The 225,172-nt window shown below is 42.9% G+C and overlaps 2 protein-coding genes across 7 annotated transcripts; both read left to right on the top strand.

The window, feature by feature from the left end:
• The first annotated feature begins 15,898 nt into the window (after positions 1–15,898).
• dtd2 (D-aminoacyl-tRNA deacylase 2) lies at positions 15,899–22,612 on the top strand. The gene is made up of 3 exons (XM_041213874.1): positions 15,899–16,030; positions 16,323–16,392; positions 20,963–22,612. The coding sequence occupies exons 1-3, from the start codon at positions 15,953–15,955 to the stop codon at positions 21,286–21,288; spliced, it is 474 nt and encodes a 157-aa protein (XP_041069808.1). The 5' UTR covers positions 15,899–15,952; the 3' UTR covers positions 21,289–22,612.
• A 20,534-nt stretch (positions 22,613–43,146) lies between these two features.
• heatr5a (HEAT repeat containing 5a) lies at positions 43,147–224,246 on the top strand. Of its 6 annotated transcripts, none has more exons than XM_041214493.1 (37): positions 43,147–43,254; positions 55,946–56,159; positions 80,163–80,374; positions 81,939–82,047; positions 82,334–82,483; positions 85,839–86,010; positions 96,614–96,771; positions 99,489–99,738; positions 100,904–101,059; positions 102,618–102,868; positions 103,153–103,264; positions 106,522–106,674; positions 107,723–107,822; positions 108,382–108,491; positions 116,734–116,897; positions 120,619–120,794; positions 121,461–121,566; positions 124,983–125,173; positions 137,893–138,052; positions 146,668–146,857; positions 150,662–150,831; positions 151,440–151,466; positions 161,562–161,691; positions 162,552–162,731; positions 163,235–163,474; positions 163,690–163,871; positions 165,991–166,059; positions 167,743–167,922; positions 169,105–169,339; positions 173,439–173,687; positions 177,062–177,189; positions 179,701–179,848; positions 185,935–186,204; positions 210,941–211,165; positions 218,867–219,018; positions 220,360–220,573; positions 222,905–224,246. In XM_041214493.1, the coding sequence occupies exons 2-37, from the start codon at positions 56,034–56,036 to the stop codon at positions 223,216–223,218; spliced, it is 6,159 nt and encodes a 2,052-aa protein (XP_041070427.1). In that variant the 5' UTR covers positions 43,147–43,254; positions 55,946–56,033; the 3' UTR covers positions 223,219–224,246. The 6 variants fall into 6 exon arrangements, with proteins under 6 accessions (XP_041070427.1, XP_041070430.1, XP_041070426.1 ...); XM_041214496.1 differs by having other exon boundaries at positions 43,227–43,706; positions 210,983–211,165; XM_041214492.1 differs by having other exon boundaries at positions 43,227–43,706.
• Positions 224,247–225,172: the final 926 nt, after the last annotated feature.

Genomic DNA, 225,172 nt, shown 5'->3' with positions numbered 1-225,172 from the left:
CACCAGCCTTTACATTCAAAGGACCATCCTCCACCATTTCTGCCAATTCCAGCATAATGCCACTACCAAACACATATTCCCCTCACCCCCTCACCCCGTCAGCATTCCATAGGGACCATTCCCTCCATAACATCCTGGTCCACTCATCCATCACCTCCAATACCTCATCCCCCTTCCCACGGCACCTTCCCATGCAATCACAGAAGGTGCAACACCTGCCTTTTTACTTCTACCCACCTCACCATCCGACAGCCCAAACACTCCTTTCAAGTGAAGCGGTGTTTTACTTGCACTTCCTTCAATTTGGTTGACTGCATTCACTGCTCCCAATACAGTCTCCTCTACATTGGGGAGACCAAACACAGACTGGGTGACCACTTTGCAGAACACCGCAAGCATGACCCAGACCTTCCTGTTGCTTGCCTTTTCAACACACCATCCTGCTCTCATGCCCACATGTCCATCCTTGGCCTGCTGCAATGTTCCAGTGAAGACCAACGCATACTGGAGGAACAGCACCTCGTCTTCTGATTAGGCACTTTACAGCCTTCTGGACTTAACATTGAGTTCATGAACTTTCTCCTCCATCTTCACCCCTTTATTAGAATTTATTTTTTATTTTTTAAATTCTTATTAATTTATTCATTGTTTTATCCCCTTTTTTTAAATCCTTTTCTCAATCCTTTTTCCACAGCCACTGCTCTGTCCCCCTACCCCACCCCACCCCCAAAAGGGCCATCTGTCACTTGTTCTATGTTGTTCTTTCACAGTATGCTGACCCTTGTTCTGTTATTCACACATTCTACTTTCTTACCTTTATGCTGCCATCAGCACTTTCGTCAGCCTTTACCACTAACATTAACACTCCCTTTGTATAATGTCCATGACATCTTTGTCAATCTCTCCTTAGCCCCCACCTATCGCTGACCTTTTATCCTGCTTTACCTGCTCCACCAAACTCTCACAGTATAAATTCCATCACTTTCTACTTATCTTTACTTATCATATGGACTCAAAACTTTAACTCTGTTTCTCTCTCCACAATGCTGTCAGACCTGCTGAGCTTTTCCAGCATTTTCCATTTTATCTGCACTTATGCTTGGTCCTGTTTCATAGACTTTTTTTAACCAGAAAAAAGTCAGTGTTTGAAAAAAAAGGATTGTTAAAAAATGTTTGTAAGCACTAAGAGTTCCAGACAAAATAATAAAAGAAAAATACTGCGGAGGTTGGAGATCTGAAATAAAAACAAAAATGCTGGATAAACTCAGCAGGTCTGGCAGCATCTGGGGACAGAGAAACTGAGTTCTGGTCGAATCATTAAGAGTTAATTGTTAGTAATGTTTCTGTCCCCGGATGCTCAGGTTCCAATAATTAGGCTGTTTCTTTCTGTAGTCCATGTAGAATGCCCTTCCTTTACGCGGTTTTCTTTCAGTGCTACCATAGATTAAAATTGTGAGCACTTGAGACATTGGATGTGTATGAGACTCAAAAATAGTTATTTAAGTTCTTCAGCCAGCACATGCACTTTCCTCATATGGACGATGGAATTTCTTGGTTTCAATGAGATTTATTGTTTGTTCAGTGTGCATAAAAAAATACTTGATCAAAACAAGATTGTGTTTTGAAAAATGTGTTTAGTATGTTCAAATGAAATTTTCAGAACTTTGAGAAACTATTGATTTTTTTTTTGTTCAGTCTACACTACTGAGACTGAAATGATTAAATCACCTCCCTCACAATAGCTCAATGGATAAATGTGCTTTGTTGAGCTGCACTGAGTCATGAAATATTACAACACGGGACCTTTCAGCCCATTGAGTCTGTACCAGTCCTCTGAAAGACCTAACTTGAGTTCCATTTCCCTGTCTTATAACCATTTCATTTTCAAGTTTATTTCAAATATTTATCTCCTTCCCTTTTAAAAATTCTCTCAAGGATTATGCTTCTACCACTGTTTCTGATTGGGCATTCCATGTCCTAACTAGCTTCTGCATGAAACAAATTCTGTTAATCTTTCCCTTTGTTCTTTTGATTAACTTAAATGCACATCTTCTATTTATGAGTTCAACAACTACCATGAATAGTTTCCACCAACCCCCTCCCCACACACCCCCCACCACCACCACCACCCACCCCCCACCCCCCACCCCACCTCCCCACCAAAAAAGTGCCTTTATCAACCACCGCCAGCACCTTTTAAACCTTCCTTCTTTTAACAGAACAGCTGTTTTTCCATTCTCTTCATAACGAAAGACTCTCAAACCTGGTATTGTAGTAAATCTCTTGTGCATTCATCCCCTTCCTAAAGCAAGGCATCCAAAACTGGATGCAATATTCTAACTGCAGCCGAACCTATGGTCCTGAGCTACACAGATTTAAAAATTCCTTGTCTTGGTCCTTAGTCCATTTGGAATGGTATTAAAGGCACTATTATTGGCTTCAGAGATGCTAAGACTTTCAGGAAATTATGTCTTTGAACCGATAGGTCTAAGACATGCTTCAATATCTTTCCATTAGGTATGTCCTGACTCTTTCTCCCAAAATATATTGCCTCAGACTTAACCATATTAAATGTCATCTACCATCTATTTGTCCACTCAGCTAACCTGTCTGTCTTCTCGAAGTTATCATAACCCTCTGCCTTACAAAAGATTTCCTAAGTACCATTGTTCTTTCAGTGGTTTTTAAAATTCTTTCATGGGATGTGGCCGTTGCTGGCTAGGCCAACAGTTATTGTGTATCCCTAATTCCCCTTGAGAAGGTGGTGGTGAGCTGCCACCTTGAACCACTGCAGGCCATGTGGTGTAGGTACACCCACAGTGCTGTTAGGAAGGGAATTCAAGGGTTATGACCCAGCAATAATGAAGGAATAGTGATATAGTTCCAAGTCAGGATGGTGTGTAACATGCAGGTGGTGGTGTTCTCATGCATCTGCTGCCCTTGTTATTCGAGGTGGTAGCGGTCGCAGGTTTGGAAGGTGCTGTAGAAGGAGCCTTGGTGAGTTGCTGCAATGTATTTTGTAGGTGGTAGACACTGCTACCACTGTGCATCGATGGTGGAGGAATAAATGTTTAAGGTGGATGGGGTGCCAATCAAGCGGGCTGCTTTGTCCTGGATGGTGTCAAGCTTCTTGAGTGTTATTGGAGCTGCACTCATCCAGGCAAGTGAAAAGTATTCCATCACACTCCTGACTTGTGTCTTGTAGATAGTGGACAGACTTTGGGGAGTCAGGAGCTGAGTTACTCACCACAGAATTCCCGACCTGCTTTTGTCACCACAGTATTTATATGGCTGGTCCAGTTCAGTTTCTGGTCAATGGAAACCCCCAGAATTTTGATTGAGGAGGATTCAGCAGTGGTAATGCAGTGAATGTCAAGGGGAGATGTTTGGATTCTCTCTTGTTGGAGATGGTCAATGCCTGACACTTGTGTGGCACGAATGTTGCTTGATCATAAGTTTATACAAATTATCAACTCAATCAATCTGTGGGAACATTTGTTCCCAATTTCTCTCATTGTTAAGATCTCCTCAACCTTATTCTCATGAGCTCCTGTTTCTCTCTTCTCTCCTCATAACTAAAACCTTTCATCCCTGACACAATCATAGTGTAGCTCTGCTGAACCCTACCCATGTACTTAATGTCTTGCTTTTTTAGTCTATGCCTCTATGTATAAAGCACAGAATAACACTTTTTTATCTTTGTACATTTATCTACTTCAACTTTCACATAACATGAAAGTGGGAAATGGATGAACACAAAATCCATCATAGTCCCTTCATCAGTGCACCATGTTCTATCATATTTATGTTATATACCTTTAATTAACCTACGTCTTTCCAGGTGAGTACTTGTGTTATCTTGTATTTTGGTCTTGAAAAGTTAACCACTACTGCTGTTAGGCTGACCAATCTGGAGTTACACCTAAGGTATTACATTAACAACCCTCAAGGCCTTTGCCACAAATTCTATATCTAAGGATGTTTGGCAAATTCTGGTCAGAGTCACTGCTATGTCATCTCTGAACAACAAGCCTGACACATTTTCAATCACAATCATTTTGAGTTCCATCATTTTTTGAGCACAACTATGTTGTAAATACCATCTTATCCAATGACTCTGCCTTCTCTTTATGTCCCTTTCCTATTGTCACAGGTTTCTGTGAAAATCAAGACTAGGCAGTGGTATATGGTAGCCATTCCTTTATTCTTTTCTCTTTGATCAGCCCTCCTTTTCATGAACTGGTAATTTGCTTTTTTGGTACTTTTAAATGCTTTGTTATGTCTCTTTTTGTTCCCCTGACAGTTATTTTTCATAGTCTCGCTTGTCACTTCTATATTCAATATGGATTAACATCAGATTTGTCATATGCCGGCTACGGAAGTAAAATAATTTTCATAATATTATTCTGGTATATTGTAAAGTAGGTTATGGGGATGAGTGTAGGTGGTTCTGTATATGTGATTTAATTACATTTGGAGTCAGATAGACTACAAGCTTGAAATTATCAAAAGAAGCCACGTGTAGAAATGTACTTGAAATGTTAATGAGTAAACATGGATGCTGTCTTAGGATGTAAGGTGTGAAGGAAATTTGCATTTTTAGATAATTGAAGGGATTGTTTGGATTTCAAAGGGATAGTTACAACTAGCCAGGTAAGCAAGGCTAAGGAGTGTGTTTATTTTTCCCAAAGGTTACTGACAATATTGGCAACATGAAACTTGGGAAAGGTATAGTTGCAAAGATATATGGAACAATAGAATTTACATATTAAAGAGAGAGAAATATATATAAAGGAGAATGAAAGGCTATGTTGGGGGCCATGTTAGATCTAACAGGAGTGTGTGAAACAGCCTTCAGGAAGCCTCCAGCCATTTGTGTACAAGTATGTTGTATCTAGTAACTAAAGTTGGAGAGAGCCATTTGGAATTCTACTGTCAAGTGGGTATTGTTAACTTGCTGAGTTTTTTTTAATCCAAAATTTATTTTGGACTGTTGCCTTAAAGGGGGTGTACAACTGGGAATCAGGTTAATTAGGAATTTTAGGATTTTTTATAGTATTAAGTAATTGTAGTCTTATGTTTGTTCTTGAGATCTTTTATATTTGTTAATAATTATTTTAATTTAATTTTTAAAATCTCTAAAGGTCTTAGTGGACTCATTACTTCTGAATTCAGTGCACACGTCTTCCCATAATAAGTACAAATTGCAAAACTGTTGTGATAGTGTGACCAAGTTTCCCTTGTGAATTTGGACCAACTGGCATACATCATCTGCCACATCATAGCATTGCCATATAGAATTTTTGACAGCGTCCATCTCTACGTTGTCTCACAATTTTACTATGGGCATACTGCAGTCTATTGTTGATGTACTTTATATGGTAATTATCTGCTTTAATTATGTTTACTTAGAATTTTGCCATGCATGTAACATTTTCCTGTATTGGGGGATATGTTCCTGTGGCTGCTGGGTATGGGGAATGCTGGGTTTGAAAACAGGGTTACCACTGTTAATGTCTTGTCAAATAAATTGTTAAGGTTAAGAGAAACAGGTGATGAGTATTAATTGTATAAGCACGTATAAATAGGGAATGCAGGAGATAATGGCATAGTGGTAATATTACTGGATTGGGCTAATGATCTGCAGACATGAATTCAAATCCCATTATGGCAGCTGGTGAAATTTATAAATAGAGAATGGGAGAAAGAGACAGAGAGCGAGAGACCTTCCTGCTACCCTTGAAGCCTGACACCTAGCGCCTGGAACCAGCAAGAGGAGGAGAAAGAGAGAAAAAGAGAGACAACAGACTACCATCAAGGGTAAGACTGCTACACAATATGTCTCTCCATACCTACAGATAGTAGCTACAGGACTAATTACCTTCCACCTCCAGAGAGGGAGTAGAACATATAAAAACAGCACAAAGAACTTACTTACATCCAGAGGTGAGTGCTGTGATTGTGCCTGTGGACTGTTGCAATTGGCAGGGGGAGGAAGAGAGAGACTACTTCAATGAGCTGATGGCTTGTACGCATTGCAGACGAACTTATTCAAAGCTCATTAAGAGCCCTGCACGTTGCCTTAGTTGTTGTTATTGGCAAAGGGAGGAAGACAGAGCTGAGGATGTGTGGGTGCCCTGCAAAGAGACCTGATTAAAGCTCATTAAAACCCCGGCACATTCCCCCTCATTGCCTGGCATAGGTCAGCTGGAGCTGCCTAGATGAAGATTTGATCCAACTTAACTCTTTCATACCATCACTGGAGGACTGTGCCTGGGTGGCTTTTATACCCAGTTGAAGGTACTCTCCCTCCCCTTGCTGCTGGAAAAGAACATGGTGCAACTGAGTGTAAAGCACCCATCAAGCTTGTGTGATTGTCTTTTACCCTGTCTCCCTCCTCCGCTTATGGTGGCAGGCCTCATTAACCTATCTTTAGTCTCCCCATCTAAACCATTTCAACTGAAATCTAGGGGGTGGGTGTAGCTCTTGGTACTATGGCGACACAATCTTTGCCAGTGGTGGGGCCCTCCTGGTCCTATGCAGCCCCTGCTGCTCCTGGGGCCCTGTCGCCTTTCAAACATCTGATAAAGAACCTCGGGTGAAAAGTTACACCCACCCTAATACGACTATTGAAGAGTGCGTAAAAGCCATGGCTGGGGCCCCTTAGCCATCGTTGCTGTCTCCCGGATGTATGGCAAGGTGGTCTTTTATCTACGGACCGAGCAGGCAGTGCACCTGACCTTGGCCAAGGGTGCCCATCGTAGGTAGGACATTCCTGCCAGTAGACCCCTTGAGGTGACTGCACAGAGGGTGGTTCTTTCTAAAGTCCCGCCCTTCATGCCCGGTGAGCTCCTCCTCTCCCACTTACATCACCTTGGGATGTCAGGTCTGGGTTCGTACTAATCTTGCTGGCCCAGGAAGAGGTACTAGAGGGCGGTTTCCTCGTAGAGTACAAGGCGACTGGGTATAAGGTTTTCTGGTCGGTGGATGGTATGCGTTGCTAAGGCTGTAAGGAGGTAGGGCACCTGTAAAATCATTGCTCCGCCTCCAAGGCTGCCAAAACATGGAGGCAGCCACGCTGGAGGTCGACCCCAGGGCCCGATTGGAGGGTCTGTTCCAGTGGTCATATCCACCAAGACCACGGAGAATGTCTGCCCAAGGAAGAAATCTAAAAACCAAACCAAAATAGCTGAGGTAAGCCCTCAGCTCCCAGAGGACGCCACGACTAGCCCTGAGCTTGGGCCCGAAAGGACTGCGCCCACTTCCAAGCCCAGTCCTGGGCCCGACATGCCAGCATTTGGCCCAGGGTTTGTCGTGTCAGCACTGAAGCACTGTCGCACCCTTGAGCCTTTTGTGCTTCTGAAAAAAGTAGTAACCCCAAAGCCCCAGAGTGTGAAATGACAGGGAGGCCCCTGAAAACATGGAGGTTTCCTCAGCCCCTAACCTGCCCAGGAAGAGATGCCACCCCTTGGAGGGGGTGGATTTTATGTTCGGTGGCGTGGAATACATTTCTTACGCTGGTAGCACTTCTTCTGACAATGAAGATAACCATAGCCACCCTTAAAATCAATGGTAGCAGAGAAGCACAGCGCAAGTTTCAGAACTTCTTGGGGATGGGAAATATTCAATGTGCTTCCTGCAGGAAACCTACACTGTTCCAGAAGACAAAGCCATGTGGCTCCTGTTGTGACAAAGTGGGTCTACATGATTTCTGAAGAAGAGTCATCTGGACTCAAAACGATAACCCTGTCTTTCTCTCCACAGATGCTGTCAGACCTGCTGAGTTTTTTCAGCAATTTTTGTTTCTGTTTCAGATTTCCAGCATCCGCAGTCTTGTTGCTTTTGTCTACATGAGTTACCTGACCTTGAATTCTGGCGAGGTGGCTATCTTGTTGGCCCCACATTTTCAGCTAGAGATCTTCAGGGTCAAGGAGCCTGTGCCAGGCTGATTATTGCACTTCACTTCACTTTGTAAATCTGTACACTCACCAGGCTGGGCTGCAGAAAACGAGCTTATCTGATGAAGTGTTCGCTCTGCTTAGCTCCATCGATGAGGGCGAGTGCATTTTCCTTGGGGGGAATTTCAACTGCACCCCTGAGGAGCAGGACCATGCTGGTGTCCCATGCCACTCAACATCGACAGGAGAGTTGAGGGACCTGATCAGGTCCTTCAACTTGATGGATGCCTGGTGGAATCCCCATCCTGACTACAACATCTTCACTTTCGTGAGGCCTGGAGTTTGAGCAGCCAGAATCAACCGCCTTTATATTTCTAAGGCATTCGTGTCCTGTGTTCCAGCGGGCTTTGTGCTGCAGGTGCAATGAGCAGACCACCACCGTCGTTCCGTTCTACGCCTGGCTGTGGTCTGCGTACTGGCACTTTAACAATCTGCTGCTGGAAGTTGCGTGGTTCCTGGACTCGTTCCATCACTTCTGGACCGGCTGGAGAATGAAGCAGGGAGGCTTCCCCTTCTTGAGGCTAGGGTGGGACATGGGCAAGACTCATGTCCGTGTCTTCTGTCAGGTGTACGCAAAGGTGTCGACAAAGAGGTGGAAATCCAGAATCCAGGAGTTGGAGAAGGAGGTGCTCCACCTGGAGGTACATCTCGGTCAGCCTGATGAGTACATGTCCCTGCAGACGGTATATGAAGAGAAGAAGGATGCGCTGTGAGATCTGCAAGTCGTCAGGTTTTGCAGCACATACATGAGGTCACGTATCCGGTTCCTTAAGGACCTGAAATGCGGCTCCCCCTTCTTCTCACTGGAAAAAAGGCAGGGGGTCCATAAGCAGCTCCTTACACTGCTGGCCGATGACAAATTCCTTGGCCAGAATCTTTCCGTCAGCGAATTGGGGGCGGGGCCTGCTCTCCGACAAGAAAATGACATGGGATGACATCAGGGGGAACCCCCGACATCACTCGGTCCATTTGAATTTTTAGGAAGGCGGGCGACAGTGAAATCAACTGTCCGCCCGCTGACCTATCAATAGCCAATTGAGGCCACTGACAGGATAATTAAGCTCATTAAATGCCCTGCCCGTCCGTTGGCAGGCAGGCCAGGAGCCCCAGCGAGGAATAGAAAAAACATGAAACATCATCCACTGACAGGATGAGGTTTCATGTCCGTTTTTAAAATGTTTAATAAATTTTATGTACTTTTTATTAACGTGTTCCATCTTGTGTGACATCGTCACATGAGGGGGACATGTTAATAAATTTTTTATTTGTCTATTCTTGATGTTTAAAAAACTTTCAGTGATCTCCCTGAGACAGCACTTAGAGTCAGGGAAATGTGCGCTCTTTTGTGCACATGCGTGAAAGAGCGCACTTTGACAGTTGGGGAATCCCTCCCCACCACCGCACCACCCCACCCCCCCACCTCCTCACAGGAAGCGCATAGCGCTTCCCATCAGGTGGCCCACTCAGCACTTAAAAAGGTGGCAGGGGCCCGCCCGCCCACCAGGAGCAATATTCTGCCCCTTGTCTTGGATCTGGAGGGAGTGAGAGCTCAAATCAGAGCATAATATACCAGCGAGGATGCTTGCAGAGTTGTGTGGGAGGACCTGCCACAGGTTGGCCTGGGGGTTGCCGGGAAGCTTGTTTTTCTGCTAACACTGGAGGAGTTGACCAGCCCTCAGCAGCCTCTCCAGAGGCAAGTCCCAGGGGCTGGACAGGCTGATTGTGGAGCTCTTCAGGGCATTCTGGGACGTATTGGGGAAGAGTATCATGACCGGCGAGATGCCCGTCGCGTGGCGCAGGGACATTATTGCCCTGCTGCCAAAGAGGGTGGATCTCTGCCTGCTTAAGAACTGGCACCCGGTCTCCCCCTTCAGCATGGGCTATAAAATCTTCGCCAGGGGCGATGGCTTCACACTTTGGCCCCGTGCTGATCCACCCTGACAAGTCCTACATGATCCTGAGCCAGACCATTTATGAGAACATTAATCTGATCCGGGATCTGAATGGGCATGAGGGTAGTCCTTTCCGCCTATGTGCTCCTCATGTTCACAGACCCAGATGACCTGCAGAGGATGCGAGAGTACCAGAAAGTCTACTCTGAAGTCAACTGGGAAAACTGTTCTGGACTCTCAGATGGTCAACCCAGGCCTTTTGCCTGGAGTACCACCAATCTCCTCCACCTGGAAGTCCATCTTAATCCTGGCTGGAGAACTGGCAAGAGCTGGAAGCCAAAGTCACCATTGGCCTAGGGCACTGGACAGGACTGCTCAGAGTGCTGTCCTACAGGGGTTGAGTGTTGGTCATAAACCAGCTGATCGTCAGAATGCTGTGTGACCAGCTGGTCACTTTGACCCCTCCCCCCTGACTTTGCCATAAAAATACAAAAGAGGCTCAATGACTTCTTCTGGGACAAAAGGATGCACTGGATTGCTGCTGAGGTTCTGCACCTCCCACTTAGGGAGGGCAGTCAGTTGTTGGTGTGCCTTCGCACATAAGTGGCAACATTCTGTCTCCAGACCCTGCAATGATACCTTTATGTTGAGCCCCTCCCCGATAGTGTGCCCTAGCGATATATTTGCAAAAGTTCCCTCTGTGCATTTCCAACCGGTGCAGAGGGATTTCCTGTATAGCCTGCTGTTGCATACCCTCCACTCCTTGCCTTCCTCTAGCGGCAGGACATGCCATGGCACTCTATCCTGCTGCCTGATGGTGGGGGAGGTCCCCAGTGTGGGGCTTTCTAAGTGGGAGTCCTCCCTTTTTCCATCGGGGATATGGCGTGGAGGGTGTTATATATAGCAGTGCCACGGTTAAGTTCGTGGCCGGGTGGCCCTGGAGAGGGAGCTTTCAGTGTCCACCAGTACTCTTGAGGCCTTGCGCAATTGGTGGGCATGATGGGGGCTGGGAAATGATATTTTGATTTGATTTTTTAAATTTCCTTTGATTTTTTTGTTTCAGTTACAGTGCCCCACCAGGGGCTGTCACCCCTCTGATTTATCAATTTATTTTTGTTTAATTTATTGAAGTTTTGTTTTCTCAAAAGAGTCTATACATAGGGATGGCTGGGACACTGGGTTGAGTGGGAGGAGAGCTGTGATACTGAACAAGTCAATAAACTCTCTCAATAAAGAAAAGCTCTGGGTTTGGTTTTGGTTTCACCAACCGGCTTGGATCCTGTTAACGACCACCTCTGGTTGTGCATATATTTGGCTGCACATCAAAGTAACTTGATAGAATACAAGTTGACAAGTGTACTCATACTACTTATTAACTGAAGTTAGCAACCAGCTCTGATATCTTTGAGCTTCCCACTGATGGGCATGCCTTAGTTGACAATTATTCCTCCTGTGCAGTTGAAATGATCTGATTTTCTTATTCACATACCAGCAGTGACAACTTTTAAAGGGAAGCAAAATCTATAAGTATTTTTTTTCAGGTTTTAACTTTACAGGAAAAATATTTACCTCAGTCAACCCTTGATTCACAATACATTGCAATCTTTCCAGTCTGGAATGCTTGGGACCAAGTCATTTCTGGATTGCGGAATTTTCTGAATTATAGAATGACATTAGAATGCTTAACCACAAATGTGTGAACCGGAAAACACCATAGATACAAATATTTACCTGAAATATAAAACAGTGATAAAACAATGTAACACAGTAATAAAAGTTGTTTTTCTGATTCAATTACTATATTATCCATGTTTCTGTTCCCAAAGTACTGTATTAAAATGATGTTGATGATGGCAAGGGAATGCTTGGTTCTGTTCAAAAGATATGCAGTTTCTGAACAATAGATTTCCAGACCGAAGCAGTTACCATGTATTAAAGAAGTTTTGTTATCAATGGTGAAAATCCTCCAATTATGCCTTCTTCAATCCTGCATTGCCATAATTACTTCATTTATGGGGATCACCTCCAGAGTGGATTGAAATTGTAGTTCCTGTTTTCTTTTAAAAGTGGAAGACATCAAATTCCTGAAACCACACTACTAGCTGGAATGGAGATTTCCTTCCACAACCCATTTCTGTTCAAGTCATTCCAGGTCACAACCATCAGTGGTATCACCAAGAGTGCCCTAGTTGTGAGCAAGAAGGAATGAGAAATAAATTTAGATTTTTTTAAAAATGCTAATCTTAAGTTAAACCATTTTGTCCTATATAATCATACTTTAAGGAAAATATACACTGCTACATTTTAAAGGAAATTTAACCAAACGAAATATGGAGTAAACTACCCAATCTAGCAGAAAGTAAAATCTCTATCAAATTGACTTAATTTATTGGAGAAAAAAAAACACTTTGAAATTATTCAGGGTCCAAACAAAAGTAGATACAGTGGATAAATCCCCAGCCCCAGGTGGAATGTATCCCAGGCAGCTAAGAGAGACAAGGGAGGAAATAAGGCTCTGATCATCATTTTCCCTCTTCACTGGCTACAGGTGTGATACTGGAAGACAGTTAATGTTGTACCAGTGTTTAAAAAGGAAGAGAAAGACAATGACGGGTCAGCCTACCTAATCTCTGGTGGGAAAATTATTGGAAAAACTTTGAGGAACAGTGTAAATTACTATTTAGAAAGGCATGGATTTGTTGGGGGAAGGTCATATTTGACTAACCTGATTGAATTTTTTGAGGAGGTAGTAAGAAAGGTCAATATAGGTTGTGTATTTGATATAGTTGCCATGGATTTTACCAAGGCTTTTGACAAGATGCTACATGGCAGACTGAACAGAAAAAGTAAAAGGCCATGGGATCCAAGCAAAAGTGGTAAGTTATCCAAAATGAGCTCTTGTGCTGTTAAGGTGTTTCTAGTGATGTTCCATAGAGCTCAGTACTATGGTCCTTGCTACATGTACCATATATCAATGATTTAGACTTAAATGTAGGGGGCATGATGAAGAAGTTTGTGAAAAATTAATCATCCATGTGGTTGATAGGAAAAAGTTGCAGACTGCATGAAGGTCATAAGAAATAGGAGCAGAAGGAGGCCATTTGGCCAATGGAGAGCCTACTTCACCATTGAGAATCTATCCTGTCAAGCCCCCTCAGAATCTTCTATGTTTCAACAAGATCACCTCCCATTCTTCTAAACTCCAACGAGTATAGGCCCAACCTTTCATGTTCAACCTTTCCTCATAAGACAGCCCCTTCATCCCAGAAATCAGTTGAGTGAACCTTCTCTGAGCTACTTCCAATGCAAGTATATCCCTCCTTAAGTAAGGAGACTAGTATTGTACGCTACACTGCAGTTGTGGTCTCACTCATATCCTGTACAACTGTAGCAAGACTACCTACTTTTATACTCCATCTCCCCTCGCAATAAAGGCCAACATTCCATTTGGCATCCTAATTACCTGCTGTATCTTTTTGTGATTCATGTACACCCAGATTCCTCTGTATCGAAGAGGTGGGGGAGACAGTGGCATAATGGAAATGTCATGAGAGGCCCAGGCTAATGTCTCCCTCAACACCCCCAAACATTGGTTCAAATTCCACTATGGCAGCTGGCAAAATTTAAATTAAATTAATAAAACCTGGAATTAAAAGCTAGTCTTAGTAATAGTAACCATGAAACTATCATTGATTATCATAGTTTACTAATGTCCTTTAGGGAAGGAAATCTGCCATCCTTGTATTGTCTGGCATGTGGCTACACATGGCTCTGGATCCATGGTAATGAGGTTGACTCTTAACTGGTCTCTCAAATAACCGAGCCAGCCATCCAATTCAAGTGCAATTAGGGATGGACAATAAGTGCTGGCTTTGCCTGTGATGTGCACATCCCATGAAAGAATAATTTAAAAAATGCATTCTGCAGTCTCTCTATTTAAATTATATTCTGCTATTCTATCCATCCTGCCTAAGTGGCCAGGCTCACATTTTCCACATTATACCCCAGCCGCCAAATTTTTGCCCACTTGCTTAACATAGCTATATCCTTTTGCAAACTTTTTGGGTGGTATTTAATGGAGGCGATGGAGGTCTTGTCCACCAGCTGGAGAGCTGGTAAAAGCCCTGCATCACAAGTTTTAGGGAAGACCTGCGATATCAAGTGCCACTCAGACACTTAACCAGACAGTGATGAGATCAAGGATCCCAGGGCAAAAGGTAACACCAGCCAGGACTACTGTCCAATCAGAGGCTGGCAGTTCTATTGAATGGCATTGCCACCAGGTCTCAATTGACAATGGGATGGGAAGGTGGCGGGTTCCACCAGCCGCCCTCCCACCTGATTAAATGCCCTCCCCCTGGTGAGTTTGGTGGTGGGGGCATTAAATTCTCCCCTTTGTATTCTCTTCATAACTTGCTTTCCTACCGATGTTTGCGTCACCAGAAAATGTGGCTATAGTAGAGTCTGTTGCTTCATCTAAATTATAAATATGGATTGGAAACAGTTGAGGCCGCAGCACTGAACCCTGTGGCACTCCACCCGTCTACAGGAAGAGATCAATGGACAGGTCATGTGGGCAGTAAAATGGCAATTGGAATTCAATATAAAGTATGAGCTAATGCTTTTGGGGGATGCAAACAAGGCAAGGGAGTGTAAAAGAAATGCTAGAGTTCTGAGAAGTATGGAAATAACAGAAAAAGGAGGTAAGGTGATTAAGAAGGCATTCGGAATGCTCTCCTTTACTAGTCAAGACTTACAAAATAAGTGCAGAGAGGTTATGCTAGAACTGTATAAAACACTAGCTATGCCACAGTTGGAGCAATGCATACAGTTTTGTCACTGCATTATGGGAAGGATGCGATTAAGCTGAAAAGCATAGAGCAGATTTGTGACGATCTAGCCAGGAATGGAGAACTTTAGTTATGACGAAAGATTGGACAAGCTGGGGTTGTTTTCTTTGGAACAGAGGTCACTGAGAGGAGAATTAATTGAAGTGTAGAAAATTATGAGGGCCTAGACGGAGTGGATAGATAGGACCTATTTTCTTTACCAGGAAGGCCAATAACCTGTGGGCAGGGCGGTGGGGGCATAGATTTATTATAATTGTCATAAGGATTTGAGTGGAGTTGAGGAGAATTTCTTTTTGCCCATAAGGTGGCGGTGGTCTCGCATTCACTCCCTAAAGTAGTGGTAGAGGCAGAAAACCTCATCACATTTAACAGATACTTGAATAGACACTTGACTTGCCAAGCCTCTATTTGAAGCTAAACAGGAATGTTAGCAGGCTTTCAGTTGGTGTGGGCTATCATAGCCAAGATTAATCCCATTTTCATACAATCTTCATATGTGCATTTTCCAATGTAGATCACTAAAAAGTGATCAGGAGTGGTTACCTTAGCTGATGGTCACCTTACTAACTCAAGGGTCTGAGGCCAATATTAGCACCTCTGTTGCCAACCTGCAGAAATGAGCTAACTTAGCACAGACTTTGAATCAAATCTGGAATCTTGAAGTTCAAGTTCGTCTAGAAATGGAGCTTTTCAATTTTTAAGGGGCTCATACTAAATGGGAACTCTGAGACCAAGTGAAATGAACAGTAAACATTTTGGCGTTTTGTGCTCCTTCGTTCCTAAATTCCTGCTGCCACGTTCAAATGAGATAGTCGAGATATATGGAATGCGATTCAACAAATCCTGGATGGGAACCAAAGACAAAGAGGGATAGCAAAATAAAAACCAATGCAAACAATCAGCCAGGACCAACAAGCAATACAAGTATAAAGAACTTGCATTTAAATGACATCTTTGACAACCTCAGCATTGGCTGGATAGCTGGGCACTCCTAATGCAGGTAATATCGCATTTTTAAAAATGTAAAGCAACTTTCCAAACAAGAAGTTGCATTTATATATAATATAAATATTAGAAAGCGTCCCACACGACTTCAGAGCAAAGTTATAAGGCAAAAGGAACTCGCAACCAGGAACAAGGCGAAACACTAAGTCACACGTACTGAGAGCGCTGCCAACTCAAGAGCAGAGAGCCTGTGCCTCACTACCCGGACCGAGTTTCCGGCGGAAGTAGCAGTGCCGAATTGCTGTTAATGGCTCGTGTGTTATTGCAGCAATGCCTCTCTGCCCGGTTGCAAGTGGAGGACGATGCGGCTGCTGAATGTGTTCAGGTATTCGACAACGACACCGGAGACTCCTCTTACATTCAATTAAGTCACTGTGGACGGATCAGCCCGATGCCCTCTTAGTCTTTGGACCCAGCTCGGAGTTTGGACTGGGATCTCAGGACGAGCAGGGTCACTGAGGATGTGAAATGGGAGAAAAGTTTAAATTCCTTCTCATCCCATCTCGTCTCCGTTCCGACCCTTTTACTTCCAGAGGTTGTGCGCTGCATTTCACTCATCAAAGTTCATATGGTGGAAGAAGTCTTGTATAATTTACACTGATTTCCCTGTTTTATAGATTCAAAGAGGGACATTGATCTATGTCTGCTTTTGTAAAGGTGCTACCCTCGACATTGTTCCCAAAATGGGTAAGTACGGTATATTAATGGTACATATTCATGGTTGCTATCACATCATGCAGTTTCTGTAACTTCCAATCGGTCACGTTTTTAAAAAATCTGTGTAAAACAACTTTACAAACATCACCAACTTGCATTTATAGACTTCAAGTTCCAAGGCACTTTACAGGAACATGTGACAAAAGTTGACAACTATAGGGGATATTAGGACAAGTGATTTTAAAAACTGGTCAAAGAAGCAAACTTTCTTGAAAAGGACGAAGAGGTGGAGAGATGTTGAGATTTAGGAATGGAATTACAGGTCACAGGTGGCTGAAGGCATGTCTGTCAGTGGGCGAAGGATGTGATTGCACTGGAGGGGGTGCAGGGGAGATTCACCAGGATGTTGCCGGGGGTGAAACATTTAAGTTATGAAGAGAGGTTGGATAGACTTGGGTTGTTTCGTTGGAGCAGAGAAGACTGAGGGGTGACCTGATTGAGGTGTACAAGATTATGAGAGGCACGGACAGAGTGGATAGGGAGCAGCTGTTCCTCTTATCTGGAGGATCAGTCACAAGGGGGCATAAGTTCAAGGTGAGGGGCAGGAGGTTTAGGGGGGATGTGAGGAAAAACTTTTTTACCCAGAGAGTGATGACGGTCTGGAATGCATTGCCTGGGAGGGTGGTGGAGGTGGGTTGCCTCACATCCTTTAATAAGTACCTAGATGAGCACTTGGCATGTCATAACATTCAAGGCTATGGGCCAAGGTGTTGGTAAATGGGATTAGGTAGGTAGGTCAGGTGTTTCTCACGTGTCAGTGCAGACTCAATGGGCCGAAGGGCCTCTTCTGCACTGTGATTCTGTGAAGGGAGTTGGAGGAACACAGAGTTCTTGAAGGGTTGTAGAGCTTGAGTTGTGCATATTCTCAACTTGGTGGAGGGTAGAAAATGGGCGACTGACCAAGAGGTCATTGGATTAGTTAACTCTGAAAGGGAACAAAATGTGGGTGACAGTTTTGGCAGCAGGTAAGCTGAGGCAAGGGTGGAGATTGGTGATGTTACAGAGGTGGAAAAAGCAACCATTATGATGGAGAGAATATAGGGTTAGAAGCTCAGTTCAGGGTCAAATCAGTTGAGGCAGACTGAGATATTGGCTAGGGAATGGGAGGAAATAAGAGTTTGTGGTGTGTGCTGAAGACAATTGTTTCACTTCATCCAGAACTGGGTGTCAGACAAGCAGGTTGGTAACAAGAAGTAGCATCTGACCATGTCTTCAGATGATTTCTCTGAGGTAGCACATAGATGAAGTAGGGGTATAGATGAATAGTGGGGGTGGGTGGGCCAAGGTTACATCCTTGGAAGACTCCAGAGGTAATGGTGCAGGGGGAAGACAAGATATCATTGTAGGTGATTTTCTACCTATGCTAGGAGAAGCAAGAGTGGAACCAGGTCTGGACAGTCCAATGAAGGAGGCAGAAGATGTGTTCTATGTTGTCTAAGGCTGCAGAGAAGTCAAGATGAATGTGTAGGAAGTGTGTTTCACTGTTGCGGTCACATTGATTAGAATTGTTCCAATGCTGAGTTGGGGGGAAACCTGATTGATGAAATTAAAACCTGGAGTTGTGGGAAAAATTGTCAATGGTTTGAAAGTCAGCAACATGTTCGAGGACTTTGGAAAGGGAGGTTGGAGATGAGGTGAGAATTTGCAAGGACAAAAGGAGTTGAGGTGATTTTCTTAAGGAGAGGAGTGATTATGATTTGAAGGGCAGTGGTAGGGTCAGGGGGCACAGTTATAGTACTGTCAGTTAGTATGGGGCCAGCAGGAGAAATTTGGTGGTCATCAGTTTAGTGGAAATTGGGCTTAGAGAACAGAAGATTGGTTTCATGGGCATGATGAACTCAATGGGTATGAGGGAGATAGAGGGAAAAACTAGAGAAAGACAGAAGGAACAATTGGAAGATTTCCTGTTTCTTTAAGAAATTCCTTTGGATTTCAGTTTCACTTTTTTTGTATATTCCTGACAGACCTCTTCTAGAAGAAAATTATCTTTTTTATTTTTAAAACATCTCCAATTTATTGCTGGTATTATCTAGCTGTCCATTTGTTATACTTGAATTGTTTCCTCAAACATTGGAAATTTCTACTTTTTTGACACAAGATCGCAATATAGTTATGGATGAAGATAGCAATTCACTCAATTGTAATTTGCTTATCCAGGACAATCCTACCGCCTTTAATTACTGCATTTAATGGTTTCTTAGATAAATCCAACATTTGCGCCTCTTATCGCCTCCTCTATTTCGAAGTTAATTAAAAGTGCTGATCATACTTTATTTGAAGAAGTAATTGCTATTAGTCTTAAATTAACCCCTTACTAGTTTGGGCTTGTATCCCATTGACCTACTTGTCATTTTTTAAATTGAAGTGCTATTCCGGATTTACTCTCTCTAATCCCTTTATGTCAAACCACCACTCTTGCTTCTCTTTCAAAGTTAAATAGCCAAGATTTCTCTGGCCTTCTTAATAACTGACCCTGAACAGCAGAAATCAGTCATGAGCCTCCCCTGATCCTTCCTAACCAGAATTGGACATGGTATTTGAGGTGTAGTTTGACCAGAGCACTGTACGATTTGATCATGACCTCTCAATTGTATCAAAGTGTTTTGGTTATATAATTCAACTCTGCAATGATTTGACATATGTGTCAAGTCAATTTAGACTCTCAGATCTCTTTCAACATAAATCTTAGCTATTTAAACACATTGCCTGCATTAAATTGCATTTGATTGTTGTTTTGTTCACACATATTTTGTCCAATTTGTGCTAAAGTTTCTGATATACCTCCTTCAGTGTCAGTCCCCTTTTCCCATCATTTTCCCACTACGTTTGATATTGCCTGAAAAGCTATCAATTTGCATTGATTTTTGAATCCAGATTATTGATATAAATTAGAAACAACAACTTAGTTTAACATAAAGTGTCCCAAGGCATTTAGAAGAGCATTATAAAACAAAATATGATACCAGCCGTATATTAAGTCAGATGACTAAAAGCTTGGAAATGAGGTAGGTTGTAAGAAGCATCTTAAAGGAGGAAACACAAGAAAGCAAGGCTGGAGAGTGTCAGGAAAGTATTGCAGAGATTAGACCCATAGCAACAGAATGCACAGCCACCGATGGTGGAGCGATTAAAGTGCAGTCTGCTCAAGAGGCCAGAGTTAGAGGAACACCGATATCTTGAAGCGTTGTGGGGTTGGAGGAGATTACAGAGATAGGGAGGGACAAAGCCCTGGAGAAATTTGAAAACAAGGATGAAAATTTAAAATCAAGAAATTGCTTGACTGGGAGCCACTGTAGGTCAGTGAGCACAGGATAATAGGAAAGGGTCTTGGTGCAGTTATGATATGGACAGCAGAGTTTTGGATGCATAGAAACAGTAGTCGTCTTCATTTTGGTCACCTTTTTTTAATATAAGTGCCACATTTGTCAGTTTCCAATCAACTGGTACCACATTGGCACCTGAAGTCAAGAGACAATGTCTCTCAAATCTTCTGGCTTCCCTTATATCCTGTAAAGTAGTTATTTCACCAATCATCTTCAGTTCTTTGTCCTTAAAAAAAAATTAAATACTACTAACAATCTATGAAAGAGCAGTTTTGTTTTTATTCCCATTCAGTTCGAAGTACAACAAGCTTTGAGATTTTTAAAAGTTTGGGAACAAGTCATCTGAATTCCCTTTTGGTTCTGAAAGGATAGATGAAACTTGAGGGGAAGGGAAAGAAGATAAATAAATGAAGTTTTTTTGCCACTAATGATTAACTTCTTGCAATGATATTAGTTAGCATTAATTAGTAATGTCACTAAGAGGCTCTAGGGATGAGAGGAAAGTCAGCAAATTCTGCCCTGATGGAGTAGGGCTGCTCAGAAAGGGTTACGGCTGAGGCAGATTCATGAAGCATAGTGGAGGGAAATTAATTCTGCATTTGACCAATATCTACAATTTTTTATTTTTGGGTGTCTGAAATGGAAATGTTTTGTTCTCCAGCCCTAATATACCTCATCTTGATGGGCAGAAGATTAGGCATATTGAAAGGAATGGGACAGGAATAGCCTTTGGAAAATATACCCAAAACAAAAGTTAAAAAATTTAAATTGTGAAAATTTTAAAGTTTCAGGTTTGCTAAGAAATTGCAACTTGGACACAATATAATATTTAATAGAGTTTGAATAGGTTACTTATCCAGTTCCATTCCATGAGTGCTCTGCTGCAGGTCCTTGGCTCATTGTCTGCTGATGCCTAACCCTGAGCCTTTTCTCTTTGCAGTTTTTTGTCAATGATGTCTTGCCATTGTCTTCCACTCTGGACCAGGGTGAGGAGGTATGACCTAAGCCTACCTCACCCAGAATGGGAATCAAACCCGCGCTGTTCGAATGATTTTGATCCACACTTTAGCCACCTAGCCAAGTGAGCTAACTGGCCCCCATTCAAATTTGTTCTTGTAGATTTGACTAAATGTATTGCAGTTGAGCAGTTATTTAGGGTTATGAATGTAACTGCATGAATGTTAAGCTTTTATTATGTATTTTTTTCCCTACTGCAGTTAACACGTTGTTGAATGTGAAGCTCTGTGAGACCAATGAAGACAACTATGTGTCAGTGTTGGATCTACCTGCTAATGTTCTCATTATACCTCAGGCCACATTGGGTGGTAAAGCCAAGGGGCGTAACATGCAGTACCATTATAACATTGCAAAAGAGGAAGGAAAAGAGCTTTATGCACATTTTGTTGCTCTATGTGAAAAGGCGTTTGCCTCAAATGGTAAATGTGCTGAAGCTGGTGTTGTGGTCAGGCATGGGACCTATGGGAACAGACAAGTGTTGCAAATGGACACCAATGGACCATACACACACATGATTGAATTTTAAATCATGATTTCATAATATAGAAATGTGTACTAGCTTACCTTTCTGCTGCTTTTAATTGGATAGGTCATTTTTTTTAGACCAGACCCGCAGTGAGTCAGTCCCCTTGTATTACTAGAGTATATTCAAAGTGTTTGGGTCTAAATGAAAGCCTCAACTGATATTTGAATTCTGCTTTATCTTGAATGAAATTTTATTGGGTAGTTTTGGCTAGAACGTTGGAGCAATTACCTCAAAATAAGATAACTCTAACCCAGGTTAGAAGAAAGGTAACTGATTAGAACCATCACACTTCAACATGGGTGGAATGATCTGGATTTAATCCCTGCCAAAATGTCAGGTCCATTGGCAGGTCAGGAATCCTTTTGACTAATGAGCGGGTTTTGACGAAGCTCTTCCACTGAGCCAAGATATTAGCATTCCACCTCTTGAGTTGCCAAACCGATCAGATGATGCGCAGGATGCCATGTCCAATCTATTCAAGGAGGGATTTCTAATTAAATGCTCATTCAGCGAGCTGGTACAGAGAGCTGAATGGCTTCCTGCACCATAACAACTCTGTGATTCTTTAAAGGGGTTATAGTGACACTCAGAAATTGGATTTTTAAGGTTGCAGCAGCCACAGGAATGGTGAGGAGAGCATGGAGGACCGCTCCTCAAGTCTCTCACTCTTACCTAGAGGTCCTGCTGTGGGATCAGAGGGGCTGCAGTGAGGTGAGCTCTCCCAAGGACAGGTGGGAGAGAACAGTCTCTCCAACCAAGCAAACTTGGATTAAAGTGGCCAAGAATGTTAGCAGCATATATGTGGTCCCTCCAACCTGGAAACCGGATCTCACTCAGGAAGGCATGACGTTGAATGGCATCACATTTTCACTTTGCCATGCTTAGAGCTTTCAGTGTGACTGATCAAAGCCTTTGCAGGTTGTCAGTTTCACTGAGGAAGCCCTCCCCACTGTGTACTGACCTTGGTGACCCTGGCGAGTTGTTGACAGATTAGGAAGCAAATGCCCTGGCTGTTAAAACTAGAATTGATGGTTAACACAATACTTAATTGGCTTTTATTAGTATCTTAATTGGTTTCCTGTGCCACTGAAAACTGGAAGAGGGTAGGATGATGTCAGGATTTTGACTTGACGTTACTTTTGTGGAATTTCACTCTCCTTCTGTACCCAAACGTGCCTTTCCTTGCCTGGGAAAATTTCATCCAATGTGTTTCTTTCAGCTGATAATGAATGATGATGACAGCAGATGTGAAGAGTTTATGACATGTTATATTCTGGTGCAATTTCAAATACAAAATAAAAGTAAGTTATTCTCTGCACAATCATTTCTGGAAGCAGACTTTGATTCTTGTTATCTGGAAGCTGTACCTTATCTGATTATCAGATTGACAGTTGTTTTATTTATAATTATCTTACTGGATTAAACTAAATCCTACTCATTGGTGGATACATTCTGTTAATAAGTCAGTGTTATGCAATACCAGATATCTTACAAACTCAATAAACTTATATACTTACCTACAATTAAATGGAAATATGAAGCAGAAAATAATTGTCGTAGATGTTGGTATATGAGTCAACCATTGAAGCCTCACAAAATCCCTTCAAAATAATGAGGGTCAACATATATGCTGAGTATAAAAGTGAACTGCCAAGTGTGGGTGGTCACCATTTTTGTCATTTGTCATGCTCTGAATATGCATAGCGTTCAAAGCTGAAAACAGGGAGGTCGACTTATACACAGAATATATGCAGAAAAATGGGCGCAGAACTTCCGCATTTCTGGATGGTCATACCCCTGAGGCACACTCCCATGGTGTGCTACAGGACCCCTTGTCTCCAAGTCCCAACACACTGACTATGCAGGAATTGCTGGGAAGTTTGGACTAATGATGGGCAATTCTCCTGCACCTGGAACCAGGGAAAAGGTCTGCAAATTTGAGTTGGAGTCGGAGACTTCAGATGGTTCTGATTTACTTACCTGAATAGTTACCCAGGAAAGATTAGAACAATTAAAACCAGTTTTAACTCCTGGGTAACTATACTATTGCCTGGACATTCCCCCACCACTCCATTTCCCCGCCCCCCTCCCCCCCCCCACCCCACCTCTGGACTCCCTGATTTATGACCCCACACTGCCCAGCTAGACCCCCTAACCTGACTAATCCCCCAACATCCCTCAGCTACCGCACCCCCCTGACACACCCACCCACCCCTCACCCAACTTACCTCCTCATGCTCTCATCTGCCACCCTACCCATTCGCCCACTTATGCACTTACTTTCTCTTCATAGCTTCTCAAAGTGGCTTTACGACAACTTAAACTTTGTTTATCGAAATTTGGCAGCTAGTGCTGTAAAAAGGGGGAATGCCTTCTGTAATGATTCTCTCCATTGCTCCCTGCGAGGACTGCTACATTGTGTGAATTTGTAAGGATGGAACATGGGTGCAAAAATTGTAGGAAGGTAAACTTTTTGTCTTGGTTGGAAATAGGGATCTGACCCAGATCAGAACTTCTGGGCCATGATTTTTGGGGCTGAAAATGGGGTTGTCATATATGCTGGGTTGACTTATATGCAGCAATGTAATGTTTGGGGCCATTCCGTTCTTTGACAGTGGGTCCTCCTCGATTCCCTCCTGAGTCGCGGTGGCTGCGATGACTTCTCCCAGAATGCTTCAGTCACTTCTCACCAGCGCCCTCTGTTGGAATATAATTGAGGTCATGCACTTTTCCATGAGAGTGTCAGATTTAAGTTCAATTTCTGGAAATTGAATTGTGCTGTTCCTGTTTTCCTTTCATAAAATGGGTGCCTGAGGTTCCAATGTGGTGTGCTTGTTCTCATTCAGTGCCAGAACTTGTCTACCATACTGGTAAAGGCTTATCCATAGGTGCCCAAAGCATCTGCCTGAAACAAATGTTGGGCTATTTGAATGTGTAAATAGGAGGCCTGCTGCTTGCTTGAGGTTCCCTTTGCAAAATTCAATTGTGCACCATGTTGTTCTTCAAGTCTTTGGCAGCCAAACCAGTATTCCTGAAAGAAACTGCAAGAGATTGCTGTATAGAGTTAAGTTTTACGTTTTTTAACTTGCTTTTTGTGGAGCTGAGAGGAACATTAAATCTAAGGTCACTGCTGACTTGCTTCCCCCCTCCTGATTGCTATTGTCCCCTTCCAAACTCTTTACGACCTTAGTCAGCATTCAAGCTGGACTATTTTATTGCTTTCCTGGGACTGTTGGAGTTGCTTCTGGAACTATATTTGGCAGCTGCAGTTGATGGTTAAAAATAATAGATGAGGCTGGTAGACTAATTTTCCATGGGCCTGCCTTTGTCCGCTTTAGGTTCATGCATTGTGCCCTGCATCTGGATTGCACTTAATTTTGTACATGATCCAATTTTTAAGGCCCATATCTCGGAAAGCTATTGAACTAGTAATTTGGGGCGTTGGAGCCATCTATTCTGAAAAATCTGAAGTCCGTTTGCCAGCAAAAGCAAATAATGTTTCACGCTCTTATTTGAAATGCTCTATTGATGATTTTTCTGAACAAAGATGATAATTGATAATGCAGGTCAAATTCATAAGATGTAAACGACAACTGGAATATTTACATTGGTAATTGTCACTTGCTGGCGTTCTTGATATTCCCAATGACTGAACCATAAGCTTGTGAAGAGTGCAGGAAAGTCTGCTGTCTGAAACTACACAGCAATTAGTAATTCAAAACAGTAGTGACTGTCCAGGATTTATTTTAAATTAAATGTTAATGATGTATGGACCATCCCAGGTAAAACCCTTGGCTATGTTAATAGGGGAAAAATGAATTGATGTGCACAGTATAAAGTCACTACTTAAATTTTGATAGTATGATGTATGACCAATAATATCTACATGTAGCATAATTTCATCAGATGCTTATCCCTATAAATTTTTGTGCTTTAATTCAGAACTGAGCGGTGCTTTGAATTCCAAATATCTCATTGGTTGTAAAGTGCTTTGATATATGCAGTTGTCATGAAGAGTGCTTTATAAATGCAAGCCTTTTTTTGTTTTAATCCATACAGACCTGATGTGTGTCAATTCCTGATGTGTGCTGAATTAGATCCTTACACCCTGGGAATAAGCTTGGGTGCTTCAATTGGTCTTGGGACTCTGGGAGGGGACATTCAGTGTTCTACTTTCTAATTGCTATATGGTAACTTGATGGAAAGTATACATGTGTGGACATCCAAGAGAAAACAAAAATCAGTTCAGGTGTGATGCTGTACTTTTGCTGAATATTGCTAAGATGCATTGAGTTCATGAGAAATGCTGACATGGGTGAGGTACTGGAGGACCTTGCTGCTTGAAGAAAAAGACCTGACCAGCAGTTAGACGACAGGGAAGAAAGTAGGCAAAAGTGAAAAAAAAATCCTAAACTGAATTAATGTGTTTAAGGGATTTCTTACCAAATTGCAACATGAAATATTTCTAGACCTTCGACTGTATAGCCCATCATGGACATCACTGTAATGTAATTCTGTCCTTAAAATATGACTGGTAACTTTAAGCGAAAGTGCATTGAGAATATTGCTCTTCATAATTAAAAAGCAGCTATTCCAATATGCTCCTGTGGGATTGATATGTGCCTATCACCTGAATACTTGGGTTTAAATTTGGATTAGTGAAATTTAAATTGGTCTCATGACTGTAAGGAACCAGTGCGTTTTGAAATCTTAGTCCAGTAGGCAAGCTGCCACTACACGTACCATAAATTGATAATATTAGAAATGTATAATAAATAACAGCAAAATACTGCGGAGGCTGGAAATCTGAAATAAAAGCAGAAAATGTTGGAAAAGCTCTGCCGGCCTGGTAGCATCTGTGGAGAGAGAAACAGAGTTAAAGTTTTGAGTCTGTATGACTTCTTCAATGCTAAGGAGAAGTAGAAATATGATGGATTTTATATTGTTTAAGAGGGGGTGGAGCAGCTGCAACAAAATAGAAGGTCAGGAATAGGTGGGAGCTAAGGCGAAATTTGACAAAGATGTCATGGACATAGGTCAAAGGGAGTATTAAAGACGAAAGGTGCATAAAGGTAAGGTAGCAGAATGTGTTAGTAGCAGAGCAAGGGTCAGTGCTCTGTGAAAGCAAAACATAAAAACAAGTGACAGCTGGCCCTGTGGTGGGAAGGGTAGTGGTTGGGGAAAAAGATTTTTAAAATGAATAAATTTAAAAAAAAATTTGGATTCCAAAAGGGGTAAAGATGGAGGAGAGAGCTCATAGTCTTTAGTTGTTGAACTCAATGTTAAGCCCAGAAGGCTGTAAAGTGTCTAATTGGAAGCTGAGGTGCTGTTCCTCCAGTTTGTGTTGGGCTTTGCTGGAACATTGCAGCAGACCAAGGATGGACAAGCGAGCATGAAAGCAAAATAGTGTGTTGAAATGGCAAGCAACAGGAAGGTCTGGGTCATGCTTGCCGACTGAGTGAAGGTGTTTCACAAAACAGTCACCCAGCCTGTGGTTAGTCTCCCAAGTGTAGAGGAGACTGCATTGGGAGCAACATAAACAGTATACCAAATTGAAGAAGGTGCAAGTGAAGGGCTGCTTCACCTGAAAGCAGTGTTTTTGTTGCACATTTCCAGCATCTGCAGTGTTTTGCTTTTGTATTAGAATGCAGTTTGATTCGTGTGGGAAATGGAGAAATGCCACTTTAGTGTAAATGTAAGGAGATCACGTGCATTCCCTGTACTGGATTGTGAATTGTCAAAATATTAGCAATTTACATTTTTTAAAGTAAGATTAACAATATTTCTTTATTGATTTGTGAGTCAATCTTACAAGATGTGCAAGTTTGAAATTAGATTGCTCCCTGATAGCTCCATGAATCCTACAGAGCACAGTGGTCCTGATCTCGCACCTGTGCTAAGTTGACTGATATAAAAACAGAAAACCTTGGAATTCAGTGGCACCAATACATTGGAAAATTTCCTACTCGTTCCCCTATAGCCCTTGACAGTTTGCCAACCTGAAAATGATCCATTTATCTTGACAGTCTTGTTTCCTGTTAGATAACCAATCATCTATCCATACCAATATATCAAACCAAATAACATGAACTTATCTTGTGTGGTAACCTTTTATGCGGCACCTTATCAAATGCCTTTTGGAAAACAAATACACTACATCTACTGGTTCTCCTTTATCCATTCTGCTTGTTATGTCCTCGTAGAACTGAAATTAACTTGTTAAACACAATTTCCCTTTCTCAGAACCAGTTGATTCTGCCTGATTGTATTAGGATTTTCTGAATGTTCTGCTACCACGTCTTTAATAGTGGATTCCAGCATTTTCTCAATGACAGACTAGGCTAACTGTCTCCCTCCTTTCTTGAATAGTGGTGTTACATTTGTGATTTTCCAACCCACTGTAGTCTTTCCAAAATCTATTAAATTTTGGAAGATTATAATCCATCCCCTATCTTTGCAACCACTTTTTATTAGAGCATCGGATGCATTCCATCAGGTCCAGGAGACTTGTCCACCTTTAGTCCTATAAGTTTTACTTGTACTTTTTTCTCTTCTGATTGTCATTGTTTTAAATTCCATCGTCCCTTTTGCCCCCGGCATTCCTACTACAGTTGAGGTGCCGTTTGAGTCTTCTACTGTGAGGACAGATACAAAATACCTGTTCAAATTCTCTGCATTTCATTGTCTCCCATTATCGATTGCTGAATCTCAACCTCTCGGTGACCGATGCTCAATTTGACTACTCTTTTCCTTTTTATATACTTGTGCAAGCTTTTATTTTATTTTATATTTCTTGCTAGTTCTGAGATTCTGAGGATTGTGCGTGAAATTCCAAAGGGGGGACATTTAGGAATTAGGAAAACAGGAAAAGATACACAGGTTTTTTTTTGGCCAGGATTGCATAACAATGTACCCAAATTCTGTAGATCATGTCATACGTGTCAAGTAACAGGAAAACCACAAGCAGTGATTAAGCCGGCACCTATAACCCCAATGCCAGCATTTAAAGAACCTTTTTACTAGGGTCATGATTGATTGTGTAGGACCCCTCCCTAAGATTAAAAGTGGAAAACAGTACTTACTAATAATGATATGTTTACCATGTTTCCTGAAGCGATACCTCTAAGAAATATCACAACCAAGAAGATTATAAAGGAGTTAATTAGATTTTTTCACTAGATATGGTTTACCTAAAGAAAATAAAATCAGGTCAGGGGTCAAATTTCATGTCACAGCTGTTCAAGGAAGTAATGAACAGTTTAGGAATAAAACAGCTTAAGTCAACAGCTTATCATCCGGAGTTGCAAGGCGCTTTGGAAAGATGGCAAAAATCTTTAGAATAGAGGAATTCCATTCTTGCTATTTGCTATTAGGGATGCTCCCAGTGCATCAACTGGTTTTAGCCCTTTTGGACTAGTTTATGGTATGAGGTAAGGGGACTACTGAAATTAATTCATGATAAATTAGTGGGTCAAAATTCAGAAACTATTCTCTTGGATTACGTATTAGATTTCAGGGAAAGATTAAACAGAGCATGTGAATTGGCTAGGGAACATTTAAAGATATCACAGAAAATTATGAAAGTGAAGGCAGATAAGAAAGCTAAAGCTCACAGTTTTGTTTCTGGAGAGAAAGTATTAGTTTTGTTACCAGTACTAGATGATTCATTAAATGCAAGGTTTTGTGGGCATTGAAAAAAAATGAGTGAAGTAAATTAGTTAATAACTCCAGATAGAAGAAATAAACAGAGGGTGTGTCATATAAATTTGCTTAAAAGGTACTTTGAAAGGGAAGAGGAACAAAAAGAGGTATTAGTGATAGTTGCTCCACTGACTGAACTATTAAAAAAGAACACGAAGTTTCAATGGACACAGGAGTATCAGAAGTCATTCGGTAGTTTGAAATCTGCCTTAACCACGACACCAGTTTTGGCAGTACCCAATTATGGCAAGCAATTCAAGTTGGCCGTTGATGTAAGTGATTTAGGCATTGGGACTGTACTTTTACAAGAAGATGACACTAGAGGATGAGAAAGAGGTAGAAGTGCAGGACTCAAACTGATTTTCCTCTAATCAAATTGGATAATGAGAGGGCGCTTGAAAATTTAAATGAAATATTGAGTTACCTTCCAAGCAAGTGTCAAAGTGATTTGGAAAAGCTATTGCAGTCACACAAACCTATTTGTGGGAATAAATTGGGAAAGACAGATTTAGCTATACATGATGTCTCTGTACAGGTTTCGTCTTCAATAAGGCAACATCCTTATAGATTAAATCCGGCAAAGTTATCACAAGTCCAAAAAGAAATTGATTTCATGCTTCAAAATGATATAATTGAGTCTAGTTGCAGTTACTGGAGTTTGCCTATTATGAATTGCGATATCTTTAAATGTTCCCTAGCCAATTCACATGCTCTAATCAATCTTTCCCTGATACATAATCCAAAAGAATAGTTTCTGTATTTTGACCCACCAATTTCTCATGAATTAATTTCAGTAGTCCCCATACCTCATGACCATAAACTAGTTCAAAGGGGCTAAAACCAGTTGATGCATTAGGAGCGTCCCTAATAGCAAGGAAATAGGATGGAACACAAAGACTGTGGGTGTGGGGTGTGTGTGTGTACACTATCGAAAGGTGAATGCCGTGACAAAAGTGGATTCATATCCTATACCACAGTTAGAAGATTGCATTGAGAAAGTGGGACAATCGAAATTTATCTCACAGATTGATTTGCTAAAAAGATATTGACAGGTATTGTTGTCAGAGAGAGCAAAGGAGATATCAGCTTTTATAACATCAAGTGGACTATATCAGTTTAAAGTCATGCCATTTGATATGAAGAATGCATCTGTGACAGTTCAAATATTGACAAAGTAATTACAGGTCTAAGCAATTGTGCTGTTTATATTGATGATCTAGTTTTCAGTCCTATGTGGAAGGAGCATTTACAGCATCTGGAAGGATTATTTTCTCGATTACAAGAAGCTAATTTGGTGATGAACTTGGCTAAAAGTGAATTTACAAAAGCACAAGTTACATATCTAGGCCACACCAATGGACATGATAAGGTGGCTCCGAGAGATGCAGAAGTCAAAGATATTGTGGATTTCCCAGTACCTATGACAAAACGAGAAGTTCTGAGATTTCTGGGCATGAATGGGTTTTACTGGAAATTTGTACCAAATTTTAGCCGTGTGGTTGCTCCACTGACTGAACTATTAAAAAAGAACAATAAGTTTCAATGGATTTGGAAGTATCAGAAGTCATTCGATAGTTTGAAATCTATATTAACTACGACACCAGTTTTGGCAGTACCCAATTATGCCAAGAAATTCAAGTTGGTTGTTGATGTAAGCGATATAGGCATTGGGACTGTACTGTTACAAGAAGATGACACTGGAATTGAAAAACCAAAAGGGTTTTTTTCACGGAAACTGAATGTACAACAGAGAAGATATTCAATGGTCAAAAAAGAGACCTTGGGTTTGGTGTTAGCATTGCAGCACTTTGAAATTTATGTTACAAACAATTCATCAGAAACAATTGTTTATACAGACTGCAATCCTGTGAAGTTTTTGGACAAATTTCGAGACAAAAGTGCAAGACTTTTCAAGTGGAGTCTATTATTACAACCATTTAATCTACGGATTATACATGTTGCTGATAGAGAGAATCTGTTCTGGTAATGTAATAATGTGAGATGGGTTATTAAAAAATGAAGCCATCTTTTAGAATTATGACTGTTCATTTCTCAATAGGAAGGAGGATGTCATGAGATATTAATGTATATAATGTAATTGGAAATTATTTTAAATTGGACCATAGTAGGGTCTGTGTCTGTGGGTGGGAGTATTTAATTGGATTAAAGCCAGTTAGTCTGGGTGCTTTGATATATAGTAGATTTGAGATGTTAAACAGTAAGGAAGTTAAGATAAAGAGGATATTTGCATTTTGTTGAATAAACCATTCAAAGACTGGGGGTGAATTCTTGCACCTAGCTAGGAGGCACCAAGCAATATGTTTATATTACTAAAAAAATTGGTACTATGAAAGGGGTTTTATTGTTAGAAGAGGTGGAGTTCAAAGGGCCTGTTGATGCAATGAGAATTTACATTCAAAGGGAAGGCTAGGTATCAACATAAGAGTTTTGTGTGTGGAAGTTGGAGGCTTGTGAGATCTAAGCTACCTGTAAGCATACAGCTGTCTGCAAAGGAAACAAATTGAAAGGAACCTCATTTTGAAATTGTAAGATAAAATGTGCTTTGCTTGGTGTCTGTTTCAGTCTATGGGTTATTGTTGCCTTGGGGAAGATTATCTGGGAGTGATTAATTTGGGGATTTGTTTAAAAGTTATTATGCTAGTAATTTATAGACAGGTATGTGATTAATTTCTTATTAAAATTAATAAATGTTTAATTTATATAAAAAAACTCTGGAGGCTTGGTGGTTTCATTTCTGAATTCGGAGTTGCATCTCAAACATACCAATTGAAAATATAGGCTATGACAGTTGTTTAAAGTTTCCCTCTGGTATTTTGACCAACTGCTGTGTCATAACACTTTTTCATTTTTCTTGCCAAAGTGGATCAGGTCACATTATCCTCCATCTGCCAAATTTTTGCCCACTCACTTAACCTGTCTATATACCTTTGCAGACCCTCTACCTCTTCTTGACAAATTACTTTCTTTTCTATCTTGGTGTCATCGGCAGATTTAACTACCATACATTTGGACCCTTCATCCATATCATTGATGCAGATTGTAAATAGTTGAGGCCCCACTACTGATCCCTGTGACACTGCACTATTTACAGCTTATCTTTACCTCTCTGCTTCTTGACAGCTAACCAATCCTTTAACCATGCTAACATGTTACCCCCTATTACACCATGTGCTCTTATCTTGTGTAGTAACCTTTGCTGTGGTACCTTGTCAAATGCCTTTTGGAAATCCAAATATACCGCACCTCTAGATTTCCCTTTTATTCTTTATTTTACCCATGTGACTATTCCACCTACTTATCAATTTTAAACACTTATATTGTTTGAATTAACTCCCCTTTCACCATGGCCTGGATAGTATCTTCTCTCTTGGTAAAGACAGATGCAAAATATTCATTTAATACCTCAGCAATACAGTCTGCCTCCATATGCAAGCCCCCCTTTTGGTCCCTAAACGGGCCTACTCCTCATTTATTACCCTTTATATACCAATGGAAGACTTTGGGATTCTCTTTTACAATAGCTAGCAGGGTCTTTTCGTTTTTCCTCTTTGCTTTCTTATTTGCTTTGTAACCTCCCCTCTGAACTTTCTATATTCATCCTGGTGGTTAATTGTATTTTCTAGCTGACATCTGTCATAAGCACATTTTTTCTTCGTTATCTTTATTTCTAGCTTTTTTGTCACTTATGGAGCTCTGGATTTGTTTGCCCTAATTTTCCCTTTCAAGGGAATATACCTTAACTGTGCCTGAACTATCTCTTCCTTGAAGGTAGCCCTGTGTTCAGCTTTCATTTTACCTGTCAGCCTTTGACTCCGATACAATGATCGCTGTCCCCTGAATGTTCACACGCTGACACTTAATCCACTTGGCCCACCTCATTCCCAAGAACCAAGTCTAGCAGTGTCTCCTTTCTTGTTGGATTAGAAACATATTGCTGTAGAAAAATTTCCTTAACATACTCCAGGAACCCTTGTCCCTCTCTGCCCTTTACACTACGACTATCCCAGTCTGTATTTGGGTAATTAAAATCCCCCATTATAACTACTCTCTAATTTTTGCATCTCTGTAATTTCTTGGCAAAGTTGTTCCTCTACATCCTTTCTACTAGTTGGTGGCCGATGGATTACATTGAGAAATGTAATTGTGCCTTTTTGGTTCCTTAGCTCTAACTCTGAGACATTCTCTATCTCCAGCACTGCAAGGCTCTCCTTGAACAATACTGCCATCCCTCCCTATTTCCTTCCTTTCCTATCTTTCTGGAACACCTTGTAGCCAGGAATATTTAACACTGAGTCCTGCCCGTCTTTGAGCCAGGTCGCTGTTATAGCCACAATATCATATTTCCACATGACAATATGTGCCTGTAACTCACCAATCTTACTTACCACACTGTACATTCACATACATGCACTGTGATCCTCTTTGAGGCATCATTACTTTGCTCCTTTTTTCTGACTCCACCCATTAACTTACTATTCCTATTCTAGTGCTATCTCCCAGCATAATGTGCACCTCGGTGCCCTTTCTGTTATTATGATTCCCACACCCCTGCAAAGTTAATTTAAACCTTCCCCAATAGCACGAGGTGCAACCCATCCAGCATGTACAAGTCCCATTTTCCCAAGAGCCAATGTCCCAAGAATCTAAAGCTCTCCCTCCTGCACCATCTTTCCAGCCATGCATTCATCTGCGTCTCTTGCCTGTGGCACTGGGAATAATTTGGAGATTACTACTTTCGAGCTCCTGCTTGCTAATTCCCTACCAGCTCCCTAAATTCTGACTGCAGGACCACATCTCTACTTCTGCTTATGTCATTGGTCTGGATGTGAACTACGACTGCTGGCTTTTCACCCTCCCCCCGTCTGGGTGCTCTGCAGCCACTCAGTGACATCCTTGATCCTGGCACCAGGGAGGCAACTTACCATCCTGATTTCAGGTTTGTAGCCACAGAAACGTCTGTCTATTCCCCTAACTATTGAATCATCTATTACTATTGTTCTTCCCGTCTTCCTTTACCTCACTGCACAGCTGGGCCACCTGTGGTGCCATGGACTTGGTTCTGGCTGCACTCCCCAGATGAACCATAACTCTCATCAGTATTCAGAGCTGAAGAGTTGGAAAGTGTGATGCACTTGGGGGACTTCTGCATTGCCTGCCTGTTCCTTTTTGGCTGTCTGGTGGTCACCCATTTCCTCTCTTTCCCTTCATACTCTTAAGCTGTGGGGTGACCACATCTATAAATGTTCTATCCACAAAGCTCTCAACCTCAAAGATGCACGATAGTGATGCCGCTGCTGCTCAAGTTTTGAAACCCAGAGCTCAAGCTACTGCGACTGATGACACTCACTGCACAAATGGTTATCCAGGGCATAGGAAGCAACTGAAGGTTCCCACATAGCACAGGACGTACACGCTCGAGGATGGAGTACCCTTCCCATTTCTGTATTTATTAACTGATAAACTTGTTACTGCTAATAAACCTTACTACTGGTAATAAACCTTAGCAATACTAATAAGGCTTTACCAATACTAATAAAACTTACTACTATTAATAAACCTGACTAATATTGATTAAACCCTACTAATGCTTAATACACCTTACTATTGGTAATAAACCTTACTTCATAATAAAAGATAAGACTCACCAGCTACTCACGTTACTTATAATTAATAGTTAACATTTTTAACTTTTTAAGCTCCCTGTTGTTTAGATTCAGTTTCTAAATCAGAAATACTCACCAGACCTTATGACTTTCCTGCAATGTCATTGCTCATTTTTTCAAACCAGGAACGCTTTCTGCCTCTATCCACATAGCTAAGCGCTGTAGGCCTCACTCCTCTTGCTTTATTTATCCACTCCCACCTGTATATCTCCTGCCTCGCTTTGCCTCTGTAATGGCTATCCTGTCATACTCATTTATTTCCATTTGTGCTATCAATTAATTTATCTTGTCACCAATGCTGTGCGCTCAGATAAATAATGTTTAATTCTGTCTTTTTACCACTTTTTTTCTTCCTCTGACCCGATTTGCTGAGCCATGTTTATATAGTTTGTCCCTTCAGTTGCAGGAAACAATATCTATCCCCCCCAACTATAATGTCCCTACTGCTACAGGGCAAACTTGAGAACAGTGATGGAGTTGTCTGGGGCATTGGCTGAAAGGAATGATTCTGTATGACTTTGTCAGGTTGTTGCTTGACCAGTCTGTGGGACAGGTTGTGTGGGTTGGGTATGCCTTTTTTTTGTGTCCAGCGCTTGGATGGCAGCCACCTTCATAAGTTCCCTGCCCGAAGGTGCAACCCACAGTCCGAAAACCTCTGGCGTGGTTAGGGCAAGGAGACAGTTCCTGAATCCACTCCAGCTGGAACGGGTTCGATCCCCATGCCGTTGGCACCACTCTGGTCCATACTGGCTATTAAGCTAACCACCCCAAGGAGACCAGGTTTCTGTGGCAAGATGCACTTTTACACGCATGTTGTAGCTTGGAACTATGGATATAGTGATGGTAGAGGCTCCAATTTCTTTCTATCACATGACTGACCAGGAATCTCCCCCACTCTTACCACCTCCCATTCGCATATGTTGGTAGGATTTACAAGTTTATACTTGACCTCTTTGGACACGTTATGAATGCACCTTCCTTGGTCATCAAGTCCTGGAGTGATTCTTGAACTCAGAGCTCCTGGCTCAGAGGCAGGAATGCTATCCACTGCATCAGAAGACTTTTCCCTTAGGTGGTCTTTCCAGATTTATTCTTGATACAGGCCCAGCTTGATATAGAGCCAACATAGGCGCGACACACATGGGTTACCCAAGAAATTCAAACTTCAGTCGGGCAATTACCCTGCATTGAGAACCATCTGATACTCTTAGTTAAATCACAGACTTTGGATGATTCTGACTGTCTTACAGTAATAGTTACCCATAAAAAGTTAGAAGAATTAAAACCACTTCTAACTCCTGATAACTATAGTACTGAAGACAACTATAGTACTGAAGACATCCAGCGTCTCCAACCCCGAATCTCCTGACTACTCTCCCAACCCGACCCTGACCACCACCCACCCTCCCCTGACCACTGCAAACCTCCAATCCCCCAACTAGCCTCATGGCAGCTAGTGCCATAAAATGGGGGGCATAGCTTCCTTTCCTCTGACTTTACTGCGATCTACTGAGAGGATTCCTGAACAGTGCACTGCACTATTCTCACCTGGCCTGAGTCAGAAAGTCAGGTAAGGAAGGTGCAGCTCCCAATGAAGGTAAATAAAAAGGAGTGGAGTGGCAATCCGACTGTGATTGCCACTTCGCGGAAGTTCTGGCCCTATGTTTTCATATAACTGAGTGAATTGCTAGCCTGTTTTAGAGGACAGTTCAGATTTACATTGCTGTGGATCTGGACTTGTGTCAGCCAGAGTGGGAAAGGAGAGCAGATTTCCTTCTCCAAAGGGCGCTTGTTCGTATTTTTCTTTTTTGCTTCTAAATTTGATGCTTGGATTTAACTAGAACTCTGTTCTTAAGTTCTATATCCAGCATTTATCTTTCATTTCATCTTAGATCCAGACTTTAAAAAAAAATAAATTACCTTGCTTTTTAAAAATTTTCCGGTCTATCAGTTTTTCTTTTAGTTATGCTTTTGGTTTTCTGATTTTTATAAATTGACAGACTAGAAAGCTTTACAAAACTCCCCTCTCAATGCTTATTAATACATTTTTAGTTTTGTTTCCAACTTTTTCTGCTCCCCATTCTCCTCTTCATATCTGGCCTTGTCCTTATCAAACTCCAAATTCTCCAATCTCAGAGGAGCAGTATAATAAGTGAAACAATGGATTCTAAAATTAATCTTGGAACTAAAATTCAGGTGTGTTTATTTTTCAGGGGATAATGTCTTATTTCCAACACAATGCATCTTCAGCAGCAAGCTTAGGCAATGAGAAATAATACTGTGTTGTTCGGGTTGCAGTTTGTATCACCACTGTCTTTGTTGCTGGTGCCTATGGTTGCACAGATCACTGCTGTCCCAAATGATTGTCATCAGCAGCATGACATATCACAGGTTGACATTTTATTCTGGTTACCAGTACTGGCTAGCAGAGTAGTCTTTTGCATTTTTCTTTACGCTTCTAACTTGCTTCAGTTCCTGACTTGAAACGTTAACTCTGTTTCTCTCTCCTATCTGGATATGCTACTGGACCTGCTGAGCACTTCCAGCATTTTCTGTTTCTATTTCAGATTTTTGCATTGCTAGGCTTTATGGACATTGGGAAAAATCATATCAGTTTACAAGTGGGGCATGCATATGCCTATATCTAGTAAACAGTCTGGTAATTAACAGCTCAGTTCATAATTTTGCAACAAGATGTAGCCAACACCTTCCAGTCAGTCTCAGGGGATGCCTGAGAAGAATTCAAGGCCTTAATGAGTTAAAGAAAAACTTAGAGATATGGAAATTAGTTTTTCACCACTCAAGCACTTAAATTAGTACTGGAATGTTGTGACTGCTGTGTAGGCAAATGCAATGGACAGATGCTTAAATAGCTCTCATTCTGCCAGCCTTGGGTCAGTTTGGATCTAAGGGCTGGAAGTTCCAAATCCACTTAGTCAATATTAATTTGTCCTTCTGAGACTTTAACCATTCAGGTTACCGGAGACAATCTAGTGATGTAACTCGGGAACATTTATTAAGCAATAAAAGTAATATTTAACAAATTAGACAGCGACTTTACTGTCTTAACATAGTTCTTGCTTCCTGATTAAGCCTCAGGTGAGAGGCGACATGTAGTCTTCTCTCTTTCTCTGTCTCTCATTCTGTGCTCTTCTGCTCCCAACTGGAAAGCAGTCTTAGTTCAGTCTTTGAATTCAGTGTGCCTGATAGCTCAGAGCTGGTGCTTTATAACTCTTTCCAAACTACAACCCTTGTGCACAATTCGTCCTGTTTTTGAATTCAGATTGGCTCAGTGGTGCATGATCAGTTTCTGGTTGGTTGTATTAATTACTCATAGGATCATCTCTCTCATTATAGCCTTTCTTGTTGTCTTATTAAATTTTGACTTCTCACTGATGATGGATCTTCAGGTAGTTTTGGTGCCTGCTTTTTCAAGATAAGAGAGCGTGTTGTCTAGCACTACTGATCAACATTTAGTTTCAGTAGTGTTTAATGTTTTAATTGATGTCTAGGTGTCCTGTAGAATTCCTATGTGCCTGCGTTTGGTACAAGTTAATAAAAAAAAGTAAAAGCCTTATAGAAATTACAACATAAAGTCTACATAAATACATACAAAAATCAATACATAAAGATGACTGGTGTGTTAAACTTAAGGTAACAAAATGCAGTCTAATACATTACAGGCTCATAAAGAATAAAAGTCACAAGAACTATATAGCTAAGGTACAAAGTTGGTTACATATTTACAATACTACAAGTTAAAAAGACTAACTAGTTCTGACTAATTATTTAGAACCTTGCAGTTGTTTTACTTCACCCAATAGCTTTTTGAATCTGAGAATACAAACGGATAAGTTTCAATTGCTAGGAAGTACAATGGTTCTATATTTTAATCTAATCAACCTTGACTGACTTCACAGCACTAGTTTAGGGCCATATGGTGTCTCACTTGTCAAGTGTGGATTTAACTTTTAACAAGGGAGATGTGATGTACCTCCTGTAATGACAATTCAGCAAAATATCATGTTGGGTGAATTGATTTATTATACTTCGATTGGTTGATCATTACACATAACTGAACTACAAGCTAATTATTAAACCTAAACTTTTCTACAGGGCCCTCTGAAAAATTCTAAAATGTTAAGTGCGACCAGAAGAGCAGAAAATCATTTTTTTAAACTTCTGTGCCTAATAAGTGGAAACATTAACGGGAGTGACGATATACTGAAGGAGTGCAGTTTAGACCATGATATCAACAGCCAAGGGACTGTACGGGTTGGAACAGCAAAGTATAGGAATGCAGTTGTTATAAGAGATTATAGGACAACAGGTAATTCCATAACTGTCAGCGTGAGTTTCACATGGTGTGTTGCCTCACTGGTGCCAAGGTAAAGGACATCACAAGAGTGCAGAATATTTTGCAGGGGGAAGGGAGTGAGCCAGAAATTGTGGTACATCATGTGGCAGTGACAAAGAGAGGGCAGACATGGAGGTTTTACCATCAGTTTTTCAGGAGCTAGGGAGGAAGTTTAAAAAGTAGGATTTCAAAGTTAGTAATCTTTGAGTTACTGCCAATGCCACATGCTATCGAGAGTAGAAATAGGAACATAGTGAGGGTCAATGCATGGTTTAAAGCATGGTCCAGGAGGGAGGGCTTTAGGTTCTTGGGGCATTGGGACTAGTTCTGGGGCAAAAGGTACCTATTCAAAAGGGACGGGTTACACCTCAACAGGACTGGGACCAATGTCCTCGTGGAGAGGTTTACTAGTGTGGTTGGGGAGGGTTTAAACTAAATAGGAATAGACTAAGAGGAAATAGTAAGCTATTATGTGGGTTCAGAGTACAGGAGAAAGTAATAAAGTCTAAATCAGGGTTATGCATGTATGTAAATGCACAAGGCATGGTAAATAAGATTGGTGAGTTACAGACATATGATGATGTGATATAACAGAGACCGAGCTCAGAGAAGGACTAGATTGGGTATTAAATATTCCTGGATACAAGGTGTTCAGGAAAGATAGGAAAGGAAGGAAAAGGGGAGAGGTGGCAGTATTGATCGAGGATAACATTGCAGTGGTGGGGAGAGAGGATGTCCCAGAGGAATCGAAGACAGAATCTATTTGGATAGAGCTAAGGAACAAAATGAAATATATTTCAACTCTTTCTTGGACTCGAACTCAAGTTCTGTCGAAGGGTCATGAGGACTCGAAACGTCAACTCTTTTCTTCTCCGCCGATGCTGCCAGACCTGCTGAGTTTTTCCAGGTAATTTTGTTTTTGTTTTGGATTTCCAGCATCTGCAGTTTTTTTGTTTTTATCTAAGGAACAAAATGTTGCAGTTACATTGTTTGGGGTAGCCAACGGGCCACCAACTAATGGAAAGAATGGGAAAGGAACAAATTTGCAAGGAAATTACAGAGAATTATAGAGTAGTTATAATGGGGGACTTTTATTTTCCAAATATAGATTGAGATAGTAGTAAAGAGAAGAGAGGGGCAAAGGTTCCTCGAGTGTATCCTGGAAAATTTTCTACAGCAGTATGTTTCCATTCCAATGAGGAAGGAGAGACTATTAGTCCTGATTCTTGGGAATGAAGTGGGCCAAGTGGATCAAGTATCAGTTTGGGAACATTTAGGGGACCGTGATCATTGTATCAAAAGGTTTTAACTTCAATGGGGTGAGAATGAATTTGGCCCAGATCAATTGGAATTGAAGGTTGGCAGACAAAACAGTACCTGAACAAAGGGAAGAGCTTGTTCAGGCACAGAGTGGCAAGGCAGGGCAAAGACATTGAGCTCCCTGGGTGACAAGAGGGATGGATATTAAGATGAATAAGAAAAGGTGTACGTATGACAGATGTCAAGTGGAAAATACAAGAAAGAACCAAGCTTAGGATAGAAGATTCAGAGGGTAAGTAACAAAGCAAATATGAGAAGCAAAGAGAGAGTATGAAAGGAGACTAACAGCTAATATAAAAAGGAATCCAAAAATCTTGCATAGGTATATAAATAGTAAAAGGGTGTTCAAAGGAGTGGGGCCAATTAGGGATTGAAAAGGGGACTTGCACATGGAGGCAGGGGGCATAGCTGAGATACGAAATGAATACTTTGCATCTGTCTTTACCAAGAAACAAAATGCTGTGCAGGTCATGGTGAAAGAGGAGGTAATTCAGACACTTGATGGTTTTAAAATTGATAAGGAGGCATTGGGTAGGCTTAGAGTTGATAAGGTACCAGGACTAGATGGGATGCATCCAAGAATACAGAGGAAAGTGAGAGTGAACATTGCAGAGCACTGGCCATATATTAGACTCAGAGGACTGGAGAATTGCAAATGGTACACCCTTGTTCAAAAAAGGGTGTAAAGGTAAGTCCAGCAGCTACAGGCCAGTTAGTTTGACCTCTGTTTTGGGGAAACATCAAGAAATGATAATTTAGGACAAAATTAATAGTTACTTTTGCAAATAAGGGTTAATTGAGAAAAGCCAGCATGGATTTGTTAAGTGGAAATTGTGTTTAATTAACTTGGAGTTTTGATGGGGCAACAGGGTGTTGATGAAGATATTGATGTTGACATGGTGTACATGGACAGCAGCAACATGGATACAAAATTGGCTGAGTGACAGGAAACAGAGTAGTGGATGATTTTTTTTGACTGAAGGAAGGTTTGTAGTGGAATTCCCCAGGAGTCGGTCCTGAGACCTTTGCTGTTCTTGATGTATGTACTCATGACCTAGACCTTGGTGTACAGGGCACAATTTTAAAATTTGCTGATGATAGAAAACTTAGAAGCATTGTGAACTTTGAGGAGGATAGTGTAGAACTTCAAAAGGACATGCACAGGTTGGGAGAATTGGCGGACTGGTGGCAGACGAAATTTAATGCATAAAGTGTGAAGTGATTCATTTTGGTAGGACAAGGAGAGACAATATAAAATAAAGATTGCAGGAGCAGAGGGACCTGGCGGTATACTCTTGAGTAAACAAAAACAAATGAACAAATTAATCAATTAACCACCCTTAAAGGAACACTGTAATAGAAAACAAAAACTACAAAGAAAACTACAAAGAAAAATAAAATAACGTTCCCAGGGCTGATGATGCACTCCAGTCCCTGTAGTACTCACCAGTTGCGAAAGGTCTCAAGCATATAAATGGATACTGCATGCTACCTTTCCAAGGACACCCAGGCATGGTCGTAACCATGGAAGAGGGGCAGGCAGTCGGAATGACTCCCTCAGCTGCCCGCTGCCTGAACCACTTTGACCAGGCAGACCTTTACGTTTGTACATAAATCCTTGGTGGTAGGATAAGTTGAGAGGCATCCACCCAATAAAGCATATAGCATCCTCAGCTTTTTTAGTAGGGGCATAGAGTTTAAAAGCAAGTGATGCTAAATAAAAACAAAAAAATGTTGTGGGGTGATGGGAAAAAAGGATTTTAAAAAAATGAATAAATAAATAAAAATTTTAAGAAACAATTGGATTAAAAAAGGGGTAAAGATAGAGGAGAGAGTTCATGGTATGAAGTTGTTAAGCTCAGTGTTAAGTCCAGAAGGCTGTGAAGTGCTAAATTGGAAGATAAGGTGCTGCTCTTCCAGTTTTCTTTGGGCTTCACTGGAACATTGCAACAGGCCAAGGACAGACATGTGGGCATAAGAGCAAGATGTGTATTGAAATGGCAAGCAACAGGAAGGTGTGGGTTAATTTTAATTAATTTTTTTTATCTGCCCCCACACCATCCAAGCCCCAGTCATCTGCCACTGGTTTCTATGTAGTGCTTATACAGAGCACTGACTCTTGTTCTGCTATTAACACATTCTGCTCTTACCTTTATGCCACTATCGGCAAATTCTTCAGTACTGTTCACACTCCCTTTGTCTTGTGTCCAGCTTCGTCGATCTCTCCTTAGCTCCCACCTATCCCTGACCTATCTTACTCCACCTCTTAAACAGTATAAAATCAATCACATTTCTACTTCTCTTTAGCTCTGAAGAGTAATACGGACTTGAAACATTAATACTGTTTCCCTCTCCACAGAGGTTGCCACATCTGCTGAGTTTCTCTAGCACTTTTGTTTTTATTTCAGATTTCCAGCCTGCGCAGTATTTTAGTTTCATCTAAATGATGTTGAACTTGTTCATTGCAGTTTCTGCCTGGACTGATATATTGCAACCAGTTTTGGGTGCCACACTTTAGGAAAGATGTGAAGGCAGACCAGAATGCAGAAAAGTATCACTAGAATTATCTCAGGGATGAGGGGTCTAGGTTGCCTAGATAGATTGGAAAACTTGGGACTGTTCTCTTTGGAGAAGGTTGAGAGGACGTTTGGTAGGGGGCATTCAAAATCATGAGGGGCTATGATATTTTTCAGTTAATTTTCAAGAAAAATCTTTGAAAAAAGAAAATTCAGATATTATATGATAGGCCCAGCGCTTTGCTCATGTTCTGATCTATTACAGGATTGTTCGCTTGTTCGGAGTTCGGTTCGCTGCCCTGGTCATTCGGCTCTCCCGCTCGTATTGTTCGCTTGCTCGGAGTTTGCTCGCGCGGCCCTTAGTTACGGCACCTGTAGCGGGGAGGAGGTGAGTGCTGGGCCTCTGAGGACGGCTCCATCTGGCGCTGTCTGAACTCCACAGATACTGGCTGCAGTTCAGTCAGGAACCTGGGGAGTAAGTTACCCGGGAGGGAGCGGTCACTTTCTGTGCAGGCGAGCGACAGCTGTTGGAGGCGGAGCCGGTGTGTGGCTGGTCACAGCGGGATGGAGATGTAGGAAAGCAGGAAACGGGGCCTCACTTTCTGACCATTGGGATATGGTCGGAGGAGAGGAGCTGTCCGTCCATCCTTCTTTCCTATCGCCAAACTATGTCTGGAATTTGTATTAAAAAATAACCTGGTTTGCCCCGGGAAGGTGGAATGGACGGAGGAGCCCGTGAATAGTCGGAGCGAATGCTTTCCCTCCCCCAGTGGAACCTCTAGAAGCGAGGCCGCTGCTGCTGCTGGCAGCACTGATGTGCCAACAATCTGCAAATTTCAGGTGGAAATGTCAGCAAACCGCGGGGTATTTGTTTATGTCTCGATTAAACGTTGTTTTAATCATTACATATTGTTGCTGTTGTACATTAAGAATTAATGCTAGTGACGAAAGGTCGGTTTGAGAAATAAAACGTCGGTATTTTATGACATTGATTTATAAAATTAAATCAAGGTAAAGGCGCAGATCAAGTGTTGCACGTAATAGTTGCATTCGCTTCTGTTTATGGATCAAGTGATGATGATAAAGAAACCTCTGAGTTTTCACCTGAAGTAGGTGACATTTTGCCGAAGTTGCCAACACTGAAGCTGAGACGTGTATGTTTTGGGTACGGATATGAAGATAGTTCAATTGCTGGCGGTTCTGTGGAAATACAGTTAGAGAAGAAGGCACCCAATAATTGGTGAGGGGAGGAAAATATTTGGAGTTTATTGTGTTTGGCCCTTCGTTGTTTCGGAATGTTTCACACAAGTGGATAAGTATTTTTCTCCAGTTTAAAATAGCTTAAGGAAAGGTAAGGGTTCTAGTTTTTAAAGTACATAAATAATGTAACTTTTTTTTACTGTATTTAACTTAAAGTAAGGGTTTTCTTTCAACTAGAAGCAGAGCAGTCCCGTGTTAGCCTGTAACATGTGGGAATCCTAGACACTCCTTGCGCTCTGACCGACCACGTGTGAGGGAAGTGCCACCAGCTGCAGCTACTTGAGCTCCAAATTTTGGAGCTTGAGCTGCAGCTGGAGGCACTGAGGTGCATCCGTGAGGCTGAGTTTCGTGGATAGCACGCTTTTAGACGTCACCCCACAGCTTATGGAAGTGCAGACACAGAGGAGATGGGTGACCATCAGTCAGAAGAAAGGTGTCAGGCAGGTAGTCAGGAAATCCCCAGGGTGCATCTTGCTTGAGAATTGTTTTTCTGTGTTTGAAAACGGTGAGAGTGCTGGTTCCTCTGGGGAGTGAAGTCATGCTCATGGCGCTGTGAGTCACTCAGCTGCATGGGGTGGGGGGAGGAAAAAGAGGGGACGAGCAACAGTGGTAGGAGACTCGAGAGTAAGGGGAACAGACAGGTGTTTCTGCAGCCGTAGACGTGACTCCAGGATGGTATGTTAACTCCCTGGTACCAGAGTCAAGGATGTCACTGAATGGCTGCAGGGCATTCTAAAGGGGTAGGGCAAACAGAGATTGTGATATATATTGGTACCAATGACCTAGGTAGAAAGAGGGATGCGGTACTGCAAACAGAACTTAGGGAGCTAGGAAACATATTAAAAAAAAACAGGACCTCAAAGGTAGTAATCTCTGGATTACATCCGGTGCCATGCGCTAGTGAGTATAGAAATAGGCTAGTCCAACTGAATGTGTGGCTGGAGAGATGGTGCAGGAGGGAGGACTTTAGATTTCTGGGATGGTGGGACCTGTACAAGGTGGACGGGTTGTACCTGAACCGGAATGGGACCAACATCCTTCTGGGGAGTTTTGCTAGTGCTGTTGGGGAGTGTTTTAACTAACTTGGCAGGGGGGTGGGATCCTGAGAGGAGGTTTAGCAGGGGGAGATGCACCGCCAAAATTAGAAGAGAGAGCAAGTGAGTCTGGAAGGCATAGAAATTATCAGCCAGTTAAGGCACAAGGGTGTTTGGCAAGGTTGGATGGTATTTTAATGCAAGGAGTCTGACGAATAAGGCAGATGAATTGAGGGCACAAATTAACACATGGAAGTATGATGTCATTGCTGTCACAAAGACATGGTTGAGAGAGGGACAGGATTGGCAGCTCAATATTCCAGGATATAGGGTCTTCAGGCAAGACAGGGAAGGAGGTAAAAGAGGAGTGGGTATCACAATATTGATCAAGGAATCAATTACAGCAGTGAGAAGGGATGGCATCTTAGAAGGCTCCTCAAATGAAGCCATATGGGTAGAACTGAAAAACAAAAAAAGAGCAATCACGTTGCTAGGAGTGTACAATAGGCCCCCAAACAGTCAGAGAGAAATAGAAGAGCAGATATGTAGGCAAATTTCAGAAAAGTGGAAAAATAATAGGGTAGTAAGAGTGGAAGATTTCAACTTCCCCAACATTAACTGGGTTAGTCATAGTATGATAGGTTTAGAGGGAGTTGAATTCTTAAAATGCATCCAGGAGAGCTTTTTAAGCAGTACGTAGAAGGTCCGACAAGAGGGGCGGTCCTGGACTTAATTTTAGGGAATGGAGCTGGGCAAGTGGTAGAAGTATCAGTGGGGGAGCATTTTGCAGACAGTGATCATAACTCTGTTAGATTCAAGGTTGTTATGGAAAAGGACAAGCTTGGGCCAGAAATCAGAGTTCTAAATTGGGGGAAGGCCAATTTTAATAAGATCAGATATGATTTGGCCAGAGTGGAGTGGGAGCAGCTACTTTTAGGTAAATCTGTATCAGAGCAGTGAGACTCATTCAAGAAGGAAATAGGGAGAGTACAAGGCCAATATATTCCAGTAAAGACAAAGGGTGGGACAAACAAATCCAGGGAACTCTGGATGTCGAGGGATATACAGGATTGGATAAAGAGAGAAGGAGAGGCTTATGACAGATACCAAGGGCTCAAAACAGCGGAAGCCCAAGAGGAGTATGGAATATGTAGGGGGGAACTTAAAAAGGAAATTAGGAGAACAAAGAGGGAGCATGAGAAAACCCCATTGGCAGGTAAAACAAAGGAAAATCCAAAATTATTTTACATGTACATGAAGGGTAAGGGGATAACTAGGGAAAGAGTAGGGCCCATTAAGGACCAGAGTGGTCATTTGTGTGTGGAGTCGGACGACATAGGTAGTGTTCTAAATGAATACTTTGTGTCAGTGTTCACAAGTGAGAAGGACGCATTGGTATGGAAATCAGGCAGAAGGACTGTGATATAATTAAAGGAATTAGCATAGAAAGGGAGGAGGTTCTAAGTGGTCTGGCAGGCTTAAAAGTAGATAAGTCTCCAGGCCCGGATGGAATGTATGCCAGGCTGTTGAGTGAGGCAAGGGAGGAGATAGCAGGGACGCTGGCAATAATTTTCCATACCTCTCTGGCCACAGGACAGGTGCCAGAGGACTGGAGGACAGCCAATGTGGTACCATTATTCAGGAAGGGAGGAAGGGATAAACCAGGCAACTGCAGGCTGGTTAGTCTAACCTCAGTGGTGGGGAAACTATTGGCAGCAATTCTGAGGGACTGAATTAATCTACATTTGGAGAGGCAGGGATTGATCAAGGACAGTCAGCATGGTTTTGTTAAGGGGAGGTCATGTCTGACCAATCTGATTGAATTTTTCGAAGAGGTGACCAGGTTTGTCGATGAGGGCAATGCATTTGACGTAGTCTACTTGAACTTGAGCAAGGCTTTTGATAAGGTCCCGCATGGGAGACTGATAATGAAGGAAAGAGCCCATGTGATCCAAGGCACTTTGGCAAATTGGATCCAGAATTGGCCGAGTGGCAGGAAGCAAGCAGAGGGTGATGGTCGAGGGGTGTTTTTGGTGACTGGATGCCTATATCCATTGGGGTTCCACAGGGATCAATGTTGGGTCCCTTGCTGTTTATGGTATATATAAACGATTTAGACTTGAATTTAGGAGGGTTGATCAGTAGATGACACGAAAATTGGTGGGCTGGTAAATAGTGAGGAGGATAGCCTTAGATTACAGGAGGATATAGTGGCAAATGGAAATTAATCCAGATCAGTGTGAGATGATGCACTGGAGCAGGACAGACAAGGCACAGGAATACATAATGAATGGTAGGACTCTGGGAAGTATCGAGGCTCAGAGGGACCATGGTGTGCATGTCCATCGGTCCCTTTAGGTAAGAAGGCAAATGGGATACTTGCCTTTACTAGTCTAGGCATAGCATATAAGAGCAGGGAGATTATGTTGGAACTGTATAAAACGCTGGTTAGGCCACAGCTAGAGTATTGTGTACAGTTCTGGAATCCGCATTATAGGAAGGATGTGATTGCACTATAGAGAGAGTGCAGAGGAGATTTACCAGGATGTTGCCTGAGCTGGAGAGTTTTAGTTATGAGGAGAGATTGGATAGACTGGGGTTATTTTCCATTGCGCAGAAGAGATTGAGGGGAAACATGATTGAGGTGCATAATATTATGAGGGGCATCGATAAGGTATACAGGAAGGAACTTTTCCCCTTGATGGAGGGATCAATAACCGGGGGCATAGATTTAAGGTAAGGGGCAGGAGGTTTAGAGGGGATGTGAGGAAGAATATTTTCACCCAGAGGGTGGTGGGAATCTGGAACTCATTCCCTGAAAGGGTGGTAGAGGCAGAGACCCTCATAACATTTAAGAAGTATTTGGATGTGCATTTGCGATGCCGTAGCATACAAAGCTATGGGCCTAGTGCTGGAAAATGGGATTAGAATAGTAAGGTACTTGTTTGAATGGCGCAGATTCAGTGGGCTGAAGGGCTTTTTTCTGTGCTGTAGACCTTTATGATTATGACAAGTGATTGAGATGTAATGATCAGGTTGGTTTCAAGAAATAATTTAAAGCAGTTATTGAGGTCAAGCTTGTGTCTATCATGTTGGAAAATACTGCCAACAATAAGCTCTTTATGGAAATATTGAATCCCAATGACATTTGCTTTCGGACTTTTCTTGCTGCAGTCAGACGTTCTGAGTGGATAAGTGGTTTTATTTTACTTGAGGAAATGGGAGGTCCCTTTCTAGCAACTGGTGTTAGGTGTCCTTGTGATCAAGGACTGATCACCATTTAGTAAAAAAAGAATGTCATGGGATTGAATGAATTGTCCATATTCTGGTCAAATTAGATGAGAAATGTCAGAGAAGCTACTTTAGGCTTATTATTTTTAAATATTCCATTATGTTTCATACTTTTAACAGTTTTACCTTGATAATTCAATTTTGTGCATTCAGGATTTTCGCTCCGGTGACTAAAACACTGAAGCCTGCTTTTCCTCTTCAATCTCATTCACAATGAAAAACTGTTCCATTTGCTCAACATAAACCATAAAGTCTGTCATAGCTGGATCTAAAGCCTCTAATAATGATGATCCCATTGGCACTTCTTAACAATTAAGAATACACACATACAGCTATCTGCTTCTGAACCCCAGCCTCCTGTGTAAAAAACAGAAGGTTCCTTTATTCCTTATTCTACACCAGAGGGCAATACATCTGGGACTTAGCACACCCTACTGACAGGATTTTTATATTACATGTTTTAACTGAAATGCCCTTACAAAAAGCATAAACGTTAAACACTTAGCAACCCCAAAGGTGTCCCAGGACCATTTTCAAAGGGATACCTTACCTCTCCAAAAAGTACCCTGGCTTTCCAAATGAATCCAAGATTAGACCAGCTCTTACCTGGTCTAATCTGCACACTTCAGTTTCACATTTCTGGGCTACCAAAATCTCACTTCAGTGGAGGCAGCTGATGATTTAAATGGCCAGTTACCTCCGTAAAACTCACATGCTGATGATTGCACAATGTTCAGTACCATTCATGACTCCTCGGATACTGAAGCAGTCCATATCCAAATGTAGCAAGACCTGGACAATATCCAGGCTTGGGCTGACAAGTGGCAAGCAACATTTGTGCCACACAAGTGTCAGGCAATGACCATCTCCAACAAGAGAGAATCTAACCATCGCCCCTTGACGTTCAATGGCATTACCATCACTGAATCCTCCACTATCAGCATACCAGAAACTGAACTGGATGAGCCATATAGCTGCAAAAGCATGTCAGAGGCTTGGAATCCTGAGACCAGTAACCCACCTGATTCCCCAAAGCCTGTCCACCATTTACAAGGCACAAGTCAAGAGTGTGATGGAATACTCCCCACTTGCCTGGATGTGTGCAGCTCCAACAACACTCAAGAAGCTTGACGCTGTCCAGAACAAAGCAGCCTGCTTGATTGGCACCACGTCCACAAACATTCACTCCCTCCACCACCAATACACAGTCGCAGCAGTTTGTACCATCTAGAAGATGCACTGCAGGAATTCACCGAGGCTCCTTCGTCAGCACCTTCCAAACCCACAACCACTACCATCTAGACAGTCAAGGACAGCAGACAGATGGGGACACCAGCACTTGGAAGTTCCCCTCCAAGCCACTCAACATCCTGACTTGGAAATATATCACCGTTCTTTCACTGTCACTGGGTCAAAATCCTGGAACTCCCTTCCTAACAGCACCGTTGGTGTACCGATACCAGCTGGATTGCAGCAGTTCAAGAAGGCAGCTCACCACCACCACCTCAAGGGCAACAAGGGATGGGCAATAAATGCTGGCCCAGCCAGCAAAGCCCACATCCCGTGAATGAATAAAAATATGCTTTGCACCCATAAAAGAAGGTTGTGCAGTTCATTAAACCCAGTGATACATCTGTTTTGAGTTTGTCTTTATTTAAAATTGGCATTTTCCCTATCATTTCAGGTTTTTCTACATGCTGCAGGAATTTTAATAAATCCTTGCCTCTGGTATACATGATTTTTATTTATTAATAATTATTGACAGTTTGTATTGAAGGTTTCAGTGGAACATGATATATGCTCTTGATGCCAATGGAACATGTTGTACTCTCTTGATGCACAAGGACATAATTTTCAAAACCATTCTAACTGCATCAAGGGAATTTAACCTTCTGGCATTGGCATTCAAATGGCATTACCATCACTGAATTCCCCACTTTCAACGTCCTGTGGGTTACCATTCACTAGAAATTGAACTGGACAAGGCATATAAATACTGTGGCCATAAAAGTAGGTGAGAGACTGGGAATTCTGCAGCAGCAATTCACTTCCTGACTCCCCACAGAACCTGACCACCATCTACATGACACAAGTTAGGAGTGTAGTGGAATACTGTGCTTGCCTGGATAAGTGCAGCTCCAATAACATGCAAGGAGCTCATCATCATTCAAGACAAAGCTGGCCATTTGATCAGTATCCTATCCACCAACTTAAACACTCATTCCTTCCACAGTGGCAGCAGTATGTCCTATATACAAGATGCATTGCAGCAACTCAACAAGGCTTCTTTGACAGGACCTTCCAATCCCGTGAACTCTTATCATCTGGAAGAACAAGGACACATGGGAATGCCACTACCTGCAAGTTCCCCTCCAAATCTCTCACCGTCCTGACTTGGAACTATATCGCCATTCCTTCACTGTCGCTAGATCAAAATCCTGGAGCTCCCTTCCTAACAGCACTGTGGGAACACATGCACCAGATGGACTGTAGCAGTTCAAGAAGGCAGCTCACCACCAAACTTCCCAAGGGCTATTAGGGGTGGACAATAAATGCTAGCCTAGCCAGCGAAGCTCACGTCCCGTAAAGGAACAAAAAAAAGAGAGTTCTGGTCAGTTCGACCAAAACATCTTGTTCAAGGTTCATGATTATAACTGATTGAATTAACCAGCAAAAAAGTTCTATAACTGGCAACTTCACTGTCACTGGGTCAAATTCTGGAACTCTCTTCCAAACAGCACTGTGGGAGTTCTTACAGCACAGACTGCAATGGTTCAAGAAGATAGCACCCCACCACCTTCTCGAGGGCAATTTAGGGGTGGGGAAATAATGTTGGCTTAGCTAGCGAAGCCCACACCCCATGAATGAATTTAAAAAAAACTCCTTGCTGTATTGTTTTGTGTGCTTAGTATGTAGATAAATTCTGCACAAGCCTTTTCCAAACCACATTCTTCAAATAATTTTCATAGTAGTTATAAAGGTGCAGGAACATTGTGGATTGTGCTGTTTTGTTAGTGAGCTATTTATTTTTCCCCTTAATTGTAAGGCAACTGCTTCTGTAATCTATGCTTTGGGTATTGCCTGTATACCTACTATTGAAGGAGGTCAACAGTTGTTCTGAGGTCTGAACTGTGAACGTTCCTTTGAAATCTACTGAATCCATCTTAAAGACTGGTACATTCGTTGCCACTAGATATCATTGGTGCACCTACGTAAGCTGTTTGTGGCAGAAATTGCATTTTGAAGAGATCCGTTTATTTTTATGCATTGCCAGGGCTTTTGGCAGATTCTGGGTACATATATATGCTGAGACACCATACAGTGCACTTTGGCTCATGGTAAGTAATTGATGATTCCTGTTGCACACTGCTGCAGCTTCCATTTCTATGCTAAGAATTCAAATCAGTAAATCAACCAGGTGTTTTTTATGTGAGAGCTGCAATTCAAAGGACATGGGATGCAAATAAGAAAACCTGATGGGGCATTCATTGTTCAATGAAATTCAATTACTAGCCAAGTCACATTATTGTCTGTAATTCATAGCTTATTGTGTATCCATCATTTAAACAATTTCTGTCCTTTTGGGAATTTGCATTATATTATCAAAATAGGATTGTCATGAATAGTTTCCATATTTTTCTGGTTTATTGTCAAGTAGGTTTATGGGGGGCAAATATTTGGGTCTGTGATTTAATTACATTTTATAGTCAAGCAGACTAGGCTTTAAATCATCAAAAGAAGCTAGGTGCTAATGAGTAAACGTGGATGGTGGCTTAGCTTGTAAGGTGTGAAGGGAATTTGTATTTTTAAATAAATGAAGGGATATTTGGATTTCAAAGGGATCTTAGTCTGTTTACAACTAGCCAGAAAAGCAAGGCTAAGGAGTGTGTTTATTTTTCCCAAAGGTTACTGTCAATATTGGCACCATGAAAGTTTTTAAGTTATGACGAAGAGACAGTTTCAAAGACATATAGAACAATAGAAATTATATGTTAAAAAGAGAGAAACTTATGAAAAGTTTTGTCAGAAGGCCATGTAAGATTTAACAGGAGTGTGCGAAATAGATTTAATAAAGCCTTCAGCATTTGTGCATAAGCCTGCTGTCTTACAAAATTGAAGCTGGGGAAAAGTCATTTGGAATTTCCCTGTCCAGGGTATTGTGTTAACTTGCTGAGTTTGTTTTTAATCTAAAACCTATTTTTGGACTGTTGCCTTAAAGGAAGTGTAACTGCGGTTCAGGTTAATTAGGACTTTTAGGAGTTATGGCCTTAGTTGTGTGCTTGACATCTTTTAATTTGTTAATAAATATTTTAATTTAATTTTTTAAAATCTCTAAAGGTCTTGGTGGACTTATTACTTCTGAATTCAGTGCACACATCTTGTAATAAATACAAATTGCAAAACCTTTGTGATCGTGGATTTGCTCTGCCTAGCACGCATCATCTGCCACACCATAACAGGATGCATTCGAACTTGAACATTTCTTTACATCTCTGCACCCCTCTGTTCCATGTAGTAATTTGATCTTTCACTGGACCTGTGAAGTCATTTTTCTGATGACTGATACCTCCCTTAAGAATTTCATTAGATTGCCATGAGGCTCAATTTACTGAGTACTGTGCAGATAAAGGAATGCTCTTGATTACCTAATTAGGAAGACTGAGTTTGGAAAGAGTTATCGCTATCTTAAGACAGATTAGTGGCAAATAATTGCTTGTTTTGCCAAAATTCTACCTTCCCAAATCCATTTGAAATGAACACCTAACAAGTTGACACCTCAGCTTCAAAGCCAGCTGAATTATTGCCTCTTTTCAGTTAGTTAAACCAACACTCTTTTAATTCTTGATTATATTACTTGTGTATTATAATATAGGCCCTACATACTTCAAGGAATGCATCTTATGTGACTAAGTTGTAGGTATGCTAAGAAGCATGTATATAGCAATTAATCCATGTATGTTTCAGCAGACTTCTATTACTGATATTATGAAAAGTATTTTAATCTTCTACAAAAAAAAGATACATTGTCTCTTCAAACCCTATACCCAATACCAGAACAAATCCTTAGATTTATTAAAACAATTTGGGGTTTCATTGTTGAATCTAAAGAACAGTTTAATCAGCCAGACCATATTGTGCCCAATTCAAAGATGATCCAGGGCAGGAAAGTTGAATCATCTGGAAATTGTCGTGCTGGAACAAATGATCTAATGAAATGGAGGGTAAGTATTCATAGAAGTAGTCGGCACACCTCTAGGCCTTGCTTCTGCAAATCAAATGCCTCTGTGTTGTCATCTCTATCAGTGCAACCGTCTTGTGAAATAAGTAACACTTGGAAGTGTAGATGTTGGAGATTAGAACTGCACAGCAACCTGAGGAGTAACAGTCTACCAAAATCCTATCTTTGTATCCTAATTTTAGAGTTTAGGAAACTTCGATTTCAGATGTTACTAATTATGTAAAAAGTACCTTCAGAATTTCTTTGACTTTGTTTTTGGAATTATGTAATTATCAGATTCCTGATACATTGAAGGGAAAAGTACTGTCCAGGAATAAATGATTATTTGTGGTGCAATGGACTTGAAGTCTGTATTTATAATCTGCATTTGAATTATGTGGATGGAATGAATACTCCTTGGTAATCTTTTTTAATGAATGGACTGTTCATAAAGTGATCTTGCAACTTCTAACTTTAAAAAGGATTCAACTTGGTTTGAAAATGTTTTATATATTTTATTTTCCAAATTTATAATTTATATTAATATTGCGCTTCTCAAAACATCATTGTATGGTAAATATTACATGTCTGAGTATACCACCACTGCCCTCAGCTCTGTCTTAAGACCTGGATGTAATTTTGGTTGTAGTAATGGGAGGGTTGGATTTACATTTTCTATAAAGATGCCTGGTTATCAATTGTGCCTTTAAGCATTCAAATGACATGAGACTGGCTGAATTTGTAAATTATGAGTTAAGTGTTTGTCAAGTTGATAGAAACTTTATCTAGTCATAATAAGAATGATTAATTGTAATTAATTTTAAGTATTCATATAAATAGTAATGAACCTACAGGGCCATGAGGACTAGGGGGCGGGGTGGAGTGGGACTTGCTGGATTGCTCTACGGAGAGCTGGCACAGACTTTATGGACTGAATGGCCGTCTTCTGTGACGTAAATGACTCTGACTCTATAATGTAAAACCCTGAATCACAACTGATGGTTGTGCAAAATCTAAATAGCATTAAATAAGAGTTGGTGTTAATTAAATTACCAAGCAATCTTTGGGGCACAGTCCTTGGTTTAAAAAAATTATATTTCAGCTGCTGCAACAGATTTCAGATACATATGATTTTTTTCGTCATCGTGTGTGACTGAATTATTTAATTGCTGGGTCAAAGTTTTAGGTTTATGCAAGAAACAATTTAAATTTGTCCCTCTTGGGAAATGAACCTTTGTTTTAGTTTTGGCAATAATTGCACTGGAAACATTGAAAATTGGTTGTTCTTGAATCGTTCTTGAAATAAATAAAGTTGACCTAGCAATTTCTGAATAAGCTGGAGGACCATGGACTTGTCGACGAACTCTTCAATCCTCCCCCATCGAGATATTTTGGCACCCTTCATTTAGTGTTAAGAGTTGCTTTGAGGAGTGCAGAAGAACCCATGTACCATACCATACTGCAAAGTCAATAAAAACTCCATGTACTAAATTTTAAAGCCAACATTTAAAATTACCAGGATTATTATCTAATGAAAACTATTCATGTGTGATTTGTGAATCAAAGCTGATTGGTTCATATGCAAGTTTTTTTATTCCATCAATCTTTAAAAAGGTGTCAGTCATTTGAATGTACACAAAGATCCCTGCTAAAACAAAATAGAATTAAAAGCTTCATCAGAATTTCTTTAACCAGTGGCATAACAGCCTTGGCAATCTCATTTTGAAAGGGAAGTGGAAAAGAGAAACCGATAATTTCACCCTGGATCCTGACTTCCAATCTAAAAGTGAATTGAACTATGGCCTCAACCTGCAAAGTTCCCTCAACAAATAATTAAACTGAGTGGAAGTTGTGTTTACTTAACAACAATTAGACTTTGTGGCTTTAAAGAGACATGATTTCCTCTTAACCATATAACACATGATGCATTATATTGATTAACGTTTCTCTTCATAAAGCAACATATTATTCAATATACTAGTGTATGAGAGACATGAATTAGCACAAAAAAGTGTTCCAGTTATAACTGGGAGAAAAGACTTTGGAATTTGGTTCCACTATTGTAGATGAAACAAAAAAAAGAATTCCCGCTGAGGGCCCTTGGAAGTGCATTCTTTATATAATAAATGCAAACTCTTGGCCTTTTTTTAAACATTGTTTAACCTTGAAATAGAAAATAATTTCATTTGTGGCAAAACTATTTTGCCATTTTTGTTAAGCCAGTCCAAATGATGGGTCCAGACTATGAATAAATACTTTTCTTGTTTGTGTTGCAGCAACTGAAAGGATGCCAGGACTTTCAATTCCTTTTCACTGTCACTTGTGAAGTTTCAGTGACTGTTAGAAGATAAGTCTGGCAGAGGCATGGAGCAAGCACATGGCCCACTGTTAAATGAGGAGCTTTATAGTCAACTGAGTGAATCAAAGAAACCAGAGTTTGTTTTCGAATGGCTTCGATTCTTACAGAAACTTTTGGTGGCTGCCAATAAGGTAAAATATTAAGCAAGCTTTAAAAGCTGTGAAAATGTCTTTTTATTCAAATGTTCTGTCAGAAATATGTAAATTTGCTGTTGTAGATGAAAGAAAAAACTTGCATTTATATAGCTGTTTGGATGTCAGGATATCTGAAAATGTATAATAACAAATTTGGATATAGCCACTATCATGTAGGCAATACCACAGCCTGTTGTACGCAGCACAATTCCACAAACAACCATTGGGTAAATAACCAAATTATCTGGTTTTAGAGGTGTTGGTTGAGGGAGGAGAGCTCCCTGCTCTTCAAATATTGCCACTGGATTTCTTTTCTCCAACTGAACAGACAGGCAGGGCCACAGTTTAATGTCTCATTGAAAAGATGGTGATGATAACTTGCACTTCAATGAACCCTTTTAAGACACAATACACCAAGCGACAGGCGATAGTTTAGAATGGGTTATTGATTGTAAAGATAGCTTTTGAAAACATTTTGGAGAAGAGAGAAGTAAAACATTTTCCGGGAGTGTTCCATAGAGCAGGGTTTGGGTGACGGAAGACTGTCTCCCCGGTGGGGTGAATGATAGGGGTGATGCACACCCTGTCCTAAGGAAGGAAATCTGGAGGGCTGCAGTGGTAAACTTGAGCAAGGCATTGGAGAGATTTTGTGTTTGGAAACAAAGAGCCAGTAGGTCACTGAGGACTGAATGAACACGTCTGTGTGATACAAGATGTGGGAACTGCACTTCAGAGAAATTTCGAGTTTAAGTGTGATTAGAGGAAAGTCAGTAAGGAGAGCATTGGAGTAACTAACTCTGAAGATGACATAAACCTGTTTTGATAGTGGAGGGACTGAGGAAGGACAATGGCAGGCAACTTTACTGAGGTTGAGGAAAGCGATCTTGGTGGTGGTGAAGTTGTAGTTTTTCAAGCTTAACTTGTGGCCAGAAATTATGTCTAAGCCCTTAGAACGCAGCACTTCTTGTAGTGTGCTCTGGGTAATGTGCACAAGTCCATACTGAAAACTGAACCCACAACTTTCACATTCTATCAATTAAACCAAAATAACGATTCAGAAGTATGATGAGCATTTATGTAATAGGTCACCTTGTACTGAAAGGTGAGCAGATAATCTACTTTGTTGCTGTTATAGTTTATGGGAAGTACAAGTACCATTTTGACTGGTACAAGTGAGATCATGAATAAATTATATGGCAGACTTCTAGCAAATGCAACCCTTTGTCAATACAAAGAGTATAGAATGTTTCTGCTAACATAGGACAACTATTATCACCTGCATATCTAGGATATGAATCCTTCAGTTACTACATAATGCTTCCCACTGTGCCTTTGGTATGGGGATATCATGAAGTTGCTTAACTGTTGGTGATTATCACTTAATCTCAATGGGCAGTATAAACCTTTAAATGTAGACAAGTAAAAGACCTGGGAAATATTAAACCTACAGATGCAGAGGTAAGTACTAAGTTATTTATATATACTTAAATATCTGAAAATATTCATTTCCATTTCAATGCATAGTGTATTTGTAATTGTAGTAGAAAGAATAGTGCTCAGATTAGTGATATAAAGAATAGAATTACAGAATTTTACATGAAGTTTGAAAGTTCAATTTGAAACTAGGGCCTTTCATCTAAACAAAGGAAACAATGAAGATATGAAGGTAGATGGGGAAACTACATTAAAAGGCATGAGAGTTGATAGGCAATGGCTTAGCATTTAAAGAATTAATATGTGGTTTGCAACAAATTAACGTTTCTTTAAGGTACAAAAAGCGAGCATGAAAAGTGATCCAGCCATTGCTAACAGAAGTTAAAGATTCTATTAGATCAAAGGAAGAGGCTTATAAAGTTGCCAATAAAGTACTAAGCCTGAGAATTGGGAGCATTTTCAAATTCAGCAAAGGAGATTGCTGAAGCGAGAAATTGATAAAGAAAAAGAAAATATAATGTGAAAATAAACTAGCGAAGAACATAAAATCAGACTGTAAAAGCTTTTATAGGTATGTGAAAAGGAAGAGGTTAGTAAAGACAAATGTGGGCCTATTACAGGCAGAGGATGGAGAATTTATAATGGATAGTAAGGAAATAGCAGAGAAAATGAACCAATACTTTGTGTCTGTCTTCATGGAGGAAGATACAAAAAACCTCCCTGAAATATTGGGGAGCCAATGGGCTAGTGAGATTGAGGACCTGAAAGAAATTGTATTAGTCAAAAAGTACTGCTGGAGAAATTAATGGGTCTGAAAGTTGATAAATCCTATGGATCTGATGACTTACACCCCAGAGTGCTGAAAGAGGTGGCTGTGGAGATAGTGGATTGGTGATCATCTTCTGAAGTTTTACAGATTTTGAAACAGCTCCTGCAGATTGGAAGGTAGCAAATGTAACCCCACTATTTAAGAAGGGAGGGAGAGAAAAAGTAGGAAACTTAGACTTGTTAGCCTGACATTAGTTGGAGGGAAAATGCTAGAATCTATTATAAAAGGATGTGATAACTGGACACATAAAAATAATGGTAGGATTAAGCAGAGTCAACATGGATTTGTGAAAGGGAAATCCAGTTTGACAAAACTTTTGGAGTTTTTTGAGGATGTTACCAGCAGGATGGATAAGGGAGAACCAGTGGATGTGGTGTATTTGGATTTTCAGAGGCTTTTGATAAGGTCCCACACAAAACAAAAACAGAATTACCTGGAAAAACTCAGCAGGTCTGGCAGCATCGGCGGAGAAGAAAAGAGTTGACGTTTCGAGTCCTCATGACCCTTCGACAGAACTTGAGTTCGAGTCCAAGAAAGAGTTGAAATATAAGCTGGTTTAAGGTGTGTGTGTGGGGGGTGGAGAGATAGAGAGACAGAGAGGTGGAGGGGGGGTGGTGTGGTTGTAGGGACAAACAAGCAGTGATAGCAGCAGATCATCAAAAGATGTCAACGACAATAGTACAATGGAACACATAGGTGTTAAAGTTGGTGATATTATCTAAACGAATGTGCTAATTAAGAATGGATGGTAGGGCACTCAAGGTATAGCTCTAGTGGGGGGTTTTTTAAAATTTTTTTTTATAATGGAAATAGGTGGGAAAAGGAAAATCTTTACAATTTATTGGAAAAAAAAAAGGAAGGGGGAAACAGAAAGGGGGTGGGGATGGGGGAGGGAGCTCACGACCTAAAGTTGTTGAATTCAATATTCAGTCCGGAAGGCTGTAAAGTCCCTAGTTGGAAGATGAGGTGTTGTTAGTAAACAGGATTAGAGCACATAGGATTGGGGCATGGATTCAGAATTGGATTCTGTCTACAGTGGCATGGATTGGGAATTGATTAATGGACAGAAAACCTCTATTTAAGAAATACTCTGCCTTCTTGTTTTTTCTACCAAAGTGAATAACTTCACACATTCACATTATATTCCATTTGCCATGTTGTAGCTCGTTCACTTAGCTTATCCAAGTCCTCTTGAAACCTCCTTGCATCCTCCGCACAGCTTACATTCTCACCCAGTTTGGTGTCATCCTCAAGTTTGGAATTGGTCCCCACATCCAAATCGCTGATATAGTTTGTGAGCAGTTGTGGACCTAGCACAGATCCTTGCCGTACCCCACTAGTCACAGCCTGCCATCCTACAAATGATCTGTTTATTCCTACTCCCTGCTTTCTGTCTATTAACCAATTCTCAATCAATACTAGTATGTTTTCTCCAATCCCATGTGCTCTAATTTTATTTACTAACCTGTGTGGGACCTTATCAAAAGTCTTCTGAAAATCCAAATACACCACTGGTTCTCCTTTATCTCGACTATAAGTAACATGCTCAAAAATAACTCCCAACAGGTTTGTCAAACATGATTTCCCTTTCATAAATCCATGTTGACTCTGCCCAATTTTACCATTCCTTTCTAAATGTCCAGTTGTCATATCCTTAATAATAGATTCTAACATTTTCCCTACTACCTTTGTCAAACTAACAGTTCTGTAGTTCTCCATTCTCCCTCTCCCTCCCTTCTTAAATAGTGGGGTTAAATTTGCTACTTTCCAGTTGCAGGAACTTTGCCAGAGTCTAAGGAATTTTGAAAGATAACCACCATTGCGTTCATTATCTCTTCAGCCGCCACCTTCAACACTCCAGAATGAAGCACATCTGGTCCAGGGGATTTATCAGTCTTCAATCCAGTTAACTTTTCAAGTACTACCTCTTTACTGATACTAATTTCTTTTAGTTCTCCAGTTTCACAAGTCTCTTGATCGCCTAGCATTTCTGGGAGATTTTCTGTATCACCTTCCATGAAGACAGACACAAGGTAACTGTTTAGTGTCTGTCATTTCCCTCTTCTCCACTGTAAGTTCTCCTGTGCCCACCTGTAATGGCTCCACGTTTGTCCTAGCTAATCTTTTCCTTTTTATATACCTAAAGAAGCTTTTATAATCTGCCTTTATGTTCTTCGCTAGTTTAGATTCATTTTTTCTCAATCAGTTTCTTGGTCCTTCTTTGCTGGGTTATAACTTGCTCCTAATCCTCAGGCTTACCACTTTTTCTGGCATCCTTATAAGCCATTTCTTTTAATGTAATGCAATCTCTAACTTGTTTCATTAACCACACACCTTTGGATGTTTCTGCCTTAGAGGGATGTATACCTGTTGTAGACTTTGTAGCATTTCTTTAAGAAAATCATTAAAATATTCATCAAAATTAATCATTGCCTGTCTGCTGTCAATCTTTTAGTGTGTTTTCCCAATCCACCATCACCATCTTTCCCCTCATACCTTCATAATTTCCTTTCTTCAGATTTAAGACCTTAGTTTCAGAATGAACTATATTGCATTCAAACTTAATGCAAAATTCTATCATATTTTGATCACTATTTCCCAAAGGCTCTTATATAGCAAGGTTATTAATTAGCCCTTTCTCATTACACAACTTTAAATCCAAAATAGCCTGATTCCTAGTTGGTTCCTCAACACCCTGTTCCAGAAACCCATCTTGTATATACTCCAGGAATTCCCCCTCTAGAGCATCAATGCTAATTTGATTACCCCAGTCTTTGTGTAAATTTAAGTCCCCCATTATTTCTGTATTACCCCATGTTACATGCACCTCCAATTTCTTGATTTATACCATGCCAAGTATTACCACTACAGTTTGGTGGCCTATTCACAATTCCCACCAATGTTTGCTTGCCCCTTGTTGTTTCTTAGCTCCACCCAAGCTGTTTCTGATCCTATCTTACCAATGTACTGATCTCATGCCTTATCAAGAGTGCTACCCCACCTCCTTTTCCTTTTTGCTCATCCCTCCTAAAAGCTGAATACCCTTGGACATTTAGTTCCCAATCTTGGTCGCCCTGAAGCCTCTTCTCCGTAATGGCAACTAAATCAAAGACATTTACTTCAATTTGTGCATTCAAATCATCAACATTTTTGTGACTGCTCCGTGCATTCAGATAGTGCCTTTAATTTTGCTTTTTAACTTTATTCTCTATTCTGATCTTATTTGATGCTTGCCTATAATTTATTTGTCTAACAGTTTTGCTTTCTACTTTTCTACTTCCTTTTACTAGTTTTGCTTCCCTTGATTCTGAGCTCCCTTTCAAGTTCCCACCTCCCCCTGTCAATCTAGTTTAAACCCTCCATAACAGCACCAGCAAATTTTCCTGCGAGGATGTTTGTCCTGGTCCTGCTAAGATGCAGCCCAGCTGTCTTATACAGGTCCCATCTGCCCAGAACTGGTTCCTGTGCCTCAGAAATCTGATGCCCTCCCCCCTACATCAGTGATCTCATTGAAGCATACAAAATTCTTACAGGGCTGAACGGGGTAGATTCAGGTAGGATGTTTCCCCTGGTTGGAGTGTCTAGAACAAAGGAACATAGTTTTAGAATAAGAAGCAGTCCATTTAGGACTGAGATGAGGAATTTCTTCAGTCAGAGGGTGGTGAATCTTTGCAATTCTCAGCCCCAGTGGGCTATGGAGGTCTGTCATCGAGTATGTTCAAAGCAGAGATTGATAGATTTCTAGATACCGATGACATTACAGGATATGGGGTTAGTGCAGGAAGATGGTGTTGAGGTAGAAGATCAGCCATGATTTAGTTGAATGGCGGAGCAGGTTCGAGGGGCCAAATGGTCTTATCCGGCTCCTATGTTCCTTGAATTCCCCTAAAACTCATTGTATCTGCAGAACCCATTTGAATGCCTGAAATATGAGGTTTTTTGAAAACCCTGGTTGAAGACACTTTTTAAAATAGTGGACAAACGTCAAGATTCAGATTTGCAGCCTGAGCGGCAGGATGTCAGATTATGGCATTTTTTAAACTAAAATATTTTTCACATGTACATAATCTATCCCATGAAAAGGCAGGCATAGCTAGGAACCACAGTAAGTATTATTGTTTGGAGGAAATGAGTCAAGTCAAAGGATAAATTCAAAGGATAAACTTAAAGTGAAGAATGCTGGTAATGGATGGGGACTGGTTAGAGCTTGAAGCAATTGAGCGAAGGGCTCTCAAGTCAAATTGGTGGGTGTTGGAGATGTAGAGGGACTGGGCATTCATGGTGTAAAGCAGATGGTTAAGATAAGAAAACCATAAACTGTTTAATTGGCAGAGAGTGTCGCCAGCATTGCGGCTGTAGGTGGGATGAGACTGGTTAAAAAGTGGGAAAATAAAGTCAGTAGGAAGAAGGAAGTGATATACTTTCAATTTAATACACTGTATACACTGCTCACAATTCATTCTTTGCACTGGGGAGACCAGATGAAAGATCGGGTGATCATTTTGCTGAAAACCTCCATTAAGTCCTCAAGCATGACCCTGATCTTCCGGTGACCATTTTGATTTCCCATCCCACCCCTACACTAACCTCGTCCTCCTACACTGCTCTAATGAAACTTGATGTACACACCTCACCTGAACAGATCTGGGACCAATGTCTAGCGAAAAGGGTAAATAGGGTGGTCAACAGGACTTTAAAATAGAAAGTGGGGGGGGTGCGGGGGGAAGGTTAAAACTCCAAGAAGTATGACCAATGGGAAACAAAGCAGCAGGTTAGCATGTGGGGGGGTGGATTCAACTTCATGGAAAATTATGAAAAAACTGAAAAGAAGGGAGAGCCCAGGAGAGGCTATCAAAGTCTCCAGAACACAAAATAGGACAGAGTGTTTGGAAAGGGCTAGGAATCTAACTTCAAGCACATCAGATAAAGGGACGACAATGAGAAAGGGGAAGGAAAATACAGGACTGAAGGTGTTGTATCTGAATGCACGCAGTATACGAAATAAGGTAAATGAGCTTGTGGCGCAGATTGAAATTGGCAGGTATGATCTGGTGGGCATTACGGAGACATGGCTGCAAGGGGATCAGGACTGGGAGCTAAATATCCAAGGATATACATCCTATCAAAAAGATAGGCAAGTTGGCAGAGGGGGTAGGGTTGCTTTGTTAGTAAGAAATTAAATTAAATCGATAGCAAGAAATGATGTAGGGTCAGATGATGTAGAATCTGTGTGGGTAGAGTTGAGGAACCCCAAAGGTAAAAAAACCATAACGGGAGTTATGTACAGGCCTCCAAACAGTAGTCAGGATGTGGGGCACAAGATACACCAGGAGATAGAAAAGGTGTGTAAGAAAGGCAAGGTTACAATGATCATGGGGGATTTCAATATGCAGGTAGACTGGGAAAATCAGGTTGGTAGTGAATCCCAAGAAAAGGAATTTGTCTACAAGATGGCTTTTTGGAGCAGCTTGTAGTGGAGCCCACTAGGGAATAGGCAATTCTAGATTTAGTGATGTGTAATGAGGCAGATTTGATAAGGGAGCTTAAGATGAAGGAACCCTTAGGAGGAAGTGACCATAATATGATAGAATTTACCCTGCAATTTGAGAGGAAAAAGCTGGAATCAGATGTAACAGTATTACAGTTGAATAAAGGCAACTACAGAGGCATGAGGGAGGAGCTGGCCAGAATTGACTGGGAGATGAGCCTAGCAGGAAAGACAGTGGAACAGCAATGGCAGGAATTTCTGGGAGTAATTTGGGAGACACAGCAAAAATTCATCCCTAGGAAGAAGAAGCATACTAAAGGGAGGATGAGGCAACCATGGCTGCCAAGGGAAGTCAGGGACAGCATAAAAGCTCAAGAGAAAGCATACAATGTGCGAAGATCAGTGGGAAACCAGGGGATTGGGAAGCCTACAAAGACCAACAGAGGACAACTAAAAAAGAAATAAGGAGGGAGAAGATTAAATATGAGGGTAAACTAGCCAGTAATATAAAAGAAGATTGCAAGAGTGTTTTTAGATATATAAAGGGTAAGGGAGAGGCAAAAGTGGACTTTGGGCCGCTGGAAAATGACGCTGGAGAAGTAGTAGTGGGGAACAAAGAAATGGTGGAGGAACTGAATAGGTACTTTGCATCAGTCTTCACAGTGGAAGAGATGAGTGACATCCACAAAGTTCAAGAGAGTCGGGGGGCAGAGGTGAGTATGGTGGCCATTACCAAGGAGAAGGTGCTAGGAAAACTGAAAGGTCTGAAGGTGGATAAATCACCTGGACCAGATGGATTACACCCCAGAGTTCTGAAGGAGATAGCTGAAGAGATAGTGGTGATCTTTCAGGAATCACTGGAGTCAGGGAGGGTCCCAGAGGCCTGGAAAATTGCTAATGTAACCCCCCTGTTTAAGAAGGGAGTTAGGCAAAAGACGGGAAATTACAGGCCGATTAGCCTGACCTCGGTTGTTGGTAAGATTTTAGAGTCCATTATTAAGGATGAGATTTCAGAATACTTGGAAGAGCATGGTAAAATAGGGCAAAGTCAGCATGGTTTCATCAAGGGGAGGTCGTGCCTGACAAATCTGTTAGAATTCTTTGAGGAGGTAACGAGTAGGTTAGACAAAGGAGAGCCAATGGATGTTATCTACTTGGACCTCCAGAAGGCCTTTGACAAGGTGCCGCACAGGAGGCTGCTCAGTAAGATAAGAGCCCATGGTGTTAGAGGCAAGGTACTAGCATGGACAGAAGATTGGGTGTCTGGCAGGAGGCAGAGAGTGGGGATAAGGGGGTCCTTCTCAGGATGGCGGCCGATGACTAGTGGAGTTCCGCAGGGGTCGGTGTTGGGACCACAACTTTTCACTTTATACATTAATGATCTAGATGAAGGAACTGAGGGCATCCTTGCTAAGTTTGCAGATGATACAAAGATAGGTGGAGGGACAGGTAGTATTGAGGAGGCGGTGAGGCTGCAGAAGGATTTGGACAGGTTAGGAGAATGGGCAAAGAAGTGGCAGATGGAATACAACGTGGGCAAGTGTGAGGTCATGCACTTTGGTAGGAAGAATAGAGGCATAGACTATTTTCTAAATGGGGAGAGAATTCAGAAATCTGGAGTGCAAAGGGACATGGGAGTTCTAGTCCAGGATTCTCAAGATTAACTTGCAGGTTGAGTCGGTAGTTAGGAAGGCAAATGCAATGTTGGCGTTTATTTCGAGAGGACTAGAATATAAAAGCAGGGATGTGCTGCTGAGGCTTTGTAAGGCTCTGGTCAGACCACATTTAGAATATTGTGAGCAATTTTGGGCCCCGTATCTCAGGAAGGATGTGCTGGCCATGGAGAGGGTCCAGAGGAGGTTCACGAGAATGATCCCAGGAATGAAAGGCTTAACAGATGAGGAACATTTGAGGACTCGATGGAGTTTAGAAGGATAAGGGGAGGATCTCATTGAAACTTGCAGAATACTGAAAAGGCCTGGATAGAGTGGACTTGGGGAAGATGTTTCCATTAGTAGGAGAGACTGGGACCCGAGGGCACAGCCTCAGAGTAAAGGTTTTAGAACAGAGATGAGGAGAAACTTCTTTAGCCAGAGAGTGGTGCATCTATGGAATTCATTGCCACAGAAGGCTGTGGAGGCCAGGTCATTGAGTGTATTTAAAACTGAGATAGATAGGTTCTTGATTGGTAAGGGGATCAAAGGTTACAGGGAGAAGGTGGGAGAATGGGGTTGAGAAACTTATCAGCCATGATTGAATGGCGAAGCAGACTTGATGGGCCGAGTGGCCTAATTTATCCTCCTATGTCTTATGGTCTTATGGTCTTATTAGGCACTAAACAGCCTTCAGGAGCTGAGTTCAACAAATGGAGATTCTGACCACTCCCCTCATTTTTTTCAGAAAGTAGTTGCTGGTAATTTTGGTGTTGCCATTTACCGCTCCTCCAGCCCCATCTTTTTGTTACTTCACTTGTCCCATTACCATCCCTTTTTAACTCATAGATGTTTGCAGCACAGAAGGAGGCCATATTTGGCCCATTGTGTCTGCGCTGGTCAACGAAGATCTGACTACACTAATCCCATTTTCCAGTGCTTGGCCCATAGCCCTGGAGGCTATGGCAACACAAGTCACTATCTAAATTCTTCTTAAATGTTACGAGAGTTTCTGACTTAACCACCCTTTCAAGCAGTGAGCTCCAAACTCCCACCACCCGATGGTGAAAAAAATTCTCCTCCCCTCCACACACACACACACACACACACACCCCAACCCCCCCCCCCCCCCCACCACCACCACCACCAAGCCTTTTACTCTTACCTTAAATTTATGCCCCCTTGTTATTGACCCCTCTACTAATGGAAAAAGTGCTGTCCAATCCACCCTATCTATGCCCCTCATTATCTTATACACCTCTATCAGGTCCCCCCTCAACCTTTGTTGCTCCAAGGAAAACAACCCCAGCCTATCCAATCTTTCTTCGTAGCTCAGACCCTCCTGCCCCGGCAGCATTCTGGTCAATCTCCTCTAAACCCTCTCGAGTGCAATCACATCCTTCCTATAATGTGGTGACCAGAATTGCATGCAGTACTCCAGTTGTGGCCTAACCAGCGTTTTATACTGTTCCAGCATAAACTCCCTGCTCTTCTAAACTATGCCTCAGCTAATAAAAGGCAAGTATCCCATATGCCTTCTTAAGCACCTTATCTACCTGCCCTGCTACCTTCAGGGATTTGTGGATATGCACACCAAGGTCCCCCTGACTTTCAGTCGTTTCCAGGGTCCTCCCATTCATGGTGTAATCCCTTGCCTTGTTAGCCCTCCCCAAGTGTACTACCTCACACTTTTCCAGGTTGAATTCCATTTGCCACTGCTGTGCCCACTTGACCAGTCCATTGATATCCCCCTGCAGTTTACAGCTCTCCTCCTCACTATTTACCACCCTACCAATTTTCGTGTCATCTGTGAACTTCGTGATCAGACCACCTAATTTAAGTCCAATTCATTTAAGTACACCACAGACAGCAAGGGCTCCAGGACCGAGCCCTGCGGAACCCCACTGGAAACAGACTTCCAATCACAGAAACATCCTTCTACCATCACCACTCTGCTTCCTGCCTCTCAGCCAATTTTGGATCCAACGTGCCACTTTGCCTTGGATCCAGTGGGCTCTTACTTTCTTGACCAGTCTTTCATGAGGGACCTGATCAAAAGCCTTGCTAAAGTCCATGTAGACTGCATCAAATGCATTACCCTCATCAATGCTCCTGCTTACCCCCTCAAAAAATTCAATCAAATTTGTCAAACACATTTGCCCTTAACAAACCCATGCTGACTATCCCTAATTAGGATAGTGTGAGGGATGTGTGTCTCCAAGTGCAAATATATTCTGTCCCTTAGAACTCTTTCTAGTAACTTCCCCACCACCGAGGTTAGACTGACAGGCCTGTAATTTTCTGGCCTATCCCTTCCACCCTTTTTTAATAATGGGACAACATTAGCAGCCCTCCAGTTCTCTGGCAGCTCACCTATGGCCAGAGAGGATTTGAAAATTACTGCCCAGGCCTGATATCACTTCCCTTGTCTCCCTCAACAGCCTGGGATACATCTCATCCGGGCCTGCAGATTTATCCACTTTTAAGATCGCTAAACCTTCTGGTACCTCCTCTGTCTGTCGCTCTCTCATGCTCTCACTCTCTCTCTTAATTTCCTCTAGTATTTCACCCTGTCCTCCGCCCTGATGTCTATACCTGCGTCGTCCTTTTCCACTGTGAAGACCAAAGCAAAGTGTTCATCGAGGACTGTACCCACGCCTTCCAGGTCCCTAATTGGCCCTACTCTTTCCCTAGTTATGCTTTTGCTCTTTATATATTTAAAAAACCCCTTTGAGTTTTACTTTATTCTACCCATCAGTGCTTTCTCACACACTCACTTAGCTTAAAATAAAAACAAAAAAACTGCGGATGCTGGAAATCCAAAACAAAAACAAAAACAGAATTACCTGGAAAAACTCAGCAGGTCTGGCAGCATCGGCGGAGAAGAAAAGAGTTGACGTTTCGAGTCCTCATGACCCTTCGACAGAACTTGAATTCAAGTCCAAGAAAGAGTTGAAATATAAGCTGGTTTAAGGTGTGTGTGTGGGGGGCGGAGAGAGAGAGAGAGAGAGAGAGGTGGAGGCGGGGTGGGGGGTTGTGGTTGTAGGGACAAACAAGCAGTGATAGAAGCAGATCATCAAAAGATGTCAAGAACAATAGTACAAAAGAACACATAGGTGTTAAAGTTGGTGATATTATCTAAACGAATGTGCTAATTAAGAATGGATGGTAGGGCACTCAAGGTATAGCTCTAGTGGGGGTGTTTTTTTTTAAAAAATAATGGAAATAGGTGGGAAAAGGAAAATCTTTATAACTTATTGGGGAAAAAAGGAAGGAGGAAACAGAAAGGGGGTGGGGATGGGGGAGGGAGCTCACGACCTAAAGTTGTTGAATTCAATATTCAGTCCGGAAGGCTGTAAAGTGCCTAGTCGGAAGATGAGGTGTTGTTCCTCCAGTTTGCGTTGGGCTTCACTGGAACAATGCAGCAAGCCAAGGACAGACATGTGGGCAAGAGAGCAGGGTGGAGTGTTGAAATGGCAAGCGACAGGGAGGTTTGGGTCATTCTTGCAGACAGACCGCAGGTGTTCTGCAAAGCGGTCGCCCAGTTTATGTTTAGTCTCTCCAATGTAGAGGAGACCACATCTCCTCCACATTGGAGAGACTAAACGTAAACTGGGCGACCGCTTTGCAGAACACCTGCGGTCTGTCCGCAAGAATGACCCAAACCTCCCTGTCGCTTGCCATTTTAACACTCCACCCTGCTCTCTTGCCCACATGTCTGTCCTTGGCTTGCTGCATTGTACCAGTGAAGCCCAACGCAAACTGGAGGAACAACACCTCATCTTCCGACTAGGCACTTTACAGCCTTCCGGACTGAATATTGAATTCAACAACTTTAGGTCGTGAGCTCCCTCCCCCATCCCCACCCCCTTTCTGTTTCCTCCTTCCTTTTTTTCCCAATAAATTATAAAGATTTTCCTTTTCCCACCTATTTCCATTATTTTTTAAAAAAAAACACCCCCACTAGAGCTATACCTTGAGTGCCCTACCATCCATTCTTAATTAGCACATTCGTTTAGATAATATCACCAACTTTAACACCTATGTGTTCTTTTGTACTATTGTTGTTGACATCTTTTGATAATCTGCTTCTATCACTGCTTGTTTGTCCCTACAAGCACAACCGCCCCCCCCCCACCTCTCTCTCTCTCTCTGCCCCCCACACACACACCTTAAACCAGCTTATATTTCAACTCTTTCTTGGACTCGAACTCAAGTTCTGTCGAAGGGTCATGAGGACTCGAAACGTCAACTCTTTTCTTCTCCACCGATGCTGCCAGACCTGCTGAGTTTTTCCACTCACTTAGCTTTCCTAATTTTCTTTTCAAGTTCCTTTTGTCTTGCATCATCAATCTTTTGTCATTTCAACACTCCTACCTTGCACACTATCACAGATCTTTCACCTGTTGTTTCTTCCCACCAGCATCACCCCTCACCTACTTCTGTATTTGCTAAGTCTGTTGTATCTCTAACTTTGGCCAATCCTGAAGGGAGGTCATGATCCAAAAACTATTTTGCTCTCCACACTTGCTGCCTGCTCTGCTGTGTTTCCAGCATTTTCCGTTTTTTTTTAAAGATTTCCAGTATCCACAGTGTTTTGCCTTTGCCTGAGTTAACTGATGTTGGCCAGAGCTCTTCAGTTAGTTGTGCACTCTCAGTTTGGGAGAAGAAAGTCAACTTATGTCACTCTTGATGGCTACCCAATGACCCTTGTTGGACAGGATCAGACTTGGCTCTTTTGTGCCTCATGATTGAATAGCATTCCAATTTTGTATGACTTCCTAAGATTCATTTATGATTTGCTATCTGGTAATGTAATGGGAAAGCTTTTGGAGTGTTTGCAACAAGCAGTCAATGAGGGCAGTGAAAGAATTGGCAATGCCATATATATTTAAATATTGAACAAATGAGGCACAAATGTTCCATTTAAAAACTACCAACCCCAACTCCTAAAATAGGAAATCCCAGTGCAAAGGTGTTCATGTTTCTTTGCAAATCTCATGTTATGCATCCAAATGGTGCTATGACAGGACTTTTAATGTTAAAAGCATGATAGCTTGCTCATCACATAAAGTCTGCATCTCTTGTACAACAACAGGTGTTGTGTAGCACTAAGTGAGAGTGTGGTTTGAAAAGATGCTGTTTTGAATCTGTGTGCACGGGTTTCACCGTGGAGCCACTATTTTAGTTTCTCAGCCTCCAGTGTGTAGGCCCTTGGTAAAGACCAGTAATTAGAAGATAAGAATTACATTTTTGTGTTAATCTACTTTTAAAATATTACTTTTCAGTCATTCATATGATTTGGACATCGTTAGCAAGGCCAGCATTTATTGCCCATACCAAATTGCCTTTGAGAAGGTGGTGATGAGCCACTTTATTGAATTGCTGAAGTCCATTTGGTGTAGGTATACCTACAGTGCTGTTAGGGAGGATGTTCCAGGGTTTTGACCCAGTGTCAATGAATGAGTGGTGATATAGTTCCAAGATGGTGTGTGTCCTAGGCCCAAACATTTTCAGCTGCTTCATCAGTGACCTTCCTTCCATTATAAGGTCAAAAGTGATGATTGCACAATGTTCACCATTTGTGACTCTTCAGATATTGAAGCAGTCCATGTCCAAATGCAGCAAGACCTGAACAATATTCAGTTTTGGGCTGACAAGTGGCAATTAACATTCACGCCATGCAAGTGCCAGGCAATGACCATCTCCAACAAGAGAGAATCTAACCATCACCCCTTGATATTCATCACTGAATCCCCCACTATCAACATCCTAGGGGTTACCATTGACCAAGGGCACTTGGGGATGGACAATAAATGCTGGCCTAGCCAGTGATGCCAACATCCCATGAATGAATGAATTTTAAAAAAAACTTGGACTGGAACTAGCAGGTGATGGTATTCCCATGTGCTGCTGCCATTATTCTTGTAGGTGGCAGAGGCTTGGGAACTACTGTCAAAGAAATCTTGGCGAGTTGCTGCTGTGCATCTTGTATATGGTACACACTGGTGCTGCTGTGTGTTGGTGGTGGAGCAAGTGAATGTTTAAGGTGGTGGATGGGTTGTCGAATAGGAGGGCTGTTTTCTCTGGTAATAGACTACTTGAGTGTGTTTGGAGCCATGTCCTGGCAAATGGGACGCATCACACTCCTAACTTTTGCCTCGCTGATGGTGGAAAGGCAAGAGGTGAGCCACTCACCACACAATATCTAGCCTCTGACCTCTCTACAAGGACTGTGTGATGGCCAGGTAATAGATGCCAATACTGCCATGGAACGATGCATCTGTGACAGGCTGTTTGGTGCTGATGAGTTTAGGTAGGCTTTTTCCCTTGTTGTGGTTCTGTGATCACCTGCTGCAGGCCCAATCTGTTAATGATGTCCTTCAGGACTCAGACAGCTTGGTCAGTGTTAAAATCCACGATTAGCAAGTTCAAGCATACTGAAACTGAAGATGAAACCAGCTCCCAAGAAGGGAGCCAAGAAAGCCTTGAAGAAATAGTCAGCAAAGGCCGGGAAGAAGCGGCAAAAGTTGAGGAAGGAGAGTTACTCCATCTATATCTACCGAGTGATGACGCAGGTTGATCCCGACACCAGCATCGCTTTCAAGGCCATGAGCATCATGAACTCGTTCGTGAACAATCTTTTTGAGTGCATCGCCGGTGAAGCTTCCCACCTGGCCCATTATAACAAGCACAGCACCATCAGCTCCCAGGAGATCCAGACTGCCGTGCGCCTGCTGCTGCCCAGGGAACTGGCCAAGCATTCTATGTCAGGAGGGACAAAGATGGTGACCAAGTACACCAGCTCCAAGTAAAACTCCAGAACAGACTGAAAAACGTACAAATTGGGAATAGGAGTAGGCCATTTGGCCTCTTGAGCCTGCGCTGCCATTTGATAAGATCATGCCTGATCAAATTGTGGTCTCTGCTTTCCTGTCTGTTCCCTCTTCCGTTTGACTCCCTTGTCAGTCGGGAAGCAATCTAACTCAACCTTAAAAATATTCAAAGACTCTGCCTCCACTGCTCTTTGGTGAAGATAATTCCTAAGACTCTCAACTCTTGAGAAAAAAATTCTTCTCATCTCCATCTTAAATGGAAGACCCCTTATTTTTAATCTGTGTCCTTCAGTTCTAGTTTCTCCCACAAGGGGAAATTTGGTGCCCTTGCTACTCTCAATGCTTCTTCCAAGTTCTGCTCAACAGATGAATGGCTGTAGGCCATTTAGCTCCTTGAGCCTCTTCTGCCATGTAATGAGATCATGGCAGGTCTATTATCTTACTCCATGTACCTGCTTTTGCCCCATTTCCCTTCATATCTTTGGTTAACAAAAATCTATCAGTCTCAGATTTAAAATTAACAATTGATTTTTCATTTATTTCCTTTTCAGAAGAGAATTCCAAACTTCTACCATCCTTTTTATGTAGAAGTGTTAATTAATTTCCCTCTTAAGTCTAAGCCCCTGGCCCTAGACTCTCCAACCATTGGCGATAGGGTAGAAAGACAAAAATTATCTGTTACCCTTAATATCTTGAAAATTTTGATCAAACCATCTCTTAACCATCTAAATTATAGGGAACACAACTCTAGTTTGCTTAATCTCTCCTCGTAATATAACCCTTATAGGTATCATTCTGATATACCTATGATGCATCCCCTCCAAGGCCAATATATCCTTTTTGGTGTGATGCCCAGAACTGCTTGCAGAACTCCAGATGAGATCTAATCAGGGCATTGATTGGCTTAGATGTGGCATGTATTGTAGTCCTCTAGATTTATAGGCTAGCACCCCATTAGTCTTTTTGATTATTTTTTTTACCTTCATGACTTTTAATGATCTTTGTATCTGGGCCTCCAGGTTTGACTCCACAATTGTGATATTTCAAAACTTGAAAATCTAATTAGTTAAATAAAATAGCAGAAGGCAGGGCAGATAATGTGGCGCAGCTGTAGCATGTGGTAGCTTTTTTTTTCAGAGTTATATTTGTTTTATTGGACTGGATACACTATTACAATAGTTTGCACTGCTTGAGCTGTTTTCAAAGTTTGCGAGGTCCTGCTAAGCGCTAATCTTCCAGCTTCATGAGAGCTGCAAATACGTCAAGGCCAACGAAGGCTGAGATATCAGTCCATGTAGCTGTGAGCTTTCACTTTGAGAAAGACTCCTGAAGCACTACCTCCAATGAAATAATTCAATGGATCATTCTCTGTTTCTCGGATTTGCGCAGTTAGGCAAGTGGTCACTCCAAAAATTGCACCAAGAGCAGCCATAGTTAAGGTGCAATTGGTTGCTCTCTGCACTGGTGGATACCAGTGTGATCCACAAAAATCACATCTACATTAAGTATCTGCAGCTTGACGAACTTCAAAACTCAGAGTTGATGAGCTGGAGTCTGAGCTTGGGCACGTGCATAAGGGAGGGAGAAAGGTACCTAGACACTTCGTCCCACTAGGCAGTCATAGCCGTTGGGTTAAGTACTTTTAAGTATGAAGATTTGGCCCATAGTCAGGGACAAGAAGGTGTGAATGCAAATGAGGCAGATATGGGGATCTTGAAGGTAGCATTGGAGGAGTCTCAGCCTTGTGCTTGTGAAATGGATATGAGGTTCTTGCTCTTGTATACACAGGCTATAAGGACTGCAAGGAGGATGAGCAAACTAACCATAGCACCATGTTCCAGGGGACCATTCAAGTTGGAGGAGTGAAATGGAGTGTAGTATCAATAGAGGACAGTATAGTTAGGGAGATAGATACTGTTCTTTACAGCCAAGAACATGAATACCGAAGGCTGTAATGCCAGAATTAAGGACATCTCCAAGGGGTTGGAAAGGGGTTGGTGTGGGAGTGGAAAGATTCAGTTGCCATTGTCCATGTAGGTACCAATGACGTAGATAGGACCATAAAACATAGGAGCAGAAGTAGGCCATTCAGCCCATTGAGTCTGCTTCGCCATTCAGTGAGATCATGGCTGATCTGATCATCCTCAACTCCACTTTCCTGCCTTTTCCCCATAGGAGTACTGTGTGCAGTTCTGGTCGCCACATTATAGGAAGGATGTGATTGCACTGGAGGGAGTGCAGAGGAGACTCACCAGGATGTTGTCTGGGATGAAACATTTAAGTTATGAAGAGAGGTTGGATAGACTTGGGTTATTTTCGTTGGAGCAGTGAAGACTATGAGGAACCTTATCAAGTGTACAAGATTATGAGGGGCATGGACAAGGTGGATAGGGAGCAGCTGTTCCCCTTAGTTGAAGGTTCAGTCACGAGGGGACATAAGTTCAAGGTGAGGGCAGGAGGTTTAGGAGGGAATGTGAGGAAAAGCTTTTTTACCCAGAGGGTGATGACGGTCTGGAATGCGCTGCCTGGGAGGGTGGTGGAGCGGGTTGCCACATCCTTTAAAAAGTACCTGGATAAGCACTTGGCACATCATAACATTCAAGGCTATGGGCCAAGTGCTGGTAAATGGAATTAGGTCGTCAGGTCAGGTGTTTCTCGTGTTGGTGCAGACTCGATGGGCGGAAGGGCCTCTTCTGCACTGTGTGATTCTGTGATTTCAGTTCATAGGGTATTGGCACCAGTACTGGGAAAAGAGAGAGTTGTTTCTTTGAGACAGTCTTGAATCATGCTGGGACCTGTGTCCTGGCAAATCAAATAACTTGCGCTGTTGATAATGCTCGAAACAAAATAGTGGAGCAGGGGAGGTTCAAGTGAGGGGAAATTTAGAAAATACGAGAAAGGACAAGGTAATAGTGCAGGGTAGTGATTATGGGTAATGATAACCAGATCATGACAGGATGGGACAGAGCATACAAACATGAGTCAGCATATAGGGTCAGAGTAGGAAACAAACAATAGAAAGACACAATTAAAAGCTCTTTATCTGAATGCATGCAGCATAACAAGACTGATGAATTGATAGCACAATTAGAAATAAATGAATATGACATGACATTTCGGAAGGGTTGGCAGATAGGAAAAGGAGGTCGGGAACTCTGTGATAAAGGATGAGCTTAGTGCCGTTGTGAGAAATGATCTTAGCTTGGAAGACCGATTTGGTTGGAAAAAATAACTAAGGAAAGAAATCAATAGGACCCTGTGTGGCAGGGTCAGAGATGAGAAATTTCTGCCATTGGGCTGAATTCCGTCTTTTGGATAATGGAATTCCACCCTTTTAATTTTTTTCCTGACTTCTGCCTCCCCTCAGCCACCACTGCCTCCAAAGCTGGAAGGAGAGAGTCTCAGCCTGGAAAATCTCTGACAGTAACAGGGCTGGGAGCAGGACCTGGGGAGCCATCACTCGACCTTGTGCTAGCCCATTATCCATCCCACCAGAAGGATGTGCCCTGCTGCTGCGTGCTTGTTGGAGCTGCAGAGCTTAGCAGGCCTGGGTGGGGGTGGGGGTGGTGGAGGGAGCAGTGGAACCTGAGGGTTTGGCTTGGTGAGATGGTGACTCCACTGAGTTCGGCAGGAGGGGAATATAGTCTGCTGAGTGACTGGAGGGAGGGTTGGGGAGAGGGTTGGCTGAGTGAGGAGAGGTGACAAGGGGCTTTGAGGAGAGGGGCTGCTGACTGAGAGGGGTCATAGGGAAGAGGAGTTGTATGTGGGGGGTGAGGGGCTGGGGAGTGGTGAGGGGCTGGGGAGTGGTGAGGGACAGGGCCTTCACTGAGTCTTCAGTCACCATGGAATATAGAGAGCTTAGCTAAAACTTACGTGAGTATGTAAAGTAACATTTTTACAAGTGCTTTAAAAACAGATTTGCATATTTGTATGATATATGTGATACGTGAACTTTGATAATTATATACTGAATGTTATTATGTTCCTTTATTGCTATTTTGTTATCGCTGGTGTCTGGGATCACAATTTTTAAGAATACTCATTTATGTGAAGTAGATATCGCTGACAAGGCCTGCCTTTGTTGCCTATCCCTAAGGTTTTCTCTGAAGCATGCAACTTGGTGTAATCAAGGAAGTTCATAGTTGTGACGAACTAGCCTTCTCCCCACCCTTTACTTCAGTTTTTGACTGGGGAGGATGGGCTGAGAAAATGTATTTTTGAAGAGAAGTAAACTTCCCACTGAGATGAGCAGTGGTAAGGACTTGAGCAGATTGGAGCTGCTGTGTATTGGATGAAGCATTCAACTGAGTTCCCCACAGAACTCATTTCTTGCTATCTTGACTCCATTCTCTCTCCCCTTGTCTTCCCACCTACATCCGTGATTCCTCTGACACCCTACATCATATCAACAATTTCCAGTTCCCTGGCCCCAACCGCCGCCTCTTCACCATGGGTGTACAATCCCTCTACACCTCCATCCCCCACCAAAATGGTCTCATGGCTCTCCGCTTCTTCCTTGAACAGAGGCCCGAACAATCCCCATCCACCACTGCTCTCCTCCGTCTGGCTGAACTTGTTCTCACACTGGACAATTTCTCCTTCAACTCCTCTCACTTCCTCCAAATAAAAGGTGTGGCTATGGGTACCCGCATGGGCCGCAGCTATGCCTGTCTCTTTATGGGGTATGTGGAACATTCCTTGTTCCAGTCCTACTCCGGCTCCCTCCCACAACTCTTTCTCCGGTACATCAATGATTACTTCAGTGCTGCTTCATGCTCTCGTCTGGACCTGGAAAAATTTATTAATTTTGCTTCCAATTTCCATCCCTCCATCATTTTCACATGGTCCATCTCTGACACTTCCCTTCCCTTCCTTGACCTCTGTCTCAATTTCTGTTGTTAGACTGTCCACCAATATTCATTACAAGCCTACCGGCTCCCACAGCTACCTCAACTACAGCTCCTCACACCCCGCTTCCTGTGAGGACTCCATCCCATTCTCTCAGTTCCTTTGCCTCTGTCGCATCTGTTCTGATGATGCCACTTTCAAAAACAGTCCCTCTGACATGTCCTGCTTCTTCCTTAACTGAGGTTTTCCACCCACTGTGGTTGACAGGGCCCTCAACCGTGTCCGGTCCATCTCCCGCGCATCTGCCCTCACACCTTCTCCTCCCTCCCAGAAACATGATCGGGTCCCCCTTGTCCTCACTTATCACCCCACCAGCCTCCGCATTCAAAGGATCATCCTCTGCCATTTCCGCCAACTCCAGCATGATGCCATCACCAAACACATTTTTCCTTCACCACCTCTGGCGGCATTCCACAGGGCTCATTCCCTCCATGATATCCTGGTCCACTCCTCCATCACCCCCTACACCTCAACCCCCTCTCACGGCACATTCCCATGCAACCGCAGAAGGTGCAGCACCTGCCCCTTTACTTCCCCTCTCCTCACCATCCAAGGACCCAAACACTCCTTTCAAGTGAAGCAGCATTCCACTTGCACTTCCCTCAACTTAGTCTACTGCATTGTTGCTCCCAGTGCGATTTCCTCTACATTGGAGAGACCAAATGACGACTGGGTGACCACTTTGCAGAACATTCTGTCCGCAAGCATTACCCAGACCTCCCTGTTGCTTGCCATTTCAACACTTCACCCTGCTCTCATGCCCACATGTCCATCCTTGGCTTGCTGCATTGTTCTAGTGAAGCTCAACGCAAACTAGAGGAACAGCACCTCATCTTCCGACTAGGCACTTTACAGCCTTCTGGACTGAATATTGAGTTCAACAGTTTTAGATCATGAACTATCTCCTCCATCCCCACCCCCTTTCCGATTTTTTTGTTTTTTTTGTTTTTTCCAATAATTTATATAGATTTTTCTTTTCCCACCTACTTCCATTATTTTTAAGTGTATTTCCATCCATTGTTTTATCTCTACCTTTTAGCCTATTTCGATCCCTTCCCCCACCCCATCCCCACTAGGGCTATCTGTACCTTGCTTGTCCTGCTTTCTACCCTTAATTAGCACATTCCTTAGATAATATCACCACCTTCAACACCTCTTTGTCCTTTTGTCTGTGATATCTTTTGGTTATCTCCACCTATCACTGGCCCTGTATCCAGCTTTTCTTGACCCCCCCCCCCCCACAAACCAGCTTATATTTCACCTCTCTTCTATTTTTACTTAGTTCTGTTGAAGGTCATTCGGACTCGAAACATTAACTGTGCTCCTCTCTGCAGATGCTGCCAGACCTGCTGAGTTTTTCCAGGTTTTTTTTGTTTTGGATTTCCAGCATCCGCAGTTTTTTGCTTTTAACTAACCTTAGGAAGTCTGGTTCAGTCTCAGGCAGTTGTGAGGAAGGGGAATGGCGTCACTATCTAAGGAACGATGTTTGTATCATTGACTGAATACTAAATTGGAAGAAATTTCTGCTCATCCACGACTGGATGTAAGACAAGCAGTCTGAAAATTTAGAGTCAGTAGAGGGGCCTAGAGAGGTGGTGGTGAAGTAGAACTGGGTGATATCAGTGTTTAAGTGGAAACTGATGTTGTGTTGTTCGGTGATGTTCTTAAGGGTATGTAGATGAGAAAGAGGATTGTTCCTTGGGGGTCACCAGAGGTAACGGTGCATGAGCAGGAAAATAAGCCATTGTAGGTGATTCTTTGGCTATGGCTCGATAGATAAGAATGGAACTGGGCAGTGCACTTACACCCAGCTGGATGACAATGAAGGGGTATTAGAGGAGGATGGTGTCGTCACAGTATTTTGTAAACTTTGACAAGAAATGTGGTGTCACTGTGACAGGGTTAGAAACTGAAGAGAGGTATTTAAACATGGAGTTTCAGGAAAGATGGGCATGGATTTGGGAGGCAACAGCATGTTCAAGGACTGCGGAGAGGAACCAGAGGTAGAAAAGAGGTAATAGTTTGCAAGGACGAAGGAGTTGAGAGATACTTTCTAAGGCAAGAGTTGATAATGGCTGATTTGAAGGAGGAGGGACAGTACCTGAGGAAAGGAAACCATCAACTGTGATACCTAACAAAGGAATCAAAAAGGGAAGTTGGGTAGTTAGCAGTTTAGTGGAAATAGGGATGAATAAGCAGGAGCTGGATCTAATGGACAAGGTAAACTTGAGAGGGCATGAGAGCAGAAACTAGAAAGATGTAAGCTCAGGACTTGGACAGGAGGGAACCATGGAGAAGTTTGGCTGGGGAAAAGAGTGGTTGCAGCAGGGACGATTGAATGGATGGTCTCAATCTTAGTCACATAGATCCATCCTTACACTTTTTATTGGAGGTGAGGGTACATGTGATGGATAGAGGGTTTTTAAAAAAAAAACAGCTTGCAGTCATGAAACGTGGGGTGATGTTTACGTTCCATAGTGATTCTGGAATATTGAGCAATTTTGGTAGATGAGAACAGGACACAATGGATTTTTATTGGCAATGAATAGATAGACCAAATGTCACCATTATCTGTTCATGTCTGCATCCCATGGATTGAAAGAAATGGAGATGAGGGCCATACCAAGGGAATAGCCATGGTGAGAGAGAGCATCAAAGGTAGAGGTGAGGATGTGAATGAGCAAATTTATGGCTCTTTAGAATCTTTGTTGGTTCAGAATAGCTGTCTGATCTACAAAGTCATTTGTTTTGAGTGAAAGTCAGAGGTGTGCTAAAGTGCTATATGAATAAAAGTTTGTCTTTCTGCCAGACTTGTAATGGAGCGCTTTGTTACTGAGAACCTTTGTTTGGCAGGATGATATTAAAGAGAAGCAGAAGAAAATTGTGGAACAGCTGACAGCCTTATTAGAGAGCTCACCAGGCCCGCCTGTCCGCAAGCTAATTGCTGAGAATCTGGCCTTACTATATAAAGTTGGTGACACTTTCTCCGTGTATCAAACTATCGACAAGTGCAATGAAATCATCAGAAGTAAGGATGACTCACCAAGTTATCTACCTACCAAACTGTAAGTGATTTTTTTTCCCCCAGAAAAATCATGATTATGACAGCCCCACAAATTTGAGTACTGCTGTTGAATTACATAGCAGAGCTAATGCGGGAGCATTAATGAAAGCTAGAGTGGACAAACACTCATTCCATATTTATATGATCCAAAAATGAAACTTTGTTGCTTTATGTAAAGGGTAAATGTACTGTATTGTATAGTCGCATAATTCTGATTCTGAGAAAGAGTGGTCTCTGTATATTTCTCCCCTACTTCAGCTACCCTTTGTTTCTACAGAAGTTTTAAAGCATAGTACAAATCTGTCTGGGAGCAGATACTCTGCTCTAGAAGTTTCCTTTTAATATGACTAAAAGTTGTACTTTAAAGTAACTCTGGATGTTGTCAGTTGTGAGCAAGCTCTCCTTTGTGATAGTGGAGCAGAAAGATGCATCTTCACCTTGGTAGATTTCTACACAAGTTTGCATTCCCAGTCTACCTAAAATATGCTTCACTGGCTCTCCCCGTCCCCCAAATCCCCAATTTCAATTCCAAATTCAAGGGCACACTTAGCCAGTGAATTATCCAACCCAAGTGAATAGAAACTTGGAATGGTTGGAAATTGATAATGTGGTTTATCATTGTTTTTATTTAGAAGATCTATAGTCTGAGGTTATTTTTTTTTCACTATTCTTTCATCCTGTTTATAATAGTTTCCCCATTTTTTAACTCTCCTTTCATTTTTGAGAGTGTAGATGTTTCCCACGCCACTGCTAATACCGCTGACTGCTAGAAGGTACACAAGAGCGGCCATATGGGCACTCATTATCTCTTGTTTTCTTGCTTCTGTTGTGAGATACTGAGTGCCCACTTGGCACTTTATGCAGCATCACAACTGCATACAAAAATCTGGGAGAAACAGGAAATCTAGTCCATGATATTGTATACTGGTATTCTCATGTACGTTTCGTTTTTAACATCTTACTTTAAACAATTCAGTAGAATACCATTCCCAGGTAAAAATTTGCTTTGCTTTTTGCCACCCTATGGCTTCTGTGTGATAAGTATTAAAACAATCTCAATAATCAACTGTTATATGGTTCTTGCTACAAAAATTTACACATTGACCTTTCCTCCTCTGAAGGTATTTCACTAACTCCGATTGTCCAGGTAATTTAGCTTGCATCTTATTTGTAGTTCTCTTGTGGAACCAGGTTAATTTCTAGGGCAATCTAATATGTTTCATCAGATGCAATAAAAATGATCTGTTATGTCTTCAAGCTTAAAAGCAGCAAATGCTGGAAATACTTCGCAGGTCAGATGGCATCTGTGGAGTGAGAAGCAGTTTGTTTCAGGCTGATGACCTTTCAAAAGAACCCTTCTGTTTCTGTTTCCACAGATGTTGCCTGATGTGCTGAGTATTCCTAGCATTTTCTGTTTTTATTTCAGATTTCCAGCATCTGCAGTTTTTTCCTTTTGTATGTCTTCAACTTGTGTTTTTCAGAACAGGACAAACAATTTTCTTTTAAATGGAATATTTATATTTAAATCAATGCAGCTTATTCAGTTTGTTGGCCTTGTTTTACAGCGCTGCAGTTTCTTGTTTGGGGTCTTTGTATGAGAAGCTGGGAAGAATGCTGGGGAATACATACCTGGATACTGTAGGGAACTTATTGAAAGCTATGAAAAGTGCTGAGGTAAGAAGAGGCTTCCCATCAGGAACTGGGAACAGTTTAGAGAATCTATTTTGAAGTAAATATGGTTGGATTAATAGAAATAATTTCACTTGCTTTGATATTCGGCCAGTCTAGCAGATAATTACAAGTTTCAAATATTGATTATTGTGCTAAATGTTCAGGGGAATGTTAAATCTCAATACAAGTTGGCAAGCTTACTGATTTGTAGCGATTGAAACTGTATAATTGTATCATATTGACACGAATGAACCTTGAACATCAACCTCTGGAATAATTTGTCATCTAGTCCCAAGGCCGATATGAGATTATGCTGAGTTTGCAGAAGGTTCTTTCTGGGCAAGGAGTTACTGCTGCATCATGCCACAGAGATATCTACAAAGCTGCTCGCTCGTGTTTAACTGATCGATCAATGGCTGTTCGCTGTGCTGCAGCAAAGGTATATATTTCTCAATTTTATAAAGTCATACCATGATTTGTCCAAACAGTTAGCAATAGTTTGTTAATCTTATTTAATTTCCATTTTTTATTTGCTTTATTCTGGCCTATGCAATATGTAACACAGAAACACTTCTGTAGCACCTTGACACACAGCATTTTTTAAATAGAAAAATTGAATTAATGGAATTCTAGGTTTAATCATAAGAGGTAATGAGGCACCTGTACAAAACATCAGCAAGACCTTAGAGTACTGAGTGGTTCCACACTATATGAAGCATGCCTAACATCATTAGGATTCCACCCAGCATGAGGAAATCTGATGAAATGTTCAAACTGCATCTTTTTTGTTAGAATAACATAGATAATGGGATAATATATGGTTTGGAATAATGAAAGGATCAGAGATGGTTAAGATGCTCCCAAAGGTTGAGGGGGTCAAGACCAAATGATGGCAGGAACAAGACTAAATCTATGAGATTCTTAACAGAAAATAGAAGAAACTTCTTCAAGCAAGAGGCTGTGGATTAGTGGTTGAGTGAGAAACTGTCAACATTCATGATTACGATGAATAAGTGGATGAAATAGTAGGTGTTGCGTGGATATGAGAAGAAGAATCAGAGCTATTTGCTCTTGTGGAGGGGTGGTCATTGATGAAGGTTGATTTGGCTGAGTAGCTCTTTCTGTGTCAGAACCTCTAAATATTTTTTCTCATTACCTAATTTCACATTAACTTCACTTGGCTAGGCAAGTCAATGACTTGCTTCTGAGCCCCTTTGCATGTTTTTGTAACCTTTCATGAGGAGGAGTACAAGATCATTCTTTGTTTCTTGCTTAATGGAAATTTAAAATCTTAAAACATGGAATTGAATGGTGGCTGAAATCGATACTGATAAATGTGATCACAATTTTTTCATGATATGTACCCTCCTGTAAAGCCCTGCTTCCTCTATGCCTTTCACCACCGTTTCCTTGTTTCACCCTCCACCCCCAAGCCCTAGCTGTGTTTAATTGTGCCGCAACACAAGAGGGAGCATTTCCTGCATGTGCATAGATGCAGTGTCAGTTTGTGTGTCAAGAGATTGTGAATGTTTAAAGTGAGGGATGTTTTAAAGTGCATCTTTGCTTTCTGTCACTGAATTATGCAATTTTTGCAAGCTGGTATCTAACAACTGTCTCCTTTGCTGCAAAATCAGTTAATTGAAAAAAAATTGCTTCTACTCAGAGGTAAACTATTTTAAAAATCAGGTTCTTGTAGTGACAAAAACAATTGTAATTTTTAATGTTTTGCTTCAACATTGTTTTACCTTGAATTTTAGTCTATAGCAGATATTTAGACAATTGTGTATTCCCATGCCTAGCCAAAATTGAGGAAATCTCAGTGAGTTTCTGGAAACAGAAGGTTAGCTTTAGTGGAAGAACTTGAATGTGCGTTTTCTTATTAACTGTGCATTCTATTAATATATCTTTGTTCAGTATTTTGAATAAAAAAAAGACAAAGATAAGATCACATGGAGTTAGGGGTAATATATTAGCTTGGATAGAGGATTGGCTAACCAATGGAAAGCAGAGAGTCGTGATAAATGGGTCTTTTTCTGGATGGCAAGCTGTAACTAGTGGGGTGCCACAAGGTTTGGTCCTTTGGTCCCAACTATTTACAATCTATATTAATGACTTGGATTCAGGGATAGAAGGTACAATAGCTAAATTTGCACATGACACCAAAATAGGTGGGAAAGTAAGTTGCAATGAAGAAATAAGAAATTTACAAATGGATATGGACAGGTTAGGTGAATGGGCCAAAATTTGGCAGATGGAGTTTAACGTGGATAAGTATGAGGTTATCCATTTTGGTTGGAAGAATAAAAAGGCGACTTATTAGTTAAATGGAGAGAAACTTCAGAATGCTTCAGTGCAGAGGTATCTGGGTGTCCTTGTGCATGAATCGCTGAAAGCTAGTATGCAGGTTCAGCAGGTAATAAGGAAGGCAAATAGAATTTTGGCATTTATTGCTAAAGGAATAGAGTATAAAAATAGGGAAATTTTGTTGCAACTGTACAAGGCATTGGTGAGACCGCACCTGGAGTACTGTGCACAGCTTTGGTCCCCTTACTTGAGGAAGGATGTAGTTGCACTGGAGGCAGTTCAGAGGAGGTTCACTAGATTGATTCCAGAGATGTGGGGCTTGTCTTATGAGGAGAGATTGAGCAGTTTAAGCCTATACTCGCTAGAGTTTAGAAGGATGAGAGGAGATCTAGTTGAGGTATATAAGATGCTAAAGGGGATAGACAAAGTAGACGTGGAGCGGATGTTTCCCCTTGCTACAATGAGAGGCCATAGTTTTAGGCTAAGGCATAGTAGATTTAAATCAGAGATGAGGAGGAATTACTTTGCTCAAAGGGTCGTGAATCTGTGGAATTCACTACCTCAGAGTGCAGTGGATGCCGGGACACTGAATAAATTTAAGGAGATAGACAGATTTTTAATTAATAATGGATTGAAAGGTTATGGGGAGAGGGTGGGATATTGGAGTTGAGGCCGAAATGAGATCAGCCGTGATCGTAATGAATGGCGGGGCAGGCTTGAGGGGCTGAATTGCCTACTCCTGCTCCTAGTTCTTATGATTGTCACCAGTGTCAGACCCGAGACCATCACTCTGGGATTAAAAATTCCATTAATTGCTAACTGTGCTGTGTAAGAACTCCCTCCACAAAGCCTTTCCAACTTGGGTTACAGCTCCACAGTGAACCCTCTTCAGGAGGCAGCATTCATTTCATTTAGATGCACTATGAATATTTTATATTTCTAATATTGGACTCGGCACAGATTAGCTTTTATCCTAAACTGAATAAAACTCACTGCTCCACCCCCGGTTAACACGGCACAAAACTTTTGGCAGTCATTTTCTCCTTGCCACATAGCCCCCTGGCCCTTTTAATTATAATTCTCCTTGGGCATTAACATTGACACTTAGGAGACTGAATGCTCAAGTGCAACCATTGCTTATGCTTTTCTGCTTGGCAACAGGAGTTAATGTTTACCCCAGTCCCACCTTTCTTTCCCATTCAGACATGTATTTTCATAACTGAGAATATGAGTTCTTGAGCTACATGTCATATCTTACCTGATCTTGTGCAATTGTTACTTCATTGTCCCTTTTAACAAGGCTGGTTGTTTCACAATGTTTTGAGATATGGTGAAGTTAAGTATTGACATTGAATGGTTTACCAGAATATTTGATCAGTAGAATTAGGGCATAATGTTTCAGTGATGCTCTCTGGCTCCTGATAGACTTAGTAGTACCATGATTACTACAGTGTGAATTCTGAAAAATTGTAATGTTTTTACTTTTTAAGTGTCTTTTGGAACTTCAAAATGAAGCTGTGTTCATGTGGACCACAGAATTAGAGAATGTTACTACACTTTGCTTTAAAGCCTTCGAAGGTTCTAATTATGATGTACGTGTGTCCGTTTCAAAATTGCTGGGCGCTATCCTGGCTACAGCTGTGGTGACTAAGCAAGGTTCAGGTAGGTGCTATACTTGAACTGTTAGAATTTTTTGTTGTAATTTTATTTGAACCAATTTGGATTCGGAAATATTATTTCAATATCAAAGTAACAATAAGAATATAACAGATTTAGTGTTTATTTCTGGATGTCTGGATCTGATTAAGTTGATAATTATTGCAGTTATGCCAACAGTGATTTTTGTGCAAGTGGGGAACATGCATCCTTGAGCTTGAGGTAATCCAGTAAAATGCTTTTTAAAAATTGGTTAATCTAACTGTCCAAATTGAGTCACCCATTGTGCATGTGTGGCCCTTTTTTAACCAGCTATGTCTAACTTTAAACTGGATGTTTAACTCTGAAAAGTTTCTGAGTTAAAAATCCAGTTCAAAGTTAGACAAATAAGGTTTAAATTGTACAAAATTTTGAATACTAACTCAAAAGTTTGAGTTAGTATTAAAAATTTCATACAATTTAAACCTTATTTGTTCCAACCAGGTCTGCTTGATAGTGCAAGCTACACTATGTTGTTCTGGGCCTCCTTGGAGCTTCTCTCAGTACTGTTCTGTATTTGGAATTATCATCTTCCACTTAAGTAACATTGTTTTCCTCTGCCACAAACTTAGCCATTTATGCCTTTCCCACTGTTAAACTTGACTATTATAGTGCTATCCTAGCTAATAACATTCTGCTGATGCCATGTTCCCATGCCAAGTTCCATTCACCATCACTCTTGGCCTCACTGACCAATGTTGTTTCCCAGTCCCCCAATGCCTCAATTTTTAAAATTTATCATTCTTGCATTTAAAATTACTTCAAGACCACGCTGTACTCTAGCTCAGCAAACTTCATCTGCCCGACAACCTCTCTAGAATTCTTCATTCCTCCAACGTAAACCTCTTTTGTGACATCTGTTTCACCAAGCCATTGGCAGCGATGCCTTCAGCTGTCGAGGCCCCTTGCTCTGGCATCAGATCAAACATGGGCAAGTAAATCTCCTGCTAATTACCACGCACAGGCCTCCTCAGATAATGAATCCGTACTCCTCCATGTTGAACACCACTTGAGGAAGCACTGAGGGTGGCAAGGGCACAGAATGTACTCTGGATGGGGGACTTCAAAATCCATCACGAAGAGCGGCTCAGTAGTACCACTACTGAAAGAGCTGGCTGAGTCCTAAAGGACATAGCTACTAGACTGGGTCTGCAGCAGGTGCCGAGGGAACCAACAAGAGGGCAAAAACATACGACTTCATCCTCACTGTGCCTGCCACAGATACATCTATGACAGTGTTGGTAGGAGTGACCACCTTGTGGAGATAAAGTCCCATCTTCACATTGAGGATACCCTTCATTGTGTTAAATGAGATAGATTTCAAACAGATCTAGCAACTCAAGAATCGGCAACCATGGAAACATAGAAGCCGGAGTAGGTCATGCGGCCCTTCGAGCCTCCTCCGCCGTTCATGAGTATCTGTGAGCCATCAGCAACAGCAGAATTGTACTCAATCACAATCTGTAAACTCATGGCTTGGCATAACCCCTACTTACCATTACCACCACAACAGGGAATCAACCCTGGCTAAATGAAGACTGCAGGAGGCCATGCCAGAAGCAGTACCAGGCATACCTAAAAATGAGGTGTGAACCTGGTGAAGTTACAACATAAGACAACCTGCACACCAAACAGGCATATGTGGCATGCGAGAGACAGAGCTAAGCGATCCCACAACCAACAGATCAGACCGAAGCTCAGCAGTCCTGCCACATCCAGTCATGAACGTGGTGGACTACTAAACAACTCACTGGAGGAGAAGGCTTCATAAATGTCTCCATCCTCAGTGAAGGGGGAGCCCAGCACATTAGTGCAAAAGATAAGGCTGATGCATTTGCAGCAATCTTCAGCCAGAAGTGCCAAGTGAATGATCCATCTCGGCCTCTTCCGGAGGTCCCCAGCATCAGATGCCAGTTTTTAGCCAATTCAACTCACTCCACGTGATATCATGAAACAGCTGAAGGCACTGGATACTGCAAAGGCTATGGGCCCTGACAATATACCGACAGTCGTGCTCCAGAACTTGCTGCACCCCCTAGCTAAGCTGTTCCAGTACAGCTACAACACTGGCATCTACCTGGCTATGTGGAAAATTGCCCAGGTACTTCCTGTCCAGAAAAGGCGGGACAAATCCAATCCAGTTAATTGCCGCCCCATCAGTCTACTCTCGGTCATAAGTAAAATGATGGAAGGTGTCGTCAACAATGCTATCAAGTGGCACTTGCTTCGCAATAACTTGCTCACTGATGCTCGGTTTAGGTTCTACCAAGGTCACTCAGCTCCTGACCTCATTGCAGCCTTGGTTGAAACATGGACTAAAGAGCTGAACTCCAGAGGTGAGGTGACAGTGACTGCCCTTGACATCAAGGCAGCATTTGACTTGAATATGGCATCAAGGAGCCTGAGCAAAGCTGGAGTAATGGGAATCAGGAGGAAAAGCTCTCTGCTGATTGGCGTCATACCTAGCACAAAGGAACATGGTTGTGGTTGTTGGAGGTCAGTCACCTCAGTTCCAGGACATAACTGCAGGAGTTCCTTAGAGCAGTGTCCTCAGCCCAACCATCTTCAGCAGCTTCATCAATGCCCTTCCTTCCATCATAAGATCAGAAATGGAGAAGTTTGCTGATGATTGCACAATGTTCAGCAGCATTCGCGACAACTCTCATACTGAAGCAGTCCATGGCCAAATGCAGCAAAACCTGGACAATATCCAGGCTTGGGCTGAGAAGTGGTAAGTAAGATTTGCACCACACAAGTGCCAGGCAATGACCATCTCCAATGAGAGAGAAGCTAACCATCGCCCATTGACATTCAATGGCATTGCCATCATTGAATCTCCCACTATCAACATCCTGGGGGTTACCGTTGACCAGAAAGTGAACTGGACTAGCCACATAAATACTGTGGATACAAGAGCAGGTCAGAGGCTAGGAATCCTGCGGCGAGCAACTCGCCTCCTGACTCTCCAAAGTCTCCACCATCTACAAGGCTCAAGTCATGGGTGGAGAACAAGTTTCTGGAGTGTGTTAGGGATGGTTTTCTAGAACAGAATGTTGAGGAACCAACTAGAAAACAGGCTGTTTTAGATCTAGTATTATGTAACAAGAAAGGGCTAATTAAGAATCTTGTTGTAAAAGAACTTTTAAGGGTAAGTGATCATAATGTGAAGAATTTTACTTTTTTTTAATTAATTCATGGAATGTGGACATTGCTGGCTAGGCCAGCATTTATTGCCCTTGAGAAGGTGGTGGTGAGCTGCGATCTTGAACCGCTGCAGTCCACGTGGTGCAGGTTCACCCACAGTGCTGTTACGGAGTGAGTTCCAGATTTTGACCAGCGATAGTGAAGTAACGGAAATACTTTTCCAAGTCAAGATGGTGAGTGGCATGGAGGGGAACTTACAGGTGATAGTGCTCCCATGCATTTGCTGCCCTTGTGCTTTTAGATGGTAGCAATCGTGAGCTTGGAAGCTGCTGCCTAAGGATTTGGTGAGTTCTTGCACTGCATTTTGTAGATGGTACATGGCCTGTTTTCTAGTTGGTTCCTCAACATTCTGTTCTAGAAAACCATCCCTAACACACTCCAGAAACTTGTTCTCCACCCATTAGTGTTCATTAGGTTTACCCAGTCTATATGCTAATTGAAGTCATCCATGATTACTATATTACCCATGCTACATGCTTCTCTAATTTCCAGATTAATACCATGCCGCACACTATCACTATTGTTTGGTGGCCTATAAACAGCTGACACCAGGCTTTTCTGCCCTTTGCTGTTTCTTAGCTCCACCCAAATAGATTCTACATTTTGTTCTTCCGATCTGAGATTTTCCCTTTCTAATGTACTGATCCCATCCCTTATTATCAACACAACACTACCTCCTTTTCCCTTTTGTCTGTCCTTCCTAAATGTCAAATATCCTTGAATATTCAGTTCCTGGTCTTGGTCACCCTGTAGCCACGTTTCTGTGATGGCAATTAGATCACACCCACTTACCTCTATATGTGCTATTCAGTCATCTCCCTTCTTGCAAATACTGGGTGCATTCAGGTAGAGTGCACTTAACTTTGTCTTTTTGACATTATTCCACATTCTAAGCTTAGTTGATGCTTGCTTTTGTTTCGCCTGCATTCTAATTTCACTGCTACTTTTCTATTTCCTGTTACCAGCTTTACTTCCTTCTAATTTGGGCTATCCTTCAGGTTCCCATTCCCCTCCTTTAAACCCTCCCCAACAGCATTGGAAAATTCCCCTGTGAGGATATTAAGTCCCAGTCTTGTTAAGGTGTAACCCATACATCTTATACAGGCCTCACCTGCCCCAGAACTGGTCCACTGCCTTAGAAACCTGATGCCCTCCCTCCTACACCAATTCTCCAGCCACGTGTTCAATTGATCAATCCTCCTGTGCTAACTGGAACGTGACACTGGGAGTAATCCTGAGATTACTGCTTGAGGTCCTGCTTTTTAATTTCCTTCCTAACTCCCTAAAATCTGCTTTCTGGACCTCACCCCTCTCCTTACCTATGTTGTTGGACCACAGCCTCTGACTGTTCACTTTCCCCAGAAAGATGCCCTGCAGCTGCTCCGTGACATCCTCGACCTGGCACCAGGGAGGCAACACACCATCCTGGAGTCACGTTTACTGTTTTAGAAATGCCTGTCTGATCCCCTGACTCTCAAATTTCCTATCACTGTTGCTGTTCCACTCTTTTTCCTCTGCTCCTGTGCAGCTGAGCCACTTGTGGTGCCATGGATTTGGCTCTTGCTGCACTCCCCGATGAACCATTGCCCTCACCAGTATTTAAAATGGAAAACCGATTAGTAAGCAAAATTAACTCAGGGGTCTCCTGCATTAATAAAAACAAAAAACTGCGGATGCTGGAAATCCAAAACAAAAACAGAATTACCTGGAAAAACTCTGTTGAAGGGTCATGAGGACTCAAAACGTCAACTCTTTTCTTCTCCGCCGATGCTGCCAGACCTGCTGAGTTTTTCCAGGTAATTCGGTCTCCTGCATTACCTGCCTGGTTGTCTTAGACTGCCTGGCGGTCACCCATTCCCTCTCTTTATGTACGCTGCTAACCTGCAGTGTGAGCACCTCCCTAACTGTGTTAATGTATGTACCACAGTGACTCCAGCTGCCGCACAAGTTCCAAAACCCGGAGCTCAAGCTTCTGCAGCCAGTGACACTTGCTGCAGAAGTATTTACTTAACGCACATGGTGCATCCATGACTTCCCACTTACCACAGGATGTACATTCCACTGGGCCGAGCTGACCTGCCATACCATAACTTTGAAAACTGTTTTTTACAATTAGAATAAGTAGAATAACTTACCAGTTACTCGCCAATCAGCTTCTTTCCCTGTACCAAAGTGGCAACCAATTACTAGATGTTGAAAAAAAATAGAAAAAGAAGGTAACACCTCCTTCGCCTCTTCACTGAATTCCCTCACTCGCCAAGCCCCACTTTGCACTCTGTGCACCCAAAGCAGTACTTGGGGCAGACGAAGCAGCACTAAGGAAGACCTGTTTCTATGCTCCCTGAAAAACAACTGATTCAAGCTTCTGAAAACCAAGTTAAGCTAGCTAGCTACCTAATTAATTAGCAGCAACTGGAATAAAACTTAATTTTTCTTAACTTAAGGACTAATTTTTCTTTAGTTGCTAAATTAAAGAAAAGACTAGACTGTAGATAGAAATTAACCCTTAAAACCTCCTCATTCACCACACTCACTTTGCACTTTATGCACCCAAAGCAGCAGTCTAGTGCAGACCATTTAAAGTGAAATTTACCTTTTTGCTTGAAATATCCTTCCTTTGTTAATGTTCGAGTTATGTTGATTGAGTGAGTAACTGGGAATTTGGATCAAGTGGGAGTTCAGTGCAGAGGGGCAAAGATGTGCTCCTTTTTCTAATTTTTGTTCATGAGTTTCGGGAAGTTTCCTTCTTGTCTTCGAGCTGGGTGAGTGCAACTTTCTATTACTTTAGCTTTGTAAATTATTAACTATTTGATGAATTAAATAAATTAGGGTGGATAGAAATGGCAGGATACTGGCATCCATACTCAGGGAAGAGTGAGCTATTCCATTGGGATGGGCTCCGCACCTGAACTGGGTTGGGACCGGTGGTCTGGTCAGTTATATAACTGGGGCTGTGGACAGGGCTTTAAACTGAGATGGGGGCCTGGGGGGGCAGATGCTCGGATGAAGGAAGAGTTATGAATCCAAAGAGAAAGGTTGAGGCATCAGAATAGCAATATGGGTAAAGACAAGCAGAATGGGTCAGGAAGGGACAGAGAGCTTCACAAAATCTGTACATGGGCGAATAAGGACATTGCAGGGAATACAAGTCAAAAACTGAAATTAAAGATTATTTATTTGAATGCACCAAGCATCCACAAAAAAATAGTTGAACTCATGGCACAAATAGAGACATCATTTAGATTTAATCACCATGCCAGAGACATGTTTACAAGGTGATCAAGGGTGAGAAATAAATATTCCAGGATATATAACGTTGAGGAAAGACAGAATGGCAAAGGAGGAAGAGTAACCCTGATAATAAAAGATGACATAAAGACATGAGTGAGAAATAATCTGGCCTCAGAAGATCCATGAAGTGGAATCAGTCTGGGTGGAACTTAGGAATAGCAAGAGTCAGAAAACAAGTGGATGTAGTATACAGGCCCCCAGCAGTCGTTATACTGTTGGGCAGAGCATTGAACAAGAAATTATTGTAGCTTCTAACAAAGGCAATGTAGTAATTGTGGGGGACATTAATCTTCATTTAGACTGGGACAATCAAATTGGTAAGAGTGGTCTAGAAGATGAGTTTGTTGAATATCTTTCTGCTAGTTTCTTGTAACAATACATTGTGGAACTGACTAGGGATAAAACTATCTTAGATCTAGCACTGTGTAATGAAGCAGAGTTAACTAGTATTGTCGTGGGAAAAGATCCTCTGGGAGACAGTGATCATAATACCATTGAATTCCATGTTAAGTTTGAAAGTGCCATACTCCAATCACAAACAAGAGTCTTAAAGCCAATTATGTAAGTATGAGGGGAGAACTGGTTACAGTTAATTTGGTAAATAGACTAAAAGGTATGGAGGTAAATGAGCAGTGGTAAACATTTAAAGAAACAATTCAAAATCTTCAACAAAGATACATTCCATTGAAAAACAAAAACTCAGTGCGAAAGACCAATCCGTGGCTCACTCAGGAATTAAGGATAGTATTAGATTAAAAGAACAGCCATAGAGTGTTGCAGAAAGCAGTAGCAATCTGATGATATGGGGTGTTTTAGAAACCAGCAGAGTGCCACCAAAAATTTGATGAAAAGGGAAAAAATACAACATGAGAGTAAACCAGCCAGAAATATCAAAACACATTGTAGGAGCTTTTATAAGTTTATAAAGAGGAAGAGAGTAGCTAAGATAAACATTGGCCCCTTAGAGAAGCAGAGACAGGAGAAATTATCATGGGAAATGAGGAAATAGCAGAGGCATTGAACAAATATTTTTTTTGAGTCTGCCTTCACTGTAGAAGACACAAGTTTCATTTCAGAAATAGATGGTAACCTAGGGGCTAAAAATTGCAGAAAGTCAGGAAATTAATATCAGCAGACAATACATATTGCTGAAAGTTGAGGGATGAAGATCTGACAAATCCTTGAGAGCTGATGGCCTACACCCTAGGGTTCTAAAAGAGATAGCTGCAGAGATATTGGATACACTGGCTATGATTTTCCAGAATTCCTTAAATTTGGGAACGGCCCCATTAGATTGGAAGTTAGCAAATGTTACATCACTTTTCAAGAAAGGAGGAGAGAGCGAAAACTGAACTCGGCTAGTGAGCCTAACATCAGTTGTTAGGAAAATGCTGGAATTTATTACGAAGGAAGAGTTAACAATACACTTAGAAAAGCATAGTATGATTAGAACAAGTCAACATGGTTTTGCTAAAAGGAAAAAAGCAAAAAACTGCGGATGCTGGAAATCCAACACAAAAACAAAAATACCTGGAAAAACTCAGCAGGTCTGGCAGCACCTGCGGAGAGGAGCGCAGTTAACGTTTCGAGTCCGAATGACTCTTCAACAGAACTAAGTAAAAATAGAAGAGAGGTGAAATATAAGCTAGTTTAAGGGGGGTGAGACAAGTAGAGCTGGATAGAGGGCCAGTGATAGGTGGAGATAACCAAAAGATGTCACAGACAAAAGGACAAAGAGGTGTTGAAGGTGGTGATATTATATAAGGAATGTACTAATTAAGGGTAGAAAGCAGGACAAGCAAGGTACAGATAGCCCTAGTGGGGGTGGGGTGAAGGAATCAAAAGAGGCTAAAAGGTAGAGATAAAACAATGGCTGGAAATACATTTAAGAATCATGGAAATAGGTGGGAAAAGAAAAATCTATGTAAATTATTGGGAAGAAAAAGGGGGGAGAATCAGAAAGTGGGTGGGGATGGAGTTAGAGAGTTCATGGTCTAAAATTGTTGAACTAAATATTCAGTCCGGAAGGCTGTAAAGTGCCCAGTCGGAAGATGAGGTGCTGTTCCTCCAGTTTGTATTGAGCTTCACTGGAACAATGCAGCAAGCCAAGGAAGGACATGTGGGCATGTGAGCAGGGTGGAGTGTTGAAATGGCAAGCAACAGTGAGGTCTGGGTAATGCTTGCGGACAGACCGAAGGTGTTCTGCAAAGCAGTCACCCAGTCTGCGTTTGGTCTCTCCAAAGTAGAGGAAACCACTTTGGGAGCAACAAATGCAGTAGACTAAATTGAGGGAAGTGCAAGTGAAATGCTGCTTCACTTGAAAGGAGTGTTTGGGCCCTTGGATGGTGAGGAGAGGGGAAGTAAAGGGGCAGGTGTTGCACCTTCTGCAGTTGCATGGGAAGGTGCCATGGCAGAACACCTTCGGTCTGTCAGCAAGCATTACCCAGACCTCTCTGTCGCTTGCCATTTCAACACTCCACCCTGCTCTCATGCCCACATGTCCATCCTTGGCTTGCTGCATTGGACACAGGCTGCAAAGAGATGTAGAGAGTTTAAATGAGTGAGCTACAAGATGGCAAATGGAGTTTTAGGTAGGGAAGTGTGAAGTTATTCACTTTGGTCATAAGAATAGAAAAGCAGTATATTTTTAAAAGGTGTGAAATTTATAAGTTTTGATGTTCACAGAGACTTGGGTGTGCTTGTACAAAGAACACAAAGTTAGCATACAGGTGCAGCAAGCAATTAGGAAGGCAAATGGCATGTTGACCTTTATTGCAAGGGCATTGGAGTACACGAGTACAGAAGCCCTGCTACAATTGTACAGGGTTTGGGTGAGACCACATCTGGAATACTGTGTGCAGTTTTGACCTCCATATTTCAGAAAGGATATACTTGGTTTGGAGGCAGTACAGTGAAGGTTCACTAAATTGGCCCCTGAGATGAGGGGGTTGCCCTATGATGAGAGGCTGAGTAAATTGGGTTTATATTCTCTGGAGTTTAGAAGAATGAGAGCTGATCTCATTGTAGCCTACAAAATTCTGAAGCAGCTTGAAAAGGTGGACGCAGAGAGATTGTTTCTGACTCTTGGGGAGTCTATAGGATGGGGGTACAATGTCAGCCTCCTTTGGCAGCACCTTCTAAACCCACGACAGCTACCATCTAGAAGGACAAGGGCAGCAGGTACATGGGAGGACCACAACCAGGAAGTTCCCCACCAAGCTATGCACCATTCTGACTTGGAAATATATCGTTATTCCTTCACTGTCGTTGGATCAAAATCCTGGAACTCCCTCCCAAACAGCACTGTGAGTGTACCGACACCATAGGGATTGCAATGGTTCAAGAAGGCAGCTCACCACCACCTTCTCAAAAGCAATTAGGGATGGGCAATGAATGCTGGCTTAGCCAATAAAGCCCACACCCTATAAAATTAAATTTAAGAGAAAGATAAGGGGCTGATCATTTAGGACTGAGATGAGGAGAACTTCACTGAGGGTTGTGAATCTTTGGAATTCTCTGCTGCAGAAGGTTGTGGATGCTCCATCGTTGAATACGTTTAAGGCCAGGATGGGCAGATATTTGGTGTCTGAGAAAATTAAAGGATAGTGAGTGGATGGAAAAATGGAATTGAAGCCTCAGATCAGCCATGATCGTATTGAATAGCGGAGCAGGCTCCATGGACTATATTGTCTACTGCTGTTGCTATTTCTTGTGTTCTTGTATGTTGATTTTAGTTGGTTTGTTATAGTAAAAGTTTTAAAAAGTTAAATCTTGCGCATTAGCTTCCTGTTAGCTTTGTGGGGATTACTTTCGATTTTCAAAATGTTATCAGTTTCTGTGGGGATTGTAACATATGAAACAAGGATTTGAATTCTGGTCTGTTAGCGTTAACCAGCATGTTTGGACTGGAAGTCTGCATTGAGTCTTTCTATTTTAATACCATAGATTCAATTTTCCCTATGAGTAGACTAATCAATAATCTAGAAAATATATTGGAAAAACCTCTGCTGCGTGTGACTGTGGCATATGAGTTTAGTGCTTTTTAATTAATATCAATTGTTCATTTTTCTCTCAGGTGCAAGGCAGGTTGTTCGTAAAACCTCGCTGGAAGAAGCAATGGAGTTGCTGGCTTCTGGGTTCTTGCGAGGAGGCAGTGGTTTGCTGCGAGTCAGTGGAGAGATGCTGAAGGGAGGCAGCTCTGTGAACCGGGATATTAGGATTGGAGTAACTCAGGTTAGAAATTACGTTTGTGTTTTGCCTTTGTGTTTTTTGTAATCATTTGAATATATGATCATTTTTATTTATCAAAGAAGGAAGTGAGGTTGATGCTTGATAAATGTTATATAAGAATCTCTGGAAACTTTTAAAATATTTGAGTGATAGTTTGCTTTTTGAAATGCTATTGTCACAATCTTGGAATGTTTTCGATTTTTGCTGTTTGCTCGTGACCAACCCCTTCATTTTCTGGGGAAATGGTCTTTTGCTGTGTGATGTACGATACCAGTTGTACACTTGACAACTGGTTAATTCTACAGAAGCAAACCATCATTAAGATTGGAAGCGTGATTTTTTTGTGGTTGGTTTCAAATCAAATTCTCAGTAAATGATTAATCAATCTCCTCGGGTCTGCAGCTTCACATATGCCAGTCTTCAGTCAATTTGGTTCACTCAGTGTGATATCAAGAAATGGCTGAGTGTGCTGGACACACCAAAGGCTCTGGGCCCTGATTACATTCTGACTGTAGGGCTGAAGACTTGTGCTCCTTCTGTGCTGTAACCATTCTTTGATTCTATGATTCCAGAACCAACCGCACCCCTAGCTAAGTCAGTACAGCTACAAAATTGGCATCTACCTGACAATGTGGAAAATTGTCCAGATACATTCTGTCCACAAAAAGAAAGGACAAACCCAATACGGCCAATTAGAGGCCCATCGCCCATCAATCTACTCTTAATCAGCAGCAAAGTAATGAAGATGTCATCGACAGAGCTGTCAAACACCACTTGGATCGTAATAATCTGCTCACCTGAAGACCAGTTTGGGTTCCACTGGAATCAATCAGTTCCGGACCTCATTTGGCCTTAGTCCAAATGTGGACAAAAGAATTGAATGTCAGATGTCTGGTGAGACTGTCCTTGATATTGAGGTTGCATTTGACCAAGTATGGCACCAAGGACTCCAAGCAAAATTGAAGTAAATGGCACTCGGAGAAAACTCTCCACTTGCTGCAATCGTACTTGGAAGATGATTGAAGCTGTTGGAGGCTAATTATTTCAGCCCCAGGACATCACTGCAGGAGTTCCTCTGGGTAGTGTCCTAGGCCCAAACATCTTCAGCTGCTTCATCAATGACCTTCCCTCAATCGTAAGGTTAGAAGTGGGGATGTTTGCTGATGGTTGTAAAATGTTCAGTACCATTCATAACTCATCAGATAATAGTAGTCCATGTCTGCATTTATGCTTGGGCTGATAACTGGCAAGTGACATTCGTGCCATACCAGTGCCAGGCAATGACCATCTCCAATAACACAAATCCAGCCATCTCCCTATCATGCTCAATGACATTACCATCGCTGAATCGCCCAATATCAAGACACTTGGGGTTACCATTGACCAGAAACTTAACTGGACCAGCCATATGAATACTGTGGTGACCAAGAGAGGCCAGAGGCTGGGAATTTTACGGTGAGTAACTCATCTCCTGACTCCCAAAGCCTGTTCATCATCTACAAGACAGGAGTGTGATGGAATACTCTCCACTTGCCTGGATGAGTGCAGCTCCAACAGCACCTGCAAGTTCACCTCCAAATCACACATTCATCGCAACTTGAAAATATATCATCGTTTCCTCATTATTGCTGGGTCAAATCTTGGAATTCCTTCTCCACAACATTGTGGGTATGCCTACACCACATGGATTATAGCAGTTTAAAATGGTGGCTTATCACCACCTTCTTGAGGACAATTGGGGGTGTGTAATAAATGCTGGCCTTACCAGTGATGTCCGCATCCCAGTGTTACAATTCTCGTGGGGAATCTGTAACCAAAGGAAACCAGATTTACCAAACAACCCCTAAATTAAGAAATTACCGAACATGATTTCGCTTTTTGTAATTTTTATTCTTACACAAATCAGAATCAACATAAATTAACAGGCAAATCGCAGTTGGCTTGAACTATAAATTACACATGGAGTAGCAGATACAAAGACTATCTCAGAGTTTCTACGCAGCCCACTTCACTTGTATGGCCAACATTTTCAGCCACAAAGTTCTTCCAAGTTCAGATCTCCCTAGGGCTGAATTCCAGTTTCTTCCCTTCAAGGATGTAGCCAATTCTCCACAAGCAACAGTGTCTAGGAAACAGGTTCTGCCGGTGCAGTCTTCCACACAATGGTGCACTTCTTTCTGAAACCTTCTTAACTCTCAGCTTCTGTTGGTCAAGGCAGTATGGATCAACCATAATCGCCTTTACCTTCACACAAAATGGCTGGTTTTGGGCTTTGAGTCACCTGGAAACGAAGCAGTGTGCAGCGTCATTAACATGCTTTCCAACCACACAGGAATCCTATTCCCTGATTCAGCGTGCTGACCACCTTTGCTCTTTCCAGCCCCCTGTCTCTGCCACATGGCCTCCATGTTTTAACTCCCTTTTGGTACTGTGCACAGTCAAGGGCCATCAGGTCACATAACCAGTATTTCTTATAATCTAAAAAGTAATTACAAATTTTCCTTGTGATTACTGACTTTAGGTCAAAGGTCATCACACCGTAAATTAATGAGACAAAACTGAGCTACATGTTACTAATTTTCGTGTTATGTTTAAGATAACACCCTATATAGGTGATGGAAATAAATAATTAACTTTATTGTGTAATGTTTTTCAAATAGATTTTGTTGAGTATTTAGAATTAGAAGCTATCATAATCTTGATTGATTCATCTTTTGTAGGCTTATGTTGCTTTTGTTTCCACACTGGGTGGTCAGTGGTTGGAATTGAATTTTGCTGCCCTACTTACACACATTTTGGAGTTGGTGTCCCACCCAAAAGCTACTCAGACTCAAATCGATGCCATATGTTGTCGCCGTTGTGTTTCATTTATCCTTCGAGCTACAGTAGGAAGTCTGCGCGGAGAGAAAGCTCAGATTGCAGCAGCTAAAGAGATCTGTCAGGCTGTGGGTAAACAGAAGAAGGCTGTAGGTATGAAATTAGAACCAACCTAAATGAATGTTAATGTCAAATAAGAAGTGTCTGTATGTCAAAGATATATTTTTGTATGTGGACATACACAGTACATGTTTAGTTTAAGACATTTATTGCAACTTCTACTATTACTATTCTGGCTCTGCGTAGTGACTGCCTCTCAATTTATTTATTTTGTGCTTTGTTTACTGTTCTTCATAATGAAATCTGTATGGCAAGCTAAACATCATTAAAAAGGATCCCATCTTATGATTAACATTTTTACTTTGTGAGCCATTGCTTAGAACATATCTTGTTGCAAGACAGATTAATCTGTTGAACTTACAAATATTTTTATTCTTTCATGGAATGTGGGCATTGTTAGCAAGGCCAACATTTGTTGCCCATCCCTAATTGCTCTAAATATCTTGCCAATCATTTTGGAGGGCTGTTAAGAGTCAGCTAGATTGTGGGGCTCTGCAATCGTATGTAGGCCAGACCGGGGAAGGATGGTAGATTTCCTTCCCTAAAGGACGTTAATGAGCCAGATGGATTTTTACAGCAATTGATGAAAGTTTCATAGTCAGCATTACTGATATTAACTTCCAATTCCTGATTTATTAATTAATTGAATTCAAATTCCAGCAGCTGCCGTGGTGGGATTTGAACCCATGTCCCCAGAGCAATAGACTGGGCCTCTGAATTATTCCAGTGACATTATCACTAGGCCACCAACTCCCCCCTAAACTTTCACTGATTTATTTTTATTTTAGTCCTGTGTTGCTTTTATTTTACATGAGATAATGTAGTGCTGAACTATAAAATCTAGACCTCAGATTTATATTTCACAAATTTTGAATATCCAGTTTTTCCTTACTGTATCTTTAAGATTTCTTTGCTCTTATTGGGTCCCTTTTACTATATTTTGACTTTCACTGAAGTTCACTAGTTTAAACTACCAGTGCTTCAGTCAGGCATAAAAAATTAGACATTGGACAAATTGTAAATGTGAGCGAATGTTAAGGTTCATATTTTCAGTTCTTTAGGTTGCTTTAGCTGGTGAACTAATCTCTTTTATTCATAAATATTATGGATGTGTTACCAATTTTCAACTGTGAATATAGCAGTTATGGTTTGTGTGATATTATCATTTCGTTTAATTTAAGTTTATCTTTATTGCCAGATGCTGCATTGAGTGACAGTAATATGGAGACGAAGGTGGGTACAATGGATGTGTCTGCCAGCCAACATGTGCTTGTCTGTGCCCTCCAAGAGTTGGGCAGTCTAGTGCAAGGCCTTGGTTCTACTGCTGCCCCACTGCTTCAAGATTCCACCATAGGTAATAAGACAGGTGTAAATTTTGGTGTAAAGATGTATAATCTTTGGTCTGTTGGCAAATCTAATACCAAAATTCTCAGCTGAAGTTGCTGTTCTCCAGCATTTTCATCTGAATGTTAATGTTTCTGCAGTGCTTTCACTTTTTGCATTAAAGGATGTGAAAATACATGAGTTTGCCCCTGGTTAAATTTAAGTTTTTTTTGTTTTACTAATGGCCCAGGATTTGTACCTGGCACTTGCTGGAGCTGATTGAATGTAATCATGTGGTCATTCATTCCACAAGAGATTCCATGACTTATATATATTATGGATATTATCCTGTTAACAATTAACATTTCAAGGCCTTATGACTCATCATCAGAGTTCTGAAGAAAAGTCATACGGATTCGAAACATTAACTCTGTTTCTCTCTCCACAGATGCTGCCAGACCTGCTGAGTTTTTCTAGTACTTTTTGTTTTTTTTTCAAATTTCCAGCATCTGCAGTATTTTGCTTTTATCTTAGTGTCAGGAAGCGGCCTTGCCTTGCACTAAACTTAAAAATTCAGATTTTATCACCATTTAAGGTATTTATTCCAAGCTGGTATAAGATTGGTTCAAGTCACTCTTTATCACTTATTACCTATACAAACTCTCCATCTCTCATTACTTATTATATTCATTTTTAATTATTGGAACTAATTTTTGTTGTCATTTTAAAACCATGGTCAGGGAATGAAGTTTTTACTTCATTTTGCAGAGTTTATTTATTTCTGTTGTGGTACTGTGGGAGGTGCCTAAAGCATGTTTCGTGATCTTAGTGTATTGCATCCAGTTGAAATTATTACTGAAAGAAATCCATTAGCAGGTCATGTGTAGGACCACCTAAGAGGACTGATGCTACACATGCCTCGTATAACTGCCATCAAATTTACACTGTTTCCAATGCACCTGGAGATACTAACTACACAGTACATAGCAAATCATGAAATATATTAAAATGATGGTCTTGAGTTTTGCAGTCAGCAGTGATTGTACATTCTGCTGACCTCAGAGAAAGACCAAGTGATCTCTCAAGTGTGGATTTCACCTTTTCTGCTGTTAGTTTGATCCTGGCACCAATTCAAGTCCAACCAGTGGGCATGGCTAAGCAGCTTATCACACTGAAGAATTTTCACAGACAGTATGTCAGAAGTAAAATACACTGATTACCATTGACTTTTTATAAATTTTCCAGAGAGTAAAATCAGAGAGCAGAAAAGGGCACAAAATGGTAGAAGAGAATTTCACCTGCAGTGATCTCCTGGGGAAGGTAGTGAATGGAAGAACTATGATGTCATTCAGATTTTGGGGTGTGAGAGTGAACTATCAATTTATATGGAAGGATATGCCCAGTTGTCTGGTCTTCCTCATCTCTACTTGCTCTTGTGTTATCAGTATGCATGTAATCAAGTATATAGGACAAACTAACTGTAGCTTGTAGGCAGAATTTTTGAATGTATCAGTGAAAAGCTGAAGTTGATGTTTCTATTTGAAAATGCATGGTGGAAGCACTAATTTGTACATCTCTTCTCCTGTCAGGTGTGCTGGAGAAAGTCATTTCAGTGCTGCTCCATCCCAGTGTTTCAGCTAGATTAGCTGCAGCTTGGTGTTTGCGTTGTTTTGCAGTAGCCTTGCCATCTCAGGTTTCTCCTCTTCTGGATCGTTGCACTGAACGTCTGAGCGCTCTCAGATCTTCCCCTGAAGCAGTAACTGGTTACAGTTTTGCAATTGCAGCACTATTAGGAGCATTGCAGCATTGTCCACTGGGTATCCCTCATGGGAAAGGAAAGGTGATGATTTTGCTAACATTTATTTGAATAAGAAAAATTTTGAAGATTCAGAAGCAGAAATAAATTGTAATTAAGAACTGTTGGGTTAGAAAGAGATGCTGCTTTCCTTTAAGATCTATTCAGTTACATTTTAATGTTAGTTTTTTTTGAATACCAAATATTTTGTCATTAGTCATTTTCCTACTTCTGTTTTAATTTATTACTTATTACTGTTTAACAAATTGATTTTATTCATGTACATTCAATGTATATTTAAGACCCATTTTTAAATTCAAATGTTCCAGTTGATTATGACCCAAGCAGAGGATTTTCTACGTACAGCGATCCAAACTAGTCGCCTTTCAATACAGCGCACTCAAGCAGGTTGGCTTCTGTTTTCTGCACTTATGACACTAGGTAAGATAGTTTTGCCTATTGATATTACTGAACAAAATTTAATTAGTGCAAGATGATGGACTATTGGCATTTATTTAATCGTGACCACTGGCACTTTGGGGAAATTTTGCAGGATTCTTAATTATTTTGAAGATATCTTGGTCTGTGAGCCTACAGCTGATAATTAAAAAGCCTGGTGAAGACACATCAAATGTGTGACAAATGTTTGACATATCTATCCTCGTAAACTAACGCCCCATTTCTAAACTTCCCTTTCTCCTCTTTAATCATGTTGTTACCTTGCACAAAATATTTTCAAAATTCCATTTTCAAATCCCTCCAGCTCCATTTCCCCCCTCCTATCCTACCGAAACAGCTTTGATCAAAGTCATGAATGTCACTTGCTGTGATTATGTTGCAAATGCAACATTTGTTACAAGAGTATGCCGCCTTCCTTCTTGACTACTTTGCTATCCATCTCTATAGAACTATATTTGTTTGGTTCTTGTCTGATCCACACATAGCCATTGTATCTGTAGAAATGGCTTATTTCTCCATCGCACCCCCCCCCCCCCCCACACCTGCTGCTACCCATGGATCTGCATTTATGTCCCTTTTCTACCTCAAACATCTGCAGGCATATAGAAGTGAGAAAGGAATGGAAGGGTTTCTTGATGGGGCTCAAAGAAGAAGGGTAGGGGGAGGCTTGTGTGGAGCCTAAACACTGGCATGGATCTATTGGGACAAATGGCCTGTAATTATGTTGTAATTTCTTCATCCAGAGACTGGTGAGCCTGTGGAATTCGTTAACACAGAAAGTAGTTGAGACCAAAACATTGTATGTTTTCAAGAAGAAGCTAGATATAGCTCTTGGGGCAAAAGGGATCAAAGAGTATGGGGAGAAAGCAGGAGCAGGTTATTGAGTTGGATGATCAGCCATGATCATAATGAATGGCGGAGCTGGCTCGAAGGGCTGAATGGCCTACTCTGTGTTTCTGTGTTATGTTAATTACTTGTATTTCTTTGTGACCCTGAACTAACTCTCATGTCTATACTGATGATGTACAACTCTGCCTCACCACCAGTTTGTTCAATTCCATAAGTACCTCCTGCATAAACCAGCTTATCTGAAACATATCTGCCCTTATGCTATCCTTTACAAAGTCCTACTCGCTCGTCATCCTACATTAGCTCTGTGGTCCTTGAGGCATTACACTTAAACTGATGCTCTAATCACTTTACGGCCTTTCCCCAACCTCCTTCAGCCTTGTACTTTCTCCCATGCTTTTTGACATTTTACCTCTGGCCTTTTGTGTGTTCTATGTTTTAAATTCGGAATTTACATTAAAACTTGCTTTGATTATGTTTACACACAAACACACTGTTTTGTCACACTTACAACTTTGCTGACCTAATATTCTGTGTCCTGTGGCCACTCAAGAAGCTGTTCCATGTGGAAACCCACTCTCCCCCATCTATTCCATCCTCTGGCACTTGCTGAATGTCCGAAACCAGTCCTCTGCTCATATTGTGCTTTTCCAGGATGGAACATCGCACATTGTCATTACAACTTTTTGCACAACAGAAAGGAGACAGCTGGTGAAACAACTGCAGTATCATTGCTGCTTTCATGGCTAGGCGACAGCTGCATTTAAAAAAAAATCTGAGGCAGATATGGTTAGCTCATAGATTTCCAGAACATACCAGGTATGCAAAATCAATGATGGTGGAGAAGGCAGAGAAAGCGGGTCGAGACAGAGAAATCAGTGGATGCAGAATATTGATAGCACACATCAAGGTAAAGGAGTATGTTATTGGGAGACTCAGAATTGAAGTAAGCACAGATGTGGATGGCGAGATACGTATTCTGGAAACAAAGATTAATAAGACTGGGGAAGAATAATCACAAAGATGCAGATGTTAAGAGAAACATCAAGGCAAAGTCATTGGGCACCCACCTACAAATCTATTCTGCATTTTTTTCATTCCTCCCCTTTTTATCCCTAACCCTCACCACTCTTGCTGTGCTCTCTCCCCACCACCCCAGCCTCCCAACCTCTGTGCTCTCTCCCCACCATACACAACCTTTCCCACCTGCCCTCTTACTGACAACATTGTTAATTTTTTTTTACTGTTGACCAGTTGCCTCCCTCCCTCTAACCCTGCTTGATGGAAAAGCTAAGCTTTCTCACCTACCCAAGTGTCAGAGAATCACAGAATCTCACAGTGCAGGAGAGGCCCTTCGGCCCATCGAGTCTGCACCGACACATGAGAAACACCTGACCTGCCTACCTAATCCCATTTACCAGCACTTGGCCTATAGCCTTAAATGTTATGACGTGCCAAGTGCTCTTCCAGGTACTTTTTAAAGGATGTGAAGCAACCCTCCTCAACCACCCTCCCAGGCAGCACATTCCAGACCGTCACCACCCTCTGGGTAAAAAGGTTTTTCCTCACATCCCCTAAACCTCCTGCTCCTCATCCTGAACTTGTGTCCCCTCGTGACTGACCCTTCAACTAAGGGGTACAGCTGCTCCCTATCCACCCTGTCCGTGCCCCTCATAATCTTGTGCGCCTCGATCAGGTTGCCCCCTCAGTCTTCTCTGCTCCAACGAAAACAACCCAGGTCTATCCAAGAGGAGATATTATTTGATTCTGTTTTTCCAATTCCCATTAAAATCATATTTTAGGCAGTTAATCTTTACCTTGTCAATCAGGATGGAGATGGAGTTTCCTGTTCACAACTGACTGCAGAGCTTGAGGTTTTGCATTCCTCTTCAGTCCTTTTGCATTCAGGTTCATCCTTGTTCATCTCTGTGCTCTCAAAAATATTGCCCTATATTTGATATAGATTTCAAGTGCTGCGCTGATATCCCTGCACGCTCTTAGTACATAATGTTTTGAAATGAAACATCACTTGGTGCTTCTTCATAAGGACAGAGGAACCTCATCCCCAACTGTGTTAGCACAGGAGAGCCTTTCAACAAATATCTAATTGCCAATCTCTCAATGTATGTAAATAAACCTCAACTCTCGCTAACATAACTTCAACTAGAATGGTGCAACAAGTGCACATTTCGCTCAATGCAACATGCTGTCATCTTATGCAACATATTATTACAAATTTTAGCATTGGTCAAAGATATCCCTTTATAATTGATCTTATCTGTTATTTCTTTAATGTTTCTTTGTTCTCAAGTTTTGTAATGGGTGAACTATTTGCAATTTTCAGGTTTTTCAAACTTGACACTTTTTGTTTGATCAATTTGTAATTCCAGGGCCAGCAGTCATTCACCACCATCTTCCAAGAATTCTCTTGCTTTGGAAAAGTGTATTCCCACAATCTTCAAAGGACTTGGAAACGGAGAAGAGTCGTGGGGACTGCTTCACGTGGCAGGTGACGCTGGAAGAACGTGCAGGAGCTCTCTGCGGTATGATATTTGGGACTGTCAGTGATCTGTTTGAAAATAAATTCTTGTTGGCTTGCAACACAGATGTACTTATTTCAAACACATTTAGTCATTTTTAGTTGGGGAGGAAGTCCAGTAATTGTAAGAATGAATAATGAAAGTGGCTCCTCTGTTGCAGTTGAAAAGGAAAATGATTTATCTCTTTGCGCAACATGATTCAGCTGTGCAGGCCATAACTATGTTGCAGACCTTTTGCTTAGCCCATCTAGTTTCAGAATGAAATTAACTGCTAAGTGCGATCTGTATCATGTGAGCACTAATTGCAGCAAGTTGGAATAATCTAATATAATGAGCAAAAATTGTAGTAATAAAGGACACTCTTAGTGGTGCAACATAAAACTGAAGAAAATAGTCCTTCATTAATACATTGTCTATGTTTTTTGTGCTTATTGAAGAAAAAAAGGAAACCATTACTCATTTTGTCATTGTTTAAGTTGTATGTGCTAATTAAGACAATATTAACATTGGGAGATGTGCAATTTTCTGTCTCCCTGTTTGGGGAAAAGCAAGAAGTCTGAAATAGTGATATTGACAAATTATCCCTTCTGGCTAAAGGGTTGATTATAGTGTCACTGGTTGTTTTTTCTGTTTTTAAAAAAGCAAACTGTTTTGAGGGTGCTGGCTCATTACAAAGCAAAGCAATTGGACCTTGTTCATAGGATGCTTTTGGAATACTGTGACCCAAAATGAACGGTGACATATCTGCTCATTTATTTGCTTTGTTCATTCTTTTTGTCTTTTGTTTCAGAGTACTGATTTTTTTTAACAATATATTTTTCTGAAATAAAAAGAGAAGCTGTAAATGTAAATGTCTCTCAACAACTCAAAAGCATTAAGATTCATTATGCATTTGAGTTACAGAATCTTGATACAATTCAGTGCATGGATACCACCTTGTTTTTATTTTGATTTTTATTATGATTACATTTTCACAACTCAATATTTTTTAGTAGAGTTTGAAACAATATTCTAAAAAGATTGTTAGCTTTGTATTGATCTCTTTTTTTAGCAATGAAAAGCTTTGTGTTGCATTGCGGAGATTTGTTGACTGATGATGTAATTGAGAGACTCCTTCCACTCCTTACTTTCGCTGTGGCTTTATCAACAAAGTAAGTTGTATTATAGCCAGTCATTTGAGGTATTTGTATTTTTCAAACAGTTATATGTAATCTTTTGCTTGTAAAATTTTGCATAAGGATGTTGTTGTAAATGCATGGTTGGTGAGATGTTATTTGTGTTTTGTAAATAATTGATTTAAAATATAAGTCTGCTGTGGTAAAGGCTGAAATTAATGCCTCTAATTTCAATGAGAAAGTTCCTCCTCCCACCGAAAAAGTTGCTAATGGTTATTTTTCATAATGGGCTTATTTGAAATATATTGTACAAATTTATGTCAGTGTTACGAAATATTTGTTATTAGAAGTTAACATTTCGACTGAAGTTAGCCTAAATCCAAGAGTTGCATTTGCTACTTGTCAGCTGTACAGTTGATCTTTGTGGTTAGCTCTTCTCTTTCAGTGGGCCTAGAACACTGAAGTTTTCGTGTTTTTTTGATGGCTAAGATACTTGTAACAGAAGGTGTAGAAATAAATAACAAAACAATTTATATAAATTGCCTTTCTCCAATAATTTGACTTGTGTCCTGAAGTGGTAAATATATTTTTTTAGACTGCCTGCACTTAACAAATCCTATGGAGCTCCTTTGAAGAGTGCTTCAGTGGTGTTTAGGCAACGGTTGTATGAGATTCTGGCTCTGCTGCCACCCAAGACCTATGAAGGTGGGTCTGATAGAAATTAATGATTTCAGTTTCTAATATCTGATACACACTTATGACTATGGTTAAGTTGTTTTGTGGGATCAGGTTGTATGGAAATGTATTTTTCTTTCTCTTTTCCTCCTTTCCATTGGCATTCTTTATTATATTTATTTTATATTTTGTGTATTTTTTTTAAAATTAAGAATTGGGGAATGCATGCAATTCATGGACATAAGAACTAGGAGCAAGAGTAGGCAACTCAGCCCCTTGAGCCTGCACTGCCATTCATTACGATCATGGCTGATCTCATTTCAGCCTCAACTTCAATTTTCCACCCTCTCCCTTTACTAATTAAAAATCTGTCTATCTCCTTAAATTTATTCAGCATCCCGGCATCCACTGCATTCTGAGGTAGTGAATTCCACAGATTTACGACCCTTTGAGAAAAGTAATTCGTCCTCATCTCTGATTTAAATCTACCACCCCTTAGCCTAAAACTATGGCCTCTCATTCTAGAATGCCCCACAAGGGGAAACATCCGTTCCATGTCTAATTTGTTTATCCCCTTTAGCGTCTTATATACTTCAATTAGACCTCCTCTCATCCTTCTAAACTCTAGCGAGTATAGGCCTAAACTGCTCAATCTCTCCTCATAAGACAAGCCCCGCATTTCTGGAATCAATCTAGTGAACCTCCTCTGAACCGCCTCCAGTACAATTACATCCTTCCTCAAGTAAGGAGACCAAAACTGTGCACAGTACTCCAGGAGCGGTCTCACCAATGCCTTGTACAGTTGCAACAACACTTCCCTATTTTTAATATTCTATTCCTTTAGCAATAAATGCCAAAATTCCATTTGCCTTCCTTATTACCTGCTGTACCTGCATACCAGCTTTCAGCAACTCATGCACGAGGACACCCAGATCCCTCTGCACTGAAGCGTTCTGAAGTTTCTTTCCATTTAAGTAATAAGTCGCCTTTTTATTCTTCCAACCAAAATGGATTATCTCACACTTATCCACGTTAAACTCCATCTGCCAAATTTTGGCCCATTCACCTAACCTGTCCATATCCATTTGTAAATTTCTTCTTTGCAACTTACTTTCCCATCTATTTTGGTGTCATCTGCAAATTTAGCTATTGTACTTTCTATCCCTGAATCCAAGTCATTAATAAAGATTGTAAATAGTTGGGGCCCAAGGACCGAACCCTGTGGCACCCCACTAGTTACAGCTTGCAATCCAGAAAAATACCCACTTATCCTGTCTCTCTGCTTTCTGTTGGTTAGCTAATCCTCTATCCAAGCTAAAATATTACCCCTAACTCCGTGTGATCTTATCTTGTGTGTTAATCTTTTGTGCGGCACCTTATCGAAGGCCTTCTGGAAGTCCAGATATACTACATCTACAGGATCCCCATTATCCACTTTGCTTGTCACATCTTCAAAGAACTCTAGCAAATTAGTCAAGCACGATTTACTCTTCATAAAACCATGCTGACTCTGATGGATTGCATTTTGACTTTCCAAATGCCCCATTACTACTTCCTTAATAATGGATTCCAACAATTTCCCAATGACAGAAGTTAAACTAACTGGTCTATAGTTTCCTACTTTCTGCCCCACCCCCCCCCCCCCCGGCCAAATTTTTGAATAAGGGTGTTATATTAGCATTTTTCCAATCCACTGGAACCTTTCCAGAATCCAGGGAATTTTGGAATATTATAGCCAATGCATCCATTATCTCTGCTGCCACTTCCTTTACGACCCTGGGATGTAGGCCATCCTAAGGACTTGTCACCCTTTAATCCCAATAGTTTGCTCAGTACTTTTTCTCTAATGATGGTGATTGTTCTAAATTCCTCCTTCTCTATACCCTCTGCTGTTACTATTGGGGTGGTACTAGTGTCCTCCACTGTGAAAACTGAGGCAAAATATTGATTAAGCATCTCTGCTATTTCTGCGTTCCCCACTGTTAACTCCCCAGTCTCATCCTCAAGAGACCAGCATTCACTTTAGCTACTCTCTTTCCTTTTATATACTTGTAGAAGCTTTTGCTATCAGTTTTCACATTTTGCACTAGTTTCCTTTCATAATTTACCTTTGCTCTTTTTATTATTTTTTAGTAACCCTTTGTTGATCTTTAAAAGCTTCCCAATCTTCCAGCCTGCCACTGACCTTTGCAATTTGGTATGCCTTAGTTTTTGCCTTTAAGTTATCTTTAACTTCCTTGCTTAGCCTTGAATGCATTTCCCCCCTCTTACCATCTTTCTTCCTCATTGGGATATATTTTACTTGGGAGGAATTGAATATCTCCTTAAATATCTGCCACTGTTCATCAACTGTCCTATCTTGTAGTCTTCCTGCCCAGTCCACAAGGGCCAAATCTGCCCTCATGCCTATGTTTAACTCCAGAACACTAGTGTGGGACTCAAGTTTCTTGCTCTCAAACTGAACTTGAAATTCTAGTATGCTATGATCACTCTTCCCAAGAGGATCCTTTACTTTGAGATCATTAATTAATCCCATCTCATTACACAAAACCAAATCAAGAATAACCTGCTCCCTGGTTGGTTCCACAACATATTGCTCCAAGAAACAATCTGTAATACACTCTATGAACTTTCCCTCAAGGCTACCCTTGCCAATTTGATTAGTCCAGTCTATGTGCCCATTAAAATCACCCATTTAAAGATAACATGGTGCAAAAGTAATGAATATGAGCAGTTTAATATCACTGACAAATCCTGAGCCCAACAAGCAACCAACTAATTACTCAGTAAAGTTGAATAAATATTACAATTACAGCCTTAAATTTGTAAAGTTTACAGGGCATTGTAAAATAAATATTCAGGAGGAAGACTCTATAACAAGATCAAAAGACAATCAACACAATAAACCAGGGAACAGTGATTCAGAATCGCAGAAGTCACCCTCAATGCCTCTCCCAAACAATCCCATTACCATTTCCCCCAGAAATAGGTATTCCAAAAATAAAGACCACATTTTTTAGAATTTCTTATTAGATCAGAGAAAGCATAATTGACTCCACAAAATCAGATCATCAAACTGTTTTTATGTGGAGTACAGACCTTGCATCTTGAAGATTAATGAATGTGTTCCTATTTATGCCGAAGAATATGAGTAACAGGGCTTAGAGACAGTGGTGGTTTGGGTATGGAGAAATAGGTTTTATCTTTGAGGGTTTTTGTTTTGTAAATACCAGACCAAAAAGCAATACAAGGAAAAAGTGAAGGTCAATCCTTCTGTTTCTAAGAACCTATTTTCAAAGTCATACAGGAGATCTTTTTGTTCTCTCGGACTGAATTTTTCCATTATCCAGCTTATTTACATCTCGTTCTTCACCTTCCATAAACTTCAGCTGGTCCAAAATACAGTCACTTGGCCTGCAGCAGGTTGTGATGATCCATTACCTCAAAATCATTGACCTAGATCAGCTCCCTGTTAAACAGTGTATTGAAATTTAAATTAATCCTCAATTTTAAATCCTCAGTCTCCCCCTACTCTACCTTGCAACCTCCTTCAAGTTTACATCGGATTCATCACCTTTGGCCCACTTATTCTGCCCTCTCTAAGCACATTTTGTTGATGAGATCCATCTCTTGCTCTCTAGACCCTATTCCTACTAAACTGTTGACCACACTAATTCCCTTTCCCGCTCCTCTGTTAGCTGATATTAACGGGTATCTCCCCTCGGGTGCTATCTCCTCCTATCCCTTATCAAATTTGCCATTATCACCCCTCTCAAAAAACAACATTTGCCCTCTATGCTTGCAAACTACCTGCCCCTTCTCGAACGTTCCTTGTCTTTCCAAGCCCTTGAACATGATGCCCATGATGCAACTTTGTGCCCGTCTTGCTCAGAACTTCTTGTTTGAATCCATCCATCCATCCAACCAGGTTTATGCCACATCATAGTACAGAAACTGTTCTTACCAAAGTCACAAATGTCATCCTGTGTAAGTGTGACAAAGGTAAAGCATCCCTCCTCGTCCTCCTTGATAAGCCTGCAGTCTTTGACATGTTTGACTATGCAATTCTGCTCCCAACACTTCACTGCCAACTATATGTATGTGTGGAACTGCACTTGCTTGTTTTAATTCTTATTTATCCCAGTATAGCCAGAGAACCACCTAAAAAGCTTTCTTTGTGCTTTTGTACCATTACTTCTGGTGTCCCTGAATGATCTATCCTCAGCGTCTTCTTTTCTCTATGTATATGTTGCCTCTCCTTCACATCTTCCAAAATCAAATCAGTTTCCAAGTGTACATTGCTGATATCTAGCTGTATCTCACCACCACCTCTCTTGCCCCCTCATTTCTTTCTAAATTGTCAGCCTGTTTGTCTGACATCCAATTTTGGAAAGTTGAAAGTTCCTTCAATTAAAAAGTCCTCATCACACATTCCATTCCCTTCACATCACCTCTGTCCGTCCTACCTGGCAACTGTCCAAAGTTGAACTGGACCCTTCACAGCCTTGTTGTAATTGACTTGAGATGAACTTTCTACCACACACCTGCCCCATCGCTAAGACTGTCTATTTCCACATCTGTAACATCACCTGACCTTGCCCCCTGCCTCAGCTCAGCTGCTGCTGTAACCCTTAAGATGCTTTTTATTACCTCTAGACTTGATTATTCCAATGCACTTCTGGCTACGTTTTACCCTCCGCAAACTTGAGCTTATTCAAAACTCTGTTGCTCATATCGTAAGTTACGCTGAGTTCTATTCACCCAGAGCACCTGTCCTCATTGATCTCCATAAGCTCCCAGTCAAGTTTCAAAATGCTCAGCCTCGTTTTCAAACCCCTCCAATGGCCTTGTAATTGCTGACAGCACACCATCTCCACAGACATTTGTGAATTCTGGCTTCTTGAGCATTCCCGATTTAATCTCACCACCGTTGGCAACCATTCCTTCGCTTTCCCAGGCTCGAAGTTCTGGAATTTCCTCCTAAGTCTGTCTACCTTGTTTCCTCCTTTAGGACACTCCTTAAAACCTACTTCTTTGACCAAGCTTTTGGTTTTCTGGTCTAATATCTCCTCAACATAGCATTGATGTCAAATCTTGTTCCATAACTCTCCATTAAAGCGCCTTGGATGCTGTATAAATTAAGGTGCTGTATAAATGTGAGTTATTCTGCACATTGCCTCTAATTTTATATATCATTGATGTCAGAACGACAATTTGCCCTATTGTTAGGAAATCCTCCTCTAAATTGCTTTGACCCTATTTTCTCCACTTTTTAATGCTTCTTAAAAACACAATTTTTTAGTCTAGCTTTTAGTCATTGCTTCTAACTCTCCCATTATGGTTCAACATGCATTCATTTTCATTTCTGTAAAGGCTTGGCAACCTTTTTTCAACGTTAGGTAGTGGTGGCAGCCCTTGACATTCCACGAACAGAAATCAAATTCCATATTAGAGGAAAATCATTTTTTGCCAAATTGGGGAGATAGCGACAAAACTCAATAAATGTTGTAATAATGCAGAAATTCCTACAATATTTTTCTTTTATTCATTGCTGAGTCAGACTTGTTCCAGCACTAAGAAATTTGAGACTAAGAAATTTTTAACTTAACTGTCGGTCCCACAGTGCAGTTTACATAAATATTTTTGTGGTTCCAGCAACCAATGGTCAGATTTATGAGGCATCTTTCTTTGTTAGTTTCTGCCAGCAATACATTCCATGTTGCACACTACTTATTTTAAATGACTGCTGATAAGCATAAATATATGGAGACATAAATTTGGTTGCTGAGGGAAATTAAGTTACTCTAGACTGGTTATATCACTAGTCTCCTGACATTTAGTCCTGACTTTAAGTTAGAGTTACATATATATTGTGTGTCTACTGTTTTGTTAATCATATTATTTGCACATTTTGATTAAGAAGTCTGTAAGTAACTGCATAATAGAATAATCAATTTTTCATTAGTTGTAATGGCCATATTATTTGAGCTGGCATTGAGATTTTGTGTTATCTTTGTTTGGTTTCCTGTGGCCCTGTGTAAGTTGTCAAATTTGAACTGAACTGCACTGGTGTGCAATCAAATGGCAGGAAGTTGGATTTAAATGGAACTAAACATACAATATCTTAGGTGTCATATGTTGCATATGAAAGCATTTGTTGTGTTCTTGTTCTAACTGCATTCTTTGGTCTGTTTACATCTTTGTATCTGCAACACACATGTTTGCAATGAAGTAGTTTGTCACAGAACTTCTTTATTGAAATTGCATGAGTGCTGTATCTATAAGGTATGACAGCTTTTTCCAATTAAATCCTATTGCTAGATTTGGACCAGCAGGAACAGATGATGACACATGCCGTCATATATCTTTATAACAACATTTCTTGTGGCTGTTCAGCTTGTTTTCTGCCGATCAGAAGTCAATTCATCATTTTGTGTAATCGTTATTCAAACCACCACAAAACATCCCCCCCCACCACCCCACCATTTAATTTTCTCCTCAGTCACTTTCATGCAACAAATTCTACCTAGTCAGATCATGGCAAAACAAATTGATATACAGCTGTTGTTGTAGGTCTTCACCCACCCAACAATATATTCTTTAATAGAAGAGTAATGTAACATTCATAATTAAATCGCAAACTAAACGTCACTCCCAACAAAACACTTTATCCCCTCCCCTTTTCGCAAACAAAGTGAATGACTCTCTCGAGTCTTTTGAACATTGTGGATTTAGAGTACACCTTCTTTACACCCCTATTCCTGATTATTAACAATGCTTATTCAGCTTTGTACTTGCCATATTTGGAGATTTAATATAAAGTGCAAACATAAACTAAATGCAATGACGTAGGGAGAAAAAAATCGAGGTTTCTGTGAATCATCCCTCCCACTTAGTTGTAGCATTGTTCACTACAATTCTCACTTTCTTTCTCTCCCCAAAGATGATGGAGCACAGAGACAAAAGTAAGAAATGAACAGACTGGTAACAGAAGAAATGAAAATACTTGTTAATTCTTTGATAGGGTGAAATTTAAATGCAGCATATTAATTCTGATCAAGATAAGTGTAGTTTGCTTCTTGTAATTATCAGCTTTGGTTCAGTGGTAGCACTCTTCCAGATGGGCGAGTTTAGTCCCACTCCAGAGACAGGTACATTTAATCTAGGCTGACACTCAGTACCATAGTGAGGAAGTGGTTGCAGCATTATCATTTGATTGCAATATTAAATAACATTTACCCTCTGATCCATGGCACTGTCCAAAAAGGAGTAAGGTTCTCCCTATGTCCTGGCCAATATTTACCCCACAATCAATAGATTATCTCATCATTGTCTTGTTTCTGTTAGGAGTTTGCTGTGCGCATATTGACCTTTGTGTTTCCTACATTACAAGAGTAATTTAATGGTTTCAAAGATATGATTGATTAACCATGCTGTTATGAAGCTATTAATGTACATAATATTTTGGAAAATATTTTTCTTTTAAAATAGAGGTTTAGTCTGTAGGTGTGTCCTAACTGGATTAAAGCCAACTGGTCTGGGTGCTTTGATGTATACTTTTGATATGTAAGAGAGATAAGTGTATTTGCAATTTTTGAATAGAGCATTTAAGAAGTGGGGTGAAAACTGACACCTATCTAGCGGATACCAAGCAATATGCTTATATTACTAATAAAATTGGTACTATGAAAGGGGTTTTATTGTTATAGAGATTTAGTTCAGATGTTGATGATGCATTGAGGAATTACATTCAATGGGGTGGTAGTATAACTTCAGTTTTTGGGTATGCAGAGCAGAGGCAATGTGAGATCAAAGGCAGCTGTAAGCCTCCATCTGGCTCCACAGGAACCAAAGTGAAAGACCTCATTTTGAATTTGTAAGGTGAAAATGCTTTGCCAGATGTTTGGTTAAGTCTTTGGGTTTCTGTTGCCTGAATGGAGATTAGTTTGGGAATTTGTTAAAAGTTATGAGAGTAGTAATTTGTAGCCATGTGTATATATATTTTAACCTGTATAAATTAATAAAATGTTTCATTTAGTCTTATTGTAAAACCTTGAGAACTGGTGGTCTGATTCCTGAATTTAGAGTCGCATCTCATAACACTTAAAATTATAGTTGCAGTTGTTTAAAGTTTCCCTCTGGGATTTTTAAATAACTCAGCTGTACCAACTGCTTCGGTCATAACACGTGCTATAATTTGTAAAATAAAAGATTACATTTGTGAAAAGGAGCAATATTAACTTTTTGAAAACTTGTTGTTTCTTAACCACAGGGATTTTTAATTCTGTTCTGAAAGAGTTGATTGCTGAATTGACTCTGGCTGATAATCAGTTGTTTGCTGCTACCTTCTTGCTTCCATCCCTCTGTCATCAGGATGATGCTTTGCTACTTGGCGCCTGGTTACAGGAAACTGATCACCGATTTATTGAGGAGCAGGTATTGTACATGGAAGACTCTTTGAAAAATATGAGCACTGCTCTAAACAGCACATCCCTTTGGCTGTTTGCACCAGACAGAGTACTGACCATAGCCGATCAGCCCCTGCTTGCAAAACTCGTGACCTAGTGTCCAACATTACGTGTCATTCCATGATTGGACAGTACCTACTGAACAATTCCGAGAGCATGCTCAGAATTACACTAACAGCCAATTTATGATTATTAGCCAAGCTCTCAATGTGGCTCACCTTAGGCTTGCTAGAAACTACATTCGTATTCGTATGCAAGGCCCTGTCCTATGCAAGAAGAAAGAACGTGTTGAGGCGTTGCATCTTTTTCAATTAAACAAAAGTATGGGGAAACGATAGTTCCCTGGTGAATTTCCCAAAGCAATGCCTCGACCAATCAGAGTCAACTTGCCTTTTTTAAAATTAAATAAACATTTGGAGGAATAACAGTTCCCTGGTGCATTGTCCATGGCATCGCTTCGACCAGTCAGTGTCCACTTGCCAACCAATCAGCCCCTTGCGTCTATCCTGATGAGTGCAAGACGAAAAACCTCGACAATTTGTCTATTTATTCAGCAATACTCAAGTTCTGTATTCCCAATTGACTACTTATAACTTTTTTTTTCTCCCACCTGCTTAAGTAGCTTTCTCGTAAATGGAAAGATGCTATTTGCATAAACTATTCCTTGTGATAACGTATTTTAACCACACTCTTTGTAAAGATGTTTCTCCTGAATTCCCTATTGGAATTATTAGTTACTATCTTGTATTTGTGGCCTCTAGTTTTGAATCCACTACGAGTACAAACACCTTTACTATGTCTGCCCGATTGAACCTCCATCATTTTAAAGACTTCTATCAGGTTACCTCTCAACATTTCTCATTTTTTGATAAAAGAGCTCTAGCCTCTTCAGTCTTCTCCAACAGTCTACCCTAGAACTAATATGGCAGGCATATTAGATTTAGTAATTTAGTCAGGTTTAGTTAATCGTGCCCATGGGGGGCACGATTGGGAAATTTGCAGATGACACAAAGATTGGCTGAGTAAGGGATAGTGTAGAGGATAGTCATGATCTTCAAAACGATATAGATGGGTTGGTGGAGTGGGCGGTAAAGTGGCAGATGGATTTTAACATAGAGAAGTGTGGGGTCATACTTTTAGGGAGGTCAAACAGTTACAGGGATTACAAAATAAATGGGAATATACTAAGAGGGGTAGATGAAGTGAGAGATCTTGGCGTACAAGTACACAGGTCCCTGAAGGCAGCAGTTCAAGAAGACAAGGTTCTAAAGAAGGCATATGGAATGCTCTCCTTCATTGGCAGAGGTATAGAATATAAAAGGAAGGATATAATGTTGGGATTGTATAAAACACTGGTGAGGCCACAACTGGAGTATTGTGTGCAGTTCTGGTCACCACATTACAGGAAGGAGGTAATAGCTCTGGAGAGAGTGCAGAGGAGGTTTACAAGAATGTTGCCAGGGTTAGAAAAGTGTAGCTACAAGGAGAGATTGGATAGGTTGGGGTTACTTTCCTTAGAACAAAGAAGGCCGAGAGGTGACTTGATCGAGGTGTGCAAAATTATGAGGGGAATAGATAGAGTGGACAGGATAAAATTGTTTCCCTTGATGGAGAATTCTAGAACCAGGGGACATCGATTCAAGATAAGTGGCAGAAGGTGTAGGGGGGACATGAGGAAGAACTTTTTTACGCAGAAGGTAGTGGGTGTCTGGAATTCACTGCCCAAGTTGGTGGTAGAGACAGAAACTTTAAACTCTTTTAAAAAGTACCTGGATCTGCACCTAAAGTGCTGTAAGCTGCAGGGCTATGGGCTGGGTGCAGGAAGGTGGAATTAGGAAGAGCACCTGGGTATTCTGGGGCTGGCATGGACAGGATGGGCCAAATGGCCTCCTTCTGTGCTGTGGCTTTTCTATGGTTCTAAAAGTCTAATGGTCCATGAACATTTATCTAATAGCGATCATAAGATTCTAGATTTAGGTAAGGCTAAAGTGAACAGGGCAAATCTGTTAATGGGTAAAATGGCAGGTGTTAAAAAAAAAATGTATGTGATTCAGATCCAGTTTACATTCCTAAAGGGCAAGCATTCTACTTGCTAAAAAAGATAGCCATGAACAATGGAAAAGGTAAGAAGCAGCTTAAAACTAAGAGAAAAATATATTAATTAGCACACGTCCTTGTGAATGGGGAAAAAGTAGAACCATGTTTAAAAGAAAAACCATTAAGAGCTGCAAAAAGAGAGCATGAAAAGAAGTTTACAAGGGATATCAAAATCAACACAAAAATAGCAATTACTTTCAGAAATACAGGATAGTCAGAAGCAATGTGGGTGCCTTGAGAATTGTTAAACTGTTAACAGCGATGTTGTCAATGAAAATAAGGAAATGGGGACACACTGAATAATTACATTGTATCAGTACTTACAGTAGAGAAGGAGGTCAGCATGCCAAACAGCACAAGAAACAATGAATCAGGGACTCAACAAAATTAAAGTAAGCAGGTAATGGAGAAATTAATGGCATTAAAGACTAACAAACCTCCAGGGCCAGATGGTTCAAAAGAATAAGGTGCAGATTCCTTAAATATGTTCTTCCAAATTCTCAATTCAGGAACTATGCACTCGAGATTGGAAAATTGTGCATGTCACTTAGCTAGTCAAGAAAGTATTGCTAAGGCTATTTACTTTGGACCTAAAAAGGATGGAACAGGCTACTTTCGAAATGGTGAAAAGCTGGAAACAACGGAGGTCTAAATAGGCTTGGGGCAAAGAGATGGGGGATTAGTTTGGTTGGGGAGAGTGCAGGCACAAAGCTCGTTAAAATGTCATGAATGGGCACAGAAAATAATCAAAACAGCTAATGGAATGCTGACCTTTGTCTAGAGGACCAGGATTCAAGGGGCTGAAGTCATGCTTCAGCTGTACAAAGGCCATGTCAGACTACAGTTGGAGTACTATGAGCAGTCCTGGGCACCACATCTTAGGATATAATTGGCTTTCACAATCTCTGCCTCCATCTGCTTGGCTGATGCCTGAGCACCAGTCCAGTTGAAATAAGCAACATTCCTCCTAAAAATTGTACCTTCATTCGAAAATGTTCTCCAGTTGTCTAGCCATCCATTTGTCAAAGCTCTTCAACCACTTGTTGAGTTCTGTTCCCCTCCTCATTCATGATTTAATTTGCACTTCTTGGCAAAGTAACCAGAATTTCTTGGAATTCAATTTTCACGTCAACCACTCACTTCAATCAGTCCTTGCACCTGAAAAGCACATGGCCACTTTAGAGAATGCCATACCTTTCCTAAGCATGCTATCTCTGCTGGTTAATTGATTCTCCAATGAGCATGACATGCAAACTTATCTTCTGTTTGCCTAGCCTTGCTCTTTCCTTTTCTCTCTCTAACTTTGTGCATATTTTCCCTTCTGGCTAGCTGAATAATGCACCAGTAGATTTTGTTGAACTGTCACTTAGCTACAAACCAAGTATAAATTCCCCCATGAGAATGAAATCCCAATTAGTAGACTTAATATAAAAAACCTTTTGTGCAGCTTATTCCTATTTATGATAGGTATCAAATAGGAATCTGCATGGATTTTTAATACTTTGTCAAACCTTTAATTAAGTGAACATCTATTTAGTTGCATGTATTGAATTTACAGATATTTGCCTAAGATTGTCTTTTTTCCTTAACAGTTAAAGCTGGGTGGTATCTTGGGAGGTGGAAGCCTTGAACATGATTCCTTTACCATCTATGAGAGATTAGCGGATGGGGAACTTGTACCCACACCTCTTCCTCCAGTACTGTCTATGATCCGAGCAGCAGTTGACCTTTTTGGAGTGATATTCCCTTGTGTGGATGTTAAGCACAGGTGTTGATTTCTAGCATTTGTGACTTTGTTCTGTGTGTTACACATTTGTTAAGTTCAAATATTGTCACGGAAATATATTTTGTAACAAGTAAAATAATTTGGTTGAACAGTTATACCCTTGGTAATTTCTTCTCCATCTGAGATGCTTCCCCAAACATTAGTGTGCAAAAATGATTCTTCTGTCCTCTGCTTTTCAAGTTTGTAGCTGATTGTTATAACTTTAATGCAATGCATTGGGCTACCATGTGCTATGTGCAAATGGTGAACAGAATTGCAGTGAATAGAAAATCAGTTTTTTAAACAGTTTCTCAATTTTGTCTACTCATTGTCGAAAAGCTCCACAATCCATTTCAATAGATTTGTCCTGTTTTTACATAGGTTTGTATCAAAATCTTAATTTTATTCATTGTGTGAATTTTTATTTGTAGTGATTTTCAACAGTTTGCAAAAGTATTTCATAAAGATTAAATTCTAAATGGAAGCTTGTATCTACTTGCACCAGTTGGGAGTAAATATTGAAGAATATTAATGTCATATACACAAAATCTCAATTTTTCAATTGGCATATGTTGGGATTATTACTTAGATTTTGACTTGTTTAGCTTTTCAATGTAAATATCCAAATCCATAGGTAACATTTGTAGACTTGCATTCGTTTTTCCCTAGAGCACAGATATTGGATCAATTTACAGAGTCCATAAAGCAAACTAAAGGATCAAAGCAGCAAACTGTACAGCTAAATGTTTTTGCTGCATTCTGCTCTGGATTGAAGGTAAGTATACTGTTTTCATATACTCTGTAAGGATAAAAGCTTTAAACTGTTCACTAATTTGAAATTACAGAACTTGGATTTGAAATGAGCTCAGGCTTTGTGACAGTAAAGAGCAGTGTATGAAATTAATTTGACAACCTAAATATAAGAAATGATCACCCAGCTTCCGAGTGCTGAATGTTTGTTGAAAGTTGACCATAATTATGTTATTGAAAATAATCATTAAGATGATAAACCTGTGGCTCTTCCAAGGTTTTTGATTAACCCACAATGAGGCAAAATTAGGAGTGTATTGATCTACATCTGTGTACTGTCCCTGAGAGTGCTCAATTTGTGGACTCCAAAACAAGTGGACTCCATATCACTAATACTCTCTCCCTTATCTTAATGACCTAAAACAATGTAAAATGCATAAATGTAGAGATATTGGCAGGAATTTTAAGCTTTAGTCTACAAAATGGTTGACTTTTTCAGCCAACTGATTTTGGGTTTCGCATTCTTGGGCCTGAAGAAACCAACAGACCAAAAGAACAGAATTTACCAAACTACCCCAACAAGAAAACCAATTAGCAGAATTTCACTTTTTATAACTTCTATTTTAACAATCAAACCAAAATTAACATAAACACAAATTAACAGGCAAATTATGGCCAATATAAACTATAAATTGCACATTAATTAACAGATACAGCAAAAGTAGACTCTCAGATTTCCTATGCAGTCCACTTAGCAGATATGACACCAATTCCAGCCACAAAGTCCTTCAAAACTCTGAACTTCCTCAGACAGAATTCTTGCTCCTTTTGTTCAAGATTTAGCCACCAATTCCCATCCAACAGCAGCTTTACTCCACTGGAGTTCCACAGTTACAGTTTTCACTGAAAGGTACATTTTTCCAACAACCCCCCAGCTCAGCTCCAGGATCCAGCCACCTTGGTTGTCATTTCCAGCTGAGCCACAACCCCTCTCCCTGCTTTTCCTTTTCAGTGGATCTGGTCACCTGACCCATTTATGTTGTGCTGTGGGTCACATGGTCCTGTTTCATGCCCTTTCAGAAAATGGACCAGCATCCCAGCAATGCCCAACCTTGGCCCCCTTGCACATGCACACCACATCTGCCAGCAGCACAGCCAACCCGCAACCACTCTCTGGCAACCATTGACCCTATCACACTACCCCCTTAAATTGATTGGAGCTGCTTTCAGAAAACAGTCCCTTAACATTAATTGACTTTGTACTCAATGATATTCTTCCTTTCTAATCACAATTTCCAAATATTCTTAGTTAGAATTGCAGGATTATACTCATCCATCAGAATTACGTGACTAAAAAAACCCTTAAGTATTCACCAAACTAATTTTCTTCAAAAGTTAGTACTAGATTTCAGAAAGTTGTGCACTGAGTTGTGGGTTATATCAACAAGCCTTTCTCCACCAGTCGAAATGCATTCATATTTTATCTATCCTTTTCCTCCACTTGGGCATTGTAGCAGTTGTTAATGCTCATTTTCTTCAGCTTTGTGTTTGTAATTTTCTTTTGCCTTTCATTGATACTGAGCTAGAATTGGCTACTTGAATTTTTCTATTAGCATGCACTTTTGGGACCATTTATCTTCAGCCTGACATTCTAATCTTGGTTCATGATTCCTTTCTTACATAGGTTGATATTAGCTTTTCCATATATATTGCTGATTGCTTCTCCAGGGTGTCAGTCATTGCTCAGTGTGCTGGCCCTTTTCATCTCCAGAGGCAGAAATTTGTGGGTTCAAGTCCCATCCTTGAGGCTTCAGGACATAATCCAGACTGACGAGTCTGTGCAGTGCTGAGGGTGTACTGCATGGTTGGATGTGCCCTCTTTTGGATGTGTTATGTTCCTTGGCTCCAAGTTGAGATCCAGTTAGGGACCCATAATGTTTTATTTAATGTAGACAAAGTTTGAGATCCAAGACACTTACTAAGTGAATAAAACCACAATATTCCATGGGCTTTGAACAAACAAAAATAAACTTTACAAGGTTAGAAGGATAAAACAATCTACATTATCTATCTTGTACTCCTAACGTTCAGGATAGATATGAGGTAGATGTGAATTAACAAGCCAACTGTGGTTGAATACACCACACTAAATAATATATGCCAAATGTGACCAAAACAGATTCCATGGATTTCCCAATAATCCATTCAGGCATTAGTCACACTGTGAGCCAACCAATCTCGCTGAAACTTTGTCTCTCTCTCTCTCTCTCCACCTGCAAAGGGTTTCCACCTTGGAATTCTCTCCAAATGTTGCTCCAACTCGGGCAGCTTCAACAACGGCCCATCTCGCAAGGTTTCTATCTCCCCTTCTGAGATTCCGTTGCCCTGGATTCCTGAGTATACATTCAAACACCAATTACAGGCACAACTTCAGATCTTTGGCTGTGCAGAGCAGAACACTACTACTCCAAAGGGATACCTTTTGCCCAGTGGCCCTCTTTACTCAAAGTCTGCTCCCCGTAGCCCTTTCTCTAACTTGGAACCTGTTTCTTTGCTCCTTCCTTTTAACTGAACTCAACTGGGATCTGTCTGTGTCCCCTGTTTTTGTCTCTTATCTGGGACTTCCTTTTGGGACCTCTCCCTGTCCCCCTCCCTTGTTCTTCTCTCTGGGGCTCCCCTTTTCAGATTAAAACTGACTGTTCACTGACCCCTGAACAGATCTGATGATTTTTCAAAACACTGCAAGAGTGTCCCGCCCTTGTTAATAGGCAGGAACAAATGTAAAAAGCTGTGCAAGATCCTGTACCTTAAATGTTACAATCTCCAGAATCTGTTAACTCAGCACATGGGGGTACAGAAAAAAATGGATCTCAACACATAAACCGAGGATGCTTTGTCCTTTTATATGGGTGGAAAGGATCACATTCCATTATTCAGAGAAGGGCAGGGACGCTCTCTGCAATGTCCCAGTTAATACTTATCCCATAACAAACAACACAAAAGATACCGATTATTTGGTCATTACCCACTGCTACTTGTTGGATGGTGCTGCTTGCAAACTGGTCGCTGTGTTTCCTACAAGTATAGGAATAAGCATTTCAAAAGAACTTATTGGATGTGAAGCACTTTGGACTATCCTGACATCATGAGCAGCGCTATATAAAAGCAATGCCTTTGTTTGTGTTTACAATTCTCTTTTTGTCACACCAATCATGACTGACTGGGTCCAGCTTCTTGTTCAGAATTGTTTAGGAGGGTGTATATGTAGCAGCTTAGTATGTGCTTGCTGGTATTTATTATGAAATATGTGTACTAAAGTGTTTGCACATTGGGATAATGGATCTTTGGAATTGTTTTTGTTGCTAGAAAATATTGGCCATGGCTGAAGAAATTTTCAGTTTGTGTGACTGAAGTTCAACATTTTTGTGTTTTTCTTTCCAGAGATTAGCTTGCAAGAAAGGTAGTTTAGGCCCAGAAGAGGTGAGAAGACCTGCTCTGGCACTGGTAATGCATTCCTTGGAAAGTGCAAATCTCCTGTTAAGATGTGCTGCAGCAGAAACCTTGGCCAGACTGGCGCAGGTTGTAGCGGATAGTGCCTTCACTGCCAGGCTAGCACAGACTAGCTTTGAAAAGTGAGTAATTTAATATAAAATTTTCTTCTTGATTATAGTGCAATAGACCCCTATAAAAATAATCTATTTGGCTTAGCTATGTACTAGAATGTATGATAGAGTCTTATTGAACCAATGCCATATTCCTTTCTTGATCTGTGCTGAATATGAACATATGAATTAGGAGCAGGGGTAGGCCATTTGGCTCCTTGAGCCTGGCCTCCATTTGATAAGATCATGGCTAATCTGATATGGCCTCAGGTCTAATTTCCTGTCTACCCCTTAAATCTTTTGACTCCCTTGTCAATCAAGAATCTCCCTAACTCAGCCATAAAAATATTAAATGACCCTGCCTCGAGTACTCTCTAGGAAAGAGAATTCCAGTGAAAAACAACCCTCTGAGAGGGAAAAGAAATTCCTCATCTCTATTTTAAATGGGAGACCCCTTGTTTTTAAACCGTGCCCCCTATTTCTAGTCTCTCAAAGCTTAAAATCCTCTTACCTTCCAGCACATCAACTCTCCTCAGGACCTTATATGTTTCAATAAGATCACCTTCTAAACTCCAATAGAGTCTCAATCTGTCCAATCCTTCCTCATAAGATAACCCCTTCAGTCGAATGAACCTTTTCTGAACTGCAATGCATTTACATCTTTAAGTAAGGAGACCAAAAATGTACACAGTATTCCAAATGTGAGTGAGCTGTGAGAATGAGCTATAACAATTGTAAATTTGCATAGGGGAGAAATTAGCTAGGATTCTTCTTGATCCCTGCAGTAAGATTCAGGTCTATGAATGTATAGTGAGGATCATTCATGCCTTTCTCCTGTTTTGCTTTTGTTACCCCCCACATGCAACTGTTCCAATGCTCTCCTCACTGGCCTCCTGTCCTTTACTCTACCCTCCATCAATGTAAGCTCATGCAAAACCCTGTTACCCACATCCCATCATGCCTATCCCTGTGATGAGAAATTTCTGCCATTTGGCAGAATTCTGACTTTGGGATCATGGAATTCCGCCCTTGTAAATTTTTTTCCGACCTCCAAAATATAATGCACTTTAAACATTTTAAAAAGCAACTCTGAGGTTCTGAAAGCAACAGCAGAAAGGGAACTGAGTTGCTGTTGATTCTGGCAGGGGGGAATGTATGTGTGTGTGTTCCTGGCTGCCTGTGCAATGTGTTGACTGTGTGGCTTTGTTGGATGTGGTGAGCTGCTTGGTGAGCAGGGAGGGATTGTATCTGACATGTGTAGCATGGGGACAGATTGCAAATGGCCCGGAGCTTGATCTTTCTCTGATCTTGCCCCTTCATGCATATAACTTGCTGAGGAATCCAGTTTTCTTGGGCAGCAGCACAACCTGGATGTTAGGCTATCGTGACCCCTCCCAGCAGCTTATTGAGCTCCTCGTCATTGCGGATGGCGAGCTGCAGGTGGCAGGGGATGTTGCTGTCCTGGGCTGCATTGTTGGCCAGCTGGAGGACAGTGGCCAGGTAGACGGGGGCTCTGGCCCCAACATGCTCGGCAAAGTGACCCTTGCGGATACGGCCGACAGGGAACTGGCGACCAGCTCAGGAGGAGCAAACCTTGGCCTCGGCACATTTTTTGCCTCTGGTTTTACCGTGACCAGACACCTCTCATCCAGAACAAGCTTCTCTGACCAGATCAGATATTAAACTGATAAGAGCTGATGAGTGGGAGTTAGGACAGCACTGAAGAGACGTCGCGATGGCGGAGGTTGCGATGGCACAAGTTCTCCACTCAGTCTTCAGAGGGTCACTCCTTGGTAATGTGCAGCATTGTTTGTGGCTCTTCACAAGTGCAGGGGTTTGTACTGATGCCCCAACAATGGAGTTTGACTGCACAAGGGCCCTGGCCTGTCCTGAACCTGTTTAACAAGGACCACTGTCACTGTCGTAGTTCAAAGCCTGCCATTTGACAATAGGGTTTCTCACAAGGAACTTGTTGGTGACTTCCTGTGTTTGCCATTCCTTGATCCAAAAAATGTTTGCTGGTAGATTTTGCTCAGGAAGGGTGCTCCATATGGGCTGGCTCCATATGGGCCACTGAGATGGAAGGCAAGTGGGTCAAACAGGTCATTATGGAGTGATAAGTGAGGTTCAACATGGACTGTTTCAACCAACTTGAGGGTTTTCGACAATCAACAGAGTGGGGAATGTGGAGGTGGGTGACGCTTGTGAGGACAGGAAGCCAAAGGAGAGGTGTTGAGCAGAGGGTTCCAGTTATGACACGCGTTGTTGCATTCAGTTATATGTCAACAAGATGTGTTTGTGATGACCTTTGCCAGACAGTTTCACAGGACTGCAGAATATGATAGGGTAAGCGCTGAGGTCTGGAGTGTTGTGGCAGCAGCACCTCATGTAAATCCAGCAAGTTTAGTAGTAGGTTGTTTCTGGTTTTGTCCTTTGCTGCTGTTTTCTTCAGATGTTTCTAGAAGGACAGAGACCTATCTAGACTCACTCCCAAGTATGTTGGGTTGGGGGTAATGCTTTAGTCTCTGGCCATCTATGTAGATGTGCAATTATTTTTTGTTTTGCATTGGCATTGTGGAGGTAGAATGCACTGGAAATGGTTTTAGAGGAATTCAGCATGAGACACCATATCCAGTCAAGAGTGCAGAACGATGCTCTGAAGAAGAGTCATCCGGACTTGAGACATTACTTCTGTTTCTCTCTCCACAGATGCTGCCAGACCTGCTGAGCTTCTCCAGCATTTTCTGTTTTTATTGCAGAATGATGGAGCTTGGGTGACACAAGAGGTGTCATCAGCATAGATGAACTTGCGGGACTTGCTTGTTAGCAAGTCATTTACATATATGTTGAACAAGGTTGGAGCTAGCACTTGAGCCCTGTGATAGTCTTTTCCATGCACTTCTCCCTTGCCCAAGGTGGACTCTGAATTGTATGTTGTGAAGGAGTGTTTCGACAACTGTTCCGACCCAGGTTGGAAGCACTCTGGGCAGCTTTAGGAGCAGACACTGTATCATAGGCAACAATGAGGTCCAGAAGTTATCTCTGTGTTTAATTTCCAGAAGCACTATGCCTGTCTTCAGATTTTTCTGGAAGCCATTTTTGATGTAGGTGGTGCCTTGCACTTCTGCCTTAATCACTGTATCCTCTGAAGCTGCTTAGCTTTATTGACCAGCAAAGAAAATTGAACATAGCTGTTTCGCTGAAAATTAGCCTAAGTGATTGTGTTGACAGAAGACATAGAGCGTCCATTTTGTAATTTTGTTTCGGCAAGCCTTGTAAAACGAGACAAACGTATGAATTTTTTAAATGTATCTTAAATTCGTTTACAGATTGTGGCTGCCATCATATGTTTGGAGAAATTAGATAGTGATTCAATGTTCTTGTGTGCATAACAGCAATATGTATTAGTAAACTTTAATACAATAAAATGTCCTAAGGTGCCCCCTGTCCTGTCCTGTCTTGCATGTAGCTACCCCAACCTTGAGATTTGCTGTGATGTGCAGGTGTTGCTTAACCAGGAGTCAGTGGAGGTCAGTAAACATAGGGATGATAGGAACAGGGCTTGGTGTCATTAAGGGTGCAGGCAGCAGAATTTTGGATAAGGCCAAGTTTACAAAAGATAGAATGTGGGAGGCTGCCCTCGAGTGGTTAGAATGTCAAACCTAGAGGTAACAAAGACATAGATGTGCATTGCAAAAGCAGATGAGTTGAGGCGGGGGTGGGTCGTGCAATCTTAGTGATGGCACACGTGGATGGAAGCTCGTCTTGGGGTCCGAATAGTCTGGCTCAGCTTCAGAGGGATGTAATCAGTGGCTAGGGAGTGGAGTTTGTCATGGGGACCGAAGATAATGGCTTCAGTCTTCCCCATAAATCAGGAGAAATTTCTGCTCGTTCAATACTGGATGTCAAACTAGTGGAGACGATGGAGGAGTTGAGATGGTGATGGTGAGGTTAGTTTTTCCTTTGTTTGCCTTCTATTAATGTCAAAACTTTGGACCAGTGCATTGGTACCAGATCACCAAAGTGACCTCAGCATTTCAGTGCTAGGCATTGTCAGTGTACATGTGGAAACTCACACTCACTATAAGTTACAATTGATATAAAACCTAATTTAAGCTTGTGATTTACAACATCTGCCTTTGGAACTGCCGCACTTTCAACTGTCTAAGCTGAGCTACAAAGTAAAACGCATTTGCTATGTTGGAGCATGGCCAGAAGTTTTCACAATTGGATCCAAAAGTGGATCAAAAATTGCTGGTACCTGTTTTGCTGATGTCAAGTTACTCCCAGGTATCTTGCCAATTGAGTTAGACTATACTGGAATTTAAAATTAACATAAAATCAGGTAAAACAGTTGGAGCCCAAGGAAAGCACCAAATCCACATCATATATTTCTTCTTTAATTGTGAAAATTTAAATTTCGGCTTCTTTAACCATCATTCATGCACAAGATGGACAAATAGGTCATGTTCTGGTGTTAGTACAACATGGTGAAGTAAATACTAACTGCATTGGCACTGCAATGTTGACATGCTGAGGTCACTTTGATGATTTGGTACAAATGCACTGGTCCAAAGTTTTGACATTGATAGAAGGCAAACAAAGGAAAAACTAACCCACTTGAAGTCTAACAATTTCATCAATTTGAAATGGCTTAAAGCATTTGCACTCACTGCAGATCATAAAGAGTGTAATAATTACATGGTGCCTTGTCACAAAAATAATTTCAGACCTTTTTGTCTTCAGCCATTAATTTTCAGACCTATTTTGTCTTTGGCCACTCAACTCTGCTATCCTCAGTTGCCTACATTGGTTCCTGATCCCCCAGTACCTCTTAAAATTCCTCGTTGGTTTGCTCTCCCAATCTCTGCAATCTTCTCCAGCCCTACAATGTCTTGCCATCTTATTCTTTGTTCCTGTAACTGTGGCCTATTGTGCAAACGCTCCTTTTGCCCGCTATTGGTGGCTGTGCTGTGCCTTCAAGCAAATGCTCTGGAATTCCCTCCCTAAACCCATGCGCTTCCCCCCTCCTGCTGCTCCTCCTTTAAGTCCTTGTTTACAATCACTTCTTGACCAAACGTTTGGTCATCCTCCTAACTGGTATCTACTTGTCTGAATCAGCTTTCTTTTTTCTTGTTGTGAAGCCTTTTTTTAAGTCATTATGTGAGTGCCAGGAACTATTGGGTTATTGTTGTGAAGGTTGTCAAAGGGTCAGCTGGATTCTACTCTCATGAACAATGTAGGTCTATTGCTTGTTAGTGATAACAGTGTGTCATTGGATTCAGTAGAAACCCATTTATCTTGCTTTCATCAGATTTTGGAAGACATCTTGATTTAGTGCCAGATATAGCCCTCATGAAGCTGGAAATTATAGGAGTGGGCCTGCGACTGAAGGCCTGGATATTTCCCATTCAGCTGAAGTCTGACCATGTAGGGTTACACTGCAGAGTTTTACCTGATTAAATACTAGCATGAGCCTTCTATATGGTTTATTCCACCTAGCTGTGTCAAAGCTGGGTAATTCCTTTGAGGAACAACAACAACTTGCATTTATAAAAACCATTAATACACTGACTCATCCCATGATGCTTCATTAATTCTCAGAGACCATCTTAATTCTGTGCTGCTCACTTACATTAGTGTACAATGAACTGCATGGTGCAGTATCCCTGGACGTTTTCTTTTTAAAAGGGGAGACCCTAACTCTTGACTGACTTATCATTGTTGAGGTTGAGCAAGAACATTTTTTAGATTTTTAAACTTTATTTTCAATTTACTAACACAAATCATACTGGTGATTACCCAATGTGCACTTTTATCTGTTGGAGTTCTAACAGTCATTCAGGACAAAGAGTAATTTGAGGGAAGGAAAATATCTTCAGTGAAAACTGCTTCTGTCTTACAAATGCCTTAATTTCAAAAGTAATATTTAGAACAAAAAACCTTGTTCCTGTTAATTGCCAGTGTTTACTGGCAGCCCTTTTGATCAGGTGGTGGTTCGGGAGGGATTTAGATAATATCTATTATCATGCACTCGTTACTGAATAGGAACTGTTGCTATTTTCTTTTGTGGATCACACACTGTCAGTTAGTGAAGAGGCATTGTGCATGAGCTAAATATTCGAAAAATTACAAAGTTCAGTTCCCAGTAGATGGTCCAATTTGTCCAAGGGCACAAACACTCCTTTTAAGTGAAGCAGCATTTCGCTTGTACTTCCCTCAGTTTAGTCTGTTGCATTCTCTGTTCCCAATGAGGTTTCCTCTACATTGGAGAGACCAAACGCAGACTGGGTGACTGCTTGCGGAACACCTTCGGTCTGTCCGCAAGCATGATCCAGACCTCCGTCGCTTGCCATTTCAACACTCCACCCTGCTCTCATGCCCACATGTCCGTCCTTGGCCTGCTGCATTGTTCCAGTGAAGCTCAACGCAAACTGGAGGAACAGCACCTCACCTTCCGACTAGGCACTTTACAGCCTTCCGGACTGAATATTGAGTTCAACAATTTTAGATCATGAACTCTCTAGTCCATCCCCACCCCCTTTCTGATGCCCCTTTTTTCCAATAATTTACATAGATTTTTCTTTTCCCACCTATTTCCGTTATTTTTAAATGTATTTCCATCCATTGTTTTATCTCTACCTTTTAGCCTATTTCGATCCCTTCCCCCCACCCCACCCCCACTAGGGCTATCTGTACCTTGCTCGTCCTGCTCTCTACCCTTAATGTCACCTATTATCACATTCCTTAGATAATATCACCACCTTCAACACCGCTTTGTCCTTTTGTCTATGACATCTTTTGGTTATCTCCACCTGTCACTGGCCCTCTATCCAGCTCTACCTGTCCCACCCCCCTTAAACCAGCTTATATTTCACCTCTTTTCTATTCTTCCTTCGTTGTGTTGAAGAGTCATACGGACTCAAAATGTTAACTATGTTCCTCTCCGTAGATGCTACCAGACCTGCTGAGTTTTTCCAGGTATTTTTGTTTTTGTTCCCAGTAGATGGTGGTTGTTTGAATAGCAGAAAGATTGATCAGGACTTTTGTTGCTTGTGGATATTCAGTGACTTTGGCTGCACAGTGCATGTGTATGGATCTCTGATTAGGACGAATTGGGTTCAGGCATGATGCCCTCCACAGTTGAATAATCCATTGACATCATATCTAGACTCGAGGTATGAAGGACAGCCACTTCGCTGAATTACTATTGTGTTATGGAGCAACCCTGAAACTAGAGTCAAGTTCACAAGAGGAGGAAGGGAAAATTGGCAAATGTGAAAAATAACTCAATTCCAGCTGATTTCAGACCACTGAAAGGTCCATTTCTGATACGCACTTTAAGATAGTAACATACTCATATGCTGCCTTCTGTTTTGATTTCTGCCTTTCTTGTAGCACTGGCACTGAAATTCATACACAACATTACTCAATTGTGTGGTGGGCAGAATGTAATTTTGGACTGACAATAGCATCCAGTTAGTGCAGCAGCTACACGAGTAGTATTTTCTACAAACACAATATAGCCTGTGCAGTGCCACTGGTGAGATCACATCTGGAGTACTGTGTACAGTATTAGCCTCCTTATGTAAAGAAAGATGTACATGTGTTAGAAGCAGTTCAGAGAAGGCTTACTAGACGAATACCGAGAATGGGTGAAACAAAAATAAAAATAGCTGGAAAAACTCAGGTCTGACAGCATCTGTGGAGAGGAATACAGTTAATGTTTCGAGTCTGTATGACTCTTCAGGGGTTCTGATGAGTTTTTCCAAGTATTTTTATTTTTCTTCCAGACTTCCAGCATCCGCAGTATTTTGCTTTTAACCAGGAATAGGTGGGTTGTCTTATGAGGAAAGGTTGGACAGGTTAGGCTTGTATCCACTGGAGCCTAGAAGAGTAAATGGTGACTTGATTGAAACCCTTAAGATCCTGAGGGGCCTTGACAGAATGAATGTGGAGAGGATATTTCCTCTTGAGAGAATCTAGAACTAAGGGTTACAGTTTAAAAATAAGGGGTTGCTCATTTAAGACAGATGAAAAATTATTTTTCCCAGAGGATCATGAGTCTTTGGAATTCTCTCCCTCAAAAGCAAATGGAAGCAAAGTCTTTGAATACTTTAAGGCTGAGTTAGATAAATTCTTGATTGACAAAGGGGTGAAAGGTTATTAGGGGTAAGCAGGAATGTAGGGCTGAGGTTACACTCAGATCAGCTATGATCTTATTCAATGCCGGAACAGGCTCAAGGGGCCCAGTGATCGATTCCTACTCCTAATCTGTACGTTTGTATGTATGTTCATATGTACATAGACCTTACATCCCAGTGATTGGCTGATCAAAACAAACAGCGTGTTCCTTTAGTTGTTTCAAATGGGCAGAGTACAGACCGTACTCAACCAGCGCATGCTTGCAAAATCCAAAACAAAACGTTAGCTGTTAGTTGTGATTTTACAATTGTGCAACACTTGCTGAACAATTCTGAGTGCTGTGATGACCCTTGGCCAGACCCTGGGCTGTAAAGGAGATTTGGTTAGGGATCAAAAACGTTTTTAAAGTAGAAAGAGTTTGAGATTCAAAATGCTTACTAAGTGAATAAAGCCACAAGATTCCACGGGTTTTGAACAAACAAAAATTAACTTTACACATATGAAGTACATGTGAATTAACAGGCAAATTAATTATGGTCTCCTCTATCCCCAATCCCTTTGCGATCCCCATTTTTCCAATAATTTATAAATTTTTTAAATATGTTTTTCTTTTCCCACCTATTTCCATTATTTTAAAATGTATTTCCATCCATTGTTTTAACTCTAACATTCAGCCTATTTTGATCACTTCCCCCCCACCCCATCCCCACTAGGGCCATCTGTCACTTGCTCGTCCTGCTTTCTACCCTTAATGTCACCATTGGCACGTTCCTTAGCTAATATCACCACTGTCAAAACCCCTTTGTCCTTTTGACATCTTTGGCAATCTCTTCTCTGCCTCCACCCATCACTGGCCTTCTATCCAGCTCTGCCTATCCCGCCCCCCTCAATCAGCTTATATTTCACCTGATTTCTATATTTCCTCAGTTCTGATGAAGAGTCATACGGACTCAAAACATTAATTGTGTTCCTCTCCGCAGATGCTGTCAGACCTGCTGAGTTTTTCCAGGTATTTTTGTTTTTGTTTCAGATTTCCAGCATCCGCAGTATTTTGCTTTTATAATATTATGGTTGAACATATCACAGTGTGCAGTAAATGACAGATGTGATCAAACAAGGATTGAAACTGGACCGACTACTTGGCATCAAACTAGGCACTGGAAATGACAACAGCAAACTTAGCCCTGTCAACCCTGCAAAATCCTCCTTACTAGCATCAGCGGTTGATTGCCAAAATTGGGAGAGCTGTCTCACAGACTATTTAAGCAACAGCCTGGCATTGTTATCATCACAGAATCATATCTTACAGATAATGTCCAAGACACCACCATCACCAACCCTGGGTATGTCCTGTCCACCAGCAGGACAGACCCAGCAGAGGTGACAGCACAGTGATGTATAGTCAGAAGGGAGTTGCCCTAGGAGTCCTCAGTATCGACACCGGACCCCATGAAGTCTCATGGCATCAGGTCAAACATGGGCAAGGAAACCTCCTGCTGATTACCATGTACTGCCCTCCCTCAGCTAATGAATCAGTGCTCCTCCATGTTGGTCACCACTTGGAGGAAACACTGAGGGTGGCAAGGGTGCAGAATGTACTTTGGGTGGGGGGCTTCAATGTCCATCATCAAGCTTGGCTCAGTAGCACCACTACAGACCGAGCTGGCCAAGTAATAAAGGACATAGTGGCTAGACTGGGTCTGTGGCAGGTGGTGAGGGAACCAACAAGAGGGAAAAGCATTCTTGACCTCATCCACACCAACCAACTTGCCTGCCTCAGATGTATCTGTCCATGATAGTAGCGGTAGGAGTGACCACGGCACAGTTGTTATGGAGACAGAAGTCCCGCCTTAGCATTGGAGATACCCTCCATCGTGTTGTCTGGCCTTAACACCGTGCTAAATGGGATAGATTTTGAACAGATCTAGCAATTCAAGACTTGGGCATCCATGAGACGTTGTGGGCTGTCAGCAGCAGCAGAATTGTACTGAAACACAATCTGTAACCTAATAGCTTGGCATATCCCCTTTAATCATTACCATCCAGCCAGAGATCAACCTTGGTTCAATGAATAGTGCAGGAGGACATTCCAGGTGCAGCACCAGCACACCTAAAAAATGAAGTGTCAACCTGGTGAAGCTATAACACAACTACTTCTGAGCTAAACAGCAAAGCAAAAGCAGCAAGTGATAGACAGAGCTAAGCGATCCCACAACTAACAGATTAGATCTAAGCTCTGCAGCCCTGCCACATCCAGTTGTTAATTGTGGTGGATAATTAAACAACTCATTGGAGGGGGAAGCTCCACAAATATTGCCTGAACGATGGGGGAGCCCAGCACATCAATGTAAACAATGAGGTTGAAGCATTTGCTACAATCTTCAGTCAGAAGCGTCGAGTGGATAATCCATCTCCTGGTTGGAGTCATACCTAGGTCAAAGGAAGATGGTTGTGGTTGTTGGAGGTCAATCTTCTCAGCTCCATGACATCACTGCAGGAATTCCTCAGGGTAGTGCCCTCTGCCCAACCATCTTCAGCTGCTTCAGCAATGACCTTCCTTCCATCATAAGGTCAGAAATGGAGATGTTCGCTGATGATTGCTCAATGTTCAGTAGCTTTCGCTACTCCTGTTACTGAAGCAGTCCATGTCCAAATGCAGCAAAACCTGAACAATATCCAGGCTTGGGCTGACAAGTGGCAAGTAACATTTGCGCCACACAAGTGTCAGGCAATGACCAACTCCAACAAGAGAGAATCTAAACATCACCCCTTGACGTTCAGTGGCATTGCCATCATTGAATTCCCTACTATCAACGTCCTGGGGTTACCATTGACCAGAAACTGAACTGGACTAGCCAGAGAAATACTGTGGCTGCAAGAGCAGATCAAGAGGCTAGGAATCCTGTGACGCTTAACTCACCCCCTGACTCCTCAAAGCTTGTCCACCATCTACCAGGCACAAGTCAGGAATGTGATGGAATACTCCCCACTTGCCTGCATGAGTGCAGCTCCCACAACACTCAAGAAACTTGACACTGTCCAGGAAAAAGCAACCCGCTGGATTGGGACCACACACACAAACATTCACACACTCCACCACTGACACACAGTAGCAGCAACATGTACCATCTGCAAGATGCACTGCAGGAATTCACCATGGCTCCTTAGACAGCATCTTCCAAACCCACAACCACTACCATCTAGAAGAACAAGGGCAGCAGACAGATGGGAACACCACCACTGGAAGTTGCCTTCAAGTCATTCACCATCCCAACTTGGCAATATGTTGCCGTTCTTTCACTGTCACTGGGTCAAAATCCTGGACCTCTCCCCATAATGGTCATGTTGGTGTACTTACACCACATGGACTGCAGCGGTTCAAGAAGGCAGCTCACCACCACCTTCTCAGGGGCAACTAGGGATTGCCAATAAATGTTGGCCCAGCCAGCGAAGCCCACATTCCATGAAAGAATAAATTTTTAAAAATGGATTCCAGGAATTTCTTAACACTCCACCCAGATGTTAGTCACACTGTGAGGCAACCAGTCTCACTGAAACTTTTGTCTCTCTCTCTCATTCACTCACAAGGGTTTCCAACCTCCACCTGTGAAGGTCTCCACCTTGGAATTTTCTCCAACAGTTGCTCCAACTCAGACAGCTTCAATGACAGTCCACTTCACAGGGTTTCAATTTTTCCTTCTGAGATTATGTTCTTCTAGATTTCTGCGCACCTTCAAGCATCAATTTACAAACACAGTTTCAGATCTTTGGCCGTGCCAAGCAGAACACTACTGCTCTAAAGTGGTACCTTAGGCCCAACAGACCGAGCCACCAACCTTCATCTGCCTTTCTCAGATCTTCAGGACTTCTTATGAGCCCTCTTTAATTATCAGGGCTTGTCCTGAGCCCACTTCACTTAAAGTCTGCTCCCCCCAGCCCTATTTTTAATTGGAGCCTGTTTCTCTGCTCCTTTCTTCTTACTTAACTGGGACCTGTTTCTGTCCCTTTGTCTTTTGTTCCTGCCTCTGGGACACTTCTTTTCTGATTAAAACAGACTAACTCAAACTAACTGGCCACTGACCCTTATTCTGATCTGGTGACCCATCAAAACACTCCAAGAGTATGCCGCCCACCACCTTGTTACTAGGAACAAATGTAATAAGCAGTGGAACACCCTGTATCTTAAATGTTAAAATTTCCACAGAATAGAAGCTTACGTAGCACACAGCACACAATGAATGAATTTCAATTCAGTGCACTAAAAACGGCAAGAACAACCAATTTAAGATAATCAGTCGAGCTCAATACGTGGCTCATTTACGCTTGCTACTCAGGGAGCTGTTCTCTGCAAGCAAAAGTAATATGTTCCAGCCTTATGTATTTTTGAATTATCCATGAGGTTGGGGAGTCTATAACTTGCCAAACAATCAGTACCCTTTCCTCCTGTAGCGTAAATTGTGATTTTGAAATTTGGTGTTCATGCATTTGTCCTGGTGTGTTCAAAACAAAAAGCTTTGGCAACATGTCTCTCTTTTCAGCATCAGTCATGTCCTGTACTACTAAAAGACTGTTTCTAGTAACTGTTTTCTTCTTCATGACTTCAGGTTAAAGTCTGCCAGGGATGTGATTTCACGCACAGGACACTCCATGGCCTTAGGCTCCCTTTACAGGTACCTGGGAGGAATAGTTTCAAGTCAACACTTGAATGCTTGTGTCAGTATATTTTATACGTTGTCTCAAGACAGCACATCTCCCGAAGTCCAGGTAATATATATATTTTGGAATGTGGAGTCTAAAGTAAATGCTTGTAAATATGAAAGCATGAACATTCAATTTTGTTTAAAAATACTCATTCAACTTTGCCATATTGAAGAGATTTATTGCTGTAACTAAATAACATCAGACTTTCACCTAGTCATGAAAATCTTAGCTGAGATTTGTGCAGGATTGCAAGCTGCATAATTTCAATGCATGGTGATTTTCTTAACTCTATGGTCTCAGATTTCAAGTAGTTGTAAAGTTCAGAAAGTTGACCTCATTAGGTACTGTGGTTACCCAGTGACTACTAAGTAAGGAAATGAACCTTGGTTTTGTGCCGCCTTGTTAGACGCAAATACTTGTTAGAATTTTACTCTTCAAAAAAAATAGTTGATGTTATCGCGATCTCATCAGGATCGTCTGCAACGAAAATGGTGGGTATATTGAGTTTAATCAGAGTTTAAGACAAGATATAACACACCAGTCTTATAGCAAAAGCATACAATAGTGACTAGTGTGTGGTAGTCTAGATTGGATAGGATAGATGGAATGCATAAACACGTTTTATGACTTTCTGCTGATCCAGCAGTCCTTGCCTGCCTCCCTCCCTCCATCAACTTGCCCCTCCCGCCATCCGTCTACCTCTCCCTCTAGCCCAACTGCCCTTCCTCAATCCCTTCGGTCTGACCACCCTCTCTTCGGTCCACCCTCTCCGCCGCCCCGCCCGCACTCCCTTCCACCTTCCCTGCCCGCCCTCCCCTCAGCACTCCCTCCCCTCCCTCCCTGCCCGCCCCACCCTCCCTCCCTCCCTTCTGCCCCGCCTGCCTTTCCTCCCATCCCCTCCGCCCCCTCCCTCCCATCCCCTCCGCCCCGCCGTCCGCCTCGCCCACCACTCCGCCCAGCCCTGGCCCGAATCCCTCTGCCCGGCCCGCCTTCCACGCCGCCGTACCTCCCTCCCTCACTCCGCCCCGCCCGCCCCGCCCACCCACCCTCATTCCGCCCCGCCCACCCACACTCATTCCGCCCCGCCCACCCACCCTCATTCCGCCCCGCCCACCCACCCTCATTCCGCCCGCCCTCCCTCCCTCCTTCCGCCCCGCCCGCCCTCCCTCCCTCCTTCCGCCCCGCCCGCCCGCCCTCCCTCCCTCCTTCCGCCCCGCCCGCCCGCCCTCCCTCCCTCCTTCCGCCCCACCCACCCGCCCTCCCTCCCTCCTTCCGCCCCACCCACCCTCCCTCCCACCTTCCGCCCCACTCCTTCCACCCTCCCTCCCTCCTTCCGCCCCGCCCACCCTCCCTCCCTCCTTCCGCCCCGCCCACCCTCCCTCCCTTCTTCCGCCCCGCCCACCCTCCCTCCCTCCTTCCTTCCGCCCCGCCCACCCTCCCTCCCTCCTTCCGCCCCGCCCACCCTCCCTCCCTCCTTCCGCCCCGCCCACCCTCCCTCCCTCCTTCCGCCCCGCCCACCCTCCCTCCCTCCTTCCGCCCCGCCCACCCTCCCTCCCTCCTTCCGCCCCGCCCACCCTCCCTCCCGCCCTCCCTCCCTCCTTCCGCCCCGCCCGCCCTCCCTCCCTCCTTCCGCCCCGCCCGCCCTCCCACCCTCCCTCCGCCCCGCCCGCCCTCCCACCCTCCCTCCGCCCCGCCCGCCCTCCCACCCGCCCTCCGCTCCGCCCCGCCCTCCCTCCCTCCCTCCGCCCCGCCCGCCCTCCCTCCCTCCGCCCCGCCCGCCCTCCCTCCCTCCGCCCCGCCCTCCCTCCCTCCGCCCCGCCCGCCCTCCCTCCGCCCCGCCCGCCCTCCCTCCCTCCGCCCCGCCCGCCCTACCTCCTTCTGCCCCGCCCTCCCTCCCTTCCTCCCTCCTTCCGCCCTGCCCGCCCTCCCTCCCTCCCTCCTTCCGCCCTGCCCGCCCTCCCTCCCTCCCTCCTTCCGCCCTGCCCGCCCTCCCTCCCTCCCTCCTTCCGCCCTGCCCACCCTCCCTCCTTCCACCCTCCCTCCCTCCTTCCGCCCCACCCACCCTCCCTCGTTCCGCCCCGCACGCCCTCCCTCGTTCCGCCCCGCACTCCCTCCCTCCCTCCCTCATTCCGGCCCGCACACCCACCCTCATTCCGCCCCGCTCGCCCGCCCTCATTCCGCCCCGCCCGCCCGCCCTCATTCCGCCCCGCCCGCCCGCCCTCATTCCGCCCCGCCCACCCGCCCTCGTTCCGCCCCGCCCGCCCGCCCTCTTTCCGCCGCGCCCACCCGCCCTCGTTCCGCCCCGCCCGCCCTCCCTCCCTCCTTCCGCCCCACCCGCCCTCCTTCCCTCCCTCCTTCCGCCCCGCCCGCCCTACCTCCCTCCCTCCTTCCGCCCCGCCCGCCCTCCCTCTGCCCCTCCTTCCGCCCCACCCTCCCTCCGCCCCGCCCGCCCTCCCACCCTCCCTCCGCCCCCCACCTCCGCCCCGCCCGCCCTCCCTCCCTCCTTCCGCCCCGCCCGCCCGCCCTCCCTACCTCCGCCCCCTCCCTCCGCCCCGCCCGCCCTCCCTCCCTCCTTCCGCCCCGCCTGCCCTCCCTCCCTCCTACCGCCCCACCCGCCCTCCTTCCCTCCCTCCTTCCGCCCCGCCCGCCCTCCCTCCCTCCTTCCGCCCCGCCCGCCCGCCCTCCCTCCCTCCTTCCGCCCCGCGCTCCCGCCCTCCCTCCCTCCTTCCGCCCCGCGCTCCCTCCTTCCGCCCCGCCCTCCCTCCCTCCTTCCGCCCCGCCCGCCCTCCTTCCGCCCCGCCCGCCCTCCCTCCTTCCGCCCCGCCCTCCCTCCCTCCTTCCGCCCCGCCCTCCCTCCCTCCTTCCGCCCCGCCCGCCCTCCCTCCCTCCTTCCGCCCCATCCGCCCTCCTTCCCTCCCTCCTTCCGCCCCGCCCGCCCGCCCTCCCTCCCTCCTTCCGCCCCGCGCTCCCTCCCTCCTTCCGCCCCGCGCTCCCTCCCTCCCGCCTTCCGCCCCGCCCGCCCTCCCTCCTTCCGCCCCACCCGCCCTCCCTCCCTCCGCCCCGCCCGTCCTCCCTCCCTCCTTCCGCCCCGCCCGCCCTCCCTCCCTCCTTCCGCCCCGCCCGCCCTCCCTCCCTCCTTCCGCCCCGCCCGCCCTCCCTCCCTCCTTCCGCCCCACCCGCACTCCCTCCCTCGTTCCGCCCCGCCCGCCCTCCCTCGTTCCGCCCCGCCCGCCCTCCCTCCCTCCCTCGTTCCGCCCCGCTCGCCCTCCCTCCCTCCCTCGTTCCGCCCCGCTCGCCCTCCCTCCCTCCCTCGTTCCGCCCCGCCCGCCCTCCCTCCCTCGTTCCGCCCGCCCGCCCTCCCTCCCTCCTTCCGCCCCGCCCTCCCTCCCTCTCTCCTTCCGCCCCGCCCGCCCGCCCTCTCTCCTTCCGCCCCGCCCGCCCGCCCTCCCTCCTTCCGCCCCACCCGCCCTCCCTCCCTCCTTCCGCCCCGCCCTCCCTCCCTCCTTCCGCCCCGCCCTCCCTCCTTGCGCCCCGCCCTCCCTCCTTCCGCCCCGCCCTCCCTCCCTCCTTCCGCCCCGCCCTCCCTCCCTCCTTCCGCCCCGCCTTCCCTCCCTCCTTCCGCCCCGCCCTCCCTCCCTCCCTCCGCCCCGCCCTCCCTCCTTCCGCCCCGCCCTCCCTCCCTCCGCCCCGCCCGCCCTCCCTCCTCTCATCCGCCCCGCCCGCCCTCCCCCTCTCCTCCGCCCCGCCCGCCCTCCCCCCTCTCCTCCGCACCGCCCGCCCTCCCCCCTCTCCTCCGCCCCGCCCGCCCTCCCCCCTCTCCTCCGCCCCGCCCGCCCTCCCCCCTCTCCTCCGCCCCGCCCGCCCTCCCCCCTCTCCTCCGCCCCGCCCGCCCTCCCCCCTCTCCTCCGCCCCGCCCGCCCTCCCCCCTCTCCTCCGCCCCGCCCGCCCTCCCCCCTCTCCTCCGCCCCGCCCGCCCTCCCCCCTCTCCTCCGCCCCGCCCGCCCTCCCCCCTCTCCTCCGCCCCGCCCGCCCTCCCCCCTCTCCTCCGCCCCGCCCGCCCTCCCCCCTCTCCTCCGCCCCGCCCGCCCTCCCCCCTCTCCTCCGCCCCGCCCGCCCTCCCCCCTCTCCTCCGCCCCGCCCGCCCTCCCCCCTCTCCTCCGCCCCGCCCGCCCTCCCCCCTCTCCTCCGCCCCGCCCGCCCTCCCCCCTCTCCTCCGCCCCGCCCGCCCTCCCCCCTCTCCTCCGCCCCGCCCGCCCTCCCCCCTCTCCTCCGCCCCGCCCGCCCTCCCCCCTCTCCTCCGCCCCGCCCGCCCTCCCCCCTCTCCTCCGCCCCGCCCGCCCTCCCCCCTCTCCTCCGCCCCGCCCGCCCTCCCCCCCTCCTCCGCCCCGCCCGCCCTCCCCCCCTCTCCTCCGCCCCGCCCGCCCTCCCCCCTCTCCTCCGCCCCGCCCGCCCTCCCCCCTCTCCTCCGCCCCGCCCGCCCTCCCCCCTCTCCTCCGCCCCGCCCGCCCTCCCCCCTCTCCTCCGCCCCGCCCGCCCTCCCCCCTCTCCTCCGCCCCGCCCGCCCTCCCCCCTCTCCTCCGCCCCGCCCGCCCTCCCCCCTCTCCTCCGCCCCGCCCGCCCTCCCCCCTCTCCTCCGCCCCGCCCGCCCTCCCCCCTCTCCTCCGCCCCGCCCGCCCTCCCCCCTCTCCTCCGCCCCGCCCGCCCTCCCCCCTCTCCTCCGCCCCGCCCGCCCTCCCCCCTCTCCTCCGCCCCGCCCGCCCTCCCCCCTCTCCTCCGCCCCGCCCGCCCTCCCCCCTCTCCTCCGCCCCGCCCGCCCTCCCCCCTCTCCTCCGCCCCGCCCGCCCTCCCCCCTCTCCTCCGCCCCGCCCGCCCTCCCCCCTCTCCTCCGCCCCGCCCGCCCTCCCCCCTCTCCTCCGCCCCGCCCGCCCTCCCCCCTCTCCTCCGCCCCGCCCGCCCTCCCCCCTCTCCTCCGCCCCGCCCGCCCTCCCCCCTCTCCTCCGCCCCGCCCGCCCTCCCCCCTCTCCTCCGCCCCGCCCGCCCTCCCCCCTCTCCTCCGCCCCGCCCGCCCTCCCCCCTCTCCTCCGCCCCGCCCGCCCTCCCCCCTCTCCTCCGCCCCGCCCGCCCTCCCCCCTCTCCTCCGCCCCGCCCGCCCTCCCCCCTCTCCTCCGCCCCGCCCGCCCTCCCCCCTCTCCTCCGCCCCGCCCGCCCTCCCCCCTCTCCTCCGCCCCGCCCGCCCTCCCCCCTCTCCTCCGCCCCGCCCGCCCTCCCCCCTCTCCTCCGCCCCGCCCGCCCTCCCCCCTCTCCTCCGCCCCGCCCGCCCTCCCCCCTCTCCTCCGCCCCGCCCGCCCTCCCCCCTCTCCTCCGCCCCGCCCGCCCTCCCCCCTCTCCTCCGCCCCGCCCGCCCTCCCCCCTCTCCTCCGCCCCGCCCGCCCTCCCCCCTCTCCTCCGCCCCGCCCGCCCTCCCCCCTCTCCTCCGCCCCGCCCGCCCTCCCCCCTCTCCTCCGCCCCGCCCGCCCTCCCCCCTCTCCTCCGCCCCGCCCGCCCTCCCCCCTCTCCTCCGCCCCGCCCGCCCTCCCCCCTCTCCTCCGCCCCGCCCGCCCTCCCCCCTCTCCTCCGCCCCGCCCGCCCTCCCCCCTCTCCTCCGCCCCGCCCGCCCTCCCCCCTCTCCTCCGCCCCGCCCGCCCTCCCCCCTCTCCTCCGCCCCGCCCGCCCTCCCCCCTCTCCTCCGCCCCGCCCGCCCTCCCCCCTCTCCTCCGCCCCGCCCGCCCTCCCCCCTCTCCTCCGCCCCGCCCGCCCTCCCCCCTCTCCTCCGCCCCGCCCGCCCTCCCCCCTCTCCTCCGCCCCGCCCGCCCTCCCCCCTCTCCTCCGCCCCGCCCGCCCTCCCCCCTCTCCTCCGCCCCGCCCGCCCTCCCCCCTCTCCTCCGCCCCGCCCGCCCTCCCCCCTCTCCTCCGCCCCGCCCGCCCTCCCCCCTCTCCTCCGCCCCGCCCGCCCTCCCCCCTCTCCTCCGCCCCGCCCGCCCTCCCCCTCTCCTCCGCCCGCCCGCCCTCCCCCTCTCCTCCGCCCCGCCCGCCCTCCCCCCTCTCCTCCGCCCCGCCCGCCCTCCCCCCTCTCCTCCGCCCCGCCCGCCCTCCCCCCTCTCCTCCGCCCCGCCCGCCCTCCCCCCTCTCCTCCGCCCCGCCCGCCCTCCCCCCTCTCCTCCGCCCCGCCCGCCCTCCCCCCTCTCCTCCGCCCCGCCCGCCCTCCCCCCTCTCCTCCGCCCCGCCCGCCCTCCCCCCTCTCCTCCGCCCCGCCCGCCCTCCCCCCCTCTCCTCCGCCCCGCCCGCCCTCCCCCCTCTCCTCCGCCCCGCCCGCCCTCCCCCCTCTCCTCCGCCCCGCCCGCCCTCCCCCCTCTCCTCCGCCCCGCCCGCCCTCCCCCCTCTCCTCCGCCCCGCCCGCCCTCCCCCCTCTCCTCCGCCCCGCCCGCCCTCCCCCCTCTCCTCCGCCCCGCCCGCCCTCCCCCCTCTCCTCCGCCCCGCCCGCCCTCCCCCCTCTCCTCCGCCCCGCCCGCCCTCCCCCCTCTCCTCCGCCCCGCCCGCCCTCCCCCCTCTCCTCCGCCCCGCCCGCCCTCCCCCCTCTCCTCCGCCCCGCCCGCCCTCCCCCCTCTCCTCCGCCCCGCCCGCCCTCCCCCCTCTCCTCCGCCCCGCCCGCCCTCCCCCCTCTCCTCCGCCCCGCCCGCCCTCCCCCCTCTCCTCCGCCCCGCCCGCCCTCCCCCCTCTCCTCCGCCCCGCCCGCCCTCCCCCCTCTCCTCCGCCCCGCCCGCCCTCCCCCCTCTCCTCCGCCCCGCCCGCCCTCCCCCCTCTCCTCCGCCCCGCCCGCCCTCCCCCCTCTCCTCCGCCCCGCCCGCCCTCCCCCCTCTCCTCCGCCCCGCCCGCCCTCCCCCCTCTCCTCCGCCCCGCCCGCCCTCCCCCCTCTCCTCCGCCCCGCCCGCCCTCCCCCCTCTCCTCCGCCCCGCCCGCCCTCCCCCCTCTCCTCCGCCCCGCCCGCCCTCCCCCCTCTCCTCCGCCCCGCCCGCCCTCCCCCCTCTCCTCCGCCCCGCCCGCCCTCCCCCCTCTCCTCCGCCCCGCCCGCCCTCCCCCCTCTCCTCCGCCCCGCCCGCCCTCCCCCCTCTCCTCCGCCCCGCCCGCCCTCCCCCCTCTCCTCCGCCCCGCCCGCCCTCCCCCCTCTCCTCCGCCCCGCCCGCCCTCCCCCCTCTCCTCCGCCCCGCCCGCCCTCCCCCCTCTCCTCCGCCCCGCCCGCCCTCCCCCCTCTCCTCCGCCCCGCCCGCCCTCCCCCCTCTCCTCCGCCCCGCCCGCCCTCCCCCCTCTCCTCCGCCCCGCCCGCCCTCCCCCCTCTCCTCCGCCCCGCCCGCCCTCCCCCCCTCTCCTCCGCCCCGCCCGCCCTCCCCCCCTCTCCTCCGCCCCGCCCGCCCTCCCCCCCCTCTCCTCCGCCCCGCCCGCCCTCCCCCCCCTCTCCTCCGCCCCGCCCGCCCTCCCCCCTCTCCACCGCCCCGCCCGCCCTCCCCCCTCTCCACCGCCCCGCCCGCCCTCCCCCCTCTCCACCGCCCCGCCCGCCCTCCCCCCTCTCCACCGCCCCGCCCGCCCTCCCCCCTCTCCACCGCCCCGCCCGCCCTCCCCCCTCTCCACCGCCCCGCCCGCCCTCCCCCCTCTCCACCGCCCCGCCCGCCCTCCCCCCTCTCCTCCGCCCCGCCCGCCCTACCCTCTCCCCCGCCCCGCCCGCCCTACCCCCGCCCCGCCCGCCCTCTCCTCCGCCCCGCCCGCCCTCTCCTCCGCCCCGCCCGCCCTCTCCTCCGCCCCGCCCGCCCTCTCCTCCGCCCCGCCCGCCCTCCCCCCTCTCCTCCGCCCCGCCCGCCCTCCCCGCCCTCCCCCTCCCTCTCCTCCGCCCCGCCCGCCCTCCCCCCTCTCCTCCGCCCCGCCCGCCCTCCCCCCTCTCCTCCGCCCCGCCCGCCCTCCCCCCTCCTCCGCCCGCCCGCCCTCCCCTCCGCCGCCCTCCCCCCTCTCCTCCGCCCCGCCCGCCCTCCCCCCTCTCCTCCGCCCCGCCCGCCCTCCCCCCTCTCCGCCCCGCCCGCCCTCCCCCCTCTCCTCCGCCCCGCCCCCCCCTCCCCCCTCTCCTCCGCCCCGCCCCCCCTTCCCCCCTCTCCTCCGCCCCGCCCGCCCTTCCCCCCTCTCCTCCGCCCCGCCCGCCCTCCCCCCCTCTCCTGCGCCCCCGCCCGCCCTCCCCCCCTCTCCTGCGCCCCCGCCCTCCCTCCCCCCCCCTCTCCTTCGCCCCTCCACCCGCCCTCACTCCTTCCCACCCCCCCTCCCTTTGTTTAAGGTCGAGTTTAATGTTTCTATCTGATTTGACAAAGAGAATGATATCTAAACCGCGATATTTATGGCACTCAATTGTTGCATACTTTAAATATTGTGTCAGAAAGCATTCACAATGTACCTGAATTTTGCAGTTTAACTTAAGAAGCTCAGTACATTACATTTGGTGTGAATGTGTTTTTATCTTGTAAAACAGCTCTTTTAGTAATAACTTTCTTGGATCAAGGTTTCTGAATTTATCAACTTATTAATGTAAGCAAGTCATACATTATACTGGGTCTTTTATTGGGACTACATTTAGTTATAGATAATCTTCTTGTCTTCATTTGTAGACCTGGGCGCTGCACTCCTTGTCATTGTTAATAGATTCCAGTGGTCCAATGTATCATGCCCATGTGGAAACGAGCCTGTCTCTAGTCTTGCTGCTGCTGTTGACTGTGCCTACTACTCATGCCGAAGTTCATCAAAGTTTGGGTCGTTGTTTGAATGTGCTTATTACCACATTGGGTCCAGAATTGCAAGGTAACATGTTTGCAGCAATTAATCTTTGTAATGAGAATGCTCATTAGTATTAGAAATATATTTCCCATTGTATGGTAAAAGCCTGAAATTTACATTAATTTATAACAGCCGTGTTAACGTGTATTTATTGAATTAGTTTTATTTAATGTTTCTTCATCACCAGTAAAGAAACATGTTTAATACAGAAAGCGTCATTTTTTGTGCGGTGATAGGAGAATTTCTGTTTGTTTCATATAATTTTCAAGTATATATTGAGCTCAAATGAAGGTGGTTTTGCCTTGAATAAATTGGAAAATAAAAGTTGGAAGACACATTTCAGCAAGACCTCATAGGTTGATTTGAACTGGAAGTTATCCAAAACACAAGATTTGGAATTGATTGCATGGCATTTAGTAGGGATGAGAGACTTTGAGGACTTGTGGCATTTGGTCATCAGCATGATAGGCAATACCTTCTAAACATTGTGCCTTTAGTTAGGATTGATGAGATGGTCTTGATTTCAGAGGCCTATGTATTGTCAAGTACTATCAATATTTCCGTCTTTAGTTCTTGGTGGAAAATGCAAACATTGTCAGTTCACTAGAGATTTTTTCTATCCGCATAAATATTACATTATGATGGCCAATGTCTTTACCTGGAGACCTGGTGCTTATCAAACCGTGCAAGAAACGTAAGATGTAAAACATGTTTTATTCCCTTGTTGAGTTAGTCTGTTTCACCATTAAGCATTTTACCCACATTATCTTACAATGGATTATTCAACCTGCAAGTAAAACTATTAGTTTAAGCCTTCCAAAGGTTTTTTGATGAAGTGCCACATAATAGGCTTGCCAGCAAAGTTGAAGCCATGGGGCAGAATTTTTTTTTCTGTCCCATGGGCGGACATGCACCTGACCCGAACGTGAGTGAAGTGGTATGCAATGATGTCAGGTGTGTGTCCCAGTGACATCACGCACTCGTGATCTTTCAGTCATCAGGCGCACACAAGAGGTGGCAGCATGCCTGCCAACAATTAAGAAGTCTATTCAGACCCCTAATCAATTAATTAAATTGAATTTTTTGCTGCCCTTCTAACTGTTAGGTTCCCACCCCTGGACTTTGTCACAATAATCCAGAGAACGTTCATCGATTTCTTCTGGGACAAAAGGCTGCGCTGGGTCGCTGCCGAGGTTCTGAGTCTCCTGCCTGAGCAGGGTGGTCAGGCGCGGGTGTGCCTATGCACCCAGGTGGCGACCTTCCACCTTCAGGTCCTGCAGCGATACCTTTACGTTGAGCCCCCTCTGAGATGGTGTGCCTTGGCAATGTATTTCTTCCGCCAGGTGCACAGCCTGAATTATGACGTGTAGCTCCAGTTTGTAGACCTGAGGGGCTTTCGTGGCTCCTTGCAGGCGTTGCCCATCTTTTACCAGGGCCTGATCAAATTTTGGAACATGGTCGCCTCACAACGCAGCTCTCCGCCAGGCTATCATCAGAGAGCCGCTGCTCAGGAATCCACCCCTCCATCCGTTGCGGTGACTGACAGAGAGGAAGGCTGTGGCTGCCAGGGTGACCAGGATCGGGGATGTGCTGGGTGGCGGAGGAGTGAGCTGGATGCTTCCACAGGAGTTGGCACGTCGCGCATCCGTGGACGTCCAGCTCGCGGCCAATGCCATTCAAGACCTGAGGTATGACATCATGGCGTGCCTTGTTGCCATCCAGCTGTGGATGTCGCCATTGGGGGGCCCTCTATGGAGGTGTCCTCCCGCTTTCCATCGGGGACCTGGGGTGGAGGGTGTTGCACGCTGCAGCCCCATACAATCGTAGAATGTGCCGGTCACGGACTCTCAAGATACCTGCCCTTTTTGCGGTCTTGTGGAGTCCGTGGACCATGTTTACATTAGTTGTTGTAGGATGCACTCCCTTTTCAGTTATTTAAAGAACCTTTTATTAACATTTTGTTTGCACTTCAGCCCCACGCTCCTGATCCACGGGCACCCGGTGCAGAGGGTGGCCGGGAGGGAGGAGGACCTCCTCGTGATCCTGCTCCTGAGCCTGGCCACGTTGGCCATTAACAAGTCCAGGCAGCGGGTGATCAAGTGGGTCATCCGACCCGACTGTCTGCCCCTCTTCTGCGGCTATGTTCGCGGCCAGGGGTCCCTGGAGAGGGAGCATGCGGTGTTTGCCGGCATGTCGAGGCCTTCTGTGCCCGGTGGGCACCACGGGGACTGGGGTGTTTTATCAACCCCCTTAATCACATTTTGATTTAATGTTTATAAGTCTCCCTTAAATTTTGTCCCAAACTGTAGTAGACCAAGTTGAAGGAGGTGCAAGGGAAGCGTTGCTTCACCTGAAAGAAATGTTTGAGCCCTTGGACGGTGAGGAGGGACGAGGTAAAGGGGCAGGTGTTGCACCTTCTGCAATTGCATGGGAAGGTGCCGTGGGATGGGGATGAGGTGTTGGGGATGATGGAGGAGTGGACCAGGGTATCCCATAGGGAATGGTCGCAATGGAATGCTGACGGGGGTGGGGTGAGGGGAAGATGTGTTTGGTTTGGTAGTGGCATCATACTGGAGTTGACGGAAATGGCGGAGGATGATCCTTTGAATGCGGAAGCTGGTGGGGTGAAAAGTGAGTACCAGGGGGACCCTATCATGGTTCTGGGAGGGAGGGAAAGGTGTGAGGGCAGAGGCATGGGAGATGGGTCGGACGTGGCTGAGGGCCATGTCAACCACAGTGGTGGGGGAGAAACCTCGGTTAAGGAAGAAGGAAGACATGCCAGAAGCCAAATACCTTAAATCTGTGCCCTCTCGTTCTTGATCCTTTCACCAATGGGAAGTTTATCCTTATCTGCTCTGTCTCGACCCCACATGATTTTGAATACATGTATCAAATCTCCTCTCAACCTTCTCCAATTTACCAACATCACTGAAGTTCCTCATCCCAGAGACCATTCTTGTGAATCTTTTCTGCTGTCTCTAATGCCTTCACATCTTTCTTAAAGTATGGCACCTAGAACTGGATGCAGTACTACAGTTGAGGCCAAGCCAGTATTTTACAAAGGTTTAACAGAACCTTATTGCTCTTTTCCTCTATGCCCCTAAAAATAGAGCATTAGTAGCATTCTGGATTTTAATTGCTGTAGCAATAAAGGCCATGCCTTCAGCTAGCAAGCTCTCAAATTCCTTCTTTAACCTCTCTGCCTCTCTACCTTTCTATCCTCCTTTTCAACCAGGTTTTTGGTCATCTGCCCTTATGTCTCCATACGTGGCTTTATGTCTCGGAAGCACCTTGGACTCAAAGCACCATTAATACAATAAACAAGTTGTTGTATTGAACAAATTAAAGAATCACTATTCTAATGTAGAAAACATGTCAGCCAACTTGCACACAGCAAGCTCCCACAAACAGTAATGGGATAATGATCAGATAACCTGTTTTTCTAATGTAGATTGAGAGATAAGTATTGATCACTCCTCTTCGAAATAGTGCCACAGCATATTTTACTTCCACCCAAACAGGCAAATGGGGTTTCACTTTAATATCCCATCTGAATGACAGCACACCTGATAGCACTTGCTCAGTATTGCACTGGAGTGTCAGCCTTGATTTTTGTGTTCAAGCCCTGGAGTGGGATTTGATCCTGAAACATTGTGATGCAGAGGTGAGTGTTCTACTGACTGAGCCACAGATGTCTATTGTAAGTGATCCTGGGCAAATTTTCCTGTCAGGGTCAATGCTGCAAAATATTTTCACTGTATGCTGAGTAGTCAGTACTTGCTGTTCCAATAATTATAAATAAATCATCCATGTATATTTAATTTCTAGGCAACAGCACATCTGTCGCCCTGTTAAGAACTTCCTGCCTCGTTGGCTGTGCAGTGATGCAGGATAACCCTGATTGTCTTGTGCAGGCACAAGCCATCTCCTGCCTCCAGCAGTTACATATGTTTGCACCACGTCATGTGAACCTTTCCAATCTTGTCCCCTGTCTATGTGTAAGTATGCCATATGGATATATCCTTCTTACATTTGAATTTGGGTACCTACAACTTGTATTTTTTAAAAATGTGCCATCTATAAATCTAAATTGGTGTACTCATTGCTGTGACTTGAGCCTTAATCTATACAGCTCTTGTTCTGTTTAGGGGTCATATTAAGTTAATTATACCAGAGCCAGGCTAGTGCATCAACCAGCCAAAAAAGGGGCCCCTGATAAAACTCAGGAAAACAATATACAACAACTAATCTAGTTTTATTTAAGCATAGTATATTGCAATATGATTACATAGTTTGTCAACACAGCTTGTAAACAGTCCGAGGGACTGTTTCTTGCATTTTACTACACATTTGTGACTTCGTGGGTTGGATTTTAAGAGAGTATCAAGAGGCTCTAGCACCATGACTGCTTCATCCGGCTTTGAACAGTGACTACTTGGTGTCTGCACCCTGTTACAAATATAATTTCAATCAGAACACAGTGCTTTGTGTAGTGTCAAGTTCTTGCTAGCAATATTATAATGGTACCACAATTTCCGTTTAATGAACAAATGTGACATAAACAGAGTTTTATTGTGACAGGCCTGTCATTTGTTCTTTTGTACAGGAGATCTTATTGGATAATTCTGTTTGGGTAGGTTGTTTCCCTCATTCCACCCGTTTCCTACCTACCGCTACACCTGCCTCACCCCCACACCCTCAAACAAGTGTTGGTTTGATGTTTTTAGATACCTTTTTATATTGGTTTGTTTTTAGCTTTGACGCTAATCATCAATCTAACAACTTGGCTGGGCATGCAAAATGAATACAAACAAGCTGTGTGATGCAACTTCTCTACTGATAAAAACCCTTGGCTTATATCTGACTTAACTTTCTAATGTGCTTTCCTTATTTGACTAGCATCAATTGCATCTGCAGGCTGCACAGGTGGTGGCAGCATAAATTAATACTGCAAATGGTTTGGCTTGTTTTTTATTATTTGTTTGATCATGCAAAAAGCTCCCCGAAACCTTGAGACTGTCATGAAGAGAATATGTATTTCAGTTGTTTGCAGATGTTCCTCACTTGAGATTCTTTCAATATTTTGCTCGAGTCCTGAAGTGAGTTGATTTATCTACTGTCAACTGATGCAGTATGGGTGGCTGATATTCAAACACTAACCTGCAGAGTGTAATAGTAATGCGAAAAGTAACATCACGGAATTAGTTTATTTTAATTGTTAATGTTTGCTTGTTCTTTTGTACTTAGTTGTAATTGTCAGCATTTCTTTATCTTTGCAGGTGAGTGCACCACTGAATTCATATGTATTAGGTTTATAGTAAAAACTTGATCTTGTTTCAACTGTTTAAAATCATACTTGTATTTTTAAGTAAAGCTCCAAATGACTTTGGGTGCAACTAGAAATGAATTGTTTTGACTTAAAATTCTAGCACAAGTATATTGGTGTACTTGCTAATACTTAACTACAATCCAGAATGCAGTATGGAGTATAATCAATTAACTAATGATGATGAAAGTGCTCAAATTGTAACAGTATTAAATTTATATGCATCGTATTTTTACAGAAATACAGAAAATCCATTTACAGTTTTTATTAATTTTAGGCTAAGCATGTACTGTTTTCCCCTGTGTTGCACCAAGCGCTTCATTTCAGGTTAGGTGAATGGGCCAAAATTTGGCAAATGGAGTTTAACGTGGATAAATGTGAGGTTATCCAAAAATTAAAAACAAAAAACTGCGGATGCTGGAAATCCAAAACAAAAACAGAATTACCTGGAAAAACTCAGCTGGTCTGGCAGGATCGGCGGAGAAGAAAAGAGTTGACGTTTTGAGTCCTCATGACCCTTCTGCAGAACTGAGTAATATTAGGAGAGGGGTGAAATATAACTGGTTTAAGGTGGTGGGGGGCGGTGGTGTTGTATGGACAAGCAAGCAGTGATAGGAGCAGATAATCAAAAGATGTCACAGACAAAAGAACAAAGAGGTGTTGAAGGTGGTGATATTATCTAAACGAATGTGCTAATTAAGAATAGATGGAAGGACACCCAAGGTACAGCTCTAGTGGGGGTGGGGTGGAAAGACTAACAGGGCATAAAAGGTATAAATTTAAAAATAATGGAAATAGGTGGGAAAAGAAAAATCTATATAAATTTTTGGAAAAAACAAAAGGGAGGGGATGGGGATGGAGGAGGGAGGTCAAGACCTAAAGTTGTTGAATTCAATATTCAGACCAGAAGGCTGTAAAGTGCCTAGTTGGAAGATGAGGTGCTGTTCCTCCAGTTTGCGTTGGGCTTCACTGGAACAATGCAGCAAGCCAAGGACAGACATGTGGGCAAGAGAGCAGGGTGGAGTGTTAAAATGGCAAGCGACAGGGAGGTATGGGTCTTTCTTGCAGGAAGACCGCAGGTGTTCTGCAAAGCGGTCGCCCAGTTTACGTTTGGTCTCTCCAATGTAGAGGAGACCGCATTGGGAGCAACGAATGCAGTAGACTAAGTTAGGGGAAATGCAAGTGAAATGCTGCTTCACTTGAAAAGAGTGTTTGGGCCCTTGGACGGTGAGGAGAGAGGAAGTAAAGGGGCAGGTGTTGCATTTTTTGCGTGGGCATGGGGAGGTGCCATATGTGGGGGTTGAGGAGTAGGGGGTGATGGAGAAGTGGACCAGGGTGTCCCGGAGGGAATGATCCCTACAGAATGCCGCCAGGGGGGTGAAGGGAAGATGTGTTTGGTGGTGGTATCATGCTGGAGTTGGCGGAAATGGCGGAGGATGATCTTTTGAATGCGGAGGCTGGTGGGGTGTTAAGTGAGGACAAGGGGGACCCTATCATATTTCTGGGAGGGAGGAGAAGACGTGAGGGCGGATGCGCGGGAGATGGGCTGGACACGGTTGAGGGCCCTGTCAACGACCGTGGGTGGAAAACCTCGGTTCAAGAAGAAGGAGGACATGTCAGAGGGACGGGTTTTGAAGGCAGCATCATCAGAACAGATGCGATGGTTGCGAACGAGCTGAGAGAATGAGATGGAGTCCTTATAGGAAGCGGGGTGTGAGGAGCTGTAGTCGAGGTAGCTGTGGGAGTTGGTAGGCTTGTAATGGATATTGGTAGACAGTCTATCACCAGAAATTGAGACAGAGGGGTCAAAGAAGGGAAGGGAAGTGTCAGAGATGGACCATGTGAAAATGATGGAGGGGTGGAGCTCGGAAGCAAAATCAATAAATTTTTCCCGGTCCCAATGAGAGCATGAAGCTGTACCGGAGAAAGAGTTGTGGGAGGGGGCCGGAGTAGAGCTGGATCAAGGAATGTTCCACATACCCCATAAAGCGACAGGCATAGTTGGGGCCCATGCGGGTACCCATAGCCACACCTTTTATTTGGTGGAAGTGAGAGGAGTTAAAGGAGGAATTGTTCAGTGTGAGAACAAGTTCAGCCAGACGGAGGAGAGTAGTGGTGGATGGGGATTGTTCGGGTCTCTGTTCGAGGAAGAAGCTAAGGGCCCTCAGACCATCCTGGTGGGGAATGGAGGTGTAGAGGGATTGGACGTCCATGGTGAAGAGGAAGCGGTTGGGGTCAGGGAACTGGAAATTGTTGATGTGAGGTAAGGTGTCAGAGGAATCACGGATGTAGGTGGGAAGGGACTGGACAAGGGGAGAGAGAAGGGAGCCAACATAACAAGAAATGAGTTCTGTGGGGCAGGAACAGGCTGACACGATCGGTCTGCCGGGACAGTTCTGTTTGTGGATTTTGGGTAGGAGGTAGAAGCGGGCAGTCTGAGGTTGGACGACTATCAGGTTGGAAGCTGTGGGAGGAAGATCTCCAGAGGAGATGAGGTCAGTGACAGTCCTGGAAACAATGGCTTGATGTTCAGTGGTGGGGTCATGTCCAGGGAGAGGTAGGAGAAAGTGTCTGTGAAGTGTCAACACCTCTTTGTTCTTTTGTCTGTGACATCTTTTGATTGTCTGCTCCTATCACTGCTTGCTTGTCCCTACAACCTCCCCCCCCCCCCTCCCCCCATCTTTAACCAGCTTATACTTCACCCCTCTCCTAATATTACTCAGTTCTGCTGAAGGGTCATGAAGACTTGAAACGTCAACTCTCTTCTTCTTCGCTGATGCTGCCAGACCTGCGAGTTTTTCCAGGTAATTCTGTTTTTGTTTTGGTCGGAAGAATAAAGAGACAACTTATTATTTAAATGGAGAGAAACTTCAGAATGCTTCAATGCAGAGGGATCTGCGTATCCTCGTGCACGGATCGCTGAAAGCTAGTGTGCAGGTACAACAGGTAATAAGGAAGGCAAATGGAATTTTGGCATTTATTGCTAAAGGAATAGAGTATAAAAATAGGGAAGTGTTGTTGCAACTGTACAAGGCATTGGTGAGACCACACCTGGAGCAGTGTGCACGGTTTTGGTCCCCTTACTTGAGGAAGGATGTAGTTGCATTGGAAGCGGTTCAAAGGAGGTTCACTAGATTGATTCCAGAGACATGGGGCTTGTCTTATGACGAGGCATTGAGCAGTTTAGGCCTATACTCGTTAGAGCTTAGAGGGATGAGAGGAGATCTAATTGAGGTATATAAGATGCTAAAGGGGATAGACAAAGTAGACATGGAGCGAATGTTTTTCCTTGTGGGGCTTTCTAGAACGAGAGGCTATAGTTTTAGGCTAAGGATGGTAGATTTAAATCAGAAATGAGGAGGAATTACTTTTCTCAAAGGGTCATGAATCTGTGGAATTCACTACCTCAGAGTGCAGTGGATGCTGGGACGCTGAATAAACTTAAGGAGGAGATAGACAGATTTTTAATTAGTAACGAGTTGAAAGGTTATGGGGAGAGGGCAGGGAATTGAGTTGAGGCCGAAATGAGATCAGCCATGATCGTAATGAATGGCGGGGCAGGCTCGAGAGGCTGAATTGCTTACTCCTGCTCTTAGTTCTTATGTTCTTAAAGTTGACTAGCCTTTTCTGTCACAAGACACAAATACATAAAAATATTCTAAAGTTACAGAATTATTACAAAAGGCTATTGATATTGGGGCAGAAATGTTGGTATTCTGTTTACCAGTGGACAGATTAGTGCACGCAATCCCAATACTTGAAATATTTGAATGCATAGGAATTGTAAGTCGTCAAAAGTCTGAAGTGATTAACTGCTTGCCTGGTGCATTTGTTGAAAAGTTGTTCAAGGTACTTTTCATAGTTCTGGCATTAAAGCTTGAAAGCATTGGGTTAGATTGGAGAATCTGCGATTGTACTCCTTCGAGCAGAAAAGGTTGAGGTGGGATTTGGTATCAGTAATCAAAATGACAGTTTTGATAGTAAATGAGGAGAACTGTTTCTAGTGGCAAGAAGCTTCCTTGGCAGAAGTGACATGGAAACATTTTTTAGGCAGTAAATGAAGATCTGGAATGTACTTTCCGAAAGGGTGATGGAAGCAGATTCAGCCTCAAAAGGGAACTGGGTAAGTATGTGAAAAGGAGAAATTTGCAGCATTCTGGGGAATGAACAGGGAATGGGCCTAAGTGGACTCCTCCAAATGCTGGCATAGGCATGATGGATTCAATGGCGGCCTCCTGTGTTGTATCATTCTATGACTCATGTTCTCAAGATGTTCTAAAGCACTTCTCAGTGAGCTAACTACTTTTGACATTGCAATCAATTTGTTCAGTGAAGAATTCACAAAGTGCTAATGAGATAAATGACCAGCTAATCTTTTCTTGATATTACAGCTGTTGAGTTCGTATAGATGGCTTGCAAATCTGCAGGGGTATGTAGCGCTTGATATGGTAAACAAAAGACAGATAACTATCCTTTCTGAGGGAATCATTCAGTCTCTACTCTCAAATGATTTGCATCAACTGTAGGCAGAGGCACATTGTGACCACCATCTTCAGAATGACAACAGAGGCATACATAAGAGAAGCATTAGGTTTGGAAGTAAGATGAAACATGCCAGGGGACTGGAGAACAGCTAATGTGGTTCCGCAATTTAAGAAGGGTTGTAGAGATAAGCCAGGGAACTACAGGCCAGTGAGTCTCACGTCACTGGTAGGGAAACTATTGGAGAAATTTCTTAAGGAGAGTATCTATCTCCACTTGGAGAGGTAAGGTTTGATCAGGGATGGTCATCATGGCGTTGTCAGGGGGAGGTCATGCCTAACAAATTTGATTGAATTTCTTGAGGAGGTGCCCAGGTGTGTAGATGAGGGTAGTGCAGTTGATGTAATTTATATGGATTTCAGCAAAGCCTTTGACAAGGCCTCACATGGGAGACTTATAAAGAAGGCAAAGGCACATGGGATACAGGGTAATTTGATAAGGTGGATTCAAAATTGGCTTAGTTGTAGGAGGCAGAGGGTGTCATAGAAGGATGCTTTAGTGACTGGAAGCCAGTGTCCAGTGGCGCACCACAGGCATCTGTGCTCGGTCCCCTATTATTTGTCATTTATATAAACGACATAGATGAGTATGTTTGGGGTAGAATGGGGGTATGTTGGGTGCAGATGACACAAAGATTGGTGGTTAACAGTGAGGTTGAGTGTCTTGGGCTATGGGAAGCTATAGTCGGGATGGTCAGATGGGCAGATAAGTGGCAGATGGATTTAACCCTGAAAAGTGTAAGGTGATTCCCTTTGAAAGGAGTAATTTGACAAGGAAGTATTCAATGAACGGCATGACACTAGGAAGTTCTGAGGAACAAAGGGACCTTGACATGTGTGTCTATAGATCTCTGAAGGCGTAAGAGCATGTTGGTGGGTTGGCGAAAAAGGCATATGGGACACTTGCCTTTATCAATTGAGGCATAGATTACACAAGTAGGGAGGTCATGTTGGAGTTATATAGAACCTTGGTGAGGCCACATCTGGAGTAATGTGTGTAGTTCTGGTCGCCACATTATAGGAAGAATGTGATTGCACTGGAAGAGGTGCAGAGAAGATTCACCAGGATGTTGCCTGGGATGAAACATTTAAGTTATGAAGAGAGGTTGGTTAGATTTGGGTTGTTTTCATTGGAGCAGAGAAGACTGAGGGACGACCTGTTCGAGGTGTACAAGATTACGAGGGGCATGGACAGGGGAGATAGGGAGCAGCTGTTCTGCTTAGTTGAAGAGGCAGTCATAGGGGGGCATAAGTTCAAGGTGAGGGGCAGGAGGTTTAGGGGGGATGTGAGGAAAAACTTCTTTACCCAGAGGGTGGTGATGGTCTGGAATGCACTGTCTGGGAGGTTGGTGGAGGCGGGTTACCTCACATCCTTTAAAAAGTACCTGGATGAGCACTTGGCACGTCATAACATTCAAGGCTATGGGCCAAGTGCTGCTAAATGTGATTAGGTAGGTAGGTCAGGTGTTTCTCACATGTCGGTGCAGACTCGATGGGCCGAATGGCCTCTTCTGCACTGTGATTCTGTGATACCTAATAGGGTCTTAGAGGAGTAATGCTTAAAAAAGACTGCAGCTCTCCTGTGACTAAGCCACTTAGTTGCTTCCCTCAGGAAACCACTCAAGATAGACCAGCAAGTCCCATGGTTAATCTGGTATGCAGCCTATAAATTAGAGGATTGTCGGTAGATTACAGTGACAACAATGGTTCTGATTTGGAATGGAAAGGAAAAGCAACAGGCAGAGTCCCTAATCTTGATCACTGTCCTGCAATTCCTCCTGGGAGAGCTGTGAAAATTAAATTTTGGCCTGGTTTGTTTTGTCATGCCACAGTGGTTCAGTCTTTACTATTTCAAGTCATGCACAAAGAACATGTACTAGGTGCTAGAATACATGTGGTACCTGATTTAGCACCTTCAGGAAACAGCTGGTATACAGGTTTATCTAAATGTAGTTGCCACAGCTGCAGTTTGTTTCTTTACATAATCACAGGTCATTAGCTCAGGTTTTGCTGACAATAATTGAATTTAATGGCATCAGCATTACAAATATGTAAATTCTCCATCAACTTGTGGTGAGGAAGAGATACTTTGTGAAATTTTAAATCTCCACAAATTGCTGTGCAGTTTGTGCTTCTTATCTTCATGAAAATGGGATCTCACCCTGAACCTGTCTGTGAGATTCATGGAATTGCTGCATTTGCACATTAATTTCCAGTTGAGCATCCTACAGAAAGTTAGGGTTGCTACTTAACAACGTAAGTATAATTTTAATGTGATCTCTGTTTCTGCAATGAGATACACCCTCTCTGGTCCTGAAATGGAACAATTTAAACTATGGATCCGCATTCCTGCAAGTAAATTATTAGAGAATTTTAAATCTCTTTCTATGTCTTTGCCTTTTTTTTCTCTCTTCTGTACCTTGTTTGACTTGAATACACCATATTTTTTTCCTCCAGTCCTCTTTCTTTCTAAGTCCTTAAATCTCATTGGGCCAGGAGATAGGCTGATCATTGACCATGTGTCCTGCAACCCTCATTATTAGCTCGTACTTCCAGCAACTTGCAAGGCAAAACATTTTTGAGCTGAAGGGTGAGGGGGCAGAAAATGCACATAATTGGCCTCACTGTGAAATGCTCTGCTCCATGAAAATCAGGTCCATAGTGTTTGGCTGTCTGTTTTGGACTCCTAAATCACCTCCTTTTAAATGGTATTTGCATTAGTATTAGCATTTGTCTGCCCAGCATATGCACACAGTCAATTCATATAAGCTGGCATCTTCATGAGAATTATAGTTACAAAGCTTACATTGAAGAATATCTAAGCTTAATAATAAGTTGGAGCTCTGAACAAAAGGTTTTTCTGAAATCTGATTAATCCTCTATGATTGGATGCATCAGATTAGAAAACAGTTGATTCTCAGGTCACTCTTTAGTGACAAGGGTTCTTTTCCTTTTTATTATACATTTTGCTTCCAATTTATGTTAAATGACAATCTGCCAGCCTTAATGATTAGTTTTTTCTTGGTATGAATCTACAAATGGAAAGATTTATTTCTATCAGCTTAGAAGATGCCACAAAGGAATTTGAACTCGGAACACCTAGATTACAAGTCAAGTTCCATAACTACTACATTACCAGAAGGTCAGATTTGAGATCTGCTCTTGGGTCTCTGTAAAGCTGCTGTATAAAACGTTTTATACATGCCGGAAGACTAAGTTACAAAGCATAAATGTGAGCCAGTGCAACACAGTGTATTGAAACCATCATGCTCTGCTCTAGTACAATATCCTTTTAGAACTTAAGTTCTTCACCCCAGCATTGTTTCGGTTGAAAGATATGGAGAAACAGTTATCTCTGGCCACTGTTGCTGGTTGTAATTTACGGGGTTTTTTTTTTTTGCAAATAGAAAAGCCTGTTATTGTCATTTGTCATTATTCTGGTGGTTGAAATGAATCTGTTACGTAGTGTGATTTATTTAAATGTATATTTATCCATCTGTAGGCAGTTGCTGGTCAACTTTAGCTTGATTCTTCTACTCAGTTTCCAGCAGCTTGTACTGTAATAGGTTCAGTACTGAATTATATTGCTGCCCTGAATTTGTGGTAACACTACTTGATATTTTACATTGTCCTTTGAGAACGATTGGATGTGTGTTACACTAAAGAGCAAGATAACTCTAAGGAGATCCTTTCTTTCTATGTCTTCCCATCCCTGTTTGGTGAGGTGATGGTGGGGGAAGGCAGCACAAATTCCATACAATAGAATAGAAAATATTCTCAACAGTTGCTGGGAAATCCATGCTCTCCTCCGGCAGTTAGGAACTGTGAACTTTGTTATGGGGAGAGAGAGAGAGCAGCTTCATTCACTAGAATTGGAGAAGTACTTAGAACACTTAGTTAACTGAGAGCTGTACAATCCTAGAAAACACGTTGATTGGGTGCTGCTGAGTTTTTTAAAAATGCAATTGTTACTGGAATGTAGTTACACAGACGTTGGGCCTTTCTACACCGTCTTGTGTGGGTTTTTTGGTAAATTTGCCTCCTTTGTCATGCCGTCATGTACATTGTATACTCAATGCACAAGTACAGCTCTGGAAGAGAACAATTGTACTCTTGTCTATGATGAGAAATATTGTGATCCACGTATCCAGCAAGTGTTCATAAAACTTTGGGAAACTCCTCCCCCTCCAGCAGTTAGTTGCAAAGTGAAATTTATAACAGTTTCATTTTCATGAGTTTTTGCATATGGTTGAATTTGTGCATAATGTGCCTGATTTCTTCTTCTGTGCACCCCCATCCCCCCCAGCAACAAATGCCCTGAGCAATATTATTGAAATAGTTCAAGAGGCTTTGTCAATAAATAGATTCTTGGTGCTTGAAGATTTCTTAGGGTTTTTTCTGCTGATGAAAAACTCTACCTTTTAAGTCCCTTTTCAAATGTTAAGTTGTTAAATTAAATATTTACAAGATAAGGTATAGAATAACTCTATATCAAATACCTAAACTACCCTAAGTATATACTGTTTTTGCTAGCAAGCATGGTGATATTTCCTGTGATTCACATTATGACATCACTTCTGCAAATCCAGCTTGTACTCGAATAGATAAACTGTACTTTAAGCCAGGGATGGAAACGATATAATCTGCTTACAATTGGACCTGAATTATGAGTAGATCTCAATGGAACTTTCTTGACAGCAAATGCTGATTATACATCAGTATAACCTACGATCATCATAGATTTGTGCGTGCATCTGATTCCAGTGTTTTGTTTTGCTTCTTGTGTAAGAGGAGAAAACATATTGCATTATCTCTGCCCAAGGTTTACATTTTTCATTATAGAGGGATTTTTGCCTTTTAGGTAAACCTCTGTAGTTCACACCTGTTGTTGAGACGTGCTGTGATTGCATGCCTATGTCAACTTGCGCAGAGGGAAGCTGATGAGGTGTTGGAACATGCCATGGCACTTGCCACGGAATCCAGTCAGCTTGGTAAGTATTTGATTTAGAGCCATAGAAGTTATGATCTTGGTATGTAGTCAATCCCATCAAAAGCAAACTCTGAAAGCATCTGTTTTCAAAGCAAAAGCATCAGTATTTAACCAGCTTGCACTTGTAGTGTGCCTTTAAAGTAATAAAAGGTGAGAAAGCACCTCACAGAACTTGAAATAATTGGACACCAAGTACCTGTGGTGAAAGGGTTAGGTGTGGTTACTGAAGGCAAAATCAAAAAGACATTTTTCAGAAGACTTGAAGGAGGATAAAGAGGTAGCAAGGCAGAGAGGTTGCAGTGTAATACACTTATTAAGGTCCAATCCAATCCTGCTAAATATGGAAAATCAATATTTTTACCTGGTTTATTTAATATATAGCCTCCTTACTGCACTACAGTAGTCACAGTAAATACTGTTCTCAGTATTGCAAATAGTTTCATGAACAACAGTAATTGTTTATTCTGCCCCATTCTCAACTGTTAATGGCAAAATTCTACAGCTTGATGACCTGCTGAACCAGCAGTAGTTTTTCGTGCTATGGTTATGCGGTGATAGCAAATGGAAAATAAAGCACTCTCTTTAATGACCCATCATAAGATATTTATGTTTTCCAAAATGTTAAAACTAACCAAGTGCAATCAGAAGTCAGAATGCTTCATAAATGTTATGCAGTGCAGTATTCATATTTAGCTGGGGAAGTCCAAAATTGGGTGTCAGGGAGATTTACACAGATCAACCTTCTTATTTGCAAAGTTAAAATTAGATAGTCTGGGTACTGGAGATGAAGTCCTGTTGTCTTAACAGTCAACCAGAAAATGTGGCTGTGGACAAGGATGCTGACCTTGTATTTATTTTCAGATGTTAATATTCGTGAAACTGGCCTGGAAGGAGCACTTTTCAGTTTACTGGACAGAGAATCAGACCAACGACTTTGTCAAGACATTCGCGAAACTCTAAGCCATATCCTATCATCCATGGCTATTGAAAAGCTTTCTTACTGGTTGAAGTTATGCAATGATGTTTTATCTGCTTCAGCTGGTGAGTTCAAGTCTTTAATGCGGGAAACGTGTAGGTCTCCTGTCAAGCATGAGAAATTGGGACATGGAAAATTTTTAAATCTCTTTTCTCCTTGTTGAGACATTTCTTCCTGAAAGGCCAAATTGGTTACATCTTACAAAGCATTTACCCATATAGATCTGTGGCCAAGCAACCAGAACTTTAGGAGCAGCATGGGGTGACCTTCCAAATTTTCCCTTCCTCATTTTCTCTTTTTCTGGGGAAGTATTTAATCTAGAATTATTGTCTAGCTGTGATGGCATGCTGAGTTTGAAAACTCAGATTGTGAATTATGAGTGTGCATGTGGACCCCTCCACTCCAATGCAACCGTTAAGCATGACTTCATTTTAGAAACCGATCAGTATTTTGAGTTTAAATTTAAAACTTTTTTGTACTATTTCCGTGCAATTATTTATTTTCAGTAGTAAGTTAATGTTAATGATCTTTTCAAAGAATATATAAATTCTGATAATTTGTGTGTAAGATTTCACCACCACAGCACCAGTGGACACTACTCAGGAAGAGGAAGATGATGGAGGAGATGATGATTCAATATTTACCTCAAGAAAAGATGACCAATTCCAACCAATCATCAAACCACGCTGGCCTACAAGAGTATTTGCAGCAGAATGTGTATGTCGAATTATTACACAGTGCGAGAACGTAGATGCTGCTCATTTTGACATGACCAAGGCTCGAGAAAGGAAACTGAAGCACCCTAAAAGTAAGTGGTTACACAGGGACCAGAAAAGTTCATTTTTCCTTGACGGGGATTGGGAGTTGAAGAAAGAGGTCGCTTGTTCAGGAGTTTGTTGTACCTATGCTCAGCTTAATGTAACAATTATCAAACTGTTAAACCACATGGATTTCACTATAAAGGATTTTTTAATGTTTTCATATAAAATATCCCATGCACACTTTTTAAAATACTATTTGCAGGTGACTTCTTAGTGATCCATCTGGCAGATTTGATCCGCATGGCTTTCATAGCTGCCACAGATCACAGTAACGCTCTGCGGCTGTCAGGCCTTGAAACACTTCTTGTCATCATCAGGAAATTTTCTACTGTCCCCGAGCCAGAGTTTCCTGGTCATGTAATCCTTGAACAATACCAAGCAAATGTAAGTAACAGATGAAGTACCTAGTTTATATGCCATGTGTGTCAATAATGTTTTATAGCCAGTGGGTTATTTTGAAGTAAAATTACTGCCTTGTGGACAAACAAGGAATTAACTTGCCTGCTGTTAAGTCCCACCAGCAGCAATCTAGTGAACAAAGAAAATAAGTTGAAATATATAATGTTTTTGTTTTTCAAGAATTAAATCTATTCTTATTTCATCAATTATCAGATTGCTTTTCGAACATCCAGCACTGGATAAGCAGAAATTTCCTCCAGTTGAATTCTGGGAAGGCTCTGGCTCTCTCGCTCTTTGGGAACCCCTGGTGTATGCATTTGGCCCACTCATGGCTGTGCTTTTTGCTGGTGCCTAGTGCTCAGGCTTGCACAGATATGCACTCTCCAATAGGAGTTACCAGACACTCAGCAGTAGCATTAGCAGGTTTGCCTGTTTCCTAATACAAGGGTACTGAGGTCAACTGATATGCCTTACTACTGCTTTCGCAGAGCTCAGTTACTAAGCTGGAAGCCTTCCTGATTTGTGTGGCTTAATAACACACGGGACAAATTCTATTTAAATATAAGTTTTGGGGTCCAAGACTTACCCATTTTAGCATGAGTTCCATGCTGTAGTTGGCCCCAATCTATTTGAAAGCTATTATTTCTGCTAAAAATGAAGATGCACTCGATTTGAATTAGAGGTTTAGAAAAGCTGTCAGCTGAAATAAAGGAATACATCAACATTAATTCTGTGACGAAAATGGTATTAACATTCTGTACCTTCCAGCTACACAATCTTACTCCAATGGGTATATCACTGCACAAATTTAGACTCAGGGAAGGTACAGTTAAAATGTTACAAAATTTGAATCCTAAACAAGGTCTTGGTCATGTAACAAGATTGGTAGTAAGGGAGCTGTTTTCTTTAATAAATTTTGAAATTATAACAGGCAGATTTCAAGGAAATGGAGTGTTTATTCCTCAAATAATAGATGTAAACCTGCCTTTTCAACACAGGAGAAAACAAGTTCCCAGCAAGTGGATAGAGCACTCAGTGGAGCTCAAACTTTTGTCATGTGTGAGTTAATTAATCAATGCTTTTACAATTATGCAGCTCATCCTTGAGGCTTTTCCTGCCTGGTTGATTTGCCTAACTACAAAGCTGAAAAAAGAAATCTTTTTACTCAGAACTTTCATCTCACTGAGGAGGCTTCTGGCCAATGGACATTAACAACTCACTCTGAAAACTCTTGCTCACATTTTGACAGTTGTGACAAATTGCAGCCAAACAGCTGAGGCAATCCACAATATTCTAAAACAATCAACAGCATTCTAAATAAAACAACCTACAACTTTCTTAAAATAGAAGTCAATTTGCCATAACTCCCAATGTTAATGGACCCTTCAACAAAATCCCAGAATCCAGATCCACATCTTGCCAAAAACTAATCGTTACTTCCTTAGACCACACCGTATCTGTGTACCAAGTTTCCTTGAAATCTGTCCATTAGTTTTTGTTACAGATATACAAATGGGGGCGAAACCATTACCTCTGTTCATCTTCAGTGGCAGAGGGAATGAGACTGTCATATTCTATGACTATAAACAAGTCACAAGGCCAGTCTCTTGACAGAATTTACATTTGCACTTCTAGGCCTGATTTTACACAGCTTTATGTAGCTTTTGCCAGAGTGAGAAGTTTTGATCCTGTTCAAGTCTTTCGTGGAAGAAAATCTAGACCTCCTGTATTTAAAGAAACGCTGTTGCAATGAAAATATTAATTTAACCGCAAAAGCGGTTAAAAAAGATCTCTGCTAGTTTATTTATAATACTTGCTCATTTTCTTGCTTTTTGACTCCCAAGTCTGTGCCCCTCCTGATGTGCATTTAAGTGTGTGAAACTGGTCCTCAATAGTTTGTCATTTGAGACGGTCAAAAGCTAATTAAAGTTGGAAATTATATCTTTTGAGGAGCTGCAGGCATGAATCTGTATCTCGTCTTTTGTAGCTTGGAACATTAGAGTAATATTGTACTTTGCTCCTTTCAGACACCTTTTGTTATAGTTTTAATAGATTTATCATCAAGAAGATATATCCATGTTAAATATCCTAATTTGGCATTCAGGTTGGAGCAGCGCTGAGGCCTGCATTCTCCCCTGACACCCCACCTGATGTTACTGCTAAGGCATGTCAAGTAAGTGCGTCACTTTATTTTATAGAATTAATATGTCGTTCACCATTCTCATCTGAAATGGTTTTTCAGTTTTCAGCAGTTTAAATTTGCATCAGAAGCTTAATATGATCTTTCTGCACTCTTAAAATAGTGGAGGAAGAAATTGATCTTAAAACGTCATGTAATCTTATCACTGGGAACACTGCACACTTAACCCTAACTGTGCCATGGTAGAGATTTCAGCTGAATATGATTGAATTTCTATTCCTGTGAGAGAAAATTCATTCAGCAACAGTGCTTAGTTTTTGCCGAAAATGAGCATTAAAAGTTCATTTTGTTAACAATCCCAATAGCTCATTTGGTAAAGCCAGCAAATCTACAGACCAGAATTTTTTTCTCTATTTATGTTGATTTTTGGCAGCTGCTACAGTGCCCCTTTGATTAGGAAGTAGTCAAGGCCCCGTGCCCAATTACTGTCCATTGAAACTTACAATCATAAACAGAATAAGGATGGTTCATCATGCTCACAGTCACATAAATGAGTCAGTAATTGTTGGACCATCCTTACTCAAGTCAACCTTCAGGCAGGAGGGGAAATTAAAGAAAAAAGCCTTGAGCTGAAAGTGAAAACACCATATTCATCTTAGTTTTATGATTGTTTGGAGAAACAACCTTTAGCCCTACCAAATGAACTATGATGACCTGATGCGCTTTTTCTTTTTGAAGGAAATGTAAGAAGAAGTAGGTTTGAACCTGCAACTTTGTTTAAATGAGTCTACTGACCTCAATTTCCTGGTACTTTACAGGTAGAGTCCATGCGGGGAGGCAGTGGTGAAGTGGTATTTTCACTGGACAAGTTATCCAGAGACCGAGGCTAATGTTCCTGGGTTCGAATCCCACCACAGTAGATGGTGGAATTTGAATTCAATCAATAAAAATCTGGAATTAAAAGTCTGATGATGACCAAAACCACATCTGGTTCACTTCTGAAGAGTCATATGGACTTGAAATGTTAACTCTGTTTATCTCTCCACAGATGCTGTCAGACCTGCTGAGTTTTTCCAGCAATTTTTGTTTTTGTTTCTGGTTCACTAATGTCCTTTAGGGAAAGAAATCTGCTGTCCTTTTTTCTGAGGGCTGAGAGTCTTTGGAACTCTCTTCCTCAAAAGGCGGTGGAAGTGGAGTCTTTGAATATTTTTAAGACAGAGTCAGATAAATCCTTGATTAACAAGGGAGTGAAAGGTTATCGGGGGTAGGCATGAATGTGGGGTTGAGGTTACGTTCAGATCAGCCATGATCTTATTGAATGGCAGAGCAGGCTTGAGGGGCTGAGTGGCCTACTCCTGCTCCTAAGTCATATATTTGTATGTTACCTCGTCTTCCTTTCCTTACCTTCAAGAAGGCAGATCACCATCACTTCAAAGACAAATAGGGATGGGCAATAAATGCTGGTCTAGCCTGTGGCTCCCATGTCCTGTGAATGAATAAAAAAAGAGTCCATTTCTGCTCTACTGAGAAATGTTTTCATATATCCTGAATTAGATTCATTTAGGAACTTAGCTTGCTTTTTTTCTGAGGTAGTTCCCAGACCATGGAGCAAGTACATGATTAACTGATATCTCAGTGCTAAATGTGAGGCATCTTCTGTTGGGCCTATACAGTCAGTGTGATCAAATTGAAGATTTCTCTTAAATTCTACATTAGGTTTGCAGTGCCTGGATTGGAAGTGGTGTTGTAAGTGACCTAAACGATCTTCGAAGAATTCATCAGTTGCTAGCAACATCCTTGAGCAAAGTACAAGCTGGGAAGGAAGCACAAAATCAACTGTACAATGAGAGTACCTCAACAATGGAGACTCTAGCTGTTCTGAAAGCATGGGCTGAAGTATGTGCTGCGTAATGCAAGCTCGGATGTACTGTTTATTTTTTATCTATCTTTTATACTTCTGCTACACATCATTTTTGAAGACATCTCCATCTGGGTAGACAATTCAACTTGACAGGCATAGATGTTTGCTCATAAAATGAAGGAATCTTGTACAAATGCATTCTGGAAAGCTTATTTTCAAGCAGTGATTCACCATGACTTTGGCAATCTCATCTTGTTTGATAAAGACAGCTCCAACTATTCTCTTAGTACCTCAGCCATTCCACTTCATCCATGTTTAAGTCCCCATTTTGGTCCCTAATCAACCCCATTCCTTTCCTTTCTATTTTTCTATTTATGTCTATAAAAGACTTTTGTACTCTTTCATATTAGCTGCCAACCTCTTCTCATATAGCCTCTTCTCATACTTCTCTTTGACCCTCTTGTTTCATTTTTCACTTCCCCTCTGAACTTTCTATATTCAGCCTATTTCTTGTTTTATCAATCTGACATCTGTCATAGGCACCCTTTTTCAACTTCATCTTGCTCTCTGTCTTTCATCATCCAAGAAGCTCTGGCTTTGTTTGCCCTGCCTTTCTCCCTCATGGGAATGCACCCTGACTGTGCCCAAACTATCTTCTCTTTAAAGGCATCCTGTTGTTCCATTACTGTTTGTGATTCTAATTTGCCTGGTCCAGATCTGTTCTCGCCATGCTGAAATTGGCCCTCCCCAATAAATTAATTTTACTCTTGTTTTCTCTTGGTCCTTTTCTATAGCTAACCTAAACCTTATGACACCGTGATCACTGTCTCCCAAGTGTTCCCCTACTGACACTTGACCCACCTCGCTACCCAGAACCAGAACCGTCCTCAGCTGGCTGGAAACAAACTGATACAGAAATATTTCCTGAATATTCTTCAGAAACTTTTCTCCCTTTCTGCCTATTACACTATTACAGTCCCTGTCTGTATTAGGATAATTTGAGTTCCCCATTAAAACTACTCTATAGTTTTTGCACCTCTTTGTAATTTCCTTGCAAATTTATTCCTCTATATTTTTCCCTCTAGCTGATGGCCTATAGAATACACACAATAGTATAATGGTACCTCTATTGTTTCTTGGCTCTGACTAAATTGAATCTGTCCATGACACCTCTGGACATTTGTTAATTTGCTTAACATTTTTATGTTTCCTGCCAGGTTTACGTAGTAACTATTGAAAGGCAAAAAGTGTGTGCACCAAAACAGAAGCAGTTCTTGCAGTTTAAGACCTCCACTGCTGATGGCTCTAAGGATGCAATTACTACTGCAGAAGGTCTTCTCAATTTGGTCCAATCAGAATTGGGAACACTGAGTAAACTCTGGCTGGCTGCACTTCAGGACCATGCCCTTCTCACCTTGCCTCCAGAATATGCTGATCAGTTTCCAGCAGAAGGTCAGGATATTGATTTTTTCCGAAGCATAAATTGAATCTGTGAAATTTAAGTTCCAGTGTGGTTCCTTGCTTATAGCAACATGGCTGATTACTGACCTAACTGAGGTTCAGAGAATTGGGCTGTTCTAGAGCAACTATGAATGGCCAGAGCTAGCATGTGAATGGTGAAGGAACCTGTTTTTATAGAATCAGAATGGTTACAGCACAGGAAGAGGCCATTCAGCCTGTTGTGTCTGTACCAGCTCTATGCAAAATTAATTCCCTTAGCCCCATGCTCCTGCCTTTCTTCCACAGCCTTGCAAATTTTTCCCCTTTCGACAATGATCCAATTCTCTTGAAAACCACAATTGAATCTGTGGCCACCACAATTTCAGGCAGTGCAATTTTTCCCCCCCATATATTGTCAATTTTCTATAGCAACTATTGTATTACTTTTCTATTAGCAGCTGCAGTTGTACCACATATAACTTTGAAAACCCTGTTTCATAGCCCCACTTAAGTCCTAACAAATAGTCCAGTTAAGTGCTGCACTTTGAAAATGCCTGTTGATTTTCCAGTTGATAGCATCTGACAATGGAGATTTTGATGTATTTGAGATAGTATTGCCAGCCACTCAGAATTTTTAATATATAATAGGTGTACCTTTAGAAAATAGCTATTTTTTTCTCTAAATACCATCATATCAGCTGAAAGGGTAGGCAAGGCCTTCCCTAGATTCACCGATGCCATTCTGAAGCCGATTGCAAAGAAGTGCATGGATGCAATGAAATGATGATTTTTTTCCCCTCCTTGTGGTGAAGTTCTTTTGCTGAGTGTTTTGCCAAAGCAATTGGATCATGAAGCCAAGGCAAGTGGAGGATGCAGGCACAATGCCATGCCTTGCCACTCTAAAGCACCACAAGTTAGTGTTTCAGTAGGTTGTGTCCCTGCAACACCTTTCTATTTTGATTTTAATTATACAGCTTAAATTGTAAAATGTTGCCATTCATAAAATTGAGAAATACTAAAGCTATTTTTTTTCTCCCTGGCAGGAGGTTTTACGCTATACTTTCTGTGTTATAATGTTATGGGGAGGTGCCTATTTTAAATCTACCTCAGCTCCTGACTCTACCTTAGTCATAATTTAGGGTTCCTCTAAATTTGCTATCAAAAATTTTTTCTCAGTTTTCTTCTCGGCTGGAAGCGCTGGCCCACAGTAGCTCTTTGACACCCATCCAATTGACAATTCTTTGTGTGAGCTCAGATGCCATGTGTCACTGAGCTCTTCAACTTTGAATGCAATTCTGTGAAATCCAGCCCTCACCCTAAATCCACAAACTAAGCCATTGGATAGTGATCTGGAGGATGTATTGTAGCTGATTTTCTCCTTAGTCCAGGAGCATTGAGGCTAACCCTCTGCCTGCAGTGAAATCTGCAGACAGAGACCAGGGGTCAATGGTGCACCGGCATTGAGTACCATTTCCACCTATGCCTTCGGAGAAGCCTGTTCTCATTTGTAAAAATAGTTTGAATTTTCCTCAAATACCAAAGCAAACTACTATGGATGCTGGAGATCTGATATAAAAGCAGCAAATGCTGGCAACACTCAGCAGGTCAGGCAGTAACTCTGTTTCTCTCTCGACAGATGATGTTTCAGACCTGTGACCTTTCATCAGGAAAAGAGTTACAGATCTGAAAATGGTAACCTGGGATCTCTCTCCACAGATACTGCCTGATCTGTGACTCTTTTACTGATGAAAGGTCACAGACCTGAAACATTATCTGTCGAAAGGGAAACAGAGTTACTGCTGACCTGCTGAGTGTTTCCAGCATTTTCATTTTTTGCTATTGGAATTTTGTCTAGTGGGTATATGTGTCATTTTATTGTGTAATGCCATTAAAAACAGAAGATCTCATTCTAATTTTCACTTTCTGCTGTTAGTTGATCTCAACTGAGACAACGTTATAGGACACTGTGTTATGTGACATTGCTTTGGGTCATTAGTCTTTCCTCTTCCTCCTTATTTCTTCTCAGTAATTTCTGCTGGAAATAAGAAGTTTTCTAGTGAGAACGGGATCAGGGCTTATTTAGCATGCCTTGTCAGTTAAATAGCATGCTGACATTGTCACCACATGCCTGAAAAGTAGCCACATGACTGATGTTCCAAAGGATTGCTAAGAGCACCTTCTGGTGAAACAAGGATGGAAAATTGGTTTAAGTTGGACTTTTTTTTAAATTGCCAAATCCTGTTATTTAGCAACTAGCTTGTAATACTACTGGATAGTGATTAGAGGATTGTAGAAATTTATAATAATAATTCTGCTTAAAACCATAATAAACAGTTTATATTTAGTTTTTACCCTATACCATGTCCTAGGCCCAATGCGTCTTCAGCTGCTCCATCAATGGCCTTCCCTCCTTCCTAAGGTCAGAAGTGGGGACTTTCGCTGATGATTGCACAATATAAGCACCATTTTCGACTCCTCGGACACTGAAGCAGCCCATGTTCAAATGCGGCATGGCTTGGACAACATCCAGGCTTGTGCTGACAAGTGACATGTAACATTCGCACCACACAAGTGCCAGGCAATGACCATCTCCAACAAGAGAGAATCTATCGCCCCTTGACGTTCAATGCCACTACCATTGCTGACTCCCTCACTATCAACGTCCTGAGGATTATCATTGACCAGAAACTGACCAGCCATATAAATACTGTGGCTACAAAAGCAGGCCAAAGGCTAGGAATCCTGCAGCGAGTAACTCAACTCCTGACTCCCCAAAGCCTGTCCACTAGATACAAAGCACAAGTCAGCAGTGTGGTGGAATGCTCAGCTCCAATGACACTGAAGAAGCTTGACCCTATCTAGGACAAGGCAGCCCACTTGATTGGCACCCCATCCACAAATTTTCACTTCCTCGACCACCAACGAAGAGTGGCAGCAGTGTTTCCCATCTACAAGATATACTGCAAGATCTCACCAAGGCTCCTTAGAGAGCACCTTCCACACCTGTGACCGCTATCACCTAGAAGTACAAGGACACATGGGAACACCGCTACCTGGTAGTTCCCCTCCAAGTCGCTCACCATCCTGATTTGGAAATATATCACCGTTCCTTCACTGTCGCTGGGTCAAAATCCTGGAACTCCCTCCCTAACGGCACTGTGGGTGTACCCACACCATATGGACTGCGGTGATTCAAGAAGGCAGCTCACCACCACCTTCTCAAGGGCAATTAGGGATGGGTAGTAAATGCTGGCCTAGCCAGCGAAGCCCACATTCCTTGAATGAATAAAAAAAATTGGCTGGATTTTTAGATGAATTCACATGAATGGTGGTTCTAAAAGAGGCTTTTAACACCTTTGCAAGGAAGTAAACCCGTGCAGGCGTGTAACGGTCTGGTAAAGACAGATTGAAGCCTGCTTCACCTCCTTGGACAAGGCTGACATGAATAAATAGCCATTTGGATCAGGTATGGAGGTCAATTCAATATTTGTAGAATTGTAAGTTAGCGAGAAGCAGCTAACAGGGAGAGGGCAGAAAAGTCTTAAAACAGGAGGGGAAAGTATGGCTGCAGCATTTAATATGTTCTAAATAAAGTCGGCGATATTAAGTTCCTCAGTCATATTAATATTAATGATTCTGCTTTGTTGCATGATTGATTTATCTGAAAGTGGCTGACTTTAACATACAAGTCAGTTTGAAGTCGCTTTGATTCGATTTACTTGTAGAAATAATGCTTCATTTTTTTCCTTTTTGACATTGAGTGTTTGTTTGAGCTAATGGCAATGAAACAATGTCTTAACAAACCTTCCCGGGATGACTAAGTTCTCCACCCTGACATAGAACTTCAACTGGGATTTTGGTTTGAAGGTCTGAATGCTGTACCTTGCATTGAATTCATCCACTGAGCCATCACAGAAGCTAAGATTCCTTTTTTTAAGACCACTAGTTTTGTTCCCAATATGAAATGTTGGCAGATAAATAAATTGGAATTTATCTAATGAAGTTTAGTTTTTATTATGCTCTTTCTCAGACCAGTCATCCTGGAGGCTTCAACCTCGTTAAACTTGTCCTAAAATGCTAATGCATAATGTGTTTCATCTTCTTTGGCTAGGTGGTGCATTCTATACATCGGAGACCATAGAGGGTGCAAGGCCACATTATAGTAACTCTTGGGCTCCTATTCTTCATGCCACAGCATTGTGGCTGAACAGTACAGGTTTCATAGTAATTGACCCGGATGAAGGCTCTTCTCGTCTGTCCAGACCTGTAACCCCAACAATGCTGGGCCATGAATCCACTTTGGCAAATGTAGCTAAGTCACCAGAGGATGTCAACGCTGATAGATTTCATCTCATTCTAGGTTAGTTATTTAGTTAGCTAGTAAGTTAGTTATAGAATATTTTTCTCTGTAAATGTAATTAAAGAGTATGTTTCATAAGTATGCATGCACATTATATTTAGAAAGAGACCTGTAGGTACTGTAAATCTGGACAGAGATTTGTATTGCAGATCTATTTGCAAAGTTTTCCTTGTTAGAAAAATATTTTATGAAGTAAATATTATTATATTCGTTATTTAAAATAGTTAACTAAACTGAAACAAACAAAGCAACCTGATATGAACTTCCTTTACACTTGATTGTTGTGGATTTTTCTCTCAAATTTCACAATGCAAAAGTGTGAGAAACAGCAGATATCCGGAGCTTGATGGCTGGATTTAGACATTTGGGTGTATTTGCAGTATTAACAATAAGAGCCTGTATTTATATTACACGTGTAACTTAGGAAAGCATCCCATTGTGTTTCGTGCAGGTGTAAGGAAAATAGATGCTAAGCCAAAGAAATAGAAATTGAGAGGACTGATGCAGTCACAATCCGATCAGCTGTGATCTTATTGAATGGCAGAGCAGGCTCAAGGGGACGAATGACCTATTCCTGCTCCTAATTCCTATGTTCGTACAAAAAGCCTAGTCTGAGATGGGTTTTAAGGAAGGTTGTAAAGATTAGAGGGAAATGAAGGAGCACAGGCTGGGAGAAAGAATTCTAAGTAGCGGAATAATGGTGAGACAAAGTTAGGGATGTACAAAAGCCATTATCAGAAAATGGGGAGTCTGAGGTGTATTGGAGGAAGTTAGAGAGAGGGAGGCCACAAGAGATATGAAAACGGACATGAATTTTAAAACTGTGACTTTGGGAATCAGGAACCAATATGGATCAGTCAAACTTTCTGATGATTGCAGAGTATTCAGTTCTTAAGATAAATTAGTAGCCTGTGCCCCCATGCAGTAAGACCTGGACAGTATTCAGGCTTGGACTCTAAAATGGCAAGTAAAATTCGCATCATACAAGTGCCAAACAATAACCTTCTCCACGAAGAGATCTAACCATCTTCCTTTGACACTCAATGGTCTTATCATTGTTAATTCCTCCATCATCAACTAACTGAACTGGACCAGCCAATAAATACTGAGGCTACAAGAGCAGGTCAGAGGCTGGGAATTGTGTAACAAGCAACTTGCCTCTTGGCTCCCTAAAGTCTGTCCACCATTTACAGGGCACAAGTTAGGAGTGTGATGGAATACTTTCCATCTGCCTGGATGTTTGCAGCTGCAGCAAAACTCAAGAAGCTTGACACCATCCAGGACAAAGCAGCCTTCTTGATTGGCACCCTATCCAGCACCTTAAGGCACCATGTGTTTGCATTGTATACCATCCACAAGACGTACAGCAGCAGCTTGCCAAGGTTCTTCAATACCACCTCCCAAACTCAGACCTGTACCACCTAGAAGTACAAGGGCAATAAGCGCATGGAAACACAAACACCTGCAAGTTCTCTTCCAAGTTATTATCCTGGAATATATCGTGCCGTTCCTTCCCTGTCACTTGATCAAAATCTGGGATCTCCCTACTTAGCAGCACTGTCAGTGTATTTTCACCACATGTTCTGCAGCAGTTCATGAGGCAACTTACCATCACCTTGAGGGCAAATAAATGCTGGCTTTGCCAGTGATGCCCAAATCCCTTGAATGAATTTTTAAAAATGTATGGTGGGATTTGTGGCTGGGCAGGATACAGGCCAAAGGACGGAAGGCCAGAAAGGAATGTGGCCAAGAGTTTATTGGGAATGGGGTTGTGGGAGCAGAAGGTAAATGTTCTGGAAAGATCTTTTTTGGAGAAAAGATGGGAGAGAGACTTGGATCCAGAACTTCTGTGGGAGAAGACTGGATAAAGGTGTTAGTATAGGAGAAAAAAGGAATGAGAAGCAGTTGAGTGATGATTGGTATTTTGGTGACAAAGAAATCCATAACTCCTCACACTTGTCTTATGAGGTGAGAGCAAAAGGAGCAGTTTAAAGGGCGTAAGATTTAGTGGGCTGTTTTGGCTGAACAGATTGAGGCCTTGTTGGACTTGTGGTTAAGTTAGAACTGTCCATGGATCAGTCAACTAGTTGTGCACAAAGTCTGTTCAAGTTTGCGCACCTCTAATGTGGGAAAGTAACTGTGTGGTCTTAACTAGAGGGAACAGAAGGGCTGGGTGAATATCCCTTGGGGACGAAAGTTGAAGCAAGAAGGAGTTGAATAAATGAGCAGCTGTAGATATATCATGACAAAGGGATGGATATTAGAAAGGACAATTGTCAGCAACTTTAACTCTTTGTCCTGTCATTTTATATATAAAGAAAAAAATGCAGTGGTTGTTTTAAAAACAATTGCTTTTCTCCAAAATTTCAGTTACTAAACCCTACAAAAAAAATTGTGTTTTATTGTCTATGTTCAGTCATATTCATCAGATTCAGTTGAGCCAAATGGCCTTTTTTTCTGGTGCAGATTTGATATAACTTGATGGGTTAGGATCAATGGGCACACTCTGGTACCTCATCCAAGTAGCCATTATTCATCTTTGAGCTTTTCACAATGAGTTTCAGTAGGTTACTTAATTATGAGTGGGTGGTAAGGAGTGCAGTGTTGACACTATCCTTGCATGATGCACACATCTAGCAGATACCACTAGAAATCAGGAGTGGGAACCATGGCTGATTTTTACTCTAAGCAAATGGTGTGAAAGCCCAATGTAGTGTCTCCTGAGGCCAATTAACTTAATTGAAAACTCAGATCTTCCTGGTTTGTACAGCTCAATTTCCCACTGCTAAAGCCTGCTGAGCCTTGATGTGTTCCTAAGCTAGTTTTAAAGGCACATTTTGCTCCCCTGGGAATTCAGTAAATTTATCAAATGATGGACAGTTTTTGTGTCACAGATGGCCAGCAGAAGGGAGGAGAGGAACAAAATTGATAAGAGGTGGCGATACCCATACTATTATAGATGTGTATCACTCACTGATGTAAAATAAATGTTCAGCTCATAGTCCTTTGTCCCATTTTATGAATGAATTTGAGGAAAGCTGCACAAAATTATTCCATATTGCTTCTGGCCAGGAAATAGAAAGAGCAGGAGAAATGGACAAGCAGTAAGAGTGCAGTTGTTCCTTTTATAACATTTAGAATTATGTGGTAATTCAGCTAAGAAAGGTGCATTTGAGCAGCAATCTTGCATGTCAAGTATATTTTGTAACAAAACTGAACTCAATGCATATTTTGTTCTCTTTCTTTTTTTTAAAAGCAACTGATTTGTTTTTAAATGAGCAAATTGGTTTCCGCAACCAGACTGGTGAAACCAGCTAGGTTAGGTTAAGGAGTTGAGAAAAATATTATGTTCTGTTTTACTGCTTTAATTACAGGAATCAGCGTGGAGTTTCTGTGTTCGCCACGACCAGATGCACCAATGGAAAGCATCGTAGCCTGTTTACATGCTCTGCAGTCACTGCTGGATGTTGTTTGGCCACGTTGTAAAATAGGAAGCAATCAGGTAAATAAATTCTATAAAGTCTTGGTTTACTTCCATGTTACCTTTTTTTAAAAATAGAATTAACCTGTTACTTTATTGAGTCTGTTCACCATTTTCAGTTTGGCTTAAATAAATTAACATGCTTTCACATCCCTTCAGTGACAGTGAGCCATAGAGTTTGAGGAATTCCAAAATTCAATTCCTGAATGGTAAACTGATTAACTTTGATTTGGCATTTCTAGAATTGGCCTTAGCTAGAAAGACAGATGATTACTTTCAGCTCCCAATTGCTATTCATTTATTCCTGTTGAAAATACAGAAGAATGAAGTTCTTAGAAGAATAGGTTTCAACTCCATTATAATGGTGCAAACAGTCCACCAACCTGCATTCTCCAAGTTCACAAATGGAAGTTTTGGCAATGTACTGGGGAGCTGTTACAACCATATTTGGGAGATCTTTGGGTGGGAAAGGAAAGTGGAGAAAGGAGTAGTTTATGCAATGCTTTTAACTTTTAATGAATAATAAACATTGCAGTGACCAACAGTATGTTATCCTAAATATCACCATGAATGAGGTTAATCTGAAAACTTGCTTGTGAGTTACCTGTTGTTTCAATGGCCTGTCTAAACAAATTTTAAAATGGCTTTCTCTCCCCAAACTCTGTGCAGTGACCCAAAGTTTTGAGATAGTAATTCTGCATGCTTTCGTCCTAAGTGACTCACTTCAGCTATCACTGCTTTAATCAAATTTCATAAGTGCTTTGTTTCTTACTGCTTTTGAAATTATATTGGTTGCATTCTTTCTCCACATATGTATGCAATAACAATTTGACACATTTAAACCATATTTAGTTACCCTTCTCTTTATTTGCTATTCCTCCTTTACAATAGACCTGTTATAAAGCAAAGAAATCTGGTTTACTGGTTGAGCTAAAAGTTAAAACTGACACATCGAATTAAGACATGATGTTCTGTTGTATAAAATTTTAATCCTTTCTCTACTCTGTGCCACTGCCATCTTGCTCCAGTGATAGTCTTCATGCATGAGAATTACCAATGAATGTTTATTCATGGGGCTATCATAGCTGAACCAACCCTTTTCTTGCCATTATCCACATGTCCACTTAAAGCGTAGATAACTGGATTGTGGTCAAGAATGGGAACCATGAAGGAGTTGTCTACTTTGGAGATTGAGGTCAACTGTAATGCTCTCACAAGTGCAGATTGACTAACTTAGATCTGAGACCTCTCAAAGCTGATTGGTTAAGTAGCACTCCATGTGGTGCAGTTACCTACAGTGCCGTTAGGGAAATTTATTGCATTCTTTTACTGTATTTGGTAATCTTAACGTTATTTTACCGTTTTTCCTTCGACTCCTACAGTCACATTTGGGATACAAAAGTAGAATTTTATACATGATTAACTTTGCACGTTCTAAAACTTATCGAGTTGATATTCCCCTCCGTAGTTAAATTAAGGTTCGCCTTGATGCTTCATTCTCTTGACCCAGAGTAGATTCAACTATTTTCCAAACTTGTTTTTTTACTGTGGTACATACTGATTTAGTATGCAGGGAAAAAGAGTGGTTTCTGTGTTTAGTATTTTGACTGGTCTAAATTCACCTCCACAAAAAAAGTCTCTATGGGTCCATCTGATGTGTTACTGGGTCATACAGACTACAAAGGTCCTGAGTTCAATATATTGATTAGTGCTTAGCTAACTGATCTAAACCAAGAGAGTGCTGTTGACTATAGGGTTGCACGCTTAGGAATGCAGTTACATTGCAACATGGCTTTTCCAATGATTTCCTCTTGAAGTACATCTGCTGACAACTGGTTTGGGATCAACTGTGACCCTTTCCTCTCTTGTTTTCTCTCCACCCCACCCCTTCCTTCATACCATTTCCAACCTCATTGCATAGCTATCAAAACTCATGGTTTAGACTTGCACTTGAATCACTCTTCCAGAAAGACAGCAAAGAGATTCTGGTTCATGTGAAAAGACAATCTAGTTTGTGTCATTGCCTCTAAGAAAGGAGGCTTAAGGGGAGAAAATGTAAAATATTGATTTGGGCAATTAATTTAAAATCAAGAAGCAATTGTCTATTATGCAACCAACCTAAAAAATATTGTAACATCAGTTAAGTACAGAGACTTCTATGATTTGTCCTCTCAAGGAGGAAAGTTATCGGGTTCTTTTGAAATGAAAATGGATTTATTGACATTCCATGGTAATATTTCAATTTATCCAGTTATCTAGAGAAAATAAGTCCTGATTCAATTAAATACCCTGGGGTCTTGTTGCATTTACTATGTATTCTGAAGTATAAGATTTTCTTTTATTACATGTGAGTAGGTTTATAGTTTGATTGCCTATGCAAGCTGTCCTTTATCTTATTGGGATTGCATTTGATTCATGTTGGCCTTTCAGCACAATGAGAAAAGTTGGAGGATAGTGTGTATTTTTTATTGTCCACTTTGCTATTTCTTTAACTGACATCAATATGAATTCCCTGTTTTTTTCTCATTACAGGAGCTTGGAGTGGAATTGCTGAATGTGCTGCATCGATTGATACTGACACGCGAGTCTCCATCCATCCAACTGGCTGTAATTGAAGTTGTCGAACAGATTATACGTGCAGCCCAGGAACATGTAAAAGAAAAACGGAGAAGTGCAGAAGGTGGGCATTCATAGAATGCATCTAATTGGTAAACATAGAAAATAGGAGCAGGCTATTTTTGGCCCTTCAAGCCTGTTCTGCCATTCAATATGATCATGGCTGATCCTCTATCTCAACGCCATACTCCTCTCCCCATGCCCCTTGACACCTTTAGAGTCTAGAATTCTATCTATTTCCTCCTTAGATATATTCAGTGACTTGGCCTCCACAGCCTTCTTCTCATCTTAGTCCTAAATGGCCTACCCTGTACCCTGGGACTGTGACCCCTTGTTCTAGAACCTCCCCCCCGGTAGCCAGAGAAAACATCATCCCTGCATGCAGTCTGTCCAGCCCAGTCAGAATTTTATACGTTTCAAAAAGATCTCTAATTCTTCTAAATTCCAGTGAATACAGGCCTAGTCAACCCAATCTCTCCTCATTCGACAGTCCTGTCATCCCAGGAATCAGTCTGGTGAACCTCCAAGGCAAGTCAATATACTTGCTTGGGTAAGGAGACCAAAACTGCACACAATACTCCAGGTGTGGTCTCACCAAGGTCCTGTACAGCTGCAGCAAGGCATCCTTGCTCCTGTACTCAAGTCCTCTTGCCGTGAAGGCCACCATGCCAATTTCCGGCTTAACTGCTTGCTGCACCTGCATGCTTGCTTTCAGTGATTGGTGTACAAGGACGTCCAGGTCCCTTTGAACAACTGCATTTCACAATCAATCACAATTTAAATAATAATCTGCCATTCTGTTTTTCCTACCAAAGTGGATAACTTCACACTTATCCACTTTATACTGCATCTGTCATGTATTTGCCCACTCACTCAACCTTTCAAAATCACCTTGAAGCTTCTTAACATCCTCTTCACCACTCACATTCCCACCAAGTTTTTTGTTGTCAGCAAACTTGGAAATATTACATTTGGTTCCCTCATCCGAATCATTGATATAGATTGTGAACAGCTGGGGCCCAAGCACTGATCCCTGCGGCACCCCACTAGTCACCACCTGCCACTCTGAAAAAGACCCTTTATTCCTACTGTTTCCTGTCTGCTAACCAATTCTCAATCTATGCCAATATATTATGCCCAAATCTATGTGCTTTAATTTTGTACACTAACCTGTTTTGTGGGACTTTATCAAAAATGTAAAGTCTATAAGTTGATCAAATCCTTTGCACCAAAACTGGTCAGTGTAGCAATGCATTAGTTTACTAATGGTGTGTGCAATAAAAGTTGAACTGCACATTTGTGTCCATTGTTTCCCACGTTAAATATTAAATTTAGCTGGACATTTAAGAAGATGGGCATTTAAGAAGATGAAGGGAAACAAAATGTTGCTACACATCAAGAGAGGTAAAAGTTGGTGGAAACAACATTAAATAAGGGCAATTATGAGGGCGTGAAAGCTGAGCCGGCTAAAGTGAATTGGCAAGTTAGATTAAGGGATAGGGCAATAGAGATGCAGTGGCTAATATTTAAGGGGATATTTCAGGTTGCACAGAGTAGATAGATTCCAGCAAGTAAGAAAAAGTTCAAGGGACGGACACATCGTCCGTGGTTAACTAGGAAGGTTAAAGATAGTATCAGACTTAAAGAAATAGCATATAATTATGCAAAGACTGCTGGCATGTCAGAAGATTGGACAGAATATAAGGAACAACAAAGAGTAACTAAAAGACTAATAAGGAGGGAAAAATTAGAGCGTGAGAGAATGCTAGCCAGAAATATAAAAACAGATAGTAAGAGTTTTTATAAATATTTAAAAAAGAAAAGAGTTAACAGAGTGAGTGTTTGTCCTAAAGAAAGTGAGTCTGGAGAATTGATCATGGAAAACTAATGAGATTGCAGATGAATTGAGCAGTTATTTTGCATCAGTTTTCATTATAGAGGATATAAGTAACATCTTGGAAGCAGGGATAAACCAGGAAATGGAAGTGGGGAAGGAAGTCAGGAAAATTACAGTCACCAGAGCAAATTGTTGGAGCTGCGGGCTGACAAGAGCTGGGTCCTAATGGACTTCATCCTAGGATCTTAAAAGAAGTGTCTCGTGAGATAGTTGATGCATTGGTTTTAATTTCCAAAACTCCCTCAATTCGGGTAAGGTCCCGTTAGACTGGAAGATAGCAAATGTAACTCTGTTATTCAAAAAGGGAGGGAGACAGAAGTGAGAACCCACAGGCTAGTTAACTTAACATCTGTTGTAGGGAAAATGTTAGAAGCTATTACTAAAGAAGTTATAGCAGGGCACTTGGATAAGCTCCAGGTCATCAGGCAGAGTCAACATAGTTTTGTAAAAAGGAAATCATGTTTTACCAACTTATTGGAGTTCTTTGAGGAAGTAAATGTACTGTGGATAAAAAAGGAGCTGATGGATGTACTATACTTAGATTTCCAGAAGGCATTTGATAAAGTGAAACATCAGAAGTTATTACGGAAAATAAAAGCTCATGGTATAGGGGGTAACATATTGGCATGGATAGAAGATTGGCTAAATAACAAGAAGCAGAGAGTTGGCATAAATGGGTCTTTTTCAGGTTGGCAAGATGTAACAAGTGGTGTGCCACAGGGATCAGTGCAGGGATCTCAACTGTTTACAATTTATATAAATGACTTGGGTGAAGGGATTGAAGGGATGGTTGCTAAATTTGCTGATGACACAAAGATCAGTAGGAAAGTAAGCTGTGAAGAGGACATTAGAAGGTTACAAAGGGATATTGATAGGTTAAGTGAGTGGGCAAAGATCTGGCAATTGAAGTATAATGTGAGAAAATATAAAATTGTCCTTTTTGGCAGGAAGAATAAATATTATCTAAATGGTGAGTGATTGCAGAATTCCAAGGTGCAGAGGGATTCTGGTGTCCCACTGTATGAATCACAAAAGGCTAGTAGGCAAATACAGCAAGTAATTAGGAAGTCTAATAAAATTTTATCATTCATTACGATGGCAATTGAATGCAAAAGTAGAGAGGTTATGCTTCAGTTGTGCAGGGCCACCTGTTTCTACATTTGGAGTACTGTTGGTCATTGGTCACCTTATTTAAGGAAAGATGTAAATGCGTTGGAAGCGGTTCAAAGAAGGTTGACCAGACTAATACCTGGAATGGGTGGGTTGTCAGACTAGGAATGATTGGACAGACTAGGCTTGTATCCGCTGGAGTTTAGAAGAGTATGAGGCGATTGGGTTGAAACATATAAGATCCTGAGGGGTCTTGTCAGGGTGGAAATGGAGAGGATGTTTCCTCTTGTGGAAGAATCTACAACTAGGAGTCACTGTTTAAAAATAAGGGGTTGCCCATTTAAAACAAAGATGGGGTGAAATCTTTTCACTCAGAGGGTCATGAGTCTTTGGAACACTCTTCCTGAAAAGGTGGTGGAAACAGAGTCTTTGAATATTTTTAAGGTAGAGGTAGATAGATTCTTGATAAGCAAGGGGGTGGATGGTTATCGTGGGTAGGTAGGAGCTTCGAGTTGAAGTTAGTCAGATCAGCCATCATCTTATTGAATGACGGAGCAGGCCTGAGGAGCTGAGTGGCTGACTCCTGCTCCTAATTCGCATGTTCTTATGATGCTCTCAGTACTATTGTGCAAAAGGTCTCAATTCAAGCACCATTTTCCATAACCTAAAATAAATTCTTTACCAATTTTTAAGTATTCACATGCCATCCAAGAAGCGGGAAATTTTCCAGTGATCTGTTACAAAGGTGTAGGGACTTTTCTCCCATTTTTTGAATTTGGAAAATATAGATTGAGTATCGTTTATCCGTAAATCCAAAAATCGAACACATCCAAAAACCGCAACTTTTTTTGAACAACTTCAATCTTTAGCACAGGAAGTCTGCGACCCGGGCTGAAAACAGACCTTGCTGACTGCACCTGACCTTTAGCATGGAAAGTCTTTGACTTAAACTGACATGACCTGACCTTTAGCACGGGAAGACTAATTGCACTGTTTACCTTGCGATTTTTGTTTGCACTGTTTACCTTGCAAATCCTCTCCTACAAGCAGAATCGCAAATGGGTAGGAACCTATTACAGGTACCCTGTATTTATTATTCAGTGGTACATCTTACTTTTCTAGCCATTTTATTCACTTTAGACTCTTGCTAGCCTAGGCTTCAGCCATTGAAATATAAGTAGGCCTAGGTTTATATGCGGTTTCGAAAACCGAAATCCGAAATGCAATCAGCCTCAAGGGTTTCAGATAAAGGGTACTCAATCTGTACTTAGTAATTGGGACAGGACTAACAAATCATAGAAAATGGTACTCACTTTTCTGTGATCATGTATAAAAATTGCAACTTAATAGACCTCTCAATTGAGGCTTCTCAGCTGAGATCCAGCAATATTTCTGTGTTAAGTGCTATTTTGTATAGTTAATTTCCACAGACAAATGCATTGCCACATCAGTCCCAATCGATCTTGAATGCTACCTCCATGTATTATTATGGCAGTGTTCTAAATTGTAAGATGATAGTTTACAGCATGGTGGTGAACTCTATTAAACATCGCCTGATGTGGCTGAGAAGCCCCACTCTGGCATGGCAGTCTCTGCTATATTTGCTGCATAGGAAGACAGTCAACCAAGAAGGTGCATGAATTGCTGGCCTCTGTTTTCTCTGGGCCCTCTTCTCAGCCACCTGAGCTTTGTGAACTATTCACCTCTTCCAATGACTCTCCAAACAGTCAGCCTCCAGAGGTCACAGCCATCAGCAATTGTCTCCCAGTTGTCAGTGTCATTGTCCACCATCTTCATACCTCGCTTGCAGGCGAATTGCAGCAGAGTTCTGGGCACCCAGGAGGTTGTAATCCAGTGGCCAATTCACCATACAGGAAGTTCTTTGGGTATACAGCTCCACTCCAGATTTTTTTTTGTCAGGGTTTACTCCTTTAGCCTTCAACTATTCTGAGGTATCCACATTGCAATGGATCTGTTCACTCATAGCTGGAAGTTTGGTTCATGAGTGAGTGCCAGGGCATGTCCAAATGCCAGTGGGTCTGCACAGTGCATGCCTGGGGGCCAAACCTCCTCAGAGTTCCTCTGAAGGTTTAGCCTGGGACTACAAGGGACCTAGTTTCGGTGTGTCGCCATTAGGGGGCATATCTGAGGACTTGCCAATGGAGAGGCTGTGTACCAACAGCAAGAGACTTAAACATTTGGCTGCCTTTTAAACATTGCTGCTAGCCAGCAATGTGGACTAAAAATGAGGAGGAAACTAGCATACAAAAGTGGAAGGCATGCTAACTCTGCTCTCCTCATCCACACACTAGTTCATAGCAATCTGTTAGACACCTACCTCCTTATAATTACCTTTTTTCTATTAATATTTTAAAGATACTTCTGGAAGATTACTAGATTAGTGATGGCAGGAGCGAAATCACTCACTAATGCATCCTAAATGATTATTCTCTCATTTTAATTTCAATATATGCTTAAAAGCATAGAGAGTTCTGAATTGGCCAAAATATGAAACTCTTATTAACACTATGCTTCAAAAGTTAGAATTTCAGTTCTCTGCTATTGTCCATCACCAACCAAATTTCGTCTCTTTTCAAAATATAGTGAGTCAAGCTCAGACAACATTTGTTTTTCATTCATGATCTGGGATCTTGGGCATGTCAGGGGGAAGAGAGGAGTGGGTTACCTTAGTCCTGCTGTTAGCTACTTGCAATATACAAATATACACTTTCAAGCTTGATTACTGGTTCAGCTCAGAAATGGAAGTGCTAGCAAATTTTAGCTTCATCTCCCATCTCCTCCCCCACACACCAGCCACCTTCCCAATTCTCAGCTTGCAGACATAAGTACTATTAGTGTCCCTGGTCATCCTTACCATGTTCAGCTAATGGATTGGCGCAGATTGTGGATTGAGCCTGGAATTTCTGGGTTGTGGGAGTAGGCGGGGAAATGGCACTAGATGCCTTTATCATTTGGAGAGCTGGTGCAGACACGAATGGCCTCCTCCTGTGCTGTAACAATTCTGTGAATGATACAGATCATTTATCCATCGAGCTATTGGGAGCTTTTTCTGGTTTTATGTCAGAGTTACAATGACATTCTTTTCATATTTAATTTTATGTCTGATTACTCCTTGTGTTTAGTTGATGATGGTGCTGCTGAAAAAGAGACACTGCCAGAATTTGGAGAGGGTAATGACACAGGTGGACTGGTACCAGGAAAATCCCTTGTCTTTGCAACATTGGAGTTGTGTCTCTCTATCCTTGTTCGTCAACTTCCACAATTAAACCCTAAGCTTGTGGGTGCTCCTATTAGCCAAGGAAAGCCTCAGCTGTTGTCCGAGGATGGAATTAAATTAGTAGCAGCTGCCCTGGGAATTCTCTCTGAACTCACTTCAGTGTGCTCTCCTACAGGTAAGTTGTGCACATGTTGCAAAACTAATTTATATTTGTCTGTTTGATTTTGGTACTTTTGTTTTCAAGCTGTTGATTTTTAAATACCCATATGTTGTATTACGGTCTATATTGGAGCCTTAAGAAATTTTTTCTAATTTGCATTTGCACCATTAGCAAAGCCCACTTTGACTTTGCTAATTAATTTGAAATACTCAGCATGTCTGACAGCGTCTGTGGAGAAAGAAACAGAGTTAATATTTCAGGTTTGCGGCCTTTCATCAGGACTCTGCTGAATATTTTCAGCATTTTTTGATTTTTGTTTCACATTTCCGGCATTCCCCCTGTATTTTGCTTTTGACTTGCTAATGTTGCAGACTGGTGGAAATTCCTGAGAGTGAATAAGATTTAGGTCGAGAAAAATTGTTTCTGATGAAACCTGTTCTTTAATTAAATTGAAAATAATAATGCACATGAACCTATCAAAGGAATACAAAAAAGGATCAATTGCCATTGTGTTGTTCACATGAGGGAAATAACTATTGAGTAGCAATTGCTGAGACGCTATTGTTTTTCACTCTGAACTTCTTTGGATGAAAATTATTCAAAAAGATTTCTGACCTGCGGTTTCTGACAAAATTGTAGTGGAAATTAAAGCATTTTGAAATGAAATTTAAAAATATTTTGGGCAAATTTGCTAACTTAAAATGGCCTTACTCAAGTGAAGACTTAAGCTGAATGTTTTATCTGCATTAATAACTTGACATCTTGTTGTGGAGAGGAATTAAACAATTTATTGAAAGTATATCCAATACATTGAGCTGTTGGACTTGAATGGGAAGCAATTTGCTGTGAATCCCCTGTACCTGTATCCTGAGTGAAATGTTCTCAACGTCTTCTGGACCTTTCTGGCCCTCGTAGAGAAAAAAGATTGTAAGGAGCCTTAACATATCACAGTAAAACAGCGATAAAAAATGTTTTACATTAAAAGCACGAGTTTCACAATTGTGCTAGATAGGGAATTCCTGGATTTTGACTCCATAATATTTAAGGAATGGTGAATCTATGACCAATTCAGAATTGTTGGTTATGTGGTAATAATATTCCATGATGTTTGTTCTCTTATCCCTCTGTGGTAGGTCTGAGAGGGGCTATGCGTGAATGCTTTAGTGAAATGCTGTATATCAGCCAGTAGATGATACATGCTGCAGCCGCAGTGAGCCAGTGGTAGAAGGGTAGAATTGTGTCCTATGGCAGGGGTACCAATCAAGCAGGCTTTGTCCTGAATGATGTAAAGTTTTTTGAGCATTACTTTTCTAAGCAAGTGGTGAGTATTCCAACACACTCAATACTCAATAATTCCAGCATGATGCCACTACCAAACACATCTTCCCTTCAACCCCACTGTCGGCATTCCGTAGGGATTGTTCCCTCCGGGACACCCTGGTCCACTCCTCCATCACCCCCTACTCCCCAACCCCCACCTATGGCACTACCCCATGCCCACGCAAAAGATGTAACACCTGCCCCTTCACTTCCACTCTCCTCACCGTCCAAGGGCCCAAACACTCCTTTCAAGTGAAGCAACATTTCACTTGCATTTCCCCCAACTTAGTCTACTGCATTCGTTGCTCCCAATGCGGTCTCCTCTACATTGGAGAGACCAAACATAAACTGGGCGACCGCTTTGCAGAACACCTGCGGTCTGTCCGCAAGAATGACCCAAACCTCCCTGTCGCTTGCCATTTTAACACCCCACCCTGCTCTCTTGCCCACATGTCTGTCCTTGGCTTGCTGCATTGTTCCAGTGAAGCCCAACGCAAACTGGAGGAACAACACCTCATCTTCCAACTAGGCACTTTACAGCCTTCTGGTCTGAATATTGAATTCAACAACTTTATGTCTTGACCCCCCCCCTCCATCCCCACCCCGTTTCTGTTTCTTCCCCCTTCCTTTTGTTTTTTTCCATAAATTATATAGATTTTTCTTTTTCCCACCTATTTCCATTATTTTAAAATATTTTTAAATCTTTTATGCTCCTCCCACCCCCACTAGAGCTATACCTTGAGTGCCCTACCATCCATTCTTAATTAGCACATTCGTTTAGATAATATCACAAACTTCGACACCTATGTGTTCTTTTGTTCTTTTGTCTGTGACATCTTTTGATGATGATCTATCACTGCTTTTGCCTACAACCACACCACCCCCTCCACTTCTCTAAACCGCCCCCCCCACCACCACCACCACCACCACCACCACCTTAAATCAGGTTATATTTCACCCCTTCCTGGGATTCGCCTAGTTCTGTTGAAGGGTCATGAGGACTCGAAACGTCAACTCTTTTCTTCTCCGCCGATGCTGCCAGACCTGCTGAGTTTTTCCAGGTAATTCTGTTTTTGTTCTGGAACCTTGTAGGTGGAGAGGCTTTGAGGGTTCAGAAAATGAGTCTACTGGTGCTTTAAAAAGTTTTTTTCTATAGACCAGGAGGTCCCATATTTGATTGCAGTTGGCTAAAAGCCACTGGGGATAAGGTGGAGTTCCGCAGTTAGCCTCATGTTGATGAATAAAATCAACCAAGATTTGCACTTTTCATTATCAGCTGACTCCTGCTGGAAATTGTACAAGAAAATCAGGCTCAGCTGTGATGTTGCTTAATATCCTGCTAACACTTATTTCCTTCGCAGAGGTAACTAAAAATTACCAGCATTCATGAAGGTGGCAGGGCAGGTTGAGCAAGTGGTTGAAAAGGCATATGGGATCCTGAACTTTATACAGGGTACAAAAGCAAGGAAGTTATGAAGAACTTTGATAAAGCAATACTTAAGCTTAAGCTGGAGTATTGTATCCAATTCTGGGCACCACAGTTTAGGAAGGGGTTGCAGCCTTTAGAGAGGGGACAGAAAAGATTTATGAGAATGGTTCTGGGGATGAGGTAATTCAGTTAAGTGTTTGATTGGAGAAACTGGGGATGTTCCTCTTAGCGAAGATTTGATAGAAGTGTTCAAACTCATTGGTCTGGGAAAAAAATGTTCCCTTTGGTGAAAGGTGAGAACCAGAGGACACCGATTTTGGGTGAATGGCAGAAGAACCAAAGGCAACATGAGGAAAAACACTTGTGTACAATGAGTGGTTAGGATCTGGAATGCATTACCTAAGAATGTGGTGGAGGCAGATTCAGTGAGGGTTTTCAAATCAAAATTGATTAAGCACTTAAGAGAGAAAATTTATGGAACTAAAGGGAGTGGGTTGCTCTTTCAAAGGGCTGGCATGGTGTTACAAATGCGTGATTTTATAAGATTGTTATGTTTTGGAACTGCGTCTTAAATTTCGTGTCAAGTGGAGGAATAGAGGGGGTCATGTGACTTGTTCTGAATTCTCCTGACAGCCTGTGAGATGCTTACGAACATACGAATTAGGAGCAGGAGAGCCTGCTCTGTCATTCAATAAGATCATGGCAGATCTGAATGCAGCCTCAATTCCACATTCCTGCCTACCCCCGATAACCTTTCACCGGCCCCCTTTCCCGTGAATCAAGAATCTATCTAACTCTGTCTTAAAAATATTGAAAGACTGTTTCCACTGCCTTTTGAGGAAGAGTTCCAATGACTCACAACCCTCTGAGAGAAAAAAAAATTCTCCTCATCTCTGTCTTAAATAAGCAATCCCTTATCTTTAAACAGTGATCCCTAGTTCCAGATTCTCCCACAAGTGGAAACGTCCTCTCCACATCTGCTCTATCAAGACCCCTTAGGATCTTAAAGGTTTCAATTAAGTTGCCTCTTACTCTTCTAAATTCCAGTGGATACAGGCTTAACTTGTCCAGCCATCCCTTATAGGACATCCCACCCATTCCTGATATTCGTCCAGTAAACCTTCTTTGAACTGCTTCTAACTCATTTACATCTTTCTTTAAATAAGGAGACCAGTACTGTGCACAATAATCTAGATGTGGTCTCACCAATGCCCTGTACAACTGAAGCATAACCTCCCTATTTTTGTAACCAGTTCCCCTCACAATAAATGATAACATTCCATTAGACTTCCTAATTACATGCTGTACCTGCATAGTAACATTTCGAGATTCATGCACTAGGACACCCAGATCCCTCGGAATCTCAGAGCTCTGCAATCTCTCACTATTTAGATAAGTTTCTTTTTTATTCTTCCTGCCAAAATGAATGATTTCATGTTTGCCCACATTGTACTCCATTTTCCAGATCTTTGCCCAGTCATTTAACTGTGTCACTTTGTAGCCTCTTTACGCCCTCTTCACAATTTACTTTCCTACCTATCTTTGTGTTGTCAGCAAATTGAACAACCATTCCTTCGGTCCCTTCATCCAAGTCATTTATATAATTGTAAAAAGTTAAGCGCCAGCACTGATCCCTGTGGCACACCACTTGTCACATCCTGCTAACCAAGAAAAGACCCATTTATGCCAATTCTCTTCTTCCTGTTAGCTAGCCAATCTTCTACGTTAGCCAATATGTTACCATCTACACCATGAGCTTTTATTTTCTGCAATAACCTTTGATGCGGCACTTTATTAAATGCCTTTTGAAAGTCTAAGTACAGTACCTCCCTTTATCCACAGCACATGTGACTCCTTCAAAGAACTCCAATAAATTGGCCAAACATGATTTCCCTTTTACAAAACCATGCTGACTCTGCCTGATTGCCTTGAATTTTTCTAAGTGCCCTGCTATTACATCCTTAATAATAGCTTCTAACATTTTCCCTATGACAAATGTTAGGCTAACTGGCCTACAGTTCCCTGCTCTCTGTCTTCTTCCCCTTTTGAATAAAGGAGTTGCATTTGCTATTTCCAATCTAATGGAACCTTCCCCGAACCTTGGGAGTTTTAGAAAATTAAAACCAATGCATCAACTATCTTGCCTCTTCTTTCAAGACCTTAGGATGAAGTCCATCCGGACCTGGAAATTTGTCAGCCCGCAGCCCCAACTATTTGCACAGTACCACTTTCCTGATGATTGTAATTTTCCCGAGTTCCTCCCTCCCTTTCATTTCCTGATTTACACCTATTTCCGGGATGTGTCCTCTATAGTGAAGACCGAAGCAAAATACCTGTTTAATTCATCCTCTGTCTCCCTACTTTCCATTATCAATTCCCCAGACAAGCTTTCTATGGGACCAACGCTCACTTTAACTCTTTTCTTATTTAAATATCAATACAAACTCTTACTATCCGTCTTTATGTTACTAGCTAGCTTTCTCTCATACTCTAATGTTTCCCTCTTTATTAGTCTTTTTTGTCATTCTTTGTTGTTCTTTATATTCTTTCCAATCTTCTGACCTGCCACCTGTCTTCATGTAATTAAATGCTTTTTCTTTAAGTTTGATACTATCTTTAACTTTTTTAAGTTAACCACGGGTGGTGGGCTCTTCCCTTGGAATTTTTCCTTCTCATTGGAATGTATATATTTTGTGTATTCTGAAATATCCCTTTAAATGTCTGCCACTGAACTTCTATTGACATATCCCTTAACCTCATTTCCTTTTCATTCTGCTTTCATGCCCTCATAATTGCCTTTATTTAAGTTTAAAATACTAGTCTTAGATGCACTCGTTTCTCTCAAAATGTGCCTTCGCTAGCAGGCCATCAATTAATTCTATCTTGTTGCACAATACCAGGTCCAGTATAACCTGCCTCTCTGGCTGGCTCCAGAACACGCTGTTTTAAGAAATTACCCCGAAGACATTCGATGAACTCCTCATCTATGCTACATTTGCCCAGTATAATCTGCTCTCTGGATGGCTCCAAAATGCGCTGTTCTAAGAAACTAACCCAAAAACATTCTATGAACTCCTCATCTACGCTACCTTTGCCCATCTGATTTTTCCAGTCTATAGGTAGATTAAAATCTCCCATGATTATTGCTGTACCTTTCTGGCAAGCTCCCATTATCTCTTCTATACGCTGTCCTACTGTGTAGTTACAATTAGGGGACGCTTGGCCTAAATAGCCAAGTGGTTATGCTTGTAACCCCAAGATCAAGAGTTCAAATCTCACAATGGCAAACTATGAAACAATGTAACTTCATCTGAAATAGATGGAAACAGGTTTGTACTCAAAAGAGTTACATCTATGAGGAATCCTGGCTGGAACTGGAGACGAAAGTCACCGCTCGCCTGCAGCGCTGGACAGGACTGCTCCGAGTGCTATCTTACCGGGGTTGAGTTCTGGTCATAAACCAGCTGATCGCCGCCATGTTGTGGTACCAACTGGTCACTCTGACCCCTCCCCCGGACTTTGTCACAAGAATCCAGAAATTTTTAGTCGACTTCTGGGACAAAAGATTGCACTGGGTCGCTGCTGAAGTTCTGAGTCTCTCGCTTAGGGAGGGTGGTCAGGCGCTAGTGTGCCTACGTACACAGGTGGCGACTTCCCGCCTTCAGACCCTGCAGCGATACCTCTACGTCGAGCCTCCTCCTAGATGGTGTGCCCTGATGACGTATTTCTTCCGTCAGGTGCACGGCCTGAATTATGACGTGCAGCTCCTGTTTATAGAACAGCTGGGCCTCGGTGGCTCCTTGCAGGCGTTGCCCGTCTTTTACCAGGACCTGATCAAAGTCTGGAAAGTGGTCGCCTCGCGACGCAGCTCTCCCCCGTCAGGAGTAGCGGCTATCGTCAGAGAGCCGCTGCTCAGGAATCCGCCCCTCCGTCCTTTTCAGTGGTTGGCGGAGAGGAGGGCTGTGGCCGCAGGGGAGACCAGGATCGGGGACGTGCTGGGTGGCGGAGGACTGGGCTGGATGCTCCCACAGGAGTTGGCGCGACGCGTGTCTGTGAGTCTCCAGGTCACAGCCGATGCCATCCAAGACCTGAGAACGGTCGTGCTCGGACCCGACGTTATTTTGGGTCTTGAGGTGGCCCAGGTGCGCGGTGGTCTTCCGTCTGAACGTTCTCCTGTTCGGAAGGAATTCCACATTGGCCCCAAGCCCCGAACCCTCCCTCGGGTGCTGGTGCCCCGCAATATGAGCCGCCTCGGGGACATGCCCTCCGTGCCTTTTGGCACGGCAAAGAGGGGCTTTTTGTACGGACTGCTGCTGCACACCTTCCATTTTCTCGCCCTTGTCCGTCGCCCAGACACGCCCTGGTGTGCCTTGTTGCCGTCCGGCGGCGGAGGCCCCCGATGGGAGGCCCTCTACGGAGGTGTCCTCCCCCTTTCTATCGGGGACCTGGGTTGGAGGGTGTTGCATGCAGCAGTCCCCTATAATAAGAGGATGCATAGGTTCACGGACTCTCAGGACACGTGCCCTTTTTGCGGTCTTGTGGAGTCCGTGGACCATGTATACATAGGGTGTTGTAGGCTGCACTCCCTTTTTAGTTACTTGAAAGACCTTTTATTGATGTTTTGTTTGCACTTCAGCCCCACGCTCCTGATCTATGGGCACCCGGTGCGGAAGGGGGTCGGGAAGGAGGAGGACCTCCTCGTGAACCTGCTCCTGGGCCTGGCCAAGTTGGCCATTAACAGGTCCAGGCAGCGGGCGATCGACGGGGGAGTCCCGCCCGATTGTTTGTCCCTCTTCCGCGGCTACGTTCACTGCCGGATGTCCCTGGAGAGGGAGCACGCGGTGTCTGCTGACACTCTCGAGGCCTTCCGTGCTCGGTGGGCACCGTGGGGACTGGGGTGTTTTGTTGACCCCTTTAAGCACATTTTGATTTAAAGTTTGTAAGGTTCCTTTAAACTTTGTCCTTGGTTTTACAGCTGACCTGAATTAGGGGCTGTGCCTGATTTATCCCAATTTTGTTGATTTGGTTTTCATTTAAAAGATTATCAAGAGTTCAAATCTCACAATGGCAAAATATGAAACAATGTAACTTCATCTGAAACAGATGTAAATGTGTTTGTACTCGAAAGAGTTACAATTAGGGGACGTGTACACCATTCCCACAAGTGACTTCTTGCCTTCATCATTCCTCATCTCAACCCAAACTGCTTCTGCATCCTGGTTTCCTAAACTTCGGTCATCCCTCTCTAATATGCTGATACCATCATTAATTAACAGAGCCACCCCTCCACCTTTTCCTAACTCCTGTGCTTCCCAAATGTCTCATACCCTTCAATATTCAGGTCCAAATCTAAGTAATCCTGCAGCCATGTCTCAGTAATGGCTATCAGGTCGTAGTTATTTATTTCTATTTGCACTATCAGTTGATCTGTTTTGTTTCGAATGCTACGTGCGTTTAGATACAGAGATACAGTTTTGCTTTTGTTATTTTTGTAGCGCCTAGCCTTATCTGCTGATTTACTCTTAGATTTGTACTCTCAGTTCCTTCCTGTCACAGTCTATCACTTCCCACATTAATACCTATCTCTCTTGCCTAGTCTCTACTCTTTGGTTTACCACATCTTCCCAAATTTGATCCCTTGCCCCCACTATTCAGTTTAAAACCCAAACAATCAGTTTAGGACACCAGCCCCAGCATGGTTCAGGTGTAGATCGTCCCAACGATACAGGTCCCACTTTGCCCAATACTAGTGCCAGTGCCCCACAAACTAGAACCACTTCTCCCATGCCAGTCTTTGACCCACGCGTTCATTTCTTTTATTTTATTTGTCCTATGTCAATTTGCATGTGGCTCAGGGATTAATCCAAAAATTGTTACCTTTGAGGTTCTGTTTCTTAATTTGGTGCCTAGCTCGTCATACTGATTATGCAGAGCCTCCTTCCTCATCCTGACTTTGTTGTTGGTGCCTACATGGACCACAACAACTGGATCCTCCCCCTCCCACTGCAAGTTCCTCTCCAGCCCTGAACAGATGTCCCGAAACCCTGGCACCAAGCAGACAACAAAGCCGTCTGGACTCTCGCTCTTTGTTACAGAGAACAGTGTCAATCCCCCTCACTTTTCTGTCCCCTACTACCACTACATTCCTTTTTGCTTACCCCACTTGAATGGCTTCATGTACCATGGTGCCATGGTCAGTTTCCTCATTCACCCTGCAACTCCCACTCTCATCCAAACAAGCTGAGAGAACCTAAAACCTGTTGGACAATTGCAGGAGGCTCACGCTCCTGCACTCCTGCTGTCTGGGTCCCCTTACCTGCCTCACTCGCAGCCACACCTTCCTGTCCCTGGCCGCTGACCAAATCAGAAGACCCTATCCTACGTGGTGTGACTGCCTCCTGGTGTAAAGCATCCAGGTAACTTTCCCCCTCCCTGATGTGTTGCAGAGTGTGCAGCTCAGCCTCCAGCTCTTACTCTGAGCCGAAGTTCCTCAAGCCGTAAACACTCACTGCAGATGTGTTTACCCTGGATCACAGTGTTATCCAGGAGCTCCCACATCCAGCAGCCTTGACATGTCCTGCCATCCTTGATGTATTTTAAATAATTACTTAATTATATTAATCACTTATTTATGTTGCTTTCTTATATATTTTATTAAATTTACCACAAAATTGTGTACTATTTTAAATCTTAGGGGTAGAATAGAATCTACCCACTTGCCAGATACTCACCAGGCAGCTAGCTGTAATAGAGCAACAACCAATTTCTATGGGGTGAGAAAGATATAAAGGGAAAATGAACAACTCCTCCTCCCCGTTGACCGAACTGCCCCTCTCACCAAACTCCCAGGGCAGAATTTTTCCATCGGCGAGCTGGGGGCGGGGCCCACTTGCCAACGTGGAATGACATCATCCCATCCCATTTAAATATTCAGGAAGGCTGGCAGACAGTGCAATCAGCTGTCCGCCTGCCGACCTGTCAATGACCAATTAAGGCCATTGACAGGGTAGTTAAACCAATTAAAGGCCCTGCTCGTCCAACCTTAAGGCTGGCAGGCAGGCCAGGAGCCCCAGCGGGCTTCTGAAAAAACATGAAACCTCATCCACCGGGATGAGATTTCATGTCTGTTTTTAAAAAGTTTAATAAAGTTTTTGTGATATTTATTAACATATCCCATCTTGTGTGATATTGTCACATGAGGGGGACATGTTAATTTTTTTATTTTTCTATTTTTAAAGTTTCAAACACTGTCAGTGCTCTCCCTGAGGCAGCACTTAGTCTCAAGGAGAGGTGCACTTTTTTGTGCGCATGCGCGAAAGAGTGCACTCTTGACAGTTGAGGAATCCCTCCCCTCCTGCACAGGCAGCGCATAGCGCTTCCCATCGGGTGGCCCGCCCACTTAAAATGGCAGCGGGGCCCATTTCAGCAGCGGTGATCAGCTGCCTGCCCGCCCATCAAGGGCAAAATTCTGCCCCAAGTCTTCATTCAGTTAGTCGGCTACACTCCATTTGCCAAGGCTGCACTAAAGAACCCTGAATTTATTTATTTATTTATTTATTTTCACAGTCACACAAGTTTAATAGTCGGAAACACAACTAAATAAAAGAAACAACAACAAAGGAGCCTTCAGAGCTCCAGAGAATCACCGTGCGATGCCTCCCAAGGTCAAACAGCCACCAAGTTTTCACAAGGCCTGAGATGCGCTTCTCCAAGGAGGCGGATGAAGCAGTACATGCAGGGCAGTGAGGGGGGCATATACAGGGCGATTCCAGTGGGCCCCATCTCCCCTACCCAATCCTGAATTTATAGTGAACTGAACTGGGGCTACAGTAACCAGATTCAACCAGTTAGCTAATTAATTACTCAGCTCCTACAACTGAGAGTGAGAAATACTTTCCAGTGACTGCTAATTACAGACTAGATTAGATTTTAAGAGGAAAATTTAAGAACAAAATTAGCACTTAAAACGCCCCTCTCACCAAACTCCAAGCCTTCACTCAGTCAGGTGCACTCCGTTTGCCCTGGGGTGTTAAAGATTAAAGGAGGGGGGTGCCCAGGTTGTTTTACTGTGAAGAAAGTGCAAGGTGTTCATGCTTATAAACAGTGACCAAACATCTGTGCTGATAGTGGATGGACTGTTAGTCTCCAAATCCCTGAAAGGTGTTAGGAATGTCAGATTTTGTAAATGGTTATACTTCAAACTGCCTAGCTTCAAGACAGAATGAAGTTGAAAGTTTAAAGGACAGCTAATTAGCATTTCTATCTTGATACAAGGCCTATTCCTTTGCCATGGAAAAGGGCTTTGAGAGAGGGAGACTATAAAGGAAGCCATTATAAGATAGGCTTCCTGGGTGTTTTCTTAAAATATCATTGAACCTTACAGAGAGTGATTCTGCAAGGACCTGAGAGAGAGAGAACAGAGAGATGATTCGCCACTCAATAATGTCAGTGGGAGCTCACACTCAGATTGAGAATTTAGGAAAGACCGGAAGATTCACACAGCTTTAACTAAAAAGAAGAATCTTCAATTTTGCCCCTCACTGTGAAAGCTAGTTCAGGGATTAGAAGTTATCTGGCTGAGAAAGGAAAATAAAGGGCCCTCAGGAGATAAGGATCACTTTGGACTGGTTTTGGGAGAACAGTGTCTTGTAAAGGGACAGAATAAAATGGAGCCAGGGAAGGAGATATTTGGTTGTTTTAAATGTTAAATGGGAGATCTTTCCTGTAGCTTAGAGTATAAGTTGCCTATTGAAATACTGTTTAGTCAATGTTGCTTTTGTTGTGTGTTCCAGTAAAAGCCTTAAAACTTGAAATCTTATTGTACAGATCCTTATTAAGTTAATCGCTGGGAATTTGAATTTATTGTTAAGGGCATTGTAACAACGGACACAGGCCAAATATCTTCCTTCTATGCTCTAACCATTTTATGATCCAGTTAGAAGGTTTACATTTCACATTGTATCCACCTATTGCCTACCTAATAACCATAGCTCCAACTTTGATTGCATTTCACTATAATCAGTATATCTCCACTATGTTGTATCTTCTATTCTTAAGGATGGTGAAGTCTGTTTCATAAATCTCCTGGAACTGACATCTGCATCATTTTGTGATCAGTTTTGTGGACTGGGTGAGATCAATAAACAGTATCTATCCCCTTGACTATAGTGTCTCCTTTCACAGCCACATTCCTCTTTGCACTTCACCATGGTGCCATGTTCAGTCCACTCTTCCACCTTGCAGTCCTTTTCCTCATCCATACAGGTAGCAAGCACCTCGTACTTGTTGGACAAAGGGGCTGAAGCTCCTCCATCACTACATTCCGGTCTCCATATGTGCCTTAGCCGCAATCGCACCCTCCTATCCCTGACCCTTGACAACTCTAAAGTTCCTAACCTAAGGGCTGTGACTGCCTCTTAGAACAAAGTAACTTTCCCCCTTCCTGAGGCATTGCAGTGTCTGCAGCTCAACTCCAGCTCAATGACTTTGAGACAAAGCTGCTCAAGCTGCAGACCCCTACTACAGACTTGTTTGCCCTGGATCACACTGGCACCCAGGAGCTCCCACATCCTACAGGCGCTTGTCACCTATCATGTCTTGATTAATAAACTTTACTACTGCTAGTAAACCTTGCTACTTCTCATGAAACCTTACAGTCACTTAGAAATTGTAGGATAAATGAAAAAAATGCTCACCAACCAATGACTTACGTGTTTCCCTGTGACGTCACACTTGATTTCTCGCCAAATGTGGTTGGTCCACCAATTAATGCAAGAGATTTAATTTTTCTTTTAATTTAATTCTAAATTGCTAACATTGACAGTTATCTTTGGCCCCAAATGTTTACAGCTCTTGAGGGGAAAAATGGTGACTATATTTACCAAAGGCACTACAAACATTCTAACAGGAATAATTTCTACTCCCATGTAAGGCCTCATAAACCATAATATTTACATAATGGTCATGTGTTCATGAATGTGGCAAAAGTAACGTGTAATGTCTAAATTATATTTCTGAACAATTTGACAGGTGGGAATATTTTTGTCTATATAATGTGTAAGGTATTTTGAGTGCCTTAACTTTCTCTGTTCATTTAACCACTTTAAAGTTGTAATTACTTACTTAATAAATTTAGCTTTGGTTGTTACCAAAAAGATAAAACTGAGATTGTTTGCAAATACCCAAGTCGCATAGTATAAGTCTGGCTGAACATGTTCTCACACTGAACAATTTATCCTTCAACTCCTCTCACTTCCTCCAAATAAAAGGTGTGGCTGTGGGTACCCGCATGGGCCCCAGCTATGCCTGTCTCTTTATGGGGTATGTGGAACATTCCTTGTTCCAGTCCTACTCCGGCCCCCTTCCACAACTCTTTCTCCGGTACATTGATGATTACTTCGGTGCTGCTTCATGCTCTCGTCGGGACTTGGAAAAATTTATTAATTTTGCTTCCAATCTCCACCCCTCCATCATTTTCACGTGGTCCATCTCTGACACTTCCCTTCCCTTCTTTGATCTCTCTGTCTCGATCTCTGGTGATAGACTGTCCACCAATATCCATTACAAGCCTACCGACTCCCACAGCTACCTCGACTACAGCTCCTCACACCCCGCTTCCTGTAAGGACTCCACCCCATTCTCTCAGTTCCTTCACCTCCGTCGCATCTGTTCTGATGATGCCACCTTCAAAAACAGTTCCTTTGACATGTCCTCCTTCTTCCTTAACTGAGGTTTTCCACCCACGGTCGTTGACAGGGCCCTCAACCGTGTCCAGCCCATCTCCCGTGCATCTGCCCTCACGCCTTCTCCTCCATCCCAGAAACATGATCGGGTCCCCCTTATCCTCACTTATCACCCCACCAGCCTCCGCATTCAAAGGATCATCCTCCGCCATTTCCGCCAACTCCAGCATGATACCACCACCAAACACATCTTCCCTTCAACCCCCTGTCGGCATTCCTTAGGGATCGTTCCCTCTGGGACACCCCGGTCCACTCCTCCATCACCCCCTACTCCTCAACTCCCACCTATGGCACCTCCCCATGCCCACGCAAAAGATGCAACACCTGCCCCTTTACTTCCTCTCTCCTCACCGTCCAAGGGCCCAAACACTCCTTTCAAGTGAAGCAGCATTTCACTTGCATTTCCCCTAACTTAGTCTACTGCATTCGTTGCTCCCAATGCGGTCTCCTCTACATTGGAGAGACCAAACGTAAACTGGGCGACCGCTTTGCAGAACACCTGCGGTCTGTCCGCAAGAATGACCCAAACCTCCCTGTCGCTTGCCATTTTAACACTCCACCCTGCTCTCTTGCCCACATGTCTGTCCTTGGCTTGCTGCATTGTTCCAGTGAAGCCCAACGCAAACTGGAGGAACAGCACCTCATCTTCTGACTAGGCACTTTACAGCCTTCCGGACTGAATATTGACTTCAACAACTTTAGGTCTTGAACTCCCTCCTCCATCCCCACCCCCTTTCTGTTTCTTCCCCCTTCCTTTTGTATTTTTCCAATAATTTATATAGATTTTTCTTTTCCCACCTACTTCCATTATTTTTAAATCTTTTATGCCCCCCACCCCCACTAGAGCTATACCTTGAGTGCCCTACCATCCATTCTTAATTAGCACATTCGTTTAGATAATATCACCAACTTCAACACCTCTGTGTTCTTTTGATCTTTTGTCTGTGACTTCTTTTGATGATCTGCTCCTATCACTGCTTACTTGTCCCTACAACCACACCACCCTCCACTTCTCTCCCCCCACCCAACACCTACCCCCCCCCCACCGCCCAAACCACCTTAAACCAGCTTATGTTTCACACCTCTCCTTGGATTCACCTAGTTCTGTTGAAAGGTCATGAGGACTCAAAACGTCAACTCTTTTCTTCTCCGCCGATGCTGCCAGACCTGCTGAGTTTTTCCAGGTAATTCTGTTTTTGTTCTGGATTTCCAGCATCCCCAGTATTTTGTTTTTATCTAGTATAAGATGTACTGGAGGCTTTGTTTGGAATAAGTTATTTTAAACTTAATTCAAATTCTAAAAGTAAAAGCTATGTCTTCTACTAATAATCAATTAAGATTTATTTGCCTTGGATTTTATTGATCCCTAATTTATTTTGCTCTTGAATCATCTACATAACCCAGAAAAACAAGCACCCGTTTAATCCTCTGTACCATGAATGATGTTGAGGACCGAATGCAGCAAAATAATGTGTTTGATGTACAACTAGAAGTGAATTTACAATGTTTGCCTTTTATGTTAAGGAGTAAGGAAATGATTAAATCACAAGTAAAATGATAACTTGGTTTATGAACTCGTAGGGCTAGAATTTGTGGTCAGTGGTGAATGAACACCACTCACTTTTTGTTATATTGTGGGCTTTCCCACTGTAATTTGCCACTATTAGAGAGGTAAAACGGTGCTGTCTCCTTAACGAAGCAGATTGAACAGTTCTTCGTAAACCACAAGCCCAGGATTTTGTTTCTGGCTTGGGTGTGCAGAGATGGCAGAATTCCTGGCTCCGCAAGCAGGTCTCTAAAAACATCTGCCTGAACATCTGATTTTTGGTCTGCAGGCGCGGGCTGGTATAGGAGTTGGGGCAGGCAACGCCGAAAGTAGTGAGTAGTCAGGCAGGCCCAGTGTGGGTTGAACAACACAGGCAGAGGTAAAAAGTGGGCCTTCAGCAAGGCCCATTTGAGAGGTAGGTCATCAATGGTGAAGTCCCTGTGCCTCGGAGGAGATGTCATTGCCTTGTTAGATCAATGTTCAAGCTGTAAATGTTGTCCAACTGTTAGTTGACCCTGGAATGGATGGCCCATCATGGGCTTTTGCTATGGGAGAATTGTCGTGTTGCTGCTTAATCAAAATGTACTCTACTAAACCACTGAAAGCTTGAAATGGATTCACAGGACACAGCCATGGAGATGCCATCGTCTTGCCCCCACTACCTCGTACAGTTATTATGCAGTTAGCTGCCAAGACTCAGCAGGTGGATGAATGATGAATATTGCCATGTTCATTATCCCATCCACTTGCCCTTGTGCCACCCATATATCAGGATGCACCCACACTGTTGGCCCTTGACCAGGCCCCTCACAGCTGCACACTGTAATAGCGTAACAGTGTGACTAAGATGGAGCAATCCAGTAGGTCATGGAACACAGCATGCTACCTTGGAGTCACAGCCACATGGCACCAAACATTTGCGCAGAGCCCTTTTCTCCACTGAAACTGATATACTGAAAATGTTTAGTGCATATACGCACACAAATGTGAACAAGAACATTGCAATCTGAATCATTACAACCCTTTGCACCTTAAGTTTTTAATCATAGAATGTCACACAGAGGAGACTCGGAAGGGATGAGCCCAGCTGCCCCATGGTTTTCTGACCAGGACCTTCAAGTTTTGGTGGAAGAGGTCCTTAAGAGGAGACCAGTCCTCTACTTTGTTGGCCGCCATAATCCCCTGCAGTAACCATGAAGGCCTGGATTCAAACTTCAGTTGTAGTGAGTGCAGCAGGACACCATCAGCATTTATGGATTCAGTGCAGGAAAAAGTTCAGTGATTTGTGTTTTGGCAAGGTAAGTAGCTTTGTTCATCCACACACAGCTCCAAGGGAAGGGTCATATATGCATGGCTGCAGCTAAGATGCAACAAAAGACAGATGCCTCTACTTCAGCATTGAGGCTTGTATGTGTAAACATGTAGGTGCTCACAGAACACATATGAAAGAGCATTGTGATGTACAGTGACAGTGAAGAGAAATATCTCTCCATGTAATACATGTCAGGCTAATGTAAGTTCATGTTGTCATTGCAGAACAAAAAGGCGAAGAACGCCACAGGGATGGCCCAGATTAGGGTGGGTGAGCCTGGCTGAGGTGCATCCGATCCATGCAACAGATGGCCCTGGATATCGCCAGAGTGCCTGAACAGCTGTCGGTTGTTGTTGGTGAATCACTGTTAGTAGCTGATCAAGACAGTGTTGAAATCACCTTAGCATATGGTGGTCATGGTGGGAATCTTGTTGTCACTTCATTGAGCACAAGAGGACGTTGGCATGAGAGATTTGTGTCATTAGGACAGCATGAGCAGAGTTAAAGCAATGGTGTGCATCAGAGTTTTCCCAATGACCTAAATAACTCCTTTGCTGTCTCACACAGGTCCCAACCCTGCACCTTCATATGCCCGGTCAGATCATCCCATGAGCATCAAGAGTAGGAACAGATGTCTGAGGAAGCCGCATCACATCATACTAGCCCAAGCATCACCAACTCACAAGTACTTTGGGGGGGATGTAGCACATGTAGAGTTGGTGGCACAAGATGAAGAGCACCATACAGTGCAGGAGGAGGTGTCAGAGTCAAAGACATCTGTGCACAGTCCCACTCTGAGGAGGGAGGAAAGTCATCTTGATGTTCAGTGAGCATGAACTTCGAGCCTCAGCAGTCACCTTTTGGGGCACAGCTTTTAGGTAATCAGCATCAGAAGTGTAGAAATCTGGCAGAGTTCCCTGAGGCAGTGGGACTGTGAATGGAGGAGTCCATCACTGTCATGAGCTCTACATTGCCCTGGGGTTCATCTGCCTGAGCCCCAACCATGAGAGATTGGCCAATCTCATGGAGAAACACAAGCAGCAGCACTCGGGAGTGGATGTAAGAGCAATGTCTCAACCATGAAAGGGTACAAGCCTCCCTCAGTAGCCTTGATCAGTCCGCTCAGAGTATAAGCACTGACGTCCATGGAAAATGTGAGGAACTGCATACTCCTAATAGGTCAGTTGCATCGTTGGCACAGTGGTTGCTGGAATGGATGATTGCTGTGCACCAGCAGCCAGCCCCATCAACCCCACCTGAAGGCCAACCCAGGGCTGTGCAGGTCACTAAGGGTGAAAATACCAAGAGCTCCTCAGCACATTCATCCCTTTCACCTCCCCAACCTCTTGTCAGAGCACTTGTTTGCACATGTGCCAGTGACCACAGCTGCCCATGCAGAAATGCTGAAGCTGCAGTCTGAAGGAGGTCCCCAATAAGTGCCTGCATGACGAGACAGGTTACCGCGCTCCTCTTTGCTCTTCAGACAGAGAAGTGAGCAGCCTGCCTCCACCTCCTCTGAGGCAACCTATAGTTACACTTTTCACATTGTATATAGCACTTTTGAGCACTACTTGAATATATTTACTGTTGCTTGTGTGTGTTTGTACACCAGAGAGCTCAAAAAGAATGGTAACATTAAGAAGACTGTTCTCACCAGTAATAATGAGGTCCATCTCAACATGCAGTCAGCAGGCTAAAGGCTGTTGGCTAATTTCAGATGTTTCACGGGGCTTCTTCCTTCTCTGCTGTATCGCATAAGATTCTAGTATTCAAAGGTTCGAGCATTGAGATGCTCCTTGTATGTTTCACTGTCCATCCAAGCTTGACTTTACGGCAGGATCAATGATTAGACTCCATCAACAGAAGCTGGGCAGCAGGTGCATCTCAAGCATGTGTGCTGGGTGCAAGGCATTTGTCTGCATTGCAGTGTTATACATTGGCCGAGGTGTAGGCATGACAGCTTTGAGAGGCCGTGTATCATGCAGGTAATATTAGACATCTGCTGTACCCACTACTTTAGCTGCGCTTGCATTCCAGGTGTCACAGGATGTGCTTTGTGCGGCAAGCAGAGGCATATAGAAGCCAGGAATGTTGCACGTGGCACAAACTGAATTATTATCCAGAATGGATGGTGTACAAGTTCTTTCATAGAGCTTTGTTGCACAGCCAAGGACGGCTCATGCCTGAGATATCTTATCTACATGTATGCTAAGACATACAATCTGACTTTGTGTCACTCTCAGCATTGTGAGCATGGTTTGATTATAGACAATTTGGCAGCATGGGCCCCTCATTTACAGTCATTGGTGTTCCTGTGAGAGGGGGCCAGGTTATGAATGACTTATTACCATGTTGCAATATGATGGGGCTCATGGTTATGACGGTGAGGGTTTTAGCCACATGAATGTGACTTAGTCAAATTCCTTGATGTTTATTGCTTCCCTTGTGGGAGATGGGCAGTCCCTTGAGTAATCACTGAGTAAACATATACGATTTTTTTAGGTGGAAGTATGTCACCAGGAACTGGCTGATGGCAATTGTGATACCACTTGACCTTATGAGAACCTGTTTTGCACATGGACCTGTATGGTGAGGATCCTGTCCTACACAGTCAGTCCTGGCTACATGGCCAGCTGCCTCACAGCTGCTCATTTTTTTTTTCGCTGTTGCACGCAATTTATTCAACAATGTGGTAAATAAGAAAAAAATCAAATGTAGCAGTCTATACAGTGATCCAAAGTTCATAAAAGTAATTATCAATAAATTGCATGATTTACATGTTTCTTGGTAGGATTTTTTCTTTTTAACGTACATCCATTTTTCAAGGTGTAAAGAGGCAAAACCAAGGGATAAAATCAGCCACGTAGTCTTTTTAAAGAATCCTTCGATAGTCGCACCAAAAAAACAAAATAAAAAGCAAAATGTTCACCATTAAACTGAAAAAAATGCCCCCACAATATTCTACATCTGCAGCTGCCAGTTTGTGCAATAGTCTCTCATTTTACCTGTACAAATTATTAATACTTTGAAATTTCTGCTCAAACCTTTGTATAGAAGTAGAAAAATATTAAGGGAAGAAGGGGTACACGAGGTATCATAACCCTTTCCTGTCAAAAAATATGGATGTATACTGTAGCACAGGCTGTTTTTTCTTTTCTATGAAATGCTTCACGTTAATGAACAAATGCTTACAAGATTCTTTGAAGTTAGAAAATAAAAATATGGATTCAATTCTCCTTTTAAAAAAATGTTGGCATGGGTTTTCTGCAATTAAAACAACAACAGGAAATCAAGAAAAAAAGGGACTGGCTGATCATCATTGGTGGCCTCCTCATGCTCATCTGTTTCGGAATCTTCCAAATGGACAGGGGCTTCCTCCTCATCTTCCTGCTCCCCAGTGTGTCAGTATAGAAGTTCTTAAGGGATAGCCCATGTTCTCTCGAAGCGAACCATGGATCTGTGTTGGTGACTGAAATAGTTATGAGAGTTGGGTACTCCTTTGTATGAAGGAGGCATGGCAGCTGCCAGGGAACCTTGCACACAAATGAAAGAAGAACTTGTGATAACAAACAAGCTGTATATTGAAAACAAAAACGGAATTACCTGGAAAAACTCAGCAGGTCTGGCAGCATCGGCGGAGAAGAAAAGAGTTGACGTTTCGAGTCCTCATGACCCTTCGACAGAACTTGAGTTCGAGTCCAGGAAAGAGCTGAAATATAAGCTGGTTTAAGGTGTGTGTGTGGGGGGCGGAGAGATAGAGAGACAGAGAGGTGGAGGGGGTTGGTGTGGTTGTAGGGACAAACAAGCAGTGATAGAAGCAGATTTAGTTGAAAAACCTCATGTTGATTTGGGGCCTTTATGGCTACATGGGTGCAATCAATGATACCCTGTACCTGAGGGAAGCCTGCTCACTGGGCAAAGACAATGGCTCTCTGCGTCCGTGACACTGAATCTGTAGGGAAATTAATGTGATTCCCCACACAAACAAATAGGCCATCAGTTACAACCTTAATGCAGCTGTGTGCTGCTGACTGGGATATACCAGAAAGGTCTCCTGATGATCCCTGGAAAGATCCTGAGGCATAGAAGTTGAGAACGATGGTTATTTTCACAGCCACTGACAGGGCATGGGGGTTAATGGACCGTGGCTTGAGTTGCTGCTGGACCATGCAACATATGTCTGTCACCACTTAGCCTCTGTCACCTACAACTCTGTCCATCATATTGAGGTCAGATGTCCTAGGTTTGTACACTCTTCCCTCAGGGCAGTACCTGGTTGCCCTGACTGTCGCTCTCCTTCCTGGTGTGTGGGAAGCAGCCTCTTCCTCCTTATCCTCTGGCCTCTGGCTGCTCATGGTGACTGGCTTCAATGGCCTCAGTGTGCAAGGGTGCCATGCTCATCTTCTGTGTTCCTTTGCTCAAAACACTATCTGCCCTTCTTTAGTACAAAGTTCTTCCTGGCATCTGGACATATGAATCAAGCCAGAGCAGCAGTAATTGCCCTGCGAGACTAGGAGCCCAACCCTCCTCCTTCCTTGGGTTAAGGGAAGACGGTTAGAATTTTGTTTTGTGCCACTTCTGGGGCTTTGAATAAAATTTTGAAGCAAATTTCACAGGGGTACCCTACCTCTCCAAAGAGATTCCTGGTTATCCAAGGAAATATGTTAAGTTCATACTTGCTTCTTACCAGGTCTACTTTACACACTTGAGATCCATACTCTAGACTACCAAAATCAGGCTAGAGAGGAGACTGCTCCTTACTTAAATGGCCAGCTGCCTCTGTAAAATGGGCAAACGCCCAAACAGAAATGGTAAGTGCCGTACTGAGGGGCAGGACTAATGATTATTAGGTAGTTACACTATTTTCGCCACAACGGAGAGGTTTTCTGTCGTGAAAATCAGAAGGTCAGAAGGAGATGTAAAATATTGAATTAAATGTGTAGAGGGAAAGAAAGATGAAATTAGGACAGATGACATAGAAGAAGTAAAACTGCACTGTTTATTTTAATTTTTACAATCTCTAATAAGTAAAATCTGAAGGAATGAAATTCCAGACCTTTAAAGGTAAATTTTACCAAAGATCTTGTAGCAGTAATTAAGACTTAGCACAGTGTTAAGAATTTATTTGCACTTAAATGAACAAGCCTAATTTTTTTTCTTGTGTTTTAAGTGGGTATCAATCATTGAAGTACTGCAAATTAATGTGTTCTATGTATTTTGAATACCAAGACTCTCGGTGAGATACTGTTACAGCAAAGCTTGTGGGGGAACAGGAAAATTCAAAACAACTTCCTGATTTGCACCTTTAACTGCACATGTGCAGTCGCCAAAAGTTCCTGTCCAATTTACTCCTTAATAATGATGAATTGCCTCATCATTATTTCCAATGCAAAATCTGGAACTAACAGTTCCATTTGCCATAGCATATTTCCACAGTATCAAAATATTAAGTGAATTTAACTTAATCCAGCAATTCAGCAATGATCAGCTATTATGTTTAGTATATGTTTGGCCCCATTATCTTTTTGTAGTTTAAGCAGCAAAATAACAGGCAGCAATTGCACCCTATTTGTTCAAGTCTTTTTGTTGGATGGTATTAAAAATAAACAACTTGTTTGTTCAAGTAGCAGTCTGATTGGTTTATGAAAACTGCTTCCTGCCTTTGGAGTACATTCTCAGCAAATTGCCAGTTCATTGCCTGTCATCCACTGTTAAACATAGCAAATGCATTGCATTTTCAGTTATTTTATACTTTAAGCTATTCCAGTCATGGTTGAGCTCCTCCCTAAAAAGATTGAACAATTATGTTTAGGTTTCTTTTCGATGCTCTCATATTTGAAAAAAATCTACTTGAAAACAGGAATCTATAATAAGTTTCCTTCAGCCTTTAGCTTATCAGAATTGAAAGCATCGCTAGAGGCGTTCTCACCCGTAACAACGTTTATTTAAACTATATAAATAACACTTCTTTAAAATAAGTAGGAATTAAATGCATTTATTATTTTTTTTAAAACTCTCCTTTAATGTTTGTTAAAAACAATCATTACTTGATTGTCCTTGGTTATCAAGAGCTTTCCAAGTTCAATAATGAACATTTCAAGACCTGGTCAGCAAAACATTAATGAAGTTAACTTGAGTGTTAGGCTTGCAACATTTTTTTTCTTCATTTTGCTTCCACTATAAACAAAAATAATTAATCTGTCCAAGACTGTGTTGCAAATTAATTTTGCATCTTATTGTTGAGTAGGCCATATTTAGTGATCATGGGGCACTTCCAACTATTGTTATGGACCGTGATGGGAGGGGTGCACAGTCAATTCTAGTCCCACTTCTCCACAGGTCGTGACAAAAGTTTAAATGCTTAACTCACCCATAAAACTGGCTAGGTCTTTACCTTTGATACTGTTATTTCCAGCATTAAAGAAACTCTAAACAGGCTTCTTTCATTAAACACAAATAAATAATTTGCAAAATACTGCGGATGCTGGAAATCTGAAACGAAAACAGAAAATGCTGGAAAACCTAGCGGGTCTAGCAGCATCTGTGGGGAGAGAAACAGAGTTAATGTTTCGAGTCTTTTCCTGCGGCTACAAGCCATGCTGGAAGTCAAAGAGCTTCAAGAATATTTTATGTACAAATTAGGAAATACATATCCAGTTCTTTACATTTCTCTGGACAATCCCTGCAGATATTAACATACAGTGCTCCCCAGCTCTGAATGAATAGAAACATGCTTCTGGTGCTCTGTAAATTATACCTTCAAACAACTCAACTGCCCAAAACAAAATTGGTTAGAACATAAAAACAGAAAATGCTGAAGAAACTCAGCAGGTCTGACAGCATCTGTGGAGAGAGAAACAGAGTTCACATTTCAAATCTGTATGACCCTTCTTCAGAGCTAAAGAGAAGTAGAAATTGATACTTTTTAAGTTGGGTGGAGCAGGTGAAGCTGAATAGAAAACCATCGATAGGTGGGGGCTAAGGAGAGATTGACAAAGATGTCATGGACATCTTCGCTTGCAGCTTCATTTTTCAGATTTCCAGCATCCGCAGTATTTTGCTTTGGTTAGAACATGTTTTGTTGACATTCAGCAACAAAATTTGTTTTAGCTAGTCAACAATTAGAGAAATTCAGAAACCTGATGACCACGTGAACCCATAGATTCCTATTAGAAAATTGGTTGAGCACCAAGAAGTTGATGTGTAATTGCACTCCATGTTGTTTGATGGTCTTATGGGAAAATACAATTATGAACTCAATCAATTATTGGAAAATACAATTATAGACTCAATCAATGTGAAGTGGAACCTACTTTTTAAGAATTTCATAGGCTACTTTGTTAAAGAGGACATTGGTTCACAAATGTAACCTTTATATGGAGGTCCTGAGCTTTCCTCGTTACTGACCACTTGGCTCGGAGATTGTACTTTGCACTTTGAGTCAGAAATTTGAATTTGAGCCCCGCTTGGAGAACTTCAGCCTATAATCTAGGCTAACACTCTATTGCAGCACTGAGATTAGTATTGCATTGCCAGAGGTTTGCCATCTTTTGAAAGAGAAATTAAACAGAGGCACTAAGTATCTGTTCAATTGATGCAAAAGATCACATGACAGCATTCAAAGCGCAATAGAGGAACTCTTTACCTCCTGGCCAGCATTTATCCTTTTGCCAACACAACAAAACAGATTAATTGGTCATTATATTGATTTTGTTTATATTGTAAGTGGAATCTTCCTCTACTGTATTAAAATTAGGGGCCGCCTATATAAGACGGTGATGATAAATTTTTCCTCTGAGGGTTGTGTGATTTTTGAACTCTTTGCCTTGGAAGGGAATGGAAGCAGGGTCACTGAATATTTTTAAGGCAGAAGTAGACAATCTTGTTAGGTAAGAGAGTCAAAGATTATCGGGGTAGATGGGAATGTGGAACTCAAAACACAAACCGATCAGCCATGATCTTATTGAATGGCAGAGCAGGCTCGAGGTGCCAAATTGCCTACTTCTGCTCTTATTTCATATGGTCGTATAATTTGCTGCCATATCTGCCTGTGTAGCAGTGACCACATTTCAGAAGTAATTTCTTTACTTTTTCCCCGAGGTGACTGGTAATTAATCATTTCCAAAATAGTTTTGAAAATCTAAGGAACTACTCCAGGTTATGCACATGTACCTTCTTAGAGTAAGAACAACATCGGTAGAAACCTGGGGCAGGGCCCCACTATTTGTCCTTTGAGCCAAATCTTACAGGGAAATGGGAGTAAAGAAGAAACTAATGAGGAAGTATGGTCCTCAAAAAAGCATGCAAGCAATTTAATCTTTTTGAACGTTTATTATAAATTTGGTGTTATACTAATTTTTCCAATTCAGTGAAAATGCTCCAATATTTTGTTTTTTTTACAGGGAGCATTTCCATTCTTCCTACTGTGCTTTACCTTATCACAGGAGTCCTTAAAGAAACTGCAGTAAAGAAGCTTGATGGTTGTATATCTTTAACAGTTGGTGCAGCACTGCAGGCATTGAAGGCAGTTGTCTCCTCTCCCATGGCTCGAGCTGAGAAAAGCCATGCTGCATGGACCAGGCTTCTCCGCAGTGCTCTTGCAACAATTTTGGAATTTTGGAATCCAGGTAACAGAATTTTGAACTCCTCTATATAATAAACTATACATTACATAGTCTACAAAAATGACCAATTACTCAGGGGAAAAAAACTGTTGCTAATAACTATCAGAAACAAGAAATTGCATGTATATAGTGTCCTTAATGTATAAAAATGTCCCAAAGTGTTTCAGAGGAATACAAGAACTTGCATTTACATAATAACTTAAACGTCACAAAATATCCCAAGGCTCTTTTCAGGGACATTATCAAACAATGTTTAACACACAGCTTTTAGGGCACATGACCTAAAGTTTGGTCAGAGAGTTAGGTTGTAAAGCAGCATCTTAAAAGAGGTAAAAGATGGAGGTTTAAGAAGGGAACTCCAGACCTTTGGTCCATAGCAGCTGACCAGTCGTGGAGCAATTAAAATAAAAGATGCTGAGGAGGCTCTGGCCTCATCTCCTTATTTAAAGAAAGATGTAAATGCATTAGAAGCAGTTCAAAGAAGGTTTACTAGACTAATACCAGGAATGGGCAGGTTATCTTATGAGAAAAGACTGGATAGATTAGGCTTGTATCCACTGGAAGTTAGAAGAATAAGAGGCTACTTAATTGAAACCTATTAAGATCTTGAGGAGTCTTGACAGGGTGGATGTGGATGTGTTTCCTCTTTTTGGAGAACCTAGAACTCGTGGTCATTGTTTAAAAATAAGGCGTCGCTTATTTAAGACAAGGAGGAGAAGAGATCTTTTCTGTGAGGGTTGAGAGTCTTTGGAACTCTCTTCCTCAAAGGGCAGTGGAAGCAGAATCTTTGAATATTTTTAAGGCAGAACTAGATAGACCCTTGATTAACAAAGGAGGTGAAAAGTTATGGGGGGTAGGCAGGAATGTGGGGTTGAGGTTACATTCAGAACAGCCATGATCTTATTGAATGGTGGTGCAGGCTCGAGGGGCTGAGTGGCTTACTCCTGCTCCTAATTCATAAGTTAGTATGGAAATAGACTGTCTTGGTGATAACGCAGCAATATGTTTGGAAGTTTATCTAGAACTTATTTATTGACACCAAGGTTGTGAACGGTCCGCTTAACCCCAGACAGTTGAAATGGCTGGATTTGGTGGTTAGGCAATGGTGTTTGTGGTGAGGATCGACGACAATGACTTTTGTCTTAGCAATAATTTAGTAGGAAGAAATTTCTGTTGATCCTGTACTCCCATGATAGGCAAATAAAGTGACAAATTAAAGACAGTGGAGAGGTCAAGGCACATGTTGGTGAGGTAGCTCTGGGAGTTGTCAGCATACATAATGGACCTTGATATTGTTATTGCTGAGTGACAATGTCTGGCTGAAAAATGGGATGTGGCCAAGGATCATTCCTTGAGGGACATCTATAATTTTATAATTGATTCTTTGTCTTGACCTGGGTAGCTTTTTTTTAATTCATTCATGAGATGTAGATGTCCCTGGTTAAGCCAGCATTTATTGCCCATTGCCAATTGCCCTTGAGAAGGTGTTGGTGAGCTGCCTTCTTGAACCACTGCAGCCCATATGTTTAGGTACACCCACATTGCTGTTTGAAAGGCAATTCTAGGATTTTGATCCAGCAATATTAAAGGCATGACGATATAGTTCCAAGTCAGGATGGTTAGTGGCTTGGAGGGGAACTTCCAGGTGATCTTGTTCCCATGTGTCAGATGCCCTTTTCCTTCTAGATTGTAGTGGTCATGGGTTTGGAAGGTACTGTCGAAGGAGGCTTGTTGAGTTCCTGCAGTGCATCTTGTAGATGGTACACACTGCTGCACTGTGCGTCGGTGATGGAGTGAATGAATGTTTGTGGAAGGGGTGCCAATCAAGTGGGTTGCTTTGTCCTGAATGGTGTCAAGCTGTGCTCATCCAGACAAGTGGAGAGTATTCCATCCCACTCCTGACTTGTGCTTTGTCCTGGATGGTGTCAAGCTGCACTCATCTAGACAAGTGGAGAGTATTCCATCCCACTCCTGACTTGTGCCTTCTCGGTGGACAGGCTTTGGGGAGTCAGGAGGTGTGCTACTTGCCACCAGATTCCTAGCCTCTGACCTCTTGTAGCCACAGTACTTATATGCCTAGTCCAGTTCAGTTTCTGCTCAATGCCCAGTATGTTGACAGTGGGGGATTCAGTGATGATAATGCCATTGAATGTCAAGGGGCGACAGTTAGATTCTCTCTTGTTGGAGATGGACATTGTCTGGCACTTGTGTGGTGCAAATGTTACTTGCCACTTGTAAGCTCAAGCCTGGATATTGTTCAGGTTTTGTCGCATTTGGACATGGACTACTTCAGTATCTCAGAAGTCGCGAATGGTGTTGAACATAGCGCAATCATCAGCAAACACCCTCACTCCTGACCTTATGATGTAAGGAAGGTCATTGATGAAGCAGCTGAAATGGTTGGGCCTAGGACACTTTTCTGAGGAACTCCTGCAGTGATGTCCTGAAACTGAGATGATTGACCTCCAGTGACCACAACCACTCCCTTTATGCTAGGTATGACTCTAACCAGCAGAGAGTTTTCCCCCGATTCCCATTGACTCTAGATTTGCTAGGGCTCCTTGATGCAACACTCGGCCAAATGCTGCCTTGATGTCAAGGTCAGTCATTCTCAGCTCACCTCTGGAGTTCAGCTATTTCCATGTTTGAGCAAAGGCTGTAATGAGGTCAGGAGCCGAGTGACCCTTGCAGAACCCAAACTGAGTGTCAATGAGCGGGTTATTATGAAGCAGGTTCTCTTGATAGCACTGTTGATGACCCCTTCCATCACTGATTGACAATATACTGATGGAGCAATGAATGGCCGGGTTGGATTTGTCCTGTTTTTTTGTGCACAGGACATACCTGGGCAACTTTTCACATTGCCGAGCAGATGCCAGTATTGTAGCTGTACTGCACTAGCTTGGCTAGGGGCATGGCAAGTTTTGGAGCACAAGCCTTCAGTATTATTGCCAGAATATTGTGAGGGCCCATAGCCTTTGCAGTATCCAGTGCCTTCTGCCGCTTCTTGATATCATGTGAAATAAATCAACCTGGTTGAAGACTGGCATCTGTGATAGATGCTGGGGACCTCCAGTGGAAGCCGAGATGGTTCATCCATTTGGCATTTCGGGCTGAAGATGGTTGCAAATGCTTCAGCCTTTTGCACTAATGTGCTGGGCTCTCCCATCACTGAGGATGCGGGTATTTGTGGTGCCTCCTCCTCCAGTGAGTTGTTTTATTGTCCATCACCATTCACGACTGGATGAGGCAGGACTGCAGAGTTTAGATCTGATCCGTTGGATGTGGAATCGCTTAACTCTGTATATTACTTGCTGCTTAGGCTGTTAGGCACACAAGTAGTCCCTTGTTGTAGCTTCACTAGGTTGACACCTCATTTTTAGGTATGCCTGATGCTGCTCCTGGCATGCCTTCCTGCACTCTTCATTGAGCCAGGGTCAATGCCCTGGTTTGGTGGTAATGGTAGAGTGGGGAATATTTGGGGCCATGAGGTTACAGATTGTGGTTGAGTACAGTTCTGCTGCTGTTGATGGCCCACAGCACTTCGTGGTTGCCCAAGCTTGAGTTGCTAGATCTGTTTGAAATCTATCCCATTTAGCACAGTGGTAGTGCCACACAAAACGATAGAGAGTATCCTCAATTTGAAAACAGGACTTTGTCTTCACAAGGACTGTGCAGTGGTCACCCCTACTAACACTGTCATGGAAAGATGTACCTGCGGCAGGCAGGTTGGTGAGGATGAGGGTCAAGTATGTCTTTCGCTCTTGTTGGATCCTTCAACACCTGCCACAGACCTGGTCTAGCAGCTATATCTTATAGGACTCGACCAACCCGGTCAGTGGCAGTGCTACCGAGCCACTCTTGGTCACCACCAAGAGTACATTCTGCGCCCTTGCCACCTCCAGTGCTTCCTCGTGTTCAACATGGAGTCAGCTGAAGTGGAGGGCAGTACGTGATAATCAGCAGGAGGTTTCCTTGCCCATGTTTGACCTGATGCCATGAGCCTTCACGATGTCTGGAATCAATGTTGAGGACTCCCAGGAAAATTCCCTCCCAACTGTATACTGCTGAGCTGCCACCTGGTCTGTCCTGCCGGTGGGTCCTCCTGGTTACTGTTGACCAGAAGCTTAACTGGACCAGCCACATAAATACTGTGGCAACAAGAGCAGGGCAGAGGTTGGGAATCCTGTGGCAGCAACTTCCCAAAACCTGCCCACCAAATCCAAGGCACAAGTCAGGAGTGTGATGGTATACTTTGCACTTACTTGGATGAGTGTGGCTCCAGTAACATTTGAGAAGCTTGTCACTATCCAGGACAAGGCAGCCTGCAAGATTTGCAGCCCATACTTTAAAGGACCACTTCTTCCACCACCGTTGCACGATGGCAGCAGTGTATACCATCTAAATGATGCACTGCAGCAACTGCCAAATCTCCTTTGAGGGCACCTTTCAAACCTACGACTTCTGCTGCCTAGAAGAGCAAGGGGAGAAGGCACATTTGAATCTCACCATCTACAAGTTACCTTCCATCAGATACCATCCCAAATTGGAAATATCATCATTCCTTCACAGTTGCTGGGTCAAAATCGTGGAACACTTTCCTGTTATGCACTGCGGTGGAGTTACCTCCAGAAGGACCAAAGTAGTATCTTCGGCTTTATTAATAGGGACATTGAGTAGAAGAGTAAGAAGGTCATGTTGAATTTGTATAAGGCACGAGTTAGGTCTCATTTGGAGTTCTGCGTTCAGCCTTGGGTGCTATACTTGAGGAAGGATGTGAAGGCATTGGAGAGAGTGTTATGACACAGCAGTTAGTAAAGGCTGACTCGCTTAAATTCCAGAGGGAAACTTGAACAACTGTCATAACCTATATTTTTAATTAGTTTGTTTGAGATGCAGCTCTGAATTTAGGAATAAGACCACCAAGCCTCTCAAGGTTTTTTATATAAAAAAATAAATTAAACATTTATTAAATTAACAACAAATTAAACACACACACATGTCTACAAATTACTATCATAATAACTTTTAAACAAATCCAAATTAATCACTCCCAGGTAAATTTTCACCAAGGCAATAATAACCATACACTTTAAACGGACACCGGGAAAAGCACGTTTGGCCTTATGAATTCAAAATGAGGTTCCTTGCAATTTGGCTCCTTCGTGGACACAGATGTAGGCTTACAGGCTGGTTAGATCTTAAATGCCTCTGATTACACAGACAAATTCCTTTCAGTTTGTACCTAGCTTTTCCTTTGAATGTAAATTTTCCATTGTATTACTAGGCTTTTAATTTTACCTCTCCTAACAATAATATCCTTTGATTCCACCAATTTTATTAGTAATATAAACGCATTGCTAGGCATCTCCCAGCTAGATGCAAGATTTTACTCCCGCTGTTATTCAACAAATGCACATGTACACTTAACCTTTTTATTCTCCATACTGTTATCTAATTAACATTTCAACTACTATACATCAAAGCACCCAGATTAGCTGGCTCTAATCCAATTAAGACACACACCTTACAACAATTCCATTTAAAAAAAAATTCCAATAACATTATAGGTATTAATATCTTCATGACAGAGAGTACAGAAGAGATTCACAAGAATGATTTCAAGGATAAAGAATTGTAGCTATGAGGATAGATTGGAGAGGTTGCGACTGTTTTCCTTGGATAAAAGAAGGCTGAGAGGAGACTTGATAGAGGTATTTTCAAGATCCTGAGGGTTATGGACAGGATAAATAGTGAGAAACTATTCCCAACCAAGACGGCATCAAGAACTAGAGAGCACAGATTCAAAATAATTGGCAAAAGAAGTAAAAGCGATGCAAGGAAAAAAACTTTCACCCAGAGGGTGGTTAGAGTCTGGAACAAACTTCCTGAGAGTGTGGTGAAGACAGGCTCGACTGAGGTATTCAAAAGGAAATTGAATTGCTATCTGGAAAGAATGTGGAAAGTTATGGGCATAAGGGACTAGGTAGAATGCTCTTTCAGACAGCCAGTGCAGACTCAATGGGCCAAATGGCCTCCTTCTGCACTATAAAGATTCTGTGACTCAGTACAAGAAAGGTGTTCATCCCACTTTCTCAAAGGTAATTAGGAGTGGACAATAAATGCCAGCGGCGTTCCCTCTAAGCTGTGCGACCAAGCAGCAGTCCAAAGCGTAACAGTCCATCAAGTGCATTACAGCCATGCACATTCTGATGGCCAAATGAGGTTTACTGCCACTCTAGCCGACAAGCAAAGAACTGCTTGACTCCCCCACGACAGGAAATTAATGGAAAGGGCCAAGCCTGACATGATTAATCCAGTGGAATTAACAGCTAAAATTCACTTGTGGAGCCCGAAGCTACGTCAGCGCTTGTGACCCGCCCACCAATTCCCTCCCTGACCACCCGCTTGCAGCTCTTCTCTGTTTCTCTCCCAAGTCCTCTCCCACAGCAAGGATTCAGGAGAGAGAAGCTGGGGAGAGGTAGCAAGCAGAAGGGATGGAGAGTTAAGCAACGAGGTGGGGTGCAGTCGGTAAGGGAAGCTGCAAGCTGGAGGGTTGGAGAGAGAAGTGCCGAGCTGGCAGGTTGGGGAGAGAGACAGAGAGCGGGAGGGAGATGGCTATAAGGATAGAGGCAGTGAGCTGAAGGGGGGAAGCAGCGAGCATAAAGGAAGTTGTAATTAGTAAGTTAGTAAGAGGATCTTGGGGCCAGTTAATTCCATTGACCTAGTCATTTTTCTGCAGCTGATTTTGTAGAATTATTAAAGGAAGATTGATCCGAAAGACACTTGACACATTAAAACCACAAGGGCATTTCTCAGGTGTTTTGTGAAAAGTTTTGGATTTCTAGTGCAGATCTCCAAATATTTTAATGAATCAAATTTACAGTTAACTTGTTAGCATCCTTCCTGTGGCTTTCAATATCTTAATATTTGTGTTGAGAATTATTGAGTGAAGGGACTGTTGCCCAAGTTACCAGGCTTATTTCATATCCTTACATATACTTCCAATAGATGTACCCCTTAGTATCTCCTTTTCCATTAAATATTTTTGATTCATACCTCCTTTTGCTGTTTGTGTCACATAGCAACAACAAAATTGTTTCCATTTTTATTTAATTCTCTCTTTTTACAAACGTACTGTTAAACTAGTTTTTCTGTTTCTCTTTCTGTTGCTGTATTGTTGTAACTTGTAGATTTCTTTGTTTTTTCTTGTTAGCCAGATCTTTGAGTTCTTTCCTCCAGCTTCTTCCACTCTATACCCAGGCCATGAAATCATTGCATCCTGCTCCTGCTATCAGGCTAGATGTTCAGTTGGTCCATGTTAATCCAGGAAAGGAGGAAGTCAAAATTCCTTAAGTGCACAATCCCCTTTTTTCCCCTTTAACCATCACGGTGGCTATTGAACTATGCCCAGACATATTTCTTTGGAATTTTTTTTATTGTTGACAGTGTGAAATAGAATGTTTGATTGGTGTGGGGCAGAATTTGGCCAGTTTTACTGTCACCAAAGGCTTTCTCATCTTGCACATGAATAATAATTTGGCCATACATAGTTGAAGGGTCTTACTTGTGCCAAAGATCAAGTGTCTATTCTACCCCTCAGCACCACCCCTTACCTCACCAAGCCTCCTTTAAGTTAAAAGAAATTAAACTCCTTGGTTGTAGCCCCCTGTCTAAGTTTTGTATGTTTCCTTGTTTTCATAGAGATGACTGAGTCAGAACTGGATGAAGTGAGCATGCTAACTACCATTAGTATTTTCCTGGTGTCAGCAAGTCCAGAAGTCACATGTGTACAGTGCCTTGAAAAAAAATGCATCAACAGGTTTAAAATAATTCTTAGTTCTAAAAATCCAGTGGTAAGTATTCTGGCAGATTTACCAAAATTTACTTAAATTGAATGGAGATGAGAGATACTGTCTGTGTGCCATAATTTAATCTGATTTACTGTTGAAATCAAATGACAAGCATTATCAAAAATGCATTTCGTCTGTCCGCTTTTATTAACTGTGCTGTGTGTCTTTGACCCATATAAACCAGGGGATTCAAGGTTTGATCCTAATTGGTGCTGAATTAGCTTATCATTGTCAAGTTCACTCGTGATAAAGGAGTATAATTCATACTTCAGTACAAGTCTGCCATTTTCCCCATCATGATATTCACCTGCATCTGAATGACTCCAGAACTTTTGATTCTATTAAACCATCTAAAAGACCAAATGGTCTGGGGAGGGGGAGTTGTAATTACCTCAGCACCCTGAGGTAGGTAAGTAAAAATCAACAAGAGTCCCTGTCCCTGATTTTAATGCAGTGATCACTGAAGGAAAATACACATATGTAGATGTTAGGTGAGGATAACATTAGCCTTGGAATAATTCCCCTTACATTTCGGGTGCTTCACTATCCAGGTTAATGCATGAAAACTTAACAAGATATTCCTGGAACAATACCCAGTCAGAAGAGGAAGGGAGAAAATTTTTCAGCAAAAGTTAAATGAATTGAAGCACACTTATGAATTTTGCTTTTAATTTTTGGGCTTATGTACATCTTATTTAGAAAATTAAATGCTTTATTGTCAGAAAACTTGAAGTAAGATAAGAAAATTCATGCAGTGGCTTATTTGTTAATGCACTGCATGACACAGCATTAGGCCACAAAGGTTGTGAGCTATAAAGTGATTAAAATTAGTCAGAATCTTTATTCCTAACATCTAACCAGTGACCCCTGCTGGAAAACGCACCTGCACATGTCAGGTAAGGAAAGAATCAGGCTTGGCTTGGATGTCCCTGGTGATCTAATTGCTTGCCTCCACTTGTTTTAATAAATCTCTCCTTAGCCTTGGGTAAGTTGTCAGGGGACTGATGGTCCTGTAACCCCTAGCCTCAGTCAATGACTTCAGGAGAAGAGAAACAGGAAAAAAATAGAGGTATTGGCAGACCTTTACTGGTTAGCCTTAGTGTATACCTGTACAGAAAAGTTGTAGGCAGCAGTTTCCATCTGTTTTTCATATGGTGAAAGAGACTCCAAAGTAAAACATCACTCTAAATAGACTAACTTTTTAATGTATAATGCATAATAACAGCATATTGTAAGTCCTATCTTTTCAAATTGTACCAACATCTGATTCAGTTTCTCAGTATTTATACTTTGATGCTCTGTGTTTTCTCGTGTTTGTAAGGGCTTGTGCTTTTTTCATCTCAGATACAAATGCATTGCTACAAATTGCTGCAGTCAGTATTCCAGCATCCTAATAGGGCCGTATCCACACCCTATATCCACTCCCTGACTCTTTTAATTGTGGAAAGGTTACGAGAAGTAGAAAAAGAGAAACCAAGCACATCTGCAGAGTTACAGGCTGTGCAAGAAGGGATGAAGACTTTAGAGGCTTTGGTTAGCATGGCTGATGAACAAAACCGTAAGTGTTTTTACACAGTTCACTTTGGACTTTTATTAACTGAGAATTTTCATCTTCAATTTATAGGTAAAGAACCTTAATCTTTAACTCATTTTTTCTTCTGCCTCTGCTGAGAGGGTGAATGCTCATGTCCTCTGCTAGTACCCTCTTTGGTTGGCTGCTAGGAAGCATGAGATACCACCTAGATAGAAAATCTTTATGCAATTCTTCCCTCCCTTGAATAGTTGTCTGAGAAGGGGGAGAGGAAAAAGATAACTTTCTTAGAGTAGTGGCTTATTTTCAGCTCTGTATCTCAAAGTTTAGTTTTTATATTCACCACCCACAAGATTTTTCTCCCCCTTTTTCTGAAGATGGTGAGTTATGCTCTTGTATGAAGCCTGTCAGCCTTCAAGCACCTCCCAAGACAACCATTCTTTATTTCTAAGCCAGAGTGAGTGTTGGAATTTGATCAGAACTGAGTTGGATCCTATTTTGACTTGACTCAATACTTACACACTTTTCTAAATGGGATGGATGTTCTGATTTATTTTTTTCTCCTTGGCTCAAGGCTGCTGAGGTTCCATCAGCAGTACAGCTGTTCTTCAAGGAGGAATCGTAATTATTTTGTTTGAATTTGAATGTATAATTGTTTACTTTTGAATTCAGAATGTAGTGAAATATTCACGAGTCACTTTATGAGCTCTTAAGTTACAGGATGTGGGCATCACTGGCTAGGCCAGCATTTATTGCTCATTGCTAATTGCCCTTGAGAAGGTGTGGTGAGCTGCCTTTTTAAACCGCTGCAGTCCCTTTGGTGTAGGTACCCCCAAAGTGCTGTTAGGGAAGGGAGTTCCAGGATTTTGACCAAGTGACAGTGAAGGAATATGTTTCCAAGTCAGGATGGTGAGTGGCTTGGAGGAGAACTTCCAGGTGATCATGATCCCATGTATCTGCTGCTCCTGCCCTTCTAATGGTAGCAATCTTGGATTTGGAAGGTGCTGTTTAAGTAGGGTTGGTGAGTTCCTACAGTGCATCTTGTAGATAGTACACATTGCTGTCGGTGGCGAAAAGAATGAATGTTTGTGGAAGGGATGCCAGTCAAGGGGACTGCTCTGCCCTGAATGGTGTCAAGCTTCTTGAGTGTTGTTGGAGCTGCACTGATCCAGGCAGGTGAAGAGTACTCCATCAATTCCTGACTTGTGCTTTGTAGCTGGCTTTGGGGAGTCAGGAGGTGAGTTACTCACTGCAGGGTTCATAGCCTCTGACTTGCTATTGTTGCCACAGTATTTATGTGGCTAGTCCAGATCAGTTTCTGGTCAATGGTAATCCCCAGGATGTTAATAGCAGGGCTTCAGCAATGGTAATGCCATTAAATTTCAAGGAGTGATGGTTAGGTTCTCTCTTGTTGGAGATGGTCATTGCCTGGCACTTGTGTGATGCGAATGTTACTTGCTACTCGTCAACCCAAGCCTGGATATTGTCCATGTCTTGCTGTATTTGGACATAGACTGCTTCAGTATCTGAGTCGTTGGCAAATGCTGCTGAGCATTGCGCGATCATCAGCGAACATCCCCACTTCTGACTTTATGATGGAAGCAACATCATTGATGAAGCAGCTGAAGATGGTTGGATCTTGGACACCACCCTGAGGAACAGTCTTGGAACTGAAGCGAGTGACATGGTGGTGGCATGTAACTTCCTTCACTGTCACTGGGTTTGTCACTGGACTGGTAATCCAGAGACCCAAGTAATGCTCTGGGGACCCAGGTTCGAATCCCCCTATGATAGATGGGGGAATTCAATGAATTCAGTAAAAATCTGGAATTAAAAGTCTAATGATGACCATGAAACCATTGTCGATTGTTGTAAAAACCCATCTGGTTCACTAATGCCCTTTAGGGAAGGAAATCTGATGTCCTTACCTGGTCTGGCCTGCATGTGACTCCAGTCCCATAACAATGTGGTTGACTCATAAATGCCCTCTGAACAAGGGCAATTAGCAATGGGCAATAAATGCTGGCCTAGCCAGCGACGCCCACATCCCATGAACGAATCAAAAAAACCGCAACCATCTTCCCTTGTGCGGGTATTACTCCAACCAGCGGAGAGTTTTCCCCTGATTTCCATTGACTCCAGTTTTGCTAGGGCTCCTTGGTCCCACACTTGGTCATATGCTGCCTTGATGTCAAAGGCAGTGACTCTCACCTCACCTTCATTGAAATAGAGAATTTTCTCCCCATCCATTTAGCTTTAATTCATTTTCTGTACAGCTATTTGACTTGACTACTGTTGAATACATTTATACAGATTCAGTTTTAGTGTAAATTTAAACTCCTTGTTCATATATTGCAGGAGTCTATTTGGTAGTTTTGCTTCTACCAATCCTGATATCTTTCCTTTTGGATGAAAATGCTTTACCATCTGCAGCAAATCCAGCCAAGAGTTTACATGAGTTTGCCCTTCAGAACCTGATGCGAATAGGCCCTCAGTATCCATCCATTTTTCAAAAGTTAATAGGTACTTCACCAGCTATGAAAGCAAGGCTTGAAGGTGCTGTTAAAGGTAACCAGGAGAGCGTCAAAGCAAAAACAGCAGCTGGACCGTCTAAGTGTCTTGGAAAAACATCTCCCAGCATTCAACTCAAGACTAATTTTTCTCATTTCTAAGAGCTGCAAACCAGTTATACCTAACTGCTTATAACAAAATGCCTACCAAGTGAAGGAATTAAAATTGAAGAGAAGTTGAGAAAGAAATCTCATAGTATAATTTACCCAGCCAAAATAATTAATCTTGTTTCAGTTTATGGCAGAAGGCTAAAATTGTAGAACAGCTTGAGTATAGGTTAACATTATAAAACTTGGTAAACATGCCAATTTTTAAAAATTTAATTTTAAAAATCCATGTATACAATTTTAAACATTTTCTTTTACTATTATGATTTTAATTTCTAATTCACTCAATTGCAGTCTTAAAACAACTGTTGTGTATTCAGTTATTGCAATAATCCAAGGATTTGGTATGGCTTGTTAACCAGGACTTGATGTCCAAGCAAACAAATATAGCTAGAGTTATGTTAAAGGGAATTTTATGCAAACATGTGTTTCATTAAAAGGTTGCCCTCCTATTGCCAGAATTTGCAGAAAGCTTAATATAGCAGTGTTATTAGTATGATTCACAACATACAAATTTCTAATTAGTAATTGCTAACTTCTTAAATGGATTCCAAAGCCAATTGCACTACAACGCTATTTTTTTTTTAAATAAACAAGGTTATTAAGTTACCCAATACTAAATCTGTTTTTAATATGTACTCTGAACTCTATTTTAAAAAAAATTAGCTTTAATAAATTCATAACCATAAATTGTTTACTGAATATGGCTGTTGATGACACAGTTGTATTTATGTCGGTAATAATGGTATTACACACTGTGTTATATGTATAATATTCTTCATGCTACAAAAATCTTTATCCAGAAGGTCTAATTCCAAAAAATATTCCTAGAGAAAAGCAGTCTGCTAGCTACCAACTGGCAAGTTCTTGTGCTTTGGCCCAACTAAAGCTCTGAAGTACTGTACTCATAATTGACTTACATGCCATGTACATAACACAATTGTAAATTTTGCAGAATAATCATGTGTATTATTATTACATCTTGCTTTTGTAATTTTACTGAAATAAAGCTAATTTCTTCATTTTGTCTGATTTATTCTTAACTTTTCCCTCCTATCTGCGTTATTCCTGCCCCATCATACCAATCCACAGGCCCAGCTGAAAATTGCAACGATCTGGTCTTTTCTCGTGTCTTTTTCTCAATCTGCCAGTTTTTTGTATTTTCCTCTTTCTAAAGGTGCTGACTTGTGTAATATACAATTCCACAGGTTCTAGTGGCCATTCCGCACTTGGGAGCTTAAATAACAGATTTTGATGGATTACTTTCCAATGGTGAGTCACTAGAAATTAGATCTATATTGTTTCCTTTTCAGGACCTTTGGATCAATTTGCAACCATTATTCAGTTCTGAATATTGATAAAAGTGCTGGTTCATCTGGGGGATGCAGCCAGAGCCAAGCCCATGGCACCACTGCTCTCTTAGCTGTACAGGGGGGCAAAAAGAAGACTGGAAGCGCAATAGTGATAGGGGTACTGATTGGTGTTTCCACGACCACTGACGTGAATCCAGGATGGTACGTTGCCTCTCTGGTGCCAGGACCAAAGATGTCATGGAATAGCCACAAAGCACTCGGGGAGGGTGAATGGCCAGCAGTCACAGTCCACATCGGTACAAACAACTTAAGCAGAAAGAGGGATGTTTTCCAGCAGTCAGAATTTAGGGAGCTAGGTGGGAAACTAGCAAGCAGGACCTCAGTAGTTATTTCCAAATCACTCCCGGTATCACTTGCAAGTGACTATAGAAAAAGGAAGACAAAGCTGATCAATGCATGGCAGCAAAGATGATGCAGGAGGGAAGGGCTTTAGATATCTGCAACATTGGGACCAACTCTGGGGAAGATAGGACCTGTACAGGCCAGCACCTAAACAGCTAGGGCCAATTCCTTCATGCAGTGATTTGCTAGCACTACTGGGGAGAATTTAAACTAACTTAGCAGGGGTATGGGAA

Source organism: Carcharodon carcharias, chromosome 20, assembly GCF_017639515.1.
Source record: "Carcharodon carcharias isolate sCarCar2 chromosome 20, sCarCar2.pri, whole genome shotgun sequence".
NCBI classification, from domain to species: domain Eukaryota; kingdom Metazoa; phylum Chordata; class Chondrichthyes; order Lamniformes; family Lamnidae; genus Carcharodon; species Carcharodon carcharias.
Note: the sequence above shows the minus strand (reverse complement) of the source record. Positions and strands in the feature narration are given on the sequence as shown.

Coding starts and splice junctions, on each gene's coding strand:
- dtd2 (XM_041213874.1), top strand. CDS start 15,953: ATGGCTCGTGTGTTATTGCAGCAATGCCTCTCTGCCCGGTTGCAAGTG. Junction 16,031..16,322: donor CGGCTGCTGAATGTGTTCAG/GTATTCGACAAC, acceptor CCTGTTTTATAG/ATTCAAAGAGGGACATTGAT. Junction 16,393..20,962: donor CGACATTGTTCCCAAAATGG/GTAAGTACGGTA, acceptor TCCCTACTGCAG/TTAACACGTTGTTGAATGTG.
- heatr5a (XM_041214493.1), top strand. CDS start 56,034: ATGGAGCAAGCACATGGCCCACTGTTAAATGAGGAGCTTTATAGTCAA. Junction 167,923..169,104: donor TTCTGAAAGCATGGGCTGAA/GTATGTGCTGCG, acceptor GTTTCCTGCCAG/GTTTACGTAGTAACTATTGA. Junction 211,166..218,866: donor TTTGGAATTTTGGAATCCAG/GTAACAGAATTT, acceptor TTGTTTTCATAG/AGATGACTGAGTCAGAACTG.